Here is a 259,676-nt window from a genome sequence, read left to right as displayed (position 1 = left end):
ATAAATCAGCAATATATTTTGGATCTATATCCTAGAATAACAAAAACAAATGAGACCTAATTAAAACTTTTTGCACACAAAAGGAAACCATAGATAGGAGGAAAAGATAACCCAGAGAACACATTTGCAAATGATAACAACTGACAATCTTCAAAATAGAGAGACACCTCACACAACTCAATATCAAATCACATAACTCAGTCAAAAACTGGGCAGAAGACTTATATATTTCTCTGAAGATGACTGATGGCCAAGAAGCACATGGAAAAAATGCTTATTATCACATATTATTAGGGAAATGCAAATCAAAACTACAATGAGGTATCACCTCACACCAGTCAGAATGGCCATCACCAAAAAGTCTACATATAAATGCTGGAGAGGGTGAGGAGAAAAGGGAACCCTCCTCCCTGTTGGTAGGAATGTAAATTAGTGCAGCTGCTATGAAGAACAGTGTGGAGGCTCCTTAAAAAACTAAAAACAGAGCTACCATGTGACCCAGCAATCTCCACGGAGCAACTAAGCCTGTGTGTCAGCACCACTGAGCCTGTGCTCTAGAGCCTGGAAGTCGCAACAAGAGAAGCATCGTGATGAGAAGCCCAAGCACCTCAGCGAAGAGTAGCCCCCGCTCCCTGCAGCTAGAAAAAAGCCCAGCAAAAAAGAGAAATGTGCAGCAATGAAGACCCGGCACAGCCAAAGACAAACAAAAATAATTTTTTTTTTAAATCATCCTGTTGTTTTTACCATCATGTGTGTTGCCCCTAGCAACTTTCACAGTAAACGCCGTAGACACTTTTTGGTTTCATAATCCCTTCTTCAGATCAGTGTTTGGGGGCTGCACACATCAAAACAAGACTTCCTAACACCCACGTGTGTAGCCCCAGATAAAAGGGACCAATCATCTTTTTTTTTAATTCAGTGGTGCCTGGGATTTGTTAAACGGACGTGAGCTGCTGTCTCCCAGGCAGGCAGGAGTTGGTGCCACTTCACAGTAGTGGTAAAGAACCCGCCTGCCAAGGCAGGAAGACATAGAGACGTGGGCGGGCTCAATCCCTGGGTTGGGAAGATCCCCTGGAGGAGGAAATGGCAATCCACTCCAACATTCTTGCCTGGAGAATCCCATGGACAGAGGAGCCTGGCAGGATACAGTCCAGGGGGTTGCAAAGAGTCAGGCATGACTGAAGGGACTTGGCATGCACACACGACTTAACAAGCCAAACAACATATGGAGTTTAATCACATAGAAGAAAATTTCTTATGTATCAAAGTGGGAAGGTGTGACCACTGGCAAGGTAAAATGCAACACTGAAAAGCCATGAAAGGTGGGAAAAACAGAAAAGAACTGACCTCTGTAGGGAAAGTCCTGGAGATCAGGACAGAATCCCACTGGCCCTGAGATGGGAACAGACACTGTGGGAAGCCATGTGCTTGGCCCTGTGGAACGGAGGCCAGCTGTCCTGACAGCTGTGCTCAGGCTGGATTCTGCCAAGGAAAGCTGGGGGGAGGCTGGCTGCCTCTGCGTGTCTGCACATCCGCAATTAAATCAGGCGTTAACATGTAGCGTGTCTAATCAGCTTTGAATTTGGAAGTGCATTTAGCCTGGAGAAAAACAATGTATGGGAATTAATGCCCAAGAAAAACTGACTGTCAGGAGAAAAATGTTGGCTCGCCTCATCCGTGAAAACAGGTTACACAAACACACAACCGAAGACCACCCTGGCAGTGCGTTTTCCCGCCTAATTTCAAACTCTAAACAAAAGTTGTGTTTAAATCCCGCACTGCATTGTTCTAGGGTTGTGGCTCTACTGCTTAGCGTTTTTTTTAAAGCTCTTCCCCTGGATTTTCACAATTGATGGAAACCTCTTCTGAAAGGCAGTTTGAGATGTTGAGAAAATTTCTCAAAGTCCGTTTGCCACCCCTGTTTATTTGGGACGACATTAAAGGAAAAAAGCTAATATGTTGACTTTTATTTAAGCTGATACTGGGCGACACAAACTCGACTGCTGTGCATCATGAAAGAGGCCTTTTATGGGCCAGCGTGATGGAGGTAAAGTGTAAGAACAGCAGCCTACTAACTTCATTATAAAGAGGAATTAGGAATCTACGTGCACAAATGAAGACACGATGTTAGCTTACGATAGCCCCACTACAGAACAGCATGCTTTGCTTTGTTCCTCAAGGATTCCACCCGACTTCCCCCAAAGATGCCCCGTGACGGGTGTTTTCTGCAGGCAGCGCTGCCCAGGGGCGTCCACACCCCTCCCCAGGGAGATGCCAGCTGTCCCCACTCAGCCCGGGCCCAGCCAGGCCAAGCTCCCTGTCATGGCTGGTCTTGCACAGTCTGGGGAGGGTTTTCTGGACAATAACGTTAGGCGCCATCGAGGGAACGCCTGCTCCCTCCCGCGTGGAGTTGATTTGTGTGCAGCCTTCCCGATGGCGATGGGGCGGCATCTGGGCCTTGGGGTTGAACTGGGGCCTGCTCGCCCCAGGACTACTTCCGGGTGATGCTCTCTTGCTAACCCAGCTGGAGCCGGAGTTCCTGTGCTTTCAAGCTCAAGACACCCTAACTGGTGTTCTCCCCAGTTGGGTGCACTGCCTCTGCAGGGGGCCCTGCTCAGCCACACCCACTGAGATTGGGGGGGACACAGCCGTGACCACCCACAGAGGTGCCCTGCAAGAGAGGGGCCTCCTCAGCGAGGACCACCCCTCACCCCTGCGCACACACGTGCACGCCAGGTATACGCTACATTTTCAGCACTTAGACTAAGGACACACCCACCACCACCGCTTTGCTTCCACGAATGTTGATTTGGCACCTGTTCCACGTGGGCATGGGGCCCGGGCACAGCGTCTGCACTTGAAGAACGTGCAAATGGGCAAGGCCTCACCCTCCACGAGCTACGGTCCAGCGCGGGAGGCCGGTCCAGTGCCTAGATGACTGTCATGCAGGGCAGAAAGCGATCACGCTGCGAGGTTGACCCCAGTCACATATTAGAGGACACAGAGGAAAAAAATATTACTTTGGGATAAGAATAGGAGATGAGAGAAGGTGCCCTAGAGGCAGGGGGTGAGTGTGACAGCTCAGATGTCGACAGAAAATGAAGAAGAAAAAAGTAGAACAGGACCACTAGTCACAGTCAGACGCCAGAGGCCCAGCTCCCTGAGGAGGTGGGAAGTGGCGCTGGAACTAGGAGGCACATCCAAGGGCTGGGAGGAAGCCAGGCAGGTGCTCTGGGCTCAGCCAGGGACGGTTTTGCCTGCCCACAGCGCTGTTCCAGCTCCAGGGGAAGTTCTTGCAAGGAGGGCATTTGATCTGAGAGCGTCCCCCATGACTCAATCTGCCTGCCAATGCAGGAGACACAGGAAACGGTTTCGATCCCTGGGTCAGGAAGATCCCCTGGAGGAGGGCATGGCCACCCACTCCAGTATTCTTGCCTGGAGAATCCCACGGACAGAGGAGCCTGGTGGGCTACAGTCCACAGGATCACTAAGAGTGAGACACGCCCGAGCAACTAAGCACCGCGACACTGCTTTATGAAGTATAATCCATTCCCCCCACCCCTCAAACGCCAAAAGGCTTTTATTGTTGGAAAATTAAAGCAATCACAGCTCTATGAACTAACTGATCAGGCCTTGTGAAAAAATAATGTAAGTCAACTCTGCAAACAGGTCATCTAAGTGCCTCAGTTTCTGAATTTCCACCACCCGGGGCTGACAGTTGGCTACACCGCAAAGGGTAACAGGAACCTGGTTCTGATGCTGCGGGAACAGATATGGTAAACAGGACTGAGGGGCAGCCCTGGCTTTACACGGAGGGGGACACTTGATAATGGCAGTTTCCCACCTACACTGCTCGCGTTTTCCTCCTGACAAGTTGTCCACCTCCTCCCAGCACAGCCCACTCCACGATGCTGCCGGGGCCTCCAACAGTGAGGTGCAGCACGGCCTGGGGCAGTGAACAGTGACTTTACAGGAGGGACCCAGGGAGGGAGGCCAGTTCAGAAACGATTCCAAGGGTCTGGGCAAGAGGAGCAGGCGGTGACCGTGAGAATGAGGACTTCCGGGTGGGAGCCGGAGACAGACCTGAGAAGACTCTGCGACGACTGAACGCGGGAAAGGGGCAGACAGGAGGGAAGGCGGGTGAAGCCGGGAGACGGAGGGTCAGCTGTGTGCAGAGCTGCGGCAGCCCGAGCTGGAAAGTTCTGCGGAAGACGGGGGCGGGGGTTGCCCGGATGCTGGCGGTCATGCAGGTGGAGGCATCCTCGGGCGGGCAGGTACAAGTTGGGATGTAAGTTGGGGCAGAGACAGGGTAGCTGGAAAACACGTCATCCACGGGGCGACAGCTGACGCCAGGGGGCGGGCTGAGGTGAGCCCACTTCATCACACGAGGAGGCTCCGCAGTGCGACCTTTCTGCCACAGAGAAGCCCTGGACACAGGACCCTGCATCACGGGAGTGCTGGTCCCCTGTGTTCTCCGCCTTCGCGCCCGACAAACGATGCTTTAGTTTGGTGATTCCAAGCAAGAAAGCTGCCTCTGCCGTGGAGGGTCATTCTGAAAGGAGTCACTCCAGTGAGAGCTTTTTAAACATCATTTATTTTGAAGCATTTTCGGTAACAAAATGATCTCTTCTAAGGATTTCAGGAAAGCCACTGATGCCTCCCACCCCACTGGGTCTCAGGGCTAGAGTGGACCTGCCTGGTGAGGATGGCAGAGCGAGCGGGCTCCTCTCTTCCTAGAGACAGAGGATGGCTCAGGGGACCCTCCCCCTCCAGATACACAGACAGACGGACGGGTGAGAGGCAGGTGGGCAGACAGATGGAGAGGTGATGAGCTCAGGGAGGTGCCTAAGTAGATAACTGTTGGTGAGCATGGCCAGGAATCACACGTCTACAGTTTCACTTATTTTTCAAGTGGGGAAATGCAGACATTGGCTTCTGAGGGAAAGGCATTTTTTTGGACCCACCCATACCTTACGGATCTGAAAGGATATTACTTGGACTTCCTTGGAATATTAAACTACATAACCAAAATATAGTAGACTATGTTACTACACGTGACACCCAGTGAGCTTCACAGTCAGACACGGCAGCGATGGTGGCATCTTGGTCTCTGTGGACAAGCGTGGGAAGACAAGGCTGCAGGGAAACATGGATGAGGCAGCTTCATCCGGCACAGAAGCAAAGGCGCCTGGTCATCCCTTGTGAAAAATTCAACCACACAGCCTTAGAATGAAGTTCCAGAGGCAGCTGTGCACACAGCAGATGGAGAGAAAAGACAATTACGGTTCAGCTGTTTGAGCTCTGTGTACACAGGCCGAGTCGGACGAGCTGTGTCCCAGTCAACCAGCCTGAGCATGTCCGCATCGCCCCCTTAACTGGGAAACACACAGCCCATCTGTTTTATAAGCAAGGACTCCTGTCAGTGATCCCCGGGGCCCAGCCATTCTGCCAGGAACACATCTCGGCTGGGGCCTCAGATTTTCCAGAACACCTTCTTCTTATAGAGGGCGAAGGCGATGAGCACCCACAGGGCGGTGGCGACCATGTTCTGCACGAGGTGCTCCTTGTGTGACTGCTGGTCCCCCAGCTTCCACTGGAAGGGGAAGTAGTTGGCGAAGACCTCATGGCCCACGTACACCAGGATCGAGTTCATCCCTGGGGAGACACAGTGGTCATCCGCCTAACTCTGGACGTTTGACTTTGGTTCAGTGGAAAAAGAGAAAAAGCACCCACTTCTGCTATCGGCTATGGCCCAAAGATATAAGGGATGGGTATGTTAAGGATTTGAGTGTAAATTACAACCGAAAGTTAGAAAATACTCCTGTTGTCAAGTGTGACTCTGGAATACTAAACCTGAAAGTCAGAAATATTAACTTACCTTCTCTACCCAGAAAACCCGAGGACAAGACAGAGTAGCTGTTACTGGACTCAGGGCTGAAACGAGTCACTGAAATCGTCTGCCGCCTCTCGTCTTGGGTAGAAGCGCGTCTAAACCGGCCCCAGCGTCCCCAGGCAGCGCCTAGCATCACTCACGCGTCATCTCCAGGGTGCATGTGTGGGGGGGGTTGTTCCATGAGAAGGCACAGCCCCTTTTGTGAAGCGCCCGGAACCAATGACCTGCCTGAGGAGGCCAGCCGGGTGCGTTTACGACCCCACAAACGAAACGGTAAAATGGGGGGCTGCCTGGGAACAGAGCCAGCGATGCCTGCCTGGGCCCCCGGGACACGCTCCGCACCAGCCACTCGCGGCCTCCAGCCGGTCCTCTGGGTGCCCTCCTCCGCGCAGCCTGGGGCGGGGGGGCTCACCCGGGTAGAAGAACGGGGCTCCTGTCCACAGCCCCTTGACATCCACCACGGGGTAGAGGGCCAGCAGGATGAGGAAGGCCAAGGAGCTCAGCGTGGTGACGTAGGAGATGGACCTGGGGGACAGCGGGCGTCTTAGGGCCCCGGAGAGCGCGGCGGACGCCCGCCCCACCCCCAGGTGTGACGGCGGCAGGGCTTCCACACCTACCAGAGGTTTTTGTTTACTGGAATAAAGCCTTCATTTTCAGATGCTTTCGTCAGAGCCACAGAAACAAGCCCCTGGAGGTGGGGATGGGGTGGAGAGAAAAATGTTAAAAGTTTTTTCCCTCATCTCCAGAAACAACGGTGGTTCCAAACTGAAAACCAGGAGTGACTTCCTCGCTTAGGGAAAGCTGGAAAGTGTGCCCTCCGTTTTATTCTTTTAACTAGAAAAACATGTTTAAGGTATCAGTATGGGCTCCCCTGGTGGTCCACTGGTTACAAATCCGCCTTGCAATGCAGGGGACATAGGTTCGATCCCTGGTCCGGGCAGAGTCCACATGCCGCGGAGCAAATAAGCCTGCGCACCACGACGACTGAGCCCACACACCCTACAGCCAGCGCTCTGCAACGAGAGAAGTCCCCGGGATGAGACTAGAGTAGACTAGACTAACTAGAGTAGCCCCACCCGCCACACCTAGAGAAACGCCTGAGCATAGCAATGAGAGCCCAGCACAGCCAGAACAAAACTAATAATTACATAACCAAACAAGATACAGAGCTAAAAACACTCTCCACAAAGCGCCTTCTCAGCACTGCCCTGAGTTGAAGGTAAACGAGCTGATCAGCTGGAGTGAATCCTCGGAGGAAACATAACCGCAGGGTCAGAGGGGAGAGGAACGCTAGGCTTCTCTTCTGCCACCTGCCGACCTGCTATCGGGGGCCAGGTCCTACTGGCAAAGGCCCCCCCAGAATCCACCCCTCCGCTCTGTTACCTCATGGGTTCACTGACTTCCTTAAAGAGACTTCTAAGAAAACCAACCTGAGCATTTAGGCCTCGTGATGATGAAGTGAAGAATGTTCTGGCCCGACGGCTGTGACCCCAGGGCTAAATGTTTTCTTTCTTTGAAACGTGAATGTGTGAAGGGAAGGAACTTCAGTGAGGGAGGGGGTGACTTACAAGAAGACAACCCCAGGCAGCAAATCTGATCAGGATGCCTCTGGTCTGGTCCTTGTAATACAGGAGTATCTTCCCTGCCTAGGGAAGAAAATGCAGGTGTCCAAGAGAACCAGCTGGGGGGATTCTTATTTCATATTCACCCAGTGTTCCAGGACAGACTCGCCTGCAGGCACTGCGGTTACCAGGGAATGAATGGTCCCCTGCCCTTGGCTACTGGGGGCCAGAGGCGCAGGGACCACTGGGGAGGGGGCCGCGCAGAGGACGCGCTGCCGGGCTGAGGCCACGAGCGCGAGGCAGAACAGCAGGCACGCAGCGTGTCGCACGGTGAAAGCACACGGCCGCCCTGCTGGGCTGCAGGTGGTTCAGAAAGGCCCAGGGGGTCAGAGGTGGGAAGGAGGGAGCAGGCGGCACGAGCCTTCTCCCACAGGCGATGGGAGCCAAGCAAAGTCACTCCCCCCGCCACGTAACCAGAGACCAGCTCAGGCTGGGCTGCTGGATGGCCCCCTCTGTCAGGGGGAGAGAAGGGGGACAGAGGCAGTGTGGACCCAGAGGCAGGGAACACTTTAAAAACAGAAAAATCTGCACTTTGCATAAACCACCCCCCAAATTAGGATTTTCTGAAAACACTGAAGAAAGTGTTAATAATTTATAAGAGCTAAAACTTATGAATGTCCTGTTCTTGGAGCCTTATGTTAATTAACTTATTTGGGTGCTATTAACTTATATAAATGCTATTGAAGCACATGGGGTACAGAAACACTCTCCGGACGGCCCAGTGGGTGTGCAGGGTCCAGGCACGGGTGGCGGTCAGCACTCCTTACCAGAGTTAGGGCACGCACAGATTTACCTGGAGAGCATATGGGGGGATTAAATGCATTTACTAATAAAAGCAGCAATGTAAACTCTACAGTAGGCAGCATCCCCACCCAGGAAATTACTGAACCACCAAAATGTAAATGCTGCAGACCCGCACTGTCCTACCCGGGAGCCACTGGCCACCTGTGACTGTTCAAGTGTAAATTTAAATGAAATAAAAAACCAGTTCCGCCACATCTGGAGGACTCTGCAGCCACACGCAGAACAGTTTAAGCATCACAGAGGTCCCCCAGGAAGGGGTACGTGGTCTTTCCCCTCCCAGTCATCTCCTCTCAAATAATGGTTTCCGACACCAAATCAGGAGAATTTCAGGAAGGAAAGTCTGGGCTGCTCAGAATCTTAACATAATTGTCTCTGAGAAACCGAGAGCCACGGGTACTGGCTTGGGCAAAGAGTATGCGTAATCTGAAACTGTGTGACGTGCACACGGAAGAAAGGTTGACAGGTGACCTTCCAGACGCGGTCCAGCCCAGCAGGGACACCTCTCACCCTGGGGCTGCTGTTCCCACGGCCGAGAGGAGCCATGTGAGTAACAACTTCTGAGACCACCGGAACGACACCTCATTATATGAGCGCGCTAACTTTTAGCGCCCTCTAGTTGTGATGATCTGCCAAACTGAAGCAGAATTTATTAGGCCTGAATTACACAGAAGATCGTGCTTCCAACGACTTCTTTTAGTCAAACGGACATGTGGCTGAGTGATGAACCAATAGTCACAAACTGTCAGGAACATGCATTCTCATGAAATGAACAAATACCTGAACTCCCAAAAACGCCATCACGATGGAGTTGATGGTCCCCAAGATGCCCTCTGGGTCATACGCCACCTCGGTGTGATAAAGCACCTGAACAGGACGAGAAGGCAGGACTCACTAACTGACTGAAAACACACACAAACAACTCGCAGACGAAATACAAACTTCATTACACCCCAGCAGTCAATGTGTTTGGTTTCGCTGCAGAAATTCACTGCCAACTTGTGGCCAACTTCTGGCCAAGAAAGTGTGTGCTATGTGGAAGGAAACGCAGATGTGAGCCCTGGTGCAGGGCAGCCGCCTTGACCTCAGGTGGTCCAGGAGATAATACTGGGACCCATGCCCCTGACACAACACATCCCTAGCCAGCTTCAAACAGTATGGTATCTTTTACTTTTCAGGTTTATCCTTTGGGATCAAGCCTATTGTGACTTTGACTTCTTCCTTTCCTCTTTCAAGGCAAATAACATTTAAAAATACATTTGTACTATTTCATTATAAAAGAAATGGTTATTGTAGAAAAGGCAGAAATTTGGAGCCAGTTATTGTCATGGATGCTGGGGGCATCACCCAGCTCTCCCGCCCCAGCTCGTCCCACCCCTCTGGGGAGGAGAGCATCCCGAAGTAGTAATGGTGGAAAGCTCTCAGCTGCTCCTGGGTTTGTCCCTGAAGGGAGCCAGCTCTGGAGAGTCACCCCCTTGCTGGGCCACCCACACCCCACCAGGGATGTCAAGGGCCTGGTCCCGCACACCCCACTGAGAACACCTCTGAGGGGCTGTCCCGGCCCCCAGGACACCAGCGGGGTCTGCGTGTGACAGTCCCCCTGCCCGGTCCTGCTTCCTCCAGCCCCACACTTCCTCCAGCTCCTCCAGGCCTCCCCTGTTGGAACCGCCCACCCTACCCTGGACCTGAGACCCACGGGAAAGCACCTCGCGCACACCTGGTGCCGGGGAGCCCCCCTTTAAAAGCCAAAGAAACACACCGCCCACGGCCAACACAGTGAGGTCTCTTAGGTCAGCCAACTTCAGACACAGCTTGGCTCCGCCCTAGTCTACTCCTCGGTTGCAGCTGGGGGCTGGCCGCCCCCTTTCCGCCCCTCAGGCTCCATCCTGTCCAGGCGGCGCCCACTCACAGCGGAGGAAGGGTGCTGGTAGAGATGCTGGTCACCCAGGAGCAGACGGTCCACGTAGCCCGCGGCGCCGCCCGTGCAGTTCCGGTACCTGCCCCCGTCTCCGATGCCACCGGGCCCCAGGTAACCGCTGAGGAGGCGAGAACACGGGCTTCACCCGCCAGGCATGGGGGAGGGCTGCGCACGGGCCATGTGCATGCCCACCACACCCCCGAAGCGCCGCCAACTCCCGCCCGCCCTGAGTGCTGTGCACACCCCCTGCAAAGCCCCTGACTCCCTGGCCGCCCCAGGGGTGAGACAGAGGCGGCGGCCCAAAGTCCATCCGCACTCCCGCTGACCCTGGGAGACCTGCCAGAGACGGGCCTCTGGACACGCATTCCACCCCCTCCTCCCCTGCCCCGACACCAGGGAGTCTTCAAGGAGGACAGAGAGGAAGGAGGTCCCGACATGGGCAGGCTGACAGCTGGAACCCAGAGGCTCCGACTTGGCAGAAACAGCCGTGCAAACGGGGTTGGTTCCCCGCAGGGCTCCTCACGTGGGGCACCCGGGAACCGGTAAGAAGAAGGTCAAGGCCAGCCAGACGCCTTCCAGTATCAGCACGAAGAGCCACTGGGGCCAACTGGCCGTGATGTCCAGCAGAGAAAAGCAGCTTCTCTCCTGGGGGGAGGGGCCGCACATAAAGAACACGTGTGAACTCAGGCAGAATGGGAAATAAGGTGCAGCTGCACATGTATTCAGGACGCTCCTGGGAGGCTCCTCGTGGCCTTGATGGTGGTAACACAGAACAGATGTGTGTTTATTCCAAACGCAGATACGCCACCTCTGTGACATGGGCTTCCTTGGTAGCTCAGCTGGCAAAGAATCTGCCTGCGATGCAAGACATCCAGGTTCGATTCCTGGGTGGGAAAGAGCCCCTGGAGCAGGGCACAGCAACCCACTCAAGTATTTTTGCCTGGAGAATCCCATGGACAGAGGAGCCTGGCAGGATACAGGCCATGGGGTTGCAAAGAGCCGGACACGACTGAGTGACTAAGCACAGCATATGACATGTCACAGTAAAATGTTAGTGGAGAAGTTATCAGTGGAAAATTCTACTCTTGTATCCAAGCGATTTAAAAAGAGATGTTCATACAGAAACATGTACACGAATGGACACGGAATCATTATTCATAGCAGCCAAAAACTGAAAACAGGTCAACTGTCCATCAACTGATGAACGAATACAAAATATGTTACATTCAGAAAACTGAATGTTATTCAGGAGTAAAAAGGAGTCAAGTACTCATGGCATAACATGGATAAACCTCAAAAAATATTCTAAATGAAAGAAGCCGGACATGAGAAGCCACGTACTGTGAGATTCCATGTCTATGACATGTAATTCCATGTCTATGACATGTCCAGAACAGGCAGATCAACAGACAGACAGCAGATTAGGGGTTGTCTAGGGCCGGGGGACCTAGGGTTGGGGAGTGGCTGGGAGTGAGACAGGGTGTTTTCCAGGGGTAATGATGAAACTATTCCAGAATCAGGCAGTGGTGATGACTGCACAACTCTGTGACTATACCAAATGTCCCTCAATTTTACACCTCGAGGGTGTGAGTTTTATGGGATGTGAACTATATCTCAATAAAGTTATTATTTTAAAAAGAAATACAACTGAATTTTAAAAAGGAAAATGAAATTTCAGCTTTGGGAGCTCTGCTGGTTGAAGGAACAAGGGGTACAGCCCACCTGCTCCTGGTGTACCCACAGCTCCTGGCTCTACCACGGGGGCCGGGATGAGCCTCGCAGACCCTCAAGTCCCCCACGGCTACCAAGGTCACATCCGGGTGAGCACGGCAGCCCCACTGTGCCTTCAGGACCCTGCAGCAGAGGGCACGGGGCGTGGGCAGGGGGCCGCTGGGGGGAGTGGGGTAAAGGAGTGCCAGGTAAACGCACTCCAGCAACACACACCGAGGAAGCCTTACAGGAAGAACCCAGAGAGCCCGGATTCAGGGATGCGTTTGCTAGTTACATAGGAAGGAGCGGGAACAAATACAGCTTATACAGCTAATACGCTTACTGGGAAGCAGGAGCCACATGGAAAGATTTAAACATTTCCACCTACAGCTTTGCCTCCACCAGGGGGGACAAAAAAAATAGCTGTCATCTGAGTAAACTGAACTCGGCAATGTATAAGAAGACAGAAAGTAATACTGCAGGAGGCGAGACACATCCGCCTTACAAAGAAACAGGAAGAAGCCCAGGGCAGACCTGGCACCTTCCAGGTCGAACCTCTGCAGCCTCTGTGTGGACAGAGAACGTTCTATGAGGTTTCCACGAGGAGACTGAAACGCTGGCAGCGATGCCCCGAGAGGCTGGGCTGGTGCAGCAGATAATGGTGCTGCTGTGCAACGCCGTCAAAGTGCACTGATTAATGGAAACTGAACATTTATTAAGAGGGTAGCGCTCATGGTGTGTGTTCTTGATCTCAATTAAAAAAAAAGAGGGATATAAAGACTAAATAAAAATAACTACTTGAAGAGAAAATATATGCTTTGCAATAGAGTTAGAGTCTCGTTCTCTTTGGTAAGGTGCTGAGAACTAAAGAAGGTTCTGGCACTTATACAGGGACCCTTCCTTCTTTATAAAGACAGGGTTGCTCACCGAGGCGCAGGTCTCAGGCACGGGCTTGGCAAAGAGCAGCTCCAACACGGCGACCACGAAGTAGGTGGCCCCCAGGCGCTGGAGCACGCCGGGGATGCGCGCCTTCTCCCAGGACACTGCGGGGCACCGGGCAGGGGCGTCAGCCAGCACCGCTCGCTGACCCCACACACCACCACCTTCTCCCGCGGGGCAGACAGACCTCTCCCGCGCCCAAAGAAGTCTGTTTTTTCAGCTTATGGAGATGGGAGCCCAGGTGGTCAGGGGCTCCGCTTGCACCAAGCAGGGAGGCTGGGTGCAGAGCAGCTGAGGGTCCCGCTCGGCGTGGGGACACAGGGAGGCCCCCTCCCGACCTTCTCCCGTCAGGGCTGAGGATCCAACTGCCAGCCTGGGGGGGCCTGCAGCCCTGGCACGGGCCGGGCTCTCCCTGCCCCACAGGTGTGTGCCCTGCAGAGCCCCGCTGAGCCCACTGAGCCCACGTCCTTCGGGGCTCCACCTCCTCCCATCGCCCAAAGCCTCGGCGCCTCCTGCCAAGGGTTCCCCTGCCGGCTGCCGGGTGAGTGTGTCCCCTTCCGCGAGCGAGAGTGAGCCCTCTGCAGCCCGCGGCCTCTGCTCCAGCGCTGCCCCAGCACGGGGCTCACACCCTTTCTCCCGCCGTCCTGCCCCTCTCACGCCTCTCCAACACGGCAGAGGCGTCACTGCCTCCTCGCAGCGAGGCGCAGCCACACGCAGGGGGAGCCCTGGAAGGGCAGCCTCACCGTGAGAGCGGGTGACACCGAAGCGGCAGGAGGGCGGCAACGGGGACCAGCGGCTGGTCTGGCCCGACCCTGCCCCTCCCTACACTCGGACACAGCACCTCGCTCTCCCCACCCCAAGGCCTTCCTTTGTACAGAAGGGTTTGCCTGGACTTGGAGGCACCTTTCAGGCCTAAAATTCCAAGATAATAATAATAGGGACTTCCCTGGCCATCCAGTGGTTAAGACTCTGTGCTTTCACTGCAGGGGGGCGCGAGTTCCATCCCCGGTTGAGGAACTAAGACCCTGCATGCCATGTGGTGCAGCCAAATAAACAAACAAATAACAACGCCCAACGTCATGCAAGCATTAGATATACTTTTTGAGTAACTGTTCTTTTTTGCAGCCAAAACTTGAGGCGGAGGAACTGCGTTTCTTTCAAAGTATAACACATCTTTTCCCTATTTCAACCTGAATATATTTTAACAGGGGAAAAATACTTACGTGGACCAAGGCAATAATTGGGATTCACAACGAAAATTCCTATACAGATTAACAGAAAACTCCTCCATGCGATCTTCCCCAGTAGTCTGAATTTTGAACATCCCCGCTGCAGAATGGAAGTCATCGACAGAAAAATCGAAGTTCCCATAATAAACACAAACCTGAAAAAACAACAGCTCTTACTAGGTGGCCACTTCCAACTTTTTCATCTCTACATCATTAGTATTTTATAACCTAAGATGTAAGAGATGCAACACATGATTTCTCGAAACCACATCAGCTTAGAGGTGGAGGAAGAATCCCAGTGTCGGGCTGAAAGGTTTGTACCCCTTCTCATGCTGACTTAGGAGCAAACGCTTTGGAACAATGGACAATCCCCCCATTCGGTCACCAAAAACAAATGATTATGTATAAAATAAGCTCCAAGGATATTCTGTGCAACATAAGGAATGTGACCAGTGTTTTATCATGCCTCTATTTTTAAATTGTGAATCCCTATAGTATATAGATGTATATACATATGTACATGTACTATACACACGTATATATACATATAGTATACACATATACGGCACAGACTTATATCATGTTGAACATCAACTACACTTCAATTTTAAAAAATTAACATAAAGGAACTCTTCACCAGCCCAGAGAAACCTAAGTTCATATCAGCAAGGAAACACCGAGGACCAAAGAGAGGAACCCACGGCCGGTTCTACGAACACCTCCAAATGATGGAGGGAAGTCGTTCAAAGTATCGGCAGACACAAAACCCGCGCTGTACGGGAAGTCAGGGTCCTTCAACCAAGGGAACAGCCGGAGACAGCCAGGCTTACTCCACTATGATTTTAGAGTTTAATGCACTACTATCGTTAACTGTTATACACATTAGCAGACTTTATCAGAAATCCCTGCTACCGATATACTGTGTACCTTTTAGGAAATAAGATTTTCACATGTATTTTCAGGATCAGTGGAATATTCAGAATTTATGACTTTCCACAAGATTCTAGCATCTCCCACATCATATGCACACTAACGAAACGTTCCCTCTGAAGTCACCCATCTTTTATGCGCACGTGTCTAAGACAGCACTACGCCAGGTGTTAGAACTGTGCGGGAACCCAGCTTTCGGGAGGAATTCATCACACGGAGGCCGGGGGCAGCACAGGCCCGCCGCCGGAACTCAGGGCCAGGGTCAGGAAGGTCCAGCATCAGCGGGAAACCAAAGCTGGCGGCTGGGCCACGAAGAGCGGGCGGTGGGTCTACAACTCACCATGGGAACACAAGGTCGGCCACCGTCAGCCCTGCAGAAGGACACAAGCGTGAAAGTGAGGAAGGGCCCGGAGCGGCGGCGCTCCCCGACCCGGGACGGCATCCATCTCTCACTGCCCGGGCACGTCCCCAGGAAAACCCCTCCAAGCAGCACCGGGCTCCCTGACTCTCGGGCTGGGGGCTGGCCGGGGGCGCTTCCATACTTCCAGCCTGGACAGAAGTATGCGGACGGTCTACGATCTCAGGGAGTGCTACTCAAAACTCATCCTAAACCCACCTCCTCCCAGCCAGATTCACAGCCACGAGGCAGCATCACTCAGACCCCCAGATCCACGGCGTCCCCAAGAGGACCATGTGTCTCAGGGCGGAGCGCCCACGAGGCTGTGGCATAAGGCGCACCTAGAATAGGATGAGGACCTTATACCCACGTTCTAACACCCTCTGCAGAGGCCACATCCTGGCACCAACCTCTGCAGACCTCTGGGATGACAAGGAAGCATTGTGGAGCCAGGGTGCACAAAAGGGAGAAGGAAACTGAAGGCTGAGGCAATGGTCTAAGGTGCCGTCCGTGGGGACGCATCTCTGGGGCCTCTGGGGGGCGCTGGAGGGGCCCGAGTCAGCCAGGCGACCCCGGGCAGGGGCTCACCGTTCCAGCTCGAGTGCTTGAAGTACCAGTACTTCCCGCCTCCATAGTTCACGAAGACCATGAGGATGAGCGCCATCCTGCAAAGCGACAGACACGCGCTCAGGGCCCGGCCGTTGCCCGGGACGCCTGGCTGCAGGACGCAGTGCCGCCCTGATTGTGGGCAGACCCTTCAAGAGCGAGAAACTCCCGCTTCTCAGCACCGTAGGGAGGACCCCGCACCAAAGTCCTCTCTGCCATTTCCGACACGATGCCTGAAGAAAAAGCGCCACTACACCCTGGGATTTGAAAACGGAGCAAACATTCCCCGTTACTCCGTTTCGTGCTAACTGCTTAAGCGTTTCAGGTTAAGGAACTGTAGTGCGAGGGGAGAGTCTTTCGGGTCAAGACCTGGCTTCCTCTTTCTTGGATCCACTGGACCTCGGGTGAGCCTCCCATCAATTCTGAGAGAAGGCGGGACACCCGACCGGGGACCATGACAGAGAGTTACATCCATCACCACGCCGAACCCGTGCTTGAAACATCTCAGCACTAAATCAGTGTCAGCCCTGAACACCCGGGCACATCTCCAGAAGAGAGAGGAATGCAGTAAGGCAGATTCTGCCTATGCTGCTGTTTGATGCCAGTTCCCCAGAATGTGGGGAATAAAGACAGGAGTGTGTCAGCGGGGTGATTTGTGGGAAATCTGGAGCCCAGAAATCACCAGGTAGCTCAGCTGGTAAAGCATCCACCTGCAATGCACGAGACCCTGGTTCAATCCCTAGGTCGGGGAGATTCCCCTGGAGAAGGGATAGGCCACCCACTCCAGTATTCTTGGGCTTCCCTGGTGGCTCAGCTGGTAAAGAATCCACCTGCAATGCAGGAGACCCTGGTTTGATCCCTGGGTCAGGGAGATTCCCCTGGAGAAGGGATAGGCTACCCACTCCAGTATTCTTGGGCTTCCTTGGTGGCTCAGCTGGTAAAGAATCCGCCTGCAAGGTGGGAAACCTGAGTTCGATCCCTGGGTTGGGAAGATCCCTGGAGGAGGGCATGGCACCCCACTCCAGGATTCTTGCCTGGAGAATCCCATGAACAGGGGAGCCTAGCGGGGGCTACAGTCTATGGGGTCACAAAGAGTCAGACACGACTGAGCAATGAAGCACAGCACACTGGAGCCTGGCCGACTGCATTCACATCCTACGTGGTCCCTGTGTGACCTCGGACAGATTACTCAACTCTGAGGCTCAACTGCTCCATGAGAAACAGGGACGTTTTAGGAAGTATATACTTCACAGGACTGCTGAGAGATGAAAAGATGAAGACAAGTTGGAACCGGGCCTGGCACACGGGAGGACTCCGTGTTACGATGGTTATTAGCATCGTTACTGTCGCTGCTGCCTGGCTGCAGACACACAGAGAGGGGCATTCAGAGCCCTGGGGAGGCGGGGTCAGGGGAGCCCTGAAAGGGTTCTGAAAGGCCTCAGTGGGGGGCAAGAGAAGACCAGACCTCACACCTAGAGGTTTCTTCTTGGCCACATGGTCTCAGGCCTTATTGAAAGCGTCTGGTCCTGGCTGCCATTCTGGAACGCGTGACTCTGGGTTTGCTATCAAAAGGGCCTGATGTTTGAGCTGTTCTGCGAGTGGAGAAGGAGGACGAGGCTGCCCCGCGTTCCATTTCCAGCCTGGGGCACTGGCCCATCTGTGCAGCTGCTGAGCAGACAAGGGTGCCCGGGGCAGCTCCTCGCAGGGGGAGTGACCCCCAGCAGCTCCCGGGCCCCCGGGAGGCGAGTCTCGGCCTCTCCCCCCGCTGCTCCGAGTGACCCATCCACCTGGCTCTCATGACACTCTCATTTTGGGAGAGGCTGCCAATGTAGCTTTACAGCAGGAGACCTTCCCCAGCCTCAAGAGCAAAGGCTGCCTGAAATACCTCCTACAGCAAGTGTGTGTGCGTGTGAACGTGCCACCGGAGGCCAGGCGCCACCAGGAGCCCACGTACCCTCGGAATGTGTCCACGCAGCGGAGGCGCAGCGGGGCCGCCGACCGACGCCAGGCCTCTGGTTGGGGGTCACTCGCCCTGCTCGGGGACCCCAGCTCCTTCCAGAAAAGGGGAGAAAAATGCAAACAGTTCATGATGTGAAAGAGTAAACCAGACTTTTCTGCTTTTAGGGCAGAAATCAGCAGAGTGAAAGCCGAGGATCACTGTGGCTGGACGATGCTTTCACTTGCTTCTGTAAAGACCCACCTAGAGATGAGGGTTTCGCACCTCTACTGAGAGGCTGGGCTGATAAACAACCACAAGGATGTCTGGGACAAGAACACCCGTGGGGATGCCCGCAAGTGGACTCGATGCATCCATAAGGGACTCATCAACATGGGACAGGACATTTCATCACCACGGCTGGCCATCACGTGTACAGAGTTAATACTCATGTCTCTCATTCTTTTGTTTTAATCCTGACACTCTCTACTTAACTGGGTCGATTGAACAGTGCCGCCTGCGGAGTGGACAGTGTCCACACCAAGCATCACCATAGAGCCCGAGCTCCAGTCTCACAAAGAAAGAGGAGGGGGCGCCCTTCACAGGGGCTGGAGGGGCCTTCTGGTGGTCAAGAACGCAGGACACTCGGCCTGGCCATGCACACGTAAGACGGTCTAGATGACTACCTGAGGGACTGTAAATTCCGAATCGAGGAAGATACCCAGAGTGCACAAGACACATTCTCATCACTCACAGAATTGATGAGGCGATCGGTTTCCCGAGAATTGATTGCTTTAGAAATCCAATTCTGAAAGTCTTCCAAACTGTCAACAGATAAAAGGCCTGGTTAATTTATTTCCTTGGGCAGAATTTTCAGAATATTATGCTGAAAGAAAATGAAAGCTCATATTCTATAAAGTCAAAGAATCAAACATTTTCCATTTTCAACGAAACAGAAGTAGAAACCAAAGTTTAGAGCAGCGGTTCTTTCAAGTGCAGGGCAGCGTGGTTGCCTCGGGGAGGAAGCAGGAGTAAAGATAGAGCCTTAAAAAACTGGAAATAGAACTGCCTTATGATCCAGCAATCCCACTGCTGGGCATACACACTGAGGAAACCAGAAGGGAAAGAGACATATGTACCCCAATGTTCATCGCAGCACTGTTTATAATAGCCAGGACATGGAAGCAACCTAGATGCCCATCAGCAGATGAATGGATAAGAAAGCTGTGGTACATATACACAATGGAGTATTACTCAGCCATTAAAAAGAACACATTTGAATCAGTTCTAATGAGATGGATGAAACCGGAGCCTATTATACAGAGTGAAGTAAGCCAGAAAGAAAAACACCAATACAGTATACTAACGCATATATATGGAATTTAGAAAGATGGTAACAATAACCCTGTGTACGAGACAGCAAAAGAGACACCGATGTATAGATCAGTCTTATGGACTCTGTGGGAGAGGGAGAGGGTGGGAAGATTTGGGAGAATAACATTGAAACATGTATAATACCATGTATGAAATGAGTCGCCAGTCCAGGTTCGATGCACGGTACTGGATGCTTGGGGCTGGTGCACTGGGATGACCCAGAGGGAGGGTAGGGGAGGGAGGAGGGTTCAGGATGGGGAACGCGGGTATACCTGTGGCAGATTCATTTCAATATTTGGCAAAACTAATACAATATTGTAAAGTTTAAAAATAAAATAAAATTAAAAAAAAAAAAGACAGAGCCTTCCTAGAACGTCATGAGGGCAAACAGCATCGCTAGTCCCCGCGGCTAGAGTTCTGGTTAAAGTTAGAACAGCAGGGGGCGCAACAACCGACCGTGCTCAAGGCAGCAACGGGACCTCAGCGTCTGCGGCCCTGGGAGGCTGAGGCACCGCGACCAGAGCGGCAGGAGCGGAGCGGGAGCAGGAGGGACCCAGAGGTGATCACACCAAGTGAAGGAAGCCAGGCAGAGAAAGACAAACGCCGCGGGGCCCCACTTCCACGTGGAACGTATCTTTGAATCAGAAACAGGCTCACAGACAGAGACCCATGGTTGCCAAGGAGGATGGAGGGCAGGGGAGGGATGCAGCGGCAGATGCAAACTGGTACACAGTATACAGAACAGAGAAACAGCAAGGACTGCTGTAGGGCACAGGGAACTACACTCAGCCTCCTGTGATAAACCATAATGGAGAAGAACATGAAAAAGAATGTCTATATATGCGTGTGTATATATAACTGAGTCACTTTGCTGTACAGCAAAGATTAACACACATTGTAAATCAATTATACTTCAATAATTTAAGTTTCAAAAATATCAATAAAGAAAACCAGCAAAAACAAGAGTGTCAAGGTGAATGGGTGACTTTCTCTATTGATATTTCTCCACCCTAAATGTAAATTAATGGAGCTAGAGGCACCCTCAGGCTATTTACAAAAATAAATCAAAATGGCTTAAGGACTTAAATATAAGACAGGCCAGCATAAAAATCTTAGAAGAAAATATATGCAAAACATTCTTTGACATTAATTGCACCCAAGCTTTCTCAGCTTACTCTCCCAACGCAATAGAAATGAAAGCAAAAATAATTACACTTACAAGCTTTTGCAGAGCAAAGCAAACCACAAACAAAGTGAAAGACAGCCTACAGACTAGGAGAACATATTTGCAAATGATGTGACTGAGAAGAGCTTGATTTCCAAAATATACAGGCAGTTCTTACAATTCAGTAACAAAGAAACAAACAATGGAGGAACAGATAAAGACGCTGTGGTACATACATACAGTGGATGCCACTCAGCCATGAAAAAACAAAAATGAATGAAATAAAGCCATTTGCAGCCACATGAAGGGACCTAGAGACGATCATACGAAGTGAGCTCAGAAAGAGAAAGCCCAACACGGTTATCACTGCTACGGGAAGTCTAAAGTAGGACACAGGGAATCTCCTGGCAGGCCAGTGATTTAGGACTCTGCTCTTTCACTGAAGGGGGCATGGGTTTGATCTTTGGTGGGTGAACTAAGATCAAGATTCTGTAAGCCAAGCACCCCCACCCCAAAAAAACCCCAGCCAGTTCAATTTTCCTATCCTTTTTGCAAATTAATTGCTCAAAACAGTATCCAAATATGATCCATGTATCCAATGCATATATTTTAAATTTCTTCTTTTTTCCCACTACAAGTCAACTCCCATTTTTTGTTTATTCAGCACTAATAATATCACTGTCACATGAAAAACTTTGAAAGAGAACCATATAATTAAGGGTAAAAAAGGAGAAGTTGAGATGCTGGAGAAGAACTCTTGAGAGTCCCTTGGACAGCAAGGAGATCAAACCAATCCATCCTAAAGGAAATCAACCCTGAATATTCATCGGAAGGACTGATGCTGAAGCTGAAGCTCCAGTACTTTGGTCACCTGATGCAAAGAACTGACTCATTTGAAAAGACCCTGATGCTGGGAAAGGTTGAAGGCAGGAGGAGAAGGGGACGACAGAGGATGAGATGGTTGGATGGCATCACGGACTCAACGGCCATGAGTTGAGCAAACTCCAGGAGATGGTGAAGGCCAGGGAAGCCGGGTGTGCTGCAGTCCATGGGGTCGCAAAGAGTCAGACACGACTGAGCACTGAGCAGCAACAACAAAGATGTTTAAAAACTAAAGTTGAAAAAGAAAAAGCACTTATTTTCTTATACATGCTTGTTCCCCCAAGTGAAAAGGAAACAGACAATATACTCTTTTCTGACTACTTTTTCAGATTCTTTTCTAGTTCACATACATCTGAACTTTCTGGGGCTTCCAGGGGCAGCTGGAAGCTGATGGGAGAGACACAAGGAACTTCTGCTTTGCCCACAGGAGCATCTGCCCACAGGCTGTGAAGGCAGAATCATGTGCGAAAGGAGTTTCAGTTCCACTACAGGGCAGAGGAAGTTCTTGTCTTTGCAGGAGCCTGATGCCAGCTAGCTACTACTTCAAACTTGATGCAACAGACACATTCACATGAAACGCAGCAAATGAGGACTTCTTGGTGGTCCAGTGGTTAAGAATCCACCTGCCGATGCAGGGGACACAGGTCCGGTCCCTGGTCCAGGAAGATCCCGCAGGCTGTGGGGCAACTAAGCCCGTGAGCCCCAACTACTGAGGCCGCACACCCTGCCAGTGCTCGGCAACAAGAGAAGCCACCGCAGTGAGAAGCCTGCGTGCCGCAACTAGAGATTAGCCCCCATTTGTCGCAACACGAGCAGCAATGAAGACCCAGCTCGCCAAAAAAAAAAAAAACCACACCAAATGAAAACACTCTCAGAAACTGGAACATTATTTGTATCTCATCAACATTCAAAGGGATGCACCTCCTCTGCGAGGACTGCGTTGCCTGAAAGGCAGTGAGGCTAACCATCTGCTCGGTGGCAGGCAGCTCTCCTGCACAGCCAGGGTTCTCCGCCATGGAAGCACATGCTTTCTAAGTTCTTTCTTCCAGATTGGATCCGGCTCACCAAGAGAATCATGTGGTGTTTCCTGAGACTCTCACCAGCTGAGCATGCAAAAATGCAATCCTATTCCTTCTAAGAGGAAAGACCTTCCTTTGGAAAGAAGCTATGCTGGGCCTGAGTCTAGTTCACTTTCTTTTTCTTCTCCAGTTCACAGATCCACTCACCAGAATGGCCGTTTACCAGCAGAGGGGAAGGAATTCCCTCTCCAAGCTGGCTGACCCTAACCAAGGAAGAGTCTACCCCGAGGTGGGAGGTCCTGGCTGCAGGAGCTGGGGCCGGAGGCACAGCCTCAGGGCTCAGAGCTGAGAGGAAGAAGAGAGTCAGGGTGTCAGCATCTCCCAAAACCATCACAGGCCACTTCCACATGCCACGAAGCAGGATGTGAGTCCTCCAGGAAACAGTGATTGCTCAAGCATTTTCTTCTACGTTTCAGCCACGTGGGAGAATTGAAGGTAAAGATCCATGCCAACTAGGTTATTATTTCCTTGAAGTCAGAGGCCATCTCTTACTCGACACTGAATCCCTAACACCTAGGATGGCGTGGTGGACACAGTAAATTTTCATTTAACCCAGGAATAATGATCAAACTACCCTTTCTGAACACATTTTTTCTATACTACTTTCCCCAGCGTGCCTGCAGCAACTTACCTCAGCAGGAATCTCAGGAAGGACACCACGATGGCGAGCACCATGCCGACAAGGAACGCGATACCCACAGCTGCAAAAATCAAAGGAAACACGTCATCACCACAAGTGTGGTCACAAGCAGCAAGGCTGTCATGTCATTGCAGTTATCTGTGAATGAAAAATGCAAACAGAATATGAAGAAGGATGTATTTATACGTACAACTGAGTCACCTTTGCTGTACAGTAGAAATTAACATTGTAAATCAACTGTACTTCAATAAATGGAAAAGTTAAAAAAAGAAAAATGCAAACAAATAAAAAATGGCAACATGAAGAGAAGGCCTATATCCCTTATGTGAAATTTCTTACTAACAATTGAGAATACGATTCATGACTAAAGTGCTAATTTTCATCCTGAGAAATAGCAAACATACTCAAAACTGTATAATAAGCCCACATACACTTTTAGCCTAGACTCTAGAATTTCAAGCACTGCCACTCTTGCTTCATCTTCATTCTCCTTTTTCTTTTGCCTGAAGTCTTTTAGGCAAATCCCTGACATCAGTTATTTCATTCCCACATCTTTGGGATGTACATATTTAACATCATGCAACCCTTGACCTGACCCCCCCACCCCGAGAGGACACAGCGTCACTTCCACAGGACTCTGTTGAAGACACACAGCCTCTCCCTGGTCACAGGAAGGCAGCAAGCAAACCCAAGGAAGAAGACAACTGGCCAGTCTTCTTCAAAAGCATCAAGGTGGTCAAAGATCAAGAAAGCCTGATTAGAAGAGACGAGACTGGTTTAGAGGAGGCGTGGGAGACCTGACCACTAAGTGCCCTGGAACCCTGGACGGGGAAAGGACACTAGAAGACAGCTGGAGAAGCCTGTGAAGTCCAAAGCTCAGCTCACAGCACTGGGTGCTCGTTAGGCGCCTGGTTTCAGAAACTATACGAGGGATCACGGTACTGTGATTATACAGTTCAGGGGCTGAGGGGAAGCTGGCCGAAGGGCATATGGGAACACTTCCTTGCAATGTTTCCATGAGTCTAAAGCTATTTCAAAATGAAAAGTTTCTTAAAAATGGACCTTTTGCTGTATAGGCACAATGTGATACAAAATTAATAACTCCCTGGCTAATACTGACTCCATATTCAAATTTTTCCAGTTGTCTTGAAGACACATTTTGTAGTCCGTGTGTTCAAATCAGGACCGAGGCGAGGCTCACACCTTGCACGTGTTATGTTTCTTAAGTCTTGTGCGTTCGTCCACAGTCACGGACTTGACTGACACGAGGTTGGCCGTCTCCTATCAGGCGTCTCATTCTCGGTCTAGATCTGCCAGGGCGCTTCCACCCGGTGTCACTGATCTTGCTCCTCTGTCCTCTGAGTGTTCTGCAGATGGGAAGTCACCTGTTCAGCCTTGGTCGAGAAGGCCCACTTTCCCGGCAGGGATGCTCCGCAGGTGCGGCGTCTTCACCAACGTGTCCCATCAGTAGCAACTCCTGCTGCCCACCGTACACCTGATACCCACGTTCAGGGGGTGGAGGCCTGACCCTCCCGTGTAGCACCTGATGCCCACATTCAGGGGGTGGAGGCCTGACCCCTCCCGTGTAAAGTCCCCCTTTCATCGCATGGTTCCATCCCCTCACAGTTTTTGCCTAAACAGATGATTTCATTGGGTGTTGCAAAATATTCTGCCACACTATTAGCTGGATTCTTCTGTAAAGAATTTACCCTCTTCACCTAGACTACTCCGTTATCCTAAAATACAGTCAAAAACAGGAAAGGCAGAACAGATGATCCTGCTTTTCCACTATTTTAATTGCAACAGTTAACACCACGTGTCCCTGTCACTCCCAAAGGCAACCAAAATATTGTTTCTGTTTGGGGATGGGGGCTTTGTGCTTTTTAGCTTCATAGTGAACTCATTGGTTTTTGTTATGTTCAGGGTGTTTCCATCAATTACTTCATTATTCTTTTAATGACTGAATCTTCCCACATTGGCCCTTTCACGTTGCCTCTTACTAATGTTCTTCTGACACAACCAACCAGTCTTCAACAGCATCACTGCGAACAGTACTTACTGTCTGGAACAGCCCCAGGGACTTCTGATACTATCTACTGGGGACCCGGAATGACTCATTTCCTCCAGAGGAGTTATTAGAGACTGAACAACTCCTTCAGAACCCAAGAGGATGTCTGAACTGTCAAAGACACATACAGAAAACACTGTATTCTAAATCCTAAAACAAGGAAAGATACTTGACAGTCAACTGCCAGATTGCTAGCCAATTTCTAGTTTCTTTCCACTGCATTAACTTTTTTTGGCTTATTTATGCTTCAAAATTAAACCAACTATGAGAATATGTGGATATATCAAATATTTTTATGTATCACGTAATTTTCTTAGTATATACCAATGGCACAATAAATACACTATAAACATGCCATAATGAGACAGACAACCTGTAATCCAGGGTTTGAATTACACAACATGTTGCAAACAGTACTCAAAAACTGAAATGGTTGAAAATGCAAACTCTCGAAATCAAGCAAGAGCATGTACGTACGAAGGTTACTGTCGACTGGCTCCTTGTTGACGACCAGGTCACACGCAATTTCACTGACTCCGTCACGGACATGCTTTACCAAGAGAGAATAGTTTCCAAATTCTCCAAATTTGTACTCCAGCCTACAGAGATTAGGTAAAATGAAGAAACACCATTAGGTTAGGAAATAGGAGTTGGATACTGGTGATGCTGTCCAGACAGAGTGAGCGGCGTCTCTGGATGGAGACCAGGGAAGACACAGAAAGATGTTCTGAAAGAAGGAAGAGCTAGAAGCCAAACAGGAAAAAAAAAATAGCAGAGAGAACTGCGGATTTCAGTAGGTCACATCGAAGCGGGTACGAACCTACAGACTTCCTTGTCCTCTGCGGTGTTGTTCAGCTGCAGGATGGACCCGTGCTGGGTGCTCACGGCCACGGCTGCAATGCCCGGCCGCCCGGCCTTCCTGCTCTGCGAGACGGTGGCCAGAACCTGGAGCAGACACTAGAGATCCAAGCACAGGCCAGGGTTAGGGATCTGGCAGTCTTCGGTAGTCGGATATCCAACTGAAGGGCCTGAGAAAACATCTTCATGCTTGTAAATAATTTTTAAATTTCAATAATTTAGGTAAAATTTGTCTATGTAAGTAGGTGTTGCTACAGAACTACACAAACCTTTATTCACAGGTCAATTCTTCACGTTATTAACAAACAGAGCATCCATTAAATATTGCCTTTTATGGTTTTGCCTAATATTGTTTAACAAATAAACTTATGATTCTAGCCAACTTGCATATTTATCAAGGTTGCATTAATTGATACATCATGTTCCATCACATACTATAGTCAGGAATATTTAGGCTGCTTTCAAAGCTTTTCTTTATCATTTTGTATATAACATATAAATTATAGTTTTGAAAGATCTAATTTAATGATATGACATATAAGTATACCTATAATTTATAAAAATTATATTGTTTTTAAAGATCTACACATGATGTTCTTATTCCTTTAAATTCTTTCCCTGGGATAAATTTCCAAAAATGAGATTATTGGCTTAAAAAAAAAATCATTTTAATGGTTCTTGTTACACGTGGCCAAACAACATTCACATAAAATAAAAAACTAAAACAGATTTATTTCTCAGAGCCTGACCAGGACGTCACATCCTTCTTCCTTTAGTTCAGGCACTGCTGCTGCTGCTGCTGCTAAGTCGCTTCAGTCGTGTCCGACTCTGTGTGACCCCATAGACGGCAGCCCACGAGGCTCCCCCGTCCCTGGGATTCTCCAGGCAAGAACACTGGAGTGGGTTGCCATTTCCTTCTCCAATGCATGAAAGTGAAAAGTGAAGTCGCTCAGTCGTGTCCGACTCTTAGCCCACCAGGCTCCTCTGTCCATGGGATTTTCCAGGCAAGAGTACTGGAGTGGGCTGCCATTTCCTTCTCCAGGGGATCTTCTCAACCCAGAGATTGAATCCGCATCTCCTGCATGGTCAAGCAGATTCTTTACTGCTGAGACCCACGGAAGCCTCTATCAGTACATTAAATAATTCAATTTTCTTTGACTCTTTTATGTTCCCTATGGTGTGAACCACGTTAGACACCTAGTTCCCTCAAACATAATCTTAGAAATCTCTCCTCACGTACTGCAACATTAAGCTTCTAACTCTCTCAAACACTTCCCCACTCGCGCTTTCATGCTGCTACATTCTGTTGTCTATAAAGCTCTATACACTCACACTACTCTGGTGTGTTATTTCTTCTGTTGCTTCATGAGCATAAAGATGTATTCTGCGTTTTTTCTTTAATTTGTAGGTTTTTTTACTTGAATCTACTTGGGGTATTTGATAGATGGTATCAGATAACTCCAGATGCCTTTCCCATGGTTTGCGCTGTAGTATGTCAAACTGATACGTAAGTTAACAGTCTACCTGTCACACTCAGTTTGGCCCACTTGTCCTCGTTTCTCTCTCTCTGGCTGCACTCACCACTGTGCTCTGCGAGGCACCTCATCGGGCAGAGCAAGGCTCTGGACCATCTGTTCACTTTCGGGCCATCCTCTGATTCACTTGCCCACTTAAACTCTTTCATATAATTTGGAATTCTTTTTATGGAGCTTCTATAAAGTATCCATTGATGTATTAACAGCAACTGTGTTGACTGTATAAACTAATTTGGGAAGTTCTGCCATTTTTCCTATGTTTAATCATCACATCACTGTGCGATGGCTATCTCCCCATTTAGACTATAATCTTTCCATTAAAATTTGATTGTTGTCCATATATATGACTTCTTATAGATCCCTCAAGGATGACAATATAAGTCATCCTAAATCTCTCAGTATGCTAACTTATTCTACCTGATACAAGTTTAAGGGTTAGGGTTAGGGTGAAACACTGACCTGCATTTCTTCTCATTTCTTTGATAGGTTTTAAGATTAAAGCCCTGCAGAATGAATCAGGTATCAAGCCATTATTTTTTTAATAGTTGTTATGTTTAGGGTGGGTTTATATAGATTTATAGGTGGGCTTCCCCGGTGGCTCAGAGGTTAAAGCATCTACCTGGAATGCGGGAGACCCTGGGTTCGATCCCTGGGTCGGGAAGATCCCCTGGAGAAGGCAATGGCACCCCACTCCAGTACTCTTGCCTGGAGAATCCCATGGAGGGAGGAGCCTGGTAGGCTGCAGTCCATGGGGTCTCGAAGAGTTGGACACGATCGAGCAACTAGCACTTTCTCTTTCACTTATATAGATTTAGAATTATTATTTGAAAATGAAGGAAAAAATGATCTATTTTTATGTGGAGAAATTTCCTATAATTTTCCAGATTTCTTAATCAGTTGCTGATCTGTTTATGTCCTCAATTTCTTTTTTTTTTTTGGCCACACCGCACAGCATGTGGAATGTCCCAGACCAGGGACTGAACCCAAGCCCCCTGCATTGGAAGCAGGCAGTCTTTACCATTGGATCACCAGGGAAATCGCATGTCCTCAGCTTCTTGGATTAATCTTCATATTACATTTTTTAAAGGAACTGAATTTTTTTTACTTTAAATTGATCAGTTTTCACTGTTCATTGAACCATAATTATTTTAATCTCTGTTGACATATAAATTCTAATTTTATTAATTTCCATTGCTCTTTAAATATATCAGTAATTTATCAATTGTGTGATTTTTAAAACAAATTTTTATTGGAGTTGATTTACACTGTTGTGTTAGTTTCTGCTGTACTACAAAGTGAATCAGTTATATATGTATATATATCCTCTCTTTTTTTTTTAAAGACTCTTTTCCCATCTAGACCATTACAGAGTATGTGTGACTTTTATTTTTTTAAAAATCACTTGGCTCATTCTTATTCCCATTTTTTTCTCACTTTGCAGTTTCCATAGTTACTGTTTTTATTGCTTCCTTTTTTTGTTGTTTGGATGATGACACTGATTTCCAAAACCCTGAGATCCTTACTCACTAGCTTTGCATTTCCCCTCTTCTTCCTGATAAACATACAGCAGAATATGGAAAGCGGACAGACTCTGAAGCTAGAACAAGGGGTGTGGACCCCAGCATTGCCACGTGACTGCTGGGGCACCCAGGGGAAAGTCCCCTTCCTGCCCTTAATCTCAGCATCACTGCCTGTAGCATCCTGAATTGCGTGAGGATTACATGAGCTGTAACACGCATAACAAAGAGCAGGCCCTCATTAAACAGAAGCTGCAACTTATATTAACTGTATTAACATCATCTTTATTGTTTGAAACATTTAGAAACAAATTTTCATAAGAATTGCTTTGGCCAGGTCAAAGATTTTCCATGAAATATTTACCTTTGTATTCTCTCTTCCATTATATTTTTGTTGTGTAGAGAGATGAAATTGCAGAAAGTATCATTTCTGCCTGTTGTGTTTATTTAGTCTCTTTTGACAAGACATGATTGATCTTTTGTTAAATACATAAACTTTCTTGTATGATAAACCTTTTCTTGGTCTTGACCTACCTTCTTATTATCACAAATGTTCTGTTTCATGCCACTTTACAGAAGGTGTCACATACTGCTCCATTACCTTCCAGCTGATGCCCATACTGCGGACTTTTAAAAATTTGCCTTTTTTAAAAAAGCTATTTACATTAAACAGGGGATTTCCTGGTGGCTCAGAGGTAAAGAATCCACTTGCAATGAAGGAGATGTGGGTTCGATCCCTGGGTTGGGAAGATCCACAAGAGAAGGAAATGGCAACCCACTCTAGTATTTTTGCCTGTGAAATCTCATGGACAGAGGAGGCTGGCGGGCTATAGTCCATAGGGTGTCAAAGAGTCAGACACGACTCAGCAACTAAACAACAACACTAAAGAGATCACTATCCAGGAAAATTCCTCCTCTGAAGGTGGTACACTGAAGCTCTCAATTTGGAAGTAGGCTATTTCATTTTACATGGAAGAATAGCCTTGTCCCGAAAAAGCAATAAGGTTTAGCACAGGAGTAACACCTTCATATAAAATCCTTTATCATCAGAAGGGCCTCAGCATGGGCCTCCCTCACCACCCCTCAGTGGAGAAACCCCGAATCTCATCCCTTCCTTCTCTGGTCCAGCAAGAGGGTTATGCAGTAGGTAGAGAAGTCAAATAAAACACCATTAGTTCAGGCTTCATAAAGGGTCAAACTGAACCAACTGCAAAGGGAACTATGCACACCCTGCTGAGACTCCAGTCCTAGCGCATCTTTCCTCAACAACTTGAAAACCTGTCACACCCTAGGCCCCTGGAGAGTACTTCTAAGGGCACAGGCTCTAAGAGGTGGCAGAAATGGGCAAGCGGCCCAGACCTGGCTTATGCTCTTACTGTGGCATGAAAGAGCACTTGCCACATTAAACCAAAACCCCAAAAAACAGATCTATCGATTTGCTTATCTCACTGGTCTGAAAAAGATGGGCACGGAAAAGAGAAGGTGAACAGATGTGGCCCACTGCCAGGCATTCTCTATGATGGCATTCCTTCTGAATCTTTATCTAGCCTTCCTCACCTGTAAAGCTAACATGTGGGGACTTCCCTGGTGGCTCGGTGGTAAAGGATCCGCCTGCCAATGCAGGGGACATGGGTTTGATCTCTGGTCTGGAAAAATCCCACGTGTCATGGAGCAATTAATCCTGTGCACCGACCCTGTGCTCTAGAGCCTGGGAGCTGCAACTACCGAGCCCGTGGATGGAGAGCCTGTGCTCTGAAACAAGAGAAGTCACTGCAACGAGAAGCCTGAGCACCGCAACCAGAGAAAGCCCGTCCAAAGCAATGAAAACCCAGCAAAGGCATAAGCAGATAAATAAAATTATAAAAAAAAACCCAACAAACTAACATGTTTGTTGGCTTCATGACAGCACAAAGGTCACGAGACTAGCCTCAGAAGAAACATAACTGTGAGCACACATGTGGCACCTACATGGTAACAGCGATCGAAATTCCAGTAGACGGTCAGGTTTGTCCCAGGCAGTTCATTATGGATGACCAGCAAAGCCTGGTCCATCTTCAGCTCCACGGGCTTCTTTTTGTCTAAGTCTGATAAGAAATAGAAAAAAAGAAAAACGAGGCACTTGAAAGCTGTGTCAGAAAGCGGCACTGGAGTGAACAGCGGCTTCCCAGGAACGCTTCTCAAATGCCGGGGCTTCTTGTCCCTCATGCCCTGTCCGCACAGACACACATGCACCCAGTCCCCTCCCCTTCCACACGTGTGCCTCTACTACAAACGCGGGTTCAATTAACGCCAACCACACCTTACAGTCGACAACTGCTAAGGTGTGAGGGGCACCGGTTTGGTAGTTTCCACGCACCTTCTCTATGATACTGACAACCTCGAGAGCTGGGAATTTCCTCCACCCTACAGATGAAGAAATTACAGCTCACAAGGATTGCATCACGACCCATAGCCAGAGTTTTTCCGTGAAATCACTGGAACTCCATATGTGTGACTCCCAAGCCCCAGCTTTCCTGGTCCACAACACTCGGCTCTGAGCCGGGACGGGCAGCTCGTGAGACCTGCAGGACCCGTCAGCATCCCTTGGGGATCTGCACATCCTTAACAGTCTGAGGAGCTCTGCCTGAGGTCACTTCGGTCTGGGGTTCAGGATCAACTGGTTCCCATGGCAGATGTGAGGCGGAGAAGGAGAGAGCTTAAGTCTGAAGGACAGAAGAGCTCCCTGGCTTAGAGCTCATCACTTCACCAGATGCTCTTTGGGTTCCATGAGGGTGATGCACACTCTCCACCTCACTCTGCCCATTTGCTAGGAAAACAAGGTCACCTGTTATTGGCACGTATTATCTGTGAGACGGAAGAGAAATTACCCTCTAGCTTCCAGGCAAAAGGAAAAAAGGGATGGGATTTCCCTGGTGGTCCAATGGCTGATTCCACACCCCCAGTGGAGGGGGCCTGGGTCCGATCCCTGGTTAGGGAACAAGATCCCATATGCCGCCACTAAGAGTTCATATGTCATGGCTAAAGATCCTGCATGCTGCAACTAAGACCCAGCAAAGCCAAAAAAATAAATGAAAATATTAAAAAAGAAAAAACTTTAATTAAACTTTTATATTGGCATATAGTTGATTTGCAATGTTGTGCTAGTATACAGCAAACAGGTATATAGAAAAATGATTTCATTATACATACATCCATTCTTTTTCAGATTCTTTTCCCATACAGGTTATTATAGAAAAACGAGTAGAGTTCCCTGTGCTATACAGGACTTTGTTAACTATTATATCTATATCTCTATCTATGTATAGTTTGCAATGTTAATCCCAAACTCCTAATTTATAACCCCCCAACCTTTCCCCTTTGGTAACTGTAAGTTTGTTTCTGAAGTTTGTCTGTTTCTGTTTTGTAAATAAGTTCATTTGTATCATTCTTTTATTTTCGATTCCACATATAGTGACATCATATGATATTTATCTTTCTCTGACTTCTTTCACTTAAGAGGATAATATCCAGTTGCAGCTATGTTGCTGCAAATGACATTATTTCATTCTTCTTTATGGCTGAGTAATATTCCATTGTATACATGTACCATATCTTCTTTATCCATTCCTCTCTTGATGGAAATTTAGATTGTTTCCATGTCTTGGCTATTGTGAACAGTGCTGCAATAAACATTGGGGTGCATGCATCTTTTTGAATTATGGTTTTCTCTGGGTACCAGTCCATTCTAAAGGAGATTGGTCCTGGGTGTTCTTTGGAAGGAATGATGCTAAAGCTGAAACTCCAGTACTTTGGCCACCTCATGTGAAGAGTTGACTCATTGGAAAAGACCTTGATGCTGGGAGGGATTGGGGGCAGGAGGAGAAGGGGACGACAGAGGATGAGATGGCTGGATGGCATCACTGACTCGATGGACATGAGTCTGAGTGAACTCCGGGAGCTGGTGATGGACAGGGAGGCCTGGTGTGCTGCGATTCATGGAGTCGCAAAGAGTCGGACACGACTGAGTGACTGAACTGAACTGAACTGGGTATATGCAAAGGAGTGGGGTTGCTGGGTCGTATTTTTAGTTTTTTAATGAACCTGCATACTGTTCTCCCCAGTGGCTGCACCAACTTCCATTTCTACCAACTGTGTGGGAGGGTTAAGGGAACCTATTTGATAACACAACTAGAAAGGAAATAATCTAACCTCTCTTATTTTTGTAATGTGAACACTTAATTCAGGACTATGCACTATCTCATCTGGTTAATTTGGAAAATTCTTCACTACAGCCAACATAAATCTCTCATTTTTTAGAGTTTACTCAAATTTACCCTTATTTAGCTCCCTGTGAAGACAAAATACACAGTACGTATCTTTTAATAATCTACTGAAGCTTTTTCCTCCCCCAGGCTAAATAAAGCTTTACCAGTAGCTTTGTCTGTTCTTTGGCGGCCCTCTCAAAAGCAGCCAGTGGGAGCGGTGTTTGGGACCAGGAGTACAACGTGGTGGGTTACGCGTGTGGACTCCAAGACGAGCCAATTTGAATTTGAACTCCACCACCCTCAGCATCCTCATCAATAAATTAGGGGTTACAGCAGTATGTGCTTCAGAGGATTGTTGGAGGGGCTAAAATCGATAACATGCATAAGTATTTGGCATAGGTGCTCGACAAATGATTATAATGGTCTGGACCACATCCAACCAACGCAGGGGACAACGATGTGGTTAAACGTTTTTTATTTTAAAACTGTTTCTTCTTTTTTGTTTAACCTTATTTACATTTCACTCCCCATTTCTTCCCGTTATAAGAAATGAGGCTGGGGACTTCCCTGGCAGTCCGGTGGTTAAGACTGCACTGTCCAAGGCAGCAGGTATGGGTTTGATCCCTGGTTGAGAGGGTAAGATCCCACATGCCTCGTGGCCAAAAAACCAAGACATAACACAGAAGCAGTGTTGTAAAAAATTCAATAAAGACTTCAAAAACAGTCCACATTAAAAAAAAAATCTTAAAAGAAATGATGCTATATCCTACACAAAAATGGTACTATAGACATCTGAAAATCAACATTGTCTTTTGACATAGTTCCTTCAGAATGAACTTCCAGGAGTGAAATTCTTAACCAAAAATAGCCTTTCTAATAGTTTTTGATACATTTAGCCAAAGTTCTCCCTCAGTTGAGCTGTGACAATTTATAAAGGCAGGTGTGATGTTTACCAGCTCCCCAGTGACTCAAGCAACGACATGCCTGATGAGGGGGCGGAGACCTGCAGAGACCCACCAGTCTGACCGGTACCCAACCTCTGTGCTTCCAGTCTCCTGACACTTAGCAAAACTGTTCCCTAGCAGCTTAATTTTTTCCCCTTGCTATTTAACCTGATGTATAGAAAATGTAATTTCTGTATTATTCTGCTTTGAATGAACAATTAGCAAGTTTGAACATGTCTCCAAATGTTGACCATCACTGTTTTCCGCTCCTGTAGATAGTTGGAATGTTTACTTAACCACTTGGCCCCTGTGATAGTAAATCCTTTGTCATATTTGTCATGTTTTCAACTATTACCCTTCATTTCCTTTATTCAGGTTTGAGAGCTCCCATTTGCAAATTTGCAGTCACTAGCTGTTGACAATTTCCTTCGTAATTGTTCTATATAGCATCATCCCTTTAGAGTTGTAATGACTGCTGTTTTTACTCATATTTCTATGAGTCTCCAGTGGTAGGTAGAAGACGGTTCTTGTTTCATGCTTAATTTTTCCATGTGAATTTCAGACTTTAAAAGCTCTTAATTATAATCAACATTATTTATTTTATAAAAGGTTGTATGGAAGGTTAATGCTAACTGAACATCAGAATTACTTGAGAAGCTTAAAAAAAAAAAAAAAACACCCCAACGCCCTGGCCCCAACCAAGACCAATTAAATCAGAATCTCTGCCCAACCAGTTCAGTTCAGTCGCTCAGTCGTGTCCGACTCTTTGCAACCCCATGAACCACAGCATGCCAGGCCTCCTTGCCTAACCAGTATGATTTAATTGTTGTATTTTTAAAATTGAAAGATAGCTGACTTACAATGGATTAGTTTCAGGTGTATCACAAAGTGATTCGAAATTTTTATAGACTATATTCCACTTAAACTTACTATAAAATACTTGCTGTATTCCTCATGCTATACAATATATCCCTGTGGCTTGTTTATTTTAGGCACAGCAGTTTGGTCTCTTAACTGCCCACCCCCATCTCTACCTTTGCCCCTCCCCTTCCCTCTCCTCACTGGCAACCACTGGTTTGTTTTCCGTATCTGTGAGTCTATTCCGTTTTGTTACATTCAATCATTTTTAGATTTCACGTATAAGTTACACAGTATTTGCCTTTCTCTAACTTTTTTCACTAAGCATAACACCCTCTAGGTCCATCCACGTTGTTGCAAATGGCAAAATTTTCATTCTTTTTTATGACTGAGTAGTATTCCATTGTGGAGAAGGCAATGGCAACCCACTCCAGTACTCTTGTCTGGAGAATCCCATGGACGCAGGAGCCTGGTAGGGTGCAGTCCGTGGGGTCGCTAAGAGTTGGACACGGCTGAGCGACTTCACTTTCACTTTTCACTTTCATGCATTGGAGAAGGAAATGGCAACCCACTCCAGTGTTCTTGCCTGGAGAATCCCGGGGACGGGGGAGCCTGGTGGGCTGCTGTCTATGGGGTCGCACAGAGTCGGACACGAGTGAAGCGACTTAGCAGCAGTAGCAGCAGCAGTGTTCCACTGTATGTGTGTGGGTGGGTGTGTATACACACACATATATATATACACACACACCACATCTTCTTCACTCATTCATCTGCTGATGGACACTTACCTTGCTTCCATATCTTGGCTACTGTAAATAATTCTGCTATAAACACTGGGGTGCATGTATCTTTTTGAATTAATGTTTTCATTTTCTTCAGTTATATACCCAGGAGTAGAAAGGCTGGATCAATGTTTAATCTTTTGAGGAAGCTCCATACTGTTTTCCATCATGGCTGTACCAATTTACATTCCCACCAACATTGCGCGGGGTTCCCTCATCTCCACAACCTCATCAACACTTTCTATCCTCCTCACAACAACAGCAGCAAAAACAGCTCGCAAGGAATGCTAATGTGCAGCCAAGGTTGAAGACAACAGCTGAAGACGCTGTGAGCGCAAGGCCAGGGGATTCTGATACCTTTGTACCTTTTCTGCATTATTCAAACATTTTTTAAAAAAGCAATGAGTTTGTGGGATTAGCAGATACAGACTATTATATACAGAATGGATAAAGCAACAAGGCCTACTGTACAATACAGGGAATCATATTCAGTATCCTGCGATAAATCATAAAGGAAAAGAATATGAAAAAAGAACGTATATATACATATAACTGAATCACTTTGCTGTACAGCAGAAATTAGCACACTGTAAATCAACTATATTTCAATAAAATAATTTTTAAAATAAGTCTGCATCTGAATCACAAACACACACAAAGGACAAAATTCCTAAGCTATCCAATATGACACCAAAATTGAAACCGATGCTCAGTTTCTAGAAAAAGCTGCCAACTTCCAAACAGCTGACCTTAGAAATCCCAGGGCAGCCTCAAGGAGTTTGACACACAAGAAAGGAGTTTGACACACAAGAACAATTCCCTCCTCCTCTTCCTGTCCACACAGTAAGGCAAACAAATTGCCTTTCAATAGTGATCATATATCGGGCTTTTACCGAATTTCCAAATACTTAATTTCTGGTTCTCCCTCTCAGCGCATACGTGTCTGTGCTGAGCATATTTTAAAAGACTTATTCTACTATTTTTTTCCTTTTCAAACAAGTCCTCAATTCATATGAAGGTGGAGTTCTTTATTCCTATGGTAGGAATCTGCCCACCCAAACCTGGGCTCCAGGTGGCACTGGAAGCCTGGCAGCACGGCTCTGTGAAGGTGCTGCGGCGAGGGCCATTTAGAAACCACCGGTTCCCTGCGATAATGATCATTATCAACGGATGCTGAAGTACAACCAGTAGAGCGCTGTGCGGAATCTGCCCTCACAAATTGGGACCGGGCAGATTACATAACGCGCGAGGTGGGCTCCTCAGTTACAACGTAGAGGGGGAGTGGACGAGACGGAGGCGGGGCGGGGAGACCGTTTACCAAACGCAATCCGCTAAGTCGCTACTTCAAAATCCATGCTGTCTCCGCCCTGCAGCATCTTGACTGGGGAGGGGGTGGAAGGCTGAACCACACCCGCCGGCCTCAACCCCCTGTGTTCGGATACAGAGGGGCTGGGAGCGGCGGGGAGAGGCAGGTGACCCCCGATCTCTCCAGCCCCGACCAGCACCCCCTTGGAAGGGGCCTGGACTGAGATCCTCGAGGGCCCCGAGTCTTCGTCCATGGGGTCCGGGGGAACGCTCTGGAATTTGCCTCCCCCTCCCCTTTCCCTGGCGAGCTCGGAGACCCGGACAGCCGGGGAAACGCCCGCGGGAGCAAGAGTCAGTTGCCCGGTCCTCTCGGCCGGACAGCAGCACCGCCCGCCACTCGACCGGTCTCGGGCCGCAGACCCGGCCCGAAATCCCCTGCAGACCGTGGCGGCTGCGCCCGGCCCGTCACCATGGAAACGGAACCGCCCAGCGGGCCAGGGAGGCTCCTCGGTGTCCGACCGCTGCGCTGCCGCTGCGCCCCCGGCCGCGGTGACCCAGCCCCGTGGCCCCGGCCTGAGTCCGCCGTGCTCAGGGCTGCGGCTCCGGCCGATGTCCCGCAGCCCCTCCATGCGGCAGACGGATGGGCGCGCCGGCCCCCCGGCGGAAGGCTCTCCATGAAGCCCTGGGAACCCCACTTCCCCGCCTGCGTCCTCCCGCTGAGCGGCGGGCGCCCGCGGGATACGGGCGGCCTCTGCGCGCGAGCCCCGGCCCCGCAACGGGCGGCGCGGCGGAAACGACGCGCGAGTTCCGGGCGCCGCGCCTCCCGGGCGGGCTCCGCGCCGCTCCGCGGGCCAGGTCAGAGGGCGCACTCACCTGGCGTCGACGAGCCGCCGGGGGCCAGCAGCGCGGCGCTCAGCACCGACGCGGCCAGCAGCAGCGCAGCCAGCGCTCGGCCCGCGCTGCCCGCGCCGCCCATGCTGCCCGCCGCGCCCGCGCCGCCGCCGCCACCGCCGCCACCGCCGCCGCGCTCCCGGGGCTCGCGCCGCCCCACCGCGCGCGGCCGCGCGCCCGTCATCGCCCGGCTGCGGGCCGAGTCGCCGCGCGTGTCACTGCAGGGGTGGGGCGAGGGCGGAGCGGGGGCGGAGCGAGGGCGGCGGGGCGGGGCGAGGCCTGGGGGCGGGGCGAGGCCGGGGCTGTGGGCCGAGTCGCCGCGGGGTCGGGGCGAGTGCGGAGGGGCGTTACCGGGGAGGAGCGAGGGCGGGGTCAGTGCGGGATGTGGGCCGGGCGTGGGCCGGACCTGCCTTCCGGGGGATGGGGACGCTCTCAGAGTCCAGAGCGCTCCACCTGTGCAGGGCTTTTTGTCCGGAGATCGAAGGAGAGACGCATCCGGAAGAGAGGGCACTGCAGGCCCCGAGCCGGTGCTCCGCGGTCCCTCCCCACACTCTGAACCACATTCTGAATTCTTCGCCCTGCAAAACGGGCGTTAGTGTTCTCTGTCCACTGTTCCGAGTCCCAGCCCCCGTTTGCCTCCAAATCCCCGTTTGGAGGCGTTTGCTCCAGAGGCAGAGTTGCGACCTAAATGCCACCGCGTGCTGCCCCCCACTTGCAAAGGCTGGTTCCAGTCCATCATGCGCGCAGGCATGATGACCCCGTGGTTACACTCAGCTATGCGCTGGGATAAACTACCATAACTGTCATATGTAGGAGGGGCAGGTCCGGTCATGCTTGAGGCGGAGTGGCTTGAAATTGCAAAAACCTGCCAGCGATCTAATGTCCACGGAAGAAAATTGATAAATTGTGGTGTAATGTATGTATGCTGCTGCTACTGCTGCTAAGTCACTTCAGTTGTGTCCGACTCTGTGCGACCCATAGACGACAGTGTATGTATACAGCAGTGGAAATGATCTAGAACTACCTGTATCCACACGGATAAACCTCAAAAGTAAGTCTGAGGGGAAAATGCAAGCTGCAGAAGTATCTCTTTAATAACACATAAAGTGTAAAGCCAAGCAAAATAATGTGTGTTGTTTAAGCTTATGTGCATGCCTAATAAAAGTATGAAGATACATATGGTAAGCTAATTGCTGAATTTAAGCTGAAGTTGGGAACAGGGAGGGGCACAGTGTTGGGGGCCAGCTTCACAGAGGGCTTCAGCCAGCAGAGTTATTGCTTAGGTACAGCGATAGGCTTATGAGTTCTCTGTTATTATTTTTTATACTTTTCTGTATATTGAATGACTTGATAATTTTGTAAAGCTACAGTACAGTGTGACGAGTGCTATGTTCATAGGACGAAATGCTTAGGCAGCATTTGATGGAGGCACCTAAGCTAGTCTGGGAAGGCTACCGGGAGAACTGACATTTAAACGGAGTCCTGAGGGATGTGAGCCATAGGAAGAGAGGAGGGCAATCCTAACAGCAGGTACAAAGGCTCCGAGAAAGCATGGCTCAGTGCAGGAACTGGAAGAGACTCAGTGTGATAGAAACAGAATTCTGTCGGGGGGAAGGAGGAGACAGGAGGTAAGCCTGACGATAGAGTTGAGTTTAGGGCTTCTTAAGGACAATACCAAGCTGTTTTAGGGTGGAGAATAACTTTCAGGAAGGTCATGGTCACGAACCATCTCATGAAGGTCAATCACATGGCTTTTCTCTGAGAAAACAAGCCTCTATGCTGCAAGGTCAGGAAGTTGAGTGATACTTTTTTTCCTCCCTGCCCCGCCCCACGGCTCAAAATCCCAGCAGTCAGTGGATGCTGGTGTCTTAAGTGGCACAAGAAGACCATTGCCAACTTGCCGTCCAACAGCCTCTATGATCCCACACAACCAGACGGGCCATAGTGCCCACTGGGTGGATGTGCCTTCTCTGATTCCTCTTCCAGGACTCAGCTCCGTTAAAATCCTCTGTGCCCTGGGGGGAAGCTGGAATTCCTGTCTCAGGGCTGGGCAAGGCTGGTCCCTCTACCTGGAATGTCCTTCCCCCAGACACCTCACAGCCCTTCTCTGACTTTATTCTGTTCTCAGCTCACTTGGTATCCTCTTCAAGGAGGCCCTTCCCAATAGCCCTACCTAAAACTATAACATTGTCTCTGTCTCCTGCTCTATCTGCCTTGTTTTCTTCTACTTGTCTCTACCTGACATTATGTGTTTATCTGCTTCCATGGCATTAGAAGGTGAACCCCATGAACCAAAGAGTTTGTCCTAAGGGCAAAAACCTTCTGTTAAGGCTTTATGCACAATGAACAGCCCCCTAATCTTGCAGCTTCCTCTTCATACATTGCAGCCTTGTCACAGCAAAGGGGCTTGCATAACTCAATGAAGCCATAAGCCACGCTGCACAGGGCCCCAAAATGGACGCGTCATATTGAAGAGTTCTGACAGAATGTGGTCCACTAGAGAAGGAAATGGTAACCCACTCCTGTATTCTTGCCCAGGGAAGCCTATGGACAGTATGAAAGGGCAAAAATATATGACACTGGAAGATGAGCCCCCCCCCACCCCCCAGGCTGGAAGGTGTCCAGTATGCTGCTGGGGAAGAATGGAGCGCACTTACTAATAATTCTAAGAAAGAATGAAGTGGCTGGGCCAAAGTGGGAATGGTGCTTAGCTGTGGATGTGTCTGGTGGTGAAAGTTCAGTCTGATGCTATAAACAACAATATTGCATAGGAAGCTGGAATGTTAGGTCCATGAATCAAGGTAAATTGGATGTGGTCAAGCAGGAGATGGCAAAAATGAGTATCAACATCTTAGGAATCAATAAACTAAAATGGACAGGAATGGGCGAATTAAATTCAGATGACCTTTATATCTACTAAGGTGGGCAAGAATCCCTTAGAAGAAATGGAGTAGCCCTCATAATCAGCAAAACAGTCTGAAATGTAGTGCTTGGGTGCAGTCTCAAAAATGACAGAATGATCTCCGTTCATTTCCAAGGCAAACCATTCAACATCACAGTCTATGTCCCAACCACTGATGCTGAAAAAGCTTAAGTTGACCCATTCTATGAAGACCTACAACACCTTCTAGAACTAACACCAAAAAAAGACGTCCTTTTCATCATAGCGGATTGGAATGCAAAAGTAGGAAGTCAAGAGATAACCTGAAGTAATAGGGAACTTTGGCCTTGGAGGACAAAATGAAGCAGGGCGACAGCTAACAGTTTTGTTAAGAGACCATGCTGGTTATAGTCAACACCCTTTTCCAACTACTTAAGAGATGACTTTACAGATGGACATCACCAGACACTGAAATCAGATTATGTTCTTTTGCAGCTGAAGATGGAGAAGCTCTATACAGACAGCAAAGACAAGACGGCAGATCTGACTGGGGCTCAGACCACAAGCTTACTGCAAAACAGGCATAACTGAAGGGACCTGGGAAAACCACTAAGCCGTACAGGTGTGACCTAAATTAAATCCCTTATGATTATCCAGTGGAAGTGATGAATAGAATCAAGGGATTGGATTTGGCAGACAGAGTGCCTGAAGAACTCTATAACACTGTATAAGAGGCAGTGACCAAAACCATCCTAAAGAAAAAGAAATTCAAGAAGGCAAAGCCGTTGTCTGAGGAGGCTATAGAAATAGCTGAGGAAAGAACAGACACAAAAGGGAGAAAGAGAAAGATATATCCAACTAAATGCAGAGTGCCAGAGAATAGTAAGGAGAGATAAGAAGGCCTTCTTAAATGAACAATACAAATAAATAGAGGAAAATAATAGAATGGGGAAGACTAGAGATCTTTTCAAGAAAACAGGAGATATCAAGGGAATATTACATGCAAGGATGGGCACGATAAAGGACTGGAATGATAAAGACCTAACAGAAGCAGAGATTAGGAAGAGGTGGCAAGAATACACAGAAGAACTATATCAAAAAAAAGTCTTAATGTCCCAGATAACCATGATGAAAAATCACTCTCCTAGAGCTGGACATCATGGGAGTGTGATGTGGGCCTTAGGAAGCATTACTACAAACAAAGCTAGTGGAGGTGACAGAATTCCAGCTGAGCTATTTAAAATCCTAAAGATGATGCTGTTAAAGTGCTGCACTCAATGTCACCAAATTTGGAAAACTCAGCAGGGGCCACAGGACTGGAAAAGGTCAGTTTTCATTCCACTGCCAGAGAATGTTCAAGTTACCACACAATTGTGCTCATTTCACATGCTAACAAGATAATGTTTAAAATCCTTCAAGCTCAGCTTCAACGGTACATGAACCGAGAACTTTCAGATGTACAAGCTAGATTTAGAAAAGGCAAAGGAACCAGAGATCAAACTGCCAACATCTGCTGCATCATAGAAAACCAAGAAAATTCCAGAAAAACATCTCTCTCTGTTTCATTGATCATGCTATAACCTTTGACTGTGTGGATCACAACAAACTGTGGAAAATTCTTAAAGAGATGAGAATACCAGACCCACTTTACTTGCCTCCTGAGAAACCTATATGCAGGTCAAGAAGCAACAGTTAAAACTGGATATGGAACAACAAACTGGTTCAAAATTGGGAAAGGAGTACATCAAGGCTGTATATTGTCACCCTGCTTGTTTAAATTATATGCAGAGTACATCATGCAAAATGCCAGGATGGATGAATCACAAGCTGGAATCAAGACTGCCGGGAGAAGTATCAGTACCTCACATGTGCAGATGACACCACTCTAATGGCAGAAAGTGAAGAGAAACTAAAGAGCCTGTTGATAATGGTGAAAGAGGAGAGTGAAAAAGCTAGCTTAAAACTCAGTGTTCAAAACTAAAATCATGGTCCCATTCAGTTCAGGTTCAGTCGCTCAGTTGTGTCCGACTCTTTGCGACCCCATGAATCACAGCACGCCAGGCCTCCTTGTCCATCACCAACTCCCGGAGTTTGCTAAAACTCATGTCCATCGAGTCGGCGATGCCATCCAGCCATCTCATCCTCTGTCGTCCCCTTCTCCTCCTGCCCCTGATCCCTCCCAGCATCAGAGTCTTTTCCAATGAGTCAACTCTTTGCATAAGGTGGCCAAAATATTGGAGTTTCAGCTTCAGCATCAGTCCTTCCAATGAACACCCAGGGCTGATCTCCTTTAGAATGGACTGGATGGATCTCCTTGCAGTCCAAGGGACTCTCAAGAGTCTTCTTCAACACCACAGTTCAAAAGCATCAATTCTTTGGTGCTCAGCTTTCTTCACAGTCCAACTCTCACATCCATACATGACCACTGGAAAAACCATAGCCTTGACTAGACGGACCTTTGTTGGCAAAGTAATGTCTCTGCTTTTCAATATGCTATCTAGGTTGGTCATAACTTTCCTTCCAAGGAGTAAGCGTCTTTTAATTTCATGGCTGCAATCACCATCTGCAGTGATTTTGGAGCCCCCCAAAATAAAGTCTGACACTGTTTCCACTGTTTCCCCATCTATTTCCCATTAAGTGATGGGACCAGATGCCATGATCTTCGTTTTCTGAATGTTGAGCTTTAAGCCAACTTTTTCGCTCTCCTCTTTCACTTTCATCAAGAGGCTTTTTAGTTCCTCTTCACTTTCTGCCATAAGGGTGGTGTCGTCTGCATATCTGAGGTGATTGATATTTCTCCCGGCAATCTTGATTCCAGCTTGTGTTTCTTCTAGTCCGCGTTTCTCATGATGTACTCTGCATATAAGTTAAATAAGCAGGGTAACAATATACAGCCTTGACGCACTCCTTTTCCTATTTGGAACCAGTCTGTTGTTCCATGTCCAGTTCTAACTGTTGCTTCCTGACCTGCATATAGGTTTCTCAAGAGGCAGGTCAGGTGGCCTGGTATTCCCATCTCTTTCAAAATTTTCCACAGTTTATTGTGATCCACACAGTCAAAGGCTTTGGCATAGTCAATAAAGCAGAAATAGATGTTTTTCTGGAACTCTCTTGCTTTTTCCATGATCCAGCAGATGTTGGCAATTTGATCTCTGGTCCCATCACTTCATGGCAAATAGATGGGGAAAAAATGGAAAACTGACAGACTTTATTTTCTTGGGCTCCAAAATCACTGTGGACAGCAACTGCAGCCATGAAATTAAAAGATGCTTGTTCCTTGGAAGAAAGGCTATGACAACACTAGACAGCATATTAAAAAGCAGAGACATCACCTTGCCAACAAAAGGTCCATCTAGTCAAAGCTGTGGTTTTTCCAGTAGTCATGTATGGATGTGAGAGCGGGACAATAAAGGAGGCTGAGTGCCGAAGAACTGACGTTTTTGAACTGCAGTGCTGGAGAAGACTCTTGCGAGTCCCACGGACAGCAAGGAGATCGAACCAGTCAATCCTAAAGGAAAGCAACCCTTTATATTCCTTGGAAGGACTGATGCTGAAGCTCGAAAACTCTGGCCACCTGATGCAAAGAGCCGACTCATTGGAAAAGACCCTGATGCTGGGAAAGACTGATGGCAGGAGAAGAGGGCAACAGAGGATGAGATGGTTGGATAGCATCACTGACTCAACGGACGTGAGTTCGAGCAAACTCTGGAGTTGGTGATGGACAGGGAAGCCTGGTGTGCTGCAGTCCATGGGGTCGCAGAGTCAGACATGACTGCGTGCCTGAACAGAACAACTAAGTTCTGGTACAGTGTGTTTTCATTTTTGTCTCAAGGAACTTAAGATTTTCCTTTTGATTTCTTCTGTGACTCGCTGTTTGTTAGGTGTGTGTTGTTTAATTTCCACACATTTGTGAGTTTTCTTTATTGTCTATTTATTTTCTGTTTCATTGGTTTCTGTTGTTTTCACTCTTCTGTTAGTGATTTCTATTGTAGTTTTAAACCACTGTGGTCAGAAAATGAGATGAGATGCTTGATGTTATTTCAATCTTCTCAAAATTGTTAATCCTTGTTTTGTGACCTAACACCATAATCTGTCCTGGAGAAAGTTTCATGCGTGCTTGAGGAAGATGTGTATTCTGCTGCTGTTTGGTAGAATTTTCTATGTATGTCTGTTAGGTCCACTGAGTCCAAGATAACAGTTAAAAATCCAAGGTTTCGTTCTTGATTTTGTCTGGATAATCTGTCTACTGTTGAAAGTGGGGTATTAAAGTGGGGTATTTTTACCATAACTATTATTGTATTGTTGTCTACTTCTCCCATCAGATCTATATGCATTTTGGGGTGCATACAGACTTATGATTTTTATACCCTCTTGATGAGCTGACCGCTTTGTCACCATATACTGAATTCTGTCTCACTGCACTTTCTGACTTAAAGCCCATTTTGTCTAATAAAGTAGAGCTACCCCTGCTCTCCTCTGGCTTCCGTGTGCATGGCATATCTTTTTCCATCCCTTTACTCTGAGCCTGTGTATGCTCTTAGAGTGGAAGTGAGTCTTTTTTACACAGCAGAAAGTTGGGTCTTTCTTTTCCTCTTACGATTCTGCGGTTCTGTTGTTACTGAAGATAGAAACTGCAGGGCCAGGGCCAGCTTGGTGCCTGGCACTGGCACAATAAAGCATCATGGAGAACTCAGAGGAGCAGAAGCTGGAAATGCCTCGCCAGCTCTCTCACTTAGAAATCGGTCTGTCTGAGACCACATGTGAGTCAGAGGCAGAGCTGGAATTGTGTCTTCTGATCCTGGCACTGTGTCCTTTCCAAATACCATGCTGCTCATTTTAGCTCTATCAGCAATATTTAAAAAGAAATTCATTTGAAACTGAAAGTTTTTTTCTAATGCAAAGTCCAAAAATCAAGGAAAACCCTCAATCCAGAATTACAACATGAAAAGAGCAACATCAGCTCAGCAGCTCCACATGGAGCTGCCCCCTTTTATACAGTTCAGTGTTATTTATTCAGAGTTGTGCAACCGTCACCATTTCTGGAAATTTCCATCTCCCCTGAAGAAACCCTGTACCCATTAGTAAGCCCCCCATTCTTCAACTCCAGCCCCTGCCAGCCGCTCTGGAGCCACTGGTTTATCTTCTGTTTCTGCGGGTTTGTCGATTCTGGACATTTCCTACAAATGCAACCACACGGCACGCGGTCTTTCGTGATGGCTCCGTTCACTCAGTACCTTCACCCATGCTGGAGCATGACTACGTGCTACACTCCCTTCATGGGTGAATGTTACCCCTTTGTACGCAGGAACCACAATTTCCACTATCTACTCACCAGCAAATGGACATCTTCAGCCTTTGTCTATTATGAATAATGCTGCTATGAACATTGAACCACAATTTCTATCTCCTCACCAGCAAATGGACATCTTCAGCCTTTGTCTATTATGAATAATGCTGCTGTGAACATTTGTGTCCAGGTTCTTTTATGGACATGTTTTCAATTCTCATTGGTAAATACTGGGAACTGGAACTGCTGGGTCATGGTAACTCTATTTTTGACCTTTTGAGGACAGTCAGACTGTTTCCTAAAGCAGCTGGGCCATTTTACATTCCTACCAGCAACGTATGATGGCTCCAATTCTCTACATCCTCGCCAACATTTGTTACTATCCATCCTTTTGATTACAGCCATCCTAGTGGGTTCTGGCAGCATGTTTATAACAAAGAGCAGCGGTTAATATACTCTGGGCAAGCACATTCTCTGACCAACCACAGGACCCAATCACCATGGGAGGTAGAACAAGGATAATACTGAGCATACTCCCTGTCTACTGCCTGGATAGGTAAGGACACTAGTTCTCAAAATGTGGTTCTCAGACCGGCAGCACATCACCAGGGAACCAGTGCGAAATGCAGAGACTCCACCCAGACACTGAGTCCGAGTCTGCGGGGTGGGGCCAGCTCTCTGTAATTCCAGTGACCACGAGGCCTGTGCACAGCCTTTCTGCCCTCAATGCCAGCTTTAACCCCCTTATTGGTAATGATGAATATGCACCAAATCCTTCCTCCCCTGCAAACAAGGATGACAAGGCCAAGGAAAGCTTTCTGAAGGACTCAATCATGCAACTCAAGTGGAAGGTCTTCAACGCCTTCCAATAATGAGTGAGTGACAGACACTGTTGGTGTAAAATGTTCACGATAATTAATGTTGAGCACAGAATAAATAACCAGCTGGAAGGTAAAGGGGAATTTCACAAGCACCATCCGAGGCAGTAGTAACACAGATGGGATTTCCGATATACGTGATATTTTCAATGTTCCTTATCCACTCAAGGCTTCAGAGAGCATGCACGCTAGCTCACTGGGGCGTGGATGACACAGGTGTGGCCCTGAGCAGTCACCCGAAACACAGCGACGTCTCCTCGGTGCCGTGAAGCACACTGCAGATGCTCACCCAACAAAGCGAGAACTACTGCTTGTCTCTTCCCCACACTGCCACTTAAAAACCTCTCCACGCACATTTCTTACAAGCCCACAGATTCAGCTGTTAGGGACTCCTCTTTGTAGCTCCATTTTTGTTACTTCCTTCAGATACTGGGCAGACTCACTGCTTCTCTCCACCTTCGCTTGCAGCCAGGCTTACGGCAAGCCCATGTGCTCCTGCTTAGCAACTCCTGCCAGGCAGTCAGGAGAAGAAGAACCTGGGGCAGAACCACCAACACCTTCCATCAGGGCAAAACCGGTGCAACTCTTCCAGCTGTTCCCTGACTCTCATCTGTCAGTGGCTACACTGGCTTTCACAGCATCTCTCTTGACTGAGACGTCGCGGTGTCTCTGAGTAGATTCAGAACCTTCTGGTAAGTGTCCAGGACAGCCTGAGCAGTGGGTCTCTCTGCAGGCACCTGGCTCTTACACGCCTTGTGAATGTCAAACAGGTGGAATCGGACCATGTCGCTCCCTTCCACATGCCCCAGAAGGAAACTGGAGACGTCAGGAATCTTCCAGATGTCGCTCTTCTCGTCATACGCGGGCATGAGGTCGTCCTGGAAGGGCATGTCCTCTCCGAAGGGCCACAGCTGCTCTGGGGCCACAAAGTCCCCATGGAGCTCCCGGTGGCCACACTTCACCAGGGCCCCGGAGCTGTGGTTCACCAGGGGCAGGGCGTCCAGGTCGTTGAGCACGATGCTGAAGTTGGCGGTCAGCAGGTACTGGGACAGGGTCTTGGGCAGGTCACTGGAGTCGCACATGACCAGCGTGCCCAGGGGGCTGCGGTGCAGGAAGTCGAGGATGGCCACGTAGCCCAGGGCCAGCTGCAGCCTGTGCTGCCACGTGTTCAGGCTGCGGTACTTGGCGAGGTTCAGTGTTGCCTCCAGGTTGCCCAGGGAGCCCAAGGGGTGGTACTCGGTGAGAATGGTGTCGTCGTCCTCGCAGTAGCCCAGCAGCGTGACCACGTGCTCGCTCTGCAGTGCCTGTAGCATCCGCAGCCCGTGCAGGAAGTCGTCTCTCACCTCCGGCCTGGTGAGCCGCGACAAGGCCACCTTGCGCTCCTTCCACTCGGACAGAAACACCTGGAACAAAGCCACAGAAAACGTCAACCCGGAACCCTCAGCAGCTGGTGAGCTGGGAAGCAGCTGCTTTGAGGTGCTGGCTGCGGTGCAGAGGATGCACAGAGTCAAGCGTGGGCTGTTCCACAGACTCACTTGGGAGCCGGACCAGATGCTGGGTGAAGGCTCGGCCCGCAGGCGGTGGGGCAGCTGGCCTGGGAGCGGGTCTGTGGGATGACGGGCTTGCAAAGCAGATGTGGAGAAGGGGGTTCATTCCCCGGAGAGGCGGCTGCACGTGCAAAGATGGGGAGGGGAAAGGCTGGGGAAGGGGCGAGTGGAAAGCTGGAGAACCCTGAGTAGGGAGAGAGTCCAGCCAGCCCACCGCACACACCAGCACTGCCACTCGCTTTAAAAGGAGCAGAGTAAAGCACAGATAGGAATGGCTGTACGTAGGGAACACGCCTTTAACACGGTCATGGTTTCCATGACTTTGGCTGGAACAGCAGAAGCTGAAATGACGCACTCCACCCTAGGCCAGCCATCCTGACACCGCCAGCCGGCGAGCAGCTGCCCCGCACAGCTGTGCACTCACACTTCTATCACAGGGAAAGAAGTAAGAACCGCTGACCCGCTGCTCGAGTCCCCAAAGGGAAGGCAGGGGTTGGAGAGGAGAAAACAGCCTCCAGGTCAGGACCCGGCTGCCCGGGCTGAGCTGGACCCTGTGGGCCATGTCCCTTTGGCTTCCATGTCTTCGTAGTTAAAATAAAGGTTATGGTAGCAACCTGGGGTGTAGTTTTCTAGAGACTTTGGCACTTAAATTAAAGGCAATAACCCGAAATATATAAAAAGCTCCAGAAATAAAAATCTAGCATTATTTATCAAAGCCTAACTGGAACCTGTCCACCCATCAACAATTGGGAAGTGCTCCAGTTATGCAGGGCCACTCAGGGAAGGTTATGGGTGCAGCCCACTGCAGACGCTATCGGATGGGGTTTTCACAGATACAAGCAATGTGACAGATGAAAAGGACACAGTGTTTTTATATTATTGTTCTAACTGCATAAAACAAAATTACACAGAAATCTAAGGACGTTTTCTATTCTCTTTACATGCTTCCCGCCCCCCCCCCCAACTTTATATCTTTTGGTATAACAAGAAAGAATATATAATACTCTAATATTTTAAAACATTTTTTTAAGGAACTAAAATATACATTAAATGGAGGAGGTAGGCTGGAGGACTACAAAAATTTACTGTGGGCCTGAGAAGGAAGGTTCATTAACAGAAAAACCTACGAAACTGTCGCCGTTGATCATTTATTCAAACAGTTGTCTTTTAAGACATTCTCCAAAACCCAAATCTGAGAAATTTCACTATAGATAATTTCTACTAAGAAGTCAAGTTGCCCTCGCTGCTGGAATCATTGTATGTTTCGTGAATACATTTCTTAAATTTTAATATGGAACACATTTTCTTCTCTTCACAGAGCTGCACAAGCACTGAATTTGACCTCTGACTCCAGTATAAAAATCCTGTTTCTGTTGAGATCCATCACTCTCTTGGGCTCCCCTTCCCCTCACTGGCAACTAGCTTTTTTTTTTTTCATATAAAATGGGGATCACTAAAGAGAAGCCGCTATGGTTTTTTTACACATTTATTCCACAAGAAATGCAGGAGAGCTTCAGCCACAGGCCTCATGACTTCCCCTCAAACCTCGCTTACATCTCATTCACTTTTGTGCCTCAGATAAATGAAAAGATGAAATACTACTGATGTTTATTATCAAATATTATTAGTCTTCGAGATCTCTCACAAATATCTGAAACCTCCAATATTACATACTTGCAAGTCAGGGGTTAAGAATCATTTCTCAGCAATCTACCTTTTTAAAAATATTATAAAAATAATCATGAATACTCTTGATAAAAGTTCAAATACGGAGGGAGTAGAACTCCTTCCTCTGAATTTAATCCCCAGCCCAAAGGAAACTAGTTAACTGTTTGACTAGTAATGTTCCAGATATTTTTCTATGCTTTTACATGTATTAATATCCATTTATAAAATAGCATTTGAGTTTGTTATATAAAATGGTACTATAATATATATAGAGAGAGATTCAGGTCATTCTTTTTAAAGCTTCATAACATTTCATAGTATGGGTGTACAAACTATACTGGTGTATGTTAGGTAAGATTTTGCAGAAGACCTTTTTTTTTTAAACTGAAGTATAATAAAAACTCATTAAATTTGGGACAGATGCTGTCAGGGTGGCTTGGGTTCCTTTTTCTACACAGTTCTGTAATTTTACATAGGCATTTACTATGACCTTATGTGATCTATTTTTAAAGAATTGATATATATCTAAATTATTTCCCACTTATTTCCTATTAACAACAGTGCTACAATGAATAGCCTTATATTCACATCTCTGTGCACATGTGCAGATGTTTTCATAAGTTAGGGAAGTAGACGGATCACTGAATGAACACTATGTACCATCGCACCCTTCAGAGTCTGGGCCAACATGCACTTTCACCAATCATGTATGAATCTTACGTTCTAGCCTCAACCACACTGCTGCTGCTGCTGCTAAGTCGCGTCAGTTGTGTCTGACTCTGTGCGACCCCATAGACGGCAGCCCACCAAGCTCCTCTGTCCCTGGGATTCTCTAGACAAGAACAGTGGAGTGGATTGCCATTTCCTTCTCCAATGCACGCATGCATGCTAAGTCGCTTCAGTTGTGTCCGATGCTGTGCAACCCTATGGACAGCAGCCCTCCAGGCTTCTCTGTTCACAGGATTCTCTAGGCAAGAATACTGGAGTGGGTTGCCATTTCCTTCAGCCTTACTAAGTGTTACCAATCTACTGGATGAAAAACATTTCCCTGTTTTCATCTGTATTCTCCTGACTGCTAATCCATCCCTGGGCATTTCTGTGCGTCTTCTGTGGAAAGTCTGATCACTATCCTTCATACTGTCTCCTCTAGGATTGTTTGCTTCGTGCTTATTAATTTCTAGGAGCTCTTTATATATTATTCATGTGATCCTTATTTAAATGTAAAGACAAATTTTAGAAAATAATGGTCCTTTGCAGTACAAAGTCTAATCTGTCTTCATTCATTTAACAAGGTACTTATGTCAATTAAAAAAACTGAAGGAAATCCCTGGCCATGTGAAATTTACATTCTAGTGCAGGAGGCAGACGATAAGAGAAAATAAACAGGAAGTGTGTAAAGTCCACTGGAAGGTAAAATATGCTTTGGAGAATAATTAAGCAGGGAAGGGGGAGAATTTATAACTTTATTAGTTTGGGGAAGCTCTCGCTGGGGTGATACTCAAACAGGAAGCTGACAGAGGTGGAGGAAGGAGCCAAGGGGCTTCTGTGGACCACATCCCAGTCAGGAAGGATGGCAGGGCAATGGCCTCTGGAGATGCGTCCACAGCCCGCCGTGATAGAGCAGCGAGGGGTCAGGGGGTGGGGAGTGGAGCCAGAGCAGAGGAGGGACACTGCTGCCCATGGCCACACACACGCCACTCCAACGGCGGCGAGAGCAGCTGAAGTGGGCCACGGCAGAGGCAGAGAGCCCCATCTGGAGGATACGGAGACAGGCAGGCACCAGGCACGGAGCCCTGGCTCAGGAGGGGACAAGGCAGAAGCCTCGGAAAGGCCAACTCCTAGCTCTCTCCCACATGCAGAGACATTGCACCCTGCTGAGGGGCTGCGCGTGGACATGGACACAGGGGCATGAGAGGGGTGTCTCCCGGGGTGGGGAAGAGAGAAACTCTGGGATTAACACACATGTGCCACTAAATATAAAAGGGATAACCAACAAGACTCTACCGTAGAGCTCACTATTCTGTAATAACCTATATGGGCAAAGAATCTGAAGGACAGATGAGTAACTGATTTCACTGTGCTGTATGACTGACACTAACACCGTACTGTAAATCAGTAATACCCCAATATAAAATTAAAATTGAACTTAAAAGAAAAAGGGGGCCTCCTGGCCGTGGTGTGAGTAGCTGGGTGGTGGGGAGAAGGGAGGAGGCTGAGGGGATGGTCTGTGACACAACTAGAGTGAGAAGTCTTTCAACAGCCAAGGTGTGGGGGAGGCAGGGGATAGAAAAGGCCCGAGTTCACCAGCGGATAAAGGTAGGGACGGGGCCGGATGACGCCACCCAGGCATCGGCACAGAGGAGAAGAGAGGTCCCAGATGAGGAGGCGGCCGGAGGGTGGACACTGCGTTTTCACACATCTGTGCTCCAGCCAGCCTTCCACATGAAAAACATCACATCCATCCCTTTCTGGGGTTACACAAAGCTGGAGGGCGCCAGAGGAAGAGAAAGAACCGAATCGGTTCTTCTGATGGGCGCCAACCCAAGCGCTCTGCCTCTGTAAAGGACCTTTTCACACCGTTCATGGGGTTCTCAAGGCAAGAATATCAAGTGGTCTGCCACTCCTTTCTCCAGTGGACCACGTTTTGTCAGAAGTCTCTACCATGACCTGTCCGTCTTGGGTGGCCCTACACGGCATGGCTCGTAGTTTCACCGAGTTAGAGAACGCTGTGGTCCATGTGATCAGTTTGATTAGTTTTCTGTGACTGCAGTTTTCAGTCTGTCTGCCCTCTGATGGAGAAGGATAAGAGGCTTATGGAAGCTTCCTGATGGGAGAGACTGACTATGGGGGAAACGGATCACAGATAAAGCAAGAAAGTTCCAGATAAACATCTACTTCTGCTTTACTGATTACGGCAAAGCCTTTGACTGCGTGGATCACAACAAACTGGAAAATTCTTCAAGAGATGGGAATACCATACCACCTTACCTGCCTCCTGAGAAATCCGTATGCAGGTCAAGAAGCAACGGTTAGAACTGGACATGGAACAATGGACTGCTTCCAAATTGGGAAAGCAGCACATCAATGCTGTATATTGTCACCCTGCCTATTTAACTTATATGCAGAGTATAACATGCAAAATGTGAGGCTGGATGAAGCACAAGCTGGAATCAGGATTGACAGGAGAAATATCAATAACCTCAGATATGTGGATGACACCACCCTTATGGCAGAAAGCAAAGAGGAACTAAAGAGCCTCTTGATGAAGGTGAAAGAGGAGAGTGAAAAAGTTGGCTTAAAACTCAACATTCAGAAAACTAAGACCATGGCATCTGGTTCCATGACTTCATGGCAAATAGATGGGGAAACAATGGAAACAGTGACAGACTTTATTTTCTTGGGCTTCAAAATCACTGCAGATGGCGACTGCAGCCATGAAATTAAAAGACGCTTGCTCCTTGGAAGAAAAGCTATGACAAAACCAGACAGCATATTAAAAAGCAGAGACATTACTTTGCCAACAAAGGTCTGTCTAATCAAAGCTATGGTTTTTCCCACAGTCATGTATGGATGTGGACCATCAAGAAAGCTGAGCGCCGAAGATTTGATGATTTTGAACTGTGGTGTTGGAGAAGACTCTTGAGAGTCCCGTGGACAGCAAGGAGATCCAACCAGTCCATCCTTAAGGAAATCAGTACTGAATATTCATTAGAAGGACTGATGCTGAAGCTGAAACTCCAATACTTTGGCCACCTGATGCAAAGAACTGACTCATTAGAAAAGACCCTGATGCTGGGAAAGACTGAAGGCAGGAGAAGGGGACAACAGAGGATGAGATGGTTGGATGGTATCACCAACTCGATGGACATGAGTTTGAGCAAACTCATGATGGTGATGGACAGGGAGGCCTGGCGTGCTGCAGTCTGTGGGGTCCCAAAGAGTCAGACACAATTGAATGACTGAACTGAACTGAAAGTACCTTGGTTTTAAAGGACAAAAGCAGCAGCTGTGAAAACTACTGGAGGTCTGTGAGGCGGGCACACGGAGGCTGCCAGAGAGGAGGATGCCCACGAGGGAGGCGTGGGGGCAGCCGGTGGATGGAAGGTCAGGAGGCCGCCCTGGGCCCCACCCTACACAGGCCCTGGGGTCCCAACGTGGGCAGGACAGATGCGCTCAGGATACTTGTGCCATGAGGGCAAATTTCAGGCAAAGAAACAAAGCCTCAGTAACAGCCCTTGAGTGCCCTTCACCTTAACAAACAAACCACACTGCACACTGCTGAACCTAGTGGGAGTCTGCTGAGATCCCCTGAAATCACGTCTGTCCTAAACAACAACCTGGCATCACCAAAGCTACTCAAAGACATCCTTCAGGGTAAAAACCAACGCCGAAAATGTTCTGAGTGAGCACAATAACACAGAAACAAGTGGGGAGCCACAGGGTCCTTCTTCGAAGGAGACAGAAGTTACCTGGCTTCAGGTGCTTCTCTACTACCTCCCTCCCTGGCGACATCTTCACGGCCCACTGCTGTCAACACCGACCCAAATCTATACCTCCCCCCACCCCGAGTGCCAGGTTTTACACCCAGCGGCCGGGCCACCTCAAGCGCACGTGGGACCTTCCCGGCACCGCTGACCCTGTCCCTCAGGTGCCTGGGCCAGGCGCCTCCGTCACCCCGTCCCTTACACCCCACGGCCAGTATAATGGGATGGCCCGCGGCCTCCTCCTGGCAGGGACAGCCAGAACCCACTGATTCCTCACTGGATCTGGTCGGGCTGCAGCTGCCTGTCCCCATGCTCCCCACCCAGGCCGGCACCACCCCCCCCCACTGCATGCAGGAGCAGCGTGCCCAAGGCTGGGAGCCCCCCGGGGCCCTCACCTCTTATTCCTTCCTTGCATCCTGCCTCTGGTCCCCAGACAGCCAGGCAAGGCCTCAGCTCATCCCCGGGTTTCCTGCTGGAGCCTTGTCCCCAGATACCCACTACCACCTTGACCCCCCGGATGACAAGCCCACAGCTCTCTTCCTTGCCCCAAGGGCAAGTTTCAGCCAAAGAAACAAAATCTCAGGGCAACGGCCTTTTCGTCACCCTTCATTTTAATGAACAAGCCACATCCTTAACTGACTTCTAGAGTCATCCTGCCTCAGTTAACACGGGCACAACCGCTGCTGAAACAGCCCATGAGACCAGGCTCTGGAGGCTTCTAATGAGAACTGAATTGGCCCCTTTGGGTTCTCTTTTTAAAGTAAAAAATTTTCTTAATCAATGTAATAGTATGCTGATATAAATCACAGCAATATCTTTTTCCATCTGTCTCCTGGAATAATGGAAATAAAACAGAAATAAACAAATGGGACCTACTTAAACTCAAAAACTTTTGAATAGCAAAGGAAACAATAAACAAAAGGCAAAGACAAGCCACAGACTGGGGGAAAATATTTGCAAATGATGTGACCGACAAGGGATTAGTCTCCAAAACTTATAAACAGCTTGCTCGCATGACACTTAACGGCATCAAAACAAACCTCCGGGGCCTCCTGGTGGATCAGTGGTAGAGAATCCATCTGCCAGTGCAGGGGACATGGGTTCAATCCCTGGTCTGGGCAGATTCCACATGCCTCGGGGCAACTAAGCCCGTTGTGCCACAACTGCTGAGCCTGTGCTCTAGAGCCGGCGTGCCTAGACCTCTGCTCTGCGCCAAGAGAAGCCACTACAAGAAGCCCGTCACCCCAACCAGAGCTGCCCTCACTCACCGGAACGAGAGAAAGCCCACGCCCTGCAATGAAGACCCAGCGCAGCCCCCAAAAATAAACAAACAAAATGAATTTTTAAAAAAAGACATAGATAATAAACACATAAAACAGATAACCAACAAGGACCTCCTGTACAGCACAGGGAACTCTGCTCGGTGGTATGTGGCAGCCCGGATGGGAGGGGAGCTGGGGGAGAATGGATACATGGATATGTGCAGCTGAGTCCCTTTGGTGTTCATCTGAAACTATCACAACGCTGTTAATTATCTATACTCCAAGGTAAGATGAAAAGGTTTTGAAAAACAGCACCGTACAGCTGGAAAAATAAGAACCAGAAAAACTTGCCCCAAACCCTCCTTCAGCATTGCACGATTTCTATCATTTTTATATTTTTACGGATGTAATCGTGCAGATAGGACAGCCTCTGGCACAGCTTTCCATTTTGCTTTTCTACTTAGGACAGCATTCTCACGCTGTGACACAGGCTTCCTAACAACCCCTGTTGACCGCGGAACACCCTACAAGGGGGTGGGCCCACCCTTTACAGGGATGGCATCCCGCAGTGAGGTTTCTGGGGTGAGCCGGCGCCCTCCCCTGGGCCGCCTGCCCCCTTGACGGCGGGCGCGACTCACCGTCTTCACGGCTCCCTCCCCGACGCGCTTCAGAGGCCTCACTTCCGTCCTCAGCTGCTCGCAGGACAGCCACGGGGAGCAGGTGGTCGCCTGCCCCATGCTGAAGTGGCCCGGTGGGCAGCGGCCGGGCTGCACTGCGGGGCCGCGGGGTGTGGTGACGAGCCGGTCGAGGCAGAGGTAGAGGAGGACGTTCATGAGCGCCATGGACAGCAGCAGCCCCACGGCCGGCGGCAGCTCCCTGGGCGCGGGCCCCTTCCTGCCCTCCAGGGGCCTCGTCTCCATGGTGCTGCACTCCGCAGGCCCCTCAGACGGAGGCCCCTCAGATGGAGACACGAGGTGCGGTCACAGCCCAGCCGGTCTCAGGAAGGACGGAGGGGCCAGGGCTGCCGTGAGCATCTGGGTTTGAGAGAAGCAGCCGCGGGTCGTGTGCCCGATACCTGCAGGGTCGAGCAGAAGGCAGCCTTGGGCCTGTCCGGCCGTGTTTCTGTCTCCCCCACAGCCGCCTGCGCTGAGGACAGGCTAGCACCGTGCAGCTAGCAACGCTAAGAGGAAAGCAAACCGTGGCTCTGGAGACAGCAGGGGAGAGAGAAGCTGGGCTGGGGGCTGTCTGGGATGCTGAGGGGCTGGGATGCTCCTTGGGAGGTGCTCAGAAGCCCCCTGACGCTTTTAAGAAGCAAAGGTGTGAAAGGGTGCCCTGGGAGGTTGGTGGGGGAGGCGGTGGTAGGGGAGGCGGTGGTGGGAGAGGCGGTGGTGGGAGAGGCTGGGTGGGAGGCCCGGCCGGAAATCAGGATGAGCGCTGATGAGAACGCATGCGGCCTGACGGGGGTGAGGCAGGGGTGCAGGTGACTCTCGACAGCCCGGGAGCAGGTGTGGGTCCGGCGCTAGGCAGGAGCTGCTGCCTGGCCGCAGGGGGGCGGCGAGGGGCGGGAACGAACCTGCATGTCGGGCGCGGGGCCCTCCAGGAGCCTGGGATGGACACAGGTTGCCACCCATAGGGAGCAGCCAGAGCAGAGGAAGCGGGCTTAGCCACAGCATGGGGCATGTGACACAGTGACTGACGGACCCTGGGTCTCGGGGCCGAGGACACAGTGACGCAAAGCCTTACCTGCCGGGAGGGCCTTCCTTCCCGCTCAGGTTTCTGGCCAGACTCCTGGGTCGGTCAAGGCTCCGGCTGGCCCTGTGCGCTGGTTTGAAAGTGCTCTGCCTCTAAGTACCAAAGAGGAGGTCTGCTGAATTTTGAATAAGACTCATGACTCTGCACACAGACAAACGGCCACAGTCTAAGCAGCCCCCTTCCCCAGGCCCTCCCGGCCAGGGGTCTCCCAGGCTCCCGATCTCCAGGGCGGTACAGGGGGGCCGGCAGCCCAGGCCTCCCTGCCAGCCACCCTCTGTCCCTGGCCGCTCCCCTGACCCCCATCACTCCCTCCTGGAACTCACTCCTCCCACACATCTTAGGCAGCCTGTACATGCCCTGCTGCGGGCACTGCCAAGCATCAGGCCACCCTCTTTGAACGATGCCTGCCTTCTCACTGCAAACTGTTCTCTGCAAGTACAGACAAGCAGAAAGTCTGCAGCCCCAGGACCTGGCGGGGAGCTTGACGCCTTCACTCTTGTCTGGAGCAACTAAGTCGCTTTGCCTGGAGAAGCTACTTCTGACCCAGAGTTGGTCTGTGTCTCTGATCCAGAGTTGAGCACAGGAATACAGCCATTATTTTGTAGTAACTTTTAAGTGGAACATAAGCTTTAAAAATATGGAGTCATTATGTTGTATGCTTGAAACTAACAAAATAGTTTAAATCACCTATAATTCAATTGAAAATCTAGGCTGAGATGTAATTCACATACTATAAATTTGAGGTTATCACCTCACACCTGTCAGAATGGCCATCACCAAAAAAGACAAGAGATAACAAATGTTGGTGAGGATGCGAAGAAAAGGAACACTCTGACACTGTTGGTGGGAACATAAATTGGTGCAGCTGCTATGGAAAGCCATGTGAAGGTGCCTCAAAACACTAAAATTAGAACCATCATATGATCCAGCAATCTCACTCCTGGGTGCATATCCAAAAAAAAATCCCTACTAATTTGAAAAGATACATGCACCCCTATGTCCATAGCATCATTATTCACAATAGTCAAGACATGAAAGGAACGGTGTCTGTCAACAGAGAATGAATGAAGATGCTGTATTTTTATGTATATATATATATAAAATCTTAACATGAAAAGATAAAAAAACACTTCCCAAACTCAACCCTCCCCCCTCAGATCCGCTCTCTTCAGTGCTCGCAATCTCAGAAGTGCCAGCTGTCACCTCCCAGTGACCAGGCTGCAGGCGTCAGCAGTGACAGCGCTTCTGCTGAGCAGGGACTGTCAGAGGGGAGGGGCTCGTCTCAGCCACACCACCCTGGACATGCCAGACCGCATCTCCCCTCCAAAGCTAAGCGGTGTCAGGCTGGGTTAGTAGGTGGATGGGAGAAGGGAGGACTCTGCCACGGGTCAGTGTACTTTGCCCTGATCAGAAGAGAATGCAGGGCTTCCATCATCTCTGCTGTCACCGCGAGGAGTTCAGGGACCCCTGGCTCTGCTCCAGGCTCACTCAAGCCCCTCCTCTCTGGGACGAGGTGGGGTGCTCACCCACGGCCCGGGTCCTGCCAGCAGCGCCCAGTGACGGCCCAGGCATTGTCTGCTCACCGTCCTCGAGATCCCGGGCCCGCATCTTTCTCTACAGCGCCCTCCTTCCAGGCGTCTCCCAGGACTCCGGTGGATGCGACGACAACATTCACCACTCCGGCCTCACAGTCTCCGGAGCGTCTTCCCTCAGTGCCTGATTCTTAGAAGCTGACCTACAAGAAACAGGCAAAACCCCTGCCGTCTCTCCTCTGCGGCATTTAAAGCGACCAAGAGTGTCTCGACTTAGACCTGAGGTCAGAGGCCAGAAGAACTTTTTCCCGTAAAGGGCCAGACAGTAAAAGTTCAGCTTTAGGGGCCAGAGCGGTAATCGAGGGACCACAGCACTGGGACGTGCGGGGCGTGCAGCGGCCGTGCAGAGCGACCGGGGGACAGTCACGGTCCCTCCATCCGGCCGCCAGAAGCAGCCGGGACCTCCTGCACCAGTGGGTGAGCGTGGCTTTCCTCCAGCAAGACTCTGCTCACAGACACTGGGATTCGAGCCTCACGTCACAAAAGACTGTTTCTTTGATTTCTTTCCCCCAGTATTTAAAAACATGAAAGGAATCCTTAGCTCATGGGCCACCCAAGAATGGGTGGCGGGAAGAGCAGCTAGTCGGCCTGCCTCAGGGGATGGCATCCCTCGAGTGATGTCGCGGGCCCCTCTTCCATTCGCCTTCCACGTGGTCTCATCCACGCACACGACTCAGGCAGCCACGGTCACGTCAATGGTTTCTAGCCTCTGCTGTAACCTGGCTCTTTCTCCTAAAGCATCACTCAGCCGGGGACCCTTCAAGGTCTGGGACGTCCACAACTGAATTCTCCCTCCTGTCGCCAGCATGCCTGCCACTCAGGGGTCCCCACTGTGAGGGGGTCGCAACCAGGGAACTTGATGTCTCCCCCTCAAGCCCGACCGACCAGTCACCATCAACAGTCGCTTCTCCCCCCGAAAGCTCCCAAATCTGCTCGCTCTCCCCTTCCCTCGCTCCTCCACCCCACCCCGGTCTAAGCATCTCCTACCTGCGCTTCTGCAACACTCTCCCATGGGCTCTAACACTGCTTTCTCTTTTCCAATCCATTCCCCGCAGCAAACAGGATCTCTTTTCTTCCCTGAAACATTGCAAGCACAGAAAAAGTGAAAACGGAGACCATGAGCAGCTGTCCAGCTCTGCCAGGTAACACTGCGTCCCCCTTTGCAAAGAAATAATGCCAACAGGGCGGAAGCCACGTAGCCCTTGCAGTCCTGTTCTGCTCCCTCCCAAGAAGGAACCCCCATCCTCAAGTGTGTGGGTCAGCGGTTCTTAACTGAGGTCCCTGCACCTGCAGCAGCAGCAGCAGGAGCATCTAGAACTTCTGAGAAACGCAAGTTGTTGAGTGCTCGCCCTGGACTTTCTGAATCAGAAACCCGGAGGTGGAGTCCAGACATCTGTGCTCACAAAGGTGACCCGGGCACCTGCCCAAGGTTCAGTTTCCACGCGTGCTTTTTATTTTCACCACATAGATGTGTGCCCCTAAGTAACAACACAGAACGCACGAATGCTTCCAAGCTTTACACAAGCGGCGCTGTCCTTGTAACCGCAGGGGCCTGGTTCCAGGACTCCCGTGAACACCGTCTGTGGGGGCTCAAGTCCCTCCTCTGAAATGGCACAGAGTCCCCATATCAGGGATGCGGAATGCACGGAGCACCAAGAGTACATCCTTGTAAACTTGCTTCTTTTAAAAGCCCAGCCTTACGTTTCCGAGGTTTTACCCAAGCGCATGCATGAAACTCTAGTTCACTCTTGTGGACTGACTATACCACCGCTGGTGAAGCAGGTTTTGCACACACTTCCTGTGCCCGTGTGGAAGACCTCCTCTCTGGTATAAACAATGAAGCACAAATTTTGTTACTCTTGGCTTTAAAAACATTTGACAGCCCCTCTCTGCCCTCAGGGGGTTTCCCTGGTGGCTCAGACAGTAAAGAACCTGCCTGCAAGGCAGGAGACCTGGGTCGGGAAGATCCCGTGGAGAAGGGAATGGCAACCCACTCCAATATCCTTGCCTGGAGAATCCCACAGACAAAGGAGGCTGGCGGCCTAGAGTCCAGGGGGCTGCAAAGGGTAGGCCGTGAGTGAGCAACTAATACTTTCACTTTCTCTGCCCTCAGGCTAAAGTCCAGACTCTTGATACCTACCCCTCAGAAGATCAGCCTCCATGCCCCTCTCCAGACCCAGCCCTGACCCCACCCGCCCGCCCCCCCCACCCCCTTATCCCTGCAGGTCCCCTTGCGGGATGCTGGTTCCTTTCTCCTTGACTGTGAGGTCGAGGACCCCTTGCCTGCTGCGTGTACCCAGGCTGGCGGGCGGCAGGATCCCTTACGCCCCCATCCTCACAGGCTCAGGCGCCGCCTCCCTCTTCTGCGTCACTCCTCCCGTGTCTGTGCCTGCGCTCCTTCTCTTCGCGGTGCCGGCGCCGTGACGCTCTCATCCACCACCCGGTCCGCGGAGTGGAGCAGCCCCTCACCTCCCATCAATCCTACCCTGCACCTCCAGGGGTAGAGTCAGATCTTACAAGGTCTGAAGCTTACTTTGTTTTCTTTTGGAGGGACATCGCTTTCTTCTCTGCCACTCAAGGCTGCCAACCTCAGGACACGTTCACATCTTCGAATCTGCGCTGGATTCTCATCACCCTTTTAATGCATTTCTTGTCCACGTGACAGCCGTGCGCCTCACTAGCCTTTCAATGATCCCAAAGTCCCCTCAAGCACTTCTGAATCCCATCTCAGAAAGACACGCATCCAGAAGTTCAGCTACCATTTTGTGTCAGTCTGACACGGATTCTGTGAGCTAGATATAACTGCTATTATCCCCATTTTACAGATAAGAAAAACTGAGGCAGAGCGAATTACCCAAGGTGACTAAAACTGTACACAAAGAAGTCAAACTTTCTGGCCTCAAATTAACATTCTTCCTCTAAATCCTACAGCCTCAGACAATGGACTGAACTGAATACAGCTAGGTCACTGCAAGGATTAGGGGACCCATGCTGAGACCCTGAGACTGTCCATCCGCTTATTAAAGAAGTCTTTCACTCACCCCATCACCTGATTTGTTTGTTTGTTTTAAAGGCATATTTCTGGAGTAGGCTGCCCAGGGTTAAGGGATAAGATTGTATGGCTGAGGGAATGTTCTTGCCCAGAAAAAAGCAAACTGATAGCGAAAGCTACTGATTAGGCACTGCTTAAGGCACACTGGATTTCTGACAATAATAATAAAAAACTGGTAACAGGAAAAGTGGAAACTACTGCTATACACTCACAGCTTAATTTTTAAAAAAGAAAGAGACGGCAGTGGGAGGGAGAAGCGTGACGAAAAAGAAAAGCAATGGAACAAAATTGGTTTCTGCCATCTATAGAATATCTTTTACAACCAGAGAAGAAACGAATTCGTGCTCCACAACACAACTTTGGTTGTACCCCACGTTGCCAACAAAGCACAGGCACATCAATATAATTATTTTAAATATGCTGGATGCCTGCTTAGCCTTAAGGTTCTAAAGCAGGGATCAAGGGTGGAGAAGACGAGACCACCAAAGAACACGGCTCAACCCTGCTTTTTAAAAGTGGGGGCAGCAGACGACTGCACCGGACTCAGAGCCGCCCCCGGAGGCAGGGGCAGCGCGGCGCCGACCACCTCTGCCGGAGGTGTCCGTCCCGGCGGAGTGTCCGTCGGCTCCAGTCAAGCGAGGGCGCCGGGCAGTACGCGGGCCAGCTGCCCCCGTTCTCGCCCGCAGCCCCTAGCCGCTCGCCGGTTGCACGCGCGGCTCCGGGAGCGGGCTGGCGCGGCGCCTCTGCCACCCTACCTGCGGTCCCCTCCCACGGCCCGCCGCCCCTACCTGCGGTCCCCTCCCCCGCCCCCGGGTCCGCAGCCGCCCCTACCTGCGGTCCCCTCCTCCTGCCAGGCACGCGGGCTCCTGCGCCTGCGTGGCCGGAAGCGCTCCCGGTAGGACCAGCGCCAGGTTGCCCCACGGGCTCCGTCTCCCGCTACGCACGCGGAAACGCCGGAGGCCGGAACGCAAAGCAGGAGTCAGAGCGCACCCGGAACCAGCTCCCGCGCACTGGGCCGGCCCCTGTTCCGGCTGCTGCTCTCAAGAGCGAGGGTGGTGATGCGGCTGCGGGCTGGTGATGCGAGGGCGGGGCGGCAACAATGAGGACCGGTACGCTCTAGACCCGCCCAGCGAAAAGCCCGGCTTCCAAAGGGTGGTCTTCCAGCCTGGTGCCAAAGCTTCACGGCGCCAGGGAACGTTTTAGAAGTGCAAATTCTGGCCTGCATCCCAGACCCAGGGCTGGAGCCCAACGCTCTGGGCTTTACAGGCCTCCGAGGATGCCCATGCTGGGCGTGCACATTTGTTAAAGTGTGGCTTCATCCTGGAAAAACCCTAGGTGAATGAAGAAAAATGCACCCAGCTGAGCCGTGCACAGGAACGCACAGAACACACATGCGCGCACACCTCAGCATCTCCCAGTGTCCTCAGTTCGTGTGTTAGAAGCCACACTTACCTACATCTGGGGTTAAAACTTTGCAATGGATTTCAGATGACTCTCCACCACTTCACGATAATTAATAAGCTGCAACCCTTACAATGCCCATGTCTAGAACTGAAAAATAATCAAAACAAATTCATCGGATAGGTTCAATAGCAGAATGCAGATGACAGAGAAAAATGTCAGTGGACCTTAAGACAGATATATAGAAATGAATAGATACATAGAAATATAAATGAGCCAACTTGACCAATAGGAAAAAAATAGAAAAAAGAACAAAAGGCACTTGCTAGACAAGAACACTCTAACCTTCTTGCCATCGGAGTCCCACGGAAGATATTATTTGAAGGAATAATGGCTTAAAATATCCTAAGTTTGGTGAAAAACACAAATCTATGGAGTCAAGAAGCTGAGCAAACAGAATGAACCCAAAGATCTCCATTTCCAGACACATCAAAGTGAAATTACTAACACAAACTAAATATTTTGCAAGCAGAGACAGGACATGTACGTGAACAACCATTCTAAAGACGCAAGGTGGCATGGCATTTCTTAAGTGCTTAAGAATTGTAAACGCAGAATTCCATACCCTGAAAAAATACCCTTCAGGAATGAAGATGAAATAAAGACATTCTCAACTGAAGGAAAACTAAAGAGAATTTGCAACCATTGGAACTAATCTGAAAGAATTGCTGAAAGAAATTTCTTCAGACAAAAGAGAAATTATACAGGAAGGACACTTGGAACATCAGGACTGAAAGAAAAGTAACAAAAATGGTGTGTCTTTGGGTAAATGTAATAAGACTACTCTTACTGAGTGATTCAAAATATGCTTGGTGGTTGAATGCAAAAAGTATAAAATTATCTGATGGGTGGTAATGAATCCACCTGCCAGTGCTGGAGATGTAGGTTTGATCCCTGAGTCGGGAAGATACTCTGGAGAAGGAAGTGGCAACCCACTCGTGTATTCTTGTCTGAAAAATTCCATAGACACAGGAGCCTGGTGCACTACAGTCCATGGGGTCACAAAGAATCAGACGCAACTGAGCACACACGCAGGCTCGGTCTCTCAAAAGTTGGGGTCCCTGAGGTCAGAGATAGTAGCATCTTACTCTGTTTTCTAGCTCAGATTTCCTTTATGTGCATCCACGCAAGTGCTGTTTACCACATTTGAAGTTGAAAAACTTTGTTCAATCATTAATAAAGCAATAAACCTGTCACACGTTGACAAAAATAACATTTTATAAAACTTCTGCTTTCCAAAAAACCAACCAACCAATCAGGAAAATGGCTTTGCTTTACATTTTTGTAAATCTCTTTCATCTGTCTTAATAGAAGATATCCAGATTCTCCTCTCTGGTGCTATATTCAGTCTGGTGCAATGTGATGTTTTGGGTTAAAGTACATGAAGAAAATTCACTCATACACACATACATAGTCGGAAAGGCAGTATTTTCATAGTGTTTTATGAAGCTGTATGTATCTTTGATACTACACCAAAATTTGACAAGTGGTAGTTTCTAAAAGGTTAGTTGCAGCGTGGAAATCTGCAACCTTATCAATGTACCTTTTGTGTGGTTACAGCTTGTAATATGAATGGGTTGTTTACGCATGTGCAGTATCATAGATGGCTTGTTGGAAAATGTTGGTTCTATGGAGCTATATGGATCCACCAATTGTTGACACGTTTAACTATTCATTCTTGACTCAACAATGAATTAACTCATTAATATTACTTTGGTTTCATCAGAAGGGTCTGTAGGTACTGGGAAGCTGTCAGGCTCACTGTGGTAATTACAATTTTCCCTTGAAAGCACAAATTTTATGATTGGCAGCAAACAGTTGTTCAAGTACAAATGGCACAGCAAGAAGAGTGGCCTGTTTGGGGCCACAACAAATGTTTTTCTTCAAGACAACCAAAAAATATGCTTCCATTCAGTCACAGAAAATACTGAGAAGACAAGGAGTATTGTGAATAAAATATGTGCTTACTGATGAATCAAGCACATTGTTCAATGAGTGCAGGCAGTGAAGAATACAATGATGACTCAGTGCCACTGCCTTGATGTAAGCTAAGGCGCCAGCTGTGCAGATGGCAACACAGTGAAAGTATTACTGAACAACGATTCTGAGCTAGCAGCCCCCTGAGAGGCTAGCATGTTAATCGTTAATAGTCTAATGTTTATTAACATGTTAATAGTCCAAGGTTTCATTGGACTAACTTGTTAGTCCAATGAAAAAAAATGCACCCCCAGGTCTCTGTATCCAGCTGCCCATGAGGAGATGGCCCTCGTGAGGATTATCAAAATAAGTCACTGTACATTTAAACCATGGAGTCTCCTCACTTGACTCTATTGAGTCATCTAGTTAATACCTTTTGGTAAATGAATTGCCATCTAGATAAACATCAGGCAGAAAATGCCAAGTGGCTAGGCTGATGGAACTGCTTGGTCTGCCTGTTACATTTCTCAAAGTAAGTGAACTGCCATTATGCTTTTTATTAAAGTCTCTTATGAGGCTGTTGAGTCAGCAACCCTGAATCCAATCCATCTGGGGACACTGACAACTTTTCTATACAATTTTTGTTCCTTATGATTACTTTTACCAGCATTCTTGCCTGGGAAATCCCAAGGACAGAGAAGCCTGGCTGGCTACAGTCCATGGGGTTGCAAAGAGCCGGACACAACTTAGTGACTGAAGAACGACACCTTTGAAACTGTCTATATAGGGATGATGCTTTATGAAAATTTCAAATATATAATCAGGGACTTTCAGAGTCTAAAAACAAAAACTGACAATAATACCCACAGGGTATTATTTTCTCCAGCAATTATTAAAATACTGTTATTGGCATTTCCCTGGCAGTCCCGTGGTTAGGACTTGGTACTTTCACTTCTGTGGCCGGGTGTAATCCTTGGTTGGGGAACTAATATCACACAAACTGACCCTTGGCCAGAAAAAAAAATTATTAAAAAAAATACATATAGTTATCTTCTGAATTCTTAACACGACTGTTCTTTTTGGTTTGTTCTTTTGGTCATTCCTTGCGCCTTGTAGGATCTTAGTTCTCTAACCAGGGATTGAACTCAGGCCCCGTTGAGTGAAAACACCAAGTCCAAACCCCTGGACCACCAAGGAATTCCCTGTTCTACACTATGTAATTTCTTTAGTTTTCGTTTGGTGCTTTCAACACTGATCAAATATTCTTTATTGGTGAGGTGAGATTTAATTATGTGCAGCTACAGGAAACTAGCTTGTTCAACTTTCAGCTCCTTTCTAGCGTGTCTCCTGAAGTGTGGAGGCTGGAAAGCTGTAACTGCATTCCCCAGATTCCTTTGCAGTTATGGGTGCTGGATGCCCTTTAGGTTCTTTCCAATCAGATGCACTTTTAAAGGGAGCCTTTACTCTGGAGCTGCATCCATGGGAAGGGAAGCAGGTGAGCTGATGTGGAATGTGGCAGAGGTGGCACGGAGCTGGCACGCTCACCCAGCAGTTCCGGATCCCAGCCCAGGTAACAGCAATGTGACGGTCCAGCTCTGCAGGGGTGTGTTGGGATATATTTCTGGAAGACCGGGTGATTATTCTGTGAGCTATCTATATACCTCAATAAACCCTTTGAGTTTAAACCACCCTGAGTGAATTTTGTTGCTTGTAGTTGAGAACTGACCACTTCCCATTTTAATTACATTTAACACAGTCATGTTTCTGGTTTCTTCAGTTTTATAGCGATGTATTCTCTGCTTTCCTAAGCTGAGACAATGTCCCTTGTATACAGGTAAATGCTATTTAAAAAATCAAACTACTATGGCATTGTTTTAAGATACATCTGTAATTTTATTACAAAACCATTCTTTTGGCATTAGTTGGTTACAGTGAGAGCACGATGCTGTGAGTGTGGCAGAGCAGCTCTGATCTAACAACTGCATTCCCTGCTTTCTGAACCGGAAGGTAAGTTACTTATATCCTTTACATACCTGCAAACATTAACGCTGCAAATCCTGACACACAAACCACTTAGGGAGGAGCTGATGCTAAGGGGTTAGAGTAAATGTTGATAAGACTACAAAAGTTCCTTTATGGGACTTTCTGTTTCCTCTCCCTCCCCCAAATTCTCTGCTTAAAAAAAAATCAAGTTACTTGGAACTAGTCTGAATAGCAGCAGCACCCAAGGAGCATCACACTTAGTTCATGTTAAAAAGCAGTACCTGTGCATTGTATGTTCTACACCACAGGCAAAGGGAATGATCACTTTAGTTTTTAACTCCTTCATTAGAGTCTCTTAAAAAAATAAAAGCATCCCATCAAGTTCGTCGAGATGGTGTTATTGCTGTACGTTTGTAGGTGGGTCACTTTCTGTGCTGTGTTTGCTTTGAAGGGATCTTCCAATATATCTCCAATATTCCTTTCTTATAGTGTCCTTTTCTTTAGCTAAGATTTCACATAACTAAAAATGAAAAACAAAAATTCATTAAAGGAAATGTGTAATTCAGTCCCTAGGGCAAACAGGGATTCTGGGCTACTACAGCTTGCTTCAGGTCACGATCAAATGAAACAGACCATAGGCCACGTGCACTAGTGACGTGGGTGTGGCCCTGAGCAGCAGAGGAGCCCTGCAGAGTTCTGAGGAGCCGTGTTTTGACAAGGGCATGCGCACTGGGGCACTGAGATTCCAGAAGAAAAGTGCCGCGTCCTGCCAGCTTACCTCTAACGCTTTATTAAGAATGTCCTCCTTGTTGTCACATTGGTTTTCTAGCATGTCTTCATAGATATCCACAAGAAAGGCAATTAGGTAGGGAGAGCTGTGACTTGGTTGTAAGTCAAGTAATTGATTTAACAGATTGGGATATTTGGAAAGACCACGATCCTGCAAAATCCTAAAAAATAAATAAGACTATTCTCAATTTTGAGAAGGAAGAACAAGAATAGTAGAAAGATTAAGAGAAAATGAGCCTTGTAATATAAGCAAGAAAAGTATTTTGAGTGAGGTTGAAATGAAAATGTTTTACATTCATTTTTACTGGAGTATAGTTGATTTACAGTGTTGTATTTCTGCTATACAGCAAAGTGCATCAGTTATACATACACATATATCCACTCATTTTTAGATTCTTTCCTCATACGGGTCATTGAAAGTATTAGCAGGGCTCTAAAATGAAATTTCTAAATTAAATCTGAGCTTTATGATGGATAATTAAGAGCAGAGTAAAATTAACTAAAAAGAATAATGAAGTTCAAAGATAATCATTTATAACTCAAACTGTAACACACAAAATTAAAGGAAAAAAACACAAAACCATCTTAAAATTAAAAAGTCAGGAAAAAAAGACAGGAGAGATGTTTCTGCTTCTTGAGATGGTTAATCATCCCTTTAGCTCTCCAGACATGACAGGGCCCGGCCTCTGACAGATGTCCAAACGCGACTGAGCTCACACTCTGTGTTCTTTGAGCCTAGTTCCCTTGGAGACCTTTAAGTTCAACAAAGGGCCTGGTAAGTCAGTGGCCAGGCAAGAGAGAGCATGCTGATTTAAGGAGTGAGATGTGTTACAGGAAATCTCCAGAAGTGACAACAGCAAGAGTGGGTATGCATCTGTGCAATCTGCTTATAAATGATGTATCTCATGTTCCTGTGATCCTGAGCTGAACAGAAACTGGTGTATGTATTCCGTTCTGTGACATAAAGACTACAGGATTCATCAATACAAGTTAAAGCTGTACTATTGTTTACTCGTGGACTACTCTAAACACTGTGCTGGGATGTGCTTGAGAGGTAAAGAAAAGGGCAGAGGGCACTGTTCCTGGGCGCTGTCACAACACTCTTCCACTTACCTTCTTAGAGCCAGAGAACTGGAGAACTCTTTAGTATCCTTCTGGATTCTGATTATGGAACACATTCTATGATCTCTCATATTAGGAGGTTAAAAAATAAAAGCAAAAACAACCTCTTACCCTTTCAAATAATTCCACGCACTTTCATTATGTGGGACTAGTTTGATCATTTCCAGAGTGTACCTGTAAGGAAAAGGTCACAAATAAACGTGTATCACTTTAGAAGAGCAGTGACGATAATGAGGAACAGCCTCTGTACTGCTGCCTCACAAGGCGGCTCTGTGCTTCCACTTACCTCTCCTGGTGGACCTGGGACCGCCCTAGGTTATTGTATCTAAATTAGAGACTCCCTGAGGCTGCAGTGGTCAATGCTTATTTACTAGTAATATGAAGGCTCAATTTAGAAACGGAAAAGAAGTTACTGTGGGAGATTTCCTTTCACTTAGGCTTTCCCTCTGAAGGGAAATGTCAGGAAAATGAGGAGACTTTCCTTTTTTCACTAAAGCAACCTGGGGGAAAAAATCTTGTCTAAGATCTACTTATGCCAGACAAATCATTACTCACTGAGAAAGGAGAACTAAATAATCTTGGAAAGCTATAATAAAAAATAGATAAGAAGATTATATAGTCAATTCCAAAACAAGATTACTACTAAACTATGATGTGATTCCCATTCCAAATGGCCACTCCCTACCTTTCTCTTCCCCTTAACAAGATTATTAATTTAAACCCAATTACACAAAATTCCAAGGGAGTTATAGAACTCTGCTTCATTACATACTTACTCAAATGAGTAAGTCACTGACTAAAGTTTAGTAATCTTAGTTTTGCTGCAATGTGGTTTTAATAGCATCTTTTTCACAGAAAGTAATAAATCCATTCATCATTATGAAAATTATAAAGAGAGAAGAGAATTCATGTAGGACACTGGATTGTAGACTCTGTGTGTGTGTGTGTGTTAATTTAAATCACCAGACCCAGCTGCTTAGAACAGGTAAAATTAGAGCCAGCTGCCCTGTTTCAAGCAGAATAAGGGCAAGGGAGAAGTAGATGTACCATAAAACCAGCTCTTCCTAGGAGCTGCTCAAACAAATTTCACCATTAAAATATGACTATGATCTCATCAGGCTATAAAAACAATATACTTTTTCAAACTTCAAACAGACAATGAGATAAAGCAGACAAAGAAAATAGGGTTATGGATAGAGTATAGAAATTCATGTCAATTCAGAACTTTGGAGATCCTCTGACAGGATTTTGTATGCTAGAGCATTTTTCAACTGGGGGTGACTGAGGCTTAGGATGGGGTTTACTACTGAGATCCAGGGCATCAAGGCCGAGAATGTGGCCACACGCCGTGGAATGCACAGGACGATACAGACGCACTGGGCCTCAAACCCTGCACTCAGCAGTAGCAGAGTAAATAGCGCAGCGTCAGGGACTGTCATCTAAAGTTTAATGAGACAGTTTAAAAAAAATCTTCTCAGACAGTATGAAATATGATTTCTTCTCAATCTACAGTACCAACAATATTTCAAGAAACTTAAGACACTAAAAGTAAAGGTTTCCTATACACAGTATTAATTGTATATTTATCATTATAGGTTTCATCTAACTATCCTGCCCTATTCGTTCCATGAGGGTAGGATTGGGGCAGTCTTCATCTATGCTGTATCCTGATGCACAAGACATGCAGGCACACAAATATTCTTTTAAGGAATTAACAAATGAAGATTACTAACTGGACTTCTCTCTCCAATATAGCACGATCATTGTAGCCCGTAGTGTTAGAAATTACGAAATATCTTTGGTTCCAGACAGAGTTATTTCTCACATCCTCTTTGAGAAGTTGGTCTACATACTGCAGCTCATTATCCCAAAGTTTAAATTCCTAAAAGAACATAAAAAAACATTCAATTAGGAATGTCCTATTATTTATAAACAATGAAAAGAAATAAATAAGGACTTCCCTGTTAGCGAAGTGGATAGGAATCCACCTGTCAATGCAAGGAACACGGGTTTGATCCCTGGTCCGGGAAGATTCCACATGCCGCGGAGCAACTTATTAGTCTGTGCTCTGAAGCCCACAAGCTGCCACTGCTGAGCCTGTGTGCTGCAAGTACGGAAGCCCCTGAGCCTGTGCTCCGCAACAAGAAGCCCGCACAGGAGGAAGACAAGCTGTTGCTCACTGCAACCAGAGAAACCCCATATGCAGCAACAAAGACCCAGTGTGGCCATAAATAAATAATTTAAAAAAAATTTTTAACAGAAATAAAACTTTAACAAAGTTAAGCAGGTAGAACTGAAGACACGAACTCATTATGTATTTGGAGGGGAGTGACACTGCAGGTCAAGGAGATGGAGGGGAAGGAAAAGTCATCAAAGACAGGGGCAGAGGGGACTTCTCTGCTGGTCCAGGGGTTAAGACTCTGCCTTCCACTGCAGGGGGGACAGGTTTGATCCCTGGTCTGGGAACTAAGATCCTGCACACTTCGTGGCACAGCCACAAAGAAAGATGGGAAGGGTCATGAGGAATGAAAAATTAGGGAGTAAGAGTTGGCAGCCAAAGTGGCTGTAATTCAGCACCATCTTGTGGAAAACAATCTAGATACCAAGAAGGATGTTTTAACTACTTGACCCAACTTTTTAGAACTATTCTAAAGATTAAATCCAAAGGGAAAAAAAAAGTATATCTAACTAGGTGTTTATGTACTGCTTTTTGGTTTGCTTCCTGTTTCAGCTGTGTGGCTCTTGGCTGTGGCACACAGGAACTTTGGCTGTGGCATGTGGGACCTACTTCCCTAACCAGGGACTGAATCCAGACCCCCTACAGTGGGAGGGCAGAGTCTTAGCCCCTGCACCACGAGGGAAGTCCTTATGCATTCTTTAAGGTGAAAATGTAGAAGAAAAAGCCAAACTCAGTACTAAGACAATGATTACCCATACTACTGTATATTAATTTTATGTGATTTCATATTATTATATATATTAAAAGGAAGTATTCAAAAATGCACATATATGGTAAAATTATATTAAAATACATGTAGATAAATATACACAATTGGATTTAGATATAAATTTTTACGTTACAAAGCTGTTTTAATTTTAAAAATTATGGAGAGAAGAGAGCCAACAAAGACAACTTGAAAATTTTTGGTGAAATACTCTTGGTATAATAAAATAGTGCAGAAAGCAGCAATCACTGGAAAAAATTTACAAGACACAACACTACAATTGTTTGATGGAACAAATAAAAATGCCCAGAGTGGGAGTTGTAACTATTTTCTTCTATTCAGGATTTAGCATAAAATTTTAACAAGTAGGCAGAAATAAAATACTCAATAGTTACTGTAAAATCAGATTACAAGGTTTTATGTATGCAATACCTTAATACATAAGATGTCCTTGTTAATGAAAATAATACAGCTGTATTAAAACTTTACTGCTGGGGAAGACTGAAGGCAGGAGAAGGGGACGACAGTGAGACAGCCAGATGACACCACTGACTCAATGGAGATGAGTTTGCGCAAGCTCTGGGAGCTGGTAAAGCACGGGAAACCTGGCGTGCTGCAGAGTCGGACATGACTGAGCGAATGAACAGAACTGATCAAAAATTTACAACTACTTTTCCTATTCAATTTGCTAGCAAATATAATATATGATGTAAACTCAATCAAAAACTATTAAAAAGTCACTATTATTCTTTAATGTGAAGTTACTCATCAACATATCCCAATAGATCATGAAAGTTAACCAACATGAAGGATGTCAGGCTTAATTATCTTGATAGTTCTTAATCATCTTAATCATTATTGTGTGTAATGATCTATATGTGTTTCAGTTTAAGTATACTTATAATCTGACAGTAATTTAAATTATTTGTTAAAAAAATAAAAATGCAAATAACACTGTAATAAGAAGGCAATACCTGAATAACCCACTGTCGGTGCTGCCAGGCATGGTAATTCTTTGCATCCTGAGTAAGAATATCCGCAATAAACTCAAGCTCCTGTGATGGGTCTCTCAGCCATTCCACCAGCACTCGCCTATGATGCCTGAATTCAACAGAAGAAGTTTTATGTGGATTTACACCAAAATGAAAGTAATCAGCTGCATGTGTTGTACTAGGTGATGCGGAGGGACATGCAACAAACTGAAATTCACCTCTAATTCTCAAGACTCTACTGGGAAGAAAAGGTACCACAGGAGAAACTCTAAGAGAAAAAATTTCAGAACGCTGAATAACAGCTGAGAAACAGAAACAGGGATTTTCATGTAAAATAAATCCAGGTACCAAGGGCTTAAAGGTTTAAATGCAGCTAAATCTGGAAGACCAGTAATCTCTCAACAACCACAATATCCTGTGAAAGAATTTTCAACATGCCCAGATGTCACAATCTGACTATGGGAAGTAGGATTCTGTCTCATCAAGTATGGAAGCCCCTCTGTGTACCAATAGGCTGTTTTCCTTAAGGCCTGAGGGCCACCATTCAAGCAACTGCTTATATCACCAGCTCATGGGCAAAACAGAATTCACTTCTACTCTGGCAAGCAGCTGTGACAAGTTGATCAGAAGAGGAATTTCTGTACTAGGAAAATACTTTAAGAGTTCTCTGGTGGGTTCTATTTGTATAATTTCTTCTAGCTGAAATATTTATAAAAATCTATTAGTAAAAATGTTCCAAAATTTACTGTGGTAATGGCTGGACATATATACCCCTTAAATGGGTAAACAGTATGATATGTGAATTTTATCTCAATGAAGCTATTTTCTTAAAACCATTAATATTCATTATATTAAAATGAGCAGGGGTGATGGAAAAAATGGCTAAAGAAAGATTTAATGCTTTATGGGTGACCTACTCCACATGCATGGAAAATTTAAAACTTCATCTTAGAGAATCTTAAGAAGGTAAGATTCTACCAAAAGGAAGATCCCACAGGGAAAGGTTTCTAAATCATTTATTTAAGAAGACTTATAAGTCGGTGAACGCTAGTAACAATTCATTTTTCCAGGTTACTGATAAATTCTGTAATTCAGGAAAAACTTAAGAATTAGTCCTCCACCATGTCAAATGATTTCTCAGAGCAAAATACTAAGATGTTTCATGATTTAAAGATTATTAATTAAATACAGGGGTTGATCTTACAGTGTAAGTTTTCATGGTGAGAATTTAATAAAAAGTGCAATTAACTGGCATACATGATTTGAATTACTTGTACTATCCTAGTTATGACAGCAACTAGTGGAGTGGAGAATTTAAAATGCACTGCAGGACTTCCCTGGTATTAGAGTGGGTAAGAATCCGCTTGCCAATGGTAATGTGTTAATGACAGAGTCTGCAGTATCCAGAGAAGGCAGCTACTTCTCTTCAGCAAAAACGAGATACAGTCAAATGCTGAGAAAGCTTGTGATGTCTGGACACTTTTTTTTTAAGATAAAATAGTACATAGTTTATATATCTATTCAGATAATTTTCTGGGTTTTTTTTTGGAGGGGGGCATGCTGTGTGGCTTGTGCAACCTCAGTGCTTCGACTAGGGACTGAATCCAGGCCACGGCGATGAAAGCCCCAAATCCTAACCACTAGACCACCAGGGAACTCCCGTCTGGATTTTTACAGCTTTTATATAAAAACACCTTATTCCGAAGGATATAACAACTTTTAAATGAGGGACTGAAAACTGTCTAGTCACTTTTCTACTAAAATAACTTTTATAATGCAATTTCTCAGGAATATGACCATCATCTACTGAGAGAAAGAAGCGACAGAGGCAAAGTTGTTTAAAATTCTACAGATGGAAATCTGCAATAGCTATCACTTCCATGCCTTGCCAAATGCTGTTACTTCCTCTCACATCTAGTATGTTGTAACTGTTTGAGAAGATTAAGTATCTATTTAAGGTTCATACTCCTTCTTAAGGACAGTATTTGATTATGCAGATAATCATTACCCAATTGGGCCAGAGAGCAGTCCCTCTGCACACGGGTCCACAGCTGGGAGCCGTTCCTTCTCCAAAGGCTAACCTGTGCGCTGGGTCCCTTCCCAACTCCAACGAGCCCTGACTCTGTTCCCTTTATCTCCAAATTTCTCGCCTTTTCCCTTTCATTAACACTTTCCACACATCATGAAGTCTTTGCCACTTTGGGAAAATAAAACCTAAAAGACACAGCCTGACCAGCTGCTTGCTCTGTCTTTTTTCTCAACAGCCAATTTCATCTCCCATAAGAGATGCGTGCTCGTTTCCTCTTCCTGCCACCCCCGCCATCCTCCCCGACACCTCACTGCCACCCAGTTGCCCACCCCACCCTGGTGGGAGGACTGCTCGCTGACAACCGCCTATGGAACAAACCCATGGGTTGTCTCCACCTTCTGCTCTTCTGAACCTCTCAGCAGGAGCGGATACTCTCATCTACTCCTTTCTTCCTGAAACTCTCCCTTCTCTTGGTTTCTGTGAGCACACTAACTTCTGGTTTCCTTCCTCAGTCATCCTGGACCACTTCTCTGCCTCTCGAACGCCGATGCTCACTGTGTTCTGTCCCCAGCCTCCTCTAATTCTCCTAGACAATCCTCATCCGGAGCTGCGACTTCAACCACAGGAGAGCATGGTTCAACCACTAGCTGGGCAGCTTTAGCCAGGTTTCCTATAAGCACATCAAAGCCCACTTGTCCAATCCTGAATCTACCCTTCTTTTCCAGAAATGTGCTGCTTTTTCCCCCCTAAATTCCCCAAGTGGCTGGCACCACCATTCACCCAATGGTCAAGCCAAAATACAGACATCACTCTTCGCTGCCGCTCCACTGAGAAGTTTAACTTCAAAACCTGTTGCTTCTGTCTCCAAAGCCTCTCTCACATGTATGCTTCTATCTCCCTGGCCCTACCATTCTCTCTCCCATAGCCCCAACATGGCAACGGCCCGCCAGGACCCTGGGCCTACTCTGCTATTCTCCACCTGCTGGCAGAGTAGACCTCCTGAGACACAAACCTAATCACATTACTTCCTACATTAAGATGTGTCAGAAGCTCTCCACTGCAGCTAAGGTCAAGTCCAAACCCTTGTCAATGTCCCGGACGCTCTTTATGCTCCTACTGCAGGACTCCCCAAAGGCCCACCAGCCACGTGGAACCACACGCAGCTCCCTGAGCACATCATGCCCTTTCATGTTTCTCCCCAGAGTCCTCTCTCGGCCTCAGTGGTCCTTCCTTTCAGAAATCATCCTAAATTTCAGGCATAAAGTCAGTCACTGTACTGGGAAACACTGAGTGGTGGTGGCCCTGAGGAAGAGCAGGCAGCCAGTGGCACGGAGTGGGGACAGCTCTGGCGGGCGCCACGGGGCCACTCCTCCTGCACCAGGACCTGGCAGCCCGGCGCCCCCCGCCCCACCCCCCCACAGCTGCCTCCCTGCATGCGGGCCCACTAAACACTGGGAACTGTCCAGACTCTGCCTTTCTCTCCTATTTGTTCTCTGTCCTCCTGCTCCAAATCTCTCTCCTCCCTCCTTAATAAAACCCATACTCTTGTCTAAGTCAGGAGCTTCATCTTTAGAACACACACTGTAAGAGCCCTACTATCACACTTTCCACACTGCTCTGCAAAGTAACTGGTTTCACTATCTGCTTTCCTTTTCAGACTTTCATTCATCTTTGTATCTCCAGCATCAATGGAAAAATTTTTAATAAACAAATGAACAAAAGACCAAATACCAGGGACTCGTCTTATAACATACTGAATAGAAAACTGAACAGAAAACTGCAAAGATTTTCTGCTCAAATTTTCCCGATTCTAGCAGTATTACAGTTAATGTCGAAGTCTTAAATCATGACAGCAAACATTTGAGTGTCAACTGTGGGTTAAGTGCCATTTCACACACTAAACAAAAAGTCACCTCAGTTCTCCTAACAACACTGTAAGACACTTGACATTAGCTCCAGCACAAGGACTATAATTATAAACAAATGAACAATTCCTCATGGTTTCGTCACCCACTGGCAGGTACCAATTGATTAGCACAGCAACTTATTTCCTTCTTGTGTTCATCTTACCAAACTTGATAGTTTTTGGGCTGCTCCTCAATTATTGCCGAGATGTAGTTCATTTCCTCATGTAGATCCTTCTGAAGTGACTTTAAGAGAACTCTTCGGAAATGCCTACAGCAAATAATAAGTATCCACAGTGTCATTACTCCACGTACGTGGCCAGGCACAGCATCAAATGAAGCCAGAAGACAACACCACAGACCCGTTTCTGCTAAGTATTCTACATAACCAGTAAGGCGGGGATTTAACTGCTTGCAGTTGTCCCAACTTGTACAACTGGTGACTGGAAGAATCAAGAATTTTGAAGCAAAAATAGTGAAACGCAGAAAGTGTGAGACAGAAGAAAAGACAACCGATCAGTGATTATTTTCAGGTAATACTCTGGTTACTAGTTTCTACTGCACAAGAATCAGAAACTTCTCTTTCCTCACATGGTATAACTTGCTCATTTAGATACATTATTCATATAATACACAAATTTCATTAAAAATATTACCAAATATTTTACTTTTAAAACCATCGTAATAATGCTACTTATAACTGAAACAAGTTTCTCTTCAATTTCTTCATAGGTAAGGTCAAACCATTAAATAACATCTTTTCTCTAAAGACATAGTTAGTTCTGGTCTATTTTTACTTCAAAATCTCAAAATATTTCAACTCAGTATATAAGGGACAAAAAACTATTTTAAATTACCTTTTAAAATGAAATGCTAAATAGAAGAAATAACAGCATTTCTATTATAATTTTTAAAATTAGGTTTCACAGTGTACATAAATATTCACTTTGGTTTATAAGGTAATTTCAATTTTAAATTTTAATTTTTAAGAAAACAGCAAATAAGTTTAGGGATTTTAAATAAATTCTAATTTGCTCTGAACTGTATAAAGAAATTCTTATAAGCTAAGAAGTGAGTATTAGAGACACAAAGTGATGGAAGATGACACTACTAGTTCCAAACTTCACCCTCTAATAAGATCCTACTAAAATGACAATAGAGAAAAAGCATACATCCACAGGGATGAGGGGATACCATAGCAACTGCAAGAGATCAACAAAACTATGGAAAATGGCAAACTGACAGCTTTGAGTGACTTATAAAAACACCAAGTTCTCCTGAGGCAACTCTGGATGGGCTTCTGGTCACCTCAAAGACCAGCCTTGATTTAGAAGCTTAGAACGTTCAGCCCCCACCTCCCGTCCTCCAGACAGGGGAGAAGGACTGGAAATGGAGTGCATAAGCGATCATGCCCACATGAGGAAGCCGCCATCAAATCCCAGCAGGAGGGGGTTCTGGGTGAACACATCCATGCACCGGGAGGGTGACACACCCCCACTCCACGGGGACAGAAGCTCCTGTACTCAGGACCACCCCCTCCACCCCCAGACCTTACCCTATGTACTTCTGCACCTGGCTGCGTGTCTCCATCTTTTATCAGATCCTTTAATCAATTGGTGAACTTAAGTGTTTCCCTGACTTCTGTGAGCTGCTTTCGAAAATCAGTCAGCCCCAAGGAGTGGATGCTGGAGCCTCTGATTTACAGCCCACCAGGCAGAGACACAGGATTTGCAATTGGCTCTGGGTGGGGGTAGCTTGTGGAACGGAGCCCTTAACCTGTGGAATCCAACACTACCTCCAGGCGGACAGCATTACAGGTAAGTTAAATTACAGGACACCTGTGGGCTGTCATAGAGAACCGCCTGATAGGGGAAAATCCCACATACACTCGGTGACCAGAAGTGAAGTGCGCTATGTGCAAGTAAAGAAAATGTGCAGGAGGAGGACTGGGGTTTTCCTAAAAAACCTCGACAACATACAAGTGGCTTTATTTTCTGGAAAAATCAGAAACAGAAAGAAATATCAGACACAACGCAAAGAAGGGTGAGGTAAAGGCTGGAAACAAGGAAATTTAAAAGAGTAACACAAATAACAGGCCAGAAACCCCACCCAACCCGACTTCCCTGCCAGAACTGACCCCCAAAACTGGGGCAGCCAAACGGACACTCCTCCGACAGCTCTTCTTCAAAAACACAAACCAGCCAAGAGAAAAGACCCAGAAATGCTGACATACGAAGATTTCACACAGAACAGCCACACCTCCACTAACTTCACAGTGAAGCCCTCTCGGTGACCAGTCCTGCAACACGCAGAGATGCCAAAGCAGGTTTTTCCTGCTTCCACTGTAGGTGTGAAAGGAGAGCCAAGAACTACCAGTCATTTGAGAAAAATGTGTACATGGCAGAAAGAGACCAAAACAAATAGAAAAATGAAAATATATCCCATCCATGAAATTAAAAAAAAAAAATGCTACTAAAAAGGAATACCCAGAGAACAAAAAAAGAGCTCTTGTAAAATAAAAATGAGTGCAGGGACTTCCCTGGTGGTTCAGTGGCTAAGACTCTATGCTCCCAATGCAGGGGGCATGGGTTCGCTCCCTGGTCAGAGAACTAGAGCCCACATTCTGCAACTAAGACCCACTGCAGCCAAGTAAATAAATACATGTTAGAAAAAAAAAGAGTGCAGACCAATGAGTTCGAAGATAAAGTTGGGGAAGTATCTCAAAAGCAGATAAAAAGAGAGTTGAAAATAAGAAAAGACAAGTCTCAGAACTACAACATGCAACTAAAAGGCATTTCAGAAAGAACGGAGGAGAGAAGTAATTATCAAAAGAATATAAAAAAATTCCACCCCCCAAAGTTAAAGAAAAGGTTAAAATGAAGGAACAGGAATCTTCTCAATAGAGGCTGAAGGAAAGAGAAGGACAGTTTTGAAAACCTGAAGGGAAATTATTTCCAATCTTGAATTCTATTAGTAAAGCTGAGAAGGGACTGAAAACACTCTAAAACATAAAAAAAAAATCTCAATAACAATTTCCCATACATCCTTTTCTAAGTTTTCCTCTATTCGAGGATCTGATCTATAAAATGAGAGAGTAAATCAGGAAAGGGATAGGTGTGGGATCTCAAAGACAGGGACGAGACACAGGGGAGAGCTGCAGGCCGTGGAGAAGAGAGTGAAGGGTCCCCACTGTGCCCAGCAGGAACAAGACACTCGACAGGAGCAGAGAGTTTGGAAGACAAGTTATTCATTGGTAGAGAGAAAACAAACTGTGATGGAGACAGCATAGGAGATGGAATTCTGTGTCTTCCATAGCAAAACTGTTTAAAATGAAAAATTAAGAACAACTAAGTATGTTATTTATAGAGGAGATTTTAAGGAAAAACACTGAAGAGTTGTTACCTCAGGGAGTGGGACCTGTAGTGAGAAAGAATGGGGCAGAGACTGCCATTTTTCATTCAATGGGACCTTTAAACTCACATGTAACTTCTTATTTTGATAAAAATTAAAGTTAAGGAAAAAAGCCATCCAAATGAAAACCTCAGACGTTCAGACAGGGCATAGTGATGACGTGTCTTACCACACTGTGTAGTTGGCTGCATTTAACTCAATAGCATCTCTGGTTAATTTAAAAGCCCGCTCACTTCTCTCGTCGCGCTGCAGGACAGCTCGGAAATAATCATAGACGTCCTGAACTGGAAACGGAGCACACAGCCGCATTAGGACGGTCTTTCTTGCTTAAAACGACCACTACAGTACAAAATGCTGTTTGTTTTCTATGTCTCAGAGGAAGATATCTTATTGCATGTATACGATTTACAACAATAGGCAAAATAAAGAAAGCCCAGCGATGGTGACCGCCAACCTGGGAATTTGTCACAGCCACAATGCATGTGACCGAGCTTACTGCACATTCGGGGTTGATGCCAGACTCCAGATCCCCCGATGATGTTGTGTATTAAGGAAAAACTAAGCATGCATATAGTCAAATATTCACTTGGCTATTTTTTTAACATTTTATTTTGATCAGTTTCTTAAACTGAAAAAGGAATCCACACCATGACAGAAAACTCAAACAGTACAGAAAGTTCACACTAAACTTCCACTCCACTCAATTCCCAGTCCTTCTCCCAAGAAGCAACTGCACAGTGATTCTAGTATATCCTTCTAAATATATCCTATCACATATAGGTGATTCTAATTCTATCCTCCTTTTTTTTTGTTGTTTAAATACAAATGAGATCATATCACACTCTTATGCTCTGGGCTGTCTTTTTTTCACTAATACATTCAGTTCAGCTGTTCAGTTGTGTCCAACTCTTGGCAACCCCATGGACTGCAGCACACCAGGCTTCCCTGTCCATCACCAACTCTCGGAGCTTGCTCAAACTCATGTCCATCAAGTTGGTGACGCCATCCAACCATCTCATCCTATGTCATCCCCTTCTCCTCCCGCCTTCAACTTTTCCCAGCATCAGGGTCTTTTCCAAGGAGTCAGTTCTTCGCATCAGGTGGCCAAAGGACTGGAACTTCAGCTTCAGCATCAGTCCTTCCAATGAATATTCAGGATTTCCTTGAGGATGGACTGGTTGGATCTCCTTGCGGTCCAAGGGACTCTCAAGAGTCTTCTCCAACACCACAGTTCAAAAGCATCAATTCTTCAGCGCTCAGCCTTCTTCACAGTCCAACTCTCACATCCATACATGACCACTGGAAAAGCCATAGCTTTGACTAGATGGACATTTGTTGGCAGAGTAATGTTTCTGCTTTTTAATATGCTGTCCAGGTTGGTCAGAGCTTTTCTTTCAAGGAGTAAGTGTCTTTTAATTTCATGGCTGCAGTCACCATCTGCAGTGATTTTGGAGCCCAAAAAAATAGTTTCTCACTGTTTCCACTGTTTCTCCATCTATTTGCCATGAAGTGATGGGACCAGATGCCATGATCTTAGTTTTCTGAATGTTGAGCTTTAAGCCAACTTTTTCATTCTCCTCTTTCATCAAGAGGCTCCTTAGTTCTTCTTCTCTTTCTGCCATAAGGGTGGTGTCATCTGCGTATCTGAGGTTATTGATATTTTTCCTGGCTTGTGCTTCATCCAGCCCAGCATTTCACATGATGTACTCTACATATATGTTAAATAAGCAGAGTGACAATATACAGCCTTGACCTACTCCTTTCCCGATTTGGAACCGGGATGTTGTTCCATGTCCGGTTCTAACTGTTGCTTCTTGACCTGCACACAGATTTCTCAGGATGCAGGTCAGGTGGGCTGGTATTCTCAAGTCTTTAATACTTTTCCACAGTCTGTTGTGATTCACACAGTGAAAGGCTTTGGTGTAGTCAATAAAGCAGAAGTAGATGTTTTTCTGGAATTCTCATCCTTTTTCAATGATCCAATGGATGTTGGCAATTTGATCCCTGGTTGCCCTGCCTTTTCTAAATCCAGAACATCTGAAAGTTCACTAATACATTATTCAAGGCCATATAAACTAGTATACATCTCTATAGAAAACCACTTGGTAATTTCTATTAAAAATTAAAACTGACTACTCATTGACCTTAGTTCTTAATCCCAGTTAAGTTTTCTTACAAATAAACTCCCGTATTTGCCCAAAGCATCCAAGGACATTTATGAGAGTATTTGATAACGTAAGAAATAAAAAAGCAAGAAAAATTGGAAATTTAAATTTCCATTAGTAAAGAATGAGGTAAGTCCCTCACGGTACACCCATACAACAAAACCCTATGCAGCTATTAGTAACAATGCTGCTCTGTTATATACTGAAGTGGAACAATTTCTAAGATGCTGTTGAGTGAAAAAAGGAAGGTGAATAATAGCAGCTATTCATTTAAAATACATGCTTGTTAAAAAAAATACGCTTATTTAATTTTTTATGGCTGTGCTGGGTCTTCATGCGGTTAACGTGCATGGGCTTCTCATTGTTGTGGCTACTCCTGCGGTGGCAGGTGGGTTCCAGAGCACAAGAGCTTAGCTGCTCCGCGGCATGCAGGATCCTCCCAGATCCACCTGCACTAGCAGATGGATTCTTACCTACTGGACCACCAGGGAAGCCCAATATATGCTTATTCATGAATAATACTAGTTGGAGGAACAAGAATGGGAAGAAAACATAATTTTCCACTGCATTCCACTACAAAGTTTACTGCATTTTTCAAACAGCTGCACAGCATTGCGTTGTATGGCCACTGTATCTAATTCATCCCTGTCAATGTATGTGTGAGTTGCTTTCCTTCTGTCACTGTCCTGTCACTGTATTCTGTGCACATATGCAAACCTCCATGGGCTGTACACGTGGATCAGGATTATGTGCACTGTTGGTGCTGATAGGCAGTGCCAGACGAACCTCTCAAGCAAGGTCTGATCAACCTGCAGTGCCTCCAGGAAGGCATGAATACACCTGCACGCTCCACATCCTCACTCACACAGTATCAGAGTTTCTGATCTTTGCCAGCCTCTCAACTGAAGGAACTTTAGACCTTGACAATTGTTATCCTGTTTTATTCTCATTTCCACAAGAGAAACTGAGGCTTAAAGAGATTCACAAGTTCACATGGCCCAGAGTACTTTGGAGGTAGAGGTGAAACATACAAATCTAGTCTGACACCCAAGACCATACCGCTAGTCACAGTGAACTAGGTAGGAGACACTGCAGTTGAAATGCCCTCACATCACAGCACAGATTAGAGAACAGACTAAGGCCCCAGACAGACTGCTAAAATAACCCAGATGTTAAATATTCCCATACTTCTTTTGCCACAGTTAAAAATCTATGTGGACATGCTATGCTATTTTTCTTATAGCATACAATTTTCCAGTTACTGACAAGAGCTCACAAACTTTTAGCAGGCTGCATGCAGTATGGATGTCAGTATATGCTAATCTGCCTAACCATTCTGCTGCTACTGCTGATGTAGTTTTTTTTCAATTTTGTTTTACAAAAATCACTACTTTAAGCATCCAATGACTTTTCATTAAAAAATAAACAATACACATGAATGTATTTGTGTGTGTGCCTTCCCCAGTGGCCCAGTGGTAAACAATACTCCTGCAATGCAGGAGACACAGGTTTAGTCCCTGGGTCGGGAAGATCCCCTGGAGGAGGAAATGGCAACCCACTCCAGTATTCTTGCCTGGAAATTCCCATGGGCAGAGGAGCCTGGCAGGCTACAGCCCAAGGGGTGGCAAGAGTCAGATGTGACTCAGCATGCACACCCACATGCAAGCACACACAGGTATGTGTGTCCTTAGAATACAACCCCCAAAGTGAAATATCAGAGGAGAGCATGAATAATTATAGTTCTTTCTGAGCATACAAAGATCATCCCAACCCAGGGGATCTTCCCAACCCAGGGGATCTTCCCAACCCAGGGATCGAACCAGCACCTCCTGCGTCTCCTGCATTGGCAGGAGGGTGCTTTACCATGAGCCCCACCTCGGAAGCCCACTGAGTACATGATACTTTAGAAAGCACCTGAAGTTTCTGGTATCCGATGCCACTGCCCACTGCACTGGATCTGTGTCGGTGGGAATGGCTGCTACCAGTCCAGTTTACATGTCTCTCCAGACATTTTTCCAAGCAGATAAATGTAGATCTGTTCTTGTTTATTTTTAATGAAGTTGGTATAACATTTTCATTCTGCTTTTTGGCACTTTCCCCCTCAGTGATGTATCCTTTCATGCCTGTGTATGTACATCTTGGTCATTCTTTGTTCACTTTTCCATACAGTGGACATGGCATAATTTACATGTCAATGCTATTTTTTTTTAAAGTGGGACTAGGATACTCAATCTTCAGTTCAGTTCAGTTGCTCAGTCGTGTCCAACTCTTTGCGACCCCATGAATCGCAGCACGCCAGGCCTCCCTGTCCATCACCAACTCCCGGAGTTCACTCAGACTCACGTCCATCGAATCAGTGATGCCATCCAGCCATCCATCCTCTGTCGTCCCCTTCTCCTCCTGCCCCCAACCCCTCCCAGCATCAGAGTCTTTTCCAATGAGTCAACTCTTCGCATGAGGTGGCCAAAGTACTGGAGTTTCAGCTTTAGCATCATTCCTTCCAAAGAAATCCCAGGGCTGATCTCCTTCAGAATGGACTGGTTGGATCTCCTTGCAGTCCAAGGGACTCTCAAGAGTCTTCTCCAACACCACAGTTCAAAAGCATCAATTCTTCGGCGCTCAGCTTTCTTCACAGTCCAACTCTCACATCCATACATGACCACAGGAAAAACCATAGCCTTGACTAGACGGACCTTTGTTGGCAAAGTAATGTCTCTGCTTTTCAATATGCTACCTAGGTTGGTCATAACTTTTCTTCCAAGGAGTAAGAGTCTTTTAAATTTCATGGCTTAAGGTTATATATTTTAAATTGACAGAATCATAAATAACTTTCCGGTTAATAAAATAGAATTTTATATTCATTAAGTTTTTCTGATATTAAAATTTTTATATAGTCTTTTAATTAAAAATTACAAATGTAATATACTATCATACTCAAAGTTTCTAAAACTTACGTGCCCCCTTTTCACTCTATATTGTTTCCGCAATCTGTCCCTATTATAACAGATCTAAGATCCTCTTGGGCTTCCCTGATGACTTGGTAAAGAATCTGTCTGCAATGCAGAAGACTCGGGTTCAATCCCTGGGTCAGGAAGATCCAATGGAGAAGGGAATGGTAACCCACTTCAGTATTCTTGCCTGGGAAATCCCATGGACAGAGGAGCCTGGTGGGCTATAGTCCATGGGGCTGCAAAGAGTCAGACACGACTGAGCGGCTCTCACACTCACACACACACACAGTAGTTACTTCTATTATCCTCGCTTTACACAGGAGGAAACAGAGGTACTGAGAGGTAAAATACCTTGTCCAAGGTTACAGAGCCAGTGAAGTGGTACAGTTAAGAATCTGAACCAGGTGGTCTGGCTCTGAAGTCTGTGCTCTTAGCCTCCCAGGACATGTCTGGGACATGTCATTAATTTTTTTGGTTGCGATGGGTCTTAGTCACTGCACGCAGGTTTCCTCTAGTTGTGGAGAGTGGGTGGTACCCTCTGGTTGTGGTGTATTCATCACAGGGGCTTCTCCTGTTGCTGAGCTTTAGACACACAGGCTCAGTAGCTACAGCTCAGGCTGGGCCCTAGAGCTTGGGATCAGTAGTTGTGGCACATGGGCTTAGTTGTTCTGAGGTGTGTAAGATCTTCCTGAACCAGGAATCAAACCCATGTCCCCTGCATTGGCAGGCGCATTCTTATCCACTGTACCACCAGGGGAAGTCCAAGGACATGTCTTTGAAGCCATAAGCCAGAGTGAACCCAGAGTGAATCATGAGAAGCAGCACTTAAAGGTTGTAAGATGTGAGAATTTCCCACTTTCACTAAATATATACATGACAGTGCTTTCTAAAATGGCTAAACTTACAGAACTTCCCACCTGAAAACTATAGATCTATTCATACTTCTCAATTATCTGACATCACAAAACAGCTTAAATTATTTTTCATTTCTAATCATAATAGATTTTCCCCCTTATTTAATGGTCAATGAAATTACATCTTCTATGAAAGTGCCACTTCACACCCTTTGTCTATTTTTTAATTAGTCTGCCAGTTTCTTTAACTTTCTTTAGAAATTCCTTATAAGGTTCTGAGTATCAATCTTCTGTTTATACATCTTCTCTCACACTGCTGATTGCCTTTTAACTTACTCATGGTGTCTTCTGTTGCACAAAGGAAAAATTCTGATACACTCATAGATGAGTTTTGATTGATGGGTCATTTTCCTCTTTTCCTTTGTGCTTTCTAATAATGATATATTTAAGAATTAAAAACGTTGTTTTTTTTTTTAACCCTGCAAGAAAGATTTTATTATTTTTAACTGAAAGAGAAATGTATGGCTTTGTAAGTTTCCATAAGGTGCCTTACAAATCTGGAAAAGTTGCAGTTTTCATTTCTCTAATCACTGGTGAGGTTACTAGCTCTTCACAGACATTTCTATTTCTTCCAGTGAATTATCTCTTCACGTATAATCTCTCTCATAATTTGGAAGCTTTTCAGTTTCACACCTTCTGATCTTTTTCTCAATCAATTCTGAGTTTTACATCTCGCCTAATAATTCCTTCTTTACCCTAAGAATGAGAGATTACACTATTTGCTCCTAGTATGTTTACGGTTCTGTTTTAAAACTTAAATCCACATGTCATCTATTTCATGTAAGATATGATATAGGGATATAACTGTTTACAGCCAAATGCACATCATTACTTGATTAATCCATCTTTCACACAGATATGAAATGTCCTTTTTATCAAGTATTAAGTTCTTACCTACATTCATACATTTTAATGATTAATCTATTTGTTTCTACACCAGTTCCACATGTTAATCATTAAGTTTACCAGCACACTTTCATATTTGGTAAGGCAAACTCTCATACCATTTTTCTTTCTTTACAAACATTTCTTGACATTATCCTATAATCAGAAAAAACAAGTGGTTTTTGTAAAAGACAAATGATTTCGGATAACAGAGCCTTAACTGAAAGAAACATATACACACACACACACACACACAAAACTACAAAACAAGCATTCTCTTTTGTTTATCCTTTCCTTGAAGAATAACATCTGCATGATCTTCAATTTACAATGCATTTCACATTCATTATGAAAGAACACTTTGTCAAAGAAAATCCACTCACTTTAATATCAGAAATGCACTCGAACTGAGTCAAACATTTCATAGTTAAAATATAGTTTAAAATGCTCATGTTTCAACAACCAAAGTTTATTCTAAATAAAACAGTAAGTCATTTATCCACATGTATTTTATGTAAGATATGATATAGGGATACAGTATCAATTTTATGTGCAGATTAAATAGTAAATGAAAAGCACAACCACACAGTAGCTACTATGTATTATAAAATAACATTTAGGACTTATATTTAGAGTATGTCCATTCTTAAGACAAAATGAAATTTGTTATCATGAAAGTAAATCACAAACCCCTCACAAGATTAGTTTAAGTCATTTAGACCTTTATCAGACAAAAATCTGTCATCTATCTATAGTTGTGAATTTCAATTTTGCTACTAATTTGACTTACAGGCCTTTTCCCAATAAAAAATAAACTTACATTTCTCACTATAAATGATCTGGACCACTGGATTGGGGCCATCATTCTGCGGCACTGGATCTATATCAGCCCATTCTGGCCTGTCCCTGAAAATATAGATATTTTTCAGTGATTATACTCAAGCATGTAAAGAAAAAATGAAATCTGATGTTCTTTAAAATGTCAATGATTACACTTTAACTTAAAACTAATGTAATCATGGTGAGATTCTTCATGAACAAGTCTATCACTTTGTTTTACAATACTAAACTTTAAAATAAAAATAAAGTGAACAATTTTCCAATTAAAGTAATTTAAATCAATAGTTTTCAAATTTAAAGTTTTACATAAATGCAAAAGTAGGTTTCTGTAGCAAGTACACAATAGTTTTAAATTAGAAATCAATCCAATTCATTGGTCTAATAAGACTCTCTGGAGTCAATCAACATTTTTTAAAAATTTGAATAACATTTTTTTATCTGAATAATCTGAATAACTAGAAACTGATATTTAAAAATAAAAGTAATCACTATCATTTTCTTGTACACCAAGAGGTGGTCCAGGTGGTCAGTAGAGCTTGGAATCTGGAACACTGGCTCTACCACTGAGCTAGCTACTGTGACCTTGAGAAAGTTACTTAAACTTTTTGGGCAGCAATTTTGTCATTTATAAAATGGAGATGATACTATTACCAACCAATTTTAGAAGGCTATCTGGAGGTTTGAGATAACATGTTAAGTACTGAAAACGTGCACAACAGTAAGCATACAGTACATAGTAAATATGCCTATATACAGTATAGTATACAATTAGCATGTATTATACACTAGACACACTAAATGTACTATATATTACTGTATGCTTAAGTATATATGCTGTACGTTATAAACACAGCATCTAATAAACGCGTATAGCAAACATTCAGTGACTACCACTTCTCATTATCAAATCTGAAACAGATTATAGTGGCAACAATGGATGCCTATAGACATTCTGTGTAAACTGCTCAGTGTGACCAAATTTTCTTTAACCACTCTTTCACTTATATTCTTATCCTATTGCCCATTTTTCAGTTCTGTGTACTAATCAGCTATGGACAGAAAAATTCTGTGGTATGTAGACAAATCCTAAAATTGTGTCCATTTTACAAGGAGAAACGCAGGGGACAGAAAAATTCTGTGGTATGTAGACAAATCCTAAAATTGTGTCCATTTTATAAGGAGAAACGCAGGGGAAAGCATGCGTTTCCTGAGGTGTGAGACCTCGATGTGGAGCGGTATGAGAAAACTAGGGCTTCCCTGGTACCTCAGCTGGTAAAGAATCCCCCTGTAATGCGGGAGACCGGGGGTTGGATCCCTCCGTCGGAAAGATCCCTTGGAGAAGGGACAGGCTACCCATTCCAGTATTCTTGGGCTTCCCTGGTGGCTCAGCTGGTAAAGAATCTGCCTGCAATGCAGGAGACCGGGGCTCGATCCCTGGGTTGGGAAGATCCGCTGGAGAAGGGAAAGGCTATCCACTCTAGTATTCTTGGGCTTCCCTGGTGGCTCAGCTGGTAAAGAATCCGCCCGAAATGTGGGAGACCTGGGTTTGATCCCTGGGTTAGGAAGACCCCCTGGAGAAGGGAAAGGCTATCCACTCTGGTATTCTTGGGCTTCCCTGGTGGCTCAGCTGGTAAAGAATCCGCCTGCAATGTGGGAGACCTGGGTTTGATCCCTGGGTTGGGAAGATCCCGTGAAGAAGAGAAGGCGACCCACTCCAGTATTCTGGCCTGGAGAATCTCATGGACTGTATAGTCCGTGGGGTCGCTAAGAGCCGGACACGACTGAGCGACTTTCACTTTCACTTCACTTCACGAGAAAGCTTCGGGGGCAGGGGAATCTGACACAGGTCAGGGAGGAAACCCGACTACCGCGCGGCTCGGTGAGGAGCTCTGAAGGCTGCGGGGGCCACCTCCACCAACGGAGAGCTCGAACACATTAACTTCGAGGACGCAACCTGGAGGGGGGCCTTTCAAACTCGGTTCGTAAAATCTAGGCAAATCAGCCATCGGATGGGGTTTTTACCTAGAATTACGGGAGGGAAAATAAGACACGCGAGAAAAGTTAAAAATTTGTCATTCGACTCTGCAGGTTCAAGTGGAGTTTGGGGGAATGGAATGAGCATGACCAACAGAAAGCGACTGATGGGATGGGGACGAACCAAGTGCTGGGCAAAAGTCGGGGACGAAAAGGCGAGAAAGTTGCGGCACCGCGGTCCGGGCGGCGAGGGGACGCATAACGGGGTTTGTTAGCCCCTTCTCATCCTCAGAGCCTAACTCGGCGCTAAAATCGCTGAAAGACAACGCTGAAGGGAAACGTCCCGGGGTCCCTAAGATTTTCAGGCGAGCGCTCTGCGTGTCGGCAGGACAAAACCACAAGGAAGACCCGTCCCCAAAGCGAGCCAGCCTGGGATCTTGAGGAAATCACTCCCTGCCAGCAGCCCCGCCGCACACGAGGCTCGGACCACGGCAGGCCAGCGCCGCGGACAACCTCCGCCCGCCCGGCGCAGGGCTGGCGCGGGCCCCACCCCCGCCGCCGGACTCCCGAGGCCACGCCAGAGCGCCGGCCGCGGCCGCCCCGCAGCCAGCCCGGCGCGGGCGACTGGGGTCTCCGGCGCCAGATGGCCTGCCGTGGGCGTTACCTGTACAGGACATAGGTGGGAGAGTCCAGGCTCAGGAACCCGTCGTCCATAGGGGACGCCGCCGCCGCCTCTTCCTGCGGCGGCTGGGGAGGCGGCGGAGGAGGATGGGGCTGAGGAGGAGGCGGCGGCTCCGGCTGACCGGGATCCCCGCCCTGCGCGGCCTCCCCGACCCCGTCGGCGGCCGCCATCACTGCTCTGCCCAGAGCCGAGGAGGCGACGGAGGCCCCGCCCCCGGGCCCGCCCCCAGCCCCGCCCCCTCACAGCGGCCACTTCCGGTGTCCCGCGCCTACCATAGAGACGCGGGCCAGAGGGCCCGGCGGTCTTCGGTTTGTACGGGTTCGCGCTGGCGGGTTGTGTCTCGCTCGCTGGGACGTCGGTTGTCCCTTCGCCCGGTCCGCGCGTGTGACTGAATGCCTGTGGGTGGTGCCCCGAACGTGCTGGTGCTGTTCGGTGGTTGTTGGTGCCACCGGGGGAGCCTCGGAAGCCTGGATGAGCGGCTGGCGCCGGTGCTCCGCGTTAGCCTTCCAAGGGCATTGGCATTTACATCCCTCGTGCACCGTTGTTTTTTTTTTGTTTTTCCTTTTGGATGTTAAGAGTTTAGATTGCAGAATTCCAGTAGACCAGGGCTTTTGTCTCTTGAAATTAAAGTTCTGATTATGCAAGGAAAATGTGTGTACGTTATAGGAAAGGTAGCCATTCATTTAACACACACTACCAAGTGTAGGCAGGGCTTGCTCGTGAATGAAATTAAGTCTCTGCTTTAAAATATGCCTGTAAGAGTCCAGGACGAGCCACTCCACAGATGGTGCTTTGGTTGTTTTGAGCTGCAGGCACTTGAAGAACAGCAAATGCGGGAGAAGCTTCCTCCGAATTCCCTCACCTGCCTAAACACAGACCCTCCAAAAAAGAGCTCTATGAAAGTAAGGCCCCTCCCTGGGAGATTCAAGAGTAGGAGTGGATGCCACACCCAGACAAGTCTTGTTCAACTCGCATATCTCCAACCTATTTTTCTAAGGGCCCATTCGTCATCTTTCATTGTTACTAAAAACCTTTTTACTCTCCCCACAAGAGGTCTTCATCTCCCCTAGGCCTGAATTCGTTTTTTTTGTTTGTTGTTTTTGGCCATGCTGCCCAGCTTGTGGGATCTTATTTCCCCCAGCTGGGGATTGACCCAGGCCTCTCACCAGTGAAAGCCCAAGTCCTAACTCTAGACCTCCAGAGGATTCCCTAAGCCTGAATTCTAAGCCACCTCAGGGAGTTGTTAGTTTCCTTTGGGTATCTCTGGGCATTTTTGTATTTTCTCTAGGTGTGCATGAGGTATACATGCTAATATATACCGTGTTTTTCTCTTGTTAATCGGTCTTTTGTTACTGGGGTCTCAACCAAGAACTCAGAAGGGTGGAGGAAAAATTACTCCTCACCCTCAACAGTAGATGGTATGGAGGCTTTTCAGAGGCTATTTGAGCAGAGACCTGTGAGAAGGAAAAGCATAGCAATCAGACAACAGGAGTGCGTGCTTGGTCTTGGTTCAGAAAGAATGCCGGCAGGGCTGAAGCTCTGTGAGTGAGGGGAAGGAACAGTAGGTGGTAAGTCTTGCCCTAGACCTGATGCTGGGGAAGACAGAAGGCAGGAGGAGAAGGGGACGACAGAGAACGAAATGGTTGGGTAGCATCACCGACTCAATGGACATGAGTTTGACCAAGTACCGGGAAATAGTGAAGGAGAGGGAAGCCTGGCGCGCTGCCGTCCATGGGGCCACAAAGAGTCAGACACGACTGAGTGACTGAACAACAACAAAAATCGAAGCAGCTGCCAGGGACTGTGGTAAGAATTTGGATTTTTATTTTTATTGTGTTAAAATAGTTATGGCGTAAAACTTACCTTTGACATCATTTTTAAGTGTGTAGTTTGGTGATGCTAAGTGCATGCACACGGTTATGTAACCATCTCTACCATCAGCTTCCAAAACTTGATCATCATCCTCCCAAACTGAAATTGTCTCCATCAAGTGCGCCCCATCCCCCACACCCAGCCCTTGTAACTACTGTGCTACACTCTCTCTCTGTGACTGTGGCTGTTCTACATCCCCACAGAAGTGGAATCGTGTCGTATTTGTCCTTTCATACCTGGCCTGTTTCAGTTTGTGTAACGGCTTCCAGGTTTATCCACGCTGTACCAGGTGTCAGAATTTCCTTCTTTTTTTGAGGCTGAATAATAGTCCATTGCGTGGATGGGCCACATTTTTTTAATCCATTCATTTATTAATGAACATTTGGGTTGTTTCCACCTTTTCGCTGTTGTGAACAATGAAATATCTGTTAAGAGTCCCTGCTTTCACTTTTGAGTGTTTACCCCGAGTGGGATTGCTTGACATCTGGTAATTGTTAGTTTTTTTGAGGAACTGTTTTCCACAGCGTGTGTGCAAGGGTTCCCTTTCTTTCCATACTCACCCAGGCTTGTTGTTTCCTGGTTTTGTTTTCATAACCATCTGAATGAGTGTGAACTGGCATTGTCACCTGTGGTTTTGATTTGCATTTCCCTGATGGGGAAACAGTGGAAACAGTGTCAGACTTTATTTTGGGGGGCTCCAAAATCACTGCAGATAGTGACTGCACCCGTGAAATTAAAAGACGCTTACTCCTTGGAAGGAAAGTTATGACCAACCTAGATAGCATATTCAAAAGCAGAGACATTACTTTACCAACAAAGGTCCATCTAGTCAAGGCTATGGTTTTTCCAGTGGTCATGTATGGATGTGAGAGTTGGACTGTGAAGAAGGCTGAGTGCCGAAGAATTGATGCTTTTGAACTGTGGTGTTGGAGAAGACTCTTGAGAGTCCCTTGGACTGCGAGGAGATCCAGCCAGTCCATTCTGAAGGAGATCAGCCCTGGGATTTCTTTGGAAGGAATGATGCTAAAGCTGAAACTCCAGTACTTTGGCCACCTTATGCGAGGAGTTGACTCATTGGAAAAGACTGATGCTGGGAGGGATTGGGGGCAGGAGGAGAAGGGGACGACAGAGGATGAGATGGCTGGATGGCATCACTGACTCGATGGACGTGAGTCTGAGTGAACTCCGGGAGTTGGTGATGGACAGGGAGGCCTGGCGTGCTGCAATTCATGGGGTCGCAAAGAGTTGGACACAACTGAGAGACTGAAGAACTGAACTGAATGTTTTGTGATGTTGAGCATCTTTTCACGTGCTTATTGACCGTTTGTGGGATTGGATTTTAAGTGGAAATTAGTGGAAGGTTTTGAGTAAGGGAGGAACATGTGATTTACATTTTTAAAGGACTCCTTTGGCTACTGTGTGTGAAATACATGCAGTAGAAAGGCAAGAATGGAAACAGATGAGAGTAAAGCTATTGTAGCAGTCCAGACCAAAAGTCAGAGTGTTTAAATTACGGTCCACAATTCACCAATGGATAATATAATCATTTGAGTGGACCCTAACGGAGAAGGCAATGGCACCCCACTCCAGTACTCTTGCCTGGAAAATCCCATGGACGGAGGAGCCTGGAAGGCTGCAGTCCGTGGGGTTGCAGAGGGTCAGACACGACTGAGCGACTTCACTTTCACTTATGAGGACAAGGTGACCCACCAGTCTCCTCCAAGTAAGGACTTGCTGCCCAGCTTTGGGGAGTATAGTCAGTGGTCAGCCTCCTGCATCGTGGCCTGAGGACAGCCCACTGAGGGAGGCAGGGCCAGGGAGGCCTGGCCATTGCAGCCTGATGGGGAACACTGACAGACACCCCCACACCCGCGAGGCTGAGGCTGCCCAGTGCCTGCCTTGCTGTTTCACCATTGGGTATTTGTCCCTAATCTTACATCCCAAGTTCCTTCTTGGTATCTGATCCCATGACCAGCATTTTTTGGTGTGTGTGACCAGCATTTTAAAAAATGAAACAGATGGGAAATAGTGCACAGGGCACTTAGAAAAAGAAAGTAATTTGGGGGTGAAGTTTTGTTAATTTCAATATGTTGAGGAGTAATAGATCATGTTGTGAAATGTACTTCTTACCCTGGGTCATGATTAACAGTTTTGGAAAGCAATGGACTGTATCAGTTGAGGTGGAGGTGATGAGTAGTGGATGGATTCTGGATGTTCTTTGAAGGTTAATCTGATAGGATTTGCTGACGGCTTAGCTGGATAGAGGATGCAAGACCCCAAAATAGTTAAGAATGACACCAAGGTCAGTGTTCCTTTTGACCAGAGTAGACAAAACCCTTTGACCATCCAGTCCTGTTTTAGTTCAGTAGTCCTCTGTGTTCTTTCCCTGTGGTTCTACATCCACACATATGTATTTCTAGTGACTTTAAAAAGTCATTTTTATATGGCAGACTTTAGTATTGAATGAAAAGGGTTTTTTTTGGTCACAATATATCCTCTCTGTCCTTCTTGATCCAGTGATATGTATCTCTCCAAACCCCAATAACATAATAACTCCTCCAAACTCTAATAAATGACAGAACATACTGTTTCAAGTTGTTAGTTATAGGAAGGGAAAATCAACTGCTGTTGCCACTCTTTCAAGGTAGGTACACTACACTCTATTAGCTCTGCCAACAAATTAGTCCAAATAGGAATACAATCTGAGTAAAAAGACTGGCTGAGCCTCCTTCAAGACAGCTGGATACCTGTCAGCACGTGGACCTTCTCAACATGTCCTTGTCTTCTAGATCCTTGCAGTATGCTTGGAATTGTGCACTAACTATGCACTAACACCCCTGCCTTCATACCAGTCCCTGAGGTTGTATGAGAAGCAGCCTAAAGATGCTTGGTGAAAATATGATCAGAGAGATGGAAGTCAGAGAAGGGAAGCTGTAAGACGGGGTAGAAGAAAGTCATCACCAAAGAGGAGGAGGGACAGATGGGATCTGGATGAATATCCATAAGGACACAGGCTTGCGGGACACACAGATGTCTCATCTGAGATGAGAAGAACCCTGGGGAGAAGCAGGGCACTTGTTGGTCCCCCACTTTACAAATGAGAACCTGGGCCAGACCTGATGCACTTGTTACAGGACATGGAGAAGGTCAAGAGTAAGGAGCCAACACTCATGAAACCCAGGCTGGCCAACCCTGTTTCAAAGGATGCCTTCCTCTGTCCAGTATTTCTTTTTTTTTTTCTTAAGAAAAAAAAATGATTTGGCTGCATCCGGTCTTAGTTGGGGCACCCAAGAGCTCCATTTCCGTGGCGGCATGCAAATCTTTCATCGTGGCAGGCAATCTTAGTTGTCCCGCAGCATGTGGGATCTTAGTTCCCTGACCAGGGATTGAACCTGTGCCCCAGCAGTGGAGGTACGGTCTTAACTGTTGGACCACCAGAGAAGGCCCACCTGGACAGCTTTACTCAAACTGCAGTGCTGAGCCCCAGCCTCAGGAATCCTAATTTCACTGGTCAAGGGTGAGGCCGCAGCATCAGTGTATTTTCAAAGCTCCCCTCATGATTCTGAGACGCAGCCCAGGTTGAAAACAACTGCCTTACTGAGTCCGTGGTGCAGCCCGCTGCTTTGTTGTCAGGTTTCCTGGGGATGTTAAGACGCCGTAACACTAGTGAGAGAGCCTAGGCAGGGTTGATTAGCAACCAGTATGGTATTCTTGCCTGGAGAATTCATGGACCAAAGAACCTGGCCGGCTGCAGTCCATGTGGTCACAAAGAGTTGGACACGACTGAACAACTTACACACACACACACACACATTTGTGCTAAATGTAGAAATCAGCCAATCAATAAACAACTTTAAAATAGTTTTGTTGTTATTTAGTCACTAAGACGAGTCTGACTCTTTGCAACCTCATGGACTGCAGCATGCCAAGCTTCCCTGTCCTTCACCATCTGTTGGAGTTTGCTCAAACTCATGTCCGTTGAGTCAGTGATGCCATCCAACCATCTCATCCTCTGTCACCCCCTTCTCCTCCTGACCTCAACCTTTCCTAGCATCAGGGTCTTTTCCAATGAGTCGGCTCTTCCCATCAGGTGGCCAGATACTGGAGTTTCGGCATCAGTCCTTCCAACGAATATTCAGGGTTATTCAATGAATATTTAGGATTAACTGGTTGGATCTCTTTGCAGTCCAAGGGACTGTCAAGAGTCTTCTCCAACACCACAGTTCAAAAGCATCAATTCTTCAATGCTCAGCCTTCTTTCTGGTCCAACTTAAAATGGATTACCATTTATTATATAAATAAACTAAATCACACGTGTGTGTAAAACTACTTAACAAGTGATATAAGTTGTAGTGCAAATTGTTTCTCAGTTCTTTGATTATTATTACAATTTTTTGGTTGCATTGGGTCTTTGTTGCTACACTTGGGCTTTCTCTAGTTGTGGTGAGCAGGGGCTACTGTTTGCTGCAGAACGCAAGCTTTAGGCACAAGGACTTGAGTAGTTGTGGCTCATGGGCTCTAGAGCTGGCGGCTCAGTGGGTGTGGCCCATGGGCTTAGCTGCTGTGCAGCATGAGAAATCTTCCCCAACCAGGGATCGAACCTGTGTCCTCTGCACTTGCAGGCAGATTTTTATCCACTGTACCACTGTGCCACCAAGGAAGGCCCATCAGTTTTTCTATGGAGGTATATTTTACTTGTTGCAGAATTTACCTTTTTCAGGGGTCCAATTCATCATCAGTTTATTTCTGACTTTTAGGGATTGTTGATATGAGCTTTTCATTTGTATGGCTAAATGACACTTATTTTGGGTTGTTCCAGGTCTTAATTGCAGTATGCGGGATCTTTAGTTGTGTCACGGGAAGTCTTGGTTGCAGCATGTGGGATTTAGTTCCCTGACCAGGGATCAAACCTGGGCCCCCCTGCATGGGGAACCAGGAGTCTTAGCCCTTGGGCCAAGGGCCACCCGGGAAGTCCTGATGCTCTCAGCTTGATTGCACTCTTCTAGAAGTTTCCCCATGAGTTGGATAGTCATTAGGTGCCTAGGGACTGTGTTAAATGCTTGAGCTTTCAACTTCCCCAAAGCAGTGACCGAGTGGAGCCCAGTCACTACATGAGATAGTGATCCGGGCAGGGGAGGATGTCCTCAAGGTGCTGAAAGAGGACCCTGCTAAGGCAGAAGTCTATGGCCAGGAAAAGTATCCTTCAAGAAAGAAAGCAAAGTAATGAGTTTTCAGATAAGCAAAAATAGAGTGGTTTGCCACTAGTAGTCACTCAAAAGTAGGATTTTTTTAAAAATAATTTTTAAAATATTTACTGGCTGTGCTAGGTCTTTGTTGCTGCTCGGGCTTTTCTGTAGTTGCGCAGCACAGGGGCTACTCTCTAGTTGCGGTGTGCAGGCTTCTCACTGCAGTGGCTTCTCTTACTGCTGAGCACAGGCTCTAGGGCACTTGGGCTTCACCTGTGGCTCCCAAGCTCTAGAACATCCCAAGCTCCAGAACATCCCAAGCTCCAGAACATCCCAAGCTCTAGAACATCCCAAGCTCCAGAACACAGACTCAATAGTTGTGGCCCGTGGCGCTCAGTTGCTCTGCAGCATGTGGAATCAGCATGTGGGATTGAACTCGTGTTTCCTGCATTGGCGGGTGGACTCTATACCATTGAGCCACCAGAGAAGCCCCTAAATGTAGGATCTTCTAAATCATGTATTTTAGGCAGAAGGACGGAGAAGGCAATGGCACCCCACTCCAGTACTCTTGCCTGGAAAATCCCATGGACAGAGAAGCCTGGTGGCCTGCAGTCCGTGGGGTCACTAGGAGTTGGGCACGACTGAGCGACTTCACTTTCACTTTTCACTTTCATGCATTGGAGAAGGCAATGGCAACCCACTCCAGTGTTCTTGCCTGGAGAATCCCAGGGACAGAGGAGCCTGGTGGGCTGCCGTCTATGGGGTCGCACAGAGTTGGACACGACTGAAGTGACTTAGCAGCAGCAGCAGCATGAAGTTTTATAGCTTCTGTGTATATTGTTAGATTTAGAGCTCTCTTTTCTGTTTCTGGTACACAAAAGTAAAACTGACTTTTATATGTAAGCACTTTGCTTACATATAAAATATAATCAGAATATATTAACATCAAAACATCTGATTGATAAAACATCAATCAGAATATATTAACAGTGTGGGCAACATTGTCTGCAATTGCCACAGACTGGAAACAATCAAAATGCTCATCAAAGGTGTGATGTGTATTGTATAATGGAATGCTATGGGCTTCCCTGGTAGCTCAGTCAGTAAAGAATCTGCCTGCTATGCAGGAGACCCCGGTTGGATCCCTGGGTTGGGAAGATCCCCTGGAGAAGGAAATGGCAACCCACTCCAGTATTCTTGACTGGAAAATCCTCTGGACAGAGGAGCCTGGAGGGCTACAGTCCATGGGGTCGCCAAGAGTTAGACATGACTTAGTGACGAAACCACCACCACCATTCAGAAATTAAATTAACTAGAGGTCACGTGATAATAAGGATGACTGTATAAACAAAATGCTGAGCAAAGGAAACCAGACTGTATAGTTCTATTTACCCCCCAAGTTTGGAACAAGCAACATCGTACCATCTTGTTTTTACTTAACAGTGAAACTATAAACAAAGATGGGATGGCTGGATGGTATCACCGACTCGATGGACGTGAGTTTGAGTGAACTCCGGGAGTTGGTGATGGACAGGGAGGCCTGGCGTGCTGCAACTCATGGGGTTGCAAAGATTCGGACATGACTGAGCAACTGAACTGAACTGAACTGAAACTATAAACAAAGATGGGAATCGTTACCATAGTCAGGCTAGTGGTTACCTCTGGGGAAGGGGGAGATTAAGAAGGGACATGTGTGGAGATTCTCAGGCACCTGCAATATTTAATTGCCCTGGGATTGGGAAGATCCCCTGGAGAAGGGATGGGCTACCCATTCCGGTATTCTTGCCTGCAGAATTCCATGGACAGAGGAGCCCTGTGGGCTACAGTCCGCGGAATCACAAAGACACAGACACGACTGAGCGACTGACACTTGTACTTTTCTCTGGGCTGTGGTACACTGGTGTTCACCATATGACAACTTGTAAAACTGTACTCTGTACTATATTAAGTATATTTTTATCTGATGTATTTTTATGTGTTTGTATTATATTTTAGAATAAAAAATATTTTAAGGAAACAAAACTGGAGTAAAATGGTGAAAAGCCCCAAAGGAAAACAAATTACATTTGACAGTTGAAAAACCCAGGAGTTAGGGGTGCCAACACCTGTGCAATAGAAAACATACATATAATTTTACAGTTGACTCTTGGCATTGGTTTTTTCTGCATCTGTGGATTCAACCAACCATGGATCCCATAGTACTGCAGTCTCTATTTATTAAAAAAACAAATCCGTGTATAAGTGGACTCATGCAGTTCAAACCCTGTCATTCAAGCATCAGATCAGATCAGATCAGTCGCTCAGTCGTGTCCAACTCTTTGTGACCCCATGAATTGCAGCACGCCAGGCCTCCCTGTCCATCACCAACTCCCGGAGTTCACTCAAACTCACGTCCATCGAGTCAGTGATGCCATCCAGCCATCTCATCCTCTGTCGTCCCCTCTTCCTCCTGCCCCCAATCCCTCCCAGCATCAGAGTCTTTTCCAATGAGTCAACTCTTCGCATGAGGTGGCCAAAGTACTGGAGTTTCAGCTTTAGCATCATTCCTTCCAAGAAATCCCAGGGCTGATCTCCTTTAGAATGGACTGGTTGGATCTCCTTGAAGTCCAAGGGACTCTCAAGAGTCTTCTCCAACACCAACAGTTCAAAAGCATCAATTCTTTGGTGCTCAGCCTTCTTCACAGTCCAACTCTCACATCCATACACGACCACAGGAAAAACCATAGCCTTGACTAGACGGACCTTTGTTGGCAAAGTAATGTCTCTGCTTTTGAATATGCTATCTAGGTTGGTCATAACTTTCCTTCTAAGGAGTAAGCGTCTTTTAATTTCATGGCTGCAGTCACCATCTGCAGTGATTTTGGAGCCCCCCAAAATAAAGTCTGACACTGTTTCCACTGTTTCCCCATCTATTTCCCATGAAGTGGTGGGACCGGATGCCATGATCTTTGTTTTCTGAATGTTGAGCTTTAAGCCAACTTTTTCACTCTCTGCTTTCACCAAGAGGCTTTTTAGTTCCTCTTCACTTTCTGCCATAAGGGTGGTGTCATCTGCATATCTGAGGTTATTGATATTTCTCCCGGCAATCTTGATTCCAGTTTGTGTTTCTTCCAGTCCAGACTTTCTCATGATGTACTCTGCATATAAGTTAAATAAACAGGGTGACAATATACAGCCTTGACAAACTCCTTTTCAATTTATACACATTCAAGTGTGATGAAGATGGTGCTGGAAAAAAAGTACCAAAGGCGAGGAATGTAGAATCCTGTTTTTCTGGAGTTTCATATAAGTCAAACCAACTCTAGCTAAAGGTTTTATGCTAGGCTGATTTGAAAGTGATGACTTTTGTAGAAAATTGTTTAAAAACTGTACTGCATTAAAACAATTTTCTGTTACACAAGAAAGCTGTAACTGGCCTTTCTGTGAAGGCTGCCTGAAATTATGTGAGGGAAGAGACACAGCTTTAGTTTAATTAAGGCAGCTTGCTTCTGTCTGAATACTCAGACAACTGTTAAAATACATTGGCCAAATATAATGTATAACTTGGCTTCTTCCATGGAACAGAGTTTTTAATGACTGATATTCCTTTTAGATATTATACTTTATATAATACTTAGTAACTTATCCATGGTTGAGTATTTAACATTATTTATAATTTTCTCCAGTTATTTCATTCAATGAATATCTTCATTTTAATACACATTATCTAGTAAATGTTCATTTTGTGACTTCAGTGGACCAGTTTCTGTTTTCAACTGCAAGGGAAAAAACCCAACAAAATTCCTGTTCTTATGGTATTTTCATCCTAAAGAGAGAGATAAAAAATTATAAACATAATATTTATTGAATGGTGATAAACGCCAAGGGAAAAAACTCAGGCAAGGGGGTATAGAGTGTGGGGGTGGGTTCTTATGGATGTTGCTAGGGAAGCTCTCAGGTTGTCGGTGACGTGTGAATAAAGAACTGCAGAAGGTAAAGATGGTAGGTCAGTGTGATTGTGCAGAGGACCGGTCCTGGCAGAGGTCCAGACTCTGAAGAAAGACAGGCTGATGGGTTGACCGGCCTGGGAGGCCAGTGTGGCTGGAGTGGAGTAAGTGGAAGGTTGGGTAGTAGGTGAGGAGTCAGAGGGTTAAGCTGGAGAGGGCAATGGCACCCTACTCCAGTACTCTTGCCTGGAGTATCCCATGGATGGAGGAGCCTGGTAGGCTGTGGTCCGTGGGGTCGCTAAGAGTTGGACACGACTGGGCGATTTTGCTTTCACATTTCACTTTCATGCATTGGAGAAAGACATGGCAACCCACTCCAGTGTTCTTGCCTGGAGAATCCCAGGGACGGGGAGCCTGGTGGGCTGCCGTCTATGGGGTCGCACAGGGTCGGACACGACTGAAGCGACTCAGCAGAGCAGCAGCAGAGGGTTAAGCAGAGCAGAACATGCAGGGGTGGCGGAATTTTGGCTTTCACTCTGGAGTTAGTTGAGAGGTCACTGAAGGATTCCAAGGAGTGGAGGGCCATGACACAACCTGTTCCTTCTGTGATGAGAATGGGCTGTCTTTCAGCTCTTCAGAAATGGGAGAGTGGGGCGAGGTAAAATCAGGGAAGACCAGAAAGGAGACTGCTGCCTTGACCAGGAGAGAGAGTGATGCATACTGGGTGGACATGGCAGAAGAGGTCAAAATCTGGCTAAAATTTAAAGGGAGAATTGTTGAGAGTTGTTGACCTATTGGATACGGGAGTGGGATGAGCAAAAGGGCGGGGAAGGAATGACGCCACATCCTGAGAAACGACAAGAAGGGAGCTGACATGTACAGATGTGAAAATTCTGCTGCAACAGCAGAAATTCTGTTTCATCACATGTGCATGCGCGGTGGCTGGGGTGGCGATGGTTAGGAGCTGTTTCACATGTGTTAGGATTCAGAAACCTCTTACAAATCCAAGTCTATAGACTGAGTAGGCATAGGAGTTCTGGAGTTCTGGTCTATGCTGGAGATTCGAATTTGGGAGTCTTGAGTCCAAAGATGTTATAGAACTGGCATGAGACTGAATGAGATCCCCAGCGGAGACAGTAAGGAGAACGGGGCTAAGGACAAATACTGGGGCACTTCAACCCTGGAGGTTGACGAGAAGGGGCAGCTCCAGTGAGAGAACCAAGAGAGCATCCTGCAGACGGGGTAGCAGTGGAATAACTACGAAAACATGGTGCCCCGATGGTCAGTGTTGGACGGACATGAGGGTGACCCACTGCCAACAAGATGACTTCTGTGTTTTCCTTCTAAGTTGCATAGTGAACTCTTAAATTTAGGTGTATCATCGAATTTGATTTCATCTTTATATATGGTGTGGGCTAGGGGTCCACCTTTACTAAAAGGCTTCCCTGGTGGCTCAGACGGTAAATAAGCGGCCTACAATGCAGGAGACCTGGGTTCGATCCCTGGGTTGGGAAGATCCCCTGGAAGAGGGCGTGGGAACCCACTCCAATATTCTTGCCTGGAGAAGTCCATGGGCGGAAGAGCCTGGCGGGCTACAGTCCATGAGGTTGCGAAGAGTCGGACATGACTGGCTGACTACGCACGGCACTGGGGTCCATCTTTACTCTTCTGCATGTGTAACCACCTCTCCTAGCACGCTTTGTTGAAAATAATTCTCTTGCCCCGTTGGAGGGTCTTGATACCTTTGTCGGAAAGCAATTAACCATAAATATAACGGTTGTTTCTGGACTCTCGCTTCTATTCCCTGATGTCTGTGTATAACTTTTCTAAGTATCACTTTGGTCTGATTACTGTTGATTTGTAGTCAATTTTAAAATTAGCATGAATGAGTACTTTATTTTTCATAACTGAACATTTCAAAAATACAAATACAGAGGAAAAATAATACACTGGAACCACCATTTTTACCTGTCAGGCAAATACTGAAATCATCCCCTCATGGAAACCCATTTCATCAATATCCCTCATTTGATTTCACAGTCTAATGGATCATTTTGAAGCAAATCCAAGCATCATATAATTTTATTATAACATAAAAAATACAACTCTAGTGCAATTATCCTGCCTACATTTTTAACAATGAGAATTTCAGCTACAGCAAACACAGAGTACCAGGGACTGGATTTACCCTTCAATATGAAATAACTGGAAAACTAGGTCAAAAAAGTGAGGCGAACAGTCCTCAGATCACTGGGCCTCAGGAGGACAGTGATTCCTGGCTGACGGGAGACACACAAGGTGGATCCAGTGACTGTCCCGGCTTCCAGACTAGGAAACACCTCCAGGTCTTGATGAGGTGAGGGGAAAGCAGGCGGGACACAGTGGTCATCCTGACACGAGAGGCTCAATTTTACAGAGTAGAGTATCTGAACAGAAATACTACGAAGAGACCTCTGAAGCCTTGCAGAGGATCTGTGTATGCAGATATAGTGATCAGTGTATGCATGAGAGGAAAGTAACCAAGGTTGGACAAAGTGTCACACAAAAGATTCAGTTCAGTTCAGTTTAGCCGCGCAGTTGTGTCCAACTCTTTGCGACCCAGTGGACTGCAACACGGCCTCCCTGTCCATCACCAACTCCCAGAGTTTACTCAGACTCATGTCCATTGAGTCAGTGATGCCATCCAGCCATCTCATCCTCTGTTGTCCCCTTCTCCTTCCACCCTCAATCTTTCCCAGCATCAGGGTCTTTTCCAGTGAGTCAGTTCTTCACGTCAGGTGGCCAAAGTATTGGAGTTTCAGCTTCAGCATCCGTCCTTCCAATGAATATTGAGGACTGATCTTCTCTAAATGGACTGGTTGGATCTCCTTGCAGTCCAAGGAATCTCAAGAATCTTCTCCAACACCACAAAAGATAAGAGAGAATTCCCCAGGCAAACACAGGCTCAGAAGTACTGCCTGTTTTCCCTTTCTAGAGTAAGAATCTCATAACCCACAAGGGCACTGGTTGGAGCACTCAGAAGGATCTTGCCTGAAACAACACTGAGACACCAGTACACACCTGCTAGAATGGCCAGAATCCACAACACCAACACCACCAGACGTCGATGAGGGTGTGGAGCCACAGGAACTCTCACTCACTGCTGCTGGGAATGCAAAACGGCTCGGCCGCTGTGGAAGACGAGCTTGGTGGTTCCCTGCCGACTAAACATACTTTTACTATATGATCCAGAAATTGCACTGGATTTACCCACAGGAGTTGAAAACTTAGCTCTATACAAAAACTTGCACAGGACGGTTTATAGCAGCTTCCCAGATGGCTCAGACGGTAAAGCGTCTGCCCGCAATGTGGCAGACCCAGGTTCAATCCCTGGGTTGGGAAGATTCCCTGGAGAAGGAAATGGCAACCCACTCCAGTACTCTTGCCTGGAAAATTCCATGGACAGAGGAGCCTGGTAGGCTACATTCCATGGAGTTGCAAAGAATCAGACACGTCTGAGCAACTTCACTTTCTTTCTTTCTTTATGCATAATTACCAAAGCCTGGAAACAACCAAGATATCTTTCAGTTGGATTAAATGAATTAAATGTCTTTCAAATGGATTAAAAAAGAAACTGTGGTTCATCCCAGACAATGGAATATTATTCAGTGCTGCAAGAAATGAGCTATTAAGCCTTGAAAATACAGAGGAAAGACTAGGGATCTCTTCAAGAAAATTAGAGATACCAAGGGAACATTTCATGCAAAGATGGGCTCGATAAAGGACAGAAATGGTATGGACCTAACAGAAGCAGAAGATATTAAGAAGGGGTGGCAAGAATACACAGAAGAACTGTACAAAATAGGTCTTCATGACCCAGATAATCACGATGGTATGATCACTGACCTAGAGCCAGATATCCTGGAATGTGAAGTCAAGTGGGCCTTAGAAAGCATTACTACGAACAAAGCTAGTGGAGGTGATGGAATTCCAGTTGAGCTCTTTCAAATCCTGAAAGATGATGCTGTGAAAGTGCTGCACTCAATATGCCAGCAAATTTGGAAAACTCAGCAGTGGCCACAGAACAGGAAAAGGTCAGTTTTCATTCCAATTGCAAAGAAAGGCAATGTCAAAGAATGCTCAAACTACAGCACAATTGCACTCATCAATGGCACCCCACTCCAGTACTTTTGCCTAGAAAATCCCATGGATGGAGGAGCCTGGTAGGCTGCAATCCACGGGGTTGCTAGAGTCGGGCACGACTGAGCGACTTCACTTTCACTTTTCACTTTCATGCACTGGAGAAGGAAATAGCAACCCACTCCAGTGTTCTTGCCTGGAGAATCCCAGGGACAGGAAGCCTGGTGGGCTGCCGTCTATGGGGTCGCACAGAGTCGGACATGACTAAAGGGACGCAGCAGCAGCAGCAGCACATGCTAGTAAAGTAATGCTCAAAATTCTCCAAGCCAGGCTTCAGCAATACGTGAACTGTGAACTTCCTGATGTTCAAGCTGGTTTTAGAAAAGGCAGAGGAAGCAGAGATCAAATTGCCAACATCTGCTGCATCATGGAAAAAGCAAGAGAGTTCCAGAAAAACATCTATTTCTGCTTTATTGACTATGCCAAAGCCTTTGACTGTGTGGATCACAATAAACTGTGGAAAATTCTGAAAGAGATGGGAATACCAGACCACCTGACCTGCCTCTTGAGAAATCTGTATGCAGGTCAGGAAGCAACAGTTAGAACTGGACATGGAACAACAGACTGGTTCCAAATAGGAAAAGGAGTACGTCAAGACTGTATATTGTCACCCTGCTTATTTAACTTATATACAGAGTACATCATGAGAAACGCTGGATTGGAAGAAACACAAGCTGGAATCAAGATTGCTGGGAGAAATATCAATAACCTCAGATATGCAGATGACACCACCCTTAGGGCAGAAAGTGAAGAGGAACTCAAAAGCCTCTTGATGAAAGTGAAAGTGGAGAGTGAAAAAGTTGGCTTAAAGCTCAACATTCAGAAAACGAAGATCATGGCATCTGGTCCCATCACTTCATGGGAAATAGATGGGGAAACAGTGGAAACAGTGTCAGACTTTATTTTTTTGGGCTCCAAAATCACTGCAGATGGTCACTGCAGCCATGAAATTAAGACGCTTACTCCTTGGAAGGAAAGTTATGACCAACCTAGATAGCATATTCAAAAGCAGAGACATTACTTTGCCAACAAAGGTCCGTCTAGTCAAGGCTATGGTTTTTCCTGTGGTCATGTATGGATGTGAGAGTTGGACTGTGAAGAAGGCTGAGCACCGAAGAATTGATGCTTTTGAACTGTTGGTGTTGGAGAAGACTCTTGAGAGTCCCTTGGACTGCAAGGAGATCCAACCAGTCCATTCTGAAGATCAGCCCTGGGATTTCTTTGGAAGGAATGATGCTAAAGCTGAAACTCCAGTACTTTGGCCACGTCATGCGAAGAGTTGACTCATTCGAAAAGACTCTGATGCTGGGAGGGGTTGGGGGCAGGAGGAGAAGGGGATGACAGAAGTTGAGATGGCTGGATGGCATCACTGACTCGATGGACTTGAGTCTGAGTGAACTCCGGGAGTTGGTGATGGACAGGGAGGCCTGGCGTGCTGTGATTCATGGGGTCACAAAGAGTCGGACACGACTGAGCGACTGAACTGAACTGAACTGAAGGGAAAGGAGCCAGTCTGAAAAGGCTACATACTATGATTCCAACTATATGACATTCTGGAAAAGTCAAACTATAGAGACTGTAAAAAGATCAGTGGCTGCTAGAGGTTAGGGGGGAAAGGGAGAACCAGCAGGAGCACAGAGGAGTTTTAGAGTCAGTGACAGTCACTGTATGGTCTACAACGGTGCATACACGTCGTGACACATTTGTCCAGACCCATAGAATGTACGTGACCAGCAGTGAACCTTGATGTAAACCCTGGGCCTTGAGTGATAACCCTGTGTCAATGTAGGGTCCTCATTTGTAACAAATTTACCGTCTGCTGGAGATGTTGATGATGCAGGAGGCTGTGCACGAGTGGAGACAGAGGGTATGTGGGAAACCTCTATACCTTCTGCTTGGTTTTGCATGAACATAAAACTGCACTAAAAAAGCCTGTTTTTTAAGAAAAAGGTTCTTGCCTCAGTGATTGGACAGAATGATCCTAGGCTAAGTACTGCTCTGTTTGGGCAGGACCCAAAGAGATCAAACTGTTTCCAGTGAACTTTACCCATAAACAAATTTAAGAACTGCTACAGAAATTTAAAAAATATTCAGCACTCACCACAATAAAATTCACAGTATATAGCATCCAATTAAAAATTAGCAGGCATGCAAAGAAGCAGGAAAATTGACTCATAATAAAAATTAAAACCTATGAATCATAATTGACCTGGAACTGACAAAGATATTATAATCAACAGACATGGACATTAATATAGGTATAATTGTGTTCTATATTGGTCAAGAAGTGACAGGAGAGATTAAACATGTTAAGTAGAGACATGGAAATATATATATATATATATAGTATATAAAATAATAAAAACATTAGATCTTCTAGAAATGAAAAGTATACTGTGTGGCATTAATGGCAAGTTAGACATTACAAAAGAAAAGTGAATTTGAAGACACAGCAGTAGAAACTACCCAAAATGAAACAGAGAGGGATTAACAGCACCAATGAACTGAAGGACTTCAAGCTCACTAATACATGTGTACCTGGGGCTCCCAATGGGGAAGAGCAGGGAGACAGACAAGTATTTGAATAAATAAGGGTTGCAGTTTTTATAAGCTGGAGGAAAAGTATATACTTAGGGATCCATGAGGCTCAATGAAAGCCAAACTCAAGAAATGTGAAAAAAAAGACATAATGGCAAAACAAAGTCAAATTGCTTAAAACCAACGATGCTTTTAAAATCAGCCAGAGCAGCAAGACACACCACGTGCAGAACAAACAGGCTGAGCAGAAAGCTTACTGGAAGCTGCTGCCTCCACATGGTTCCTAGTGACTCCACCTCCTGTCACTCACTCCCCAAGCTGGACTTCGGGACTAGCTTTGTAGAAGTAGAATGGAGGCAATAATGATACCTTGTTTTATTGCACTTTGCTCTACTGCACTTCATAGGTTCTGTGTTTTTCACAAGTTGAAGGTGTGTTGCAACCCTGTATTGAGCATGTCTTCTGGCACCGTTTTTCCAACAGTATTTGCTCAGCTTGTGTCTCTGTGTCACAATTTGGTAATTGTAACAATATTTCAAACTTTGTCACTCTTATTATATTTGTTATGATGATCTATGATCAGAAATCTTTGGTGATATATATATATATATATATATATATATATATATATATATCAGGTTTTGAAACACTGTTGAAGTACCGTGAAACAGTGCCCACATGAGACAGTGATCTTAATTGATAAATGTGTGTGTTCTGGTTCCATCAGTTTGCTGTTTCCCCATCTCCTGGGCCTCTCAGTTCCCCAAGACACGACAATTTTGAAATGAGGCTAGCTAGTACCGTAGGGTGGAGAAGGCAATGGCACCCCACTCCAGTACTCGCCTGGAAAATCCCATGGACGGAGGAGCCTGGTAGGCTGCAGTCCATGGGGTCACTAGGAGTCGGGCACGACTGAGCGACTTTACTTTCACTTTTCACTTTCATGCATTGGAGGAGGAAATGGCAACCCACTCCAGTGTTCTTGCCTGGAGAATCCCAGGGACGGGGGAGCCTGGTGGGCTGCCGTCTGTGGGGTTGCACAGAGTCGGACACGACTGAAGTGACTTAGCAGCAGCAGCAGCAGCAGCAACAGTACCGTACATTGATCTCTAAGTGTTTAAGTAAAAGGAAGTGTTTAAGTCAAAGGAAGAGTCATACATCTACTTTAAATCAAAAGCTAGAAATGATTAAGCTTTGTGAGGAAAGTATGCTGAAAGCCAAGGCAGGATTCCATTTACATAGAATTGTATACTATGTAGAACAGGCCACAGTGTCAGAAAGCAGAGGTATCGTCCAGGGATAGAGGGGAGCTAGAGGGCTGGGAGAGATCACCAGGGGGCCTGAGAGAACCTTCTGGGGTGATGGAAGTGGTCATTATTTTGATCGCTATGATGGGTTCATCGCATTACACATTTCAAAAATTATTGAACTGCACACTTAAGAATACACGGTTTAAAAATGAATAATAATTCATTAATAAAGACAGCCTGGAGATATGACAAAAAAAATAACAGCATGAAGGAAGGATTCAGTAGAGTGGAAAAAGCTGACAATGCCAGCCTGGGACGTTGGGGAGGCGTCTGAAAACGTGTCCTTTAGGAGGAGCCCTTGTGCAGACGGAGGACTTCGGCAAGGAACACGGACAGTTTATCACCTCACAGAGGCATTCATAGTTTGGACAGATTCCTTAAAATATCGTCCCAGAAGTTAACTGCCAAAGTAGGGAGTGGAAACATTTTATAGCTCACGTTACATGCAATCTGCCTGCAATGCAGGAGACGGGGGTTCAGTCCCTGGGTCAGGAAGATCCCCTGGAGAGGGAAATGGCAACCCACTCCAGTCTTCTTGCCTGGAGAAACCCATGGATGGAGGAGCCTGGTGGGCTACAGTCCATGGGGTTGCAAAGAGTCAGGCACGACTGAGCAACTAATACTTTTGACTTTTCACATACGACTAGATACCTGTCAAAAAGTCTGAGTGTTTTTTGTGGCTTCAAGCTTTGCAGGTATTGTTCAGTTTAGTTACATACCTGCTGGTTCTGCACCCCTGGAGGTGCATTTGGCGCGGGGATTAGAAAACGGGAAAATATTCTGACTTCAGAAGTATGACCTTCATAGCAACAGTCTTTCTGCTTTTTGACTCCAGAACAACGCAGCTAGAGTAACTGCGAAGTGGAGGGTCAGCCCCTTGGACCCGGTCTCGTCCGTGACAATCCTGACATAAAGGAGAACTGATGCTTGTGGTGTCGGAGGCTGGGTCCTGACAAGCTTTGGAGCTCTCTCTCGGGTTTCTCAGGCCTCCTGCTGCGTCACCAAGTCCCTCTCCCCCCGAGACTCCACCGGCTGAGTGGCCCCCCTGGCCACGTCAGGAGTTTGCGTGACGAGTGATCTGATCCCTCCCAGGTGCTCTGTGCACCCCAGTCTGGGTGCCACACGCGAGAACAGTCTGCAGACATCCCTAGCTGTGGCCATCACCAGAACTGAGTGAACGAGGGGCTCTCATGGAGACAGGCTGGTCTGTCCCAGCCCCGGGGAGGGCACGGCATCGCCAAAGCCCCGCGGTCGTGCTGCGCTGTGTGCTGCAGGGGTGACCGGATGCCGCTAAGCATCCTCACAGCTGGCCGGGGTCTGCCGGCTGGACCACGCTAGGTGGCAATTTTCCTGTCTTGGCCCCCATTTGATCACACAGCTGTTTGATCATACAAAATATATATTCTGCCTCCAGTTTTGTGATTCAACCTACCTTCTCACTTCTTCACCCTTGCTTCAATATTCAGTCCTTAGGGCAGACACTCAATAAAGGCTAAATTTAACATGTTGCATCCACGCTGGTGAAGGAAGAACACTTATATTTTGCTGACACTAAAATGTCATATTTAAATGCACATAAAATGGGCACTATTCTGGCCAGGTACATAACAGGGTTTGTTTGTTTGTATTTAATTCTGGTGCTAACTTCACTTTGGAATTATTGTAAATATAATCAATGTCTCCACAGTTGCTTCTACTCTGTGCTGTGCTGTGCTTAGTCACTCAGTTGTGTCTGACTCTTTGTGACCCTATAGACTGTAGCCCACCAGGCTCCTCTGTCCATAGGGATTCTCCAGGCAAGAATACTGGAGTGGGTAGCCGTTCCCTTCTCCAGGGAATCTTCCCAACCCAGGGATGAAACCCAGGTCTCCCACATTGCAGGCGGATTCTTTACTGTCTGAGCTACCAGGGAAGCTCAAGAACACTGGAGTGGGTAGCCTATCCCTTCTCCAGGGGATCTTCCTGACCCAGGAATCAAACCAGGGTCTCCTGCATTGTAGGTGGATTCTTTACCAGCTGAGCTACCAGGGAAGCCCTGCTACAATCTACTTAACACTGAACATGCCACAGTTCAATCATGTTGAGAGTGGACGTGGCGGATTGTGAATTTGAAAATTGAAAATTTCATAATTTTGAAATTGTGTGAATTTCAAAGGTCTACAGGCAGGAAAAGGGGTATTTATGGCCTAAATTTTGGTGTTTATTAGTCACTAAGTTGTGTCCGACTCGTGGCAACTCCGTGAACTGTAGTCATCGCCAGGCTCCTCTGCCCTGGGGTCTTCCAGCCAAGAATACTAGAGTGAGTTGTCATGCCCTCCTCCAGGGGATCTTCCTGAGCCAGGGCAAACCCACGTCTCCTGCTTGGCAGCTGATTTCTTCACCACAGAGCCACCTGGGAAGCCCCATGGCCTAAATAGGATGCTTCCAGAATAATATATTGTGAAAGAAGGTAAAGTATCTACTGTGGTTCCTGTTGGACTGTCTGTGAAGAGGGGAGAAGCTAGGTTTACCTTTTATCCCTCAGGACTTTGGACAGCCAACTTACACACGGTATGTACCAGCCTAAATCAAAAGAGAACCCATTCTAGGTACTGGGAAAAAGTTCAAAGAACATTCCTGATTTACAGTAAGTCAGTGGCATAATATTTAAATTGACGGGACACTATGGCAAGTGGATGAATACTATTAAGACAATTATTAAACATGTTTGTGTCAGGGTTTAAGAGAAGAAAAAATAATCTAAGCTGAATTTTTATACAAGTCTTTATTTACAACTTGTTTAACAACTGTACACTTTTTGCAGCCTTGAAAACATTTTTGTACTTGAATGGGAAAATATAGTTTGACCAAATCTTAACTTTATTCTTCATATACATATACATATATTATATGCATACATATAAACATATACATATAATTAATACCATAACAAGTTGGCAGTCATAAAATTAAAATGAGTGACATCAAAAGGAAATACAATATAAGATTTCAAAAAATTAAAAATCTGTCTTCTGGTGATTTCTTGGACTTCATGTTTTTGTGAGTTTGGTGAAAATTTCTTTCTGAGGCTCTCTAACAAGTCATCTACCTCAGAGAAACAGTGAGAAAACTCACGAATCTAACAGAGTCAACGACTGGCAAACAGGTGCGACATTGCTCGGATGCATTTTTGTACGAAGTTGCTAAAACTGCACTGATTCAGTTTTCACTGTGAGGTGAAAAATTTAGTCCTACATGGTTTTCCTTTTTGGATTACAATGACTCAGAATGAAATTGTGAAATTACAAATTCAATAGTCAACCAGAAATAAGAACATACCTAGCAATATCCTTTTTGCAAAGGCTAAACTGCAAGGTGGATAACTACAATGTCAAATGTCAAACTAACAATTCATAGAACAATCAGTAATACTTAAGACATGAGTATAAGGCTATAGAGCTGGGACTGTAACCAATACAACTCCAACTCCAATGTACTAAAGTGTTTTCCAGCTCATCTGAAAAGTTTAAAAAATACTGTAGGAAAAAAAAAAAAGCCTCTTTCTATCCCCAAATCTTTGATAGAATTTGTTAATCGAAATAAGGCAAATTATTAAACTATTAGATATGTTTGAATTTTACCATTCATTATGCAACCAAAAATTGGGTGCTATAAATGGTGGGGCAAATTTCAAAACAACAAGATTAAATCTGGAAATTATTCTTCTGAGCACAAAGCATTATGAATTACATATAATCTGTAAACAGCAAAGTTAGTGACAGCAATGGCATATTAGTGCATCTGAATTTTTAATAACTAAGACTATTAAAAAAACAAAAGACTATTAAAAAAAATTAAAAGGCCCCAAATCACTGATTGGCATTTGTGTACAGTCACTTCCTGTATTTATACTAGCATGTTCTTTCTTATTTCAAGCATCTTGAAAATTTCCCTTAACTAAGAATATGAGTCTCTGCAGAATATACAGTTAATATTCTGCCACCAAAAAATAATAAACTCAAATCATGCCATTTACTCATCTGTACTTGAATAAGAATTTCTTTACAGCTGTTTGTAATTTGATACTACTGGATTAAGTCTGCAGCTTGATTAAAAAGACTGAAAAGGCAGAGGAAAGTATCTGACTTCCTGACAGTATAGTTTTCACTAAATACCAAGCTGACTCCAAAGAGTTACAATTAGTTTCTTCTATTCACTAAAAAATTCAAAGATGCATTTGTATAGATCTGTTTAGTCATGCTAAGCACTTTAGTAATAAGCCAAGGCAATGAATAAATCTTAAAAAAATGTTTCATTAACTAAGTCGCTGGAATAAAATCTGCTTCATACAAGAAACTTAACTTGATCCACAATCTAAGTAGTTAAGAACAAGAAACTAGGAAGAAAATCAAAGAAACTATTTAGATCTTGATATGCCTTTAAGGTGATAGATGATCAAATGTGACTTTGGGGGCATAAATGAAAAACTGCTGGCAAATCTCCTTAGATCTATATATATGTAAAAGAAACAGAACAGAGATTTAAAAGTAGCAGAATAGAGGACTATGATGTCTATCAACTTTTACCTGTAAATAAATAAGCATTCATCAGTTTCTGCTGGATAAGTGTTAGAAGCTATCATCAATTTTAAAAGACTACCTAAAAAAGGGAAGAACCTGAAGATACTAAGTTATGATTTATGAAGTTATTTAATTATACCACTTAAAAAGTAAAGTGCTAAGAATCTGTTTAAAAAATATATTGAAAACTAGTTTCAAAGAATGGAGTTTTGATTTTTCAAGGTCTTTAAAAAGGGCTGGTATTAATTTTTATAAAAAAAATACCTTTCTTTATTGATGCCAGAAAAATCTGTAAGTGTATCATAAGTTAACTGAATGTCTTTATTTCATCCTTATTTTCTCTCTGGGCACCAAATGTCAAAAGCGCCTTCTTCGATGATGGACGCGTTCTGGATCTGTGCTGCCTGGATGGTAACTGCTTTCCACAGGTGGCTTCTGATGAAATGTGGCTGGGGGACTGGGGAACCGGATTCTTAATTTTACTTGAATTTAAATCAGCACATGTGGCTGTGAATTGGCTAGTGGATTGGACAATGCAGGTATAGTATCTGCTCTTAACTAGATTAGCAAGAAGCCAAAGGATGCTCAAGACATTTAGAAGGTGATTTATCCGTTCAACGTTCTGTCCCCATGTGTGAGTGTGACTGTGTGTTTAATTTTTTTGCTCTGGGAGGATAAAAAGTGGCTCTCCTCTCACAGGTTAGAGTCTAGCCTTCTCTATCTGTGCTTCTGTCTTCCAGGTGACCTGCCTACACCAAGCACATCAGCGGAACAGAGGGTGACAGGGAAGAAAGCACTGCAGAAACTGTCCACACTCTACAAGCACTTCTCTCATCTAAACCTAAGACAGAACCCTTACGAGCATGTTCTTAACGAGCGCATCTCCCTGTTCTTTGGCAGTAATCACTGTGTTAATGTTTATGTAACAACAAATACTTCAGTATGTTTTGACTATGATTTGAATATAAATATATTCAAGTACAAATGAAAAGAGTCCTGACTCCACAAAACATCTCTCAAAAGAAAAAGCTGAAAACTTTGCCATATTTGAACTTAAGAAAATGGCCAAGTTCATAAGGCATATGTTCTAGTAGAACTAAGACCACTTTTGTAGCATCCTGCCACGGTTGGTACCTGCTCCTTCCCATCACCTCATCCCCAGCGTTTTCCAGATTCTTGGACGTCACAGCTCCTGGAATCTGGCTTGCTTTCTTCTGTGTCTAAGTACATGCAATGATGAAGAAACTATGAAAGTGAAGGAGAGTTTGCCAGTCTGTTTTTAGGAGACAGGCAAATGAAGGGTGACAGCATCTTCTGATGAACCAGAAGACTGTTCACTTATTGTTAATGCACCTCCAGGAAACAAGGAGCTTAAAGTGTGTCTGTATATGAGAGACCCTGCTTCATAAGTATTAACTTCACGAGTCTTATTAACATGACATAAAATATAATCAATGACTCGCAGCCCCGACCCAGCTTCAGATAGCATTCTAGACTCAGAACTTCAAATCGGACTTTAGACATTTCAGGAAGAGAGCACAGCCCATTTATTTGGGCTGTCTTTTACGGCTTCCTTAGTGAGTCTTCCAAAATAAGGAAAAGAACCCCGGCGGAAAAGATGTACATGGAAAATGCCACAGAAAGGTAGAAGGAAAATACTTATCTAATGTTAGTAAGTAAAGTGCTGTGACTCTTGCAGTAAAGTATAAATAATACATGTGAGTAGAAGTAGTAAATAATATTAAGACATTCAACTCTAATAGTGACATATATAAAATAAACACTATATATATATTCTACACATATAGAATGTATATACAGTCATCACTGTCCACAGGCTGACAAATTACACCAAGAATAAACACGAGTCCCTTTTATAAGTTTTACAGTATCAATGCTAATCTAATCATTTTCCTTTGTCAGTTCAGAGATCTCTAAAGCAATGACGACTGCTCAGAAGTCTCCCACATGCATTAAAGCCTCAGCATGCTTTGGTGAATTTCTTTTTCTCACTCTGAGCTTGAAACTTACTCATCCTTTTAAGCTCTGAGTTGATATAATTTAGGGTATTTGATAGCCCCATCGTCCTTACATTCCGAGGCTACCTACACACCTTCTCTGATGATTTCATCTTCAGACCCTGAACACCTAGTTCAGAGCTGGGCAGTCATGTTACCAGGTATACAAAGGCTCTCCTTGAATATATACACATAGGAAGTCTACTCTTGCCTTCATTTTAAACAAGATCTTCTGCGGGGCCACTATGTATAATTAAGGCAGACATAAAACTGAGTGTATGGTTTGTAAACTGTACACAGCAGCAGAGCCAGGTTACTTCTAGGGAGTTGGTAGTGAGTTTCAGCCACCGTAGATGTCTCATCTCATCACACCATCCTATCTTCACAGTCTTAAAGATCTATCTTAGAGAGGAATGGGTTACCAGTTTCAAGATGAAAACTGATGCTTTCCTCTCCACTCACAAACATGTACAGTTAATCTATGCCCAGGGAGTGCCCACTGAAAGGAAGGACGATTAGAAAATATTTTTGTCTACTCTTTTTTTTTTAACAGAATGACCATGGAAATTCAGAAGATTTTATGTAAACTATTACTTTAGTATTACTATTAAGACCAAGTGTAGGTTGAATGGTGTCAGCACTTCCATCTGCCTGGATACTTGTTTGTAATTAGGTCTTTTCTTCTTCCAATAATTGATCTACTCTCTAGGAATGGATCTGCCTTGGCAGCCTTAGATTACTTTCTCAGAGTTCTATGCTCTTACATGTAGCATACAAACTTATCTCATAGGGTATTATTGGAAAACGTTAGAAGGTAGAAAACTATGTGAGAGAGGCATAATTGCTGAAGCAGAACTCTCAGGAAACACCGACAGGCTACAAATGCCAGACTCATACAGAACGCTTAGGAAACACCGACAGGCTACAAGTGCCAGGCTCACACACTTGCCACAGTTAGGTTCAGGTCTCTTGTCTCTCAAGTAATGCCCCTTCTCTATCATTTTAAGTGCAGTGTGAAGAATCCAAATATATCTCAGGATAGCATTAAATACAAATTTTAAAGCTTTTATAAATACATGGGAATTGGGTTGGTAAAAGGCTGTTTTAAAACAAATTATTGGTACATATTTCTCAAGAACATAATCAGTGACTGAAAAGGGATGGCGGTCATCACACCTGCCCTTTACTTTATGAAAAAAAGGAGCAAAATTTTGACACTTCCATGATTTAGGGGAATGGGGAGGGGGAGCTGTGTCAGTAGCAGATTATGTTTTTTAGGCTTCTGAGAAATAAACATTATTTGTTGTACAACTTAAGAACAAAATTACTGTGCTTAAATTGGTCACTAAAACATTTTCAAAGTTTTCAACAGAATGAACATACACCAATTATTATTTAAATATGCTTTATAGAAAGTAAAAAAAAGGATGACAGAGAATAGCTTCCCTCATATAAAAAACGTCATGATACAAAATATTCGAATCATCATAGTTACAAAGAATAAGCTCTGAAACTGCTTTTTAAATGTAGTGAAACTGGGCTGTACATTACTAAAATGAGCTGCCATTTTCACAGTTGGAAATAGAGGAAGAGAGATGATCATTATAAAAAGGGGGGAAAAAAAGGAAAAAGCGTGCTAAAATAATTTTCAAAGATTCTGAGAGCCCCTCTTATTTTGTTCCTACCCTGTGGGGTACCACACAGACATCACTGCTGAGAAATGCACTCCGTAGTTCCACAGCCATTTCTAGGCAGAGTCACTTTGTAATTTGAGGATAAAAAGTCAAAACGTGGCCCACAGCTTAATGAACAGACAACAAAACTCATGTTGCTGTTTTGCTCTCAGCAAAACAAGCAAAATGCCAAGCACTGTCCTCTCCCTTCAGGGTCATAGAAGTTCTTATCTAGGTGTCTCTAAACTAACGAGGTTTACACTATCTGGGTTACAAGTGCTTTGTCAGATAAACCTCACGTGTTCCAACTGGGGAAAAGTTCTAACACTCCCAGAGTCTGAGATCTGGACCACTGGAGATTCAATGCAGGAAGTTAGGATAAGTTCAAAAATTTAGAGTTTTGCTTCAAGACAATTCTTACATTTGGATAAAGATTTTCAGACTTTTAACATGGTGTTATCTTTAAAAGATGAATGCTTTTTGGAGAGCAAGAAACTCCAAAAACTATCTTGTATCATTAGATGTGAATAAATAAAACTGCAACTGAGGAGGAAGTGTGAGTAAAAAGATTCGTAAATAAAAATGTACCTCTCCTTCAACCTTAAACCCCACTTCCCTTCACATGGCTTACTGCTGGTCTGTCTGTAACAGCACAGATTTGCATGCCTTCCTGACGCCTGCTGATGGAATGTGGGCGGATGCTTCTGAGTGGAAACATTTAGCTTAAGTTTGTGCAGTTGAGTTGTTACTACACAGACAAAGCGGTTAAGACCTCAACAAAACAAAAGCTGACAATATCATCCTTATTATAATGAATCATCTCACTAGTCAGTTTTATCAAACAGAAATAATTCAATCCTGATCAGTGTTTAGAAAACGGAGCCTTGGGACTACCCTGGTGGTCCAGTGGTTAAGACTCTCCTGCTTCCAATGCAGAGGACATAGGTTCGATCCCCGGTTGGGAAACTAAGACCCCACATGCCACGTGGTGTGGCCAAAAAAAAAGAAAATGGAGCCTTTATTTTGGGACTTCTTTTTTTCTTGGTTATTAGGTAATCAGACAAATACTAAACAGATCTGATGGAGTTTGTATGAGTTCTTGTAAGGTAAGTACAACTGTATTTTTTATTCTCTTTTAAAGATGTGGTAAATTGTAATATTTGCTGGATTTTTTCCCCCATTACAAACTCGTTAAATACACACTGCAGAATATAAAATGTATGCTTTTGTGGTCTTCAGTTACTAACTTTGTATTTTCTCACCCTGGTTAGAAGGAAAACAGAAAATAATGTTTTTGTTTAGAAGAATTCAGACCTGGGGTGATGCCTTGCCCCACCCTTAACGCAGTAACTCTGTGCTGACTCTATGGTGCATCAGGACTGGCTCCACTGCCCCAGGGAGTGCAGGCTTCATGGAGCCACTGTGTGTGGGCATCTGTCCAGCACGGCCCAGCTCAGCTCCCATCTACCTAAGGTGCCCAGTGTCTCACAACTTGCAGAGAGATCGTGCATTGGCACAAACCTCCTAGAGATTAATAATCATCACAGAGAAAAGAGAAATTCATAAAACCCTGCCCAAAAGCTGGGCCAAGGAAATAGGGTTCTCACTGGGACAGTGCAGTTTTATTCGTGCTTTTCAAAAAACATCACAGAATGTTTAGAAATAAAGTTTCTGTTATGGAATGAAAGCAATATATTAAAACTTAGGATACTGTAAGGGTGAGTGAAGGTTATGAATGTAAACACCAAAACAATGGGATGCCGGAGAAAACTGGGATGGAAAATTTCCTTCCAGGAGCTTGGCACGTGCCCATATAGAGAAACAAATCTGGGTAGGTGGGCGGGTAGTAGGCCAGGACGGGGCTAGCACTAGAGAATTAAAATGAAAACTCCTTATCTTATGGGATAGAACCCACATAAGAAACAGCTCAGGGACTCTGGTTTCAGTCCATCTTATTCTGCAGGTGTTATTTACCAGTAATTTCAATTTTACCAAGGTTAGTGTTCATGCCTTATTTTAAAACAGTTGGATCCATTCTCTAATTTGTGAAATAAGGGGATTGGAAGTGGTGGGGTGGGCGAGGCTGAACCATCTTAGATTTTAATCTTTTATTGTCAAAACATTCTATGGGCTTGGGTCTGCCCAGCCTCCGGAAGCCCCAGGATGCACCTACCCACATGGTTCTGTCCTTTACTACTAAGTCCTCCCGCTTTTCTTCTTACTAGGTGGAGGCATTCACACTGAGCTCAGACTTCTGTACTTAATGTAAAAAATTAGCTCAATGCATGGAGTCATTCCTGCACACTTTCTAATACCTTTCTTCAGGTATAGTTTCCGAGGACAAATGAAAACACCTAAAATAATTTTAGGTCCCTTTTCTTAAAGAAAAAAGGAAATAAGGATTAAAAATCAGACATCCAAATATACTTTCTGAAAATTCTTAAGTACATTTAGCTTGATTTAAAGTTACTCATTTATATTTAATATACAAAACTAAATGAAACCTGAACTTCCAAACAGCAAGTACACGAAATACAATCTTAACAGGTAACCTATCTAAAACCAAAACCAAATAAACGATCAACCTAATTTCAGTAAATTTTTGCTTTTAAAAAATGGGTTGTGGTGTAAGAGAAAGGCTGGAGGGGAATATATTTAATATAATTTGGGGCCAAATATTTAAGCCAATATGGAAAGCGAGCCAGAGACATTTCATGTTTAAATGAATGATATTTTGCATTTACATAGCACCTTATATAGTCAAAGTGCTTCACAATCTCTGTTACTTGACAGCCATTCATCAACGTAAATAAATAGTTTATAATCTGTCAACAAATGTAAGCACTTTGGGGCAACCAAATACCCGAGAGAAAATCTGCCTGGCAGCAAATTCTTAGACTCATCCACAGAATTAAGAAAGAGACCTGTCAGAAACGTCACACACAGGAAGTCACTTACTGATCTTAATGACTGATAGTAAGATGTTAAGTATTAGGAATTAGTGAGAAACAGAAGGGTCTATATTAAGGAATAAGTAAGACAAATGAGGTGCAAGTCAGCAAGGAAATTACCCCGAAGGTAAGGCTACCTGTGACTTGTAAGTATATAAAAAATAAATCATTTAGACGTGGAGGGTGGTTGAAATTCAGTGTTATCCCCATTGCCAGAATCTGATCCTCAGTTACTGTGATATTCCAAAACAAAACCAAAAAAAAGAATGTACTGCCTGATTTTTGTTCTTCTGTAACTTCTCCTCAAACAGCCTAACCAACACATTCACTTCTGCCAGCAAACAATATAGCAGGAAATAATGAAATTCCATTTATGTTTTAAAAATAGTTTCCAAATCTTCAAATTTAATTTCCTATAAAACAATGTGAAAACTCGTTTTTTTCCCCTCTAAATAATTCTCTCAGGTGCCTTGGGTGAGAGCTGATTAGCACCTCTGCCGATGTATTTATGTCTTTGCAAAAAGTGCACTTGCCAACCATTTTATATAGTAAATATGTAAGTTATTTGAAGTGCATTTGGAAAACAATTGAAAACACAGATTAATACATCATAAAAAGATTAATTCCCTTTAAACAAAGACATTCTTAGAAAGCATGGTAACACAGAGGCACGATAGAGAATATAAATTGTATCTCAATTATTGGCAGAAAATCTAATTCATTACAAAGCCTACACCGTTGGGGAAGGGACATTTTCATACAAAGAAAAGTACTGCACTAATATACAACACGTTTAACTGGGCATTTAAAAAGGTTTTGGCACATTAAAAGGAACTGACAGGACTACAGAATAAAGGACTGAGAAACGAAAGCATTACAGATACAGAAGAGAGAAAGTCCTCCAACGAGACACAACTGAAGGGTAACGTAAAATGGAGACGAAATACAAGCTGGCTGAACCTCCTGAAACGCCGTGCCATGTAACAGAAGTGTGTGTTGAACGCGGGTGTTTCTACCCCAGCGGCGGGACTCGTCTACCTTGCGGTGGCCGGCTGGACGTGGCCCGGGTAAGACCGCCGCGTGCTGGTGGCCTGCCTCTGCCTCGCCAGGAACGACTGCCCCGACCCCGTGCTCGCAAGCCTGTCTTCAGCCGCCTTTTTGTGCAGAGTCATCCCCTACATCACAGGGAAGAGAAGTCGTCAGAAACCAGGGGAACGCACTCTCACAGGGGAAACGATCATGCAGAATTTGTTACGTGGGGTCAAAAGGCACGATTTAATCTGTAATTCTCTTCATTACAGATTAAGGTCTTAGAGACATTCTAGTTCCAACAATTAGGTACAAATCTTCCTGTGGAGAAATGAAGGCTGAATTTTCTGAATTTACAATAATCCAGACGGTAGATAATAAGAGATGGATCTTTGGAATTATATCACCCACATGAAATCATACACACTTCCCTTTCAGATCAGATGTATAAAGTGATTTTCCAAGGCAGAAAAAGGGCAGTTGATTGGTAGCGGCTGATTCACGTGGGGGGTACGGAAATCACAGGGTTCAGGTAGAACAGAAGACCACACAGCACTTGTCCTTTCTGAAGGCGGAGAGTCACACCAGGTGTAATACATACCACCGCGCTGCTTTTCTTCCCAGGCAGACTTGTGTTCTCAAGTTAAGGGAAGCTCCTGATGGCCCCCAACAGAGGGCCCACTGCACGCAGGGGTCTTTCCTGAGGACTGGAGAGGAGCCCACCCGCCGGGCCCAGGACCTCCGAACAGGAGGGAGGCAGGCTGCAGCCCTCTCTAAACAGGGAGGAGCCAACAGTGAGCACTCTGAGCAGAAGGGGAAAGACGGCCTCAATGCTCATTGAATGAGCTGGAGACAACCCTGGCCAGAGAAATGGGAGGAGCTGAGGGTGGCCGGCTCCTCTCGCCAGTGACTGCAGACAAGACAATGGGAGCAAGTGGACACTGGCAACAAGGAGGCGGAAGGACGAGGGCCAGGAGGAGAGGCAGAAAGACGCGCAGAGAAGCTGGGCAACCAGCACAGAAGACGAGATACACCTCCCATCACCGGTCAGCTCCACAGAAACAGGAGTCAGGGCTCAGCGTTTTAGGTAGGCCCAAGGACACAACATCCTCCATTTTCCCAGTGAGAAAATCCAGGATGTGCTTTTCACTCAGTTTGAAACTAAACCATTTAAGGATCTGAGGACAATGGACAAATATCTATTGGTAATATTTAACCTACTGATTTGCCTACATATATTAACATATATTAAAGGTATATTATTAAAATACACCTTTTTAAAAAAAACTTTCATAATCGAAACAACTTATTCAACTTCTTGACACAATGTTTAAGATCTCAGGATCCATCACAAGGCCATTCTCTGAGATACTTAATACCTTTCACCAGGTACTAAGCTACTCATCACCTTCACTTCCATTTCAGTTGTCTGAAATGCAGAACTTGCTGAATGTATATATGAAGTTTCTGTTGTTGTTCCTTTAATCACTTAGTTATATCTGACTCTTTGTGACTCCATGGACTGTAGCCCACCAGGCTCCTCTGTCCATGGAATTCTCTAGGCAAGAATACTAGAGTGAGCTGCCACTCCCTTCTCCAGGGGATCTTATCGGCCCAGGGATTGAGCCCACATCTCCTGCACTGGCAGGTGGATTCTTTACCACTGAGCCACCAGGGACGCCCATGAAGCTTTTCCAGCCATCTCACCTGAACAGAACTTGTGAGATCCTGCTGGGAGATATTCCTTCATTCTCTGTGGACTTGAAAACTATCAATAGGCTTCTTCTTTAATACCATATCACGGAGTAAATCAGTTTGGTTCCATAATATGTGAAATCATAAAAATCAATCAGCTCTATGAAATTACTAGTAAGGACGGAGGGCCCGGGCTCCAAGGCTGCTGCTAACTACCCGACGGAGGACAGAGAGGCGCCAGCGCGGGGAGAGTCAGCACCGGTTCCCAGAGACCTCCCCTAAATACAGTTTTTTCTTATTTTTTTTACATTTTATTTTCAACTAATCTATATTAACAGTAGTGGTACCATAAACCCAGTAAGATTCCCTCTTTACTTTTTTAAAATTGGGATAAAATCTTAAGTATGTATCTTTAACCAAGGCAAATAAATGTGGACATGGCATAAAATTGTGTGAATTTCTGACAAAAGCTCAAATCACACTATTAGCAGACCTGGGACACTAACCTTTAAGACACAGTACCAACTGTAACTGTAAAATGGTATAATTTACAATTATAATTGTAAAATGGTATTGTGTCATGAAACACAACTACAGGGTCAAATGGGTATGGGGAAAGGAATCAGTCTCAGGCGACTAAACTCACATTTGGAAAAGGCAAAAGTGGTCGTGTTGGGAAGAAGAACAAAGAAGAAAAAGAAGGGCTTCCCTGGTTGGCTCGGTGGTAAACGATCCGCCTGTCAATGCAGGAGACACGGGCTCGATCCCTGGTCCGGGGAGATCCCAAACGCTGCGGGCAACTCAGCCTGTGTGCCGCAAGTGCTGAGTCTGTGCTCTAGAGCCCGGGAACTGCAAGCACTGAGCCCACGGGCCCTAGGGTCTGTGCTCCCAACAAGAGAAGCCACTGCAGTAAGAAGCCTGTGCACCCCAACTAGAGAACCCCCCACCCCCGCACTGCACTAGAGAAAAGCCCACACCGCAACCAAGACCCAACGCAGCCCAAAAGGAAACAAATAATTAAAGTTATTAAAAAGACGACGAAAAGGTCTAGGAAAAAAATATTGAAAAAAAGTACAGCATTCTTCAAAATCCACAGCTCTTTGTATCTGGAAAAACCTTACTGAAAGTCAAAATGCTGGTGAGCATTTATTTTCCCCTGCCATATGTACATTTTTGTGTGTATTGGAAAATTCAATTTCAAATTTCAGGATCCCACACTGAACATTTACCAAACCCTGTGAGACAATTAAACTATCTTTGTTATAAGAACCAGTCCTGCAAAGTCAGTGAAATAGTCCCACAAAAAAAACCTACTCCATCTGTGTTTAGATATGACTGAAGTCACTATGCCCAAGGACAAAAGGTTCTGAGAGACAGAAAATTTTCCATCCTTCAGGACAGTGCCCACAGTGTTCTAACCCCGTTTATGGTGGGTTCTCGTATCTGCTGTTCGGCCCTAAGATCAGCGTTAGGGTTTTGTTAGTGTGTGTTAGGACGGCAATTACTTTTCAGATTCATTCGGTAGAATGACTTCTCCACTAAAGGAGTATAACAAATAATACACATTCATTGAACTTTGCGAAGTGTTTTGACGTGTTATTTTCTTACCATGTTGTACCAGGCACTGACAATATATTTCTCTTCCATCTCTCTTTGACTCTTTGTTTTCTCATATTCTTTCTAAAAAGCAAGCACATGTAAGCATGTAAACATGAAAAACATTCAACACCAGTAAAAATCTAATTTATGCCCATCTAAATTCATGGGCACCACTGTACAGCTGGCCCTCTATATCCACAGGTCCCACATCCACAGAGTCAGCCCACTCCAGGCCCAAAACAGAAAACACAGGGCTTCCAGGTGGCTCAGTGGTAAAGACCCTCCTGCTAAGGCAAGAGACACGGGTTCCAGCCCTCAGTCGGGAAGATCCCCTGGAGAAGGAAACGGCAACCCACTCCAGTGTTCTTGCCTGAGCGATTCCACGGACAGAGGAGCCTGGGGAGCTACAATCCATGAGGTCAGGGGGTCACAAAAAGTTGGACACAACTTAGTGACTAAACAATGACAAAAAACAAACAAAAAGCCATATATTCCAAAATAGAAAAAAACAGACAAAAAAATCCGTAGCATTTACACTGCATGCAGGCAGACTTGTTACTGCCTGAGCAACCAGGGAAGACCTCGCATAACTAATCTGGGGATGGTTTAGAGCACGTGGATGATGTACAGAGGCTGTATGCAAATAACCACATTCACTACTGCCTACAAGGGACTTGTGCATCCACAGACTTTGGTAACTGTGCCCTACAGATGTGGAGACTGTACACAGCAAGGCTTCTAGAATCAAAAATAAAAAAATCAAATGTCTTATCACATTATAGTAAACTACCTCCAATGAATGGAATTGCCGGTCCCGTTCCTGGAGCTGATTTTTAAGAGCTTGTATTTCTGGTGCTGCTCCTTGATTCTGTTTAGGATCTAAAGTACGGATAACCTGCAAAAAGGAATAAAAGGAAAAAATTTAAGTCTCAAATCTACAGTGTATAACATCTATGGCAGCAGTTATTAAAAAAATAAATAAATAAACCTTATGAGAGTCCAAAACTATCTCACAAGGATATTTTAAAATTTGAATGTATGAAATGATGTTCCCTTGTTACAACTTCTAATTATAGAAAAATTTAAAATTAAGTGAAAGAGTCCATTACAAGAAGTAATTCTGGCTTAAAATTCATCAATCACAGTGCAGTGGACACGACTGACGGCAGTCTTCCCCTTTCTGGTCCTCTGACTTGATTCAGGGGCCTCTGCCTCTGACCAGGTGTGTGAGCAGGGAACGGGGCTCGATGTCCACACGCCTGTCACTGTGACCATCTCTGCCAGAGGCTGGGTGGGGTTTAGACTCGGGCAGGGGACACAAGTCTAGCTGGGACACCTGCAGGCTTCCGGGAAGGGTCTTTTTGGCCCAGCAGTTTTACTATCAAAACCAGTCAAGCCTGCAGAAAAATGATCAATTCTACAGAAAACCTGAAAGAGCACAACAGTGAAACCGCATTTCCTTTAACACAGACTCCTTAGGCTCCCCCTCCACTCCAGTGCCTATTTCTACTTTTCATAAAATGGATTTTCACCCCAAAGTCCGGATTGACTTTCTAAAGGTAATTTATTTAACTGGTTCCAATGACCTCATTCTCCCTGGGAACTGCCAGCTGGGCCCAGAAGCCAGCTGAGATTCAGGCTGACCACAGCTGAGGCTCTTCAGGAGGCAGAGGTTGGCCCGCCTAGGGCGTGCAGCTCATCTTTTTGTTTTGGCCGCACAGTGCGGCATGTGGGATCTTAGTTCCCTGACCAGGGATCGAACCCATGCCCCCCAGCCTTGGAAGTGTGGAGTCTTAACGACTGGACCACCTGGGAAGCTGCTCACGCAGCTAACTTGAACTATTAGGCGAGGTGAGGACTGTCCCTCCTCTCCTACATGGAAAGGTGCTTTCCTCTTGATCATCAGAAGTAGCCCCGGGCTGGGGCACCGTTTCGGTCACTGCCTCCTGCTCGGGTACTTCTGGTCTGGTCTCCTCGTGGTCTGAGAGGTCATGGTTCAGGCGTGTATCACGAGACGTCAGTGAGCCACAATCAGAAAGCAGAGAGACCCGCAGACTCACACTTACACTTTTGGCTTTCTCTAGGTATTTCTTATATCGTTCTTCCATTTGCTTCATTTCCTCCTCTTTCTTCCGTAAAGCTTCTTGTAATTCTTCAATTTTTAAGGCTATTGATGAGACAGTAGACCGTAACAACTTTAAAAAGACTTCAACTGACAAAACAGTAAATAGTTAACAGCTTTGAGAGATAGTTTGGTCTATTCTTATATATAATTTAATTTTTTAAAATCCACGATCTTTTTTTAACAGAAAGCTTTTCTTAGAAATAAAAACTACACTATGGAAGTACACAAATTATAAAAAGCATTCATTGAAGGCTAAAGGGATAACAAAATGTGGTCTATGTATACAAACAGTTGAGTATTATTCAGCTTCAATCCTGATACACGCTACAGCATGGAGGCATCATACCAAGTGAAAATGAAAGCCATTATGCGAAGTGGAATAAGCCAGACAAAAAAGGACAAATATTGTATGATTCCACTTATACGAGTTGTATACAAGAGTCAAGTGCAAGGGGCTGAAAGCAGAATGGAGGTGACCAGGGGCTGGGAAGAGAGGAGGTGTGGAGTGGGTGTTTAATTAGTAGAAAGTTTCAGTTTAGGCAGATGAAAAAGTTCAGGAGATAGACAGTGGCTGTATGATATTGCAAATCTACTAAACATGTCACTTAACTGTATACTTAAAAATGGTTGAAATGGTCATTTTTATGTTATGTATATCTCACAACACGAAAAAAGTAAAAGTCTGTATTGCTCCCACCTCCACACAAAAGAATAGACAAAGTCAAGTTACCTACATGTGCAAATACCAACAAAAGTAAAATAAGTCTGGTTGACATACTGCAACTGCACTACGAAGATAATTTCATAAAATATACATTAGCATTCATAGTTAAGGAAAAATCACAATGGAATTAGAAATCTAAGCACTATTGTATAGATGACCATACACACACACACACACACACACACACACACACACACACTCTCTCTCTCTCTGTGCTTTCTGTGAACAGGGCACATTCCTTGATTGCTAGAAAATATATAATAGGGCCTATTTCTAAAAGAACAAAATTTTACATAAACTTATTATCATGAGGGTAATGCATGGCTAACCAACTGAAAACTGATCATCAGGAAAAACTCACAGCTGTTGTTAAATCTTGGCTCAAGATCTTCGATGATGGCCCTCTTCTTCTGCAGCTCGTTATTGGCTTCATGCAGCTTCTCTCTGCAACAAAATATGTAACTGTGTCACCTACTACTGTTTTCCATTTTCTTCACTTGAAAGATGTAAGTTCTTTATTCTTAGGATACAGTAGCATATAGCACACAAATGCTATGAAACCAAGATGCAAAGACTTAACCAACATCAACATATTAATACTTTCTAAAGGACTAAAGCCTAGAGACAAAAACCCCAGAGTCTGAGACAGTAGCCATTCCTTCATATAAACCTTCAGCCCGGGGCCAAGTTCAGCCATGGCCCGTTTCTGTGTAGAGAGCCTTTAGGACACAGAGCCTTGGTTTGCATACTGTCTACGGTTGCTCTCAAATCAGAAATCGGTGGTTGTGACATAGACTATGGTTTGTAAAACCTTGTTCCTTATAGAAAACGCTTCTGACTCCTGATCCAGAGGGTCGCAGAGTCCTAGCTGGGACCGTAACTACTACTGTCAAGACTGTTGTTTTCAGCTTTGCAGCTTGTGCTGATGTGTCACGGGAGCCATGGGGAACTGATACAGGCCTCCCCTTCACTAATAAGGTGTTTTTGATGAAGATTTTTACCATGTAGACGACTGAACAAAGAACCATGGTCAGACAGTAGTTTTATGAAACAACAGGCATTCTATTTTCTGCAACAAGGGGTGGGAAATGACAAAAGGACAGACTTCAGCATGAAATTCTCCCTGCAGGTCACCTCCCAGTGGCTGGGAGGTGACAGGTGCTGTTCTAGAAGTGTAAGCACCTGCCCAGGGTTAGACCTGCTACCCTGTGTCAGTGGCTCGGAGCACTCGCTTTCCCCACATTGAAGAAGAAAGCGGACAGCATGCAGAAACTGCCAGCCCGGAGAACTCTTTCCAATCCCCGCAGGACAACCACGCGAGTTCTGTGCACCCAGGGTGTTTGGTTCACCACAGCCCACCAATGGAACACTCCACCAGGCTGGCAACCCACGGCCACCCACACTCAATGTCTGTAAGGACAGAGTTCGGCCAGGGTACAACAGGGAGAAGGACTCAAGTTGATACTAGGTGTGAGAGAAATCACAAAACACGCCTAACATCGTCAACCTCCGATAAAGAGGTTGACAAACACTTCTTCATGAGAAAACAAATGTTGTATTTTAAAATGGAATCTTCTAGATTAAAAAGTCGTGTTCGGGTATGCTTGCAATGCAAGGAAGTGTTTGAAAAGCTGCTACTGTTCACAAGCTTAATGATACTTTAAAACATTTATATAAAAAGGAAGGTTCAGCTGGCCACAGGCTCCAGAGCTGGTAGAGTGCAGCCTGGGGGCCAAATTCAGCCTGTGGCCGCTTTCAGGGTAGAAAGCTTTGGGGACACAGTCAGAGCACTGGTTTAGATACTATCCACGGCTGCCTTTGAGCCACAGCTCAGTGGCTGTGGCACAGACCATGGTCCGCAGAACCTGAAGCAACTGCTCTCTGTTCTTACAGGAAACACTTCTGCCTCCTGATCCGGAGGGTCACACAGTCCTACCTGGGACCATAAACACTACTGTGAAGACAGAAAACTCTGGAAGCTCACATGAGAACACAGTTCTAATGCAGCAGTTGGTTGATTCAAGGACCTTGGGTGCAGATGACCCTTTAGACCAGGAGACCCCCAACCCCGGGGCCACAGGCTGGCAGCAGTCCGTGGCCAGTTAGGAACGAGGTGGCACAGCAGGAGGCGGGCAGCCAGTGAGGCGGTTTCGTCTGTATTTACGGCCGCTCCCTACCGGTCACATCCACACCCGAGCCCCGCCTCCCGTCAGATCAGCAGGGGCGTTAATAAATGCCATGTGCTGGAATCATCCCGAAGCCATCTCCCCCCTCCCTGTCCGTGGAAAAACCGTCTTCCATGAAAACCAGTCACTATTAACGTGTCTCCTGATCGTCTCCACCTTGAGGGCCACTCGGGCCCCTGCCTAGATGCTCTGTAACCACCAACACAAAACACTTCTGCTTCTCTGGACAACCCGACAACGGCTGCAACAGCTTTTATACTCACAGATGCTCTTCAAGCTTCTTCTTTAGAAGAACTGACTGAAAATGGGAAATAGAAAATAGTTTATTACTTGACATTTTAACGAATACATTAATTACTTTAAAAAAAAAATGACGAGTACTTGTTCAGGGTGGCAAGTAACTCTGAGCAAGCCCTCAGTAAGTCCTCTGGTCAAAGTTTGAAAATACATGATGTACCCAAGTTTCTCTCTCTCTTATAAGGGAGACAACAGCTCATAAGTGATAGCAATCAGTATAAATTCTGCCTATCTAAATTCTCTATAGCCAGGGAAATGAATAAAAAAGTCCTTCAGGTACAGACCGAATATTCTTGGACACAACTGCCTATCTAAATTCTCTATAGCCAGGGAAATGAATAAAAAAGTCCTTCAGGTACAGACCTAATATTCTTGGACACAACAGGCAGGTAAAGTCTAATAATAGCAAGAGACTTTCCCTAAGACTTTTTGGGATTCCCTGGTGGCTCAGACGGTACAGAATCTGCCTGCAAAGCAGGAGACGCAGGTTTGATCCCTGGGTTGGGAAGATCTCCTGGAGGAGGAAACGGCAATGCACTCCAGTATTCTTGCCTGGGAAATCCCACGGAAAGAGGATCCTGGTAGGCTATGGTCCATGGGGTCACAGAGTCAGAACCAACTGAGTGACAAACACATACGCAAGATACTTTTTATCCACGCTATTGTTTTCCGTGAGTCATGGGACCAACTCATGCAAACACTGAGTGACTCAATCCGAGATTCCTGATACGCGCGGGCTGCAAATAACTTACATGATGGAACGCGCAAATGAAGGAAAAGTCAGCCACAGCGTTTAACATGCTGGGGAATGCAGCTTTGACTGGGTATTAAAAAAAAGTCTCCTGAGATGCAGGAGATCAGAACGTACGCAAAATAAGCAAAGAATAATGGCATTCCATACAGGACCGCCAGGTTTCATGATCAAACTCAGCACTAGCGGGGTACATATTATGAATGAATTTTATGAAGTAGTCCATGTTGAGATACATGGTTACATAATTAATTTGGTTGAATTCAAATAATACAGACTTAGAAAACAGACTGTCCAGTCAGTGCAGAGCCATATGGGGGGACACACCCCTCACACCGGGCGCTTCCAGTTTCAGCCCCCTGACTCAATGATTGCTGTAATCGCTTACTCCGGCCCATTCTGAGCCAGCCCTGCAATATTCAGACACCCTGCTCTGCTGAGTGTGTCAACTGCAGCCAGGTGAATGGGCCACAGTGTTCACCACTGCATCTCCCAGGCAGAGAGAAAGACAACAATCCTGCTGGCTTTTGATTACTGCTGTCCCTTCTCCAGTGCAGAGGGTGAAATGAACACATTTTAAAAAAACATCTTAGCTTTCATTTTGCACTCATGTTTTGATTAGGCTCTAAGCAAAATTCATTGTCAATGTTTATTCTGAGACAGTATGCAGGAAGTAAGATGATGATTTAATCTCTCAAAAGAGAGCGGTTACCTGGCTGGGCACGGCCCTGAAGCTTGTCACGGGTGTTGACTTGTGTTAACCTCACCACAGTGGGTGCCATCAACCCCTCTGGGGGCTGAGGGATGCCCGGGCGTCTCCAGGGGCAGAGCCCGCACTAGAGCCCAGGCCTGCAGAGCCCAGCGTCTACGCACGGCCTTCATGCCCCCGCCTCCTGGGCCACATGCCTCCCCAGCTGAAGACTGGTACTCTCATAAAGTGTGGCAGGAGGGGGTCAGACCGTGGCAGCAAGCTCGCATCACAACACTTTATAAAACAAACCAGTTATGACACTGGGTAGGAGCGCGGTGGGGAGAGAAAGGAGCCGAGTTCCTGTCAGTCTGACTTATTAGGTTTTTGATATCCTTTAAATATCTTAATTGTAAAGGACATAAACCTATATTGGTTATCTTCATTTTGCATAGAAGCCCCGTAATTTAAAATTTCAACAACATCAACTATGATGGCAGATAATGCATAAACCAAAACACTGCTCAATATATAGAAATGAATAGGAAGCCATACTTACAATAGCCTTGAGCAGAGACCATGCCAAGAGACAGAGAGGACACATTAGTATGAAGCATACACAGCAGCCAACAGAAGGAACGATTTAGTAATTCATGAACAGAAGTAAAAGATATGCATTTTGTTCAAAAAATGTACATTTTTCTTTCTTCTACGATCTCATCCTGTCTTGTTCTCTGGAGTTTTATACACTGTGGCTAGCTCAAATTATCCATATGCCTGGATAGAACCAATGCTTTTCTGCTTCCACGCTAAAAATAAATGACATAAAAATAATAATAAAAATGTGCAAACCATGCTACTCTGCCTTAGGTCACAGGACTGTGCTTTTGATAACAGAAATAAGCGGAAAGTGTGTTTCTTCAGAGAGGACGCATCTCACTTGGCAGGGGTTCTGTGCATGGCATGTTTGTTGAGGCAACACTGCAGGTTGAGTGGGAGACAGAAGACAAAGCATCAAACATCTGCTGGGCAAGAACCGCACGGCGGGGCCCACGTGTTCCTCCACATCGTGAGAGTGAGGAAAGCTTCTATCTGAATCTTTATAGAGGAGAGCGCTCTGAGAGGAATTTCAGGAATTTACAGCAAAACATCTCATTAGCATCTGAACAGTCAAATAAACTAATTAACGCTAACAGTACTTTTAGGGTTGGCAACTCATTTCTGAAATATCCTCTCTTGAAGTAGTGACATGCAACGTATTTAATTAGATTTCATTCCCACAGCAGTATCTAATCAGGCCATGTAAAATTATTTTTTGTAGAATAAATCTCTTTCTGTATGTTTTAATATTAGAGAAACAAGTATAGCGGTTATTGCCCTGAGGCTGAGCAGATACTGATGTTTTGCCATGTTTACCTCCTATGATCCACACATTCTTCTCCTCTCTGCAGATCAACAGGAAGTCTCCTCAGTTTCCAAGACCAAAACCAAGATTACATTGACCTCAGTTTAAGGGACCTAGTGGTGCCACTGAACTAAGAGACGTCACTTCGGCTCACCTCTAAGACCCCCTTGGTTAGGTTTACTAGTATTTTCACACCCGAATGGTGGCTCTGCTTGGCATTTAGTGTTCTGGATAAAAGTAAATTAGTTCCATTTTAATAACGGAATGAGGTAGTTTAAATGCTGGTGAGAATCTGGGGAACTGGGAATCCACGTGGGGAGCTAAGAAGAACAACAAATTAGAGGATAAGCTGCAACCTGTGACCTCAGAGAGCACGTGGCCAGCATAACCCAGACGGTGCTTAAGAAACCTAAGAAATCAGGTCACGGATGAGCTTTCGGATCTCACACCCTGAGGCCTTGAGCAATAATACTGTTTTGTCTTCACACTCTCTTACATTACTAAGGCTGGATGGAACTGGATGGGTCTACAGCTTTGACGCGGAGCGCCCAGAATGACTCCAACGAGAGAACAACCAAACAGGTTTATACTCAAAAGCCAGATTACGCTGGTAATGAGAAAAAAATCACCAATTGATGGAAGCAAAGATTGGTCATGAACATTGTTTTTATCCCCTCTTCACATCACTTTTGAGGACTCTGCAAGTGTAGCTCTATTGTACACAGCTCATTAAATGTACAGGATTTGTAAAACTTGACTGCTGCACGCCTTCATCAGACTGACTGCTACGTGCCGCGTGAGCACCTTGATGGGCAGGGAGCAGAAGGAGGTGGAGGAGGAGCTGTTTCTGCCTCCACATCCGTGCTGTATCCTAGGCAAGCACCCGCCGAACAGGCAGGGCTGTGACACACGGGCAGAGGGAAAAAAGGTCAGCGAGCTTCTATCTGAGCGCGCGCGTGCGTGTGTGCGTGTGTGCGTGCGTGCGTGTGTGTGTGTGTGTGTGTGGGCAAGGGCAGAAAGAGGGACTCATAAACCTGGAGAGGGTAGGATTCTAGGAAGGGCATCATTTTCATAAAACCAAATTTCCATCGAACAGTGCTACCTGAGCATGCTGAGATCGTGTCAGCACTTTTTTTTTTTGACCAGAAGGAAAATCAATACTCTGAAAACTGAGTTGAGCATCCATGGAACACAAAAGCCCAATACCTTAGCTAAAAACTACAAATGAACTTCTAATTCCCAGCAGGGTGAATCTGAGACAAAAAGCACTGTCTGGTCTTTTTATAAGCAATGTTAGTAAAAGGAAAACACTGTTTCTTTTCTATAACCAATATCATCACAATTATGTTGATAGAGACCATCAAAAAAAAAAGTTACAGCTTTTCTAAACATCATGAAACTATTGGACCATAGTTAAAAGTACATAGTATACTTTTAATATACTCATAGTATAAAAAGTAAGACTTACATCTTCTGCCTTTGAGCCTTGATCCTGTAAAGACTTTTGCAGTTCTTCCACTTGTGACTGTACTTCTAGGAGTCTTTGATTCACCAGCCTAGGAATCAAATGTACATTAATTTTCCAAGTTCTGACTGAACTTATACCTTTTCTCTTAGGTTTTCACATAATGAGCAAAACAAATTCTCATATTACAGTTGGAGCAATTCACTTTTCTCATTATTTCTGTATAGCTTGAAGTTTTGACGATGACATCCATTGCAGTGTTTGACAGACACATTGTGTTGAGCTGGTGTACTTGTGCACGTATATTCGTCTGAAATTCACTTCAATATACACTTATTCAAGTGAGTGCTCAGTGCACTGCTAAAAGGTCCTCGTGGGCTGTCGCTGGCGGTCCAGTGGTTAGGATTCAGCACTTTCACTCCCAGGGACCCAGCTTCAGTCCCTGGTCAGGGAACTAAGGTCGGGCAAGTCTCTGGGTGCAGCCAAAAACAAAAAAACTGCACTTGGGGAGGCAATATGTAAACAAATAAAATTCAAGATAAATACTTCAACACAGCACACAGAAGTATACAGAGGAGTGAGAACTGCTCAAGGAAGCGAGGACCGCACCTAATAGTGTGGAGGGGTCAGGCCTCACCTGAACCGAGACCAGAACAATAAATAAAAGGCTTGTGTGGTTAACGGTGGAAAGGGGATTCGAGACCGAGAATTCAGCACGTCCACAGTGCACAGAAAGGGAGCAGGCACAATGAGTTCAGGAATTATATGGCTGAATTCTACGTTATGACGACATTATGAGGGGAAGGCAGGCTGCAGATGAAACCAGAGGAGAGGCTGGGCCACCTTGTGTGAAATTCAAGTGTGTTTTCATTTATCCTGGGCTCAGTCGCTCAGCTGTGTCCGACTCTTTGTGATCCCGTGCACTGTAGCCCGCCAGGCTCCTCTGTCCATGGGATTTCCCAAGCAAGAATAATGGAGTAGGCTGCCATTTCCTATAACTGCACCTAAAATTTGGTTGCAAGGGAAAAGAGCCCAGCCAGCATTTAAAAATGCTGACTCTGGAGCTCTGTCTCCACAAATTCTCTATAGATCATTAGGCTGCAACGGTCGGGGGACTAGTGGGTCTTGGGTGATGCTGAAGGAGCCGAGAGTATTTCAGAAAGATCACGGTGCCGTGCAAGTCGAAGAGATCATTTTGGAAGGCGGAGAGCAGCAGGAAAGCAGGAAGCCCGGGCGGAGGCCACCGCAGTGATGACTACGCTTCCCTGAAACAGACGGGGTCAGAGGAGGAGATGCACAGAAGACATAAACGAACAGAAGGAGCAAAAAACCACCGAGGATTGTACTCTCAGCAACCAAGAGCCACTTACCACGAAAGGGAACGCAGGAGGAACAGGCTGAGCCACAGCACAAAGAAACTTGCTTGCTATTTGTTGAAAACTGAGTGATGGAAATGCCTGTTACAACGGCTGGACCCTTGCAACTGGTGCCCAGCAGGAGGGCACAGCGGACCCTGGGGCCGTCTGGCGACGACTGGGGCCGTGAGCATGAACGACAGTGGCTGCAGAAAGTGCGGCCTGGCGCACAAGAGACCAGGAAGGCCCCCAGCAGATCACCAAGCAGAGGGCGGAAGGGACGGCTCACCCTGGAGAGGACCCAGGGACTCAGAAGGAACAAGCCAGGGCTGCTCCTGAAGCTGAGAAGAACTGAGGAAGGGGAAGTGATCAACCATGAACAAGGTAAAGAGGGGAGGAAGAGAAGTCCAGGATGCTCCCATGGGGCTGGCAGGTCTAGTAAAAAACACTTTAGAAAAAGTCAGATGCCCCCCAATTAAGGACAAAACAGGGCAATGACTAGAATCCAAACAGCCAAGAATTTCGGCATGAAATTTTTTTTACTCAACAAGAAATTCTTCTTAGAAACCTCCAGGTGCTATAATTTAGTAAGAATCACAGTAAAGATATAATAAACCTATAATAATAATTGGTATTTTTTCACATGAAGGAATCTGCTTTTCCACTCAGTGAAAGAATTATATGAAAATTCATATTCAATATGGGAACAGAGGTACATAAGTACATAACTGACTGTAACTTTGTTTAATTTTCTCAGGAAGCAATAGGGAAAATATATCAAACTCTAAGACTATTTCAACTTTCCATCCTAGCGATTTTTGAAATTTATTTCGTCAACAAATACTATTACTAGGTGGAGGCCATTGTAAATGTCATAACACACAGTCTAAAATACTAGTTAAAGTACAGCTCAAGCATGTACACACGTGTATGAAGCTATAAAATGTGTGTAAATATGTATGAGAAAGTTCACCGACAAAAGAAGTGAGGATTGTAATGCCGACCTCGAGGGTCAGAGATTCCGACGTGGTTCTACTCTGGATCCTTCGTGCCTCTCCTAATACTGCTGGAGGGTCAGCAGGTATCACGGATTTTAACAAATGCCAACTTACTGGCAAAACTAACTGGAGAGGACTTTGGAGGCTGAGCTCTCCTTCTAAGGTGAGGAATGGCGTGAGCAAATTGGATTCACGGTCACACAGCCGCAAGGCCCAGTGGGACCGAAACTCTGCTTGCGTGGCTCTAGTCCAGTGCTGGCAACTGGCAGGTTAAGGCAGAGACCAGGTAACGTGAGTACTTATTAAACTCAGCAAGACAACACACGACAATTCACCTAAGAGGAAAAGCATCCAGTGAGGGGGACGACGGGAAGGAGAATGTTTCACAAATATGGCAGAAGACACACTGGTGGACTAGAGGCTTTGCAGTCAGGTAGCCTGGGTCTCAGTCCGAATTCCTCCATCTGCAAAACTTTAGTAAAGTAAGACCACATGTTTAAAACACTCAGCACAGTGTTTGGAACAAACAGTGGCTTAATAAACGCTAGCTGCTATTATTATTACTGTGGCAGGTCATAAAACCCACAGATGGCTATGACCCACAGGTAAGTTACTCGTGTTGCAATCTGATAAACCAACACAGCTGTAAGTAAGAGGCACTTGGAGGTAACCAGTCATCTGGACGTGCAAGTGCTACAGTACGAACGTCAAGTAGTCGTTCTGTTTTTAAGGAGAAAAGCTGTAGTAAGGCCTGTGAAAGACATGGCAAGTGTGATAGAAGATGTAGCAGGTGTTGATTCCTGACAAGAAATCAGTGTCGGGAGCAGGCTCTCCTGCTGCTGCTGTTGCTGCTGCTAAGTTACTCAGTCGTGTCTGACTCTGTGCGACCCCAGAGATAGCAGCCCACCAGGCTCCTCCGTCCATGGGATTTTCCAGGCAAGAGTACTGGAGTGGGGTGCCATCGCCTTCTCCAAGGCTCTCCTGACTAAGATACTAAGATACAGTGGAGGCCGAGGATGGATGGGTCAATCAAGGTGCTCTCACCTGGGCTCTGCGTGATTGCCACCTATTTTCCACTGTTCTCATTCCTCTCCCTTCTCTTTTCCCACTTTTTCTAAGTATTTTTTAAATAAAGTACTCATTATCTCTGCTCCTAAGAGCTGATATGCAAATGTCTCCTTCTGTTTATATTCAATTACGCTCTAATAAATCACCCTATTGTATACACTGTTTGCTGATTCTCCCTCAGCAGGTTTAAAAATTAAAGTCACAGGAAGAAAGGTAGAGTATGTAAAACTGTCATAACAATTTTGACTCCCAAGACTGACTCATACCTGGAAAATGCCAAATCTATCAGGCATAATAAGCAAAGAATCTGTAATATCACATAAACTGTGAAACTATTTATAAAAATGTCAAATCCCTCAAAAAATGACAGAATATCACAGCTCTAAGACAAAGAAAAGACACCATGTGTTTGGGATCTAAGAAACGTTTCCAAAAAGGAAAAGAATCAGAAGATTGTCACAACAAAATATAAAAGTAATCCTTGCCAGAGTAAGAATTGCTTTTAAAAGTAGTTGGAATGACTGCCTACTGCAATACTCTGAAAACTTACAACTTACAAGCAGGAAAGTGATGTGCTTATTAGATTTGCAGACTCTAAATTCTCAAAATAATTGAATTATTCATAAGATGGATGATTTCAAACAGATTAAAAAAAGAAAGCTCTATCAATTCGTTATGAGGGTTCCCACTATTTTCCTTACACCAACTGATTCTTTGAAACATCAGCTTGTCTAAACAAGGCAAACTTATTAATCTGATCACGACGACGAAGTAAAAGTGTCTCCAAAGACTGTCAATTAATGGTGACATTATTTTATCCTCTAGGTTTTTTTTTAAAAGATTTTATTTATTTTTAATGAATTAATTTTGCTTTTGGCTGCGCTGGGTCTTCGTTGCTGCGTGGGGGCTTTCTCTAGCTGTGGTGAGTGCGAGCTAATCTCCAGTTGTGGTGCGTGGGGTTCTTATTGCCAAGCCTTCTCTGGCTGCTCTAGGGCGTTCAGGCTTCAGTAGCCGTTTCCCCAGGCCCTAAAGCATGGGCTCAGGAGCCACGTCCCCCGGGCCCTAGAGCACGGGCTCCGTAGGTGTGCACCCCAGGCCCTAGAGCCGGAGTTGCGTCCCCCGGGCCCTAGAGATCACGCTCAGGAACCGTGTCCCCCGGGCCCTAGAGCACGGGCTCAGGAGTTGTGGTGCACGGTCTTCATTGGTCCTCAGCACGTGGGGGCTTCCTGGACCAGGGATCGAACTCGTGTCTCCTGCACTGGCAGGCTGTTTAAGCTTCTAGTTTTAATTAGTGATTAGGAAGGGGGAACGGCAGGACTTCGGTATCATTTTGCCTGAAGAACTGAAGATGGGGCTTCTATCACAGAGACACAGCCCTTTTGGGCAAATCTGCCTGTAAGTGGAAAAAGTACTTGTGAAATGAGATGGAGGAGAACACTCTCATTTGCCCCTGCAGCTCAGATCATTTGCCCCTGCAGCAGTGTTTGAAGGGATCAGATCACGGTGAGTGGAGTGGCCGCCGCGCCCTCACCTGTTCTCTGTCTCCAGCTCATTCTTGCGGAGGTTGGCGTCATCCAGAAGGCTCTGCAGCAAGGCAATCTTCTCATTGTCGGAACCCTCCTGGTTGATTTTCAACATCTTATTCTCATGCTGAAGACGAATGAGCTTCTCCCTGAGAGCGGAAGAAAAACAGATTAACATGGTTATCAAAATCCAGCGAGGCACCATTACAGATTTAATACGTAGAACAGAAATGAAAGAAAAAAAGAACCTGCAAGAAATTTAGCTCCTAACTGGCTGAGACAGCACATCTCAGGTCTCAAACCTTTTCTTTTTATAATAGAATTGATGGTATGAAGATAAACAATCTCCAAGTATCATGATGTATAATGAATGAGGTTTCAAAATCCTATTTTCTTTCTGATTTAAACATTTACACATTCTGCCAAACTGCTCAAAAGAAGAGCTGTATAACCACAAGAAAAAAAAATGTTTTTGTAGTTCTCTGTGGCGATGGATACTAACTGAACTTACTCTGGTGATCATTTCACAACATATATGTATCCTTCATTCACATGTCAAATCATTATGTTGTACACCTAAAACTACTACAGAGTTATACGTCAATTATATCTCAATTAAAACACTGTATCTCTTTATTTTTAGTTTATGAGGTTTCTAACTTTTCCACACCCTTAACATTAGTGAAAATTATCACTTTTAATAGATTTTTGCAAACTGGAAAAGAAAACCTCACTATGTGTCAAGAATACTGACCTATGTCAATACTGGTCTATTAACGTGTTGAGAAGTTTCACCCCTTGCACTGTTTCACCTTGGTAGCTCTTGTAGACACAGAGCATATTTTAATTTTACTGAGTAATACTCAGTAGAAGCCATTTTGTTGAATCTTCATCATTGTTCTTTTCTCTCAGTTTAAAAATTCAACTTCATTACCTAAAAGCGTCCTTAAAATTTGTTTTTTGGACACAACCATTTATTTATAGGGGCTTCCCAAGTCGTGCCAGTGGTAAAGAGCCTGCCTGCCAATGCAGGAGACGTAAGAGACGCAGGTTTCATCCCTGGGTTGGGAAGATCTCCTGGAGAAGGAAATGGCAACCCACTGCAGTATCCTTGCCTAGAGAGTCCCATGGTCAGAGGAGCCTGGTGGGCTACAGTCCACAGGGTTGCAGAATCGGACATGACTGAAGCGACTTAGGATGCAGCATGCATTTATTTATAAATATTCATAAAATAAGTATTTATTTGTGAAACAAATTTTATTGGTCCAATAATAAAGTACCATATCAGATGGCAAAGAAGTAAAAGGTATTTAAGATGCTTCCAAAATTGGTGTTGCGTTACACACCTTCTGTACTTAAACAAATGCTAACAATAATAAATACTGTCTTCATTTATTCAACAAATGTTTGAATGCCTATGGCAACTTTCACAGTTTATAACTTTTACATAACTGTTATTTTAGCTAATACCTCCAAGGATGCTATCAAGAATCAAGGCTGGTGTTAACTTAAAAAGGGGGCAAATTAGCCCAAATAAGGTAAAAGCAATATTCAGGATTAATCATTATCCTTTTGCTGGACAGCTGATGCTTTCCAATCATTTACTCATTCTCATACATAAAGCCAGGCATACACTAAAATAAACAGAATATTTAAAATACAAATGTAAGGAACTTCTGAGGGAAGAGCAACAGAGACAGGGCAATGTTTCCTCCTGACTCTGCTTCTGTCTTCCCCAGACCATTTCTTGAACTTAGGTAATAAATCTCAGCGACTAAGTATTTTGCAGGCTAATGGCTAAGCATAACCTTTGTCTTTGGGCCACGTGGTTTCACGGCTAAGTGTCTGCTGAGGATACCCAAGCAGAGATGTGTCTGTCTGCATGTGTGAGACCCTGTCCTCCCCAAGAGAGAAACCAAGCTTCTGTACGGCCAGCTGAGAAGGTCTCTAACGTGCTGAAATCAAGGACACAGAGCCTCGAGTTCAGATTGAAAGTGTCAGTGATAAAGAGTAAGGAACTGGTCCTCTATATCACAGAGGAGTAAGTTTTCTACAACAATACTGTGAAGTGTGACTGGACTTCACCATCTCCTTACCTGATTTCCGGTGTGACGATCTCTGCTGCAAGACTGTCTGAAGACTCCTGACTTCCCAGAGGCATCAACCCTATAAACACACAAGCACTGACTCAAGGTCAAGAGAGACCACAACCACCTCCTTTAGTCCCTATATGAACCCTACTTTGAGCATTAAAGTACAAAAACTATGTCACAGTTGCCTTCCATCATCATCATCATTTTAACATTTTTAAGTGTACAGTTGAGTAACGCGAAGTCCTATGCTGATGCTAAGGCACCATTTTGTGGAAACATCACTACTGTCTATTTCCAAATGCTTTCATCACTCAATACATAAAATCTGTAACCATTAAGCAGTAACTACTCCCCACTGCTTTCTCCTTTAGCCCCTTGTAACTTTAATGCCAACATCTGGCCATTCTAGATACCTCACGCCAGCATCTGTCCTTCGGTGTCTGGCTCACTTCACCTAACACGCTGCTTTCAATATTCATTTATGTTGCAGCATTTATGAAAATTTCATCTCTTTATATGGCCCAATAATATTCCATTATACATACATATCATATTTTCTTTATTCATTTATCTGTTGACGGACACATGGTTGTTCCTGCCTTTTGGCTAATGTGAATAATGCTGCTGTGAACATTGGCATACCAGGATCTAGTTGAGTCCTTGCTTTGATTCTTTTGGGTATATACTTAGGAACAGAATTTTTAGATCATATGATAACTTTAACTTTTTATTATAAAGAACCATCAAACTCTTCCACAGTGGCTGACCCAATCTTACATTCCCACCAGCAATGCAAGAGGGCTCTGATCTCTCCACATCCTCATCAACATTTCTTATCTCCATTTTCCTTCTTTTTTGATGACAGCCATCCTGATGGATATGAAGTGGGACCTCAGTGTGGGTCTGATCTGCATTTCTCTAATGACTAACGATGTTGAACACTGTTTCATATACAAATTCTGGCCATCTGGATATCTTTGGAGAAACGTGTCTTTAAGTCCTTTGCTTGTTTGCTGCTAAGTTGTAGCAGTCCTTTATACTCTCTGGACATCAACCACTTATCAGATAAAGGATCTGCAAATATTTCCTCCCATCTTGCACTCCACCTTTTCACTCTATTGACAGTGTTCCTTGACACGGAGAAGATTTTAATTTTGATGAAGTCCAGTTTACCTGTTACTCCTTTTGCTGCCTGTGCTTTTGGTATCAATTCCAAGGAACCCCTGCTGAATCCAACATCATGATGATTCTCTATGGTTTCTTCTTAAAGTTGTACAGTTTTAGTCCTTACATTTAGGTTTCCATTTTGACTTCCTTTTCGTATATGGTATAAGGATGGACACCTTCCTTCTTCTGGATGTGGACATCCAGCTTTCCCAGCACAATCTTCTTGAAAGACTTTCCTTTCCTGCACTAAGTTGTCTTGATGCTCCTCTTGAAAATCAGCTGACCGTCTACGGGAAGGTTTATTTCCAGGCCCTTTATATTCGGCTCCATTGGTCTATACATCTGCCCTTTCACCTATACATACTATTTGGATTACTCTAACATTTTACTAAGTTTTAAAATCAGGAAGTGTAAGTGCTCAAGCTAATTTTTTTCTTTTTCAAGATTGTTTTGGCTTTTCAGGATCCCTTGAAAGTCTATGTAAACTTTAGGCTGGGTTTTTCTATTTCTGCAAAAAATACTATCAGCATTTTGATAAGAATTGCACTGAATCTGTAGATTGTTTCCGTGATGTCATCTTAACAATATTAAGTCTCCAATGAACATGGATATCTTCCCATTTAGGTTTTGATTTTTTTCAGCAGTGTTTTGTACTTTTCAGGGTACAAGTGTCTTTCTGGTTAGATTTAGTCCCAAGTATTTTATTCTTTTTAATCCTATTGTAAATCAAATTGTTTTCTTAATTTACTTTCCATATTGTTCACTGCTAGTGTATAGAAATGTAACTCATTTTTGTTGTTTGATTTTATATCCTGTAAATTTGCTGAATTCATTTTATTTGTTCTATTTTTTTTCGTGTGTGTAGTTTTTAAAGGGTTTCAACATATAAGAGCATGTCATCTGCAAACAGAAATATTTTTGGTTCTTCCTTCCCAATTTAGATTTTTTTTCTTTGTCCAATTGCTCCGGCTAGAACTTCCTGTAGCATGTTAACCGAAGTATAGAAGTGGTGGTAGCAGGCGTCACTGTCTTATTCCTGATCTTAGAAGAAAAGCTTCTGGTTCTTCATCACCGAGTACGCTGTTAGCTGTGGGTTTCTCATACGACCTTCCTCATGCTGCAGAAGTTTCCTTTCTAGTTTACATTATTTCTTTAATGAAAGGGTTTTGGACGTTGTCAGTTACCTTTCCTGCATCAATTGAGAGGATGATGTGTTTTTTCCTTCATTCTATTAGTGTGGTATATATTACACTGATCTCTATGTCTCTCTTATGCGAGTTTCACGTTGCTCAATTATAGCAGTTTTACAGTAACTTTTTTTCTGTTTTTTTGACATGGACCGTTTTTAAAGTCTTTATGGAATTTATTACAATATTGTTTTTGTTTTTTACATTTGCATTTTTTGGCCCTGAGGCATGAGGGATCTGAGCTCCCCGACCAGGGATTCAATCTGCACGGCCTGTGTTAGAAGGTGAAGTCTTAACCACTGGACCACTAGGGAAGTCCCTAAAGTAACTCTTGAAATCAGGATGTGTACGCTCTCTAGCTTTTTATTTTTTTTTGGTTATAGTGGACACTTTGTTTTTTCATATAAATTGTATCAGTAAAATCAGCTTGTCAATTTCTACAAAAAAGTCTGCTGAGAATCTGATTGGGATTGCACTGAATCTTTAGACCAATATGAAGAGAACTGCAGTCTCTCTCCACAACTGAATGTGGAATGTGTTTACCTTTATTTATATTTTTAATTTATCTTAGTAATGATTCATAGTTGTCAGTGTGGAAGTCTTGCATTTCTTTGCTAAACTTATTTGCAGTTCCTTCCTTAAGATAACTACTGTAATTTCACTTTCTGATTATTTACTAATAGTACACAGAAACGTATTTACACACTGATCTTGGACATTGAAACCTTGCCGAACTCAGCTGTCAGATCTCCTTTCCAATCTGAATGCCCTTCATTTCTTTTTTCTTTTTCTTCCGTGACTGCACTGGTGAGAAACTCCATGTTGAATACTGGTGGCTAGACTGAACAGCCTTGCTTTGTTTCTGGTCTTAGGGGAAAAGCATTTAGTCTTTCATCACTAAGTATGAGGTCAGTTGTAGGATGTTCACAGATGACCTCTACTAGGCTGCAGAAGTTTCCTTCTATTCCTAGGTTGCTAAGAGTGTTTACCATGGCTTATTTACAAAATGGAGACAGACTCACTGACATAGAAAACAAACTTAGGGTTACAAAAGGGGAAAGTGGGTGGGTAGGGGAATAAATCAGGAGTTCAGGATTGGCAGATGCAAGCTACTGTGTATACAATAAACCATAGGACTTCCCTGGTGGTCCAGTGGTGCAGAATCCACCTGCCAACGCAGGGCACACAGGTTCGAGCCCTGGGCCAGGAAGACTGCACACGCAGCGGAGCAGCTAAGTGCGTGAGCCACCACTACCGAAGCCCACACGCAGAGAGCCCGTGCTCCCCACCAACAGAAGCCACGGCAACGAGCAGCTGGAGCACTCTAACGAAGAGCAGTCCCCGCTCACACTACTAGATAAAAGCCCACACGCAGCAACAGAGACCCAGCACAGCAAGAAAAGAAACAAACAGAGAAACAAAATTATAAAAAAAAAAAAAAAAACTGAGCTAGGGTTTGATAAGCTGGTTCAGAAATAGGTGAAGAGGATAAGGAAAGACAGTGGTGACGAGAACACAGCTGAAATGCAGGTATGTAGGCTGGGTGACCTGGGAAAGAAGGCCATCAGCATGGTCATTAGAGGCCACAGAGGGGGCTGAAGGAGGATGGAGCGAATGAACAGGTTTGGCAGAAAGAGGGCGCAGGGAAAAGGAGGCTGCAGTCAGAGGAAAAGAGACAGTCTAGTTTCAGGCAACAGGAAAGCCAGGGGCTGGAAATACGAGTGGGAGTGAGCAGATGGTGAAGTGTACGAGCACCCAGCCAGGCTCACGTGCTCCCCAAGAGGTGGAAGGTAAATTCTCAGCTAAGTGCTGCTCCTTTCCTGTGAGGAGGAAAAGGTTTCTACTTTGGACGTTAAGTTCCCAAGTGGTGGGTGTTAGTGAACTGCTACCCACCTCACTTCTCAGCTGAAAGAAAGATCACTGATTTAGAAAGTCTGATATACTTTTAAAGAGGTCACTAGAAACTTTTCAGGTTTATTATTAACACAAATGATTTAACAAATGATTTATGCTTTTGATTTAATAAAACCCAAACATTTGAATGCATTCCCAGGTGGCACTAGTGGTAAAGAAACTGCTTGCCAATGTAGGAGACACAAGAGATGAGGCTTCAATCCCTGCGTTGGGAATATGGCAACCTACTCCAATATTCTCGCCTGGAAAATGTCACGGACAGAGGAGCCTGGTGGGCTACAGTCCACAGGGCTGCAAAGAGTCAGACGTGACTAAGTGACATATATATATATATATATATATATATATATATATATATATAATATATAAACATTTGAATATAAAATTAAAAAGTAGGTAAATAAATTTGGTCTCATAACTATTGTCTATTTTCCATAAAATCTGGGTAACAGTTCAAAATCTGTATCAATCTCATGGCCTCTTCTCCAACTTTAAGTTCTTGTTTTTTTGGTGCAATCATCTTAAAATGAATCCTAACATTTTTCCTGATACTACCTAAACAAATAATCTTGCTTGGGCTTCTGAAACATTGTTACCTTGAGTTGTGAGCTGTCCTTCCTGAGCCTGAACACAGCGAAGCTCTTCAATGGTTTCCTTCAGAGAATCCCTTTCCGATCTCAACCTCTGGAGGGACATTAAGAACAAGGGAGGTCAGCTTCAACCTTCACGAATTTACTCATTAGTGGTCTCTGCCTTACCTGACAGAATGATAAACAGTGCGGAACATGAACATGTTACAGTTTTTAATCTTTTACAGAACAATCACAGAAGGAAAAGATTAGGTTTTTTCCAGTTTAACCATACTGAATATAGTCCACGGGCAAGGCAGTATCTTATCTAGTTCACCGTAAGAAACAAAACTATCCACTCCATTCTTAACAATGAGTATCTTATTACGTAAATACAATTCTTTTCATGAAACATAAAAGTCACACAACAAAGACAGTTCATGAATTATGACAAAGTAAAAATACTTTTAGAAGCTTCAAAATATGCTGAACAACAAAAAGAATTGTGTCCTCTGTAGTAAACATATAGAAAACAGAAAAGCTACATAAATTTATAGCAAATCACAAGTAAGATGATGGGAAAGAAGCATCAGTGGTACAAAAGTTAAATATACAGAAAATAAATTAGAATGAACAGTCTCTCAATCTTTTATTTTAGATCTATTTCTGAAACACAAATATGAATCTTCCTTAATTTAAAAATCAACAGGTGCAGGGAGGTCGAATCCGATGCTCTCTGACAACTCAGAAGGGTGGGAGGCGGGAGAGTGTTCAAGAGGGAGGGGACATGCATGTACCTATGGCTGATTCATGTTGACAGATGGCAGAAACTGACACAATACTGTAAAGCAATTAGCTGCCAATTAAAAATAATTTGAAAAATCAATAGGATCTCTAAACTTTAAATTTATAAACAGAACAAGAAATTAACGTACCCAAAATAAGAATTAAATATCATTTTCTTAATTTTGACACTGATCAAAACCAAAATGCCAATATACATACTCACATCCTTTTCTTTTTGAAGACTGTCAACTTTTTCTTTTAGCCGCTTATATTCAAAATCTAATTTATCGGCTTTCTTCGATTCTTCAGATAATCTATTTTGCAGTTCTACTACCTGGTATAGAAAGGTATCATTAATTTTTATAATTTGACACATTAGAAATTATCAAATTTCTTCTACAGATCTATGAAGATTATCTTCCCCACAGATACTAAAAAAAATAGATAAGTTACAGAAGCCTGACTCAGTGGAGAGAACCTAGGTACAGAAATCTGCCTGGATACTGTGGGTTCTAAAACCAGACCATCTGGAAGAACAAATGCTCAAACCTAGAAAAACCTACAGGACTTTTGTTTCCTGTAACACAGGTAACTGGGCAGTCTGGAAGTCCTTTCAGCATGAAGCAAAAGAAATGCTAAGGGGGAATAATGTCCGATGGCATTGATAAGCTTGTAAGAAAGCCTGGGAGGTCAGTTCAGTTCAGTTCAGTCGCTCAGTCGTGTCCGACTCTTTGCGACCCCATGAATCGCAGCATGCCAGGCCTCCCTGTCCATCACCATCTCCCGGAGTTCACTCAAACTCATGTCCATCGAGTCGGTGATGCCATCCAGCCATCTCATCCTCTGTCGTCCCCTTCTCCTCCTGCCCCCAATCCCTCTCAGCATCAGTCTTTTCCAGTGAGTCAACTCTTTGCATGAGGTGGCCAAAGTACTGGAGTTTCAGCTTTAGCATCATTCCTTCCAAAGAAATCCCAGGGCTGATCTCCTTCAGAATGGACTGGTTGGATCTCCTTGCAGTCCAAGGGACTCTCAAGAGTCTTCTCCAACACTACAGCTCAAAAGCATCAATTCTTCGGCTCTCAGCCTTCTTCATAGTCCAACTCTCACATCCATACATGACCACAGGAAAGACCATAGCCTGGGAGGTCATCAGGGGCTAAAACTAGAGTGGAGGTTTGTGAGGAAGCTACGGGCACTGTGAGATGCCACCGGAAGTGCCAGGGGCCCAGGCCTTTAACATATTGGGAGGCAGGTGGTGGCTGTTAAACCATCTTGGATTCTGAAAGGTAGTGAGTCAGTAAATAGGTAGGTTAGGGAAAAAAATCCATCAGCTGGCAAAGTCAGTAAGGAAACTTGCCTGCCTTAAAGTGAGTGTTCTGGGTTTTATAAAGTGTAACTTGAAAATGTGTAACCATAGCATGTGGATAGATGGATTTGTGTTAGAATTTTTGCCATATGTCTTGTCTGGCAAACCCTAAACCAAGCAATTAATTTAAGTCACCCTGGTTGGTAACACAGTGGTAAATTTGGCATACGAAACACACGTATTGCCTGGAAGAACACAGCCTCAACCAGGTCCCCAGTACTCTCAAAGCTAAAGATGAGAGCAAAACCCCAAATCACGAAAGTGTTAAAGAAATAAACCACTAAGAACAACAGCAGAAAAACATGAACAGTACGAACAAAAGCAAAATAGAAGCATAAGCCCTCCAAGCAAGTTAAACTGGGGTTATACTTAAAGAAAAGAAAGAAACCTCAATTATAAAAGGAATAAAATACCACTAAATATGATCACGTAGACGTGAATAGCCACCAAAAGAGAAGTTGCAGAAAGAGAAGTATTACAACAAAAAATAAAATAACATTAAGCTCCAGATCAGAAACTAGTTCATGGGGTCGCAGAATTGGACACAACTTAGTGACTGAACAACAAGATCAGAAACAGAGAGAATGAGTATAATATTTCTATATTCTACAGCACAATTTCACCATAATAATTATAGGTGTAGAATTCTTTTTTATGTATTCAGTTTGTAATTCACGGTTAATACTAAATCTGATGTCTTTCATTAATTCTGAAAAACGCTCAGCCATTCTTTCCTTCAAATAATGTCCCTCTATAATTCTGTTCTTCTCTCTGGAACTCTGATAAAATCATTTCTTATTTTAATTTAATACCCTTTAATCACATTCATAGCTTCTTTGGACTACATTTAACTTTCAGTAATCCTTTCAACTTAGTTGTATGCTGAAAATTTTCATAATGAAATGTGGAAAAATGTATTCGCCAAAAAACCCCACCAGCCATACATGGTGTACAGGGCTGTTCTAGTAAAACGTCTCTGTTACAGTAAGTGAATATAACTTTGATGCCAAAATCAGAAGACAAGGAAAGCATGAGATAGAAAACTGAGTAAACTAAGTGTAGAGGTAAAATATTCCAAGTAAAATAAACCAAGTGAATCTAACAACGTGAAACAACAAATAAACCTGCTACGACTGAACTGAGCTTATCTCAGGAAGGCAAGGATGGTCAAGCACAGGGATCTATCGATACAGTTCATCAGATTAACAGGAAGGAGAAGCAGCACAGGCGTCTCTCAAAGGTGTAGCTGATTAAATTCAACATCCGCTTATGAAAAACACTCATGAAATTAGGAATACAACGAAATTTTGTTACTCTTAAGAAAAGGTGGCTACCGAAACCAAAAGCAATCCTTATAATATACTGGTAAAACATTTAAAGTACTGCATAAAAAATCAACAACAAGAAATGGTTGTCTATTATTATTGCTTCTGTTCAAGACTATAGTAAAGGTCAGGCATGCTGACTAAGAAGGAAAAAAAGGATATGCTGTAAAAAGAAACAAATAAAAAGATTTTTATTTGTGTAAAATATGACTTCTGACAAGAAAACTAATAGACGTCGTTAGAAGTAATATGGGGGCCTTCCATGCTGGTCCAGGGATTAAGACCCTGCCTTCCAGCGCAGGGGACTCAGGTGCCATCCCTGGTCAGGGGGCTAAGATCCCACATGCCTTATGGCCCAAAAGTCAAAGCATAAAATAGAAGCAATATAAAAACAAATTTAATAAAGACCTCAAAAATGGTCCCCCCTCCCAGAAGTAGTAATACGGGAATTGGACAAGATTGTAAAATCAGCATACAGGCCTTCCCTGGTGGTCCAATGTTTAAGAATCTGCCTGCCAATGCAGGGCACGTGGGTTCAGTTCTTGGTCTGGGAAGATCCCATATGCTGCAGGGCAACTAAGCCCGTGCGCCACAACCACTGAGCCCAGGTGCCACAGTTACTGAAGCCCGTGCTCCTAGAGCCCAGGCTCTGCAGCAAGAGAGGCCGCTGCAAGGATACACCTGAGCGAACCTCAATAAAGAGGATTCCCCGACTGCTGCAACCAGAGGCAGTCTGAGCACAGCAGCCAAGACTCAGTGCAATACATTAAGACATAACAGAAGTATCTGCTGTAGGGACCAATCGATAACCTCTGGATAAGAACCAAGTTTCAGAGGTGAAAAACCAAACACCGTGGAAACAAGTCAGTGGACTCTGATGAGCCAGTGTGACTCTGGGGAATTCAGCTGCAAACAACGTCAAGAAACCAGGCCAACCTTCTTACCTGTCTCTTATACGTCTCGAGTTGACTCCGAGCCGCGTTGGCTTTTCGCAGCTCCTCCTCTAGACTGACTGTGTTCTGCATATACATAGTATTCTTTTCTTCTAAGAGCTTAACTTGCCGCCTCAAATCACCTAGATCTTCTAGCTTCTTCTTATATGATTCTACTTGGCCTTCTAGTTTAGAAACTTTATCAGAAGAATGTCTAGAACGAGATGGGAAACCAGGAATCACAAACACACCCACAGTTGTAAAGCTGCTGTAGACAGGGATAAACCAAGAAGATCGCCAGGAAGTAACATGTTCTAATGAAATGACGAGACCAAAGGTCGAGTCCAGCTTAGTTTTTTGGGCAGGTTCAAAAGTATGACCAAAGTGACAGCAAAATTTGTAATGAAGAACATTACATAAAATTTAAGGAATGCACGCAGGAGCAGGTAGTCACAGAGTTCCATGCAGCACAAAAGCAAAATATACTGTACAGTGTCCAAATAATTTGGCAACTGGATGTTATTAGTGACCAGAGGAACAGCTGTTTCAGAGGAGCAGTTGGGGGGGGGCGGTGGCGAACTCTAGTGGGTTAAGGAGAGAATGTAAACCTGACCCCGTGTAATCTAAATCTGTTCTGGAGAGAAGCAGAGAGTAATACTTCTCTCACTGTTTCTAAGAAGAGAGGAACCGAAACATACAAATAGATGCTTGGCGAGGGTGGGTGGGGGGGTGGCCGGAGATTCAAATGGGAAGAGAAGTGATAACTGATGTGGCACCGGTCCCTGCAGAGCCAAGAAGAGTTCAGACCAGAGCACCAGGAGTCAGCAGTGGACGGGGCACCAGTCTGCACGCAGGCAGCAGAGGCCAAACACGGTGGAGATGCAGGAGACAGCACGCAGCGGGTCCACGGGTCATGACCCCGTCCCTCGGTGCAGGGGGCAACGTCATGCACCGAGACTGCAGCTCAGGAGGCGGGGGGCGGACGGAGAGGTCAGAAGAGTCAGGAAAACTCAGAGCAGCGACAAGCTAGGTGGGGACAGAGCCGTCCACGGATGGGCAGCAGAACGGGGGGCACATGGGGGGAGCCCAGAGGAGGGCGAGGATCATCAGTCTGCAGGAGGACAAAAATGACATCACTACGTGATTTTCTCTATTCGTTCTCAGCATTTAAAGAGCCAAAGGGTAAGATACAGATGGTTGGAATGATCCAACGGAGGACAGGTTAAACAGGCAGAACGGTGGAGAACCGAAGCAGCAGGGAGCAAGGGGCCCGGTGAGAGCGCAGCTGAGTCCAGCAAGGAAATGAGCCTCGTGGGGGAGACAGGATCTGAGCAAGTGGACGACGGATCAGCCGGACGACACAGAATGACAACCCAGGAGCAGCAGAGAGAAAGCTCACAGCTACGCAAGCATGAAGTGCTGGTCAGAGATTAACTCCTACTTAACCAACATTTATATGCAGCACTTACTGCCAGATACTGTTCCAAGTGCCTAGAAACATAGGCTCACTCAGTTCCACATGTCAGCCTGAGTGGGCATGTGTACTATTCCCGCTTTACAAGATGAGAAATGGTTCCATGGAGGTGAACCCCGGGGGCCTGGCGGGTCTGAGATCCCACAGGGATGGGGGGCTGGGTTACCTAAGAACATCTATTTCATCCTTCAGAGACTGAGCATCGTCTGCCAGAGTGGTCAGCTCATCGTTCTGCTGCCGAAGTTCAGAGATCTCCTTCTCCAGCTCTTCACAGCGTATTCGATAGTCATCTTTGGCTGCTTCAAGCCTGTCATCAAAACGAAACAGACCCAGAAAGCTCTACTGTCTAATAATTCTTCTTAGAACAGCAAAAGTAAGTTAAAAACAATGACAATATGTTCTTCTTGAACTTGTCTCCCACTTTTGTGACCATATGCCGTATTTCCAAGTTTTAACTATCCTGGAAACAGATTCTGCTGTTCTAAGACTTGAAGAAAGACAACAACTGCCATCCTCTACTCAGAAAGGTAGACACCAAGTGCTATTTTTCAAAATATATCAGCTATTAAGTTTTATTTTTAATTAGGAAATGAACATACTCCCTTTAGAAATTTAAAAAAATGCAGAAAAACAAAGAAGATAAAAATCATGCATTACTCTAGGCAGGTACCTACTGTTAACATTTATGGAGTGTAACTTCCAGCCTGACTTCTTTTCATAGATCTTTTCACCTCTCAAATATGGATAATATGGTTCCTAATTTATTTTAATCTGTTGCTGCTTTTTTGGCCGTACCTCACGGCTTGTGGGACTGAACTCAGCCCCTCTGCCATAAAAGTGCAGAGTCCTAACCACTGGGCTGCTGGGGAATTCCATGTACGAATCTGTTTTGCTTAACACATACACCTTTCCTTTGGATTTACAGGATTCTCTCTCACGTCACAAATATTTATCACTGGTTATTTTAATTTTGTTTATGTATTTAAAGCATAAGACTCCGAGTTTTTATCCAATTCAACTAATGAATCTCACCCTTCATAATTTTTGCTTCTAATGCACAATTAGAATTTTTTTCTTCTAATTCGTTAATTTTCTGTATTTATAGGGTTTCATTTTTTTAACAGTAAAGTTTTCAATTTCTCTGGAAACCATTTGGGTATATGATACAGAGCAGGAATCTAACTTTTCCTGTCAAAACACCTACCAATCATTCCCAAACTATTTAACAAATAAACTTTCCCTACTGGATTAGAAAATGCCACTTTTATCATATTATAAATTTTTATATATACTTGGACTGGTTTATGGATCATTTGTGTCACTGGTGTCTGTATTTTGTTGCACGGGTACCAAGCTGTTTCCATTAGGGTAAGCATTACAATTTTTTCTTCTTCTTCATTTATATACTTATGAGCAGAATTTTCCCGGTGATACTAGTTACTGCTAGAAAGACCTGGGACATAAGCAAAGGTGAACAAAACCCTCTCTCTCTTAAATGTTTATTGGTTCTAAGGACTTCTCAGTTGGTTCTCTTCTATTTTCTGGGTGGACACACATTATCTATAAGTAATGATCATTTATTTTTTTGTCTTTCCAGTATTTTAATCTCATTTCTTTTTCTTATTTCATTTTCTAGAAAAGTAACAACACTAAATCTTATATAGCTTCTATGTGCCAGGCAATATTCTTAAAGTACTTTACATATATTAATTCATTTAATGCTCACAAAAATTCTAGAGGGTAGACAAAACTATTAGACCACCTTAGAGAAATGGAGGTATGCCGAAGGTTATACAGCTAGCAAGGGGCAAAGCCAGGATTTTTAGAGTGTCAAGAAAAAAGTCAAATAATATTAACAGATTAATACTCATCTTCATCTTATATTCTTAACTTTACTGACAATTTCATGTACCAAGCTTATTGTTTATTCTTCCTTTTCCTTTAACTTATGGAGGAGGCATAATACATTTATCTACTGTAATAGATTTAATAGTTACTATAACAGATTTAATAATATTTCTGGGATAAAGCTTATTTTTACTATAGCACTGGATTGAGTTTGCTACTCTTCTTTTCAGATTTGTTTAAAGAATACTGATAAATGAGATGTTAGCCATTTGAAAATAATAGTAATAAACCCATTATGTTAATACAATATATTGTTTATGAAACACAACTACTTTCTAAAAATGGTGAGAAGAGTGGCAGTGTTTTTTACATTCTGTGATTCAAATCACTGGTTTACTCGAAGACAGCTGGGTTCTCCTGTTTCTACATGCGTCTGATGTGAGGGTTTTTTGGCTGAGGTTCATGAAGGAAATCCAGTCTAACAGATATGCAGCTGGAAGAGAGGGCCTGAAGACTCTCCGAAAGGGTCCTCAGATCACAGTCTGAACTGCGGCTGCAGACCAGAAGCAATGGACTATTTGCCTTAGGTTTCGGGGAAGACTAAGAAACTGCACTTTTTTCTGGTCAAGGCAAACAAAACAAAACAAAACATCACAGCACTGGAGAAAAATAAAGACTGGTAGATACGTAACCGTATCAAGTTAGTGGATAAGTAACGATACTTAATTTCACCCACACTTTTAACACTGAAAATCTATGGCTAGGTAATAAATGGGTCATGATACATTTTCTAGAAAATCGTAACACAGTATTTTTATCATCCTGCCAGGTCCTTAGACTTTACGCTCTGTTCTGTCTTGCAGGACACCAGATTTTCCTTTTACCACCCGACTGCCTGTGGGCCCTCTTCCTTTGTGGCCCTTTCCTCCTCGAGAAGATGTGTTAGAGGACAACTCCCTTACATCGGCTTGCCCTTTAACTACATCTGTCTCTATAAACGTCACCCCTGGCCTTTCTCTTATGCCCTTAAACTGTGCGCTGGAAGGCACAATCTTTAAATTCCATGCCTGGTTAAAAAAAATTTTTGGGGGGGGGGGGGGGGCATCTGGCCCTTTAAGAAGATACACTTAATTTGAAATCCTATCCCTGCAGTTTGTGATCTAATTTCCTTTTTTTGTTTTAAATTTGATTTCCAATTTTGAGTGAACTTAATCTCTCCAGTGACCATTCCTACTCACCCTCAGGCCCCTTTGCTAGTTCTTCCTGATGTTTTTCTCAGTCTGACTTTAGTTGTCTCCAAGCACCTGGTGGGGTGGGGGTGGGATCTGCTCCTTCCCTTCATCTACAGTCACGGTTCAACTGGGGCGTTCTGTCTGCAAGTCAGGTTGAGGGCGAGAACTTTCCTAGACGTGTGTTCATTTCACAGTGTGTGGAAAGACTTTTGGGAAGTGGCTAATCACAGAGCCACCTTGGTCTGCAGCTACCCGGAAGCCCTAACACTATATTCTTAACTGCCAAAGACATTACCAGATTTTAAAGGATTAGAGCTGAGTGAGGGGTCCTTTACCTGAATGTTTCTTCCTGGAGCTGCTCTAACTGAGTCTGGAGCTGCAGATGCCTCCTTCCTGCTGGACTGTTAGGATCTTCTATAGAATCTGATTGATTAAGTCTTTCCATTAATACCTGATTCTCGACCAACAGACTGCTTTTCTCCTCCTGCAGTGCTGCGACCTGTTAGAATGTAGAAAGACAGGGGTTGTTTTCTCCAATTACGCTGGAATCTGCATTAATCACTTGTAAATCACCATTATGAATTGTGTGTGTGTGTGTTAGTTGCTCAGTTGTCTCCAACTCTTTGTGACTCTGCAGACTGTAGCCTACCAGGATCCTCTGTTCATGGAATTCTCTAGGCAAGAATACTGAAGGGGGTGGCCATTCCCTACTCCAGAGGATCTTCCCGACCTACACTGCAGGCAGATTCTTTACCATCTGAGCCGCCAGGGAAGCCATTATGAATTAAAGCCTGTTTTTAAAGAAGTACAAGTAATGTCCACTTAAAACATTTATATTATTTAGGAATATTGTACAGACAGACCAGTATGTAAAAGCAAGCAATAATTCATTTTTAAAATTTCCTATTTGAAAAGACAATTCACCAAAGAAGACATGTAAAAGGCTTCACAGGTGGCTCAGTGGTAAAGAATCCACCTGCCAATGAAGGAGATGCAAGAGATGCAGGTTCGATCCCTGGGTCAGGAAGATCCCCTGGAGTAGGAAATTGCAACCCACTCCAGCATTCCTCTGGGGAAAATTCCATGGACAGAAGACCTGCTGTGCTACGTACATGTGGCCGCAAAGAGTAGGGCAAGACTGGGTGAGAAAGCAGATACACACCCAACGGCAACTAAGTACACAAAAGAGACACTCACGATTACTCGCCAAGGAAAAGCAAGTTGAGACCATAATGTTATATCCATACACTCACTCCCACTAGGAAGCCGAACATTAGAGACTGGCTGTACCAAACGCTGGTGAAGATGCACACAAGTGGGATTTGACACACCGGTGAGAATGTGTACTGTTCTGAACGCTGTGAATACCTGGTTTGCATTTTCCTAAAAAATTAATCATGGAACCACCGCATGACGCAGACAGTTTACTCTTAGGTATTTATTTACCACAGGGAAACAAGACATATGTCCACAAGGAGATGCAGAATGTTTATAGCAGCTTCGTTTGTAACAGCTTCCCTGGTGGCTCAGATGGTGAAGAATCTGCCTGCAATGCAGGAGACCCAGGTTCAGTGCCTGGGTCAGAAAGATCCCCTGGAGAAGGGAATGGCCACCCCTTCAGTTTTCTTGTCTGGAAAATCCCATGGACAGAGGAGCCTGGCGAGCTACAGTCCATGGGGTCGCAAAGAGTCAGACAGGATTGAGTGACTAACACAAACACAGAAAAACAAATATTTATCAACAGGTGAATAGCTAAATAACAGCACATCCATTCAATGGAAAACTGTTTGACAACAAAAGAATTAACTATTGATACCAACAATATGAATGAATCTCAAAAAAAAAAAAAGAAGCCAGGCAGAAAGAGAGTACAGTGTGTGTGACTCCTTTTACATGTGATTCTAGAAGATAAAAGCGAATCCACAGAGACAGGAAGCAGCGCCGGGACTGGAAGAAGACGACAGAGAACCCCGTTACCCTGACTGTGGTGATGCCAAGAGGCATCAGAATTGTACACTTCAAAAGTGGGCAGTTTACCTTAGGCCAACTACATCTCAAGAACCTGGAAAAGCAGAAGCCACCTCCACTTCCAATTCTCCATCTCCGCCCCTATTTCCTCTTGAACCTGTTCCAGCAGGGCTCCTGCCCCACCACCCCCAGGACCAGCGGAGCTCTGCTTCCTGCGGCTCCCAGAACACCTCCCTCTCCTGGTCCTCTCCATGGCCCTGCCTTGGGGCACCCATGGCTTTTCCCTCCTAAATTACACGGATGTCTTTCAGTAGCTGGGCTGTAAACACCACTTATTCACTGAGAGCGCGAATGTTTCTATTTCCAGCCTGGGATCCCAAACTGGGATCCTGTCCACGAAGCGTCTGACTTTAACCTGTGCAGGTGGGACTCTCACCTGCACCCCAGCCAGCCTGCCCGCCGTCTCCCCATCTCAGCAGTGCTAACTCTGTCCTTCCACTTGCTCAGTCAGGATCCGTCACAGCTCATCCTCACATCTACATCCACTCTTTCAGCAAACATCAGTGGCTCTGCCTTCAAACAGATTTCCGCCACTTCTTACCACCCCTCAATTCTGATTTAAGCCAACCTAAATTTTCACCTGATTGTTCCAAAGGCGTCTGAATCAGTCTCCATGAGTTGGCCCTCCCCCTCGGTCTAGTCTCCACCGAGGAGCCATCAAAACCCACGAAAATAAAACTCGGATCACAGGATGACTCTGCTCGCAAGCCTGCAATGGCTTCCCCTTTACTGAGCCTTTCCCAAGGCCTGTCTGGCCTCTGTGGACGGTTCCTCTCTCCAGCTCCACTCCGGTGCGCTGATCTGGACGCTCCTCCGGGGAAGACTGGGAGGCCAGCTCCTCCGCGTTGTTAGGATCTCTTACAAACTCGCTGCCTCCGCTGGCAGGCTTTGCTGACAACCCATCAGAACAAATTCCTCCCACCCTGCTCCCCCGAGTCTCCCTCTCTCTAGAACTCTTATCGGCACACGACAGACTGTATTCTTATCCTGTTTATTGTCTGTCTTCTCCGTGCGCACTAAGCACCTGGGGGCAAGGATGTTCATCCAGTTCTGTGTTCCCCTCAACTTCACTGTATCCACAGCAGCCACAGGGCAGGGGAAGGTCTGGAGTGGGTGCTCAATGTCTGTTGAATAAACGAATGCGTCTGAAATGCCAGCTGTCTATCTTGTCAGATTTCCATAACCGCATGAGTGTTTTCTCAGAATAGACCAACAGCTCAATTCTATACCGTGCGTCTATTTCTGCTCTTGTATTCTTTTTTAAATAAATATTTAAGGCTTTAAATCTTAAAAACTCATTTCTTTGTTCCTAATTTCTTTTAATTTATGTATTCATTTTAACTGGAGGATAACTGCTTTACAATGTTGTGTTGGTTTCTGCCATACATCGTCAATCAGTTCATGAAAGTGAAAGTCGCTCAGTCGTGTCTGACTCTTTGTGACCCCGTGGACTATATACGGTTCATGGAATTCTGCAGGCCAGAGGACAAGCTGTGAACAGCTCAGCCCTTCAGGGCCACGGGTCTCACCGTGGGTCCTCAGCCCCGACTCTGCAGCACAAAAGCAACACAGACAACACACCGAGCAATGAGCTGGCCTGTGCCACCACGTCACTCATGAGACAGAGGGCCAATCCCAGCGCACGACTGAATGTTATACTACCAAGGATAATACTTATATTCTGCTGGTGAAAACAACCAATCTTATTATCGTGAATAATTTATGCATAGCTACATTTTAAAATCTGAAAAGCAACTAACAGCACTCACATGTGTGCATGCTCAGTCGCTCAGTCGTGTCCAGCTCTGTGTGACCCCATGGACTGTAGCCCACCAGGCTCCTCTGTCCATGGGATTTCCCAGGCAAGAATCCTGGAGTGGGCTGCCATGCCCTTCTCCAGGGGCACTTACATTATGACTAGGTATTATTTACTATACAACCGAACAAGTCTGCTCTCATCACAATTCTACCTGCATCCGAAGCAACGACCAACTATTAATGCCTTCAAAGAAAATTGCTTCTGGCAGAAAACATCAGATCTGAGTACCACTACCCAGCTTAGTAAGTATCAATATGCGGCCAATCGTGTACCATCTGGACCTCGTCCACTCTCTCCTCCCCTCTGGTTTTGCTGTAAATCCAAGACAAATACATTTTATTTCTTATTCTCTTTTTATCAATGAAAGATTTCTTCAACTTCATTTTTAACTATTCTACTGGATTTTTATTTTGACAATTCTATTTTTAATTTACTTAAGTGTTCCTCTCAGTCTGAGGGGCTTCCCTGGTGGCTCAAACAGGAAAGAATCTGCCTGTAGTGCAGGAAACCTGGGTCTAATCCCTGGGTCAGGAAGATCCCCTGGAATACTAAATGGCACCCACTCCAGTATTCTTGCCTGGAGAATCCCATGGTAAGAAGACCTGGCGGACTACAGTCCACGGGGTCATAAAGCATCAGACACGACTGAGCGACTAATATTTCATGTGTTTCTTGATCTCTGACTTTTTTCTTTTGAAAACAGCATCTTGTCCTTACTTTAGAGATGCAGCATCTTTGCCAGTTTCACAGGGGCATTAAATAATCAAAGAGAAAACTTTTCTACTACCCCAATTTCTCTACTTCCTCTAGGGCTAGTTTCCTGTTCACCTTGACCCTGCTCTTTTTTGCTACGCATTTTTCTTCACATGCTCTCTGTAAACTCGAGAACCCAGAAAGGTCAAAATGCAAAGAGCCTAACCCTGCGGTACTAACACTGAGTCTATCGTCCCATACTTCTGTTCGCTTAACTCCTTAGAAGAGCACCCTCTGGTAGCAAGCTGGCTTCAGGTCAGGGTGTCTGCAGCGGGTGACACGCGTTGGGGGCGCTCTCCTCCAGGAGACCCCGTTGTACCTCGCTGCAGCCTTCTACCATGTGGGGGTGGGGGTGGGGGGCTCCGTGCCATTCTCTGGGGTTTGGCTACAGCAGCCCATCCCTCTTTATTGTTATTTTTAAAACTATTTATCTTTGTTTTTGGTGGCACTGGGTCTCTGTCGTTGCGCTTGGGCATACTAGTTGCAGCAAGTGGGTGCCACTCTCCAGCTGGGGTGCCCGGCCGTCTTATTTGGTGGCTTCTCTTATTGCAGAACATGGGCTGCAGGCGCCCAGGCTCAGTAACTACGGCCCTCAGGCCCTACAGTGCGGACTCAGAAGTTGCGGGGCACAGGCTTAGCTGCCCTGCAGCATTTCCGGGGCCAGGGATTGAACCCACATCCCCTGGGTTGGCAGGCAGATTCTTACCTATTGGAACACCAGAGAAGTCCCCATCCCCTCTTATAAGAGTTCCTGGTCACTGCATTACTCCTCTTAGGCCATTCAGCACTTTTCCCAACTGTCTTTGGCCTTCAGAAGTGGATAACGAGTGTGGTGCGCTATTGCTGGCTGTAACCGAGCTGCTTGTTAAATACTCAGGAGACAGGTGAGCCGACTGTTAAACCATTAGCAACTGGTACTGGTCACCGGGAGTGTGTATACCGTGGAGACTGGCAAACACTACAAAAGTCAGGACTTTTAAAAATCTCCCCCTGTCTCCTGAGTGCTGGTCTCCCTCCTCTTTCTTTCTGTGGGCTTATCCCATTTTCATTCATTTATCGTGAATTTACTGGAGTTGTGAGAAGGAAGGAAAACTCTGATCTTTGCTAGGTCTGCACTCTTTTCCCAGGATTTTTCTTCTCTAATTAGGCTGTGTTATAGTCAAACTGAACTGCAAGAGGGACCCACTGTGTGCGGTGGGACCCACAGAGTGCATTTCAGACAGGTGGTCTGGGAACAGCCCTCTTACCTGCAGATCCAACTCGTGGCACCTTTGAGCAATTTCTTCCTTGGCCGACAAAGCTTCGTTTAGTTCTTCTGAAGTTTTCTTCAGCTGGGCAGAGACAAAGAGCTACAGTCAGCACTGGAATATGACACGGCAACAGCTAATAACCACACACGTAGAGCAGAGAACTCCCTTCTCTTTCTGCGGACAGCAGAAATCAAGAACCCTTTTGCATGAGTCAAAACAAGACATTTCTTTTTTTTTTTTTTTGATGCGTGATAAATGTTCAATGAACAAATCTGGAAATTTATAAATAAACTTCGCATTGTTTGGAAATAATTTAGACCAAATTTCTGTTGTTAAGTAGCCACTTCTAACTGTGAATATCTTTTAGTCCTAAGCTTTGTCTTTTCTGAACTTTGAATTTTGTTCTCTTGTACATCTTTTCTTATCTGGGCTACCTGGTTCTTGGTAATGTTTTGATTCTGTAATAACTGAGAAATTTTACTTTGGTAAAATCTATACAAGCTAGAACAGGGGTTCAGCTGTTAAAATAAATAGCTAGTGTATTTCAACACAAATGTTCAATCATATTAAACCTCTGTGTTAATTTTATCAGTTTCAGAATGAAAGGTTTTTATTACCCTGATTCTCAGCACAAACCAAACAGTCCCATTATTATGATAAACTCTAAGTTAGCAATGTATGAAAACATTAAAGTTAATTGACTTTTTAGAAGAAAAAAATTGATGAAAATAAAATTATATTGGCTTTTCATTTCATGTGATCAAATCTCTGTGTAATGGATACAAAAACAAAAAGTGCATTCAAGGTAACAAGCTTAAACTCAGATGCCACAGAGTAAGGAAAAGACAAATAACAATTTGGGCTAAAATTATAGCATACCCAAAGATTTTCCTGCAAAACATTTAGAAACCACGGGGAAGAAATGAGAGGAGACAACACGAAGGTTTCTATTCATGCTGTGGAACGGAGGTCCCAGAGCAGAATACAGCGACTGACAATGCAACAACCTTTCATTAAAAAGCAGTAATTAAAATTACAAATCAACTTTTCTGTTAAAAACTGTAAGAATATATTGCAGAGTTCCTTAGAAAAATATAGTAGCTCCTTAGTGCATTTAAGTATCTCCTGACAGATTGTTCACATCTTCAGAAAGATGAAAGGAAAAAGAAACTTTTGTCATTGAAGAGTAACATGAAATAAAAGGCAAAATATCTTTTGTGTTCTAAATAAATCGTAGGACTAATGCATGCCATGTTCCAGGACTGCATCTGTTTTCTTAAACGTGGCATACAGAAAGCTATCACTAACAGAAAAAGAAAAACCATGACTAGAAAACACAAAATATAGTAAATTAAAGAAGCTAATTTATTTAATAAATTATGTTAGTTACAAATTACAAATTTTATTACAAATGTTTACCATCCATTAGTAAAGTGGCTTTAAAAAAAAGTGACTGTAATTCTTGCATTTTAGGTAAAAAATAAAGAATTACACCAATATATTTCATGAGCTGAAACATCCTTTTCATTAACATCCAAAGTTTACCCTTCAACCTCTGCACATATAGAAACAATGCAAAACCAGGTACCTGGCGATCAAGGTCAACATAGGCATCATTCCCAGCAGACACAGGGGACTCTTTACTCATCAGCTGAAATCAAGATTTAAATGATTACAACCAGGAGACAGAAATGACATTTGACATAATACACTTACAACAACAAACGTGAACGCCTGGCTGCCAGAGAATTGTAAAAATTACAATGAAAAACACAAGTGTAAAAGGAACATTTTCTTATGCATCGAAGCTTTGTTTTGCAGCAGGATTAGCCTTCACCTAAAATCATACGTGTGCAACTTCAGGGCAGGGCCCGTCATGAGAATCAAGTGTTAGCTAGCCTCACCACGAAAAAAAGACAAGACTTTACGTTGAAATGTGGCTAAATATTTTAAAACACTGACTTCTCAGTACCAAAAAAATAGCATTGCTAGGTAACTATTTCTGAAGAATAAATGTGGCTCAGATCAGTGTCAGCCCAAATGAACTGCTGATGCTCAGAGATGACACGCGTGCAAACACAAATCTACCTCTCAGCCTCTCCCACCCTTGTGCTGCTCAGAGAAGATCCAGGCGGTGTGTGAGAGTGTGGGGAGAAAGGGTAAAATTCTGACTGTGACAAATGTTGGGGGCACACAAAACATGTCCCCATTTTCTCCTGTTTCCCATCTTATATTCTGTAAAAAGGACAAAAGAGAGGGACGATTAGAAAGGTGGGGACATCTTACTGAGAGATCTTGTCACTTCAGCCTTTATCCCACTCTTTACAGAGCTGCTCCGCTCAGCTGCACCTTCTTCTCTGTATCAGTGGTTCTCCAAGTGAGGGCCCCACACCAACACCACCAGCATCCTAAGAACTTGCCAGAAATGCACATTCTTGGGTCCCCGGCTCAGATTTACTGAATCAGAGACTCTGGGGTTAGGGCCCAGGACACACACTGAAGTTTGAGAACCACTGCTCTCTAATCCTGTCATGAGAAGAGTCAAAGTCCCTTAGCATAATTAGGAAAAAAAATCTCAGGAAGTATAAAAGAAAACTGGCTTCAATTTTTTTATGCTTTCATGGTAACAATATTAATAAAAAGATGTTCAAAACAGTTTTCTTCCAATTGGGGGAAAAAAACAACCCAACACAGAGAAGATGAAATTCAGAAAAAAAATACAAAAATAAATGCATTATTCTACCATCCGGAAATAACCACTTCTGTGATTCTGAACTATGTAAGAAGCCCCCTGTGCCACGGGCCGCACACAGCTCAAGAAAGAAAGACAGCTCAGGGATAAGGGCGGTGCCGGATCTGATTCAGGGCAGCGGCGGAGGGGGTGGGCATGGGAGTGAGGCGTTTTCCTGAGGTCTTCTTCCCGTCCCCACTGTTGCAAGTTAGTCCCCACCCGAGCGCAGCAGCACGCCTGGCACCCCACGCCAACACCGCCTTCTCCAGGTCACTCACAGACAGGGGGTCTGCCTGCCCTCCCTCCCGGGCCCTGCGCTTCCGTACTCCCCTCTGGTTTTCACTCGGCCCGTCACCCTTACGGTCACGTCCCGCCTCACTCTGCTCAGACTCTCCGGTGAACGTCACTGTTGTCCCGGCCCGGAGTTTACTCTTTTGTCGTCTTCTCTTTGACAACTGCCTCACTCCGGACGTCGGCTGATACAGTTCAGCATCTGTTTAATCAGTTACCTTCACCTTCCGGCCTAGGCTTCGTGGCCTATTATTTGGTTCTAATATAATCAATTCTCTTACGTTAGTACCTTCTCCCAGGGAAAATCTCAATCCAAAACCAACCCAACCACCTTTCTCTTCTGGCTGTAAACCCTGACCGCTAAGTACTGAGAGAGTCAAGGTATTTTATAAACCACAAAACATGACGTACGGTTTCCAGGGTCAGCTAGGCCTTCAAAGTTGCCTGTTTCCGAAGTATAGCTGTTTCTCCATCATCAGCCTCTTTACTCCATTAGAGATTATTCCAAACCGTTCCTGCTTCTCAAACCTCGCCAACTCTCCCTACTCTTCATGACCAGACTTTGCCTTCAGGTAAGAAATTCCTCAGTTTCCTGTAGAACGGACAGCATTCATGCCCACCGTTCCTCCTTCAATCTGGTTAAAACTTCAGTGTTGTTCCTCCAACCCCAGGCTGATCCCTCCACTTAACACTCTCGACCCTGTCTCTTCCCAGCTTCTCAGACCCTGGACCACCTACCATTTTCTTGTGTTATCTCAACCTCTCTCCTGCTGTCTCCTGGGGCTTCCTCCTATTAGCATTTAAAGAACTGAAGGACTATTATGTATTTGACTACCATTCACATCTCTCCAAAGAAGATACTATAACACAGCCAGAAAACACATGAAAAGATGCTCAACGTCACTAGCCTGGAGGGATATACAAATAGGCCAGGATGAGAAAGCACCTCCCATCCACTCCGATGAGGGGCAGTTACAAAGGCCCAAGATGGGGGAGAGGAACCAGAGTCCCGGGGAACTGCTGGGGGGAGTGGACAGCGATGCCAGCACCTGTGGGAAGCACCCTGGCACTTCCTCAAAGTTATACACAGGGTCATCACATGCACCAGCAGTTCAGTTTCTCGGTATATATTCAAAAAAATTAAAAACAGGTGTTCAAAAGAAAAAAAAAAGACCCCATATACACATTCACAGCAGCGCTACTCTCAACACCCCAAAGGTGGAGGAACTCGCGTCCACTGACAACGCGTAACACAGTGAGGCCCACCCACACGTGGACGACCACGCAGCCGCGAAAGGAGCCAAATATCGAGACGTGCTACAGAATCACCTTGAAAACGGCCAGGTTTATAGCTATGTGTATTGTACCACAATAGAAAAAAAGAAATCGCGATCAGCAGCACCTGAATAAAGACAGTACAATCATCTTACAAAAATGCTTCTTCAACCCCATAGGTCTGTCCAGTCCTCAGGCCCTCCTCCAAGGCCTGATCAGTCACCAGGCCTACGGACCAAAGCTCTGCAGCACTCAGTCTGCCCACACTCGATCCGACACTGTAACCAGGTCAGCTCCCACCCTTCTCAGCGGACAATTACTAAGGTCGCACCTGCTCTCCTTTTTCTGGCCGTGTTTTCCTCCAATCCATCCTTCTCACTGCCTAGAGTTTCTTAGATACAGACTTGACAGTATTTTCTCCTTCAAAGTCTATTCACTGGTTTCCAAAATTCCACCTCGTTCAACATCCTACTGATTTTAGGGCTCTCCTGCCTCACCTCCAGCCCCCACCACCTCCCACGTCTGCTGAACAAAAGCAAACTTTCCAGAATGTTAACAGTCTCCGGATGGCTGGAGGCTTTCTCTTCTGCATTCTCCTATCTTTCTATAATAAAAGGTACTGTATCTTTAGCCAGGTTTGCAGCTCCTGTGTCCCCATCTGCCCCCCGCCCCCGCCACCCCCAGGACTGCAGCTCGTCTCCTCCCCCAGGGCTCAGCTGAGATGCCACGTCCTCTAGTAAGCCCTCCTCACTGTCCCCATACCGACTGACTTTTCCCCATGATGGTGATTTTCACTCTGAACACTCTGGAGTTGTCTGAGCTCCTTGTCTGGCCAGCTCTTCCTTTAGACTCTCGCTCTGTGTGACAAGAGACCTTTTCCACAGTTGTATCCACCGGCAGGCTGCTATTGTCCCTCTGCATTCTAAACACCCAATGGGCATCTGCTAAGTGAACAAGATGAATATGCACGGAACAGACATATCACCTGAATATCCACCTGTACATACCTTTTCATACATTGCTTTGTTCACTTGACATTTTAAAGGTCTTCCCTTTGTCGGAAGATACTTTTGGTGACAAATTTTTATCAGCTACATAATAAACCATGGAGTGGAGGTGCTATAATGTCACCTTCTTGACAATGGAAATACACTATTTTCACATTTTTGTTAATATAAAATAGGCTAATAAAGTTGTGCCCAATCATGGCCTGAATTTCTACATAATTCCTTGGGATAAGATTCACAGAATGAAAATCAGTCAGTTACAGATTTCAGTGAAAAAGAAAAACCCAATTAAAGATACCTTTTATTACAGAAAAATTTGAGAATGCAGAATAGAAAACATCCAGCCACGTGGAGACAGTTCACATTGTGGAAAGTTTGTTTTCACACATCTTAATTTTTACTTTTTAACAAAAATGGGATTATACTGCTTGCGTGTTCTGTATCCTATCTTTTTAAACCTAATATGCTATAAACTTGGCCCACGTCATTACTTTTCAAAAAATATGCTTTAACGCTTACATAAAACGCCAACGTATGGTTGAATCATACTTCGTTTGTCCATCCCCCTGTTGCTGGGCACTGAGGTTATTTCCTGTGTTTCAGTCCTAGATAGTAAGGCTGAATAAACGGACCTGAGGTGACACAGCACAGCCTCACAGCGTGGGCTCTGCGTTATCCGAGTTCTAACTCTGCTGCTGCTTCTGGTGTAAACCTGAGCTGGTTGCTCACACTGTCGAGGCCTCTTGTCTCCTCTCTTCTAAAATGGGGACAGTGCCAGTACATACTTCAAAGAATGAGATGTAACCTTTTTAAAAGGTTTTAAATTGTGGTAAAATATCTGTAACATAAAAGCTGTCATTCTAACGATGGTTATGCGCACTCTTCAGCAGCATTAATCGCAGCTGCAGTGAATGTTGAGTTAGTATTAACAGATGTGACGTGTTTACTGAGTACCAGCAAAGAGCAAGTGTGAATACACGCTTGCTATTACTATTACCGCTGTCTACCTTTGTACTTCGGACTTCCTCAGGATAAACTCCTAACAGTGGAATTACAGGATCAACCACAGGAAGGCAGAACAGTTAGCGGCCCCCTTATTATTTCTTCCTGTTTTGGCTTAGTAACAGGACCCTCACATTCTCGCTGGGTCTGTGACCACCTGGAATAAAGAACACATTCTCCAGCTTCCTCGAGTGCCAATGCGAGAAACAGCTGGATAACAAGCGTGAGAATTCCTAGACTTTTTCTAAAAGGAAGTGGAGAACCTTCCTTCGGGCCCACCTGCTGGCCAGGATGTGACGTGAGGACTGGTGCACACGCCACCAGGGCAGACCACAGGGCTGGAATCACGTGTTAGGGACGGCAGACAACGAGCGGCACGTAGCTGGGCTCCTGATGCCAACAAGCCAACCCGAGACCACTGAAGGGCAATCCAGGCTCACATCTCACTGACCGTCGCTGTGTTATCTGAACACTCACAACCCTGAGTCTTACCCTCCTACCCCGGATCAGTGCTAGACTGCCAAACCGATCCTCTGTTAAAAGCTTTGCTTTGTAGTAAGGTCCTGTGTAATAAAGAACACTCTGGCTGACCTCTGTCCCCATGTATTAGAGGGAGGGTTGGGGCTTTGAGCCACTGGGTATCAGCCTGACTTCTGGGGAGGAAGGTGGTTGGAAATTTCGTTCAACCTTGTGGCCAACGATCCAATCATTCATACTTACAAAACGAAGCCCCATCAGAACTCTGGACACGAAAGCACAGGTGAACTTCCCTGGGTGGCAGCAGCACTCCGCGTACCGTCACACATTAATGTGCCAGAGGTAACACCCCTTGATTCCACAGGGAGGGGACAACAGAGACCGAGTTAAGGACCCCCCAGACCTCCACTGTAGGGAGCCATCATCACTGAGCTCTACAAGTTATTCCAGCAAATGACCTCATCTGAGGGTGAGCAGGGACCTCTGCATCCAGTCAGTCGGTAGGATCGAACAGAAGATACTTAATTTGCATTCAGCATTTCTCATGTTTGTCTGCTGTATTTTTTCCTGTTACTTACATTCTGCAGTTCCTTTAAAGGTTTCTCCCACTGCTTTTATGATTAAAAAAATTCTCCCCTCCTAAGATCCACCAGTTATTAATCTATCTTTCATTTTCAATACTACAGTTCTATGTTTAACATCTGATGGAATTAAGAACATACTGCCCCAAAATATGCACCCTGACCTGTTGACTATTTCAAGCTGAAGGAATTGAGAAAGAATGGGGACAGGAAAGATTTCCTGACCTTCCTCGGAAGCAGGTCTTAAGCCCCTCTCGGGAGAGGTACACTCCCAACGTCAGAGGGGAGACGTATCCACGCCTCCAAGGCCACAGGGATGCAAGAGGAACTGGACACCAGGACTCATTGCTGCCCTTTTTCCTCCCTGTCACATTTTCCCACAAGACTCTCCACTCTTCATCAAACCCACGCAGGCTGAAACACTTCTTCAGCCTTCATTTCTTCACAAAGCTTCTTGTGTTGTGTAAGACTTACATTAAATACGGTTGTATGCTTTGCTGTTGTTAATGTTTTTGTTGTTTTTTAGAGGCCCCAGCAGACAACTTGGAAGGGTAGAGGAAAAAAGTATTTTTCCTCTTCTACAGTTGCTAATAAATACTCATCTAGAAATTTGAGTCTGGCAGGAGTTGAAGACCAATTTTCTTCCCAACAAGAGACCCATACTTAGGTGTGAGGCAGTCTGCAGGTTAAGACAGATACTACTTAAAATGGTTTTAAGAATCAGTCAGTCTACTATTCCTAATTCATCAGTGTATTTAAAAAAACTAAGTATAGTTGCCGAATATCTACACCTGCAAGAGGAATGTTTACCATTTAAACTAAAAATGAGATAAGCCAGAACATAAGTATAAAAAAAAAGATTCTCGGAAACTAAGTAGGAGAATGTCTCTAAAATTTCTAACTCAGACACTCAAACTCAGGCTTGCTCCTTTAATTCCTCACCAACTGTAAGCACGAAGGTCCACATACCTCCTGGATGGCTGTCATGACGACATGCTGGACAGACTCCTCCATCACCATGATGGCTTGGATGTACTCTGAAAGCAAGAACAACCTGGAGTGTCAGTGTTCGAGTGACAGACAAGCGAGGGAGTCAAGGCTAAGACTTCATCAGTTCTGCTAAGAAGCTTCCCGTGTTTCGATTCTTCCTTGGAATTTCTCGTATGTGGTTAAATACATGTGTTGGAGGTAAAGTGAAAGCTGACAATCGGCACGTTTCTTTCCTGAAATTGACTCTCCCCTTCCCCATAGAGTTGAGGCTGCTGCTCAAAGTCCCAGGAATGGAGGATTTCAGCATTGTAAAGCAATGAAACAGTAAAGCCTAAGGCCAAGAAGGAAAGGACTCTGCATTGTTCCTAAAATTTAAACATCTTTCACACTGTTCTGTGTTACATGTTATAAAACTTTGATGTCTAGGTTTTATTCTTATGTGACATCAAAGTATTGAATTGTATAATTTCTTGTTGTTGTTCAGTTGCTAAGTCGTGTCCAGCTCTTTGCGACCCTATGGACTGCAGCATGCAAGGCTTCCCTGTCCCTTCACTATTCCCTGGAATTTGCTCAGAAGCGTGTCCATTGAGTCAGTGATGCTATCCAACCATCTCATAATCGTAATTTTTACCTTAATATTTTCTACAATTAAAAAAAAAATTAGGGAATCTGAGAGCTGCTTAGAACAAAGAATTAAGATGGTTTTAAGATAGAGACTGATACCATAGTTTAAAAATACTGTGTAACCCTGAGCTTTAAAGTCATGACCCACATCTTTAAAAAGTGAAAGCACCAATGTCATCAATCTTGTCCTCACCACTGCCAAAAAAGAGAAGAATCCCTGAGTTGTTAGTAGTACACAGTTGGAAAAAAAAAATAATTTCTTGCCTTGTAAAAAAGGCCTGGAAGTCGTTTTATTTTCAGATCCAATAATAGATGAAAAAGTGAGGATGAAGTATAAAAAACCAGGTGGATTTCAACAAATATGGTAAATATATTTTAATAAGAAATGTTTCAGAAATTAAAGTCATTAGGAAATTTTAGCCTTAATCTGCTCCTCTCTCACTTTATATCCATAAAAACACCAAAAAAACTGTCTCAGCATTCTAATATGAGATAAAGGGAGTCCGACTGTGCAATTGTTATAGTGATCTTTTGGCAAGAGACTCCTGGATCTTTAATGCCAAACTATAATCCTCTGCTTGACAGGTAACTTGTTTAAAAAAATAATGCGACCGCATTATTAAATCGTGACATTCTAGTTGTTAATGCCGAAGCTTCTAATTAAACAAAACATGTTTTTAAGGAAGTACTGCCCCAAGGATACTTGTCTCCAGCAAATGTGTGGCGATGCACTCAGACATACACAACACGTTACATGCATAAACCACAGGCGCTGTCAGAGGCAGGAACCATGGACGTCATAACCGAGTCACTCTCTGGTTAAGAAAGAAATTCCTTTAGTCTGAGCTCAAGGTTTTGTTCGATTGGTTTGTTGCGAGGCACATTCTACGAGTGTTGGGAACAAGGCACGGAATTTCCTGGCTACGGGGCCGCTGGCATGGCTGGGAGCAGAACGAAAGGCTGAGACTGTGGTGCGGGGGCAGGGGCCTGGTCAGGGGCGGGGGGAACGGGCGACAGCCCCGGGGACCTGCGGAGGGGGCGGGCGGGGGGGTTAGTCAGGTGTGAGAGGGGAAGCGTTAGTTAAGAAGCGGTGTTGCCACGTCAAGGCCCTTCCCCGCGAACACCGTAAAATGCTGGATGACATAAAATGACGTGAGAACCAGGTTAGTGCACGCTTTTTGAAAAGTGGAAAAAAGTAATTTAAATCTTAAAAGTTAAAAATCCAAGCACGTATGATTGCTGGGCGCAGACTCAGGAGCAGTGGAGGATGAGGTGGGCTGTATCAGAGAGCTTATCCTGAAAAGCGAGCGTCTAGGTCCAGAACTTACAGCAGTTTAGCACAAAGAGTACCAAGCTCTCATGTGGAAGAGACACAGGGTTTTGTCCTCACTGGCCTCTCACGAGCAAGAGATCTGGGGCGAATAATATTTATATGAGTCTCAGTTTCCCAGTCTACAAAAAAGTGTTCTTCGCTGGGTTACCAGGCAGAAGGGAGACATTCAGTTAAGTATTATTATTAGTGTGTTTTTACTACTAATCTTTGCTTTTTCAAATCTACCACTGTGTATCTGCCCTAGTTTGAGAAGTCAGGTAGCCGAGATAAACGGATGCTGAGCCAACGCTCTGAGCAGTTGCTCTTCACTCTAGAAACTGAAAAACATCCTCTGAACAGAAAGCACGTGTTTCTGCCACGCTTTATGGATTACAGAGCACACACACACACAGGATCACTGACTCCTCACGACAATGGGGTTTCACGCCCTCACTCGGGCCATGAGGAAGCAGGGCAAGCACCGAATCCCGGGACGGGAGGTAGACGGCAGAGCCCCTGGCCAGCCTCACACCTTGCATCCCGCGTGCCAGCAACCCAGAGATTCACGGCATTTGACGCAAGCTCTCAGCTGCGCTCCTGAGGACAGAGAACACCCTCCGAACAGTGGGGTGTTAAAATCCTGTTCAGAGTGTTCACTGCTCACATAATTTTCAGGGAAAAACTCAATCTAGGTGTTACACAGAACATGCGGTCTGTGTGAGAAGCTCAATGAATATCATGATTGCTTTCCCATAGGACTACAGATATAGGTAACATTCTCATCTTTTCCTATTTGGACCCTGTAACCAGCCACTCTTAATGGCTACACACTTTCAAGAGCTGAGAACTCTCCTAACAGAATAAACATGTAAGAAATTCTTATCTGAATTTAACGAACTATGCTAAATAATTTTTATCTGCCTTTTAAAATCAAAGCACTTACTTAGAAATGCCCGTCCCACTCAACTTAAAGTTCTACGACGGCAGGTACTAGGTCGACTGACACTGTCCCAAACCCGAGCGTGATACATATATTCAGTTAAGTGTCTATGAAATAAATCCTTCAATCTAAAACATCTAATTTTAGGTAAATTACATATCTTGCCATCTAAAATATCAAATTTTAAGTTCCCATAGCTGAACTGATCATAGGTATTAATTACTATTAATCAGTAATTAACTTGGTTGGACCTTGTCCAATTAACAGTAAATTTCATCAGACTTGGTGTCGTTAAAAATAATCTACTCAAAGAATTAGGTAGTCTTGCAGAAAGGGGAAGGACATCATCGCAATCAAATTTGTTCTAACCTGTTAAACTCTTTTTAAGCTTGAAAACAGATTACTGGTAAAAATCATAGAAAAGGGCATTCTTCATGAGTGGCCTTAAGATGTTCTTGTTTGAACATGCGATCTGTATACACGTAATGATATGAACTACTTTCCTCAGTTATTTTACATGCACGCGCTAACTTCAAATATGTTACCTTGCTTCTGTTCGCAGTTCACAGCACAGCCTAAAATGAGCTGAAGCATCCTTCCCAGCTCTGCAGCGTCGGAGTGCTCAGCGATCAGGTTCACGTCAGGAAGGGTAAAGTCATTGATCTGCTGCCCTAGAATCTGGCCAGAGAGAAACACTTGAGAGCTGCAGTGACATCTACATGGCCAACTAAAATCTGATGAGAGAGGAGTCGTCCACACCGGAAACTCCCTGCTCAGAGCAGAGCTGTCTAGTCTTTCTACCTCCCCCATGTAAGTTATAACCCTCCTGAGTTACGACAACTTAGTCTCTAATCTTGTATGTGATGTGGACACTACTGAGCCCCCCATCTCCCCCGGAGGACTGGCTGTGCACTCTCTAGAGAAGTAGAGCCCAAGAGGCTCTAAAACCCAGGGGCAGCGGAAAGAGCAAAAACTGAAGGTAGTTTCACGCCCGCAGAAGCAGGATTCCCCTGGTCACTTTCACTCTGTGTGACTCCAAAATGCTAATAGCAAGATGCCCATATCTGGAAAGAGAAGGGAGACTGGCCCTAAACGAAGTATCTGAGGACAACTGGGTAGGTTTCTGTCCGATGATGGTACAGTGAAGAAGACCCTAAAAGCACGAAAGCAAGACCAATGTGGCTGCAGTATGTGAGGTGAGCACAGAGCTGTCAAAGAGGAGGAGAGGGGGTCGCGTGGCATCCGGCGGCTCCTGGTGAGAAGTGAGGATTTCATTTTCAACACAACAGGGAGACCAAGAAGGATGATGTGGGGGATGAGAGTGACGGAACTGAATTTCCATTAAAAAAAAAAAGTAGCCTGGCTTGAGAGTGGAGAACAGATGGCAGAGGGGCAAGAGTAAGGCCAGGGCCACCGGCTGGGCTACACCAGCGACCTGAGCAAAAGCTGATGACTGCCTGGGGTAGGGCGCTGGCAGCAGAGACGGAGAAAATGGCATTCTGGAGAGTTAACCAACAGGCCTTGCTGAGGGCATCAGAAGGAGGAGGACCGTAGGATGATTTGCAGGGCTTGGACTTGGAACAGGAGGGTGGACGGCGGGGTCACGTGCTGAGATGATGAGGACAGATAACCTAAGCACAGACGTAGGCTTAAATGCAAGTCAGTTTGTGGAGAAAAACAGTAAGGAAGTAACAGGTGTTTCTAGGCTGTGGTGTGTTCATTTGCTATCTGTGATCACGAAATCTAAAGACAAACTAGTTCCACCGCCTGATTCTTTTCCCCATCGATGTCCTGACCATCCTGACACAGACTCACTGGATAAACAGAGTTAATCTTAGGATGGGAGTCTGCCAAGGAATAAGACGGAAGCAGGGAAGGGACTTGTCAGTAATTTTGCACCTTCATGAGTAAGGAAAGATAGGAGACAGTTAACAGATAGCAGAAAGGAAAGCTTACATAAATGAGTAGCCCTTCACCAACTATCCATATTATAGTGAAAAAGATTATTTATCTAAAATTCACTTAATAGCTGGTTTCCTGAACCAACATCATAGAGACTATACAATAGAAAATAAGGCTGATTATTAATTCTGAGTTAATTTTTCCTTTACTTGAAATTATTTTCAAGTACTGGAAAATTAAACTATCCCATAGTAATACTTCCAAGGAAAATGAAAAGAATGTCCTTACCTCATGATTGTAATCCAGGATTCCTTTCAAAATTTTCTTTAAGTTGCTTATCTGTTTAAAGAGAGAAAAAAACAACTGGGTAAAAGCCAACCACAGATGAAAACACACTTTAAGTTAAAAACTTTCTGAATCAACAATCATTCTTGTTAATCATAAAGTAAACATAAAAAATAAAATTCAACAGTACATTTGAATCACCATCATAAAAAAGGACTCTGAATGGTTTATTTGATCTAAGAGATTTATAAAGCAAATTAATTAAGCTTCCAATTATTAAATTAAATTTTCAATGTTCTGACCACATTGACAGAATCAGAAGGTAATTGCAGAAGACTTAAGAGTAGGATCAAGGTATGTAGATTTTCTGCAGGGAAAGAAAAAAAATGTGGCATGCTTACTGAAGACTTGAGTTCAGTGCCGTTTTCCCCAGAAAAGCAGAGTTACATCTTATACAGAGGTTAAGTTCTAAAGTTAGAGAATTAAGCAAAAATTATAGTCAAAATTATCCTCACAAAGCAACCTACGAAAACAGGTTGTCACCTATGAAAGAATGTCTCAAAGCTCCTCCATGGTCAGAAAAACAGTGTGTTCATTTAGCTGAGACCAAGAAAATACTTAGGAGCCATTAGGTTAAAAAAAACTATATCTTTAAATGTTTGTACAATGCTCAGCATTGCAAGACAACAGTGCTGTAAGGAGCGTCTCAGTAACAAGACAGGCTGAGGGACTAGCAGCCACTCAGCTCCGAGCGCAGGCTCCTGCTTTTGCGCCTGGGGGAAACCACAGGCACAGTCACCTGCGCTATTTCCCGCAGACTTGCATTTCCCCCTTGTTTTCTGGACCCAACTCGTGTGGCTGGATCTGTGTCAGGGTGCACACACGGCAGGATTCCTTTGATCATCCACCTGGCTGCCCCTGGTGGATGCTCCCAGTGGAAGACATTCTAGGACAGAGGGCAGGAGCAGTGGGAGCCATGAAAGAAAAGATTCCACAGCAGTGGGGCTCAGGGTCATCGAAGCCATGCTTAGTTTTAAGGGAAGACAATAAACTGAAAACATCATCCTTAAAAAAAAAAACAACTCATAAATAAAACATGTTCGCATCCCTAAGAAAATTTGGAGTCATAGGAAATCTATACTTTCTTTGGTTCTATGGTGTTCATTTATCTTTTAACATTTTAACTTCGAAAAAGTCTTGAAGATCAATGCATTAGTTTAAAACAGTAGTTTATTCTCCACTGGAAAAACGACAAATCTTATTATTCATTCATCAACAGTAGCTTAAAATTAATGGCATCTTAAAATTTAAGAAATACAGCTGAAGAAATAGAACACAGGATATGATACAGAGAACAGGAATGCAAACCAGAGTGGCGCCTGTCAGTTCTGAACACAAAGGACGTGATAAACACTCCCCTTCTCTGGGTTACTGCCTGCCACCCTCCTGACACTGACGACTGTGTGGGTTTGTGTGTGTGTCTGTGTACAAACCGTGTACCCAGGAGTGGAGCACGCAGCTCCTTTAGTAGCAAATGAGCTGATGAGCAGCCTGATTTCTATGTCGTAACACTGAAGAGCTACCTCTTTAACTGTCTATTCTTGAAAGGCTATTTCGAAATTAAAACAGTGTCATTAAACAGCATCCATTAACTTGAGTTTAGTGAAAAAGAGGAATTAGATTCTGTCAGACCCAATGTCTAGTCAATGAATAAATATTTTCCTCAAACATGTGCTTTATGGAAATATAAAACAAACCAAGCTTGGCCCGTCCTAAGTCCAGGGATTTCACAAGCTCACTCATCTGAATTTGAGTCACTACTAAGCTGTATCAAGGGCTTTCCTTGGCTCAGGGGTAAGGAACCCGCCTGCCAACGCAGGAGATGCAGGTTCGATCCCTGGGTCAGGAAGATCCCCTGGAGCAGGGCACGGCAACCCACTCCAGTATTCTTGCCTGGAGAATCCCATGGACAGAAGAGCCTGGTTGGGCTACAGTCCATGGGGCTGCAAAGAGTCGGACACGACTTTTAGCGAGTAAATAACAAACAACAACAAGCTGTGTCAAAAATAAATGATTCTAGAGTTCTCCACACCGCCAGTTATGACCACAGAATGATTCTGTGTAACAAGATTACAGAGATGGAGAGGGAGGCAGCAGCGCCCGAGGGCCCGGGTGACGTGGGTGGTGTGTGTGGATGCGGGGACACGCATGTGGACAGAGCCAGGCAGGGCCGCATACACTGCAGAGTACATCCACATCAGTCCTTAGATTTCATAGAAACCGGGGGATCGGTACGTGGAAATTCTCTGTACTTTTCTTTTCCCAACCCGCTATATGAGTCTATAATCATTTCAAGACAGAAAGGTAAAAAAAAAAATTTACAGATGGGCTGCGATCTGTATTTTTAAAAAATAAAATAAAAACATTACTGCATAGAGCAAGGTTAGAAACTTATCTGACTACACATGCACAGACACTTGGGTGGGTGGGAGGCTTCACTGTGAACTGCATTTCTCACTGTGGGTTTCGCTCAAAGATGACTGAGAAGTACTGAAAACTAAGGTCATTAGAGTGGAAATAAAAATAATTCATTCTCTGAGTGCTGTGGACACAGTTAGTAATGATCAGTATTTCCTCATCTTTAATAACAACACTAGCAACTAACGTGACTGTCCTAAGTACATTACATGATTAACTCGTTTATTTCCGTGGGGTGGATCCTGTCACAACCCTCATTTTATAAATGGGAAACTCAGGCTCTGAAGGGCTGAAGACGTGACCGGGGTCGTGAGCACTGGGCTGGGCTGTGGGCCTGGTCACTATGCTTCACTAGACAGCACTGTGGTGAGCAGTCTCAGCTGACCCCCATCTTTAGTTACTATTCACCAAATGCTATTTCAGACACATCAGACCAAAAGTCAGCAAGGGTCACAGTCACCCAAGCGAAAGACATAAAAATAAATTACCTTTAGCCTCCAGTTATCTCCTACTTCAGTTTTGATTCTGTTTAACCAATTTTCATCAAAATACGCAGGATCTCTGCAAATAAGAAAAAGCTAGCATATTAAGATCATGTAGCTCTCAAGCTAAAACAAAACACACACATACACAAACACAAATGAAATTCATTTTGCATCATCACTTAATTGTTATGTAAAAATGTATTTGACACATATAAGTCACAAAATAATACATGACACTGAATGCAATTACAGTAAGTTTCTCTAAAATCAACCATTATCAGCTCGTTAAAAATATTTTTTAATCAAAAACAAGCTAAAAGGTGAAAAGTGATAAGATACAAGTTAAATATATTTTTAAAATTATACACTTATCTGGAATTAGCAGATACCATACTAATATCTAAAAGCAGTCAAAGTCAATGACAATTGTTTTAAAAAGGTCAATGAAATATATTAGGAAGAAGGTTAAAATAAGCTATTCAGTTAGTATTTCAATGCCTTTCATCCCCTACTACTTTGAAGGTCACCAACATTACTAAAATTTTAATGTGCTTAAATAGTATAAACAGAGACCTGTTTATATAATAGTAGGCATCAGACAAAAAAGGATACTGTTTCTGTTTGCAGAAGCCCTAAATCTAAGATAACACTTGGATTCGGTGTGGACAAACAAACCGAAACAAGGATATAACCTGAATATACTTATGCTTATTTTTCTCAGGAAAACCTCCAAAACTCCTATAAATACTAGAAAGAAAGAAAGAAAAAAAAAAAGCTTTTAGCCTGGCACGATATTCACCTTGAAGTTCTTGACACAGATGCTTTAAGAAATTAAATTGTATTTGTTCAAGACCACAAGTTGAACACCTCTGACCTGCTCTAGCAAGTGCTGAGTTGAAAGATCTATTCACAACATAACTGTCTCCATTCACCCAAAAAATGTAACAGCAACCAGAAAAACATGTTAGGACAAAATCAACAGTCTCAATTTAAACTGTCACTCAAACTGATATGCACAATCAGTACTAAATTTCAAGTTATCTTTAAATGAAATAACATGCTATCTAGAGTTTCAAAATTTTATTATTAAAAAAGATGTACTTATTTAGGCACACGTATTTATGAAAAAAGTTACAAATAAGTTATCTCCATAGAAATCTACGATGATTATTCTTGAAGCCTGTACCAAAGTTAACATATTCACTTTATTGTCTCTTTAATTTCTTTAATTGAGATATAATTCACAGACCATACAACTCACCTGTTTGAAGTGGATTTTAGTATATTCACATTACCACAATCTAATTTTAGAACTTCTCCATCATCCCCCAAAGAAATCCTTTATTCATTTAGCCATCACTCCTATTTCTCTTTTTGGCCGCTAGGAATTACTAATCTGCTTTTTACCTTCATGAGTTTGCCGTTTTGTACGTTTCGTGAAATTATGCACTGTGTGGGTTTTTGTGTCTGCTTTCCTTCATTCGGCATGTTTTTTAAAGTTCATCCATGTTGCAGCATGTGTCATCCCTTCTTTCCTTTTTAAGGCTCAATAATATTCTGTTTATGGATACACTATACTTTGTTTATCTATTCATCAGCTGATATACATGCTTCATGTGGGTATGTGCCTAGCAACAGAATTGCTGGGTCCCCTAACAACCCTGTTTAACACGTGAAAGGTGACTAAACTATTTCCCAAAGCAGCTGTACCGCTTTACATTCTCACCAGCAGCACACATCAGCTCCATTTTTTCCAGTCTTGCTGTTTGGTGCTATCCCTCTTTTTAGCTGTGTCTGTCAGCATGGATGTGAAGGACTGTTTCACTGTGGTTGTCATCTGCATCGTTGTAATAACTAATAATGTGGAGCATCTTTTCATGTGTTTATTGGCCATCTGTATATCCTCTTTGGACAAGTCTATTTAGAGTCTTTCCAATTTAACAACTGGGTTGTTTTTTTTGAGTTGTTAGTTTTTGTTTTTGTTTTCAGTATTCAAGATAAAAGCCCCTTATCAGACATAAGATGTGTAAATACTGCCTTGCATTCTGTGAGTTATCTTTTTACAACTTCTTGATGGCACAGTTTATGGCACAATTGTTTTTAATCTTGATAAAGTTCAATTTCATCTATGTCTGCTTTTTGTACTATATCTAAGAAGGTTTTGCCTAATTCAAGGTCAGGAGGACTCACTCCTATGTCTTCTGTGATTTTCAACAGCCTTAGTTTTCAACGTGGGCGTGTTTTTGGTAGGTTATGACCCGGGTGCATAATGTAAGCAAAGGGTCTAGCTCCATTCTTCTGCATGTAGATATTCACACTCAACTATTTTTGTTCCAAGCTTAATGTAGCTTCTTTAGTCGAAACTAATTTGAGTAAAACTGCAAAAAGAAGGAGACTGAGGAAGACTGCTGAGGTACGTTGACAGTACAGAAAGGCAGTGGGGCCCCCTCGAGAACTAGACCAAGGACAGGAAGGCTGTTAGCAGTCTGGAAGGTGCTCGCCTGACTTTCCCCTTTGCTTCTGCCCGTCTATACATTTTCTTTCTGAAGACCAGCTTTGTCTGTGTCCCCACACATGCTCCAAATCTTCACCATGCCAGTTCAAGGAGAGAGTTTTGAAGAGCAGCCCCCAGCCAACCCCAATTCTAAATTCGCAGGAAACTGCAAACGATGAAGCCAGTCTGTTTCCATCCCCAGTCTGACTGTCACGGGACCAGAAGGCTGGAGCGGGACACACACTAGGCCGACAACCCCCCAAAAAGAGGCCTCTTGGCTTAAAACCTCTTGCAACAATAGATTATGCAAAGAAAAAACGATAATGTAAGTGAATTCTACTAAAATATTAAAGAATTACCATGAAAATAATTCAGAAAATGAAAAATTTCGTATTTTTAATACTTAAATCATTGAAAAAACCATAATCTAAAAATCATTATCACTGCCAGCCAAGTTAACAGTCTTTCCAAATAAGAAGGACTCACGAGCAGGGCAACTTGTGAGTCTGGTGCTAAGTGGGGGATGCTCACCCAAAGCCAAAGGCACACTAGACTTACTGGTTGAGTTGTGATTCAGGGTCACACAGCTAAGAGAGACTTTCACCTCAACAGGAAACCCCTTAACTTATAAAAAAGAACGCTTTACAGTGTTTAAGAAACTATACACTCTGAGAACTCCAAGACTATGAAATACTTCATTTACAAATTTAGAGTAACACAAATCGAAGAACTTAGAAAAATCTGAATAAAACATTTCAAGCCAAGCACTATGATACAGGTTGTTTCTTCCTAAAAGGACCACCGCGTCAGAACCCCAAAACGGCGCCTGAGCAGAGAAGGAAGGACAGCCCAGGCAGCTGTTACTACCCTGTACTCAGCGCCGGGAGCGTCCACGCCACGGAGCCCGGCACTCCGCGTTCACGGTGACCCTGCCAGGAAGGTTACCAGTGTCCCTGCGTGACACTGCGGAACGTCAGACTCAGGAGGCGAGTGATCGCCCCACGCTCACGCAGTTACGCGGCACAGCTGATAGAACTGCCGTTTTTCTGACAACAGATGAGCAGTCCCGGCCACCACTGTCCGCAGAGCACCCTGGGTCTGACACGCGGCAGTCCGCAGCACCGAACAACGTTTGGACCAAGTCACAGCGCTTTTACTGAATAAGCTTCCCATCTGCCGCTTGGGTGGAAGACAACAGCAACAACAGGAGTCCACAGATCCAAACTACGACACATGTGAACTATCTGTGAAGCAGAACAGAACCACGGAGGCAGAGAGCGGACTGGGAGCCGGGCGGGAGGACGTGGGGCAGGGCTGGGGGGAGGTCGGGGCTGGCAGATGTGAACTGCTGGACAGAGAATGGATACACAACGAGGTCCTGCTGTACAGCCCAGGGGACTGTATTCAACATCCTGGGAGAAATCATAATGGAAAAGAGTATTTTTTTAAAAAGAACGTGTATGTAAAACTGAATCACTTGGCTGCACAGCAGTAATTAACACCGTAAATCAGCTACACTTCAATTTAAAAAAAAAAGGAACAGTGGTCCCCAGCCAGCTTCCATTTAAAGTGACTTTTTGTAGTCAAGAACTTTGACTCAATGTGCCGGCATCTAGCCATAACTCTGTTTCTCTACGTTGTTGACAATTTCCAGTGTTTTCTTAAAAACCCTAATTAAGGTTCTCAGGCTAGGATCAAACAACATAAAGGCAATCTTCTCCAAAATCGTAACAGATTATAGTTCTGCATAGATATGTAACCAACAAGGGATAATCTTACTGGGAGTGTTCCTCATGAGTAAGGGACTATCTTTAGCTTCTTACTACGTCCTGACTCTGCTAAGAAAACAACACAAACCAACCACAAAACATACAAAGCCATTTCCTCGACTTTTCCAGTAACACAACTACTTGGCTATAGCTTCTTTGTCACAGCTTAAGCTAAAGGAAAAGCCCATTAACTTTAATCCTTCATGTAATTCCACAAATACACTGTCTTCCTGTAGTCAACTGCCTCCACAGAAACCAAAACATTAAATTTTATTTCTACTGCTGCAATTATTAAAGTACCATAATATCCTTCCTGAATCCCCCAAATGAAGAGGAGGTCTGAAACAAACACCGCAGTTTGATTTAATTTCTTAATAAGGCATTAAAACCACCGGAGTACAGCTCCTTTACAGCGCTGGGTCAGTTTCTACTATAAACAAAGCGCATCAGCTACATTATACAAATATGCTTAATATGGCATTTTTAGTAGCAAACTTCACTATTTTTTTAAATAGATATGTTGATTCTTAGGTCTATTTTCTCATGATCTTTTCATTACCTAAAATGATCATTTTGGTCCTCTGCCATTAAATGGATATTGAAGAGTTAGCTATGATATTTATATTTTACATCCTTAATGACAACAAAAATAAAGTGAACTATGCTTTAGCCCCGCCTGTGTCCGAATGAGCAACACAGGCTCCGAAGGGACAGGCTCTATCTAAACCAAGGCAGGCGATCCGGTCCCACAGGCCCAAAGAGCCCTTCCACCACTGTCCACAGCTTGACCGTCATTTCATCTCTTTCTTTTCCCTTGTTCTTGGTCTCTGAAATATAAAACCTGACGGCACTGAGAGGCACCTCTTACAACTTCTGATCTGGCTCTTTCAATCAATATGTGGTTGTGACAGAACAAGACATAGGTTTGGTCTTCGTCTCTGGTTCCTGAGGCTGAACTCCTAAAACCCTGTGAGTTTCCTGAGCGATGGGGTGTCTTTTACAATTCATCATGAGCTGTTTCTAGCCATACTAGAGCTAATGCTAAGGGGGTGACTCACTGTGGGACCCCTAGACAGCTTTAGGACCATGGCTGGTCCCAGAGGAATGTACAGCCCCACCCCCAACCTCCAGGAAGGGATGGAGATAAAGTTCAAACTTCCCTGAGGCTAATGACTTCACTTAGGGCTCTGTAGTGAAACCCCCAAATAAACTCCGTACAACAGAGTTCAGGAGCCTCAGGGTGGGTGAGCACAGCCCTGTGCTGGGAGGGCAGTGCGCCAGGGGCACGGAGCTCTGCCCTGCCCTCAACCCCACGCTCCCCTGGACAACTCTTTCATTTGGTTCCTGAGTTGGATCTTTTACAATAAAACTGTTATTGTAAGCACAGGGCTTTCCTGAGTTTTGTGCCATTCTCACAAATATCAAACGTGAGGGGGTTCATAGGAACTCCAGCATTTGCAGTTGGCTGGGCAGGAGTGTGGGTGCCCCAGGACCCCGCCCATATCCACGTGGCATCTGCGGTGGGGGCGGTCCCATGGGACTGCGCCTTAAGGCTAAGCCTGCCCTAAGTGTCAGAATCAAAGGACTTCGACCTCAACTTGTGGGGCCTGAGTCTCCTCGGGATACTGGCGTCAGGGAAACTTGATAGAGAATGACATAAGAGCGGGGAACTCTTCTTAGAGATAAAGGATAAAAGAAGATAAAAGTTGCTTTCTTTTCATTTCAAAGTCAACATTTGTAATTCCATATTCATTCACTCAGCTAACGTTTACAGAACACCTACTGCAGAGCCGGACAAGTGGGTCCAGAAGGTGAGGGCGGTAGCAAGTTAAACAGGCGGTCGGGGGGTGGGGGGTACATGGGGAGACGGACGGCTATCGGGGTGCCTGGCGGCTGGTGAGGAGGAGTGGCATTTGGAGGTCTGACTGATAAACACTGGGGGCAGCGGGCCAGGCCGTGCCAAAGCCCTGGGGCAGGGGACGCGTGAGGATGAGCCTGGAGCCAGTGCGGCAAAGAACACAGGAAAGTGAGGTCAGGATGGAGCCAAGTGTGCAGGTCACGTGGGCTCTCACGTGTCACTGTGGGCCCTCGGTTTTCACCCCGAGTGACCTGGGGCACCAGGGCCGGCCTGAAGCTGGACACCTGACCAAGAAACCCTCTGGCTGCTGCACGCACGTCAGTCTGCAGACAGGCAACTGCAGAGACACCGATGCTAGCCTGGAAATTAACACGATCAGGGCGGCTAGACCAATACAGCAGCAGTAAAGCGAGTAATTTTCATCATAAACCTTTTTTAGTCCTAAAAACTTCACAATACACCTCTGATAAGTGAGGCACTTACCTTCACCTCACCCACCACGGTTCTGATGCTACACCTCACATAACAAAGAAACGCCCCCAGAATACCATCTGATATTCAGTCTACATTCAAATCTCCTCCATTGTATCCTTGAGGTGTCTTTGTTCAAACAAAACCCAAGAGTCATGCACTGTACTTGCTTTGTTTTTGAAGCTGTGGTAAGAACACTTAACGTGAGCTCTGCCCTCTCAAGAGACATTCAAGGACGGGGTTCAGTCGTTAGCCCCCGGTGCAGCGCAGCACGGCAGGCCCAGAGCTTGTGCATCGCGTGGAACGGGAACTCGGTACTTGCAGAATAGCAACTCCCCGTTTCCCCAAATCCCAGTCCCTGGCAGCCACCGCTCCACGAGTCTGACCACCTCAGACACCTCCCGGACGTCACGGGTGGAGTCTGGCCTCCTGGCAGCCGGTCGGCTACCACCTTACACGACGTCCTTGGGGGTGTCCACATTGCTGTCCAAGGTAGGTCTTCCAAGAAGAGCCATCCGACGTGTTCGGTCAGTGTCTGTCTGTCTGGGCCCTCTGATCTAGAACTCTTCACTCCTTTCTTGCTGAACAGACCGAGTCAATTGTTCCGCGGAACAGTCCACTTTCTGGATTTGTCTGGCCCTTTCCTCGTGAGTTATTTTCACCTCTTCCTCTGTAGCTCTCTATAACCTGGAAGTCAGATCTAAAGGCTAGATTTAGCGATAGTTTAAAAATGTAGCCATCAGTATCTGCTATGGGTTGGATGCGGGATGTGGAGAAATCGGAGAGGGAGGTTTTAAGGTCTGAGCAGCTCAAGGCCAGCAATGCCAACCACTGAAACTAGAGGACATCCGACTGAGTGGGTCTGGGTAGAAGGCAGGGCTTAGCTTTAGACGTGATGACTCTGAGATGCCTTTCAGATCCGACTGGAGATGCTGAGCCTAAATCAAGTCCAGCTGCCAGAGGAGAGATTCACGCTGGAGATAAAATCTGAGCATCTCGGGATACGGATGATATTCCAGGCCGTGAGATGAATCATCAAGAGGTGAAGCAAACCAAAGAGAAGGGAAGAGGGGTGAGGCCTGAGTCTAAGGCTCTGCACCCCAAGGAGGGAGCACAGGAGAGGGAGACCAGCCCAGGAAATGCAGACCACCCAGCGAGACAGGAGAGCAATCCTGCCGGCCACAGCACCCTGGAAGCCAAATGTGAGCGAGTGTCAGAAGGAAGAAGCAGTAAGCAGATGAGCATCTGTCCCTGGAGCACTCTCATCGGTCCCGGCGAGGACTGAGAGATCCTTGGAGTGTTCCTGCCGGTCCAGGAGAGGACGGAGAACGGCATCAGCAGCACGCAGGTAACTGATGTCCCGAACAAGAGCGGCTCCAACACGATGGTGGGGACACTCTGCCGGAAGTGGATGTGAGAGAGGTTGTTGGAGGTGGTCCGGGACAGACGCTCCGCCGGGAGGAGGACTGGCGTGCTGGTGGACAGGAGCAGGGTCCTGCGAAGTCTGTTTAAAGACACAGAAGCCTGCTGGTGGATATGACCCCGCAGAGCAGGGGAGAGAAGCAGAGGGCCCACAGGGGTGGGCGTCACTGCAGGCCCCAGCCCAGCCCGCAGGCAGCAACAGGCAGCGAGGCGGCGACACAAATGCTGGCAGCAGTGGGGTGGTGGGGGACGGAGTCGGGGATGCCAGGGAGACTTTCCTGTGTGTGTCTCAATGTTCTCAGAAGTATGATGGCCCCTACCTTGGAAGGTGATCAGAGGAGAGAGGGGGGACGCGGGGCTGGGGGTCTGCAGACGGGACAGCGGAGGCAGCCCCCCAGAAGGAGACGGCAGGGCTGGGGCGGCACTGATACCGGATGACCAAAGGTTCCCGCCGGGAAACGCAGGATAACACATCCCAGCATGTCGGTGTTTTTACCAGCCAGGCTCAGCTGCATCACAGACCTAAATAGAAGCACTGAAACAGTAAAACTTCTAGAGGAAAACACAGGAGAGAATCTTAGTGACCCTGGGTCTGGTAAAGGTTTCTTAATACAGTTTAAAAAACAAAACAGGTGAACTAAAAAAAAAATTATTATTAAATAATAATTATTTAATAATAAAAAGTTCAAAAACATTTGCTCTGCAAAGACACTATTAATAAAGTTAAAAGGGAAGCCTCAGGCTGGGAGAAAATATTTTAAAACCTACATCTGAGAGCGAACATTCATTTAGAATTAAGAACTATAAATTCAAGAAGACAGACAATTCAATTAAAAAAATAGGCAAAAGGGGCTTCCCTGCTGGCTCAGTGGTAAAGAATCCACCTGCCAATGCAGGAGACATGGGTTTGATCCCTGGGCCAGGAAGACCCCACATGCCGCGGAGCAACTAAGCCCATGAGCCACAACTAGTGAGTCTGTGCTCTAGAGCCCGGGAGACGTGATTCCTGAGCCCAGGGGCTGCAGCGACGGAAGCCGGCACGCCTCAGAGCCCGTGCCCCGCAACAAGGAAGCCACCACAGAGAGAAGCCCACGCACCGCAGTGAAGAGCAGCCCCTGCGCTCCGCAGCGAGAGAACTGCCTGCGCAGCAACAGAGACCCAGCACAGCCAATAAATAAATAAAAGCATCAAAAAAAAAGGCAGACGGGAGAGGGGACAGAGAAAAGGGAACCCTCCCACACTGCTGGTGGGAATGTAAACTGGAGCGGCCACTGTGGCGAGGAGTATGGAGGTTCCTTAAAAAACTAAAAAACTACCATATGATCCTGCAATCCCATTCCTGGGTATGTATCTGGGGAAAAAAAAACTCTAACTGGAAAAGATACACACAGCCCAATGTTCACAGCAGCACAATTTATAATAACCAAGATATGGAAGCAACCTACATGTCCATCAACAGAGGAATGGATAAAGAAGATGTGGTACGTATATACAATGCAATATTACTCAGCCATAAAAAAGAAGAAAATAATACCATCTGTAGCAACATGGATACAACTAGAGATTATCATACCAAGTGAAGGAAGTCAAAGAGAAAGACAAATACCGTATGATATCACTTATATGTGGGATCTAAAATACAGCACAAACGAACCTGTCCGTAAACAGAAGTGGACGCAGACACACAAAACAAACCTACGTTTACCAACGGGGAAGAGGGTAGACAACAGATACATTAGGAGTTTGGGGTTAGCAGATATAAATTACCATATGTAAAATAAAGTCCTATTGTGTGGCACAGGGACCTGTATATAATAAACTGTAATAAACTCTGATAGAAAAGAATATTTTAAATATATGTGTATAACTGAATCACCCTGCTGTACACCAAAAGCTAACACAGCTTTGTGAATCAATTATATTCAGTTTTAAAAAATTTTAAAAAAGACTACCACAAACTGTTCACCAAAGGAGATATAGACATGTGTATACACACACACACGAAAAGACGCCCAACGTCACTAGTCATCGTATTGACAGAAATACAAACAAACCCCACAGTGATGCACCCCTAGACAGCCATTAGAATGGCTATAATGAAAAACACCAGCTTCAGCAAGTGTTGCTGAGGCCGTGGGGCAACCGGAAGACTCACACACTGCTTGTGGAAATGTGCGTGGTGCACTCACTTCAGAAACAAATTGGCAGCTTCTTGAACATTAAACATACAACCAGTCATTTCACCCTTACATGGAATTTTGCCCAAGAGAAATCGAAGTGTATGTCCATACAAAGATGGGGACACCAATGCTCACAGCATTTGTTATCGACTGTGATGCTAACAGAGCCTCACTCTATCTCTAACAGCCCGGACTACAGCAGCCCAGGAGTGGAGGGACGGATTAGTGTGCCTGTACAATGGAACACGCGTGCACTCCAGTAATACCGGCAACAATACGGATGAACCTCTGATTGTGTTGCACTAAAGGAAGCCACCACCTCTCCCTCTAAAGGCAAAACACACTATGAGCCTATTTACATAACTCTCTATAAAATGCAAATTAACTGACAAAAAGCAAATCCGTGGTTGCCCTGGGGATGTGGAAGGGTGGGGTGGGGGGTGCTGGAAGGAGGGGCTGAGAAAAATCTTTTGAAGTAATTGATATGCTCATTATCTTGACAGTTCCCTGGGCATCTCCACCAGTTAAAAAAAAAAACAAAACCCATCAAATTCTACTCTACAAATGTGCAATTCAATGCACGTCACTTTGATTTCAACAAAGCTATTTTAAAAAGGAGGGGTAAGCCCTCAAAAGAAATGAACGGGCGAGCCAGGAAGAGACAAGGAGGAATCGTAAATGCGCATTATTAAGTGAAAGAAGTCAGTCTATATCCTGTGTGACCGGAAAAGGCCAAACAGTGGAGACAATAAAAAGATCCGTGACTGGGGGGTGGGGGGTGACTAGGCAGAGCTCTGGGATTTTCAGGGCAGATGCTATTCTCTGCGCTGTAATGAAATTCGAGTGTACGACACGGAGTGAACGCTGTCGTAAACTGGGGGCTGGGTGATGACGATGCTTCCACGCAGGCTCAGCAATGGTAACAAACGTCCCGCGCTGTGGGGACTCTGACAGTGGGGGAGGGTCTGTGTGGGGTGCGGCACGGAGCAGGTGACGACTCACCAGACCGCTGGCTCAGTTTTTAAAAGCTTCTCTTATTGTAGTAAAATATACGTATGATTTATCATTCAGACCACTAAGTACGTTCACACTGTAGTCCGACCATCACCACCATCCACCTCCAGGACTTTCTCATCGTCTCATACTGAAACTTTTTTCCACTCAGTTTTGCTGTGAAACTAAAATTGCTCCAAAAAACAAAGTCTACTGATTAAAAACAAAAAACAGGGAGAGGTGAACCTACATGGGCAAACAGCAAGAGAGAATGCAGCAACAAGATGCTGGAAGCAGAAAAGCAGATGAGCAGAAAATGACTTAAAAGAGGAGAGAGAAAAATAAGTTGTACTAACAATAAGGATACTATGAATATATTTGATAAGATTTCTACTAAAACAACAGAAAAGATCCAGTTTTTTACTGCTCGGCTCAAACAAATGAAGAGACCTGCCCTTTCTCTGGGCATCCACATTTCGCAGGCGTTCCTGGGGTTGTCCTGGTCCCTCTGCTGGAAGATGTTCTGACCAGCAGCTGAACATCGAAGGTCTTCAAGGCTTCATGTACACATGTGTTCTTCTTACTCCGTGTTCTTCCCTGAGCTATGTAATAATCCACGCTCACGGCTTCCATTGAGAGACACCCAAATGGACATCTTCCTCTCGGACTCTTCTGAATGCGAGCTCTGCAGAGTTGCCTGCTAACTTTGAAACTTTCACAACTTTCTCTGCAGCGCTTATTATATTAGCAAGTTTGTTTCCACAGTTATTTAAAAATCCGTTTCTCTGCAGGTTATGAACTCTCTGAACGCAGTTACCCTGCGGTCTGTGCTTCCCCCTTGTGTCACCAGCGCTGGACACAGAGTAGCTGTTCAGGAAATATCAAACTGACAGAGGAGGAAGCTTCTGTGAAGCTGTATGATGCAATTATTTAAAACAGATAATACAGAACAACATGGATGAGTCATGAAGACGTTATGTTGAAATAATCAGACACAAAAGGGTATCAACTGTAAGATTTCAATTGTAATAAGGATGGTGTGGAACTCAGAATCATGGCTATCTTGGAGACAAGGGGTATTGATTACGGAAGGGCACGCGGGGAACCATCAGGGAGCCTGAAACGTTATACAGTTCTACCGGGTGGTGGTCACACCAATGTGTGTGCACATCCATGCATACAATACATACAAACATACACATAAATTTGTCACCTTTTTTTTAGTATGCTTTTTGGTCTGTGTTATACCACAACAAAATGAAAAAAAGGGATTCATTTTGAGAAAACAGAGTGAAATCTTGATGAGAAATACATCTACAAGACTACAGTAAATTAGAACAACCACTTGGCAGAACATCATGTATGTTATGATCTTGGTTTGGTAAAATAATATGTACAAACAGGCTTTCTCCTGGTTTCTACAATTGAGAGAAATCCTACCCAAAGTAACTTAAACAAAAAACTCATTTACTAACACCGACTTGGAAAGCTCACGTAGCTATGCCCACTTGCCCACAAATAATTCTTATTAAGAATTTGAGTGAAACCCTCAAGACTGTTTAAAGCGCTATCAGGGCACCACTTACAGGCGACCGTGGAAATCACAAGCCCACTCTTCTCAGCGCTAGAACCAGGGCTGGTCAGGTTTTAGGCAAGCCTCCTTGAGTGCCACCAAAAAGCCTACACGCCTGTGTATCAGGAGGGATGTGCCATGTGAGTGCAGAAGACGGCAAGCTATAGTTCTCAGGCACGGACCCCTAACGTGAAAGGCAGGCAGATTCCCCGAAATGCAGGCGTCTGAGTTGCTTCTCAGATAAGCAGCTCTACACCGCTCCCTGCAAGGCGAGCAACAGCAAGAAGCCTTCAGTGATGACACCGGTCCTCAACCGGGCTGCAGGAAACCTCGGCAAGTCACAGGCAAATCTCTCACTGTCTCAGGCTTCAATAGACAACCGTGTCCCCCAGATCACGTCACACCTAATGACATCATAAATTCACAGGTAATCCTTTACTTGAAAATTCCTAGGTCAAAAGTTCAAGACAACCTGATAATATCAATTTTATTATTATGCTTTCAAAGTGCTCAGAAGGAAAGAACTGGGATTATTTTATATCATATATCTCAAACGAGTATCTCACTCCTTCCATTAGTCAGTAAACAGAGCACCCACGATCCAGGCAGAACCAACAGAGATGCTGACATTTGACTATTTTGGATCCACAAAGAAGGGCATTTTCAGATGGCTTACTCCAAAACCAGGTACTGCCTTAGGTGCCATGATACAGCAATGAACGAAAGAAACCTCCCACCTCCAAGTGGAGCTTGAGTGTGTGTGTGTGTGTGTGTGTGTGTGTGTGTCTCCACAGGCAGCAGATAACAAACAAACAAGCCAAATACATGGCATATGAGATAGTGCTGCCTACCTCTAGAAGCACACAGAAGGTTAACAGGGACACAGAACATGGGGCATGCCTTTCCTTTATTTTATAATGGAAACATATTTATAAAATATAAAAAGTATAAACCTTGCTGAGGAGACATCTGGGCAGAGTCCTACAGAAAGAGGAAGCCTCTTAAGAGCGTTCTAGAATGGCAAAATTGGGATGCTACCATGAAAACGTCTGCCACACTTGCTGAAAAAACACATGAAGAATTCCAAACTGCTGGAGCACTGTAACGACTGCAGCCTTAACCACCCTGCAGCTGAAAGAAGCACGGACCACCAAAACCACACGTGCCTCTCGGTTCTCAGTCTACAGGCAACTCGTGGGTCACGCCAACACTTTATTTTTTGGCCCATGTTTTCCATCTAATAAATATCCATGTGCATAACACAGAACAAGATAAAGCGATTTGTGCTTACATCTTTTGAAGAACCTGGGCCATCACAACCCCATTCGTTAAATCTTCCACGGTCTGGCATGGTGCGTCCACGTTAAATGTCTGGATCTGGAAAAAAAGGGGGAAAAAGAAAAGAGAGAGGGATAAAAGAAAGATTTCACGGTTAACCATACAGCAGAATTCTCAGGCTTCTTTACCTCATCTTGGAGGTGAATACATTTTAAAAAAGCAGAACAGATCTTTCCTTCTTCCCGGCATTAGCCGTCCTGAAGGTGGAGCTGGGCCATTTCAGGGGGTTCAAGATCTACCCAGGGCATGGGGGGCGCTATGCCTGGACCGATGGGAAGGTTTTCCAGTTTCTTGATGCAAAATGTGAGCTGGCATTCCTCTCCGAGAGGAATCCTCGTCAGATCAACTGGACTGTCCTCTACAGAAGCAAGCACAGAAAGGGACGGTCAGAAGAAAAGACCCTGCCGTGCACTCAAATTCCAGACGGCTGAAGCGGGTGCATCTCTTGCTAATGTGATGGCCAAGAGGAAATCAGAACCTGAACTTCGGAAGCCTCAATGAGAAGAAACTGGCAGGGCCACCAAGGAAGCAAAAAAGGCTAAGCAAACATCTAAAAGGGCAGCCATCGGCTGCTGCAAAGGCTCCCACGAAGGAAGGCAGCGTCTCAGCAGAAGACTGGGAAGCCTGTGAAGGTCTCTGCTCCCTGAGCTGGTGGAGAATGCTAAGCTGGGCGGATTGGAGTTTTAAATAAAGATCTGTTTTAAAAAAAAAAAACAGCAGAACAGTAAGAAATGTTTTCCCTTATGGGGAATTTCCTGCAGGCTGCAGTGAAATTTTTTCCTTTTGGTAAAAGGAACTGTGGCAGAGTCTGGGCAGCTTCCCCGCATTCAGCATCCTCAGAGATAATCACCTAAGAGTCAGGGCACCTGCATTCCCTCTGCCAGTGACCGGCTCACGGGCACTCAGGCAAAGACAATCTGGACCAAACGGACGCAGAGAGAGGCTTACGTGGGCTTCCAGGGAGGGAAAGCCAACCTCCCCTGGTGTGAATAAGGATGCTGGCGGCCTCAATGGCCATGAGCAGGCATCTTGTGACTGTTAGGATGAGGCCAATGCAGTAAATGGCAGAGAAGAGGAACAGGAAGAATGCGGTCCTGCAGGCCAAAATTGAGCCACCAAACTAAACCTCAGAGCCTCCTGTGATGCGAGATCCATCCCTTCTTTACATCTTGCCAAGCTGAGATTTCTTTCACTCAGAACCAACGTATCATGGGGGACTTCCTGGTGGCCCAGGGGTTAAGACTCTGCACGTCCACTGCTAGGGGCACGGATCTCATCCCTGGTTGGGGATCCAGGATTTTGCATGCTGCAAGGGGCGCAGCCAGAGAAAAGAAAGAACCAAAACAGCTTTCTACATACGTAGAAATCACAGCCACAGCTGGGTTATATTCTCAATTCACTTTGATTTGAAACATATCATGAATTACAACATGATATAGCTGAGAATCAGTAGCCACACTTGTTATTTCTGAGCAAGATAACACACTGAGCCAACAATGATTCTACTCAGTACTGCAACCAGGACTTGGAAAGAAATAATCTCTGAGAACAGATAAAGGCTGTGCTTCGCAGTTTATAGGTTAGTAAAACGGAAGAGTACGGGCATCAGAGGATAGAACAGGGAAGAGGGTAAATGGTGGAAGACGCGGTTAAAGAAGGAAGCACCATCCTGCAGATCCTCACAAGCCACGTTAGGACTTTATCCTCAGAGCAAGGGGAACAGGCAAAGGATTCTAGGCAGGAGAGGGAGGCTGAGCCATCTGCATAGTACAAGGATTGCAGCAGCAGCAGCACGAAGAAAGGCCTGCATGGAGGAGGCAGGGAGGCCTGTGTTAACATAACAGGTTTATATGTTAACACAGTTCAATTCAGTTCAGTCACTCAGTTGTGTCCAACTCTTTGCAACCTCACGGACTGCACCACACCAGGCTTCTCTGTCCATCACCAACTCCCAGAGCTTGCTCACACTCATGTCCATCAAGTTGGTGATGCCATCCAACCATATCATCCTCTGTCATCCCCTTCTCCTCCTGCCTTCAATCTTTCCCAGCATCAGGGTCTTATCCAGTGAGTCAGTTCTTCACATCAGGTGGCCAAAGTATTGGAGCTTCAGCATCAATCCTGCCAACGAATATTCAGGACTGATTTCCTTTAGGATGGACTGGTTTGATCTCCTTGCAGTCCAAGGGACTCTCAAGTCTTCTCCAACACCACAGTTCAAAAGCATCAATTCTTCGGTGCTCAGCTTTCCTTATGGTTCAACTCTCACATTCATACATGACTACTGGAAAAACCATAGCCTTGACTGCATGTTAACACAGCTGAGGTCAAACCAGGTAACGACCATGGAAACATTGCAAATAATGCTCAGCGGACCATCTGCCTTCAATACGTTTTACTTACAGGGTCATATTCCTAGAAGTAAATTTGCTGGACCAAAGAGTGCGAACCTTTCAAAGTTTCTAATGAATATCGCCAAGCTGCCCGTGTTAAATGCTGCAGCAATCCACTGTCCCACAGCGGGGCAGTGTCCACGTCTCTGCGCCGTGCCATCTATCAAATCTTTAAACCAAGAATGATGAAGAAGTGCAGTCAGTAGCTTCTTCACATTTTCCGCAAAGCCTGGTTGGTGGAGATGGTTACACGGCGGGAACTAAGGAAATGAGTTAAAAGATTGCGTAGCAAGTGGTTTTCACTCGGATGTCTATTTGGGAGAGGTGATGAAAGAGGGCCTGTCAGGCCCCCCGACATTAACCTTATGGGTGGCAGAGGCTCAATATATTGTTAGTAAATGAATAAATGGACCTGATAAACATCACCTGTAGGAAATGACACTGAATTTTACTCCACACCCTCGCCGGCCGCCTTCTCAATGATAATGTGGTGGTAACAATGTATTGACTAGTTTAAAAAGAACTAAGTCCACACTGTCATCCTACAGTTGCTGAATACATTTCTTTCTTGCAGGCTTAGAATAAAAAAGAGCAGCGGGCGAGTGCACACCTCACTCATCTCCTGACCCCCAGCCTGACCCAGAAGACCTCTCACTGAGCACGCTCGGAAGGTACACAGTAACTCCAGCGACTCCGCTGGCAGTCCAGTGGCTAAGACTCCACGCTTCCAAAGCAGGGGGCACGGGTCTGATCCCTAGTTGGGGAAAAAGGATCCCACCTGCCGCGTGGCTGTCCCCCTCCCCTCAAAAAACAAAAGAACTAACTCCATCTCCAGGTTTGTGCCTAATTTGCTGGCCGTGTGACCTCGGGTATGCCATTTTACCTCTCGTAACACCAGCTTTTCAACCTTGGAATTGGGAGAAATAGCTTCTGGAGGGGATCTTTAAGAATGAACAAGAAAACAGATGGACATTAGGTACCTGTAAAAGCCTTACGCAGTAATTCCCAGACCTGGGTGTACACTCAATCAACTGGGAAGTTGGAGAGGACTGACAGTCTATTTTTAACAAGTTCACCAAATAATCTTCTGTGCTAGGGCACCAGTTTGGCAGGTGGAGCCTTCTGATCCAAAGCACTACCAAATGCAAAGGATGAAAGATCAGAAAACTGCCACTGGGCAATCAGAAGAAAAAAACTCAATAAAGCAAGCAATTCAATAACGCAAGTAATTTACTTGTAAGACTCTATCTGTTTCTCTCGTGGGACTTAAAACTATTTTCATTTTAATTTTTTAAATGTGGCTTCCAAACAATTATTTTCTGAGTTGGCTCTTGAGGTTTTTTAGCTGCTAGTGAGGGTGTCCATCTCTGCCTTGACATAAAAGTAAATGCAAGTCCCAGACAGACTCTCTCTGCAGAATTCCCTTCCGATGCGATAAAAATGTACTTGGAATTAGACAGCAGTGATGGTTGCACAATCTGTGATCACACCAAAGAGCACTGAATTGTGCACCTCAAAAGAACTTTGTGATATGGGTATTTAAAAAAAAAAAAAAAATCTGTCACCTACCAGTTCTCGTAAACTCTTGAGTTAACATCTGCAGCGTGTTTCAGGATAGTAGTAGACTAAAATTTAAAGGTAATTGCAGGCAACCACATTAGGGCATGAAACTCTGCCTCAAGGGTCATAACCTCTCTTTTAATTCCAAGAAGCTCTATTAACACCAACTGGAGCTCCACCTCACCACCCCCACAAAATCATGAGAAGGGGAAAGCTTGAGCTCACCTGGAATGACTGTCTCCACAGCAGTGATTCTCAACCGGGAGAGATCTTGCTCCCTATGAGAAATTTCTAGTTGTAACAACTGAGTGGGAGCTATTGGTATCCAGAAGGTACAGACCAGGGATGCTTTTACTATTAAACCTCCTACGGGAAGCACAGGGCAGTGCCCACGACCAACGTGATCCAGTCCCAACTGGCCACAATGCTAAGGCTAACAAACCCTGCTCTGGAGCAGTGGTTCTCAGCGTGGGGGCTCAGGTCACTAACAGCACCACCTGGAAACCTGTTGGAAATGCAGAGTAGCAGATCCTAGCCCAGCCCTCCCGAATTACAGGCTCTGGAATCCGGACCTGGCAACCAGTAGTTTGATGAGCCCTGCAATTATGTTGATCCATACTAAATGCATAGGAAACACTTGTCAGTGTCACCCTGAATACAATCTGAACACAGGTAAAGTTCCGCGTCCAAAGTTACCCACAGTTAGTATGCAGCCAAGTCAGGATTTGAACCCGGGTGGTCAAATTTCAGAACCTATACTCTAAACAGGTTAAACTGGCCCTCTACTTAGGAAAAAAAATAAGAAAGTTAAAGCTTTTAAAAACTATGTCTTTTTGTACATCTGACTCCTTTATTCCTCCAGTAGAGGACACCAATGGTAAGCAGAACAGAGTTAGAAGGGCAGAGCGAGTGGAACCGGGGAGAGAGCACCACAGAAACACACCCTTCCTAACTGTAAGCGCAGGTGCGCCGTTTCACAGGCCACTGCATGGGAAAATTCACAAGGGTGTGTTGATGTCACTGTGTGGGGATGGTTCCTGTTCACTTAGCCTCCTGCCATTAATTGGGGGCATTCTTGACTCTTTCTGGTTTTTCACTCTCTTAACCCTAGGAAAGAGCAATCGTTTCCTGCACTGCTTGAGAAAGGAGGCCTGATAGGTGTACTAGGTAGGGCAGACTTTTTCTAACAGGTAAGAGTGCATTTTGACTCAAGAGGGTGGGGAGACAGAGAGAGTGGAAATTTTCCAGCACGTCCTGCTGAACTTGCTTGGTGCATCCACTTTGATTCTGAATTTAAGCTGCAACTATTTTCCCTAGGTAGGATGATACTTTGTCTCTTAACAAACACTGCTCTTTCAACAAAAATGTGGAACTTTTGGTTCTGGGGCTAACCTCTGATACAACAGTGAATTTAGCCAGCATTTGGGGCAATCAGACGTCCCACAGACATGAATTCTGTACAGGTGGCTACAGTTATCCTTTCAAGTGCCTTGATGCTATTCAGTTCAGTTCAGTCGCTCAGTTGTGTCCGACTCTTTGCGACCCCATGAATCGAAGCACGCCAGGCCTCCCTGTCCATCACCAACTCCTGGAGTTCACCCAAACTCATGTCCATCAAGTCTGTGATGCCATCCAGCCATCCATCCTCTGTCGTCCCCTTCTCCTCCTGCCCCCAATCCCTCCCAGCATCAGAGTCTTTTCCAATGAGTCAACTCTTCGCATGAGGTGGCCAAAATACTGGAGTTTCAGCCTCAGCATCAGTCCTTCCAATGAACACCCAGGAGTGGTCTCCTTCAGGATGGACTGGCTGGATCTCCTTGAAGTCCAAGGGACTCTCAAGAGTCTTCTCCAACACCACAGTTCAAAAGCATCAATTTTTCGGTGCTCAGCTTTCTTCACAGTCCAACTCTCACATCCATACATGACCACTGGAAAAACCATAGCCTTGACTAGACGGACCTTTGTTGGCAAAATAATGTCTCTGCTTTTGAATATGCTATCTAGGTTGGTCATAACTTTCCTTCCAAGGAGTAAGCGTCTTTTAATTTCATGGCTGCAATCACCATCTGCAGTGATTTTGGAGCCCCCCAAAATAAAAGTCTGACACTGTTTCCACTGTTTCCCCATCTATTTCCTATGAAGTGATGGGACCAGATGCCATGATCTTAGTTTTCTGCATTAGTTCAACTATTTCTGGTGGAAGAACTTCTAATATGTACTATATACCTCGTCTCAATCTAAATGCTGTGGAGTGAAAATAAGCTCTTATTTGATATTCAGGACCATAGTTACAATCTTCAGTGACTGAATGTGGAGACTGTAGCCATATATGAAGCTCAAGGACTGCCTGACCTAGGCTGAACTTCCAGCTCTCGGGTCTTCTGTGTCACTGACAAGTGCCTGCATCTTGCTGAGCGGGGCGGTTACCTTTTCACCTGCTGTGCGCAGAGCAATTGCACAACCAGGTTGGCTAGAACTTCATACAAAATAGAGCAGATTATTTCAAATATGGGGGGCAGTCTTTTCTGAGGAATGTACAGTATACATTTTCTTTCCTCACTTTTCATTTTGGAATTGTCTTTGGCATTAATCCGGCCTTCAGTCAGGAGGGGAGCTACTGGAGTAAATGCACATTATCAGCTACTTCAGACATTTTCCACATTTTTAATAACAACTAGAAGAACAAGCCCAGCGTTAAACTCAACTTTACTTGGAAAGGATTCAACGTACAATGTTTTAAAAATGTTTCCAAGTCTTAGAATTGATTATCTTTGTTTGGACTCTGCCCTCCAGTTTTGTCATTGATAATCTCTTATCTTCCCCCTAGAAACTTTCCTTGATGACCTTCCAGTGAAATTTCAAAAAGGCTGTTTTCTACAAAGCCAGATCCTTTGACCACTCTGTGGAGCTGATCACCTTGATGATCTCCATTTTCTTAACAACTTACCACATTTTAAACAGATGCTGCCATGACGTGCTTTTGTTAGCACCCCTTCAAACTTCCCTCTGTGATTCTTCCTCTGTTACTTTTACTAGCACTTCTCACCCAAATCACTGCACTGATCACCGCCTTTTGGCAGATGCCCTTCAAACACACCTTTTCTCCCTGACTTGTCTTTCCAAACTTTAAACAATGTAGCCCTATTTCAGATTTAATACCTTTCTTCATCTTTGCCCTCTTGGCTTTTTTCTTTCTAGCACTGAGGGAGGTACAGACCAAAAATGCTCATTTTCAGATCCCCCACCTTCTGTTTACAACCTCTGCCAAATCCAGTCCTTCCACAAAATCAAAGAATGTGGTGATTCTTTCCTTTATCTCTGTCCTCCCAGTCAAACTCTGGCCACATTATGCACCTTATCAACTTTGTCTCTGCCCTAAAATATGGCCGTGAAACCCATTTCCCCACGTGAAGTTGCACCTTACTCTAGCTGTAAGCTGTGTGAACTATATACTACTGCAAACAATTTGAAATTCCAAGAACGGCCAAATGCAAAAGTCACTAAAACAGACCCCTCTATCGCGGTACATATTGTTTCAGAAAACACAACTTGATCTGTGATGAAAGACAAATTATGACAATCTCAGACGATTTTCACTACATTTGTTACAACCAGCCTAGGGCAGTGCCCCAGTAACCCTTCCACTCGAAGGTCCCCCCCCCCACGTAGGAGACTCAAGTCCACAATCCAAGCTCATCACCCAAGGCACCGCTAAATATAATCCGTTTGGCATCTGTTTCTTACCTTGAGCATTAATACATACGCTGTAGTCACCTCCATAAATATATTAGTGCTTCATTCTAAAAGTGATACTAAAAGAGATATTTAACGTTTTTTAGTAGTGAGTGAAACGAACTCTCCCCAAAAGAAGTACCGGGTTTATCCCGTGGCTCTGCAGATATACACACACACGCACACGCACACCCCAGGTACTGACAACACACTTAGGAGAAACACTCAAGCTTGGGTGTTAATGTCCAGCTGTGGAAAAGGCTGCTACAGGCACGGCTTTCGGCGTGAGAACGGAACACCTTTATAGGCACATGTAAGAATTTTCATCAACATTTAATAATTGAAAATTGAGAATGCCACAGCGTGGCGCTCCCCACCAACCCCTCCGCAAATGTCGACTCCCACTACTGACGCCCAGATCCCCCAGCCTTGCGGATTTATTTCCATCCCGAGCGCCTCTCCCTTCCTCCCGGATGCCCGGAATGGGCCTCCGTGGAAGCCCCCCTGCCCGCCTCCCCGCGCCCCGCCCCGCCCGGGGCTGCGCCGTCCTGCCAGCGTGACAACAAAGGCGGGAGCTTCGGGCCGGGGTCCCGGGAGCCCCCCCACCCCCAGTCCCCGCGGCCGCCCCGGGCCTCCGCCCAGCACCGGGGGCTCCGCTCCCCGGATGTGACGGCAGCGCCGGCCGGGCGCGGGGTGGGGGGGGGGGGGTGCCCCGGGACGGCGGCCTGGCGGAGGTCTGGGGCCCCCCCTCCGGAGCGCGTCGCCCACCTACCCAAGTGAGGAGGCTCTCGCACAGCTCCGCCCGCTCCAGGGTCTCCACGTTGAACATCTTCCCGCCGCGGCTCCGGCCGCCCCGCCCCGCCTGAAGGCCCGCGGCGCGGCCCGGGCTGCGTCCTCCGCGCGGCCGCCGACTCCGCCCGGCGCTGGAGGCCGCCGCGGCTCCCGCAGCGTCACCGGCGCGCCGCCGCCGCCTCGCCCGGCCCGCGCCCCGCCCGCCGGCCCGCGCCGCGCACGGCCCAGCCTGCCTGCCGCCCGCCGGCCGCCCCCGCGCACGGAAGCGCGCAGCGCGCGTGCGCCGCGCCCGCGCCCCGGCCCGCGGGAGGAGGAGGAGGCGGGGGCCGCGGCCAGTGGTGCCGCGGGGGCGGCGGGCGGCCCCGGAAACACTCCGCGCCTCGGTCGCCGGGAGCTACGAGGCGTCCCCGGCGCTGCAGAGGTACGCGCGGCTGAGCGCCGGCGGGGCCCCGGGCCCGGGCGGGACGGCGGGAGGCCCCGGGCGCCCGCGCCGGACGGCCAACGTGGCGAGCTCGGGGCGCGCGGACCTCGGGGCCCCGGGAGGCAGGGGACTGGGGGGGGCGGCGGGGTGGGGGGAGCGTGGTGCCGCCGGTCCTCCCCACCCCCCGGAGCACCGCGGCCTGGCCCTCCTTGCCCAGTGGCCAGGGGACTGGCCTTCACCCCCACCCCCCGCCCCGTTCCTGAGCATGCACCCTCTGCAGCGTTACCGATGAATCATTAGGCGAGACACCGTGTGCAGGAAAGTGCACGCACAGCGTGCGTGCCTAAAGACTAGTTAGTAATAAACAGGCAGGTGAAAAAAACAGCATTGCCTCCCCCACCTCCTGTTCCTTTTCTGAGCACCTTCCCTCCTCCGTCCACTGACTTCTGTGATACTCACTTTCTTGCTTTTTCTTTATAGCTTGCCCACCGACGTCTGCATACCTAGACCACGCCGTTTTTACTCTGCCTGCTTTTGAACTTCTGCGAAATTGTGTGTGTCATTTCGTGGCTTTTCATTCCTAGTAAGTTTGTGTAGATCCATAGGTAGTTTTCACCGCTGTCTAGTACTTCACTCTGAATATAACCGTCTGTCCACGCTACTGTCGTTGGGCAAATTTTGCACTTGTAGTTTGCGGCTAAGAACAGTGCTCTAACATTCTTATCTCTATAGACTGGTGCCACGTGTAAGTTTTTGGGGGGAATAGATGCCTTTGAATCCTAGAATTTTTGAGGTATAGGGTATGCATAACTTTACTGCATGATGCCAGACTTTTATTTGTGGTGCAGCAAAATTAGCTTCCCAGCACACACCTTTCTTTGGTTTGCGGTTCCTGGAGCCCCCTTTTCTCATTAAAACTAGGTTTTGGAGCTCCCTTTACCCATTAAGATTAGGTTTTGTCATTGAGCTTTCGGAACTGCCAAGACACCATTGGGTTTGTTTGTTTGTTTGTTTTCCACATATGTATATTTGGCTGCATCAGGTTTTAGCTGCAGCACAGGGAATCTTGTTGAGGCAAGCAGGATCTCTAGTTATGGCACGTGTGCTCAGTAGGTTGTGTTAGTTACCCTGCGGCCTGTAGGGTCTTAGTTCCCTGACCAGGGATTGAACCAGCATCCCCTGTATTGCAAGGCAAATTCTTAATCCCTGGACCACCAGGGAAGTCCCAGCATTGAGTTTTTAGTGATGCTTTTCAGAGTACCGGTTATCAGATTTTTCATTTTGTGAATGTAGAAAATCTTACCGGAAGTCTTCTCAGCGGTGTTTTAAATATTCTCCCCTACAGCATTTTATTTTAAAGGCAGAGAAACCTTTAGAAGTGATAAAATGTACCTCACCCGCCCTTGTTTCCTCTGTTGGTGCCTCTGGACCTTTGTGGAACCAGAGTTTCTACATTCTGAGCTAGGTTATATCTGTAGGCTCCCTGGCGCTGTTAAGTGACCGTCTGCCTTGTTAGGCAAGTGAAGTCAGCAAGTTGGTTTGCCCTCCTGTGCAGCCTTTCTTGGAATGTGGATCCTTTCTGGAAGGCCTGTCCCACGTGAGCATCTTTGCTCCACCTGCTCCCTTTCTCAGGCCTTTGACCTCGGCCTCCCAGGTCTCAGGTTTGATGGCTCACCCACAATGCACTTGTGCGTGATGTGTTCTTGAGTGTTCCATTCGGTAGCTGCGATTTCCCTCCATGAAGGAAATCATATTAAAAACTTCTTGCATGTGAGTACTTGTCTGCAAAAGCCATGTTTCTACATGAATTTGGGTAAAAAGACATTGAGTTTTCTCCTTTGAAGTTATGGAATTTCCTACACTTCCTTTGTTTGTCTGTGTTGTTTTTTTCCTGAAAGCTTTGGAAAAGATCAAAGGGAATCAAGTGGGACTTGTCTTAGCTCTCTTTCTCTGGTTCCTTGGAGGCTAGTTCTCATCTACAGCTGTTTTATCAGCTTCACGTAAACACGGTGCTGTCCTTCGTGGCAATGTGCCAAATTTATCCAGTCCTCCCAAGAAACACATACTTAGAGCTCTGATTAAAGAGGGCTTGGGATGCTGCTCAGTGCAGTTGTGGGGAAGGCGTGGCTAAGTTTTATCATGGTTCCATGGACTCATTGAAGATGGTTAATAATAGTAATCAAAGTATCGTAGCTTCCATTTATTGAGAGCCTGCCAACATGCCACATGTTTTACCTATTATCTCATCAACTCCACAAAACAAGTGTGTTGTTGTTTTTTGTTTTTTTTTTTGCCAAAAAAGTTCAACATAGTTTGTTAATTTTACGTATTTTACTTATGAGGAAGCTGAGACCCAGATTTTGCACGAGTACGCAGTTGTCTGACTGCGAAACTCGTTTTTCTTCAATATATTAAGCTACTCGATAAGCCTTGGCCAGCTAAGCAATAATGAAGCCAGTGCGGAAATCAGTTCCTCTTCTATCAGTTACCAACACCATTCCCAAGATCGATGTGTTTTGTTTCTGTAAATCTCAAATAGTTTAAGACAGAGTACTGATCACTTGTTTTCATTTAGCAGGATCCTATGAAATAGATGAGATACCGTGTTTTATAAATTTCATACCCTTTCCTTGGGGTTTCAAGCAAGTAGTGTGTTTAGTGCGAGGCCCTGTCGGGCCTGTCACTGAGGTCTCCAGAAGGTGCCCACCTCCTGGAAACCAGCAGTCTCTAAGGTGCTTGGAAAGAATGGTAGACGTCTTAAATCTTTGAGCAGTGAAGCCTAACTTTCATCCCTGAAGGGAGGAAGCAGGCACTGGCCTTTGTGTTTATTATTAAAGTAATACATCCTGGCAAAGAATTCAGACTGTAGAATTTTATCCTGGGAAAGATACGAATCTGGCTCTCCCAGGCCAGCTGCCCACTTGTAAGCGTTTTAACCTTTGCTGTTTACCTTTCCTGCCTTTTTATTTATTTTTTAATTCCAAAAAACTCCGATTCAGAGAAGTGTGGTGGTAAAAGGAAATTAAGAAATCCTCAAATCCCAGCCTTTTCCTTTTGCAGAAAATGAGCGGTCCTGAGAGATTTAAGTGACAGCAGAATTGGAGCCAAACTCTGGGCCTCCATGCCTCCTCACGGTGCCTGGGCTCCAGCTGAGAACCCGCGCCCTCAGTTACAGTCAGAAGTACTGTTTTGTCTCGGGCCAGTAGAACCTGGAGGACTGGAGTTCAGGTTGACGTTGGAACTCATTTTCAAGTCATCTCTTCAAGTAGATGATTTTATTTCTTTTTATTGTTTATCCCCTGTAATGCCTCTTTCCAAACTGAAGTGGTGGATCAATACCTCATTGCTGAGCCACTAACTCCTACAGGTCCTTTTTTTTGACTTTGATGATAAGAGAGACTGCTGGCGGAAGTTAACTATTGAAACCCCCAACAAGCCGATCAGACACCGCTAGCAGTTGTCCGTGTGAGGGCTGGTGTTTCCACATGGCGAGGAAGCGCAGCCGAAAGGACCACAGGTTCCTCTGTGAAACTTCCCAGTTGTCTCTGCCCTTCCCACCCTCTCTCAGCCCAGGCACCTTCTTCAGTGACACTAGAATTTGTGGAAATAAAAAGTGACTCTTCGTTTCAACAACATTGGACACTTTTGCTAGAAGATGGTGCAAATAACATTGCATGATCCTGCAACACTCAAAGTATCCTGGATCTCTGAGCTCTCGAAAATGTGAAGAAAGCAGAATCTTAAGGGTGGCACTGGTAGAAGTCATATATTTATTCAGTAGAGTGTGTGCGTATATTTTTATTGAAAACTGTAGTTGATTTGCAATGTCAACGTTAGTTTCAGGGGTACAGTAAAGCGATTCAGTTATAGGGAAGGGTGGGATGAGTTGGGAGATTGGGCTTGACATACATACACTGCCGTGTGTAAAACAGTTATTGGCAAACCTGCCGTATAGCACGGCTGATCCCGGGGCTTTGTGATGACCTAGAGGAGGGGGATGGGGGTGGAGGAGGGAGGCTCAAGGGGAAAGAGGGAGGGGATATAGGTATACCTATGGCTGAGTCACATGATTGTACAGCAGAAACTGACACAACATCATAAAGCATTATACTCCAATAAAAAAGGAATATATTGTGTGTGTGTGTATACACACAAATATATATATATAGTTTATACAGTAGAATTTAGTCACCTTATCACTGATTACACCTGGAAGAATACAGAAACAAATGCAACCCATTTTTTTTTTTAAGTACAAAGTAATAAACTCCCTACATGTACAGCATATGAGAGAATCCTAGCAACCTGATTGAGTAATTAGAGGCTGGGAATCTTGACGTGGGATAACATTTGCTTATCTCTGAGCAGATGTGAGTCATCCTCATGCCCTTAGGACTTCTGACACGGCCCAGCATCTCAATTTAAACAGAGGAAACCTGGCCATAATACAAATCTAAATTGTCCGCGTGGCCACCCTGAGATTGTTGGAGGCTGTTTTCTTCAGTTGGCTGTTCATCTGAGTGTTCTTTTGAATAAAATCCTGAGGTGAAAACTCCTTCTCTGAGTTCCTGGTGTGTGCTTTCATTAAGATTACTCAAAACCTGTCATTAGAAAGTTCCTGATGCATCAGGCCATTACTATGTGTAAAGCCGATGATAGCTGTCTTTGATCTGTTTGTTTGCTTAAGTTTCTTCCGTGAGAGGTCATTCATTTTCTTACTAGTTTTTCAGGTCCTTTTCTAAAGTGTTAAGACTTTCACACTCAAAGTTTCCTTTGAACAGAAACTCACCTGATTAATGATGCCATTGAATAAAGCTATTTTCAGGGCAGTACATTATACACATAGAGGATTTTATTTATAAACAGTTGTATAGATGTCATTGAATATTTATTGCCTTTATTTCCCTTTCGGTGTCTTATGAGATTTTAAGTAACTTCAGTGTTTGTCATCTGAAAGAAATAGGAATTACCTGTGATATTTGGACTCTGATGTGGTCTGGCTAATTTCCCTCATACTTACAGAAATCGGGTATTGTTTTCCTCCAGTTGAGTGATAACTTTCTCAACTGGGAAGGATCCTTTTGTATGTTGCCTTGTCTCTTCATAAGGAAATTCAACCTGAGAGTCATTCTGACTGCCAAGCAGGTCACAGAATTCTGAACCATAAGCTGAGCTTAGTCCCAGCTGAGACCAGTAGTTTTCCAAGCACCAGAAGTTTTATTAATTCAAGTAGTCTCAGGATAGCTATCAAAGGCTGTGTGTTCTATGGTCTTTTAACTTTTCAAGTTACCAACACCGTAAGTAAGGTAAGTCGCTCCTATTTGTTAGGTCCTGCTGTGTACAGGACAGCATGCCAGGTAGGGCAGGAACGTTTGCAGAAGCAGATAGTGTCTTTCCTTCCCTGTCCGTGCTGGTACATTCCATGATGTTCATTCAGTGCCGTGAGGGACAGGATGGGGTGTGATCTACATGGGGAATGCATGTGGTGTTCAGGAGTAAGGAAAGAGCCCCTGGGCGTGAGGAATGCCCTTTATTCCTTAACACTTTTTATTTTTTACTCTATTTTTGTCGATGCTGGGCCTTCATTGCTGCATGCGGGCTTTCTCTGGTTGCAGCAAGCGGAGGCTACTCTCGTTGCAGAGCACGGGCCCTAGGCTCACGGGCTCAGTAGTTGTGGCTCAACGGACTTAGTTGCCCTGTGGCGGCTGGGATCTTCCCAGATCAAAGATCGGATCTCTGTCTCCTGCATTGGCAGGCGGATTTTTAACCAGTAGACCAGCAGGGAAGTCCTATTCTTTAATAATTAAAAAAAAACCCAAAAAACTCAACTGCTGGAGTTATCTTCTAATGCAACCTACTGCAAGTGGGCACTAAAAGAGGTCAGCTACATTTGTGTTGTTTTTAATGGATATATTTCATTTTCACTGTAGTGTTTGTAATTTTCATCTTGTTTCTTTTCCTTTTAGACCTGGAATGGCCAAATATCAAGGTGAAGTTCAAAGTTTGAAACTGGATGATGATTCAGTCATAGAAGGAGTAAGTGACCAAGTACTCGTGGCGGTTGTGGTCAGTCTCGCTTTGATTGCTACCCTGGTATATGCACTTTTCAGGTGAGACTAAAGGACAAAAGAATTGAGATAATGCATATTTCCAAGGGCAACTGACTGACTGTGTCTAGTAATGGTCAATACTTAATGTGAAAAGGAAGTGCTAGACTTCAGTGACTGTGAAACGTATTAAGGTATTTTGTTTTCCTGTCATCAACGTTGTCCAGTCAGAAAAAATTTAAATTTGTCATCCATATTTTGAATGAAATGTTAATATTTTCTGTTGGACTGTCACAGTTTTAACATGTGATTTTCATAATTGAACTCATCAACTTGCAGCTGATACAATAGGCACAAATATATTTTCATGTTTAAATGAAAAAACCTGGGGCCAAAAAATACCTTGGACAGTGTAGAGGGACTTAAGATTAGAATTAAAGTTACTGTTGTAGAATCAGGAATAATAAAGATCTCAGATGTCTATATGCCAGTACAAGAGACAAGGTAATAAACTAGAAATGTAAATACTGACAAATAGAGGTTAATTTCATATGTATCACTGAAAACAGAAATGAGCAAAAAAGTATAAAATAGAAAAGAGATTAATTCCAAAAACTACAGATCTTTTCGTTTCTTCTAAAAATTAAGAAAGGATTATTGAACAGGGTGTGAGCGTTCTCTTTTACTTCTGCATGGTTAGTTTCTGAATTAGGGTGACATTATGTTGATTTCAGTAGAATACTTACACGGTACTTGGTGATGCACTTGTGGGCATAGTGGGGAACTGATGACCAGAAGATAGCAGATTTACTATCTGCTGAGTTTATAACTGATTGACAAGTCATTCCCAGGAGTACTGATTATGTTTTAATGTATACCAAAACAGGACACTGAATTTTTGTAGGGCTCTGACCTTTGAGCTTGTTCTACTCATGTCTATTAGCAAGTGGGTTGAAGAAGAAAACAGAAGCGCACTTATTAGATTGTTCATTGAGAAGGATAGCTGATATATTGATACAACAGAATCAAGATTCAGAAATGGGTCATCCTATACCTCCGTGGTAGGCTGGTTTTTGACAGTGGCACCAACACCTCTTAGTAGGGAAAGAGTTCAACAAATGATGTTGGGACAAGGTTACCTACATGCAGAAGAATAAAGTTGACTATATCATATACAAAAATTAACTCAAGATGGATCAAAGATTTAAATGTAAGAACTAAAACTATAAAACTCTAGGAGTAAATCATGGAAATTGATATGATGCCACAAGCATGATCAACAAAAGAAAATAGATAAATTGGAATTCATCAAAAGTAACAACTTTTTTTTGCTTCAAAGACCGTCATCAAGGCAATGAAGTCAGTTCACTGAATGGGAGAAAATATTTCAGACATAGGCCCTTATGTCTGAATAGATAGAGAACTCAAAACTCTGTAATAAAAAGACAAATAGCCCATTAATAAATGGGCAAAGTATCAGAATAGGCATTCCTCCAAAGATGTACAAACGGCCAACAAGTACGTGAACGCGTGCCTGACATCGTTAGTCATTCAGGGAAATGCAAACCAAACCACAGTGAAATACAGCTTCACACCCACTTCACTGGGATGGCTGGGTTCAAAAAGTCAAATCATGATGATTGTTGGGGGTGTGGGGAAATTGGAGCCCTCATACACTAGTAGTGCAGGCACCTTGGAAAGCCTTCAGTTCCTCAGATGACTAAGCATAGAGTCGCCATGTGTCCTAGCAGTTTCACTCCCCTGTATGTGTACAGTGAGAAATGAAAGCATATCTCCCTGTAAAAACATGTACAGGGATGTTCACAGCAGGATTGTTCCTAATATCCAAAAGGTGGAAACAGATGACTGGATCCATCAACAGGAAAATGGATAAACAAAATGTGGTAGGTCCATGCAAAGGCATATCATCCAGCTATGAAAAGAAATGAACACTGATGGATGCGTGCTGCCTTATGGAGGGAACTTGAAAGCACTTTGCTAAGTGACATGAACCAGACACAAAAGGCCGTGTGTTTGAGTCTGTTTGTACGTCCACAATAGGAAAATCTGCTGAGACAGAAAGTAGATTCATGGTAGACTGTAGATTCATGGTAGAAAGTAGATTCTAGAGGGACTAGAGTAGAAGGTGGAGGTGTAGGGAGAGAGCTGAATGTTTCTTTTTGAAATGATGAAAATGTTCTAAAATTGACTGTGGTGATTTAATTATATCTCAATAAAGCTGCTTTTAAAATGAGTCATGACTAGGTAAATTCCAAAAAAAAAAAAATTTGTTCCTTACCTATTAAGAATGGGATATAGAGATAGGAATTTATTGTCATTTGAAAGTATCCACGATAAATTGTTGAGTGAGAATTAAGTGAAAGACACCTCATAAAACCATAGGTCAAGTAGCCCATTTTGTTTTTAAGACGGATTTTTATAAATTAATTTTATTGAAAAATCGTTTTCCTTTATTTTTCTAATTTCTCTACTAGGGATAATTATTGCTTGTAAATAAAAATGTTTTCCTCACAGGCTGCAGTGATGTGAAACCCAAAATGAAAAGTTTCTATTAAAAGGCAATTGTATATTGTAGATGCCAAAAGCTTACCAGCATTAGAGTGTGTTAATCAGAATAATCAGATAAAGTTCGCATATAGATTATATTCAGCTTGGGTTAAGCATTTTAAACTGGAAGAGAGTCAGGGGAGGTTATGAAAATGGGCAAAGCTACGGAAACAAACCGTATAAAAATGCCCGGAAGAACTGGGGATATCTCGCTTAGGGGAAGGACTGTAGGATGCACAAACTTTACATATGGCGAGGGTGTGTTTTGTTGAAGAAGAGAAAGTTTTATTCTGTGTAGCTTCGCGGCTTGCACTAGGGTGTCCAGGAAAGACCTGTGGACATTTCCTGCTTCTGCAGTGAAGGAACCTGTTCCTCCTGTTTCTGTCTTATGTGTCTACTTCATTCTTATACGGAACTCTACTTCTGGTCACCAAATGTAGGTGGGTTTTCCCCTGCCAAGCAGTTCTTCTTGACACCATCTGGGCATCCCACAGTTTAACTCAGTTCTGACCCTGTCTGCCTGGAGACAGTGTCAGATCATCGCACAGGTTAAGGGCTCAGTCCCACCACACTTCAGATGCCAACAGCCAGTAATAGGTCCCCAGGTTACCCACCGCCTCTGTCTGATTTCTGTCCTCAGGTTTTCCCCCAGAAATCGGAGGCTCTCGTAACCCCCGCCTCAGGTTCAATTACCTTGCCAGAGCAGCTCACAGAAGTCGGGGAAGCAGTGGGCTTACCAGTTTATTAAGGGGTGTGATGAAGGATACAGATACACAGACAGGTGACGAGGTGCATTGGGCAAGGCCTGGGGCGGTCCTGAGTGCAGGAGCCTCTGTCCCTGTGTGGTCGGGGTGTGGGGTCATCCCCTTCCTGGGGTGGACGTGTTCACCTGTATGAAGCTCTCCAGGGATTTTGTGGAGGCATCTTCATGTAGACGTGATCAGTTATTAACTGTGTTTCTGGGCCCTCTCCTCTTTCTGGAGAATGGGGCCAGGAGTCGGGGGGTGGGGGACTCAGAAAATTCCAGCCTTCTAATCCTGTGCTTGTTGTTCCGGTGACCAGCCCTCATCCGGGTGCCCACCCAGAGTCACCTGCTGGGAACAAAAGACACTCCTGTCACCCAGGAATTTACAAGGGTTTCAGGAGCTCTGTGTGAGGGACCATGTCAGAGACCAAATATTATATAAAACAGGGTGCTCCCAGTGTACTTACCACTTAGGGATTTACAAGTGTTTCTGGAGGTCTGTGCCAGGGACCAGGGCAGAGACCAGTGTGTGTACTTTCTATTACCTTATATAGGGCCAGCAGGTAGGGACTAATGACGAGGTTTCAGCTTAAGATACAACTTCTCAAATAACATAAGGTGCTCTCCCAGTGCTCGGATGCTGTATTGAATCTGTCACACGATTGGACTTGGGTAGGGAGGTCAGTTTAAGTTGCTGTCTGGCTCTTCAGATTCAAATTCAGTTTGCAGCTGTAATCCTGTCCCTTCCAACTGGAGCCATCAATAAGTTGAAGGAGAGGCAGCATGCATAGAATAAGAGTCAAACAAAGGAACCTTTTATCTTTTTCTGTAATTTCTTTGATGTTTTTAGTCATTATGATTCATTCATTCTTCACGTTGTGGTGAAATACCCATAACATAAAAGTCGTCATTTAAGTACTCGTTGGCATCAGAACATTCACAGTGCTGTGTAACCATCGCCACTGTCATTTCTAGAACTTTCTCACCATTCGAAACAGAAACTCTACCAGCTAAATAATAGCTCCCTATTCCTCCTCTCCCAGTCCCTGGTAACCTTTATTCCAACTTCCGTCTCAAGAAATTAGGCTAGTCTACATACCTCATAAACAGGAATTGGACAGTATTTTGTCCTTTTGTGTCTGGCTTATCTCTCTTAGTGTAATGCATTCTAGGTTCATCTATGCTGTATCATCCACCAGAATTTTATTCCTTTTTTACGGTCGAATAGTATTCCATGGCACATGTATACTATATTTATTCGTCTGTTGATGGACATTTGGGTTGTTCCCACCTTCTGGCTGCTGTGAATGGTGCTCTGTGAATGAGGGGCTACAAGAAAGTGTTTGAGTCCCTGCTTTCTACTGGAATTCCTGGATCATACAGTAACGCTGTGTTTAACTTTTTGAGGAACGTTTAATCTGTTTTTCACAGCAACTGCCGCATCTTACATCCCCCCCAGCAGCGCACGACCGCTCCAGTATCCCTGCATCCTGGCCAGCAGTTGATACTTTCTGCTTTTTTGATAGTCATCCTCGTGGATGTGAATTGGTATCTCATTGTGGTTTTGGTTTGCATTTCACTAATGACTAATGATGTTGGACATCATTTCATGTGCTTATTGGCGATTTGTGTATCTTCTTTAGAGAAATGTTTATTCCAGTCTTTCATGCATATTTGAATTAGGGTGTTGCCTTTTTGGTGTTTGAGTCATGAGTTCTTTCTATATTCTGTCTCAATCACTTATCAAATATATGGCTTACTAACACTCTCATTCTGTTGGTTGTCCTTTTGGCCTCTTTTTTTAATTCTTCTTTCCCTTGGTTTATCGTATTTATTTGTCTCGCTGTGCCGGGTCTTTGTCGCTGGACACATGGGCTTCCTCTAGTTGTGGGGAGTGGGGGCTCCTCTCTAGTTCGGGCGCCCGGCCTCCTCGTGGAGCACGGCTCTAGGGCCCGAGGGCTTCAGTGGTTGCTGCTCCCGGCTCTGGAGTGTGGGCTCAGTAGTTGTGGTGCGTGGACTTAGTTGCTCCGAGGCATGTGGGATCTTCCCAGATCAGGGATTGAACCCATGTCTCCTGCATTGGCAGGCGGATTCATTACCACCGAGCCACCAGGGAAGCCCTGCTTTTATCCTCTTGATAGTGTTCCTTGATGCACAAAATTTTAAAAATTCTGATGACGTTCAATTTATCTTTTTTTTTTCTCTCTCTTTTGTTGCCCATGTTTTGGTGTCATGGTTATGAAGTCATTGTTAAGTTGAAGGTCACAAAGATTTCCATCTATGTTTTTTCTAAGATTTTTATAGTTTTAGCTCGTGAGTTTAGGTGCTAGATCCATTTTGAGTTAATTTTTGTGTATGATATGAGCTGCTACTGCTAAGTTGCTTCAGTCATGTCCAACTCTGTGCGACTCCATAGACGGCAGCCCACCAGGCTCCTCCGTCCGTGGGATTTTCCAGGCAAGAGTAACTGGAGTGGGGTGCCATTGCCTTCTCCAATATAATATGAGGTAAGGGTTCAAATTCATTGTTTTGCATGTGGATAGCCAGTTTTTCCAACATCTTTTGTTGCAAAGGCTGTCCTTACTCCACTAAAGGGCCTTGGCATCCTTGTCAAAAGCCAATGAACCATATATATCTAAGCGTGTCTCTCTGGTCTCTGTGGTCAGCTCCCTTGGTTTATGCATTTGGCCTTGTTACTGGTACTGTTTTTACTATAACTTTGCAGCAAGTTTTGAAATCAGGAAGTGTCTTACAACTTCTTTCCTCTCTTTCAAGATTATTTTGCCTCTTTGGAGTCCCTGGAGATACCGTGTAAATTTTAGGATGCGTTTTTCTATTTCTGCCAAGAATGCCGTTGGGATTTTGATAGAGGTGGCACTGAATCTGTAGCTAGATCACTTCGGATAGTATTGACATCTTAACAGTGTTGTCTTCCGGTCTGTGAACATGGGATGTCTTCTTAAATATTTCTCAGCAGTGCTTTGTAGTTTAATTAATTTCTTTTAAAATATTTTCAATTTATTCTTCCTGCTTAAGCCATTAATAATAGCTGACATGTGTTGACGGACCAGAAGCCAGTGACAAACATCTGGTATGCAGGTTAACCCATGCTTGCATATCAGTAAACTTTGATTCCAATTTCATTTCTTGACCCAGGCTTTGGGTATCATTGCTTTCCTCACCTGAGAGGTTCCTGGCTCCTTTCCAGGGCTACGTGTAACTTAACTAGTTTGACAGTTTGGGTTTCTCCTTTCAAAGAACGTAGAAGGACCATAAATCATTGATAGATACAACAACAGGTGTTCTTCTGTTCCATCGTGGAGCCACTCACTTTGGCATCTCAGTTTAGACCTTCTTCGTGTCAAATGCAATCATTTTCTCATCGCTAAGGTGATCATAGTATTAAAGAACAAAAATTCAGCCAGTTCATTTGAAGATCTAATTGGCTTTACTAAGCTATTCATGAATCAGGCAGCTTCCTGTCCAGCAAGTAGAGAGGTGGCCAGAGGAGCTGTATGAAATGGAAGGGTTTCATAGGCAGAAGGAGGGTGGGGCAAGGAAGTTATTTGCAAAAGTAGGGATTATTTCAGGCCGGGACTACTACTTCTGGGGGAAGGAAATGGCAGGGGTCTTAGCCTTGCAGACCACCTCCTTGGTGCTGACCCAGAAACCCCAGATTGGCTGATTCTCATCACCTGGGGAAGGTGGGCCAGGTGTGAACTCTAGGTCTGGCGTCGTGGGCTGTAGCACAAGTGACCAATGACTAACCCGCAGTTTTCTCTATCACGATATGTTCCAGATTTCTAATCTAGCTCTCAATCTATCTAGATTATCCCATTTTCTGGATTTTTGGTTCCGTACCCAAAGTTGCCGGTCACATTTAGTTACCTGAAGCTCACACCACGATCAGAATCTTGGGCTGTTTTTTCTTGTTCTTTGACTGCACCTTGACTTTCTAATATTCTATCAGATTTAAGAATTTCATATATTTTATGGAAAGAAACTAAAAGAAATACCTTCCAGTGACATGGGTTTTATATATATAAATATTTATATATAATAAACATTTATATTGTCTAATATTTATATACATTTATATATTATACATATATATATATATATATATACACACACACACACATACTCTGAAACTCATGACTTTTTTTCAGTGAAAGGGAATGAATGGTTCTGCAGTGTCAAAGAGTCAAGAATTTCCAGTTAGCTGTGTGTTTGAAAAAGTGAAAATGTTGGTTGTTCAGTCATGTTTGCAACCCCATGGACTGTATAGCCCACCAGGCTCCTCTGTCCATGGGATTCTCCAGGCAAAAATTCTGAAGTGGATAGCCATTCCCTTCTCCAGGGGGTCTTCCCAACCTAGGGATCCAACCTGGGTTTCTTGCATTGCAGGCAGATTCTTTATCATCTGGGCCACCAGGGAAGCTGCTGCTGCTGCTGCTGCTAAGTCACTTCAGTCGTGTCCAACTCTGTGCGACCCCATAGACAGCAGCCCACCAGTCTCCCCCATCCCTGGGATTCTCCAGGCAAGAACACTGGAGTGGGTTGCCATTGCCTTCTCCAGGGAAGCCCATACTGGTGTGTAAATTAGACGGTTCCTAGCCTGTTCCTGGATACGTTGTTTTTCCCACAGCAGCTTTCTTTCACTGATTCATTCATTCAATCATAAGAACATAACATTTAAAAATAAATAATCCACCAAAATTTAAGATGTTTACACAGAGTTCAAGCAGTTTCATTACATTGATGTCAAGCTTCTGATTAGATATTTGACTTTAAATTGCTTTTTTGTCATCTCTGAAATAATGGTTTTATTTTTTCAGCTTTCTTTTCTAAAATTTAAATGTTTTACTAAAAATTAAATAACCGTAGGATGGATATCTGTAATTTTTCTTATCCCATTGAAATGCTGATTTGGAATTCTAGGTGCTGGGGAATATTGATTCAGCCAGAGAGTAAAGGTCCTTCTATAGATTAACACCAATGCTGAGTGGACTTGAAATATTGCCGTTAAAAGAGATTTAGGTTTAGAAAAAACTGCTACAGCCAAATGAAGTTAAACCGATTCAGATGTAAATCTGCACTTCCCACCCTACAACCTTAACTAGAGCTTCTGATTTTCAGTCCTCTCGTGTCTTGTCCTTTTGTATCGGCCACTAACATCTTACCTTTGATTCTTTTTTTTTTTTAATTGGTGTATAATTGCTTACAGTGTGTTCGTTTCTGCTGGACAGTGTTACGAATCGCCGTATATATGCGTACATCCCCTCCCCCTTGGGCCTCCCTCCCACCTGCGCCCTTCCAGCCCTCTAGGCCATGGCAGGGCGCAGAGCTGAGCTCCCTGTGCGCTTCAGCAGGTCCCCTCTAGCTGTCTGCACGTGGTGGTGTGTATACGGCAGTGCTACTCTCTCAATTCATGCCACCCTCTCCCTCCCCCGCTGTGCCCACAAGTCCGTTCTCTGCGTCTGCGTCTCCGTCCCTACCTTGGAAATAGATTCATTTGTGCCATTTTTCTGGATGCCACATATAGATGTTAATATGCAGTATTTGTTTTTCTCTTTCTGCGTTCACTCTGTTTGACACACTCTAGATCCATCCACATCTTGTTAATGTTTTAAGATAGTAGTAGTATGATAGGTTTGGGCTTTTCTACATCATACATTTTGGTTTGGGTTTTTTTCTGTCCCCTGTGTCCTTATAGGTGAAAAGTTGGGAGAAAGACCTGATTAGATATGGAGAAGTTTTGTCTTGCATAATAATATGAGACATTTTACAGAAAAAGTAAACGTGTTAATTGTTCTCTATATGACGTGTGAGTCTGCAATTACATTCAGTCCCCAGGGCACTAGGCCTGTGGGTTTCATCATTTGCTCGTTAAACTCGGTCAGTGCGCTCAGAATGGCCTAGAATGTTCAGTCCTGCAGCTGGAGTACAGGTGTTGGTTGTCATCTCTGCTTCTCACGTTACCAGGAGTCTGGGTCAAAAGTTAGATCGAGAAGGAAAACTGATTCATCAGACAGTGTTTTATATTGAAACTTTACTATGTTTTTCTTCAACAGAAATGCACATCAAAATATTCACCCAGAAAACCAAGAGCTAGTGAGGGTGCTTCGGGAACAGCTTCAAACAGAACAGGTACTGTCGTGACACGAGTCTGCGCGTTTGTGTGAGGAGGCCGTAGTCTTACTCCTTTTGCGGAAGAAATAGTGATGGAATATCCGTAAATTCCTTCCACAGAAGCACAGGCTTCTCTCCTGCTTGGAGTTAGTTACCTTTCGTTATCCTGTTGATTGTACGTTTTCAGATTAGGCAAATGATTAGCCTTAATCTAAGATATTTTCATGTGCTAATTTTAATTTGCTTTAAAAGACAGCAGTTTCCTATTTAACTGATAAGGAAAAAAATCACTGTCTCATTGACTTTAATGAAATGTGGTGGAAAAACTACTCTTTCTAAAATACATCCCCCTAAGACCTTCAAATAAATGACTGTAACGGGTAGGTTTTTTTTTTTCCTTTTTTTTTTCTTCTTCTCTGGTCAAAATTAACAAAACTAGCTAGGCAGAGAGGAGAACTCTCCTCTGCCTCGTCTTTGTTTTGAGCTGTATGGACTCACTAAGAACCAGAAATATATTTCATGAAGGCTGGGTTAAGTAGGATATTATACACCTTCACGGGGCTTCCCAGGTGGCGTTGCCAGTGCAGGAGTTGTTAAGAGACGCGGGTTTGATCCCTGGGTCGGGAAGATTCCCTAGAGGAGGGCCTGGCAACCCATTCCAGTATTCTTGCCTGGAGAATCCCATGGACAGAGAAGCCTGGTGGGCTACTGTCCATAGGGTCGCAAAGAGTCAGACACAATTGAAGTGACTAAAGCACAGCACACCTTCATCTGAGACAGCGAACATCAAAAAAAAAAAAAAATTAAAAATTGATTGCCTACCCACCAATCCAACTTTAATTCCAAAGAGAGTTTTTATGATATATCCATTTACCTCTTATTTATTAACCATCTACCATATGCCAAATATTGTTCCAGGCGTGGGAAATTCATTCATGAACTAAATGGACAAGAATTCTTGCTCCATAGAACTTTAATCCCATGACACAGAAATAGTGTAAACATATTCGTAGTATTGTGTTCCAGAGCTCTTGTTATCAATAATTCACGCAGGGATGGCGTTTTATAATTTACAAAGTGATTTCCCATATAACTATGTCATTTAATCTCCAAACATGTCACACGGTCAGGGATGTATGAATGAAGCAGATGTTAGAAATAGAAGAAAAGTGAACCCTTGGAGAGTTGCTCGGCCCACCGGATTCTTCACCGAGTGAAGGCTTCAGCTCAGCCTGCAGAGTAATTCAGGATAACTTAACTCTTTCTAATAGAGTAACTCCAGAGTTAGTCCAGGTTTTCATCTTTAGACCGTGTTCAGGAAGCAAGGTAGAGCCCGTGCAGGGTAAGGGGAACAGCAGCGGAGGCTCGTGAGTTTATCAAACCTGTAAGACCCTAACCGAGTGCCCATCAGAGATTTCAAGGATTACGCAGTCCTGACTGTATCCTCAAGTGTGCTTGAGCAAGCAGCTGATTTTGCAATGCCCATGTGTGTCGTGTCTCAACGTGCGCGCGTTTTTCTCACCAGGATGCACCTGCTGCCGCCCGACAGCAGTTCTATACTGACATGTACTGTCCGATCTGCTTACATCAAGCTTCCCTCCCCGTGGAGACCAACTGTGGACATCTCTTTTGCGGTAAGCAAACGGTGCTGCTCCTCTGGGTAAAAGGGACTGTTTAGACCGAGACGTGTGTGTGTGCGTGTGTGTGTGTGTGTGTGTGCGCGCGCGAGTCCTGTGTGTGTGCGTGCGTGCGTGAGTCCTAATTTTCTCTCCGCCACCGTCTGTATTTTTATGAGTAGGATGGATTGCTTCTGGGATCCTACTCTCCTTGTCAGCAACTTTTATTGAGTGTCTGTGGGCTTAAAAAAAAAAACCTAGTTATTCACCTCCCCAGTAAACAGCACTGTGTTTCTTTGAATAGTAAGTGTATCAGCACCACAAGGGAGTCACTGAAGCCCTCTTCTCATCACCTTTCAGGTGTCTTCGTTTGTTACTTCTTTCCAAAGGGTCAGGAAGGGTCTTCTCTCAGGGACCTTGCCCGAGACCTTTTCTCGGCTCTGCTACCCCTTTCTCACTCTGAGTCGATGCAAAGGTTCTTCCCTCTGTTCCTGCATGACCCCCCCAGAGGCTCGGTAACCCTGGAGCATGTGGAGGAACGAGAGGAGACATTGATGTCACCCTTAGTCTGGGGGTGGGTGCTGTCTACCCCTGAATGTTCTTCCCGACCTTCCAGAAAGAGTTCATCGAGAGCAGTGGGGTATCCTGTAGCTGTTTGCTGGCTGTGGTCACGGGAGATGGGGGAAGTTCAGTTATTCCGTGCCTGCTGTGTGCTGGACACAACATACCCGCATCTCCTCCAAGCCCACAGACGAGGAGACTGAGGTGCAGCTGTGCTGAGGTTTGGCAAAGGGCATCCCAGCTGCAGGCGGACAGAGCTCGGTTTTAAACCCGGTCTAATGTCAAAGCCAGGGCCAAATTCTGCATGATCGCTGGTTTATACCGCGACTCTCTACTTAAGGTTTCTGTCATCACTAGACCTGATTTTTATTGAGACTGTTTCCATTTGAACCAAGATAGGGTTCTGATCGCTCCCAGGCTGTACCCAGCTTCTGCGTCCAGACTGATTAAAACTATATCGTACGTTGATCTGCGTATTGCCCTCGCCCCTTTGTATCTTTCGTCTGAGATTCAGAATTCTGAGGTGTACCGTGTTCCTCTTGACGCTGTTGGGGATGAAGTAGAGTCTGGAACCTGTCCAGGTGACGCAGGATTCTCTGTGCCTCGTGCTCCTTCCGGTGGTGCTTGCCAGACTATTATTGCCTCATCCGTTAATTTCAGCCTCTTCCCTCAAGTTTTAGCCTTAAGGAGCTACTGAATTGTAAAACACCTATTTCAGTGTGTATCCTTAGTTATCTGTTGGAAATGCTGGTGAGCAGCAAAGTAATGCACAATCAGAGGGGTGGGGGGAATTAAACGGTCATCAGAGAAAACAGCTGCTCCCTGCTCGGAGCTCTGGTCGCTGGTCCTTGTCAGCTGGAGCCCCTCGCTGAGTCTGGCCGTGGCCCCGGCCACGTTGATGTCACCACGTTGACACATTGACCACATTGATGTCCTCTTGCCCAGGACCCCAGGCCAGCCTGGGAATCTGGGAGGTCTGGCTGGCTAAACGGAGTCTGTTTGCCAGGCCGGGCCCTGGCGATTCACTGAGCAGATAACCCGGCAGCCGAAAGATGGCTGTGCTGTGCGCTTGGTTTTTACCTCTGGGTCTGAGGTAATAGGTTAGACTCCTCCTCTTACCCTGCTCTACTTGTTGGACAGATTTATTTACTGTCTGTGGGTCCAAAGGTTAAAAAAAGAGAAAAAACAGCACCTAGTTATTCAGCCTCACAGTAAACAGGAATGTGTTGCTTGGAACAGCAGTTCAAGGATGTTGGTATGAGGTGTGTGAGGGCACTCCCGCTCAGCTCCGTGTGTGAACTACGGTTCTGAGCCTTTACAGAGCCAAGGGTACCAGCAGCCCCCCACGTCCCCTTCCTTGCATTTGTAACCCACGTTATTGTATTTAATTCTCCGGTGATCTTGTGGGGTCTCATTCCCATTTTACAAAATAAGCAGATCCGCAGAGATGGTGGCCTGACTTCAGGTCATTGAGTCATCTCTCCCGTCATCCAGTTGAGGTGGATCGCCCTTTTATTTATTTATTTTTTAACTTTTTTTTTTTTTTTAATGTGGACTATTTTTGAAGTCTTGATTGAGTTTGTTACAATATAGCTCCTGTGGTGTACATTCTGGTTCTTTTTGGCCACTAGGCATGTGGCCAATCCTCCCCAACCAGGGTTTGAACCCACACCCTCTGCATTGGAAGGTGAAATCTTACCCTCTGGACCACAGGGATGTCCCGGATCTCCCGTTTAAAGAGGAGAAAAGTTGAGGAAGCAAGAAAAAGCATCAGGCACATCCCAGCAGATGTGTGTGAACCGAGTGTCTGATTAGTTGGCCCATAGTTTTCCAGCGTAGGCGAGCGGCCGTTACGTAATGTGCAAACAAGGACGCCTACATTCCAATTTGTGGAAATAAGATTAAATCAGTCAACATGTGTCAAAGCACACTGGACTTTGTGGATGAAAAGGTACTAGATAGATCTGAGGCGTCATTACCGATGGTGGAAATACTCACAGATTATGATCCTTTGCTTTCACGTAGATTCCATATGGCATTAGATTGCTCAGGGTATTTAGTAAATATTATCTAACACAGCACTAAGAGCAGAAGATCCCAGATACAGGCGGTTTGGCATTTAAATTCATCTTTACATTGTTGAACCAGTTTCCCCCACAGTCACTAACATCCAGGTGGGCCAGCCGAGGCTTCAGCCGTTGGCTTGCTCACCAGACCCCTCAGGTACCACTGTTTCTGCCTCTGGCACGTACTCTTTTTTTTACTATAAAACCTGGAGCATCCTCCCTCCTGTGTTCTGCCGAACTAAATCTTACTGATCCCACAAAGTTGGGTTCAAATTCTGTATTCCTTGTGTATCGAAAGTTAACATGACACAGTTCAGGATTCAACGACCTTCTGATTGATTTGAGTGTGTTGCATTGGTATCCTCAGTCCACTTGTCAGTGCTCGCTCTGAATTGTGGACATGTGGTTGATCTGGAAGAATCAGAACGAGGAACACAGAGGGCTAAGCTGGGTGGCTGAGGTGAGAGGAAGAAAACAGAAGACTTTAGCAGAAACCAGGAAGCACTTAGTTCAGATGCACAGTGGAACCTGGACAATCCGAGAAACGGGAGCCTGCAGAGAAGCACATGAACTGGCTCCGTAAACGTCAGCCAGTGTTAAAAAATGTTCCTTCTTCGTTTGGTACTAGTCTGAGCTTCAGTGCACATACACGGAGCTCAGTGACCACCACTTTTTAGAGTCTGTAAATCCTCCCATTAGGCTGTGTTTACCTGTTTCACTGCTTGTCGACACGAGAAGTCCAATCCATCCAGTATAAAAACTGACTCAATTACTTAACTGGATTATGAACTTTATTTGGGCAGGAAGCATGTAATCTTTGTATCCTTTGGTTCCTTATTCATATTACCTAGTTACTGTTACTTAAGCATACTGTTACTTAAGCATTGGTTTTCTAAACTTTTAAAAATATGGAACTTGTGTTTTTAGAACACATGCATCAAATTTGGAATGGAAAGTTGACACCGATTTGTCAGTTATCATGTTTACAATCATATTCAGTTATTTATTTTGCATAAGAAATGCAATACTTTCTGTTAAGCCTTACAGCACTGAAGCAGTTTACGCTTGCTTTTTTTTTAATTGGAACATAATTGCTTTACAACGTTATATTGGTTTCTGCTATTCAACAGCGTGAGTCAGCCGTATAGATACGTGCATTTCCTCCCTTCTGAGCCTCCTGCCTTCCCCTCATCACACCACACGAGGTCATCACAGAGCACCCAGCTGGGTTCCCTGCTATTGCAGCAGTTTTCCCCTCGCTATCAAGTTCACACATGGTGCTGTGTATATGTCAGTGCTACTGTCTCAGTTTGGCCCATCCTTCCCACGCCGTGCCCACGGGTCATTTCTCTACGTCTGCATCTCTGTTCCTGCCCTGCATGTAGGTTCATCGGTACCATTTTTCTAGATTCCATATATATGTATTAATATACGATCTTTGTCTTTTTTACTTACTTCACTACGTGTAACAGGCTCAAGGTTCATCCACCTCACTAGAACTGACTCAAATGTAATACTCCATTGTGTATATGTATGTACCACAGCTTCTTTATCTGTTCGTCTGTTGATGGACATCTAGGTTGCTTCCATGTCCTAGCTGTTGTAAATAGTGCTGCTCTGATCGTGGGGGTTACATGTGTCATTTTCAATTATGATTTCCCAGGGTATACGCCCAGTAGTGGGATTGCTGGGTCATATGGTAGTTTAATCCTAGTTTTTTGTCTGTCTGTTTTTTTAAGCAGTCTTCATACTGTTCTCCATAGAAGCTGTATCAGTTTACCTTCCCACCAACAGTGCAGGAGGGTTCCCTTTCCCCCACCTCCTCGCCTGCATTAAATGTTTGTAGTATTTTTGACGATGACCGTTCTGACTGGTATGAGGTGATACCTTACCGTAGTTTTGATTTGCATTTCTCTTAATAATGAGTGATGTTGAGCATCTTTTCATGTGTTTGTTGGCCATCTGTATATATTTCTTTGGAGAAGTGTCTGTTTAGATCTTCTGCCCATGTTTTGATTGGGTTCGTTTTTCTGATACTGAGCTGCATGAGCTGCTTGTATGTTTTGTAGAGCAATCATCAGTTGCTTCGTTTGCAATTATTTTCTCCTGTTCTGAAGGTTTTCTTTTCCTCTTGCTGTGCAAAAGCTTTTATGTTTAACTAGGTCCCATTGGTTTATTTTTGTCTTTATTTCTATTACTCTAGGAGGTGGGTCAAAGAGGACTTGTTGCGATTTATGTCAGAGTGTTCTGCCTATGTTTTCCTCTAAGAGTTTTATAGACTCTGGCTTCATGTTTGCTTTTGATTGTAAAAATGCTTGTATCATAGCTTGTAATTTAAATTAAAATGTATTTCAGTGGCTAGGAATTGTTATTAGATTTGAATTTGCCTGAAGAGTTGGTTGGATGAAGTAAAAAACATTCTAAAGTAGGTGATGTTGTTAAAATATTTCAAATATATGAAACTTTCTTGGGATATATGGACTTAACAACATCAGTATTGATGTTTTCTTCCCATTAGGTACCTGCATTGTTGCATACTGGAGATACGGTTCGTGGCTTGGGGCCATCAGTTGTCCGATCTGTAGACAAACGGTAATGTTGGTGTCCAGAAAACATCATTTATACAAGTCCATTTTATAAATTGGGCTTCCCTGTGGCTCAGCTGGTAAAGAATCGCCTGCAATGCAGGAGACCCCAGTTCAATTCCTGGGTTGAGAAGATCTGCTGAAGAAAGCATCAGCTACTCACTGCAGTATTCTTGGGCTTCCCTGGTATCTCAGCTGGTAAAGAATCTGCCTTCAGTGTGGGAGACCTGGGCTTGAGTCCCAGGTTGGGAAGATCCCCTGGAGAAGGGAAAGGCTACCCACTCCAGTATTATGATCTGGAGAATTCTATGGACTGTATAGTCCATGGGGTCATAAAGAGTCGGACACGATTATATAGTTTCTGTATCTGACTCTTGAATTATTCTTATATTTTTAACAGGACTTCATTTATCCAAAGCTTCTGTGATGTTTCTCCATTATTTTTGTTAAATGTCTGTAAGATGCCCCAAAGAAGGGAATTCCCTTTGATATCCCTTTAGTTGTTGTGAGACAAAAAACTGGTAAATGAGTCCCCCACCCCACACTCCAAATCCTAAGAAGTCTTTGCTGTAACTCCAGCAAAGGAATAACTGAACTAGCAATCAGGCTTAAGCAAATATTCCCCACATAGACCTCTTTTGAAAAAAAAACTAGTTTTTGGTTGTACTTTATTTTTCATCTCCCCTTCCATGGTGAGGATCCAGATAGCTCTAAATGATGAACAATACTTTTTTGAAAAAGTCTCTTTTGGCAACAACAACCACATTGCATTATCAGAACAGATTAGACCATCCTAGTTGATACAGAAGCTACATCAGGAGGAAGGCTTTTATAAACACATATTTAAGGCGGAAATGTTAGGACACGTGAGATGCACCAAATGGTCTCCATTCCTTTGACACACCGGAGATACAAAATACTGAAAACTCTGAGAAACTGAAGTTCTTTGTTTTACAATTAATAAATATAGCAAAGTGGGGTGTTCTATCAGTCGTACGTGGTTTTTCAAATTTTCCTTTATTTAATTTTTCATTTAAAATACATGCCTGAAAATGAGTCCTGAACGCGTGGGAGGTCTTCCAGGGAAAATGGAAGTCCTGACCAGGACAAAGAGCTTCCAAGTCGAGCAGCCAGACTTGAGCGCCTCCATTTGCTCCCTCTGGCAGCCCCACTGAGACAGGAAAGCCGTCAACCCAGACAGACCACAGAACAGAACCAGAGAAGGAGCAACAGGTTTCCAAAAATTCTTTGCCAACTCTAACAGACATACAGAAAAGCACACAAAATAAAGTACAGCTCACTGACTTACCACAAAGCCACACCTGAGTAACCAACAAAGGTCCGTCTAGCCAAGGCTATGGTTTTTCCAGTATTCATGTATGGATGTGAGAGTTGGACCATAAAGAAAGCTGAGCACCAAAGAATTGATGCTTTTGAACTGTGGTGTTGGAGAAGACTCTTGAGAGTCCCTTGGACTGCAAGGAGATCCAGCCAGTCCATCCTAAAGGAAATTAGTCCTGAATATTCATTGGAAGGATTGATGCTGAAACTGGAACTCCAGTACTTTGGCCACCTGGTGTGAAGAACTGACTCATTGGAAAAGACCCTGATGCTGGGAAAGAATGAAGGCAGGAGAAGGGGATGAGATGGTTGGATGGCATCACCAACTTGATGGACATGAGTTTGGGTAAACTCCGGGAGTTGGTGATGGACAGGGAGGCCTGGCATGCTGCAATCCATGGGGTCGCAAAGAGTCGGACACGACCGAGCGACTGAACTGAACAGAGTAACCACCGCCTTGATGAAGAACTGGAGACTGGCTGCAGCCCCAGAAGCCTCTGCAGTACCTCGTCCAAGTCTCTGCCCCACCCTCGCCACCTTTCTCTCCTAGAGGTGACCACCATGTGACTGTCAGGACTGCTGTTCTAACTACCCTAATAGTCCTAATCTGGACCAGCCTAATTGGACTATTGTAACAGTCCAATTTCCTTGATTTTCTTTATAGTTTCATTGCCTCAGCATGCTCGTCTAGATTACTGTTTGATTTTGCCTGATTTTTGGATGTTGTATATATAAAACCATGTAGAATGTATTGTGAAACACAAACAGAAGCATACACACACGTGTGTGCCTCTGAGCCGCCGTTCTGGCTTACCACTCCCCACCATCACCTCTTTCTTTTTTGTTCAGAGAGACAGAGGTTCAAGGCCTTCTCTCCTTTCTTCTTGCCTCTTCATCTCCAGATTCTGCCTCTGTCGCCCTTTTTGCCATGTGATTAGGAGAAAAGTGATTTTTTTGGTCCCACCTCTCCGGCTGATTTCACAAGGCGGTCGATGCGGAAGCTTCCCTGCTGGCGCACCTCTCATCTCTGCCAGCAACACGGAGGCCAGGCCAAAGGTCTGCATGGAAGACTAGTTCCGGCACCTGTTCCCTCTTCCTGCCACCCCCCGTGGCTTTTCATAAGGCATATGTATATTCGCATCCTTTGGACCACACCTGCGTCGACTAGAGGCTAGAAGCTGGAGATACAGTTCTTGTAATACAGTAGCTTGTAGGTTCCCCAACTGCAGAGGAAGCGGCCCCTTCATCACCTGCCTGACCACCTGCTTCACTGGGGATCGCGCACATGCTGCTGCCGTGACCGCAACAGGTTCACGCGCTTCCCCTGGGTGTGCACACTTGACACACCAGAGGTCCAGCCCTGTTCCTAGGGCAAGCCCGCGTGTCAGGCGTTCTACACACCCCAGACAGAGGAGGTCCTTGCCCTCTGGCACCATTGTAACGGCTCCCCCAGTGCTTTATGACCGTTGCGTTCAAGCCTGCCTCGCCTTCTGTCCAGGGGACTGTGAGCACCGGGGTCAAGGCTGCAGTTTCACTTTTTGTGTGTATCTAGCATTTAGCACACTGCCTCGCCCAGAGTAAGTGTTAGCTGCTCAGAGTCCGACTCTTTGCAACCCCGTGGACTATAGTCCACCTAGCTCCTCTGTCCATGGGATTTCCCAGGCAAGAATACTGGAGTGGGTTGCCATTCCCTTCTCCAGGGGATCTTCCTGACCCAGGGATCGAACGCAGGTCTCCTGCATCACGGCGGATTCTTCACTGTCTGAGCCACCAGGGAAGCCCGGCCCAGAGCAGGTGCTCAGTTAATGTTCAGTGAAGAATTCAGTGTATTAACAAGCGCCTGCAGCTGCTGTTCCTGTCGCCTGCTGCTCTCTCTTAGTGGCTCCTGTGTATTGCTGCTTGGGAAGCATCTGCGCAGTCAAGTCCTGGTTCTGTAGCTGAGCTGAGGAAGGGTCAAAATTACACAGTGAGATGATTGAAACCCAGATCTGTCCTGACCGCTTCCCATTTCTCTGGGAGCTCTTACATTTTAAGTGTACTTGTTTTTGAGGTTCCATCATCTTCAGATTACCCAAATGTAGCCCCAGGACGTTTGTGATCCTCCTCACCTCTCCACAGAGGAAACAGGGTTAAATGTATACTTTATACGAGAGTGTCAAGTATTACACTTTTGATCATAGTAGAGATGGATGCAGAAACTTCATGTCTGTATTGTGGTTGGTGGCATTCAAAGAGAATTCAGATGCCGCTGAGGATAAGGAGTCATGATTTTAATTGAAGATGAAATCCCTAATTTTTCTCTTTCAAAATAATTAGTATATATATTTTTATGTCACTTTGCTCCCGAGTATTTTCTCATCGTTCTTGTATCTTCAAATATCCGTTAGCCCAAAGAGAGAACCACTGACTTGCTCCCTGGTGTGGATTGAAAAGCCTTTGAACCATTGTTCATTTTATTTTACAGGAGTGCAAACAACATTTTGAATTGGATTTTATTGTAAGGAAACAATAACTTACTTTCCTCGCCTGTGTGGCCTTTGTTAAAAGAAATGAGCGAAATCTGAATTCAGAAGCTTATCTCATTTTACTGAATGCTAACACAAGACGAAAAAAATTAATGCTTCAGAAAGGTGTGCAAACTTTTTTTTTTTTCTGTAATATTCAGGTGACTTTACTGCTACCAGTATTTGGTGAAAATGACCAGTCTCAGGATGTTGTCTCATTGCATCAGGATATCAGTGATTATAACCGGAGATTCTCAGGGCAGCCCAGATCTGTAAGTAATGTTGCAGTGGGTGCAGAGTTAGAGTGCAGGGATACTTGTCTTTTGTGAAGTGAGATTTACCAGTAAATACTCTCTAGCTGTGAAAAGTCTGGATGTGTTGGGTAAATTCTTCACCTTCATCATTGTTGTTACAGCAACTGGTTTAGAGTTCTCCCAAGGACTAGTTTTCTTATCTTTTAAAAATGGCATTATAAAACTTTTGAAAAAAAAAAATGGCATTATAAAACTTGTTAAGAAAGTGACACCGGCCAAAAAAAAGGCAATAGAAAACATTGGAGGGAAAGGTAAAATTATCAGACTCTTACGTGATTCTAATAGGGGTTGTTTATGGGAAACTTATAACTGAGAACTTCTGGAGGGAGTTTTACAGTCATGTTTCCTCTGTTTATTTACCCTGTTTGAATTGTTTCCTTAAGTAATCCTAAGTTTTGAGGGTTTCGTATGTCAGGTATTTAAAAGCATTCAATTTTTAAAAGAAATTGTGTTAATTCTACAGCTGTCCCTCCTCCCCCCAAAAGGCACCTGATAGATTAAAAACTCACACTTTACTGACTCATCCCAGTGTTCTCCAAATGCAACAGAGGATTCTAGAAGTGCATGTGTGACTGAATATGTACTTCAAAACCCAGAACACACTCAGTACAAACCCATACGGGAAGCTCTAGGCCCCGACGTCCACCTGCTCAGTGAGCATCCCAGCGGGATGTTCCTGGCGTTTCAGCCACGAGACGTAACGTGAAGGGCACTGCCCAGAACGCATGTCCCTCTGCTTGTCTCCTGGCTGACTTCTCATCCTTCGGGTTGTCCGTAAACAGACATTCCTCGGAGAGGCTGTCCCTCATCAACCAGGGTGGTCTCTGTCCTTGCCCTCCGACCTTGTTCATTACCATTCTCTCAGGACACGGTTCACAAGGGTGAGGGCCGTGTTTATTTAGTCACTACTGTAGTCTCAGTGCCTGGGACACGGTCAGCCTTACTGTCTGTAGAACTTCAGTCAGTTCAGTTCAGTTCAGTCGCTCAGTCGTGTCTGACTCTTTGCAACCCCATGGACTGCAGCATGGCCTCCCTGTCCATCACCAGCTCCCGGAGTTCACTCAAACTCATGTGCATCGAGTCGGTGATGCCATCCAGCCATCTCATCCTCTGTCGTCCCCTTCTCCTCCTGCCCCCAATCCCTCCCAGCATCAGGGTCTTTTCCAACGAGTCACCTCTTCACATGAGGTGGCCAGAGTATTGGAGTTTCAGCTTCAGCATCAGTCCTTCCAATGAACACCCAGGGCTGATCTCCTTTAGAATGGACTGGTTGGATCTCCTTGCAGTCCAAGGGACTCTCAAGAGTCTTCTCCAACACCACAGTTCAAAAGCATCAATTCTTTGGCACTCAGCTTTCTTTATGGTCCAACTCTCAAATCCATACATGACCACTGGAAAAACCATAGCTTTGACTAGACGGACCTTGTTGGCAAAGTAATGTCTCTGCTTTTTAATATGCTGTCTAACTCGGAGAAGGCAATGGCACCCCACTCCAGTACTCTTGCCTGGAAGATCCCATGCACGGAGGAGCCTGGTAGGCTGCAGTCCATGGGGTCGCTGAGGGTCAGACACAACTGAGCGCCTTCACTTTAACTTTTCACTTTCCTGCATTGGAGAAGGAAATGGCACCCACTCCAGTGTTCTTGCCTGGAGAATCCCAGGGATGGAGAAGCCTGGTAGGCTACAGTCCATGGGGTTGCACAGTTGGACACGACTGAAGCGACTTAGCTTAGCAGCACGTAACTTAGCGTTATCCTTAAGATAGAAATGACACTACACCTCTGTATTAAACACCTGTGTAGACTTGTGCTCCCATGTACGTTCTGTTCCTCATTTGTGACGGCAGGTACATTTAAAGGCATACACAGTTTGCCTGTTGTGGATGGTGATGGGCCAGTCTTTTAGACATCTAAGCTGCAAGAAAAGCTTGACCAGGTCAGGACTATCCTCCTTGGGTATTTAAAAGGGAGCCTCTTCTGCTGTTTTTTATCCAGCAGTTTTCTTACATATCCTCCAGAGGCATCTTAGGACGATTCTTTGAAAATCAGTGTTTCAAATTCAGGAACTACCACTGAGGTTAAAGAAATTCATTTAAAGATATTCATCGATATTTTAAAGTGTGAAGCAAACCATTGCTCAATTATTTTCTGTGTGTCAGATGTATACTTAATGAGTAAGAAAGCTTGATGTGTGATGAAATTACAATTTAGTAAAGACATTTAGCTCTTAGTTTGGTATTCTACCTCAGAGTTGGAGTCATACTGTGATTAATATACAAATATTTCTTGATGGCCCATTTCATATTTTCTTGTCTAATTACTACAGGTTTTGTGTAAATGATACAGTATGAGAACTGAACAAAATAGCTCTGATAAAGGACAGAGAAGTATTCAAAGGATGTATCAGCTGGTCATTAGAATATTTGAAGTAATTTACCATAGACCTTGTGAAAGCTGTATACCTGTTTTGCTTTAAATATTAGCTTCTTCCATAGAGAACAGAAAATTGACATAGGAAGTGGTTCTAAAAAACACCATTCCTGTGTTTTGTGATCAGTTTTCCAAAAGGAGTTATAAGATTTTATCTAGTGGGGTTTTTAAAACTGTTCTCTCATCACTAGCTCACTTCTTCCCATTTTCATCTCCATTTCCCTCTCAACCTAGATGGCACTTGTTAGACAAATAAAATACATACTTAGTGTTGGATTTATGATATTTATGCAGATGGTTAGCAGTAGGTGAACTGTGGGCAGTGGAATGACCACAGGAGGTGACGTACTTCCCCTGGCCAGTTTCTCTTGCATCTCCCAGCCCCTCAGAAATGGGACCTCAAGGGAGTGACTGAAGAGCGCCTCATCACTACACAGGACCTTGCGGGTCGCGCAGTCAGCCAGCAGCTGCACAGAGCAAGCGACAAGTCTGCAGTCAGATAGTCAGCTGACTTGCACGAGGCCATACAAATAGGCATGGGTACTTTTCTTTTTGAAACAACTTTATTTGCATGTGATTTACATGCCATAAAGCATACCTGTTTCAAGTATATAATTCAGTGGTTTTCAGTATATTTACAGAGCAAATATAATCTAATTATTAGTCTGTATATATTCAGAAAAATAATCATTTCCAGATAAGGGTAAGGCCTGGCATTCCAAAAATCATTGTGGCAATTAGTAATTCACTTAAACTCAAGTTCAACAGAATAAACATCCTAAGAAGGAAATCAGTTTCATTGATACTCTTAGATGGTCAGAGCCATCCAAGTTGATGTGTCTGTATATTTATATAATGTATATATATACTTATATGTTCTATATATATTGTCTGGCAATTTATAAAGGTCTTTTATAACAATATCTTTTCTAGTTCTTAATATTCCTTGTGGCATATACTCAGATGCTGACTTATCTCGAGTAGGTTAAACAACTTTCCTCAAGGTCACCTGGCTAATAAGGGATTGAGTTTGAGTTCAAACCCAGATCTGTCCAACCTTAAAGTTGAGACTTGAGCTCAAGCCTCAGCTTAATGCTACACACAGGTTCTTCGTTAGTTTATTTTACTAACTCAAAGTAGAGATGACTTGAATTTTGTTTTATTAATACTGTATCCTGTATTTTAAGTTTGTTGATAACTTTAATTGCTTTTCAGTTATCTGTAATAAGACCTATTTTATAAAAACCTAGTAATCAAAGAACTATTTTTTAAATAAAATGAGTAAGAAAATACGGTATTCCGTCATTATGTGAAACTCCTTCATTTATGTTGATAACTGTCTGCACATTTTAAGAAAATTGTATTATTTTGAAGTCTGACACCTTGCATACCAAATCATAATATTTGTTCTTCTTCTACCAGATTATGGAAAGAATTATGGACCTCCCCACTTTACTGAGGCATGCATTCAGAGAGATGTTTTCAGTCGGGGGCCTTTTCTGGATGTTCCGTATCAGGATAATACTTTGTTTGATGGGAGCGTTTTTCTATCTTATATCACCTCTAGATTTTGTACCCGAAGCCTTGTTTGGAATTCTTGGCTTTCTCGATGATTTCTTTGTCATCTTTTTGTTGCTCATCTACATCTCTATTATGTATCGAGAAGTAATAACACAGAGACTAAACAGATGAAAAAACATGAGTTTACTAAAATGTCTGAGCTGATGTATAACATCAGACAAAAGGACCATGGCAGTATGAAGCATCTGAATATTATCTGATGAGCTTAAAACCACTTTATGACAAACATTTGATTATCATTTGGCAAATACCTAGCAATATATGACTGGAATTTTTACATGTTGCAGATTCTAATATTAAGGTTAGAATTAGAATGATTTACAACTGTATCTTGAGTCTGTGTTGTCTATAAACTCTGTGGAAAAATATGGAATTACATTAAATGGGATGCTTATTTTTCTTGTATCTTCTCCGCGCCCCCCCCCCAAATTACTCAGATTAATTGAATATTTAGTGGGATATTGTCAGATGTAAAGTTTATCAGATTCATCCTTCTCAGTGAGTACCTACATGATAATATACTGCTATGAGCCTCACCAAAATATTTTTGTTACAATAAAATATTGTACGATATTGGGGAAAAGTCAGTGTTTCTTTGAGTACTAGCTAACTTTTGTGCATTTGAAGCAGTTCTGCTTTTCCACTCCAATATAATTCTTTGTTATCAGCTAAAAGTGAAAGAAGAAACTTGAACTTTGTTAATTTGATTTCATTATCTTGGTTTACAGAACACTTAATCAATAGAGGAATTAACAAACTGGAAGACATTTGTCTCCAGTCAGCACACTTGATATTCTGTTACGGCATTTCCTTAAGAGTTTGGTCCTTTTATAGGAGTAGCATTTAAAAGTTTCAATAACTTCTAAAGGGAATTTTGTTCTTCAGGAACCTGGGTGATACAGCAGACACATGGCAGCTTAGTGCCTCCCTCGGGAAGGTGGTTCTCATGACTGTGAGCACCAAAGACCTTAGGAGGGGACTCTTTCCTGCTTTGTGTTAGTTGCTCGGTCGTGTCCAAGTTTTTGTGACCCCATGGACTGTAGCCCAACAGGCTCCTCTGTCCATGGGATTCTCCAGGCAAGAATACTGGAGTGGGTAGCCATTCCCTTCTCCAGAGGATCTTCCCAACCTAAAGATACAACCTGGGTCTCTTGAATTGCAGGTGATTGTTTACTGTCTGAGCCACTAGGGATGCTTATAGAAGGGTACTAGGAGCACGATTTAAATCTGACTAGAGAAATTAACAGTGGGCTGTAGCAACAGGTTGACAGATTTGGTTATTTTTCTGTCAGAAAACTGTTGTAATACTGTTCCTAGATGGCAGGATGTAGCCCAGATTCATCAGGCCTTGTGCAGAAGGCAGTGAGTTACGGGAGTTATCTCGGTGTTTGGATGGCCACAGCATAAGTCGCTAAGCTCCCCTCTGCAGTTTTCTGTTTGCGAAGAATCAAAACCACAAGTATTATGGCATCTGAAGTCCCTCGGCGGGCACCGCTCATGAATGTCCTGGGCTACAGGACATCCCCGGGCTTGGGCAGCGTCAGCTCTCCCCCTGCAGTCCCCACTGGTCTTCCTGTCCACCCACACGTCAGGGGGCCTCACCGTGGACAGACGGGGAGAAACGTAGATCAGTCCCAGTCTTCAGGTGAGCTAGGTGCTGTCAACTGATGAGATGCTGAATGGTGGTATGTCCACAACAGCGTCTTGTCATTTGGGCCTAAGACCAAGCTGCTGCTTATCAGAGAGGAAAACAAAATTCTTGAGTACAGCACATTGTATTTAAAGCAATTTCCTGCACACTTTTCACTTTACCCTCAAGACAGTTATGTGAAGGAGGCAGGGCATTACCTTCCTCTTCACAGATGAAACTCCTGATGTAGATGAAAGGGTTTTTTTCTGTCTGAAGCCAGGCGCAAGTAAGTGACTGCACTGGTATCAGATGCCTGGGATTCCTACATGGGGAGAAACTGGGATCCTTTGGAAGACGTTTGGAACATACGTAGGAATAGGAAAGGTCTAGAAAGATGACACATCACAGCTACAAGAATCCTGATTCTACAGTTGCCAGTCTACTTCTCACAGGGTAGCACATTTCATAGGGAAACATTTCAGCTGCACTGACTTGGAAAGCAGTGAGTAGGAGTTTGTTACACCACCATTTACTAGTCTCGAAACGCATTTCCTAACAACTATACATTTGGTGTGGGGCTACAGCCGTGTCATTTTTTAAAGGATTTCATTTTCTGTGCATGTGTTCTGCTTCAAGTGCCATGCTTACCACGCTTTTATTGTAATATCTGGAATTCCTTCTACAGCTTTCCTGGTAGAGGTGTATTGTACCAACTTTTGTAACATTCAACACTGTGTGAAGTCTTCCTAAAGTGAAAAGGGGACATGCCGGCATCTCCGAATTCTAGACCTGTTTCTTATGTCACCTTTATTGATCACTGATGATAAATGTAAAGGGATCTGAGTATATAAAGCAGGTAGAGTCAATCAGTATTTTAAACATCATAGTAGTACTTCTGTGATTCAGAGTTAGAGCTTATAAATCAAAGCAACAATTTGGATTTTTATAAACAATAATACTGTAACTTTCACAAAAACAGATGGTCCAACCCCACAAGCAGATGATAACTTGGGCAGCTCTGTGGGGCGCGAGACGGAGGAGACAGTTGTCTAACTGCCCACCAGACCAGTGGTTCCAGCGACCAGCGTTCTCAGCACCTGAAAGCAAGCAGCACAGGACAGGGCTGTGGTGGTCCCTGTGCTGGGCAGATACCTACCTCACAGAGGTGTTTCAGAGGACTGACAGTTTGGTTCAAACTTTGTGATTTAAGAGTTTGTCAAGCAGTTATTCTTTTGAATAAAAGCAACATATGTAAAATTTAACAGTGGCTGTTACTGTCTGGTTTCTTTGATGCTGTTTGCTTTAATTTCAGAACTCCTGAAATAGCATTCAATATAATGGTTGCAATGACTTTTTCACCAATTTTGCTTTGATATTTAAAAATTTTTAAACATAGAAATGTTTTTGAGGAATATTATTTAATCTGGGCAATCTATATTAATTCTAGACAGTTAAGGGTGAAATTGGAATTAGAGTGAAGACTTGTAACTTGATTCCCACCCCATGAGTGTGTATCTTACTGAAATTGTATGGTTGATAAATGAGTGAGGCATAGGAAAGGGCACTCAAGGTGTTCAGGCCCTAAGACCTCAGAGTCTCCCCAGAGCAGGCGGGTGGGCTTTAGGGGCTGCTGACAGGAGGTGATCCTGTCGCAGAGGTACAGACAGTTGTTGGGCTTCTGTTGTAGCATCAGAACCAGAGCACCATCACGGTGTCTGTGCCTGTTCTGAGCGTGGAGTCCTTGACTACAAGCACATCTGAGATGCCGTCAGTCACCATCTCCTCCATCCACTGCCGCCCGTCTCATCCCAGTCCAGACGGGGCACCGGGGCAGTACACCACCGTCACACGACACTGAGCCTGTCTGAACGCTGTCCTTTTCCTTCCAGACTCTCACCTCCTGAGGGGAAGGTAGTATGTGACACTGAAGAGGGCTAAACACTAAAGATGTTTTAGTTATAGCTAACAGTTTAGATTTTAATTTCAAAACAAAATTTAAAAATTACTTTAAAATATCTAATAATTCAGATCAAAACATTCACTCTGCTAATCAGTCTTAGAGAAAACCTACAATTTGTATCTACATGAAAATCTTGTTTCACAAATCCTAGAATGTCAGAGCTATAAGGGACCTTAGACACTGATGAATTTTTGTGTTTTCTCTGTGAAAATCAGATAGAAACTATGGATAGCTCCCCAGCTACACAGAGGTATAGTTTTGGTTCATTTTCAGGGGATTCAAAGAGCTGACCATTCATGGATTCCAAATTAAGAATTCTTTAGTCCTACAACCTCACCCTACAGATGAAAAGAATGAGGCCCAGAGGGAATGAATATGGGGGTATTTTAATATAAAAACTATAGAAAAAGTAGCCTAGCTGGATAGAAACTAAAACCTCAACTATTAGAGATCAGTAATAGCTTTAGCCTTCTCCAACAGTAAAACAAGTGGCTATTATTTTTCTTCAGTGTACCCTTCTAGAAAAACTGAGACAAAACTTACCCTTTTCAGCTTAAGGGGTAAATTTTCTTTGTTCCTTAAAAAAATGTTCTGTTAGTAAATGAATTAGCCTCTTAAGACTTTGAAGAACATCAATTAACAGTATCCTTCAGTTTATCGCTATTCTCTTAGATGGTCATATAAAGCTATGCATGTATTCACCTTTGATATTTATTGAAGGGGTCAAATGAGATCATATGACCATACAAACAGCTTTCTCTTAAAAAAAGGGGGGGGGGCAGTTTTGCCTATCTTGTGTGGCCCTTGTTTGCTTAATAAGCTATTTTACTGAAGTCAAACAAACACCAAACGTAAGTCATCAGGGTCAGATGATGCCTCATTACTTGAACACACCGTTCAACCATCACTTCAGTCAACAGAGGCATCACCACCATCCTGTAATTCCCTTCGTGTGCCTGATTTCTTCAACATTATGTTCGTAAGAACTGTCCATGTGGTGGGGCTGCTTTATTTTGCTTGCCATATAGTTCTCCATTTATGACTGCCACAACTTATTCAACCATTAATGGACATTTGGGTGGCTTCCATTAACATTTTTATGTTTTTTGGTGTATTTTATTTTTTAATTTAAACTTATTAAGAAATAAGAAAAAAGTCAAATAAATAACCCAACTCCACACCTCCATTAACATTTTTAAAAAGCAGACAATCATCTTTGAAAGTATGATGAAGTCTTTGAAAGACTTCCTTGAAGTCATCCCTTGACAAGTAAGGAACAGTTAATCCTGGCCTTAGGACATGTTAAGAAATGGACAAAGTAATAAAAGCTGATGATGGGTTAGAGTTAGTGAAAATTATTTTTCTATTAAGCAAATAAATTGGTTTGCAGACCACACAGTGAAAATTTAGTTTGGGGGGATTGTTTTTACAAAGAAAAACACAACACTCGGTTCAATTCAATAATATATATTTTAAAATTACATGCAATTCACTTTACCAGTAAATTTACCATTTTGAAGTAAGGAAACATTGGGATAATATTCAACAAATAATAAGAGTGTTTATTCATTTCCAAATTATGGATAGCTGGAAGACAGAAGAGGGAAGAACAGAATTTGGGAGGGAAATTCAATTAAGTGAAATGACCAGATCACAAACCTCAAAAGCGCCAGCTGGACTGGCTGAGATCTTTCACACTTCTTTAGTAGCCTGCATTTCAGACCCTGAGAACTGCTTATTCTTTCAGTTCTTATACTCCTCACTCCTACAACTCCAATGACCCAGCTTCCAAAACCACTCACAACCCTCGAAGTCCTCTCTTCTGCTGGGACACGGCTGTTGGCTGCTTTTTTTTTTTTTTAGGCCATCGGCATCTCAGTAAAAGGCACTGCCATCCATCTTACGTGCCCAAGCCAGAAGCTCGTGTGTGTGTGCGTGCACAGCCGTGTCTGACTGCCACCCCATGGACTGAAATCTACCAGGCTCCTGTGCCTATGAATTTTCTAGGCAGGAACACTGGGGTGCATTGCCATTTTCTACTCCACCTTGATTCTTCTCTTCCTCCTTTCCAACTAGCAGCAGGCCCTGGTGTTTCTACCTCTTACATACTTATCCCCTGCCACCAGCTTAGACCATTCTCTTTCTTGCCTCTTAATTGGTCTGCTCACTTTCTGTTACCCCTTTCTGATACACAGTCACAATGACCTTTTAAATATGTTTATCACATCTCCCTGAGGCCTAAAATGACTCTGTGGCTTCCCACTGCGCTACCATCCAGACCAACAACTTACAAGCCTTCCCCTCACTTCATGCCCTTCTCCCCTGGCTCACTGGGCTCTACCCACAGCCTCCATTCGGTTCCCAGAAGAGAGAGAACTCTACTGCCTGATCTCCTTAGTTAGCACCCATTCCCTGTACCGGAAATGCTCTCCCCACCATCCTTCCTTACTAGACTTTTTCCCATTCTTTGGTTAAATGTTCCCTTCTCAGACATTAGGCAGTGACCCTCTCCTCTACCCTTAGCCTTACAGCATTCTAATGTATTCAGATTCAGGCATCTTGGCACAATGTGATTTTATTTACATTTTTTTGGTCTGTCTTCCCCTTACTAGAACAGCTGCTCTATGAAGATGTGCCAGCCTTGCTCGCCGATTAAAAAAAAGAGAGACAGAGAGAGAGCCATGACAACAGTTCGCCATCCACACCGACGAAAGGAGCAAGCCAAGGAGGAAAAACGTCCTTCAAACGGATTTTCCCAACACAGCACCTGGGGACCGTTAGAATTATTACATCAGCCAAGGCCTTAGTCTCGGCCTCCCGGGAAGACTGAGCCTGGCGTGTGTGCGGGTGTCCGCTTTTACTGTTGCGATCTCTTCCCCGAGCTCCTCAGAGCTCCGAATACCTAAAGAGGCAGGTACCGGGATGGAGAGGAGCCCAGCACGTTCTACAAATCACTCCAACTGTGGCTCCCCTTTTAAAGAGAGGAACCCAATTACCCGACCCCACCTCAGCTTTGCACCTGTCCTGCTTCTGGTTGGGCCAGCGGACCCAACAGAATCACCTAATTCTTCCACCTCGGCCGCACGGGAAGCATCGAAGGGGGCGGGACTGGTCCTGCGCTCCCGCCCCTCTCCTCCCAGCTAGTTCCTTCTTCCTTCCGGAAGCTCGGGGGCCCCGCCCACTTCCGCAATGCCGGGCCTCAGCCAATGGCCTGCGTCCCAGGGAACGTTACCTCTGACCTCAGGGCTAATCAGAAACAGTAGGACGAACTCCTCGCGAGAGGTGAGGTTGAAGCTGCCTCCGCCATCTTGGAGATGGGAGACGGGCGATGGCTGTGGTCTTTCCGCTAATGCAAACAACAAAACGGGCACATTAGTGACTCCCGAGTGAGGCCCTCATCAGTCTGGTTGTTGGCCAAAGCTACAGAAGAAGCGAGGGTGTCAAAGCAGAGCGCGGCGACACTGGTAACAGCCTCAACTGCCTGCTGGGGCGGCAGAAGTGAGGTAATTGAGGACCGGAAGGATGGTACAGTCCTGTTCCGCCTACGGCTGCAAGAACCGATACGACAAGGATAAACCCGTTTCTTTTCACAAGTAAGGACCCCGCGTAGCTCGCGGGGCTGAGCCCTAGTGGGGACGCGGGGGGCGCGCGGCCGCGCTCGGGGGGCGGAGCCAGGGGTGTTTCCGCGCGAGACCTGTGAGAGGGGCGGGGCCGGGCGCGGGCCTGCGCGAGACCCAGTGCTAAGGCCGCGCTCGGGGAGCGGAGCCAGGCTCGTTTCCGCGCGAGACCAGTAAGAAGGGCGGGGCTGGGCGGGGGCGTGCGCAAGACCCGGTACGAAAGGCGCGCTCGGGGGGCGGAGCCAGGCGCGTTTCCACGCGACACCTGTGAGAGGGGCGGGGCCGGGCGCGGGCCTGCACGAGACCCAGGGCGCAGGCCGCGCTCGGGGGCGGAGCCAGGCGCGTTTCCGCGCGAGACCTGTGAGAGGGGCGGGGCCGGACAGTGGGCGTGTCCCCAAGAGCCGCATCGGGCCCGGGTTGCGCGTCCTCGGCGCGCGCCCCCGCGGCGGCCCGCCCTCACTCAGGCTGGCGCGCTTCTCAGGGTGGCGGGTTCGAAGCTCGCGGGCGCTGTATGGTGCCCCCGCTGGTTGTGAGGGTGCCACACCCGGGCGGTGAAGAGGATAGGTGGTAATAACTCTTAGAAGGGAAGTTGAAGCAGAAGCAGAGTCCTGCCTTTCCCACCCTGCTGGTCAGGCATCGGTGAAGTGAGGACTCACCTTGCGGTGTCAGGGAGCATGTCTTGGACTCAGCTTCTGGGACCCCACTGTTAAGGACGGCTGAACTCCGGAGAAAGCCTTAGGGACTGCCAAGATGCGCAGTGTAGCCCGGGCAGTGACAGTGCGTCTTGCGTGGTGAGGGGGGTCCTCAGGGTCAGGGTTAGCGCGCCCCCGCCCTCGGGGCTGCTTCTCCCGGACGCTGCTGCGGCCAGAGTCCTAGAAGAAAAAAGCCTCTCTGAAAAGGGCCGCACAACCGAATGATAATGATGATCTGATGTCCGCACGATGCCATTTTCAATCGGCCAAATTCAATATTTACAAGTTCTGTTACGTTTAAAGTGTCTTGCAAAAATTTCCTACTGTAAATGGATGATAGCTAACGGAGAATCGGTGGTAGATTATACAGATTGTTTGTAGGTGGTTGTTAAGTTGCTAAGTAGTGTCCCACTCTTTGCGACCCCGTGGACCGTAGCGCGCCAGGCTTCCCTGTTCTTCACTGCCTTCCGGAGTTTTCTCAAACTGATGTCCTTCGAGTGGGTGATGCCAGTCAACCATCTTATCCGCTGTCGCCCCTTTCTCCTATTGCCCGCAATCTTTCCCAGTATCAAGATCTTTTCCACTGAGTCAGCTCTTCACATCATGTGACCAAAGTATTGGAGCTTCAGCTTCAGCATCGTCCAATGAATATTGAGGGTTGATTTCCTTTACGATTGACCGGTTTGATCTCCTCCTAGTCCAAGGGACTCTAAAGAGTCTTCTCCAACACCACAGTTCAAAAGCATCAATTCTTCAGCGCTCATCCTTCTTTATGGTCCAACTCTCACATCCACACATGACTGTTAGAAAAACCATAGATTTGACTAGATGGACCTTTGTCGGCAAAGGGATGTCTCTGCTTTTTTATATACTGTCTAGGTTTTGTCATTGCTTTTCTTCCAGGGAGCAAGCGTCTATTGTTTTGCATCTTTTAATTTCATGGCTGCAGTCACCATCTACAGTGATTTTGGAGCCCAGGAAAATAAAATCTGCCATGATTTCCGTTTTTTTGTGTTTTTTTTTTTCCATCTATTTGCCATGAAATGGTGGGACCAGATGCCATGATCTCAGTTTTTGAATGCTGTTTTAAATCAGCTTTTTCACTCTCCTCTTTCACCTTCCTCAAGAGGCTGTTTAGTTTCTCTTCACTTTCTGCCATTAGGGTGGTATTACCTGCATTATCTGAGGTTGATATTGCTCCCGGCAGTCTTGATCGCAGCTTGTGATTCATCCAGCCTGACATTTTGCATGATGTATTCTGTGTATAAGTCAAATAAGCAGGGTGACAATGTAAGTCCTTTTCCAGTTTTGAACCAGTCAGCTGTTCCATGTCCAGCTCTAACTGTTGCTTCTTGACCTGCATACAGGTTTCTCTGGCGGCAGGAAAGTCTGGTGGTCTGGTATTGCCATCTCTTTGAAAATTTTCCACAGTTTGTTGTGATCCACACATCCACACATTTATAGGTAAATAATTACTAAAGCAAAATCTTAAATTTTGGGGGAGTGAGGACCTTCCATGTTTAATAGGCAGTGTGGGTGCATTTTTATACGTTTGCTATGAAAACAAAAATCAGAGTGTGTAGGGTATAGAGAGGTCTCGAGAATGTTGATGTTTTTTCCCCTTCCAAGAAACAGATAGAACACTTAACACTTCCTAATGTTGCCTCTTGATTTATTAGAATTTCTGAAAGCTAATGGGTGGACCTCCAGCACTTCCAAAGTGAAGGAATAGGTCTGGAGATGGTGACGCGATCACAGACTTTCAGCTCCCCCCTCCCCATTTCTAATGATGTGGCTGAAGGAATCCAGACATAAGGAAAACCCTTCATTGGCACTGATTAGGGATGACATTCACACGTTTCAGAATACTGAGTTTCTGCTCGGGGTTAAATAATTGATTTGACCGAAAGAAGGGCTAATCTGCATCTCATCCCTTATCTAAAAGAACAGTTTTGGGAAGGATCTTGACCTCAGAAATAAGCGGCATTGTAATCCTTGGTCAGGAGGCCCTGGATGTTGAGTTTCCCAGTGGTTGCTGCTGTGTCTACTTCTAGAGGCACTTCCAGCAAGAACATTCTAGGAGTCTTTCTTTCTCAGCTTCTACATGGTAGTGGGAACAGATGTTCTGGGCAAAGAGAAGGGACTACCCTGAAGGTAGATTAGGGCTCCACGACCACAGCAGAGTCAGGCTCGAGCCTATTTTACTTGGAAGAGAAGCTGTGGGACAGAGTCGAAACACACTTTTTTGGCTTTTTTTCAATACCCCCAACTCACTGAATCTTTTACCTGAAAAAATAAAATCAAAATAAGTTTAAAAGCTTCGTATCTCTCTTTATCTGGGCCTAATGGATGTATTTCAGTCGATTAAGAGGTAAATTAAAATGAATACTTTTTTCCCTTATCATTATGATTTGACTATAATTTGATTCATATTTGTCAAGATGATGCTCAAGAAAACAAAAAGCGTCTTTGTCTCAGTACATAATTATAAATGTGCAGTTTTGTTTTACAGTACACAGAGGACCACTGGTAAAAAAAAGAATAATAATACAAATTCACTCTATAACGTGTATTTTACCCAAAATTTTAGTGTCTTCAATATAAAAAATTAAGCATTAAAAACAGATAGCTGGATGGTGGAGCTATATGGTTTACCCTTGTATATTAGACGTGTCTGTTTGTGAAGGTTATTTACTGCAAAGGAGGGAAAAACATCACATGGGCCCTTGAACCTACCCTCCTATCATCTGCTCTGCCAGCTGCGTGCGTCTGTCCACGTGGCTGCCTTTTAATAAGTATGTTTTTGCATAATGTAAATCCTAATGAGCCTGACCTATTTAGATTGTATACATCAATATATCTGACATTCTTATAACTGCTTTGTGATCAATAAGATTCCTATAAGAAATGCTGCTTTAAAAAAAAGAATACCATGCTAGGAGGGGTGACTTATTTTTCGCACTAGTGATGCTCACTTTAGTTACAGGATTTTAAAACAAGTCTGTTTTTTAAAAGTTTACTTTATCTAGGTATAGTTGATATGCAGCGTTTCGTTGGTTTCTGCCGTACACCAAAGTGATTCAGTTATACATAGGTCTGCATTTTTTTTCCATGTTCTTTTCCATTTGGGTTTATCTCAGGATTTTGACTATGATTTGCTGTGCTACACGGTAGGACCCTGTTGTTTATCCCTTCTCTATATGTAACCCCAAACTCTCAGTCCCGCTCTTCCCCACTCCCCTCCCCCTTGGCAACCACAATCCTGTTCTCTGTGTCCAAACAAGTACGTCTGTAACAACTAGGGTGATAAGGGTACACCTGAAAAACTGTCAAAACAGGATTAGTGGGAGCAGGTGCGTTAATCAAACTCCGTGGCGTGTGAGCACCGATGGTTGTAAGTTAATTCTTTTCTAAGCAGGAACGCCTGGGTGTGCCTTTTTGTTTCTGAGTAAGGCTAGAAAACGGAATCGTTTCATCTTCTTAGGTTTCCTCTTACTCGACCCAGTCTTTGTAAGAAATGGGAGGCAGCTGTCAGAAGGAAAAACTTTAAGCCCACCAAGTACAGCAGCATCTGCTCGGAGCACTTCACCCCGGACTGCTTTAAGCGGGAGTGCAACAACAAGCTGCTGAAAGAGGACGCCGTCCCCACGATATTCCTGTGCACCGAGCCGCACGACAAGGTGAGGGGCGGGCGAAGTACTGGGCGGGCCTCTGTCCCCACGATATTCCTGTGCACCGAGCCGCACGACAAGGTGAGGGGCGGGCGAAGTACTGGGCGGGCCTGTGTCCCCACGATATTCCTGTGCACCGAGCCGCACGACAAGGTGAGGGGCGGGCGAAGTACTGGGCGGGCCTCTGTCCCCACGATATTCCTGTGCACCGAGCCGCACGACAAGGTGAGGGGCGGACGAAGTACTGGGCGGGCCTCTTTCCGTAAAGTTAATGTGTTCAGCAGAAAACCTGGAAAAGCCACAGCAGTGTTAAGAATATAAATGTTACCTGGGTGGGGAGGGGAGAAAAAAAAAAGAATAGAACTGTTACCTGGAACCAATCCCTTGTAAATGACCCCTGTTCACAGCAAAATACTTTACAAAATACAGAGTGTTTAGTAAAGTTAAATATTCTCACACTCAGCCTGGCTTTTAACTTACTTTAGGATCAGTCTGTATTCCTGCTTGTGTGTTTGTGCAGCCCACCGGGCTCCTCTGTCCATGGGATTCTGCAGCTGAGTACTGGAGTGGGTTGCCATTTCCTTCTCTAGGGGATCTTCCTGACCCAGGGATCGAACCCATGCCTCTTATGTCTCCTGCCTAGGCAAGCAGGTTCTTTACCACTAGCGCCACCTGGAAAGCCCCATGTTCCTGCTTATATGTTGATAAGTTTTGATTTTTCTTTATCGATAGTTAACTTTCAGAGTATTTTCCCCCTCAGTTTTCAGTGCTAGTGTTTAATTAGATCCGATTAATCGTTTTGTCTTTTTTTGCGTCCCATTTCTACTTCAGGTAAAAAAGGAAAATTAAAACTATTCTTTTCATTTTAGACTGTTTCTATGCCAAGGAGGCAGAGCTAAGTCTAATATTCTTACATTGCACAGGTGCGGAATTTAGTCTGTTCTTTTAATCTGTTACTTTTAATAATGAAGCTCAAACACGCTCTGCGTCTTTGTTCCAGAAGGAAGATCTCCTGGAGCCACAGGAACAGCCCCCGCCGCCTCCTTTAACGCCCCCCATTTCCCAGGTCGATGCTGCGATCGGGCTGCTCATGCCTCCTCTCCAGACCCCCGACAACCTCTCCGTGTTCTGCGACCACAACTACACCGTGGAGGACACCATGCACCAGCGCAAGAGGATCCACCAGCTGGAGCAGCAAGTGGAGAAGCTCCGGAAGAAGCTCAAGACCGCGCAGCAGCGGTGCCGCCGGCAGGAGCGGCAGCTGGAGAAGCTGAAGGAGGTGGTGCACTTCCAGAAGGAGAAGGACGGCGCCTCCGAGAGGGGCTACGTGATTCTCCCCAATGACTACTTCGAGATAGTCGAAGTCCCAGCGTGAAAACGTGAGATTGGTATTGGTTTTTCATGGGGCAATACCACCTACCCTCTTCTACCCTAGAGAGGAGTTTCATTTGAAAAGAGATTACACTTGATAACTTGTACAAAAGCAATTCAGAATATTTTTTTAAAAGAATAAATTAGATATATACTGTAAAACTGTAAATTTTTTGTTTGTAATTTCAGGGTTTTTACATTTTAGCAAAATATTTTAAAAGTGATAAACTAACCTCAGAGCTTCAGTGTAAGTTTGTTTCGAGATTGGGGATTTTTGTTTTTTAATTCAAGTATTTATAGACATGATATGAAAATAAAAAGTAAAGAGAACAAGAACAGTGCAGTAAGGATGATTTAAGTTTCAAGTTAAAATTTAGTGCAGTTTATTGAAAGAACTTAGTCACATTTTAAATCAGAAGCATAGGACATGATGTCTCAGAGTATATATATTTACACATTCTTATTTGTAAAGTCGACAGATTCATTTATCTTAATCCCTTATCAGAGTTAACTTGGTGAGTTGTGTCATTCCATACTTAATCATAATGGTTAAATGATGTTAGAGAAGGAATTTTTTTAGAGAGTGGGGCCCTTCCTTTCTCACCCCCACCCAGCATTATAGAATTAGAAGGGTGTCTCCAGTGGAAGACACACGCTCCAGTAAGCAGACTGCGCATCGTTACCAGTGAGATGAGCAGCGGCCACTGGGGCTGACCCCGGGCTCGCCTTTTCTCTTGCTGCTCTGAGGTCAGGGGCGTCCGGTCCCCACTGTGGGTGTGTGTGCACCCAGGTCTCTGCCAGCTGTGTCGTGTGGGTAGAGTGTGACTCGTTGCATCAGGTGGGAATCTTGCTCTTGACGAATTGATTGTCAAGACATCACACAAAAGAAAATTTCTTCACTTTTACCACAAGCCAGAAGTCACATCCTATTTACCTAAATGAGTCATTTGTATTCAGAGGCATCCTAATAGATAATGCTTATTTTACTCAAAATTGAGACTCAGATGCTGCGGTTTCTGTTCATACTGTGAGTTGTGCTCTAACTTTGTGAGAAATTTTACATAGGTTTGAAATGGAAACAGTTCTGAGTAAACAAGCACTGCCATAGGAATTACCTGCTTAAATTTAGAGTAACTGCTCCAACTATAGTTATTTTGTATTTCAAAGCGCTGCACAGGCCTTTGAAGGCAGCATTAAAGACTGGCGGTCGTCAGTCCAGGGGTGTCTTTTGTAGACCTGATTCTCAGTGTGGTTCCCTGCCGTCTTGCCAGTGCTTTGATTCAAAAGTAGAAAATCATGACTACTTGAAATGTTATCATCTGATAACACTTAGAACTAACTCTGAGGAATCAGAGGACTTTTTCTAGTGATTCATGGGTCTCATCACTGTTTTTGGAAGCTACAAAATCTCTTAAGTAGTTTGTTTTTACATTTCATCTCTCTAGCAATTCCTGGAGGATATGTGGGTAAATATTTTACACAATATATATGTGAAAACTAAATTGTCATGGACATAAAAGAAATCTGTGTGTGTGTGTGTGTCCCCATGTCATCAGAACCAGGAATCCAACATTAATTGTATAAGTGACCGTCATAATCAGTTAGCATCTTAGATTATGAATTAACCTGAAGCTACTTTTTTTTGTGGGACAGACATCCCTAATTGGAGAGAACTGAGCAACAGCATGTGTACCAACTATTTGCATTTAGATCACTTACTATGTTTAACACAGAATTTGAAGTACAGGTGCTGATTTCTGAATTTGAAATGTAACGTTTGTTGAAATGTTTTAAAAATTCATTTTGTCTGTTGTAGTGTTTATGACATTGCCAAGAGAAAGAGAACATTCAGGCTAAAATAGGTCCTGTTCAGTCACAGTGAAACGTGGTCAGAAACAACAGGGCAAGGTCTCCGTCTGGAACAAATGGGGAGAAGACCCCTGTGAGTTTCATCATAGTATGAAAGATGACGTTTATTTTAAGCACAGATAGTAACATCCTGAAGTTTCCATCTATAATGATATAGTCTGGCAATAATAGAAGAAATAACTTTTTCCTGATTAGAACTGCTAGGAAAACTGTAGAATTTTAGAATTAGAAGGGAGCTAGAAATGACTGAACACTTGCGTCACCTCCAAACCCTGCAGAATCCCCTTGTGAAATATCCCTGACAACTGGACATCTGTTCTCTGTATACCGTGGATGTGTAAGCAGTGCTGTTTAGATTCTCTGAAATGAGTTTCTGGAATAGAGTAGCATTTGTTGCCACTTTTAAAAATACTTGTTTATAACACAACTATAAACTTCACTTTGAACTGCTGCGTAGTTTGAACTATCAAATTCCAAATTAAAGAAGTTTTAAAATTTTGTAAAATAAATGTTTATTGTGTGCCTGCTACATGTGCTAAAAATATTTCTGTCATTGCAGTTAAGAAACAGTGGTGTCTAAAGTTAACTAGCAAAACTTTTTACTTGGAAACCTAAATACATGAGATTTTCTCTTTTAACTATAATTTGTGTAATCCCTTTCTTAGAAGGTATAGCCATAATGGTGAAGGCAGATGAAAGTTCCACTTGACATGGATTTTGTTGTTGTTTTTGTTTTAAAGATCGAAGTCCTATTTTCTGATCATCTTTAGTTATTTAAAAAATTGTGTACACACACACACCCCAAACCTATGACTTTTATAAAGTCAGTCGTGACCCTTAATATATAAAAGTCCACTTGATCTATAGAAGGAAAACTTGCAGTTGTGTTCCACACTCTTAAAAGGCCAACCATGAATAGCATTTAAAGGAGAAAGAACAGTTTTGCCTGTTTGGTTATTACTCTTCTGGTATTGGGGACCATGTGAATCTGATACCACTGAATGAAGAGTATTGCTCTTGATATGGTAACCAATGTTTCTGGACATTATTTTTTCTATGATTGTGTATTAAAATATCAATACAGTCCTTGATGTGAAAGAAAAAAATATCAAAGCAAACAGTGATTTGCACACAAGCAAAAGAAAGAAATGTAAGTTTGTCCTTAAAATAACAATAATTTGCTTGAAGTAATAATATTCTCTTTCAATTCCATGTCTTGATATATTATTTTTACCTTGGATGTGGCTTTGTTTTACTCAGTTTTCTCCTGAAAAATATATTTTTTTAACTCTCAGAATCTTCAAAATTTTTATTCGTTACCAAATTCATAGCAGTTTGAGTTTTAAGATGATCATAATTTCATTTTTTTAACGTCATAAGGGATAGGAATAAACTTTGATTTTTTAAACTATTTTTGGTGAGAGAGGCTACAGTATTAACGGTAAGTAGGAAATGATTTTTAGAATGACTCCGTAAGGAGCTCTGACCTCCCCACCGTAGCTACCATAAGTGGAGAAAAACAACCATTTAACGTCTTCGTGTTGTCCTAAGGGCGTACAGCACATCAACCTTCAGGAACGTTGAATCTCACAAGAAAGTCAAGACTGTGGCATTTGTGTCTCCTCTGCAACCTGTTCCCAATTGTGGCCTACGGTATGTCTCTCCCACGAGGGGAGGCTGCCAGTATTTCTTAGGACCCCCAAGTGTATCAAAGGCTAAATAAACTCCAGGTAAGTACAGCCAAAAGATCAGGACTCCCCTCCTCCACCCAGCTCCCATTTACAGGATGGAGGCTCCACCCCAGGTCCCCAGGTGTAGCAGGCCAAGAATCCCGGGACCCTGATGCCCTTCCGAAGGGCGAAGTTTCCATGCCAGGATGCGCGAGTCAAACTGAGCTCTACTAACACAGGCATATCAGTCCTAGAGAAGCAGGACATGGGGCCACTTGCCAGCTCCAGAACAGCGATTCAGGTGTTTTTTCCCCCACTGATGTGGCAGGCTGTAAGAACAGAGCACTCTGAAGCTTTCCCCAAAGGAAACTATTTTATTTGGAGGAGTGGAGTAGGGGGAGTCCAAGCCTCAGGGTGCTCTCAAGAACGGAGAACCTGCTGGTTAGCAGTTAGGAGGCTGGTAGCACCAAAAGGGCAGTGAGCCAAGTTGTACCAGTGAGAGCCAGGCAAAGTGCCAGGTAGGAAGAGCCCTCCTGGCATCGTAACAAACTCAAAGACTAGCCTCATGCACTGCCTCTGCAGCTCTGCTGCTGCGCTGCTAAGTCTCTTCAGTCATGTCCGACTCTGTCCGACCCCATAGACGGCAGCCCACCAGACTCCCCCATCCCTGGGATTCTCCAGCAAGAACACTGGAGTGGGTTGCCATTTCCTTCTCCAATGCATGAAAGTGAAAAGTGAAAGGGAAGTTGCTCAGTCGTGACCGACCCTCAGCGACCCCATGGACTGCAGCCTACCAGGCTCCTCCGTCCATGGGATTTTCCAGGCAAGAGTACTGGAGTGGGGTGCCATTGCCTTCTCTGCAGCTCTGCAAAGGAGCCCAAGTTTAACTGGATCCAACCACAGAAAAATTCAAAAACATCATCAAAAACAAAGCAGTCCGCCAACAATTGGAGCTGATTTCTGAGAATGCTACCAATAAAGGCAGATCATTGAACAGATAAGGAAATTGTTAAAGATCTGTTAAAATCTGTCACCCCACCTGACTCTGTGCCCAAGGCTGCACCTTCTAAGGAATGAAACTGGAGACGTCACTAGAGAGACAGACGGGAACAGAAAGAGTATTTGGAGAAATGGCTGAAAATTTCCAAAATTTGAGGAAAAACACTAATCTACCTGGTGACTCATATGGTAAAGAGTCTGCCTGCAATGCAGGAGACCCGTGTTCGATCCTTTGATTGGGAATACCCCCTGGAGAAGGAAATGACAGCCCACTCCAGTATTCTTACTGGAGAATTCCACGAACAGAGGAGCCTGGTGGGCTATAGTCCATGGGGTCACAAAGAGTCGGACACGACTGAGCGACTAACACTTCACTTTCATATGCTGTCTACAGGAGACATGCATGCGTGCTAAGATGCTTCGCTTCTGTCTGACTCTGTGTGACCCTGGATATTTTTGTGCAATGTAAAAACATGCAAAACACCAACATTACTTGTGTGTGTGTGCGTGTGCACTATAAAGTGCATTAGGATGGCATACATATAAATCAAGCTAACGAATCCTTCCGAAGAGAAGGGAGATGCAGTCAGGGAGGGGGAGACAGGAGATTTCAAGGTTTACTGATGGTATTTTGCTTCAAAAGCTGGCACACTAGTGTTTGTGGTGGTTCTCTGCATTTTCTTAGATTTTTCTTTAAATTGCAACCAACAACCAGTAGGTGGCAGGGGAAGCCTGGTATCTGCAGCCTCTGAAAGACACGTAAAGATGCCCCCTTAAAGGTCCCACGATCAACATGTCGCTCTCCAGAGTAAAATGAATTAACTGAAATCTTTGTTTTCCTTTTTAGTCCACACTTGCATTCTGGTATGTGCGTGCTCAGTCACTCAGTCATGTCCGACTCTGTGAGACCCCATGGACTGTGGCCCGCCAGGCTCTGTCCATGGGATTCTCCAGGCAAGAATACTGCAGTGGGTTGCCATGCCCTCCTCCAAGGGACCTTCCCAACCCTGGGATCGAACCCAGGTCCCCTGCATTGCAGGCACTTCGTAATAATAACACTTTATTTCAAAACTTATTTAACTTCTCAAGGAGGCCACTCTGGCTTTTACGCTCCTGGTGTCTTTACTGCAATGCGTGGGTGAAACAGGGTTGCTCAGTTCATGGTAACAAGGGTATGGCAGCAGGCGCATGCCGCATGCACACACACACACAGTAACACCACACACACACACACACACCACATGCTACATATATACACATCACACACGGCAAACACACTACACCACACATGAAACACACACACACCCCCCACACACACACCACATGCTACATATATACACATCACACACTGCAAACACACCACACCACACCACACATACACACACACACCCCTCCACACACCACATGCTACATATATACACCGCACACTGCAAACACACCACGCCACACATGCAACACACATGCAACCACACACCACACATACATACTACACTGCGCATATAATATATATACATATACATATATGCGCATACTGTGCATATAATATATATACATATTCACACACTATATACACACACTCATACCACACACATACACACCACACAATACAATACACACTGCACACACACCACACACACACACTATACACACACTGCACATATAATACATACACACAACACACATACACACATTGACACGCTATATACACACTCACACCACACACACACAGCACACTGCACACACACTGCATATACACACCACACACAACACGCATACTCACTACACACAGTAAATCTGCAGCTGTCTTATCACCACCAGTTTCTCAGCACCTTCCTCTCTCCAGGTGCTGAAATCTGCTTTCATGCTCACTTCCAAGAGCTTTTCTTCTGTCTGTTTCTTGGCTCCCAAAGTGCACAGAAGTCAAGCTTTTATCTTACTTGGTTACGAAGAGCAGCCAGGCAGTGCAGCCTGGCTCAGCACGGCAATCCAGCTGTGATTTCTTGAGTGACTCAGCAAACCTCCCCTTGGCAGACACTCTGCTTCCCCCAAGAGCAGAAGTGAAGAAATTGAGGGTTACATCTGATTCTGGCCAGCAGGTATGTTTTGTGGGGCCAGAAACTATTTTACATGTTTAATGTGTCCAAATTAAAAATCAAGAGTGATCATACAGAATTGACATGCGGTGTTTCTTTTGAACAATCAGAAATGCTGACGACTTCATTCCATGTGACCCAAGGGACAGGGCCAAGGAGGATGGTGTGCAGCCTGGCAGGGCCAGAACAGGTCAGTCCTCTGGCCCTTTTCCTCTTGGCTCTAAGGTATTAGTGTGGCAGCCCTTGCCTGGAGCAACAGGCTTAAAGCAGTAAATGTTTTCACTCAGCCATGGAGAAGAATGGGATGATGCCGCTTGCAGCAACGTGGATGGACCCTAGGGAGGGTCATACTTAGTGAAGTGAGTCAGGCAAAGACGAATATAACATATCACACATGTGGGATCTAAAAAAAATGATGCAATTGAAGTTATTTACAAAACAGAAGTAGACTCTCAGACGTAGAAAACAAACCTATGGTTTGTTGTTGTTCAGTCACTAAATCATGTCTGACTCTCTGCGACCCCACAGACTGCAGCACGCCAGGCTCCTCTGTTCTCCACTATCTCCTGGAGTTTGCTCAGATTCATGTCCATCGAGTCAGCCATGCCATCCAACCATCTCATCCTCTGTCACTCCCTTTTCCTTTTGCCTTCAATCTTTCCCAGCATCAGGGTCTTTTCCGATAAGTCGACTCTTGACATCAGGTGCCCAAAGTATTGTAGCTTCAGCTTCGGCACCAGTCCTTCCAATGAATATTCAGGGCTGATTTCCTTTAGGAACTGACTGATCCTTGTAGCCCAAGGGACTCTCAAGAGTTTTCTTCAGCACCACAATTTGAAAGCATCAATTCCTTGGCGCTCAGCCTTCTTTATGGTCCAGCTCTCACACCTGCACATGACTACCAGAAAAACCATAGCTTTGACTGTATGGACCTTTGTCAGCAAAGTGATGTCTCTGCTTTTTAATATGCCGTCTAGGTTTGTCATGGCTTCCCTGGTGGCTCAGAGGTTAAAGCATCTGCCTGCAATGCATGAGACCAGAGTTCAATCCCTGGGTCAGGAAGATCTCCTGGAGAAGGAAATGGCAACCCACTCCAGTATTCTTGCCTGGAGAATCCCATGGACAGAGGAGCCTGGCGGGCTATAGTCCACGGGGTCGCAAAGAGTCAGACACGACTGAGCGGTTTCACTTCACTTAGCTTTGTCATAGCTTTTCTTCCAAGGAGCAAGCGTCTTTTAATTCCGTGGCTGCAGTCACAGTCCCCAGTGATTTTGGAGCCCCAAAAAATAAAATCTGTCACTACTTCCACTTTTCTCCTTTCAGTTTGCCATGAAGTAATGGGACCGGATACCATGATCTTCGTTTTTTGAATGTTGAGCTTTAAGCCACCTTTTCCACTCTCCTCTGTCACCCTCATCAAGAGGCTCTTTAGTTCCTTTTCACTTTCTGCCATTAGAATAGTATGTGCTTGCTAAGTCACTTCAGTCGTGTCCAAGTCTTCATGACCCTATGGACTGTAGCCCACCAGACTCCTCTGTCGAAGAGATTTTCCAGGCAAGAATACTGGAGTGGGTTGCCATGTCCTCTAGGGGGTATCTTCCCGACCCAGGGATCAAACCTGTGTCTCTTAAGTCTCCTACGTTAGCAGGCGGATTCTTTACCAGTAGCGTCACATGGGAAGCCCAGTTAGAATGATATCATCTGCATATGTGAGTTTGTTGATATTTCTTGCAGCAATCCTGATTCCAGCTTGTTTTTCATCCAGCCTGGTATTTCCCATGATGTACCCTGCATATAAGTTAAATAAGCAGAGTGACAACATGCAGCCTTGTCCTGCTCCTTTCCCAATTTTAAACCAGTCAGTTGTTCATCTGTTGTTTCTTGATGCCCGCAAAGGTTTCTCAGGAGACAGGTAAGGTGATCTGGTATTCCCATCTCTTTAAGAATTTTTCAGTTTGTTGTGATCTGCACCATCAAAGATTTCAGTGTAATCAATGAAGCAGAAGTAGATGTTTTTCTGGAATTCTCTTGCTTTCTTGCATCAAATGTTGACAATTTGATCTCTGGTTCCTCCGCCTCTTCGAAACCCAGCTTGTACACCTGGAAGTTCTCAGTTCATATACTCCTGAAATCTAGCTTGGAGGATTAACTGAAGTCTAACTTAAAGGATTTTGAGCACAACCTTAATAGCTTAGGAAGTGAACACAACTGTACCTCGTGAGCATTCTTTGGCATTGCCTTTCTTTGGGATTGGAATGAAAACTGACCTTTTCCTGTCCTGTGGCCACTGCTGAGTTTTCCAAATGGCTGACATATTTGGTACAGCTCTTTAACAGCAGGCTTTTTTAGAATTTTAAGTAGTTCAGCTGGAATTATGTCACTTCCACTAGCTTTCTTTGTAGTGATGCTTAGTAAGCATCACTTTCCTAAGCATCACTACAAACTTCACCTTCCAGGACTTCACCTTCCAGGATGTCCAGCACTGGCTGAGTGACCACACCATTGTGGCTATCCAGCTCATGAAGACCTTTTTTGTATAGTTATTCTGTGTATCCTTGCTACCTCTTCTTAATATCCTCTGCTTCTGTTAGGTCCATACCATTTCTGTCCCTTATCGTGCCCATCCTTGCTTGAAATGTTTCCTTGATACCTCCAGTTTTCTTAAAGAGATCTCTAGTCTTTCCCATCCTGTTGTTTTCCTCTGTTTCTTTGCACTGATCACTTAAGGACGCTTTCTTATCTCTCCTTGCTGTTCTCTGGAACTCTGCATTCCGTTGGGTGTATCTTTCCCTTTCTCCCTTGCATTTTGCTTCTCTTCTTTCCTCAGCTATTTGCAAAGCCTCCTCAGACACCACTTTGCCTTCTTGCATTTCTTTCTCTTGGGGATGGTTTTGGTCACCACCTCCTGTATGGTGTTAGGACCTCTGTCTGTAGCCCTTCAGGCACTCTGTCTACCAGATCTAATCCCTGGAATCTATTCCTCACCACCACTGTATAATCATAAGGTATTTGATTTAGGTCATACCTGAATGGCCTACTGGTTTTCCCTACTTTCTTCAATTTAAGCCTGAATTTTGCAACAAGGAACAATGATCTGAGCCACAATCAGCTCCAGGTCTTGTTTTTGCTGACTGTACGGAGCTTCTCCATCTTCGGCTGCAAAGAGCATAATCAATCTGATTTCGGTGTTGGCCCTCTGGTGATGTCCACGTGTAGAGTCATCTCTTGGGTTGTTGGGAGAGGGTTTGCTGTGACCACATGTTCTCTTGACAGTACTCTGTTAGCCTTTGCTCTGTTTCATTTTGTCCTCCAAGGTCAAACGTGCCTGTTATTCCAGGTAACTCTTGACTTCCTGCTTTTGAATTCCAGTCCCCTGTGATGACTAGAACTTTTTTTGTGTGTGTGCTTTGACCCAAATATAGGTTTCTCAGGAGACAGGTAAGGTGATCTGGTTTTCCCATCTAGTACCCATTAATTAGTTCTAGAAGGTCTTGTAGGTCTTTATAGAACCATTCAACTTCAGCCTCCTTGGCATCAGTGGTTGGGGCATAAATTTGGATTACTGTGATGTTTAATGATTTGCCTTGGAAATGAACTGAGATCATTCTCTTGTTTTTGAGATTGCACCCAAGTACTGTGTTTCTTACTTTTGTTGGCTATAAGGGCTATTCCATTTCTTCTAAGGTATTCTTGCCCACAATAGTAGATATAATGGTCGTGGTTTAGTTGCTAAGTCATGTCTGAGTCTTGTGACCCCATAGACTGTAGCACGCCATGCTCCTCTGTCCATGGGATTCTCCAGGCAAGAATACTGGAGTGGGTTGCCATTTCCTACTCTAGGGGATCTTCCTAACCCAGGATCTCCTGCATTGCAGGCAGGTGTAATGGTCATCTGAATTAAATTCACCCATTCCTGTCCATTTCAGATCATTGATTCCTAAGATGTCGACGTTCACTCTTGCCTGTTTGACCACATCCAGTTTACCTTGATTCATGGACCTAACATTCCAGGTTCCTATGCAATATTGTTCTTTATAGCATAGGAATTTCACCACCAGACACACTCACAACTGAGCATCATTTCTGCTTTGGCCCAGCTGCTTCATTCTTTCTGGAGCTATTGCTAACTGCCCTCCACTCTTCCCCAGAAGCATATTGGACACCTTCTGACGTGAGGGGCGCATATTCCAGTGTCATATCTTTTTGCCTTTTCATATTGTTCATGGGGTTCTCCTGGCAGGAATACTGGAGTGGTTTTCCATGTCCTTCCTCCAGGGCATCACGCTTTGTCAGAACTCTTCACTGTAACCTGTCTGTTGTAGGTAGCCCTGCACGGCATGGCTCATACCTTCGTGAGTTACCCACCACCCTTGCCACAACAAGGCTATGATCCATGAAGGGGAACTTATGGTTACCAAAGGGGAACTGTGCAGAGGGATAGATTAGGAGTTTGGGATTAGCTTATACACACTACTGTATGTACCATGGAAGAACAAGGACGCACTCTATACATAGTGCAGAGAACTCTGCTCAATGTGCTGCAGTGGCCTACATGGGAGAAGAACCTAAAGAAACATGGACATGCGTGCATGTGTAGTGAGACCACTTAGCTGTACACCTGAGCCTTTGACTGTGTGGATCACAATAAACTGTGGAAAATTCTGAAAATGGGCATACCAGACCACCTGACCTGCCTCTTGAGAAATCTGTATGCAGGTCAGGAAGCAACAGTTAGAACTGGACATGGAACAACAGACTGGTTCCACATAGGAAAAGGAGTTCGTCAAGGCTGTATATTGTCACCCTGCTTATTTAACTTATATGCAGAGTACATCATGAGAAATGCTGGACTGGAAGAAACACAAGCTGGCATCAAGATTGCCGGGAGAAATATCAATCACCTCAGATATGCAGATGACACCACCCTTATAGCAGAAAGTGAAGAGGAACTAAAAAGCCTCTTGATGAAAGTGAGAGTGGAGAGTGAAAAAGTTGGCTTAAAGCTCAACATTCAGAAAACGAAGATCACGGCATCCGGTCCCATCACTTCATGGGAAATAGATGGGGAAACAGTGGAAACAGTGTCAGACTTTATTTGGGGGGGGAGGCTCCAAAATCATTGCAGATGGTGACTGCAGCCATGAAATTAAAAGACGCTTACTCCTTGGAAGGAAAGTTATGACCAACCTAGATAGCATATTCAAAAGCAGAGACATTACTTTGCCAACAAAGGTCCCTCTAGTCAAGGCTATGGTTTTTCCTATGGTCATTTATGGATGTGAGAGTTGGACTGTGAAGAAGGCTGAGCGCCAAAGAATTGATGCTTTTGAACTGTGGTGTTGGAGAAGACTCTTGCGAGTCCCTTGGACTGCAAGGAGATCCAACCAGTCCATTCTGAAGGAGATCAGCCCTGGGATTTCTTTGGAGGGAATGATGCTGAAGCTGAAACTCCAGTACTTTGGCCACCTCATGCGAAGAGTTGACTCACTGGAAAAGACTCTGATGCTGGGAGGGATTGGGGGCAGGAGGAGAAGGGGACGACAGAGGATGAGATGGCTGGATGGCATCACTGACTTGATGGACGTGAGTCTGGGTAAACTCCGGGAGTTGGTGATGGACAGGGAGGCCTGGCGTGCTGTGATTCATGGGATCGCAAAGAGTCAGACACGACTGAGCAACTGAACTGAACTGAACACAACATTGTACATTAGCTATAAGTAAAAATTAAATTAAAAACCAGTAAAAAGGTAAATATCTGCTTGCTTTTAAAAATAGTAAGCATTTTCTCCCCACTGCCATACATTTCCCTCAAGAACCCTGTGGAATGCAGCAGGAAGTGGGAACCTGGATTCTGTACAGGCTGTCCTCCGTCTTTCTGTCTCTCTATTAGCAAAGAGATGAACAGCTGAAGAATACCGGATCAGGATTTTCAACTGTCTTCCAGTTTTGTTGCCTTAAAAGAAACTCATCATTTTTTTTTAAACCAAAGAGTATAATATAGTTTTATTCTTTTCTCAGATCACCCATCAACTTTAAAAGCTTAGAAGATTTCCTATATTCTTTTCTTCTCTGAAACCGTGAGTCAGTTCCCCCAGGAGGAGGCCTTAAACTCATGAGTTTGCTGGTGACAGGCAGCATATTTAGGAATGTCTTATTTTGTTGTATATAAAAACTTGGATGTTGTAGGAAAGTACATTTTAGCATCAAGGCAAGGGACATTTGTGGAAAAAACACTTCAGTGTTTGCACGACTTTTTTGTGTATAATTTAAGTATAACCTATTGAGCACGTCTTTTAAAAAAGGAGCCTCTTCATTTTCTCATATTCTTTCTCAGACTACAAGGTTTTATAGCAGGCAATTCAGTAATTGTGCCCCCCCAACCCATGTTTTTTTGCTTGCTTATTTTTTAAGGCAGTTTGACCATGTTCTCTGTTTAACAAATTGGCCTTCTCTTAAGATTCCGTATTAAGTCCAAAGCTTAACGTATGACAAATTTTAATTTCAGACATAAATGTCACTTGATTAAATTTGTTAGAGGGTCTACTTAATGTCTTATAGAATAAAACTACGTGTGCTAAGTCACTGCAGTCATGCCCGACTCTTTGCAACACTGTGGACTGTAGCCCGCCACACTCCTCTGTCCATGGGATTCTCCAGGCAAGGGTAGTGCGTGGTTGCCATGCCCTCCTCCAGGGGCTCTTCCCCACCCAGGGAGTGAAATCTGGGTCTCCTGTGTCTCCCGCGTGGCGGGTGGATTCTTTACCGCTCAGCCACCAGGGAAGCCCATAGAATAAAATCGGGGGTTTTCAAATGACTATTTCATATATACCTCACACACACACACACACGCACACACACATGCATATATATATTATATATATATAATATATATATGAATTCCACGGTAAACCAAATAGCCCAACTTTTTGGTCTAGTCCATTTTGGCCATTGTTAGATCAATATGACTGTAAGACTGGAGTCTTTGAAGTAATTTGATTCAGTATTTAGCTTGAGAGCTAGCCTAAGGCTGTCCTGTAGCTCCTTGACAGTTAAAACACCTCTTTACACAGAAGGAAAGGGTCACTGGCTCGCCCAGCAGGATTCAGGCCATGTAACCACAGGCTCTAAAGCTTTCCTCCCTCTGCGATCAGGTCTTGTCTGGGTGCAGCACCTTTACGATCATCTTGTCTTTACCATCTCTCTGGTTTATGCACGAATGTAATCTCCATACATTGTATTTACACATTAGATCTTTCCCTTGGTCAAATAAACACCCACACTCACTGCTAAAGGCAGAGCTATGAAATATGACCACAGAGTTTAAAAGGTTGTCTTCTGATTTGGGTAAGTGTTTTGAAGTTGGTGTTTCCAAGCCCTAATTAAGGTTCTTGAGGGTGGATGCTGTGATCTCAAACACCCATCTTGGATTAGGTTCTGAATCACTAGTCAGCTCCACCTTCTTTGCAATGATGGGTTTAGGGTTGGGTGGGTGACTTCGTTCTGATGGCCCAAATGAAGGGGGAAGTCTGCTGGGGGTGGGGGTCTCTCCTCAAGAGTCACGGGAGACAGGCCTCTAGTGGTGGGTTAAAATATGCCTCTCAGCCAACTGAAACTCCATTAAAATGCTAAAAGGGGTTGAAAATTATATAAGCTCATAAGGGCAAAGATAATGGAAGAAAAGGACAACATTTTAGAAACGAGAAGAGAGACAGATGGGTGATAACTGAATTAATGAAACCCAAGCCAGCAGTGGAGAAAGCCCTTGGTCAGTGGGCTTGCAGGGCCCCACAAAGGCCAGGAATTGGAGGCATGGGACACTTCTGAAAGGAGGGGTGCAGTGAGGTAAAAACAGGACGATTTCTGAGTGTCTGCTCCTCACCTAGCTT

The 259,676-nt window shown here is 44.8% G+C and overlaps 6 protein-coding genes, 1 long non-coding RNA gene and 1 pseudogene across 18 annotated transcripts; 3 read left to right on the top strand and 5 right to left on the bottom strand.

Moving 5' to 3' along the window:
* Window positions 1-4,574: 4,574 nt before the first annotated feature.
* HGSNAT (heparan-alpha-glucosaminide N-acetyltransferase) lies at window positions 4,575-38,320 on the bottom strand. 2 transcript variants are annotated; one of them, XM_070781514.1, is made up of 18 exons: window positions 38,106-38,320; window positions 31,068-31,183; window positions 26,010-26,146; window positions 25,667-25,788; window positions 23,113-23,182; window positions 18,736-18,805; window positions 18,000-18,097; window positions 16,028-16,104; window positions 15,383-15,413; window positions 14,107-14,267; window positions 12,872-12,987; window positions 10,758-10,879; window positions 10,226-10,352; window positions 9,097-9,183; window positions 7,462-7,539; window positions 6,511-6,581; window positions 6,306-6,418; window positions 4,575-5,655 (listed from the first exon to the last, which is right to left on the bottom strand). In XM_070781514.1, exons 1-18 carry the CDS (start codon window positions 38,305-38,307, stop codon window positions 5,474-5,476), a joined length of 1,980 nt encoding a protein of 659 aa, XP_070637615.1. In that variant the 5' UTR covers window positions 38,308-38,320; the 3' UTR covers window positions 4,575-5,473. The 2 variants fall into 2 exon arrangements, with proteins under 2 accessions (XP_070637615.1, XP_070637617.1); XM_070781516.1 differs by lacking the exon at window positions 38,106-38,320 and adding an exon at window positions 31,456-34,920.
* Window positions 38,321-47,183: 8,863 nt separating this feature from the next.
* On the bottom strand, window positions 47,184-63,500 carry POMK (protein O-mannose kinase). 3 transcript variants are annotated; one of them, XM_070781505.1, is made up of 6 exons: window positions 63,358-63,500; window positions 60,462-60,551; window positions 59,466-59,617; window positions 57,874-57,974; window positions 56,769-57,205; window positions 47,184-48,572 (listed from the first exon to the last, which is right to left on the bottom strand). In XM_070781505.1, exons 5-6 carry the CDS (start codon window positions 57,048-57,050, stop codon window positions 47,802-47,804), a joined length of 1,053 nt encoding a protein of 350 aa, XP_070637606.1. In that variant the 5' UTR covers window positions 57,051-57,205; window positions 57,874-57,974; window positions 59,466-59,617; window positions 60,462-60,551; window positions 63,358-63,500; the 3' UTR covers window positions 47,184-47,801. The 3 variants fall into 3 exon arrangements, with proteins under 3 accessions (XP_070637606.1, XP_070637608.1, XP_070637607.1); XM_070781507.1 differs by lacking the exon at window positions 63,358-63,500 and adding an exon at window positions 63,282-63,295; XM_070781506.1 differs by lacking the exon at window positions 63,358-63,500 and adding an exon at window positions 62,008-63,247.
* A 4,273-nt stretch (window positions 63,501-67,773) lies between these two features.
* Window positions 67,774-91,688, bottom strand: FNTA (farnesyltransferase, CAAX box, subunit alpha). The gene is made up of 9 exons (XM_019953543.2): window positions 91,473-91,688; window positions 88,815-88,900; window positions 81,249-81,363; window positions 77,835-77,939; window positions 73,718-73,844; window positions 71,532-71,680; window positions 69,910-69,972; window positions 68,666-68,837; window positions 67,774-68,407 (listed from the first exon to the last, which is right to left on the bottom strand). The coding sequence occupies exons 1-9, from the start codon at window positions 91,658-91,660 to the stop codon at window positions 68,285-68,287; spliced, it is 1,128 nt and encodes a 375-aa protein (XP_019809102.2). The 5' UTR covers window positions 91,661-91,688; the 3' UTR covers window positions 67,774-68,284.
* Window positions 91,689-113,246: 21,558 nt separating this feature from the next.
* On the bottom strand, window positions 113,247-201,499 carry HOOK3 (hook microtubule tethering protein 3). 5 transcript variants are annotated; one of them, XM_070781502.1, is made up of 23 exons: window positions 201,289-201,499; window positions 192,785-192,870; window positions 178,737-178,809; window positions 175,774-175,824; window positions 174,129-174,261; window positions 170,687-170,754; window positions 163,942-164,004; window positions 162,351-162,434; window positions 156,839-157,002; window positions 153,590-153,730; window positions 151,962-152,163; window positions 148,550-148,660; window positions 147,568-147,655; window positions 142,707-142,776; window positions 140,619-140,759; window positions 135,670-135,757; window positions 131,324-131,358; window positions 129,236-129,318; window positions 128,092-128,192; window positions 126,816-126,920; window positions 126,035-126,106; window positions 123,333-123,504; window positions 122,743-122,877 (listed from the first exon to the last, which is right to left on the bottom strand). In XM_070781502.1, the coding sequence occupies exons 1-22, from the start codon at window positions 201,343-201,345 to the stop codon at window positions 123,370-123,372; spliced, it is 2,151 nt and encodes a 716-aa protein (XP_070637603.1). In that variant the 5' UTR covers window positions 201,346-201,499; the 3' UTR covers window positions 122,743-122,877; window positions 123,333-123,369. The 5 variants fall into 5 exon arrangements, with proteins under 5 accessions (XP_019808921.1, XP_070637604.1, XP_070637605.1 ...); XM_019953362.2 differs by lacking the exon at window positions 123,333-123,504 and having other exon boundaries at window positions 113,247-122,877; XM_070781503.1 differs by lacking the exons at window positions 123,333-123,504; window positions 201,289-201,499 and adding an exon at window positions 200,529-200,552 and having other exon boundaries at window positions 113,247-122,877.
* LOC139180094 (large ribosomal subunit protein eL24-like) lies at window positions 193,020-193,496 on the top strand (annotated as a pseudogene).
* A 95-nt stretch (window positions 201,500-201,594) lies between the features above and the next one.
* RNF170 (ring finger protein 170) lies at window positions 201,595-235,110 on the top strand. Of its 4 annotated transcripts, XM_070781509.1 has the most exons (8): window positions 201,602-201,729; window positions 202,210-202,312; window positions 207,696-207,839; window positions 217,164-217,239; window positions 218,747-218,855; window positions 223,983-224,056; window positions 228,056-228,166; window positions 232,060-235,110. In XM_070781509.1, exons 3-8 carry the CDS (start codon window positions 207,703-207,705, stop codon window positions 232,327-232,329), a joined length of 777 nt encoding a protein of 258 aa, XP_070637610.1. In that variant the 5' UTR covers window positions 201,602-201,729; window positions 202,210-202,312; window positions 207,696-207,702; the 3' UTR covers window positions 232,330-235,110. The 4 variants fall into 4 exon arrangements, with proteins under 4 accessions (XP_070637611.1, XP_070637609.1, XP_070637610.1 ...); XM_070781510.1 differs by lacking the exon at window positions 202,210-202,312 and having other exon boundaries at window positions 201,595-201,729; window positions 234,828-235,110; XM_070781508.1 differs by lacking the exon at window positions 202,210-202,312 and having other exon boundaries at window positions 201,596-201,729.
* A 2,149-nt stretch (window positions 235,111-237,259) lies between these two features.
* On the bottom strand, window positions 237,260-239,145 carry LOC139180139 (uncharacterized). The gene is made up of 2 exons (XR_011564447.1): window positions 239,041-239,145; window positions 237,260-238,575 (listed from the first exon to the last, which is right to left on the bottom strand). It is a non-coding gene; the product is annotated as an uncharacterized lncRNA (long non-coding RNA).
* THAP1 (THAP domain containing 1) lies at window positions 239,087-247,672 on the top strand. 2 transcript variants are annotated; one of them, XM_019953578.2, is made up of 3 exons: window positions 239,087-239,401; window positions 243,602-243,797; window positions 244,855-247,672. In XM_019953578.2, exons 1-3 carry the CDS (start codon window positions 239,331-239,333, stop codon window positions 245,161-245,163), a joined length of 576 nt encoding a protein of 191 aa, XP_019809137.1. In that variant the 5' UTR covers window positions 239,087-239,330; the 3' UTR covers window positions 245,164-247,672. The 2 variants fall into 2 exon arrangements, with proteins under 2 accessions (XP_019809137.1, XP_019809136.1); XM_019953577.2 differs by having other exon boundaries at window positions 239,094-239,401; window positions 244,789-247,672.
* Window positions 247,673-259,676: the final 12,004 nt, after the last annotated feature.

This window comes from Bos indicus, chromosome 27 (assembly GCF_029378745.1).
Source record: "Bos indicus isolate NIAB-ARS_2022 breed Sahiwal x Tharparkar chromosome 27, NIAB-ARS_B.indTharparkar_mat_pri_1.0, whole genome shotgun sequence".
NCBI classification, from domain to species: Eukaryota; Metazoa; Chordata; class Mammalia; order Artiodactyla; family Bovidae; genus Bos; species Bos indicus.
The sequence above is the reverse complement of the archived record's forward strand: the minus strand, read 5'-3'. Positions and strand labels throughout refer to the sequence as shown.

Coding starts and splice junctions, on each gene's coding strand:
- HGSNAT (XM_070781514.1), bottom strand. CDS start 38,307: ATGACGGGCGCGCGGCCGCGCGCGGTGGGGCGGCGCGAGCCCCGGGAG. Junction 26,147..31,067: donor ATTTCGATCGCTGTTACCAT/GTAGGTGCCACA, acceptor TTGGATCTCTAG/TGTCTGCTCCAGGTTCTGGC. Junction 16,105..17,999: donor TGCGTGGACACATTCCGAGG/GTACGTGGGCTC, acceptor GTCGCTTTGCAG/GATGGCGCTCATCCTCATGG.
- POMK (XM_070781505.1), bottom strand. CDS start 57,050: ATGGAGACGAGGCCCCTGGAGGGCAGGAAGGGGCCCGCGCCCAGGGAG. Junction 48,573..56,768: donor GGGAGGGAGCCGTGAAGACG/GTGAGTCGCGCC, acceptor GCTTTGTTCCAG/GTGTTTCTGTCCGAGTGGAA.
- FNTA (XM_019953543.2), bottom strand. CDS start 91,660: ATGGCGGCCGCCGACGGGGTCGGGGAGGCCGCGCAGGGCGGGGATCCC. Junction 71,681..73,717: donor ACCGACAGTGGGTTATTCAG/GTATTGCCTTCT, acceptor ATGTTCTTTTAG/GAATTTAAACTTTGGGATAA. Junction 68,838..69,909: donor GCGTGGAATTATTTGAAAGG/GTAAGAGGTTGT, acceptor TTTATTTTTTAG/GATTTTGCAGGATCGTGGTC.
- HOOK3 (XM_019953362.2), bottom strand. CDS start 201,345: ATGTTCAACGTGGAGACCCTGGAGCGGGCGGAGCTGTGCGAGAGCCTC. Junction 174,262..175,773: donor TCCTGGATTACAATCATGAG/GTAAGGACATTC, acceptor CTCTCTGGCCAG/ATTCTAGGGCAGCAGATCAA. Junction 153,731..156,838: donor CTCCAGGAAGAAACATTCAG/GTAAAGGACCCC, acceptor TTTTGATGACAG/GCTTGAAGCAGCCAAAGATG.
- RNF170 (XM_070781508.1), top strand. CDS start 207,703: ATGGCCAAATATCAAGGTGAAGTTCAAAGTTTGAAACTGGATGATGAT. Junction 218,856..223,982: donor CTGTGGACATCTCTTTTGCG/GTAAGCAAACGG, acceptor TCTTCCCATTAG/GTACCTGCATTGTTGCATAC. Junction 224,057..228,055: donor GTCCGATCTGTAGACAAACG/GTAATGTTGGTG, acceptor TGTAATATTCAG/GTGACTTTACTGCTACCAGT.
- THAP1 (XM_019953577.2), top strand. CDS start 239,331: ATGGTACAGTCCTGTTCCGCCTACGGCTGCAAGAACCGATACGACAAG. Junction 239,402..243,601: donor AAACCCGTTTCTTTTCACAA/GTAAGGACCCCG, acceptor TCATCTTCTTAG/GTTTCCTCTTACTCGACCCA. Junction 243,798..244,788: donor GCACCGAGCCGCACGACAAG/GTGAGGGGCGGG, acceptor TCTTTGTTCCAG/AAGGAAGATCTCCTGGAGCC.